The 204,806-nt window shown below is 41.9% G+C and overlaps 6 protein-coding genes across 16 annotated transcripts; 3 read left to right on the forward strand and 3 right to left on the reverse strand.

Annotated features, from left to right (window-relative positions):
* Positions 1-3,759: 3,759 nt before the first annotated feature.
* cobl (cordon-bleu WH2 repeat protein) lies at positions 3,760-54,707 on the reverse strand. 7 transcript variants are annotated; one of them, XM_062398493.1, is made up of 19 exons: positions 54,587-54,692; positions 54,211-54,351; positions 41,039-41,218; positions 38,714-38,924; positions 35,951-36,179; positions 35,203-35,247; positions 34,446-34,534; positions 34,094-34,165; positions 28,915-29,079; positions 19,407-19,968; positions 16,029-16,190; positions 12,239-12,563; positions 10,730-10,848; positions 10,349-10,537; positions 8,566-10,157; positions 8,244-8,471; positions 8,003-8,119; positions 6,315-6,623; positions 3,760-5,521 (listed from the first exon to the last, which is right to left on the reverse strand). In XM_062398493.1, exons 2-19 carry the CDS (start codon positions 54,234-54,236, stop codon positions 5,438-5,440), a joined length of 4,704 nt encoding a protein of 1,567 aa, XP_062254477.1. In that variant the 5' UTR covers positions 54,237-54,351; positions 54,587-54,692; the 3' UTR covers positions 3,760-5,437. The 7 variants fall into 7 exon arrangements, with proteins under 7 accessions (XP_062254477.1, XP_062254479.1, XP_062254480.1 ...); XM_062398495.1 differs by lacking the exon at positions 54,211-54,351 and having other exon boundaries at positions 54,587-54,707; XM_062398496.1 differs by lacking the exon at positions 35,203-35,247.
* A 3,198-nt stretch (positions 54,708-57,905) lies between these two features.
* On the reverse strand, positions 57,906-61,828 carry LOC133964309 (THAP domain-containing protein 6-like). The gene is made up of 6 exons (XM_062398321.1): positions 61,673-61,828; positions 61,120-61,227; positions 60,560-60,752; positions 60,317-60,391; positions 59,645-59,837; positions 57,906-59,283 (listed from the first exon to the last, which is right to left on the reverse strand). Exons 1-6 carry the CDS (start codon positions 61,678-61,680, stop codon positions 59,267-59,269), a joined length of 594 nt encoding a protein of 197 aa, XP_062254305.1. The 5' UTR covers positions 61,681-61,828; the 3' UTR covers positions 57,906-59,266.
* Positions 61,829-64,314: 2,486 nt separating this feature from the next.
* Positions 64,315-71,478, forward strand: LOC133965255 (C-C chemokine receptor type 1). Of its 2 annotated transcripts, none has more exons than XM_062399713.1 (4): positions 64,315-64,348; positions 66,572-66,656; positions 67,673-67,852; positions 69,212-71,478. In XM_062399713.1, the coding sequence occupies exons 2-4, from the start codon at positions 66,650-66,652 to the stop codon at positions 70,117-70,119; spliced, it is 1,095 nt and encodes a 364-aa protein (XP_062255697.1). In that variant the 5' UTR covers positions 64,315-64,348; positions 66,572-66,649; the 3' UTR covers positions 70,120-71,478. The 2 variants fall into 2 exon arrangements, with proteins under 2 accessions (XP_062255697.1, XP_062255696.1); XM_062399712.1 differs by lacking the exon at positions 64,315-64,348 and adding an exon at positions 64,358-65,328.
* A 412-nt stretch (positions 71,479-71,890) lies between these two features.
* si:cabz01093077.1 (C-C chemokine receptor type 3) lies at positions 71,891-76,573 on the forward strand. 2 transcript variants are annotated; one of them, XM_062399715.1, is made up of 4 exons: positions 71,891-72,417; positions 73,756-73,898; positions 74,014-74,186; positions 75,605-76,573. In XM_062399715.1, the coding sequence occupies exons 2-4, from the start codon at positions 73,760-73,762 to the stop codon at positions 76,310-76,312; spliced, it is 1,020 nt and encodes a 339-aa protein (XP_062255699.1). In that variant the 5' UTR covers positions 71,891-72,417; positions 73,756-73,759; the 3' UTR covers positions 76,313-76,573. The 2 variants fall into 2 exon arrangements, with proteins under 2 accessions (XP_062255699.1, XP_062255698.1); XM_062399714.1 differs by having other exon boundaries at positions 73,759-73,898.
* A 4,519-nt stretch (positions 76,574-81,092) lies between these two features.
* Positions 81,093-85,818, forward strand: cabz01093075.1. Its single transcript, XM_062399421.1, has 2 exons — positions 81,093-81,155; positions 82,807-85,818. Exon 2 carries the CDS (start codon positions 82,856-82,858, stop codon positions 83,858-83,860), a length of 1,005 nt encoding a protein of 334 aa, XP_062255405.1. The 5' UTR covers positions 81,093-81,155; positions 82,807-82,855; the 3' UTR covers positions 83,861-85,818.
* A 2,428-nt stretch (positions 85,819-88,246) lies between these two features.
* triob (trio Rho guanine nucleotide exchange factor b) lies at positions 88,247-198,687 on the reverse strand. Of its 3 annotated transcripts, none has more exons than XM_062399206.1 (61): positions 198,404-198,687; positions 185,623-185,676; positions 156,601-156,675; positions 154,791-154,905; positions 151,974-152,166; positions 150,642-150,746; positions 150,078-150,542; positions 149,051-149,173; positions 141,604-141,795; positions 140,669-140,800; positions 140,010-140,240; positions 138,575-138,697; positions 137,386-137,577; positions 135,026-135,195; positions 134,260-134,434; positions 131,034-131,229; positions 129,365-129,531; positions 126,443-126,562; positions 125,407-125,505; positions 125,192-125,284; positions 124,787-124,936; positions 124,533-124,647; positions 124,228-124,343; positions 121,851-121,973; positions 121,201-121,395; positions 120,669-120,784; positions 119,753-119,819; positions 119,384-119,493; positions 119,153-119,222; positions 118,489-118,578; positions 118,270-118,362; positions 118,023-118,134; positions 117,504-117,694; positions 116,634-116,735; positions 115,371-115,510; positions 114,772-114,871; positions 111,594-111,846; positions 102,416-102,702; positions 102,159-102,329; positions 100,577-100,672; positions 99,931-100,079; positions 99,684-99,750; positions 99,469-99,572; positions 98,904-98,973; positions 98,669-98,758; positions 98,458-98,550; positions 98,319-98,369; positions 98,121-98,198; positions 97,836-98,027; positions 97,536-97,713; positions 96,526-97,400; positions 95,333-95,583; positions 95,112-95,241; positions 94,986-95,013; positions 94,194-94,356; positions 93,652-93,773; positions 93,228-93,306; positions 92,579-92,779; positions 92,352-92,490; positions 91,512-91,698; positions 88,247-91,015 (listed from the first exon to the last, which is right to left on the reverse strand). In XM_062399206.1, the coding sequence occupies exons 1-61, from the start codon at positions 198,471-198,473 to the stop codon at positions 90,609-90,611; spliced, it is 9,441 nt and encodes a 3,146-aa protein (XP_062255190.1). In that variant the 5' UTR covers positions 198,474-198,687; the 3' UTR covers positions 88,247-90,608. The 3 variants fall into 3 exon arrangements, with proteins under 3 accessions (XP_062255190.1, XP_062255189.1, XP_062255191.1); XM_062399205.1 differs by having other exon boundaries at positions 114,772-114,874; XM_062399207.1 differs by lacking the exons at positions 88,247-91,015; positions 91,512-91,698; positions 92,352-92,490; ... (4 more) ...; positions 94,986-95,013; positions 95,112-95,241 and having other exon boundaries at positions 95,446-95,583; positions 97,110-97,400; positions 114,772-114,874.
* Between the last annotated feature and the right edge of the window lie 6,119 nt (positions 198,688-204,806).

Below are 204,806 nucleotides of genomic sequence, written 5' to 3' on the forward strand. Positions count from 1 at the left end.
GTAAGTATGATTCTGACTTGTACTGTGAAGCATTTTGAGTGGAACAATGCTTTATGAAAACAATTTATTTACCATAACATTCATCAGTGGATAAGTTAATTAATTCAATTTCCCACTGGATTAATGTGGAGTCTGTGTATTTCAACCTCCATCAAACAATACTTATTTCTGAATGAGAACATGACCTGGAAACCAGTTTCCCGCCTGTCATGTGACACTGATAGACCAATCAGTGTACAGGCTGTAACCAAATCTGAAAGTTAAATCGTGTACTATATATTTCACTATTTATTCAGGATGGTCACAATATGGCCGAGCTGGTCACACGAGAAGGAAACTGTCACCACATCACTAGAGCGAGAGTCAACTTCGTATTTAAAGCTCTGCTCTGACAGCCACTGATACTGGGAGCTGTGAGGTTTGTATATTACACAACTGGGGGTCAAATCTCATTGCACCAGAGTTGCCTTGCTGCCAAGGTTGTGTTTTTATTCCTCTGAGCGTATTGCATAAGACCCTCTGATGTTTATGTGGCAAAAGGCAAAATCGTGACGCGTACATTCAGCTGGTGCGTTGTTGCAGTTCAGACCGTCAAGCTAGTTTACAGCTTATAAATGTTGGTAGAACATTTACAGTAGGAGGAGTGACATGCAGCGGAGGCAGTGACTTGGGCCTAGCCCCACAGCTCTGTCAGATAAAGACACCAGGGATAACACAGCACTCTGGTCATTTTTCACACAGCCTTGGATTTTAACCTACACCAAGGAGGTTATGTTTTCACCCCTGTTTATTTGATTGTGCGCAAGATTACACAAAAACAACTTAACATATTTCCATGAAACTTAGTGGAGGGATGCGACGGGTGTCAAGGACACTTTCAAGTATTTGTATTTGTTTTCATCTTCTTTAACAGCGAGAGATAGTGTTTTTCATAATTTCTCCGAGATTCATGACTCACATGTTTAGGGGACCGGTATTCATGAGGGAAATGTGGAAAATGTTGTGTAGTGAATTTATATTTGGTTTCATACAGCGGCTGTTTGGCCTTGGATTAGTTGGGAACCATTCTAGTTCTGACCTGGAGTATTTTAAGTGATGGGAACACACCATGGGAGTCTGAAGTGCAAAAGGTCATCAGCATTGAGCAGTGTGTGTGTGTGTTTGACAAAAGGGGGCTCACCCCTTAAAGAGGCAGACATAGTGCAGCCGTTGTGTACACACTTACAAATAAACGCACGCACACATCACGTCACTGATACTCGGCGTGTCACCCTGCAACAAAGCGTTCTTCCAATATGAGACACATTATGTTGATTTCACCTCATCAGACATTCAGCAGCACACAGGTCTTTTGTGGGAATTGATTGATCAGATACATGGTAGACGACGTCACCTCAGAAAACAAAGTCAACATGAACCCCCGCTGACGGTGGGTGTCACTGCTTGCATCACTCATAAGTCGGGGGAAGTCAAGACTGACAAAGCTGTGTAATATCAGCCGAGGCTCTGGGAGAAGGGCTTTCAACGAAGCTTCTCACAGGAACATGCACAAATATGTTTTCTAATAAATGCCGCAGCAGAAACAACCTTGCTCAAAAACATGTCCCGTAAAATGTTATTGATCCTCACCATATCTAACAAGCATGCTGCCTCCGATGTGATCTGAATGATATGATTCATCTAAATTATTCAACATAATGACAGATGTGTGATACTCCCTGCCTCGGGCCTTTATTTTGAAACTGGTGGCAACAAACAACAAACCAGCCATTAATGTCGGAGAAGCCGAAACCAAAGCCAAACTTAACTGGATTTATTTCTGATGTGTTATGTGGTGGGATCTTCTGGTAATTCCCATTTAGAAGTTTGGAACCGAGACGCAAGCTCCAACACACGCACGTAACAGAAATATCCCTGTGCCACCCACACCCACACAGAGAGAGAGAGAGAGAGACACCCACCCACCCACACCCTTCAGAGATTTGTGCAGCAGATTAGAAGGGCTGGAGACGGAGCATGAATTCTGACCCAAAGAGAGCCTGTGGTCCATGAAGGAATGTAACAACTCTTTTTGGCCAAAACTACTCCCTGACTCACAAAGCGTCCAGGATTCTGACCACTTCACTTTGCAACATTTTATGAGAGGCTCATTTTCATTCATTCCTGGTTCCCACAGCCCTGACCTGAACAACATCTCCACAGAACGATGCTGCCCCTACCATGCTTCACCATTGGGATGGTGTTGGGCAGGGGATGAGTGGTGCCTGGTCTGCTCAGGACAGGACACGTAGAGTTGAGGCCTAACGGTTCAATCTTGGATTCATGAGACCAGAGAATCATGTTCCTTATAGGTATGACTTAAGGTGATTTGTATTTTTTTGCAGGCTCTAGGGCTCTGACTTTCATGCATCTTTTAGTCGAATTTTCTGTTTGCCACTTTGCCAAAAAGCACAGACGAGTGGAGGTCAGCCTGAGTGACCATCAGGTTCTCAGCAAGACCCATTTGAGCACAAGCAACTATGGAACTCAGGGAAGCACAGACCTCAACCAAGGGCCAACAGTCTCCTTAATTTCCATCAGGCTTCACCAACTAGCACACACTCATTGACACCAGGTACCCTCAATGTGCCTGAATTCAATTAGTTATACCCTGAGAAATCAGTAAAAAAAATCTTGAAAAACATCTCACCATGTTTAAAGCAAGTGATAAAAAAGTTCCTGGATCTGCTCCACAATCCGGATCGACAACAACATTTAATTGGTTCTCCCTTGGCCCATACCGCATCCTTCCACCAAACAAACGGGACAGTGAAAAAACAACCTCCTCGGTGGGGAGGTAATCATGGAGTCCACTGTGGCTCTTGGGAGCGCTCAAAGCAGCAGAAATGTTTTCGTAGCGTTACCCAGATCTGCGCCTCGACACCACTCCGTCCCCGAGCTCTGCACAGATTCTTCAGTCTTGACTTTTGTGAGACCTTATACAGACAGACGTGTTTATACCAGGGGGACTCTGATCTTTTTTATAGAAAGATCGCAGTGCGTTAGATGTCATAGCAAAGGGTCTGACCACATGTGATATTTCCCTTTCCAAAATTAAATTTTAGCTTTGTCATTGTGGCATATTCACTGTGGATTGAAGAGGGGAATAATAAATGAAACTATTTTAGCATTTTGCAACAAGGAAAAAGTCAAGGGGTACGGACTACTTTCTGAACGCGCTGCATTAATAATGGATGAGAGGATGGAACTTGTACAATTATATGACACTTCACTTTCTGCACAGTCATGCAAGCAAATGAGATCATTCAAAATGAATAGGCAGAGCTCAACCAGCTTCTTCAACTTGTTTACAGCAGATTGAAAAACCATACATCTAAGACTTATTCGCCATGTTTGCACAACTGCACTGTTCTCATGTAGATATTTGCAGGCAGGGTTGCACAATGACTGGTGTTTCAGCGAACAGGAATCCAAGTTATAGGTTCACGATAGGCGACGGTCATTTCATGTGACCACATAGTGATGAGTCAGGCCGATGATCCGCTGCCCGGAATAGTGGCTCATCTGTATTGTGGCAGAGGGAGAGACAGAGGTAACACTATATTTCATAAGAGTGACCACAGTCTGCAGACAGTCACAGTACTGGGAGGGGCACATCAGAGTGATGCTGTCCAGGGCATCACGTTCGTACGACCGTAAGGGAAGGGGGGGGGGGGGGGGGGAGAAGACATCAGATAAACTGTTACCAGCAAGTCCATGTTGTCTTGATTACAAAATTATTTATTGAATCAAAAATTAGGGTAGACAAAAGTAACTGTGCAGCCTTCTGAAAATAAACAACAACAAATAAACAAATGTGCAATTAAAACTCAAAAGCAATAGCTTATAAAAATGTTTGTGCTATCGTGGCTCTCTACCGAAGATTTAAATCAAATCTATCACAACGATCATCCGGATCTATAGTTTACAAATATACAATGCTACAACATGCTGTAGGCTATTGTGTGTAGATGAAACCATCTAGCGGAAATTAAACAACTCTTTCTATTAAGAGAAAGAAAAAATAATCAAAAAGCTCTCGTGGGTTTCACTCTCAAATAAAAAAGGAAACAGTAAAGAAATATTTTTCTTAAAGTGGAAACTGAGCATAAATTAAAATAAATCTCTACATATAATATCAGCTTACTTTGCTGAGCAGCAACAAGCGTTTATGCCTGAACACAGACACTCAAGGTTAATCTACAGTCTAACGTTAATCCGACTTTATCCACAGCTATACCATTTAATGGTAACCCTGCACTCTCTATGAAACAGCTAAATTTGCCTAAAGCAAGGCCATAGATATAATTTTTTTGCATTATATTGCCATTACACATTAGTGGTGACTTGTTAATTAATGAATCTCTTTGCTTATTGTGGCATCCACCAATGATAAACCTCAATAACAGTGTTTCAAAAGTAATGAAAGCCTCATCTTAGAAGGTAATATATCAAAAATGAATAAGGCATGGTCAATCATATCGCACCCTTTACAAATATATGTTTCTGCAGGGTACAGACCATGTTACACAATGTCTTTAGATCATAAACAGCAGCAAGTGACAGTTAGAAGCTGAAACAGGAGCATAATGAAAACAAGTCCGTCCTCATCGTACTCCTCGGAGCCTAGAACTGTAAAAGTTGGCATCTGAGACCAAATCTGAGTAAAATAATAAACATATAATATATGGATCGATCCATTATTTTCACAAGTGCCCTTAAGATTTCATTAGTCTTATTTGTTTGAACAAATATTAAGTAGTACAAGTGTGGAGACATCATCGGATCCAACTTATTGCACCCTTTCAAGGATCTCATTTTTTTTACAGCAAACATAATTTACATAACACTGAGCAACAGAATAAGGCATCCACAACTTACTGTGGTAAAAGCAAATAAAATAAAATAAAAATATCTGAAAATAGTATAAACCACTTAAATTTGCTTTCATTGGCACATGTTTTGTACAACGTTCCAGTTCAAACTACTGAATTCAAGTACAGATGGCGAGATATGTGGAGGAACACAAACATCCTCCAGCATAACTAACATTATGGATGGACTTGACTGCAAACCTCTCACCTATACCACACCTTTATCAGACAGATGTTGCAGGTGTTTGGCGACTAACAGAGTAATAATCCCCTTACAGGAGAAAATGGGAAGTGGATGAAATAAGTGATAATAACTCTTCCTGCTTCAAAGTTCCTTTAAAAGGCATACGGCCCAAGACTGGTGGTCAGAGATGTAAGGTTCAAATAATAATAATAACATTCACTCAAAATATGACTCAATCCAGTCTCCAAATGTCTGTTGAAAAGGCCAAACTGAAAAAAAGCAAACCCCAAAATGAAATTTGATAAATGCTTCCTCGTTGCGGTGGTGTGGATTTCCCCTCTCATTGCTGAGGGAGGGCTGCGGAGGTTGCTTGGATGGTTCCCAGTCTCCCATTCACTTGGATGGTTTTTGTGGGCACAGCGACCTTTTAAAAAAAGACACAACACGTCATGATTGAGTTTCTCCACTTTGGTGATGACAGGAATACTGGTTTGTTGCATGCTGGGAAGCAATACGGTTCTGGGAGTTTTGTGGAAGGCAACAAAATGCTTACACTGAAAAACTTTTTTTTTTTACTTCACAAGATCTCAGAGACATTTGTTCATAAATAATCTCTAACTGTCTTATTTCCATTGTGCAAACACTATTCATTCTATACTAGTCTTTCCTCTTGTTCAACAGATGCAAAAATAATAATGCAAAATAAAAGCATTTCATGTTTCTGCCAACTTTCATTTTGCAAAGCTGTTGACCTAAAAATGAACTTTATCTTCTTTAAAATGTTTATGCAGCTGTGCAGTCAGACTGTCAGATATATCTTTCTATGTGTTATGATCTGTACTTCATTTCCAGTTTCCTGGTTGCTGCAGAGAACAAGAGCTTTGTTCTGCCAATGATGTCTTCAATCCAACAAGACAAGACGAAAGAAACCAGAGGAAAGACGCGAGAACAAAGAGATTTATTTTTCTGTTGCCGTCTGTCTGGCCTTTATTTGTTCACTGTTCTGTCTCTGCCTATTTTCATTCCTGTCTCTGTTTGTGTGCCCTCCCTCTCCTCTCTGATAGGAGTCTCTCAGGCTGGAGTTATGCTGTCTTGTGCACCAAAACCCAGCGAAAATACAAAGAATAATATTGATTATGTGCTGATGCAAAATTGTAATGTCCAGCTGAAGATGTGTAAAAAGTGTGAAGGGTTGCTGCATTTGTCTTTATTTGTACCTTTTTTAGCCTCTCTACAGCAGATCCAGAGCGAATGGCCTCCAGCATTGCCTCCCTGGTCACGGCAGGGTTCATGGGGGTGTTACCGCTTGGATGTGCCACAGCGCTCAGCCTACCCTGGGGCAAGACAGGTGGAGGAGGTGGGGGTGCAAACATAGGCGCAGGTGGCGGTGGTGTCAAGGAGAAGACAGGAGGTGAAGAGGGAGTCAAAAAGGGAGAGGAGGGAGAGGAGTGAGGGGCCGCTCTTCTCTCCTCCTCAGAGACCAGCTTCCTGACGTTGTCAAGTTCATCTGCAGCCTCAGATTTTGTCTGCAAAACACAAAGATGTGAGACATCTTTCTATCCATCCATCCATCTTCAGATCTATTTATTTACATCAACTTCTGACACCCACATACAAAGATGCTCGTGGTTTAAAAAAAGTATTTTTTTTTCTTTCTAATTGTGTTATACAGATTCATGTTTAAAAAAATATTGTATTCTTTCTGTAAGGCCATTCTACATGGGTGTTAAGTTTTATTTAGATATTTTTGAGAAGCACAACATTTTCGAGACTGAGGCACCATTCCACAGATTCCAGTTCTGGTAAGAGGAACCTCCAGAATAGAACCACAGATGTGTCAGCGACAGCGACACGCGTCCGGCCCCTTTCATTCCACATGGGTCCTTACATGACTGCAAACCATAACTCACAGTCCACACGCAGGGACGGAAATAGACTCCCATGTTTGCATAACTGGGTTCATGCATGGTTTTGTGAGCCGCTAACAACCTAACTACACACAAAGTTAGAGAAACGTTTACTTTTTACTTCATACTTGTGCCATGCAATCACGAGAAGTACAAACACTCTCTGTTAGCATTCTGACATTTGCTAATGAATAATTCAGGCCAGAAAAATTGAGAGTGATAGGACGGAATATTGAAAGTTATGCAGAAATTTGGTCTAGAGCAGGGGTGTCCAAACTTTTTATCCCGAGGGCCACATATAGAACAAAATACGAGGTCTGGGCCACTCACGCCATTACACCCCCCTGCCCTGGAGCAGACTGTTGACAGTGGGGGGGCGTGCCGCGTTCTGAGGGACAGCTGCAATACAGTGGGCCATAGTCCATCACATTACATTTCATTTAGCTGATTCTTTTATCCAATAAGTAAATAAATAAATACATTTAAAATGGATGGTGAGCCGCAGAAGGCCCGAGGGCCGTAGTTTGGACACCCCTGGTCTAGAGGATAAGCTGCAGGAACACTAAAAGTATCATGAATTTATCCTGAGTGGACCATGAATCCGTTTTCACCAAATTTTGTTCCAGTGTAGGAGATGATGAAATGTTATTTACACATTAACAACAGGTTCTACAATGTGACCCTGAAGGAGATCTTCAAATCTATTAGTATTACTTTCATGGCAATCCCTTCAATAGTTGACAAGACATTTCACATGATACCGCAGATGTCAACCACATTATAACATTTAGGAAAAATCTAAGTGATGTAGCTAATGACAAAACAATGCTGCCATCCCTGGAGCCCCAAAGCTTGCTCAGCTAAAAAGAAAAGTTATGTTTATGTGTAAAATATAGTAAATTAACAATTTCAAAGGTTAAATCACTGAAGGAGTCATTCAACCAGATATCGACGGGCAGTGCATACATATTTAAACAAAAGCTAAAAGAGTATTTCACCTTCCTCAGCCTGCCGGAATGGCTTTTGGCTCTAATGGCGGCCAGAAGAGCAGACCTCTCATTCTCCTCCTCAACATAGGATCCCTTCTTCGTGCTGCTGGATGCAGGGTTGGATAACTAATAATGGAATAAAATAAATAACATAAAATAACTTGCATTTCTATCACAGCTAGTGAGGAAAGTGTTCTCTTCCAAGGAATTGTCATCCATCTATCCATAGACAGTACTACGCTTATCTTACCTTCTTGAGCCGGTCCCTGCCTCCCTCTGTCTGGATTGCCTCCATTAGACTGCCGTGCAGAGACGTCTCCCTCTCCAGAGATTTGCTGGTCACTGGTCTGAACTTTTTAACTGGTCCAAACAGAGTTACCGGCTGTGATGTGTCGACGCTGCCTGACACTGTGACTGAAGGTTGTGGTCTTGCATCAGGCGTTGGATGGGGGGGCGCCTTGGTCATGTCCCCAGTGCTCTGTGGACCAGTAAAATATGGTATTTTATTGTTAAAACTGTATATTTCAAGAGACAAAAAAAATGCATTTTTGAATAATCAAGGGTTCACATACACTTGGGATACTGGTCGTGGAGGCTGTGGCTGGTTTGGCAGATGAGTGAGGAGGATTGCTTTCTGCAAAGTTCGGGCTTCTCGGCTGAATGCGTTTCATAGTGTCTCTGTCATTGTTGGTGGTCACATTTATCTGGGTGGGCCCACTAGACGTAATGTGCTGATTCTTGGCCGTTTCTCTTTCCAGCGTGTTAGAGCTTCCTCTTGTGGATCCAACGCAACTTCCAAACCCTCCCCTGTCCGGCCTCACTTCTTCAAAATCTCTCTGGCTCCCTGACACATACTCGGGGAAGCTCATAGACCTCATGGGACCAGACGGGTTAGGTTTAGAAGCAGAGTCGTTCTCCTTATTCTCGGACAAAGAAGACTGGGAGGACTGGTGTGGATTCACTTGTATGGAGCGACCGAACCTCTGGAAGCCGTCTGCCTGTGCTTTCACAGAGACAGAGGATTCAGGGATGATAGGAATGGAGTTAGGTTTAGCTGAGGTCTTTGGGGTGTATTTATTGATGGCAGATGCCACATAATGACTTGAAGTTCGCCTGGATGGCTTGAGAAAGCACAGGTCTCTTCTCGTGTCTGGAAGGAGTGGAGCAGGAAGGGCATGTTTATTACTTGGCTGCTGAATGTTTTTGGGCACTGAAATCCCGCGCTCCATCTCTACCTCCTTAGCAACGTGAATGTCTCTCACTGGTTCTTTAGCTTCTTCTTTGACCATCTCTTTAGGCTGGGCTTTCTCTGCAGGTTTATATGGAATACTTTTTGTTCTTTGCAGCTGCTCAGTGTTACTGGTCTTCCACGTGGTGTCTGGAATCGACAAGGGAGTGTTCTCCTTAGCTTTATTAATCTGACCTTTGCTGTGGGACGCAGGACTCTCTTGTCTCTCATTTGAGCTCCAAAAAGCTTTGGCTTTTCCAAGAAGAGGAGACTCGGGAATTGGGGAATTGATCCCCGACTCAGACGAACCACCAGCCTTGCTCTGACCCATTTTCACCATGTTTCCTTGATCGTCAATCTTAATGGCGCCTGCGATTGATGTGCCTGCTGAACTTCCTGCAGCGGCATGCATGACTGAAGGTTTTGGAGGAACCACAGTGAACGTTTTCATGCCGAAGCGTGATGTGACGTTGCGAGTGATTTTACCCTGTGCATTGCCAGAGCTGGAGTTATTTGGAAAAACTCTGTGCATCTGTTCGACTCTTTCTGTCGACACTGATCTCTGAATGGGTGGTGGTTGAACAGGTTTCTTCTCTTGAAAAGACTCCGGGCTGCTTTTGACAGGATCAGGTTTGATCTCTGTGCTCTTGCTGTGTTTCTGCACGTCGACATCAGATTTGACTGCTGACGTCGTTCTTTGTTTATCCTCCTTCACACTGTTGGCATTGGCGATCCTTGAGTCTTTAATTTTCGTCTCTATTATCTTTTCGTTGTGTTTATCACCTACAGGCTTGCTCTCAGATGCCTTCCTGTGCTGCTTGGGTTGCGATGTCTGCTTAGTGCTTGCACTGCTGCTTTTATTACTTTCAGCAGCTGTACAAGCATTGTTGTTTTTGTTCTGTGGCTCTGTACTGGATTGTTGACAAAAACCTAGACCTGTGATAAGATAGGGACAGAAAAAGTGAGTCATACAAAAAAAAATTTCAGAACCGGTTTTCAATGTACTGCATTGATATATTTGAGCAATAAAAAAGTGTGAATGACTGGACTCTAAAATAACTAAATTTCTCCCAAAAAACTCAAAAGCACAAAATATCAAGTGTCTGTTGTTCTACAGTTTTTCCTACCTTTGCTGCTAGATGTCGCACTCCTGGTGAGTGACTTTGCCTCATTTTTTGCAGCGTCACGTTCAAATTCCTCCAGGACTTCATCTATGGCTGTGACTGGCACATCCATGTCCACTACAGACACTGGCACATCATTACTGTTCATAGACATGGTATAGGGAGTGTCCTTCACTCCAATATCTATGTGTTCTGGAAAAAGGGGGGCAGAAGCAAGTGTGAACACATGATACTTTGATATTTGGGGCACATTTTGATTTCTGAGGAGACAACCATGGGAACCACAGTTTCTTTGGAACAGTAACTTAATGTGGACCAGCATGAAACAACCCCATTAGACAAAAAATATAAATTGAGTGGACTGTGAATGATCCCCCCCCTCACCGGCAATGTTTGCTTCAAAGTCTGCCAAAGTCCGATGGAGCTGGGCTGTGAGCTGTGGGTCCTTGTCATAGCCGTCTTTTAATTTGCTTGACTTTGCCTGGCGGCTGATGTCGGTGTGTCTGAGGATGGTACAAGTTTGAGTGTCAAAAACACATCTGCAAATACACATGTAGTAACACAAAAAATCGAATAACCTCTGCACATCTGCGCATATGTACAGTCATAAAACAGCACTCTACATGACCTCATGATTCTTTATTAACAGTCCCCCAGTTACCACCAAACAGCTGTTAGGAATCGTTTATTTATCGGTGTTGCATCCAGCACCCTTCCCGTAACTAATCTGCTTCAGAAACCTAAAGGGTAAATACAGATCAGTTATAGGAGGAAGAAGGAAAAAAAAAAATGTTAGGTTAAAATATTCTGTCCTTTTTCAAATTTGAATTTTATTTTTAATGGAGCCTGTTGGCTTAGAAACACGCCAATAAAGATATTATTACCGCAGTGCAAACTTTCTTAGCTCTTTTCATGGGTTCAGTAGAGAATTCTCATGAGTTAGTGGTGTATTAGCAATAACAAATTGCAACAAGGAGGCCAAACCAAATAGAGTTTGTCTTCTAAGAGACTTGGACTGGTCCTCCTTGCCTCAACGGTTCTGAGAAAACAAGGTTATAGTGCTTTCCTGGAATTCCGAGGAGCCAGCAGCCTCTGGCCAGACCCCGGATTCATAAAGTTTCTCTCAGTGAGAGCATCGATCCAGGATCCCTGCTCTGGGCACTCTACCATGCACATTTCACAACAACATAAAAGCTGAAAAGTGATCTGGGGCAGCATTTATTTTCCACAAAGTCCTTTGAATAACTGTGAGACCCATAACTACGAAAGCCCAGGAATAAAAGTTGAGTGGGCCAGCTTTGGCGACAAATCAAATACTATTTTGGTGAGAACTACTCTTGGCTATTACGGAGAGCACGGTTAAAAAACTCGGAAGACTTTTGAAGTTGCTTGAATTGGTGATGTTTACACTTCAGGGAAAAATACAGGTGTGAAGTAAATGTGACAACAACAAGAAAGAATCCTACTGAGGACTTGAATGCAGGTTTTAGTTATCAGTGGTGCAGGCTGGCGACAGCAAGGTGAATACCCCATGCATTATGTTGGCTGCCAGGAAACTAGGATCAATTAAAATGGATTTAGTAATAAATGGGGACAGCAGTAGGAAAGGACTGAGACAGAAGATGTATACGAGTTGGAAAAGAGGAGAGTAAATACTAGGAAGCATGAGCTCAGATAGATTAATGAGCAAGGTAGAAACTGTTCTCTTGAGGCCACAGCAGCGATGCATTAATGTGCTTCACCATCTTGAACGAGGCTTTAATCATCTTGTTGGACAAATAAATCATACGTTGGGTCAATTCAAATGGAGTATGCTTGGCTTAATCTACTTCCCCCTCTTTTCTTTTCAACCCACTCCACTCTATCATCAGCTTCCGGTGACTTTCTCTCTACCTGTGTCTTGATCCCCAGGTGGCACAGCCCTCGTCACTGTCACTGGAGTTGTCCCGTGCTGGTCCCAGCAGTCTCTCTCCTCCGCCTCCTCTGCTACTTCCACCCAGAGACAAACCGCCATCTGGGGATGTGGGTTGGGTGTCGGACGGAGAGCTGACCAGGCCCGAGTCCTCGCCCTCTGCCATGCCCTCTGAGGCGGCGTAACCCTGGTCAGGCAGGCTGCTGCCACCGCTGCTGCTGCCCAGCGACACGGTTTCCTCCTCAGGCGTTTCAGTCTCTGCTCTCTGACCACTGGCTGCAGAGCGTCCCATGGAGTGGAGCCAGGCTGGTAGAGGAGAGAGGAACATGTTAGCATCAGTCGCATTCCTTTTAAAACTGTGAGTAACTATTAGCAGCAATGCAATTTAACATGCAGTAGAAAGAGTGGTTTATGGTTGTGTTTAGTAGAAAATGACATTTGACAAAAGTAGGCATCATTAATAGCACTGGTTTTACACTCATGCCATGCATTAAGTTAAAAACTCTTTTAACCTCAGAAAATAAATACTGGGGAAAAACAACACAACAAATCATGAGGACATTTGTTTGAAAAGAAGCATAAGAGATGAAGGGATGACGAAAAAACACGGGGAAGTATTTACGTTAGTTTCAGCAATCATTCTGACACCACACACAAACCAGAAAACACGAGCCAAATATACAAACACAAACCCAGAGCACAACCACTTGTGGCTTGATAAAACAGCTTTAATGATGTGTGGGTGGACATGCTGTAAATAAACCCTTTTAATTAGATTTTTACAGTCCTGGTTTAGGTCGCCTGTGAAAGACAAGTGTTGCTTCATATCCTCTCATCTCATTAGTACAGTCATGCTCTGGTCAGTCCAGTGGGTTTTTGGAGTTATTTAGCCAGTCACTGATCTCATTGAACTCCAGGCCAAGAGAATAAAAATCAATGCACCATTTGTTAGATCTCAGCCGCCCGGCCAGCACACACAGCACCGGGAACCCTACAGGGATACTTTAAAATTAGTTTAACAGCGAGTGACCTTGTTAGTGATACCAGGTGTCTGTGAGCGTGTGCATGCAGTTGGGCTCGAATTGTGCTCCAAGTGTGCAGATCCGTGCGCGTGTGTGTGTGTACTGGGCCTGTCAGTTTTGGACCTGGTCCTAATGGTGTTGAAAGTACAGTCAGTTCCAGGAGATGTGGTGATGACTCACAGGGCTGTCCTCCCAGCTCCTTCCCAGCAACAGCTTAGTCATGCCAGCTACAGCCACAATCAGTGAACGCACACACATACACGCACACGTAGACACACACACACACAGTCTTCCACTCATATGTTTACACAAGTATACAGCATGCTTACGTTATCAACACACACAAGCAGATAGCTCAAACCTCAAACTAAGTTTTACCTTAGGCACATGCTGCTGTTAAAGCCATACAAAAGGTGTCTCCATTCCCAAGCAAATCAATAGTCATGTGCTACTAATTACAATCTAACTGCAGCGATCCATGCATGATCCAAAAACAAAATCCTGGTCGTCTTCATCAGGTCTTCAGCTCTTTAATTGAAAAATGATAATCAAACATTTATCTTTTAACCACACCTCAGACACCGAAAAAGCTTAATAACTACACTCCCACTAGGCTACACGTTTTTTTAAATCATGACTCAACAACTTAGAATTTGCAGAGGATTAATTACATTCTACATAAAAATTCAATAACTGTAACTGATTTAAAAACAAGCTAAAAATGGACGCGTCACAAAACTGTAAAATTGTACTTCACTGAAAGATTCGATTCAGTTACACCACAATAGTTGTATTCATACAGTTTGGTACAAGTCATATGATTTAAAAGCACACAAATATAATATTTAGTATTTTTCTTTTTTTAAATATACATGTAATAATAGAGTGCTCCAAATTGTAAACAAGCAGTCGCCTATGAAACAGTATCCCCCTTAAGGTCAGATTTCTCACAAAGATTCAAGTGATATTCTCCACTCTGGTGTGGACCCAAACAATTAACCCTTCTTTCTCTTTTTAGAGCCCTTACCCATCATTTCAAAAACAAGCCGTAAAGCATCCATGCAACTATAAGTAGACACACAGGAATACAAAAAATCTATGTTTAGAGTCAATCTTTCCACAGTGTAGACTGTAATGACATCTTCTATTTCAAATACTTGTCTTAAAAATGCATGAGCCACTAGCACCTAAAAGCAATACGTCATTCACAGATCACCATCTCCATTTTATTGCCCAAAGGCAGCTTGTATTCAGGTCTCTGGTTTCTATCATCATCCACAACAGCAGGCGCAGAGAGGAAAACATACACTGTCCAACTATTGATCTGCAGATATCACATCACCAAAATATTGGCTGCTTAGATATTGCATGGCCTTGCCTCATAACCTCATTTCAGTATGTCACTCATCAATCACACTGTAACTGATCCATCCAGGGTTTAGCTCATCTGTCAACGTATCGTCTTCTGACCACATTCTGCGTGTCCACTTTTACCTCATCCCTGAACTCATGCATTATCAATGACAGCTAGCAGATGAACTTTAAAAGCAAAACCAACAAAGTATGTACATATATTTGTAAAAAAAAGGAAAAAGGAAGAAGATGAAAAATCCAACACAGCCTTTGTTTTGAATGTTTCTTGCTATCACTTGTGGCATCTTCTCTCCTCATCAAATCAAAAATAAAGTTATTGAAAACTGGCTTTTGCAAATTCGGTATGACACCAAGTGAAAGCAAGAAATAATTATGAAAGGATTGAGACTGTAGCAACAAATATATGAGGACAGAAGAGACAGTAGAAGCATTTCTTGAGGACAGAGGATGGTGAATGTTCGAGGGAGGTCCAGCAGAAAGGAGGAGAAGGGTGAGGACAACGCAAAGGGGAGCTGATGAAAAAGGACGCAGGAAGGTCAAGCCAAAGAGAGACTTCAGGAGTGTTTGGAGCGCAGACGCACAGGCCCACAGCAGTAAACTACAGAGGAGGGTGCGGGGTGGGGAGTAAAGAAAAGAACAGATGTTATTTGAGATGGATAGATCATGAACATTTAGCTTGGTGTAAATGGCGAGGAAAACGGTGAGAAAAACCTCAAAGGTAAAGAAAGTACACGAGAACAAGAAGCCAGATCATACAGATGCAGAGGGTTGCATACCTACAGTTCAACATCTCTTCCATTATACATCTAATATACTCCAATGTACTGTATAAATGCAACATAAAATTCACTCCACTTGATTGGTGTTGACCCCAAGGCCCTGACCTTTGGGCCCAGAAGAAATAACAGCACCTACATGTTGACATTTATAGATATGAAGCACCTTGACCTCACATGGACCCAGTATCACTTAACAAGTCAGCTGCCGGGGGCCGCTGATTGAGAGATGCAAAGCATGCGATTGCGACACAGGCACAGGCACAGGCACACACACACACACACACACACACACACACACACACACACACACACACACACACACACACACACACACACACACACACACACACACACACACACACACACACACACACACACACACACACACACACACACACACACACACACACACACACACACACACACACACACACACACACAGCTTTGTCAGAGAAAAATAACACTTTTGCAAAAAGTTTTACAGAACTCTGATTGAAACACGGGAGGAAGATGTTAGTGGACGAGGACAGCAGCTTCTAGGAGAGAAAAAGAAAAACCAGGAGAAAGGCAAGAGGAGATGTCCATCTGGAACCTACACTGGGGAGCCGCTTCCTCCTCCTCCATGGGATTGTCTGGGGAGAGATTTTCTGTGAGCTCAGTGGGAGGGGAAAGCGGGGGAGGAGTGGAGGGGGCAACCTGCGCGGGTTCCAGGGCTGGGGAACGACGGGGTTTGGGTGGCACTGCTTGATCGGTTGTTCCTGGAGGAGAATGAACATGGAGGCAGAGCAGACACGGATGGTCATGCTTGTAAATAAAAATGAGGAAGGTGAAATAGTTATCTCACATGAGTTCTTATCAAGCTGAAAAAAACAAGGTCAACTTTATTCAAACTTCATGATCTAATTGAATATTTTTTACATTATTGTATTCTATCTTGTTGTAGCTCTTTTCTCGTCTGTAACACTATTTTATATTGATGGTGATGTGTGATCTTCAAATTGCTTTAAATAGTTTTTTTACCCTGACTTTTTAATCTTCAACTTGTACAGCACCATGTAACAGTGTTTTGAAATGTGCCATATAAAGTGCATTGATATTAGTTTTTCAGACAGTTTTGTTTCTGTTTTTCTAATGATAAAGTTTGAGTTTCTGTGCGCAGACCTCAATTTGTTGTCAGCTGAGCCATGGAGGGTATTGCTGTTAAAGAAGAGTAACTTACTCCAGTATTTACAGTATACTGATGAGTAAGTTTTACTTTTGCTCCTGTGGAATTTTCACAGTATATTATGTAGTGGAGGGAATCTGTTGACGAAGATTAGTAGTTATTTTTAAGAAAGGTGAGTTGTAGTAATGTTCTAGTTCACACAGATCCTGTATCTTGTTAAATATATACAAGGTGTAAAACTGTTTGTTAATTAGCTAAACACTCTACCAGTGAAGATAGAGTAGAGTCCATGTGTAATATAAGTTATATGTTGCAGACCGTGATGCATAAAGAACAGGAGACAGGTGATGCCGATAGAAGTGTGGAGTGACAAATGGGACAAAATCAATCCGGATAACATTTTGGTTTATGTAGGGGTGAAAACACAATAACTGTAAAAGAGCAGTGCTGAAATGCAGCTTCCAACTTCCCTTATAAGGCTTCTGATGCATTAGTGTGCTTTGTCTTAGTCAGCAGCTGCAGTCGATGCGCTGCCTTATCTGTTTACTCTGTTTACTCTCGACAATAGGAGGGAACTGAAATGGCATGCAGAGCCGAGATGATAAAGTACACCATCATAACACTGACATCTTCTGGAGATGCATGCACGCACAAACACACATTCAAGCACACACATCAGTTAAATTGGTTGAATCCACTTTCCCTATTGATTTATTATTTATATTTACACTGCACAGAGTGAAGTGATGCCTAAGGTGCTGAGTTAAATAGCAGCATGAAAAACATGGTCTGTCCCGAAAACAGTGGCACTACAGAGCATCCCCACAGATGTGCACAAAGGGAGGTTGTGCTGACTAGATACAGTATACAGCAGAAATCGACTTCTCTGCTTCAGCATGAAGTGGTGATGTGTGCACATGCCTGTTATTTTAAGTACTACAGTGTCTCTGTTTTAAACTGATCTGAAAACTTGAAATTACATAATTGATTCCCTGGAGCTAACGAGAACACACACACTAACATGCCCATAAACGCACGCACGCACATACACACGCACGCACAACCTCTGTTTATTTACGATGAGAAATCTTTATCACAAGGCTTGTCAGAGTGAACGACAAACAGTTTACAGTTCGACATAAACATCAATTTTGTTTTAATGAAAGGCTAAATAAAACCTACATAAATCAAAGGCTGAAACAAACCTTTATAAATGAGAGACTAACTGAAACCTAATAAATGCACTGTAAACATGTCTGCTTCTGTCTATACAAGCATGAGGGCACCACTATATACTTGTACGTGTAGCTGTCTAGCCCCGACATGTATACCAGCTATTTATTCGCTGACAAATATGTACTGCTCACGTGTAACAGAGTCCTCAGCATGGCAATGAAACATATCCTACAGTCTAAGTGAAAGTTTAAAAGTTGATGTTGAGGTTGTCTGTCGGACAACAAAAAGCATGGCTGTGAGAGAAGTTGGCTTTGGAACTGAAAGTATTTTTGTATAAATAAACATCTTTACTTTCTAACACAATGCAGAGGGGAACGGAGGGACACTGCAAAAAGTCAAAGCGAAGGTGGAGAGAGAAGAAGACGCAGTCAGAAGAGTGTCAGGACACAGAAAAAGGGAAATAGCTTGGTCTATACATTTATAAATGATCCCAATTCTGTCTGTTCTATCCTGTCTAATGCACAAACCTCCTCATTCTTCATCCTTTCTCCTACTTTAATCTGGTTGTCCATCATCCTCGTCTTCTTAAACCCACCTAGAACCCTTGTTTCTACCTTGCTACCCCTGTCATCTCGCTGCCAAAACCTTCCCATGCTCCTTTCTCTGAACTCTGTTCTGGTACCCTCACCTTTCTCATCCCTTTTCTAAGGTCTGCAAGTCTCTCATGTCTGCCCCTGTCAGACACAACAGCCCTCTGCTGCAATCTCACTTTGCTACAGCGCAAGATCTAGGTTATGTAAAGATCAATATGAGGCCAGCAGAAGTTCAAGTACAGCCCATTTAAATCTGTGATGGATCCATCTGACTTTACATCTGCCTGCTTTGAAGGTTTGTGCAACGGACTGCATGAATATGAGAGAAATAAAGATAGGGATAGAGAAAGAGGGAGGGGTAGAGAGAAAGATAAGAACGTGAAGGATTGATCAGCGTGGGCAGGAGACAAGGACTGTATTGTCTCATGTGGCATGATGAAAACCAGCTCCGCTAGTTCTTGAACTTACGCCATAACAGGTGTCAACATCCCCCCCAACACACACACCAAGTCAATTTTGACAGTTTAAGTTTCAGATGTTGTTGCGGTGTGACAGCTCAGTTCTCCAGGGCAGTCAATTTTAAACAGGAAGGAAACAAAAGGAAAACTCTACAGACAACTTCTGACTGTCTCCCTTCTTTAACATACCGAGTGTTTTGTCGTCAATGTCATAAGTTCAGGGATCAACAGCCAAGTTCATTTTCTTTGATGAATATAAATGTTTGGTGTGCTGTAGTGTGAATAGGTGGTGAATCAGCTGGCTTGAAACTGATTGTTCCTGTTGCTAATCTGCTGTTTAAGAATCTCAATCTACAGTTTACACGTGTTTGTGTCGCCAGTGGGCTGCACAGGAAGTCCTCAGGTCTTTACGTGCCTCCTGCAAAGTTCCCCTTTGTGGAACTGATAATGGATTATTTTATCTCATCTTGAATTCAATAACCTTAACCTTAACCTTAACTGAAGTTTCCAAAGTCAACAGTTTGTCTGAGTCATGTGCAGGATTGTTTTTTGCATGTGCTGTGCTGAATGTATGTAATTTACCCATTGCACTGTGTCTGTTGCTCTCGACTTCATCCAGTTTCAGGTTGATAGCCGACTCGGTCTCCAAGCTGGAGCTGCTGGCTGAGGCCCCCTCTTGATTGGATTTGGCAGCCATGCTGCTCGACATCTCTGATTCCTCCATCCTGCTGCTGGAGCTTTTCTTTGCGGGCTGCATCCGCACAGACCCGCTCGCTGTGCTGCTGGTGAGTGTGCTATAGTAGGAACCAGCCTGGTCTAGGTCAGCATCTGAGTCTTCAAGGCTGTGGCTGATTTCGGAGCTGGAATCATGGGTGGCCAGGCTGTCGGTGGTGCTGCTACTTGGGGTTGGGGAGCTGGCGGTTGGGATGACCGGTTGTGCTACATTTTTCAAGGGGACTGGTTTTATTGTGTGCACTATCACAGTGGTAGAAGAGACTGGAGCTGACTCTGCCACCTTGGTGCGGAGAGCTGCAGGTGTTATGGTGGCGTAAATGTCATCAGAGCCAGGCGTGATCGAAGCTGGGGTGGGAGGAGGGGCAGGAGCCTTTCTTTTCCTCTGCTGGCTTTCTGAGCCAAGTCCCATCTAGAAAACAAGTGAAAGAGAAGGAGAGAGACAGTAGAAAGTTAATGTGAGCACCTTGTGTGCGTGTGTGTGGTCCAGCCATAAATCCGCCAGTAAATTCAGTCTGCCAGGACTGAGGTAGAGTTTACTACTGAGTAATTAAATCAAGTGGAGTTTTGGCAGGCGTCTGAGTCTTCAAATTCCACCAGAGTGCCAACATTATCCTGCAACAAGACATATCAACGAATGGCAGTAATACAGTTAATGTGATGCAGTGTTCTTGTGATAATACATATTGATATGTGTATTTTACTGCTGTGTTTCTATCTCTTATTATTGTTGATCAGATCAGAGGGTGGAAGTGTCTGCACAAACACATGTGTGTGCCTGTATCATTCACTTTATTTCAAACATTACTTTATTACTGTCAGAGGACAACCTAATTCAGGGATACTGAAAAAAAAACAAAAAACTGCCAATTGATGTTTCATAATATTAAAACAGTTAAATGCTTTGTATAAAATTAATTTGATGGAAAGACCAACATATTAAACTAACTAAATATCTAAAACATTTCAATATCAAAGTGGTTAGAAGGTGTTTTCAAATTGAAGCAAAATGAGCAAAGACAAAGTGACAATGCAAGGTGGGAGAGTGTCCAATTTATTCTAAAGTCAAGATCCAAGAGTCAGTTTAAAAGTTCTATGGGCAGGTTCGAACAGTAAAGTTGACCTTTTTCCCAAGAGATCCAAATTACTTAACTACAGGGAACATGCCTTGTCCTGCTGCATGCGGGGTGGCATCATGCAGCAGGACAAGAAGGAAATCAGGCCAACTTGCCTTTCTGCAGGGAAACTAAATTCACACATGTGAACTCAATGAACTCGCTGCATGGCATGTTAGGGCCCCCCAACTGGTTGTCTTTCTCCTTCGTGGTCTCCCGCTTCTTTCCCTTTCTGGTACACGAATACAGTCTTACCAGTGATGTGGGCCAAAGTTGAAGCTGAAATGGATGACTGACTTGCCAATGAAGATGGATTTGTGTGTGTGTGTGTGTGTGTGTGTGTGTGTGTGTGTGTGTGTGTGTGTGTGTGTGTGTGTGTGTGTGTGTGTGTGTGTGTGTGTGTGTGTGTGCGTGTGTGTGCGCATGTATGTTTGTGTGTGTTCCCTGCAGTGTGAAACATAAGACTGCCAAGCCCTGCCATGAATGGAAGAGAGCTCTGGCCTTAACACACATGCAGATGCACACACACTGTTCTGTCTGACTGTATGAGCACAGATACACACTCACATATGCTCACAAGTGCACAAACACACACAAGGGGGGAACAGTATATCTTGTATCTAAGACTGAGCCGGGGTATATGGATTATAGGGTTGTAAAGGGTTGCAGGGTTACGTGTGTCCTGCTCTAATGGGCTTGTTGGCGCCATGATTGGGAGCACAGCATGTAGGCTTTTTAGAAATTGATTTAACATTTGTTCCAGTTTTTCAAACCTTCATTAGCTTGATACATGGTCAGTGTTGAGAAAGGATCACTTTTTCCTTAACAGTTGCTGTGTGCATGCATCGCTGCAATTCAGAGGGGGATCTCACTAAGTCACAACAAAGTAAAGATCAGTCAATGTATCTTGTGGGTCGTCAGGTACTGGCACAATCAAGTCATGTTGCAATAAATCCAAAGCAGAAGGTTCCCCATGAAGCCAGTCTTTCACATTTAACTATTAAAGACACACTATGAGACCATAAGAAGGTGGAATGATCAATACAAATACACATCTTTCATTTCCATTTAAAAATGCAAATTTAATTTAGGATTGACATTAGGAAGTTAAAGTTAGTCATTATCACAAGAGACTGATTCATCCATCATATTTGTGTGTATTGAATATCCACGAGGTCTCAGTGAGAGACTTTTAAACAACGTATCTTGGCACACCTATACTAAGACTATACAAAAAAGAGATAGTCCGCAGTAGTTTGTTTTTGCTTTCTGATTAAGAAAGGATGCAAGGACAGCAACATCCATAATCTGATAATCTGACTTCTAAATTTCCATAACAATGTGATTCTATTTGTTTCTTTGTTGATGAAACTAGCAAAAGCAAAACCAAGAACTTCATTACAGCTTTTTCTGTTCACTGCAGTGATTGTGTTGCATAAATGATGCTTAGTCTGAAGACTGGTTTAATCTATTATTGAGCTACAGATGCTCTGCAGTAAAAATGTCTCTCTCGCTAATCACAAGTAGTTTGGATAGAGCAACCTATATTTCCCTAACAAACTGTTTTATCACAGGCTCAAATGTTAAAATTCATTATTAAATCCCTCTTCTAATTTAAACTTGTATTAGCTCAATAGAGAACTATTGAGAAATTAGTTAAAGTGGGTATATTTTTAAGGGAATGTGCCTCTACACAAACGTGTATAGAAGGCCATGCCAAGACAGTCTGGTGTGTCCATTAAATTTCCCACTCTATGGATTGAGAGGCGAAGGGCCCCATGTTGGAGCATGTTGATCAGATAGGGCCACCCATGGAGGCTTCAACCTGGTGGCGTGACCATTCATCAGTTGTTTTGAAGGCCTCTTGATGGGTGAGGGGCTTTTTAACAGGGAAACATTACAGCGCTAATGTGGAATGTGAAATGGAGTATGTGTGTGTGTGCCTGTGCATGTCAGCATGCATGAGTACATCTATGAATGCATGTGTGTGTGTGTGTGTGTGTGCGGATGCATGTGTCTGTATGTGCGTGTCACAGATAATAATAGCGGCTGAACTGTCTGAGCATTGCGCGGGGCACTGAGGTCAGGCTAGAAGACAGTTGGCGTGTGTTAGGGTTAATGTGTGTGTGTGTGTGTCTTTGTCTGTGTCTGGCTGTTCATGTATGATGAAAAGAGTTTCATGCTAAAAGTCTTAACAATATGCATGTGTAGAAGAGGGGCGTGGAAGAGGCTAGCTGAGGATAAGGAGACACATGGCTGACCCAGTTCCATTGTCGTCCACTTGTCCCACTAACCCACTGAAATTTTATGTTTTCTTCACCTTTTCCCTAAATTTATTGTATGGTCATGTTCGTATGAGCATATATGTTTTTAGTTAAGTGTTAGAGAAATCTGAATAAAAAGTATTGTACTAATAACAGCATTGATTCATTAAATATCAGGACAGACTAGGAAACGTAGCATAAAATATGATTAGGACATTATTCAATTACATCTAGGTTAATACTTTACATTTCTTCTAAAAAAATGAAATATATACAGTGTATACTTATTCTGCAATATAACTGAATTCCAAATCGTTTCAGATGCCGCCATGAACCGTTTGAGACATGGACACAAAAATAGAATCACTTAATTTGTTTGTCCCATCTGTTCTGGGTGGTGTCAAACACGATGTGTTTTGACAGCATCAAGTGCAAACAAATCCTGTCCTACATAGGCCGCATGGCAGGGTGACGAGTTCCCCTATTCCTGGCCCCCAACTCACACTTTCACAATCTTCAAGGTCAGTGCGTAAGAATAGAACAGCTTATAGTGACTACTTTGAGTACACTTTAGGCAACATAACCACAAGAGCGAGCAGGTGTACAGTACACAAGACACTAGTACTTTTATATAAACAGTTATTATGTTTCTTCTAGGCAGGTGTATGATGAAGGCAAAATCCATGAGGCAAAACAGCAAATGAGTAAATGTAGAAAAAACTAAAATTACCAGCTCACAGCTTTACACTTCCACCAACCAATGACGTTACAGTTAGCATCCATGTTTGTCCAGATTCATATAATATTTATCGAGCAGTAGCAGCAAGTGTTTGTTTTATAGGATTCTAGTGAATATCAACATTTTAGCTGACCTAATTCCAGGTACTGTTAGTTGTCACAGAAAGGGAAACATTTTATTGAAACATCTCTAGTTAAGGTGTCAAGTTACAGCCACAAAACTGTTGTTTCTGCACATAATGACGTCTCAGATTATTTTACATCTATAAGCATATAAGCATATAAGTCTTGAGTTACAGCCAAAGCGAGTTTCGTGGGTCAAAGTCCCTTTGACCTTTGACCACCAAAATCAAATCAGTTTATCCTTGACAGCAAGTGAACGTTTGGGCCGAATGAGAAAAATCCCACAGGGCATTACTGAGATACAAGAAACAACTCATAAGAAAACTAACAGTGAAAGTTTTTTTTTTTTAATCGCAGCTAATGGTCCATTCAATACATCAAAAAATATAGTACTTTTAATCTTTTTGTTATCACTAACCTTCAATGGATATGGTGTAATTGACTCAAACTGTATATAGACAGTATGTGAGTGTAATTGACCCTGAAAATCTCAAATACAATCTGAATAATCCAAGGCCCTTTGAGTAACATGTAAAATAGTGAATTGCCTAACAAGAGCTGGAACACCTGGTGGTTTCAACTGTAGTACATATGCATGAAAACAACAGCTCTCAAAATAGAAGGATATAAGAATAAGGGATGGAGGGAGGCAGGGCTGCCTGTTTGCTTTGGCAGCATTTCGCTTTGCTTCAAACTGATAAACCAGAACCTGTTTGTTCCATGAGAAAACATGGGTAAAGTAGAGGTTTGGCAGACAAGTATACATCCATTTTTACATCCTTGCAAACTTCTATTGACCTCTCACATTAGGAAAAACCTGGTTTACATTCTTCCTCTCTGTCTCTGCACTGCTTTTTTTAATTTCCCCCTTCCATTGTTTTGCTCTCTTGTTCTCTCACAGACGCTTATCTGACTGAGGCTCAGCCTATCTAACCACAAATAGACCAGGGGACTAACAGCGATGTGAAAAACAAGCCTCCCTCTGCCATCAACCCTCTACATTCTCAGCAAAAGGCAGCCAGCTCGATCAAACAAAAGCCACACACACCTCAGGCAGGTTTACAGCATGTGCAAAAAAAAACATTCAACATGCGAGCAGGGTTTCATAACTGCATTCATACAAGGCATACACACCTCAAAAACATCCAGACACGAAAACATTATATATGGACTAAAACTACACTTACTCATAGTATTGCAAACTGCCATAATTGGAGCTGCAAACATGATAAGAGCTGTGCCAGCTAAGTCTTTATCAGATCTGACAAGATTTCTCCTAGTCAGATACATCAGTGTTTCTACTACTATGGTACGTTTTGTGTTTTTCCAGCTGAATGTCACCAAACTTTAATTCCCAGGATTCACTTGTGTTACCAAAGAGATGTGATGTGAAATCATTAAATGTCTGTTTCCTGCTGTCCAGCTTATATCTACCATCCATGTCTTTACATTTTAAAAGAAATACTACCAACATGCAGAAACAAGGTTTAGTGTTGTATTGGATAATAGTAAAGCTGACATTTCATCCAATCAAGGGACTAATTGAGGCAGAGCAAGCCAATTCAATTTGTGGTCTGGTGGCACAAATTTAAAAAAGGTCTCTGTAAAATGTAATATGGGAGCAGTGAAAGTGCAATAAAAGCTGAAAGTCTATATTTAACTGTAGGTAATCCATTTAAGACATTTGGTAAGGTTTTCTCACAGACTCAAAGACAGCCTGCTTACTGTTACTGATCTTATTACTCCCTCACACTCCTTAACACTGCTTGTCCTCTGTTAAACTTTCTCCCTGCTGTGTCCTTCTGCAAGGTAAGGGTGATGCTGAGGCCTTACCAACCTGGTTTCACGCTGCAATGCAACTTCGCCGATATGACCCAAAAGCTTATTCATTGTTAATGTGGCACATCTTGAATACACACGTCTAAAAACTCACAAGAGCTTATTTACATACTTTCTGTCTGTATAACCTGACTCAGTGCCTTTTTCGCTCTTCAAACACCCTCCTGTTGTCTGCTTCACTTGCTCTGTCTCCATCTTTCACTCTTCCTGCACACACAACATACTTGAGCACAAGTGTACAAATGCATAGAGAAGAATCAAGAAGCACCTCCTGTTACTCAGCAGTGAAGCAGCCAGCTGAGAATATGTTTTAACTCCTTTATCGCAACAGGCTATGTAGACACGGCTTCCTTTCCGAACCACAATAACAGATTACCTATCGCCACAGGTCACCCCCCCTCATGTTTCTCTGAACTCAATGTTCCAAAACACTTTTTTTTTTTTCAATGCTGCTCTCATAAAGACAGACCCAGATTGTTGATGTTAAGCTGAGGAAACAAAACTGCAAACTTCGCTTGACTCCACGATGAACTCCAGCATATGAAAACATCTGACTCTCTTACAGTTGAAGACAACTACACACTATTCCTGGAAAAGTCTCATCTGTCTCCAGCGTATTTGCTATTTACAATTTTGACTACTGTGTGTAAAGAAAACTGTTTCTCAGACATTGGAAAGGATCAATAATCCTCTTCAGCGAAATTCTTGTTTCAGAAATACAATAACTTAACAACAATCTATAATATGTAAAAAGAAAAATCGAATTAATACTGTGTATGTTGCTGTACTTAAAAAAGAGTTTTACACAAGTTTACATGACGGTTAAGCATAAGGCTAAGGCAGCGTATCCCACACAATTCATTCAATCTATGTCGGTAGTAGGGGTGAAGTAGTTTCACTGCAAATAGTGCTGCACACAGCTATACGATGCAGGAACGGAGCAACACACCAAGCCAGAGATCTCTTATCGTATAATGAGTGAAAATATAGAGTGACATTTTTTTTATTCATTAGGAATTAATTAGGATAGGGTAGCCACAGTCACATGGGAAACACCGGCTAGGTTTTAAGCTTTCATTCATTTTCAGCTGCTGACCTTAATTTTGTGAATGATTTTAGCCTAACCATATTCCTAATGATTTTAATGACCGCTCATATTTTGTCTCGGCCTCTGCAAAGGACATTTGAGGCATTTACTTTCATTATAACAATCTCATCATCCCAATAGCTTATATTACCATGTCAGTGTCCATTACTGCATCTTATAAGCCACCATTAGTTGACCACCTAAGCTTGTTCAGCGCAGAGGGAGGTCTGTGAAGAGGGAAGTCATCATGGGAAGCCGTTCTCATATGACCAGCTATTCTCTGCCTAATCCTGCTCTCCCTCAATTACGCACAAACACATATGCCTTTTCTTAACCGCACACACAGATGTCAGGTGAGGTAGCATGATGCAGAAGTGGGAGTGTTCGAAGCGAATAACAAATCCCAACAAACATAAAAACCCTATAAAAACAAACGAGCTGGCCCACTTCCAGCCCATCCCCTGTGAACAAACCTGCGTCTGCACTATTGTATTCTAAGAAGTATAGCGTGACATCTGCTTTCACTGGAGCCTGAACCTGCTGAGGATGATGTGTTTCTCTCATGACAAGCAACGTGTGCCAGTTTTTTCCCCCCATTGTATATTAATACCACCTCCAGCAACTGCAATGCCAAATTTCATGAGAAAGTACAACTTGGATTTGGATTTGATCTGATTAGACATGCACAATTGTTCCTACGGAACCAAGTCATGCAACGCTCTTTAATGCCAATGCCCCTGGGATGTTGTCCTGATAAAACCTGGCTGCTCTGACACCCTTTACTCTCATGAAGCTAAATCAGTTTTAATCACATTTTCACAACAAACACAGGCCAACATGCTGTTAATCTTTGAACACTTCACACTTCTGCTGTGTCCTCAGATCAGTCACATAGCACAAGAAATCCAGACTTCCACTTTCTACAGAATTGCTGCTATTCTGTTATTACTGTGGAATACACGCATGAAATCTCTATCACTTGTTGACCTGAAGCTGAACTGTAAAGAAGACCAGAAAAACACATCAGCATCATGTCCTCAACAAGCGACACCAGGAAACAGAGAAGTGAAACATGAGAGGTGTCCTGCACCACAACATGATCTTGCAACGTGTAGACGCATGAATATACATGAGACTCCTGTGTTCAGCCATGGAGACGGTTCAAAAAAGCTATAAGAGCGAGATGGATAAATCTCTTCTTAGATAAGTCATTAAGTCCTGAGATGACCTTCCCAACTCCGGTTATGTGTAGCTGCTCTTGCGACTCCCAGTAGCTTCTCAGTATTTCAGCCCTGGTGTCATAACTCTTAATTTGACAAGGGCAGGACATTACCATCTCCCTCAGCACTACCACATTTCAATATTAGAAATAATCACAGTAGCAATAAGGAACTCCTTAGTCGAGTCACAATGACCACAATCACTAAAGGAAAACAATAAATATTACACATTAATAATAGGGGAAGGGACATAACACTGAACACTACACATCTCAAATGGTCCACTGGTAACTCTGGAACTGTTAATCCAATTCTACAGTTATAAACTAAAATGTAAAGATAATGGTTGAGCTTGTTAGTTTTCAGATAACTTCTTCATGAATACACTTGGACTAAAAATTAAGCCTGGTCCGTTTTACTGGAATTATTTTCATACCTTCTGCCAGTTTGCTTTCAATGCTTAACTTCTAGAGTTTTTTTCCAAGATCAAGACATAATGCGGATCAGATCATTCATGCTGCCGTTCGTAGCATCATCAGTAAGTTACAGTTCAGATCACACATTTCCCAGAATTGTTTTTCTGCTCCTCTATGCTCAACTCAGCTCAGTTAATCAAGCTAAAGAGAATAACATCATTCTCCGTTCGGTCCTGAGAACAAAGTTTCCTCTCGATAACAAGCTTCAGCTTCAAGAACACTAGCTCCTCCAAATAAACAAAAGCTATTATCACAGGGAGGGAGGAAGGATGTTGGTTGCTAAACAACATTTCCCAGCATGCCGCCATAACACTATAATGAGACTGCAGGGAGCTGTTGCTCTAGTGTAGACGATACAGGTCAACATGACCCTAAGGTGTTGAATCTCAGGTCAAAATACTCAAAGTAAAGGCTGTGTCAAACAGATTGCTGATTTCAGATGGACTACGACATCATTTCACTCATGAAATTTAGCTACGCTTTTTAATCTCCCCACCTGATATCCCTCAAAGCCAGCATGTCCCATGATAGGTGTTGGGGCCTCTGGTCGTGCTGGGGCCCGTCTCTTCTTGATGTCAGCCATCCTTGACATATTCGTGACCGACTGAGACTGGGCCATGGTGATGGGACGATCTTCGACACTGGATACTCTGGACACACGCTGTGGATGAAATCAAGAATAAAAGTTAAATATGTATGTACGCATATGAACAAACATTTACTTGTAGAGGAGTCTGCAGTCTATTTTCTCACAAGTTAAGATGATCAAAACACATACAAATTTTGTTCTAAACCATGGGCAGGCAACCTGAGGCTCTGCAGACGCATGTGGCTCTACAGCCCCTCTGCAGTCGCTCCCTGTACATGAGGTGCATGAACAATTATATTTTTCGTATACAATGACCTGAACGAATCAGTTTTCATATGATGAACATGAGTAACGTTCACTCTTGCTTATTTTTTTATTATCATCATATCAGGCCATCATCTGAAATACCAGTAGCGAGAGAAAATGTGTGTGCCTGTGCTTCCAGACATCACTATTGCAACATTTTTGGCTCAGTACTACACAAGACGTGACGCCCACAGTCTAGGGATTCAGTGTTAAAGTGAACGGGGACACGCAGAGAAGATCCGACACCATCGATTCATAACTAAACACATGATCTTAAGTTTGTCAAATAAATCATCCCAATAAAAAATGGAACGAATAAACGTGAATTTGTTCATTTTCATCTGCATGAACTGAACTGTGAACTAGTTCATTTTAAGTGTGAACTGCTCACAACACTGAGTATAACTATATACAAAACTTTATAAGCTGTGTTATCAAATATGTTTTGCGGCTGAACACAAATTCCATTTTGTAGAGGGCGGGCAAAATGGAGGAGACTAAATAAACCTTGAGGAATAACACATGTAAATATATGTATTAACAGATTTGACATTGAATTAAATATGAAAAATCACCTTTTTTAACAAAACCCAATTGTTAGATGTTGCCTAGTAGGCTATCTTCCTTACGCCATACACTGTAAGAGTACATAAACTCCACACAAGTGAAATATTTCTCTACATAAAACACAAACAGATACCTTTTGTAAGTGTTGTAGGTCCCAACGACATTTTGGCTAATCTCTATTACCAGCTATCTGCATATGAATGCAGATGAATTAAAAAGCCGATGGTTTGGTTAATGTTTTCCAACTCCTTTGCTTTGGAGTGTTTATGGAATGTTTATCTGATTTACATATCTTGGTAATGACCATACAACAAAAGCAGTGACAGAAATCACATCACCGGCAGAGTTTAATTCAAGGATTGATTTAAAGCTTTATATAATAATTACTTTTTTATACAAATTAATTTCATATCAGGATGGACTGCCATCATTAGTAGGGTTCAGAAGTTTAAAAGTTTCACATGCAAATGCAATCGGCTCTGTATGTTTTGGAAGGTAAAGTTCATTCTTCAGTCACACCAGTTATTGCAACATTTATTTGACGGAGTTAAAAGAGCATACATATTTTCAAAGGGTCGCTGCTCCTGACTTAAGGCATTAGTACGAAAAATAGTTTTCAATACTTTTGATCAAAGAGAGCCCAAAGTGCTCCTGAATATCTGAACCTCGTCATGGCTCAGCTTGGTACAGAGCTTTGGCACAACGGGGGAAATCAACACCGCCTCCCCAGTGCTCTCAGAAAAGTAATGTTTAAAAGCAGATTAATTGATGCATTCAGACAATGCCTGGATATAAAGCAAGTTCAGATCATTAGAATTAATTGGACCCAAAGTTATAACATCTCACAGTGGGGTGGGTCTGGGAAAAGAACAATACTTCTGTGAAAAGCCTTGAGGAGAGAAGTCCAGTAGGCTTACAGCTTTTTTCACATTCTGATTATTTTGATTCTTACAGCATGAAAACTATTATGCTAGTAAACAAATCTGTTGGGAGCACTTCAGCCACTTATAACCGTTTATATCCAGAAACTGTCCCCATTATATCAAAAACTTAGAGTGAGTGTTGTTGTATCGTGTGACAGTAGATTATCAAACTGGAAAGAGGTTGGAGGACAGACACAACATCCAGAATAACACTACCGTTTCACCCTTCATCTTTAAATAAAGAATCTATTTGACCTTAAGCTCACTCTGCAACGTGAGTTGAGTTACAGGGGACGGAAACTGTTACTTTCTGTACCCTTGCTCCTTTTCAGGGTTTGAAGCTTAGTTTTCCATCTAAGCAATAACCAAGGTTACCAAATACAGCTTTACACCAAGATTAGTTTTTTTAAGCATGGGTAGACCTGCAAAAAGGTGACTGACTCCTTCCCCTCAGCCAGCAGAGGAGTTTGCTTCTCTGTTCTTTTTCCCTGGTAAATCATGTTCGACGTCACCAACGCACCGAAAGCTGAGGTGCTCTCTCACCTAGCTAGCTTGCCAAGTTTGCGAGTTCACCAGTATGTCATGTTTCAAATCCTGCCAATTGGAGGTGGAGCCCATTAGAACTTGTGTCTAAAAGCCAGATGTTAGCAGATGTTAATATTTTTTTTTCCCCAGATGAAAGGGCCTTTTATTATTTCTGTGATTCATTAAAAACACATACAAATATGTATAAATCACACTAATTGCAAACACAAAATAGGGACATGTTCAAGTCAACGCGTTGCACACTGTGACTGACAGGGGTAAGAGCAAGGCGGGGGGGTATGTGGAGGTTGACAGAACAAAAAAATAAATGTTTGAAGTGAAAGATTGATGCCATTTCCATCTTTTGAAAAAAAAAAGGAGCTTGTTTCTCACCTCCCCAAAAATAAAGCGTTCAAAGCAGAAAATTCACATGAACTCTGTCTGACTTCCCCATCCTCTCTTTTCGACATTTTCCCCTTGGTGAAAAAATCAAAAATCTGTCAAAACAGCCAGAGAGGAAAATACTAGCAAATGCACTCCAGCACTTGAGGGAACCCAAGCTCTGGGTGCGCCCAAATTTTCTAAGTGAGTAACCTTATAGGAAAATATTAAGCCTCTGCATCGCCAGGGGACATAATTAAAGCAATGCATCTCTGGAGAATGCCTTACTAATCCCACTACAAACCACAAATGTAAATATGAAAATGATAGTCACAGTGTTTGATGGCATTTCAAAAATGTCAGAATCGCACTTTGTCTCACTTCAGAGGGAGAAGAATACTCCTAAACATTATATCGAACGAGGAGAACTAGATCTCCTTTTCGAAGGTAAAAGACACAATAATGGTTGGTTACATTTAAAAATGTCCACCCTAAGTTATCAAAGATCGATGTCATTGGTAAATATGGGCTTTGGTTTTATTCAATCTCAAAAAGAAGAAGAGAATAAACAAGCATGAATGTCCCTATTTTATGTCAGAAGCAGCATGGCTGTATAACATGATGCTCTCTGACCATGTTAGTGTTTCAAGACCACACACACACACAGACACACACAAACACACACAGTCGATTAGCCCCTAATGAACAATTAGAGATAAGAGGCTGAGCTTTTAGTGCTAATGTAGCCAAGGTAAGGTAATCTGATGCCTTCAGGCTGATAACACAGTATGTGTGTGTGTGAGCTTGTGTGCACAAATGCATGTGTGTGGTCTGATAACAGTCCCTGACTGAGAAACAATCATATCAGAGAGAAAAAGCCCAGCTGCCTTAAATCCCAGTGGAAAGAGACAGACACGGATGAGAAATATCAATATAATTAAATAGAACTTAGCTCTCGGTGTCTCAGATATATTTTTAGTGTTTAGAATAAATTCTAAACTTTCAAATCAAAGCAAATAACGAAACATTTTTTTAGATCTGATGTCTTGTCATGTCCCCCCACACACACACACACACTTTCTGTTCACTGTCTTTGTTCACTGCTGCTGGTTTTTTTCAAATCCTAAAGAAATATTTTGAGGTGAGATATGTTGTCAGAAGTATCTGATGAAGACATACAAAACACAGAGGATGAAGAAGAGCACACAGAGAGCTTACACAAGGAAGGAGAGATTGTTAAAAATGATTCAACAACACAGCAAACAAAGAGGGAAAGGATGGAGGAGTTAAACCAGGGGCTTTGAATTTCACAGAACGAGTGAAGTGAACATGAGGGGGGACCAGGCAGTGCTTTTTTCCAGCTAATAAAATCAAATGGCATATTGATCTGAGGTGAGCCCCAGATAGCTGATGCTCAACTGAGCTCCATGGCTTCAAAATTGAGTTAGTGTGATTGAGTTATAGATATAAAAGATGGATAGTTGCTTAATGCGGCATCAAAATGTACGTCTGGTTCAACATGGATGCACATCCCACACAAAAAAAAACACACATACGCAAAAAATTCTATCTGAGCATTGAAGTAAATTTTAAAAGGTGATTTAGTTTTGATGTTCCCAGCCAGAAACACTTTTGGGTGGTTTGAGTTGAATCATTTATGGCCGATCTTTCTGGGTCACCGATCATGGATCAGTACTTACTTAACACTACCTCATTCATGATGACTGCTGGATAAGAGCTACATCACAATACAACAGTGTTATCTAAAGCCACTATATTAGGCAGCAGACCCAGGTAGAAAAGAAAAGGGAGTGGGAGCCAGAACTGCAGCAGCTCTGTTCCTCTTTTGGCCTGTGATGAACAGACATCTAACCTTTTGAGGACGGATGCTGCCCTCTGGAGGACATGAGCCCACATAACACCTAACAATCAAATTTTACAAGGGCCTATTAGCTACTATTAGTACTGGCACAAACATGAGAGCAAGCTATATGAGCCTTCTCTATTTTCAATGAACAGGATTTTTACATGAATCGTTTCTTGTTTTTTATTATACCATCTAATATCTAATTACTAATGATTCAACTGCTGTCATGATTAAAATTGAACTGATTAAACAAAAACATTCGAGTTAGAATTAGTTTTTCATTATGAACCCACAAAATTTAACCAGCTGTAAACAGAAGTTTTTTGGTATTTAAATTATTTTAAAATGTGATTGACATTTTTTGACACATCACATCACATTCGTCAAACTATTATTAGGTCCACCTGTATGATATGAGTGGATTGCTCCAGAGACTCGTTTAACGTTTAACAATAAAACTAAATCCCACTTTGATTTAACTTATCTGGACATTTTGAGATGCGTCAATAATACTTACATTGGGTTGTGTGTCAGTATTTTGAATTACTTTATCATCACAGTCATCCATGTCCACAGATGTATCCCCCGTCTGCAAACGGAAGGCACAGCTCACATGCAGCATTCAACAGTCCAGTTGCATCATGCATTAATCCTGCCTCAGCTATCAATAGGAATAAGCCTCACTGGCATGCACCCCCCCATGTTAGTTTGTACAATATTGTGGTTAAAAAACTATCATTGTGCAGATAAATCCCACCTGAACTTTGTGGTCAGTTATTCATTTTTATCTTATTCAGTCATTCTCAGGTATTACTGCGGCTAAAAAAACACATTTAGCCGAAAACAAAAACAGCAACGTGGAGTCTTACCTTGGATTTCCTCCTGCTGAACTGGAAGATACCCAGGAGGCCTTTCTTCTCTGCTTTACCCAGACTTGTGGTACTGGAGCGAATGGAGTCTTCAAAAAAAAGAGTTAAATGAGCGTAGAAGCAAGGACTTAAGGGTCATGCTGGGAACATTTTATGAGGAGTTTAGAAGCAGTGAGAGGCAAACTGTCCTTACATGCACAGATGAATTAGGTGAACAACAATATTCACACTTAAACATATTCCAGTTAAGTTGCTTCACTCAAACAGACAATAAATGTCTGTTTCTTGTATAGCTAAATACTTATAGCTATATATCGTCTAAAAACACTTGTTTGTGTTTACTGATTTTCCTCAGCAGAGGGCGCTGTGGCTTTATATATTTCTCCAGCTTTACAGTCAACAAAGCAGTAAATAAGTAGGTGTCAAGATAACACTTGGGTTGAGGACAGAGCGAGAAGGTCAGCCAACCATTAAGAACATCGCAGACCTATATCACTGGGTTGTTTGGCTTCTAAAAAAATGTAAAGGTGAGTTAATCATAAATCAATTTAAGTGGATACCCATTGATGATGTTAGCATGTGTAATATTATTACATTGACTAATTTATTATTTGAAGGCAGACAACTAAAAAGCAAACACGCATGTTAAACGCATTAAATAAGGGGGTTAATAAGCAAGCAGGAGTCCATTGGGTTAAATGGCTACATGGATTTGAGTGGAACCAGCAACACAGACACGACTTAGCATGACTAATACCTGAGTAGTTTAGAACAGGAGCAGAGGCCATTTTATGCAGGAGAACTGTAAAACATGACAAGGTGTCAGAACATATTCAGTCGTACTAACTAAAGAACTGATTGTGTTACTGAATTTGCACGACAACACTGTTGGTAGAATTTAACCAGAGATTTGAAAAACATTAGTAGTTTATATACTACTACTGTGACATAGTCTAATCAATTTAAATATTTTCATTTGATATCATGTCCTTCATAATAACTGCAAGATGTTAAAACCAAGATATAATCATTGTGTAATAGTATCTGCCCATATAAATTACATTATGTTCAAAATGTTACTGCTTAAACCATAAACCACCAGTCTTTCCTCACAGATCACACACAATGACAAGAAGGATAACTGGGTGTGGACTGTTACCATGGTGATGAACAATAACACCAAGTCTTACACCATAATTTAACTTCCCACTAGATAAGTTTTGACATACACTTAACATTGAAACCCTGAACAGAGTCAGAAACACCGCAAAAACTTATATTTCTTCATGGCCCAACACAGCAGTCTTTTTTTTCTTAAATCCAAACATCTTTATGAATATCGGGGGCTCATGGGAACCATGCTATTAGCACAAGCTAATTGCTTTGGGGGTAATATTAATTTCCTGACTATCAGTCGGTAATGCTCTGATAGGTAGAGGAGTATTGATACATGCCTAGATGAATTGACTATTTCAATAATTAAAACTCAACAACAGGATATTTACCAAGAGTTTGATCGTGTACGTAGAGCTCCTTTATCCCCAGCTCTGTCAGAGATTTATCCAGCGGTAACTCGCGTCGACTGATGCCGTCCCTCAGGAGCAGGACATGAGCAGGGTCAAACTCACACTTGTCACAGATGACTGGTGTCAGAGCCTGGAGTGGTACCAACGGGTTGACCCGTACCACTGCCTTCTGGCTGCCGTGGTAGTTCACCATCAAACGCACTGTTTTCTGACACAAACGGGGGAGAATAGAACAAAAAATCAGTGTCTAACAGCTGGCTAATGAGGACACACTTTTCTCATTCTGCAACAGGATTTTCTTAAAAAAGAAAACTCCTTTTTCCAGTGGACCAGAAAGGGAAACGGAAGTATAATAATAATCAGAGCATACTGAGTGGCCTAGCAGACAATATATAGACGATAGATTTGAGCTTTTAAGCAGTAACAACAATGAAAATGTTGACAGACCAGACAGAAGAGGTAAACTGAATTGAGTTGCCCTATGAATATTAAGTGTTAAAAGATTACAACAGTACAATGTTTTACCTGAAATTAACTCAATCTTTAATCGTTTTATGAAATAAGAACAAAACGCATGTTAAAGGTGAGAGCAGAGGAAGAGAAAGACACATAAGTGAAGACACTTCAGTAATGAGTAACTCAAGGTTAAAGTTTGGTGGCTGAAAGAAATTCTATCATTTAATAGGCTTGAGATAGTGTCTGTGTTTATGTAACAACAGATAGTTACCTAGTCAATCCCACAACACTACATAGAGTCCTGTAATGAAGAAAAGACGGATGTGGCACTGTGTACTGCAAGCTTTATCACAAGTGGTCTTCATAAGCCTCTGAAAAAACACACAGTCCACTCTGGAGTCAAGAGGCTAAAGAATTTAAAAATGGCTCTTCAGTTGGTGGCCCTCCAGTGGCTTCTGTATATCAAGTTAAGTGGCCTGCAAAGTTATGCATTACTTCAGGGAACAGGGCTTGGAATACTGGAATGTGCTTAGGGTGCAGGCTTCTGCCAAGGTCTTATCATTTTACAGTTATCCATTAGTTTGACAGTCAGCATTGTTATTGAAATATGACAAGAGGAGCCAGAATGGTTTCCTTCCTTTGAGCATGAATGAGCATAGGGAAGAATATGCATTTTTAACTCACAGGTCAGGAGATATAGTCCTTTGATGGAGCAAAATAAGGGAGAGGGCTTTTGATTGTCTTGGGTGTGTATAAGATGTGTGCCAACAGTGGCAATATATATCAGTCTGGACATGTAAGAAATACCTGCTATACCCTGGGAGATGTAAGAATTAGTCACTATCAAAAACCATCATGAAAGTGTTTGACCAAAAAGTGAGTAGCTTTGTTAAGGGTCTACAAACAGTGTATTGCATTCATTAAATCCTATTTAAAAAGGTTGATATAAGTTGAATGTTTATAGTAGTGTCACATAAAGGATTCAAATATCATTGAAATACTCATACCGACTACTGTCGGTTTGTTTTGTCATGGTTTCTATTCCTGGTGATCTTTAATCCTCATTTTCCAGTAAATTATACTGTATACAAATATAATTATGTTGATTGTACTACATTTTACCCAATCAAGTTATTTTACATGGTTGCCTTACAGCAGGATTCATGGTTTCGATTCAAGTTTGGCATTTATAATGGATGAATGGATTCATCTTTCATAATGAATACAGTTTTTTGTCCAACACATTCATATAATGAGAATACATCAAGTATTAGAAACAGCTCTAAATATATCTACTATTAAGTTGATTCAACCTCCTCAACAGGTGCAACAAAAGTAAAACATTACAGTCCTCACAAGGGAAGGATTTAAAAAAGTTTAGAGGCTACTTAGTTTTATCTGAGCAAATCTAATGAGGTGGGAATAAAGCACACAGTATTTCAAGTGTGTATTTTAACTGCTGAGGGTGGTGGTAAAATGAGCAGACATGGTGGCATGACAGGATGACTGTCGGCAGCGTGTGAAATAGTGTCAGTCTCTGGCCTGAGGCCACATAGGGTCAAAGGGAGAGAGAGCAGCCAGTGAGCCCTAAGAAGAGCAGACAAATAATGCATGGTAACTAAAGGTAAGGCACTCATCAAATATTCAAACTGTAGGAGGAGAACAGAGAGAAGCCAAAGAAAAGAGGCGAGACAGAGAGGCTAATGCTCAGTTGAAAAAATAAGTTCAGATAGATAAGTGAGCTGGATAAACACATAGAAATTAAATATAGGGGAAAGGATGGATGAAATGGCACGCAAATAAAAAAGAGGGAGAACTGACACCAACGTCATGCTTGGCCAGTTTGATCCCAGCTGGCTTCCTACCTTAGCATGGGCCCTTACAGGTTTCACTGGCCTTGCTTTCTGCCAGCAGTTAGTGGTAAAAGGTGGAGAGGGAAGGGACGGATATTATACAGGGATTCTAGGTAAGGTCAATGCAGACCGTACAACTATTATAAAAAAGGAAAATCTCTTTCTCAGGCATCTCGGGAGAGCTTCATACGTAACACACAACAAAACATGGGCATATTGGAGATGTTTTTTTCCTGGTTCTCATTATCTGACTTGTGTTTTTCTAATTGCACTTATTAGTTGAAATATATTAGTAATGTCTCTGCAATCCAAACACATAATAATCCAGGCCAAGCATATTCCTGCACCTTTAAGCAGGTTTTAAATATTGTTTGACACGTAAAAAAATCCAAAGAACATCCAGATCACAGAACCAGGCTCCTCTGTCACTCACCTCTGGCACTTTAGGCGCTGGTCTGCGCACCACTTTCTCCTCCAAGACTTTTTCCTTGATGAGGACAGAGGCCACGTTGAGGGAACCCAGCAAAGAGTTGGGCTTGAACCCCAGAGGGTGACCCTCGGGCGAAAGCAGCTCTAGGGTGTGCAGTGCCGGATTCAGGTGGTGTCGGCTACAGAGCTCGACCAGTAGGTCCATCAGCGCCTTACTGAGGGAGGGAGAAACCGAGGGAAGGGAGGAGAGAGAGAAAGTGAAAGAGGGGGGGGGGGACGAGGGAGTTTTGAAGAAAGAGGCGAGAGATGGGGAGTAAGGGAGAAAGAGAGAGGCAGAGGAATGGGAGAAGATAGGGTTACAACACCCGCCTAGTTAAGCTCCGGTACAGAGAATAGTAATAATGTCATACAACAAACCACATGAGCTTAGAAAGAAAGATAGACACAAAGGACAGGAATTTACTAAGCCATTTTCACAGCCACTGTTCAGAATGATGGTAATCAAAGATCGTCTTTCTCTTAAATCCTTATCTTTAAATATTGAATTTCTTAGACATTTCGCACTGATTATCTTACAATGACAGGATTTCACTACCAGAAAATGCAAACCCAAATTTAACCATTTGAACAAGAAAAGTTAACAGCTTAGAAGTGTTCAGATACAACTTTACTTTTGCAGGAGATTCAAAAAGGCAGAAGGCAGAAACGCCATTTATCGCATGCTGAATCTGTGTGGTTTATCTAAACAGACCCTCTGAACAGCTTCCCATGATATAATGGCAATAATAAGCTAACTTGAATGTGGGTGTGTGATTGTGTGTCTGTGTGTGGTGCAGTCAGTGAGGAGACCTGTAGAGGTATCTGTCAATCATCAGATAAAGGAACCAGAAGACAGGAACGGGCATTTTCTGGGAAGACCAGATCAGATGACAGAACTGAGAGAGATACTCCTACAAAGGACACTATTGATGACGATCACTAACAAATGCAAAGAGTCTACAACTAAGTGACAATCTGCATCAAAACACACAGTGTACTGTGTTAAGAGCTTTTAAGCCAACTTAGTTTGTCATTTTGTGTGTCCCAGCTTGATCTTTGAAGAGTAATCCACTGTAGTATTGACAACATGTTGATTTTCAAATGTCTGGTTTTACTTTTTTAGTTTGTTCTTGTGGCCAATCATTGTTCATTCCTAGTGAGCTTCAATTAAAATTATGGTATAGTCCAAATCATATATTACTAGTCATGAAAAATACGATACAGGAAGTTATGTTTGAGATTATGCAAGAGACAGACATTTATGTTTTCATTTGATGCATGGTTGCAGTCATAAAATGACTAACTTAGTTTGAATATTAATCTAAAGATAAGCACGATATTGGAACAAACAATTAACCAAATCTGATTATGAATATCTGTATAGCTGAGCGGAAATAAGGAAGGATGTGTTGTTAAAATTGCCCTTTATAGGACATATGTGTCTAGGACACCTCAGCCATATGAACTAATACCAAGTGTGTTATCAAATATCAGGTTTTGATATTGTTAATGAGCAGTTTCAGAAGGACAACAGGAAACAAAGCACATCTGAAGTCAAAAGTAATGTCACGCATTCCTTTCTGTAAATGATCCTAAATAAGGAAACCCTAAAGGATGTCCACAGTTTCATTGTCTTATACCAGATAAATAGAGGAAGCTAGACAATACCAAAGTGGAGCCCTTTGGCTGCAGTCCCCCACCGCAATCTTTTGTAATAATTTTAAGCAATGTAGGCTATCTGAAAGGGTTGCTTAATAGTATGTGTAATATGTCTATGTGAACAAATATAGTCTGATAAACTAACATACCTTCTAATACAGTAGTTAGCAGTCTCACAGAATCAGTAGTTGGCCTTTTAATAAAAAAGAAACTTCCATGCTTTTAAGTGAGCACCTTGTTCTATGCCAGGGAGGCGTCCCCGATTTTCTGCCCCAAAGGAGAGAAGCTCATTAGGGGCAGAGGACAGTAGCAGGTCAGGCCTAATCGGTCCACTCTCTGGGACAAAGCTTGTGCTGAGACTGGGAATGGGACCCCTCGACAGGGCCTCCCTGGCAGAGCAACACATGCAGACCCAACAACAAACCTGTCTATTACTGTTTGTCTGGTGACTTGAGGTCTCTTGATGGAATCATATTGTGCAGCTAAACATCAATAACGGTAAATATATTGAAAGAAATTAATATTAAAATGTAAGTGTGAATAGACATTTTGCTGTGAGAAAGAAGTTTTTTTATAAGGAACATGTGTAATGCAAAGTAAAATATTTGTGTCACAGTCCGTTTCCTCTCACCTGCCATCCTCTGTTACAGAAGTCTGGTATCCATGTGGCAGAGTTAGCTTGAAATCCACTTCGGGCATTAGCACATTCTCATTGGCCTCCATTCCTCCTCCATCAGCGTTTCTGAAGATACGGCGTGGGGCGGGCTGAGGGACCTGCGGCGGAATTGGGGCACGTGCCTTCATTCTGCTCCTGGACATTGACAACAGCATAGACACACTATAAGGAATATAATTAACTGTTTAGATTTTTTTTGTAGTTTTACTTTACTGTAGGTTTCCCTTTAAATAAAGTAGGTAAACAACAGGCATTCATTTAACATGTGGTACTTGTGTGTCAGGTTTACAAGTCAGTCATGAATCAACCGATCCAGTGTATCAAAGTTGGGTTACTTAAAGAAAATGTAAACATTCACTACAAGTGAGTTTATAATTTTTTAGTAACACACCTTTTTCATTTGAGGAATTATGTCCACACTGTAACTCTGTAACTGTCTATTGGTTATTTGTCAGAATTAAGCAAAAACTACAAAACAGATTTCCAAAAAATGTGGTGAAAGGCTAGGACTTCATGCAAATCTGGAAAAGAAATCCAGGATTTTGTGTCATCCCTTTCTCTAACATAGGGTGTTTTTGTTTGTTTTTTACATTTTCACTTATTTCCCCAAGGAGTTTTGCTTAACAAAAATCTGGTATATTTAAGGGACTTAGCATTATCAGTGTGTGCATTTTGGTGTGGTTCAAAATAAAAATCGGATCCAGCTTATTTAATGTGCTTTCACAAGGTGATTGAAGTGGGCCTTTGCTGAGGTATGCGCTCTATTGAGTGCCATTGTGGTCTATTACTGTTTAAACAAATTCCTTAATGTAGATAATTATGCAGATGCTCCATGTTTAGCCTCAGTCAGGCAGCAACGCAGCGCATCGCAACAAACAACAACCCACTGTCACCTCCTCGAGAGCAGACTGAACACCAATGACTTTATTCTGTTTGTTTCTCTCACCACTAAGATTATATAACACTGTACAGACATTCTGATATGATACATTTGTCAAGAAGAGCCGTACTTGAGCAGCTGTTTATCCAACTTTACCCAGACTCCTCTGAATATTAATATAATCATTAATAATAACACCTTCTCTAGTTTAAATAGCCTAAAGAATGCTTATTCTTGTTTTAGAAAATGTGTCAGATTATCACTTTTCCCCCGAATATCATTCTGAAGGAAAAGGATTAACACGAAAAACTTCTCTCATAATATTATTAACTGATTTGCAATCCTTCATGTTTAATACATTCTTGAAGCACCAATAACTATTCAAAGCAGCAATATCTGGGCAGACAAATGTATTTGTTGGCTCAGAAAAACATGGGCACAAATCCACATTCAAACCACAGCTCGTACGGGTGGAGACGTACCAGATGTCAATGACATGCAATCGACGAGATGCTGCTATCTGCACATTTGACCTCGGTTCAACATAAACTGTGCTTAGTCTGACAGAGACAGCTGATTAGATAGAATTCAAACACTTCATTCTGGTACAATGACAAACAGCTTTTCCATACGACGCGTTTCTGCACACACTCCCTGTTTGTCTTCACAACACAAATAATAGATGTAGAGAACTTTCCAAAAAAACATCCCACTCACGTCAGAGGCAGTCCTTGAGTTGATTAAGTGTTCCAAAAGGGTTATATATCAGACTGTTTATAAATCCAGTTCCGAGGATTTGCCCGTTTCATTGAGAATATGCAGTATCCTTCAAGGTAACTCCCAGAGAGGTGACAATGCACATGAACATAGAGCAGTGAGCGGACTCTAACCTGGCTTGAGTTAATCATTAACAGCTACGTCGAATATCAACTAACTTTTACACAGAGGACATATAATGTCACTGACACATTATGCAATGTAGAAAATGCTTTTCAGTGGATGAAAGGCATGGGACTGACTGACAATAAAGTCTTATCACGTAAAGATAATTTCTAATCATTAACTGCAAGGGGTTGTGACATAAATGGTTTATTTTTTTATTTTTTAAATGGGAAAATATTAGTTGCTTAGAGACCAGTAAATGTTTTAGGGTTTTGTATTTTTTTGGAGTCTGTTTTTGAAGCTAAAAAGAACTGGGCCCTGTATAACCGAAGGACTGGGCCTCAGCCAGGCTTAACACAGTCACCCAGTATCCTTCTTCTCTCCATCTCACTTGCTGTTTTTCTCACCGTAACATTTTACTCTCCCCCATCTCCCTCCGTCTCTCTCTCTCTCTCACACGCACACATACGCACACACAAAGACTCCTTTAGGAAAAGCCTAGTCTCCCACAGAGTTAGAATGAGCAAGCGAACGAGAGAGGAAGAGTGAGGAGGAGAAAGAGAGGCAGCGAACGAAAAGCAAGAAACCCTGCTCCAGCACAGGGGGCAGTAAGTGCTGAACTGCCACAGGGGCTGAATTTCAAAAGGGCTTTGGGCTCACACACACACAAATACATACACACACACAAAGAGCAAGAGAGAAGGTTACCAACGGACCTTTCGGGACCACTTGGTTCTTTTTACCTGATTAAGAAGTATCAACAGAGATATACTTCTTTCACTATATTCGATTAAATCAGATAGTTGTTGATTTAGGGGTTTAAAGCACTCAAATTAATTGTATTTGATGAATCTAAATAGAATTCTAAAACAAATAGATGCTGGATTCTTTTAAACTGCCAAAGGTGCTGAAGACTCATGTGACAAAACCATCCAGGACAGCGTGAGAAGCTGGAAATGGAAAACAAGAGTGGACAAAGAACACCACAGATAAGAGTAAACACTTAGGATCAAACACCAAACTGTTTCAATACTACCCTGGTGGTTGGCAAATGTAAAACTAAAATCATCCACATCTACCCCAGTTTACTTTTCAGACTGGGTCACAATACAAAGCTAGTGCAAGATATTTACCAAATACTGCAGAAAACGGTTGTCAATAGCTTATTTCAATATAAAACGATCAATATTGATATAGATTTTGTACTGTAACTCTTAAAACAACAGAGAACAATGGTAGATGCCTCTGCTCATTTCCGATACAGCCATATGATGGATACGAGATTCCAGAATATTTAGTTACATTGTAGTTCCTATACAAGTGTATTTCAGTTAGACAACTCATGTTAAAATGCAGCAGTGGAAAATAGTTAGGGTGAGTTTGGAATCTAGGAATGTACTTAATCATTCCCCTAGATAAGATTGCATTGATATAATCAGGAGTGATTAGCAAATATCTTTAAACCTGCCTATAGGTGGACGCTGCGTTTGAAGAGGGGCTGAATCAACAGACATCAAAACTGACGCGTGGCAGCACGCGTCATAAGACATTTCATGAGACATTTACAAGCTTGATGGGAAATCTTTGCACCCGAAATAGATTGGGAGGGTGTGTATGATCGAGGATTGTGGAGAATGATGCATGTCACGTGATCAGAGCAATGCAGCTCGAGTTGCTTGTAGCTTGCAAGTGTTGCTTCATTGGTTCCTATGTGCTGATGTCATTCTGAAAGGCTTAAACTGAGCAGTCATTGATAGAATACAATATGTTGAATATTTAAGTGTTCACAAACGGTTATAACCATTACCTCTGCTCTCAGTGAAAAGTAAGCAACAGTGACCGTTTAAGACGTATACTTATACACACCCTACCACTCATTGACTGTCTCTGTGCGATCCTCTTTAACAGATTAGTCTCAGTGTCTACATGTCTGCGGGTGCACATATTCCGTGTGTGCATGTGCACGCTGCCGCCTCCCTGACCCAAATACAACCATGCTTAATCCTGATCACAGACCCCAGGAGGATAAATCCCGTCTGTGTGTGTAGATGAAAATATACTGATCAGTATAAATATAAAATAGAATAGTGCATACATGCAATACATGTGCTGTGCAAATACATGTATGTTACAGTCAGAGGCTTTGTTACAGTCAGAGGCTTCGTTAAATTACATAACACTGATCAGACACACTGGAGACAACTTCCTTGAGGGTATTATTTTTCTTGGGGAAAGAAGTAAATGTCAAGAACTGTGTTTATCCCAGCCATGGAAACACAGCCTTAAAACCTTCCACTGTGGAAGGTCTTGTAAAAATAACGGAATATTTTAGTATATGATCTGAATAGTGCTCTGTCAGCATCATCCTGCACCAATACAGATTCCACTCATAAGGAGCCTGTTTTAAGTTGAAAGCCATCTTTTGCCGTCTCACTTGATAGCTCCCTTCATCAGTGAGAGCGAAACCGACATTCGGACGCGATGTAAGAAATAAAGTATTTTGTGGATGTGAGTGAATCCATGTATGATTTAAGGTGCACACAGAGCTGCAAAGACTCATGAAGTCAGTAAGTCGGTTCAACAGGCGTCATCACATAGACAGACAGCCTGACGTGTCCTCAGTCAGAGACGTCCTGTCCGTGTGATACAAAAGGATCACTGCAACAATGAGTTACTATTCTCTGATGAAGACAACCAATTGGGAATGGAGCAGATTAATTGGCCAAAAACATTGCGCCGAGTGACCTACATTCATTATGTGTTTTCTGAGGATATAAACAATGGATGAAACCAAAGTTTTGTTGCATTTAATAAGGATTAAACGTGACTATGTCCCCCATTTATTTAAATATATTAAGACTGTATAAGACAAGATTTCATCGGCACTACAAACCCTTTCCTTTTGCGAGAAAGAGGACAACCATATACCGTTTTCAACATACACACACAGCCAGCAGCGGCTCCGTTTGGAAAAGGGGTTGGCTATAAACTGCTAGGTTGATGGTTTGATCTCAACAATGGTGATTCAATACTTTATCTCAAACCACGAATTTCACTCATCCTGCTTTAAGAAAAGTAATGCCGTAAAATAAATGACTGTGCTCTGGAATTATTTTAAAGCAATGCTGTAACATGTTTTCTTTTTTTTAAATACAGTAAAACAATTCTGTCATATGAATGAGTACAAAACATATTTTCCGAAAAAACTTGGAATATGGTTTGGAATAGACAACTCAGCTGAAAATGCAAACATCAGCAAAGTGAGCATGAGTGCCACTTCAAAGTTCAGTCACCCACTTACATGCAAGCACTCACACATGCACATTATAGCCACAGTATGCATACTTGAATTTTCCCTCCTTTTGTGCATTGAACACAGCATGAATGATACAGATCCTGGACCCTCGGCCACTCCCTGCACACTCTAAACACACTCACACACACACACACACAATCCTGCTACCAACCCAGCATACCTCTTCAGTGTCATGGTGTCCCCATGGCAACCTATATTTATACCACTTGACTGCGGAAGAGAGCAGGCTTCAGTTTAGTAGCAGCTGTGGATTTTCGATGCGTGCACAAAAAAGGGTGAGTGACCCAGAGACAGAGACAGAAATGAGCAATGACACAGGGAAAAGACAGAAAGATGATCTGTTTAATAAGTGGGTATTGGAGACATGGGAGCCCAGTAAAGCATTTGTTTGCAGTTGCTAGGCACACAACTTTCTAATTCAGCATTAGCCTTGATGCTCATATTACCATTCATGTAGTTACAACCACACCACACTGCAATGCCAAGTGAACTGTCTCAATGCTAATGCCACTAGAGAGATGGCACACAAACCATAGCCTCAATTTTCACTACAACAACCAAGAAAGAAATGTAAGACCCTGTAGGCATTTTGATCTCTGTTGCTTTCTATGGGGTTAAAGTTTATATTACTGTGATACAGGCAGTTAATCTCTGATTTGTCTGGTGAGCATAGTGGTTCCATTAAAAAACCATAAGAGGAGGCAGATATTGACGACATGAATAGCAGAATAACGCCACTGCAAAAATCCATAAAAGTCTAAATGGCTATCAACCATGACATATTTTTCAAAACGTCAAAATATTCAAAAGCACCAGCTGAAGAAATAAAATAGTGCTTTATTTGCAGTGGTATGTGGACCAATGTCTCAAACACAGGGACAAACCACACATCTCGCCTACTGCACCTGTTGTTCCATGTTAGTTTCCATGTTATCTCGGAAAATGTCTCCATACAAAACACAATAAGTGATTCTTTAATGGGGGTTTGAGGTGCAGTCAACATTTTGGCTAATCTCTACTGACAGTTATCAGCATATGAATGCACATAAATATGTTCCACCTCTTTGGCTTTCTATACGGAGGATTTTTATCTGTTTGTATAGCTACATTAGCAATTTGCATGCACTATGAACTGTCTTAAAACCTACTATAAGTTTTTGTTTTATCTGTTTAACTAACATTTAACAGCTGGTACACAGCGTCTCTACCAACTTTTCTTAAACAACCAGGTTAGAGCTCTGCACAATCTGTTCCACAGGAGTTAGAAACAGTGGCATAATAACCCATGGGAGAAAAAAAACAGACAACACCACACCTCAGGTGCTAAATGAATTGTTGCTCGTTGGGATCAATTAGGTTGCTAACACTACAGTAATATAAAGGGTTTTACTCCCAGGATATACTGCAGTGACCTCAGATTGAGTCAGCAACCGGTGATCCGGGAGTATCAATTTCACACCTGCTTAAAGGAGAGAAATCCACTTACTGTAACAGCACTCCACCCGACCCACCCTCTCCTCCTCTCTCCTATCCGCTGCCTGACTCTGTTTACTCAGGGAGTTATTTTATCCATTGGTGACAAGTGACACAGAGGCACGTTGTTAACAGTTCAAAATTAGATAAACATACAATAATAACTTTCCAAAGATATGAGCATGCAGCCAACTTCCTTCTGGAAAAAAACGTGTTTCCATTAGAGATATTATTTGACCAATAGGACATGAGCTGACCAAAAGTGCTTGACAAACGTAACAAAATTCAATAGCAACAAATAAATGAGAAGAAAAAGTAATGCAATGATAGTGTCTTCTGTAAAATGTGAGAAGTGATGAGGGGATCCAAGGTGCCACAACCCTCCATGGAGAGCAAAAATAAAGGGAACAGAAAAAGTTTGTATGGGAGAAGTTCGACATTAGAGAAGAAAGGAGGGAGAGAAAGAATGTGGAGGCAGAACAGCAGGAAATAACAATTAGTCTGGTCTCTATTCCCCATGCTGCTTGTTCAATTAGAGAGAGCTGCTGCTGCTCCTGCTGGAGAGATGAGAAGATAAACACTTACATAAAAAATATTGCTTGGTTTTACAGGCACAGCTTGTAGGCATCCTGGGGCCCTTTGATTTAGAAAAATGTACAGCACAAACCAGTGAAAATATACCTCAAATAATGACTTCACCTTTCACTATTGAATCCATTTTTTTTTCAAGACAAACAAAAATGGATAATCAAAAGATAATAAAGAATATATATATTTTTTGCATGTATAAATATCACACGCTGCCTCTTATAAAATATAATTAGCTAATAGGAAAACATATCACTTTTTTGTAACTTTTACTAGAAGAGAAAACCAAATGGCAGCTATACCACCATACACCATGCATTTGTTCCCCGCTGACAGCCTCTGCTAGTTTAGAAATCATTTCAAATAAGAATAATAACGGTTGTTACATTTCTGATAAGGTGGCACGGAAATATGTTTTCTCTCTGATCGATAGAAGCTGGCAGCAGTGCTGAATGTGCTAAAGCTGGGAAGCATGTGGAGAAAGTGCACTCCACCACCTCTGCCTTATCTGGCCTTAGCCCTGCTATGGCACGACAGCTGGTTCGAGGAGTCCAACTCATGTGTGCGCACTCGCACACAGTCTGTCTGTCTTCCTCCCTGACAAACCCACATGCCACAGTGACTAACGTATGAGAGCAGGCTTCCAAAAATAAATCCGAGCAGCCTGTAACAGCTGCATGATACAGACAGATGGAGTGTTACTGTAGATTCTTGACATAGGCAGTAGTTTGTTGTTAAATGTGTCTGCCAGTGCTTTCTTCAGCAGGCGGCAAATATCAACAGAAAGCTGGATAACGTAGTGGGGACTGAGGAGCACAACAGTCTATAAATACAGCCAGTCTAGATGTCTCAAATGTTTCCAGTGTATCATGGCGTGGCTGAGGAGCAGATACAGTCAGAGACCCGGGGCTGTTTTGATTATGCACAGACCAAGGAAACGTTTATATTATCCTACTGTGTCTGGCCTTATAAGAAACTCCTAATAAAACCTGCGATAGAGATGAGTTGCATACAGATTAAACAAAGATCAAGAGTTTCCATACAGTGTGAATAAGTGCAGCACTTCGTCGAGAAATTAACTACTTCATCTCACATGCTTAGCTTTTTTATATAAATAGAATATACACAGAAAGTTTCAAACCTAGGCTTTATGAATCAGTCTTGTGCTATATTTACTGACTCTTGTTAAATACATAAATCAAGCAAAGGTTGTACATATAGCCATGATCAAATATGCCAAGTCAGTGTGTACTTTGCTCAATCCTCTATACTTGCAGAACAAGCCTGTGGAAGCACAGCATCCACACCCTTTCTATTTAAAACAGGACAGTCTGTGAAATGGATGCAGATATCACCAAATACACACTGTACCACTGCCTCAAATACTCTCCCTCTCACTGCTTTCTCAAATTTCATATAGGTTAAATTTAACCTTACGGATCCAGATGTGACCACATGCACCAAACATTTTCCACTTTGCTAAAATGGCATCTAGCCTTTCAGTACAGGAGGAGGAGAGGGAACTCCTTTAGTCAGCAGAGCCGTTTGGAGGCTGACCACATGAAACTTTTTTTGGTGAAGGGTGTGTAGGTTTGGGGAGGATCTCTCTGCAGCCATCACAAAAACCTCTCACCATTCCAAACCCCAGCAGGAAGAAAAAACTGCATTGAGGGATAACGTTGACTTACAACACAGAGTCAATGAGATAGTATATTAAGAAAGTGTGTGAACTGACAGACACAAATGGCAAAGAACAGGGTAGGCATTTTAGTCCGACAGGCACAGTTTCAAATTGAGGAGCAATTGTTCACTGCAGCAAGCAACTAGTGTTGATCTCCCTCCATACACAGTGCTCCTGAGTGCACACAGGCGTGCACGTACAAACATGCAGGACAGTCGGTAGCCAGTAATTATCCCTGGGTGTGTGCTGAGGATAAACGGACAGTCATTTGAAATCCCATACTGTATTTATCTGTTAAATCTGTCAACCCTGTCCCGCTGTGGGTGTTGCATTCAAACTCAACATACACAGAAGCAAGACGCTCACAAACAACAGATGCACTGAAAACTAAATGTGTGACCTACCAACTGTGAGGCAGATGGCAGCGGAAATCAGGACCTCGAGGTTGGGCAGGCTTGATACATTATTCCAACTTAAAGGCAAACTCTAGTAAAAAGAAATGCACCAAGCCTGTGTGGTTATAAATGGCAACAAATGTGTTCATCAAAGCAAGGGTGTGGGTAGTGCATCATCTCCGGGGACTGAACCATGTGACCAAAGTAAAACTCACAAGATTAGGACGTCACTTGCGTCTCCAGAAAGTACAGAGGGTCTATTAAACCTACACAGCTCTGTAAAACACTTTGAAGATTTGAAAAACACAAGTCTTGAAGAACGCTGTAAAGACACACATAAACACACTAGGTCTACACATTTACTGGAAAGCACCATTGTGTTAATTATAAATGTTGTGTATCCAGACTTTTGACTTTTCAGAAAATCCTTGTAAAAAAGGTTTAAAGCCTGGAACCCGCATAAATATTTTAAGAGTGAAGAATCTACATACCATAAACTATTGCGGCTGATTCCTTTTCCATGACTAATCGCACTTCATGAATTTTTTACTTGTGTGATTTTCACCCCATTTGACTCTTTTCCTCATCTAAATAAAACCCAGTTTGTTAGAAAGGGAAATCATGGTTGTTCTTTAGTAAACTCAATGTAACACTAAATGATCTGACCATAGCTGACATGTTTTCCGTGGTTGTGTTAAACATATATGGGGTAACAACAATCTCCACCAACCAGAGACGTCACTATTTTACCTGAGGAATGGGATTACTTAAGTATTCCTCAATGACATTGCAAATGAAACACTTTCTTCTTATAACGCAGTTGATATACACATATGTGGCTTCTACAGAAGCATGTAACATAGGTCCACAATCTCGTTGTAAGTCTAACTTGGACAGTTACAATATTTTGCCAATCAACGAGACACAAATATATATTTTGGGTCAGATTCTGAAGAATCCTGATCTCAGAACAGTTGGAGACATCAGTGTTCAATTAGTCTCTGGGAGGACAGGAAGAAGTCCTTTTATCCAACTTAATTACAGGCTTAAAATAAACAGTCAGAACTAAGACTTCATTCAAGCTGCCTCCCAACTGTTCCCGAGTACGTACGTATGTACACCACACACACACACACACACACACACACACACACACACACACACACACACACACACACACACACACACACACACACACACACACACACACACACACACACACACACACACACACACACACACACACACACACACACACACACACACACACACACACACACACACACACACACACACACACACACACACACACACACACACACACACACACACACACACACAGAGAGAGAGAGAGAGAGAGCTCGGATTTCAATGGCCAGGTACTAACACAATTTTTCTTCCTTCAAAAGAGCAAGTCTCTTCCTTCCTCTTGTGTCTGCCCAGTTACCCTCCTCTGTTAGTTTGTGTGTGTGTGTGTGCGTGTTTGTGTGCGAGAGCATTGAGCAAATCGTTTTATGAGCTGCGTTTCATTTGAACTGGACTGTGCAATAAAGTAGCTACTCCCTGTGCAATGACAATAGAGAAAACTCAGCACAAAGGGAGCTGTCGTGGTAATATATGTGGACAGAAATGTCACACACACTGAGTGGATAAAAAGCCATGTGGTTCCGCTGCCAGCTCACTCTGTAACCAGTCCACCTGGTAATCTGGCTAAAAAGCATTTGAGTTTCTGAAAACACTGTGTTTAAGAGGACCTGCTTCGATGGAGCTTTGCTTGAGAGATTTAATTCACCTCATCAAAGCTCCTCTGAACAGCATCACACCGTACTCATGTTGCCACTGAACATCCCCCTTGTTTTACTGTATTGCTGAGCTTTAACCACACACCTACATACAGTGCCGTAGATGAAGTAGTTGAAAGGTTCCTTGAGCACTAACACATGATAAAAGGTGTAAGTCCTCTACAATGACAACAGGACACACAGCTTTTAACAGTAATTGCAATGCTGGGCTCAGTACTGATGAAGTCAGCACCATCCAGCTCTAGTAGACAGCTTTTACCATAATTAAAACCCAAATGGCATACAATTAAAAGAGTCATACCTGGTCATTGGGCTACTCATACAGAAACCCATAACTACAATTTACTGTAAAAAAATCTAGATATGCCAGTAACAACTGCTATAAGCTTAAATGTGTCCCCATGGTCTAATTGTACCTCAACAGAACGTAGTGCAATATTTTACATCATACCCTTCTAGGAAGAAATTAAGAAAAATTATGAGATACATTTGCAAAAACACAAACTTCATGAGAACTTGGAGATCAAAACTGTTCAATTCTCCATTTAAGATAAAAAACAATAACAAAACCCCTCTGAGCACAGTGACATGTGAAAGGTTGTTTACCTCTGACGCAAGAGAGATAAGATACGATAAGATACATTTATTAATCCCACACACATGCACAGAAGCACTCATGCAAATGGGAGGATATTTTTCCTCTGCTTTTGACCCATCTGGTGAACACAGCAGGACACACAGAGCAGACTGCTGCGTGGACAGCGTTTTCAACACTAGCATATAAGGTTTGATACAGGGATGTTTGTGGAAGCGATCAGGTGATGTTAACCCACATAGTCCTCACACCGTGTATAAAAACCTCTCAGAGAATAAGTATTATTAATGAATCTAACAATGGTCCTGTTGTGTTGTGAGCCGGCAAACAAGATACCAGGACACTGACACTGGAGCAGCTAAATGCATTTCAGCAACACAAGGGTTCAGCCGGGGTGATACACACACCAAGGTGAAACATAGTCTAGCTACCAGCCACACCCAAGACATCAACAACTGTGGACAGCAACCGACAGTTGTTGATGCTGCCGCAAAAGGACTCGTCACTTTCTCCTCTGCAGTAACCAACTATTGCATTATGCTTTCCTCCAGATCTCTGCGTATTTACAGTACACAGCAACGTATGCAGGCCAATTTCCACCAATGAAAGAAAGAAAGGGTCAATTATGAGATAGTACACCGATATTTGGAGTTAGTAGGTGATTATAAGATACTAAATCATTATTTAAGAAATTAAGTTGTTGTTTTCAGTTAGCAAGTCATCTTTTTGAGATACAACTTATTATTGACATACTAACTCATTTTTGGGTAAGTAAGTCATCTTTTTGAGTTAGTAAATCATCGTTATGAGTTAGTAAGTCATCATTTTGAGTTGGTAAGTCATAATTTTGAGTTAGTAAGTCATCATTTTGAGTTAGTAAGTCATCTTTTTGAATTAGAAAGTCATCATTTGAGTTAGTAAGTCATCATTTGAGTTAGTAAGTCATCATTTTGAGTTAGTAAGTCATCATTTTGAGTTGGTAAGTCATCATTTTGAGTTGTTAATTAATCATTTTGATTTGGTGAGTTGGTAAGTCATCATTTTGAGTTGTTAATTAATCATTTTGAGTTGATTGAGAAAGCTTCTTATTATAACGACTTACATGATGTTGTTTTAACAAAGTGGCAGACATGGGCGTCCATAGAGAAGAGACTGTGAACAGGTTAATAGAGAGCTAACACGGTGTGGCTACTGGAAGCCTCTCTCTGTTGCCAGCACTGACTATAGGCTGCACATGCTTTTCAAGGGATGCTCATAAACGCGTTTTGAACAGGCTGCAACTCAGTGTGGACCAAACCAAGCTGGCGGTACTTTACTGTGCAATGACAAAACTGAAAGAATAACACTCAGCCACAGATATGCAGCAGCTCCTCTGCAGATTTACATTAATGAGCCATATGGGATGAAATGGCGTGTTCACAGGGAAAGTTAGAGGATCAAAGCGCAGATATGTGTGAGCTCCAGACCCGTCCCGTCAAATTAAAAGGAGGTGGAACACGTTCCTAGTGGACTCACCCTGAGGTTGTGGAGGACTTGCTCATCGTCGCAGTGATTTGACGGTTCTTCAGATGTGAGCGGTTCGACTCGGGGCCGAGCTCCCCGAATAAAAACCCCGCTGCTGCAGTTAAACTCGACGGGAAGGCACCATACTACCACCTGCGAGTAAACACAGGAACGTTCAATTAACTCTACACTCTTCCAGAAGCTTCGAGCCAGCAGGAACCCTTTTTCTTTTTTCAAGCGAAGAACAAGTTAGAATATTTCTGCCCCGGGTCCAACAAGTGTCAGTGCGCAGAGGTGACAGCACGAAGAGCGCAGGTTGTCCGCAGGCACCGCGGCAACAACAACAATAGCAAGCCGCACAGGTCCGCCATCGCTGAGGTGAACTCACCTGAGTCTGAACCGTGTGTCAGAGTCATGGAGTCAGTCACTTGTCAGAGCCGCCTCATGTCATTGCACTCAACCACCGGCTGGGTTCTCCTCCGAGCGCCGTCAAAGCGGATAGATTGTTGTGCACTACTTCCTGTGCGTAGTTTCAAAATAAAAGCCCAGACACGCAACTGCACGACGAAACAACCTATCGTTTCCTCTCTTTGAGAAGCTTATAGATAGATTGACAGACAGACAGACAGATAGATAGATAGATAGATAGATAGATAGATAGATAATCGAATCCACGTGTAAGCCTCCATACAGACCAGGATTTTATCATGTACGATTACAGCCCTTCATCTACAGTCAAATGAACGGTACAGTTGCAATCACAAATATTCAACCCCCTCACCTCAATAGACATTATAGTGATGTGGATGACAGATAATTACAATAAATGACAAAAAAAACCTCATCAAACAACAAAAGATCTTTATTGATGCGTGTTTTAGTTATTTTGACAACAGAAGTTGATATATAACTCTTTGAACACATGTGCATGTGCAGTATTATTCAACGCCCCAGCTTCAGTACTTTGTGGCGCATCCTCTAGCTTTTATAACGTCTAAAAAATGTTATCGGTAAGTGCGGACAAGCTTCTTACACCTCTCGATTGGAATCTTTGCCCATTTTTCAAATGCAAAAGTCTCTAGATCAGTGATGTTTGATGGCTTCCATGCTGCAACTGCCTTCTTTAAATCCCACCGAAGATTTTCAATCAAATTTGAATCTGGTGACTGAATGCCACTCCAGGACGTTCCAGGATCTTTTTCTCAACCAAGCTTTGGTGGACTTGGAGGTTTTGCTATTGATCATTGTCTTGCTGGAAAGTCCAATGATCACCAAGGTTTAATTTGTCAACAGAAGGAATCACATTCCTCTTTAAAATGGCCTGGTATTTCTGTGAATCCATGATGCAATGTACACGATCATGATTACTAGTTCCTGCCGCAGAAAAACAGCCCAACATCATCTTTGACCAACCTCCATGCTGGACTCTGGGGATGGTATTCTTGTGGTCCTAAGCCTGGCCTTTCACACGCCAGACATACCGCTGGTCCATACGTCCGAACAGTTCCAGTTTGGTTTCATCAGTCCATAGAACTGTCACCCAAAACTCAGTAGTCTTATCCAAATTCCTCCTGGCATATTCTAGTCGACTTTTGATGTTCCTTGTGGTCAAGAGCTGAGTGCGTCTTGAAGACGGCCATGAAGTCCTTTATTATTCAGTGCATGTCTTATAGTTGCCACTGACGCACTTGTACCAGCCTTCATCAGGTCATCCTGTAGGTGTCTTGCAGTCACACAGGGATTTATCTGAGTTGTTCTGATTAAGTTGCTGAGGGTCCTTGATGAAATGTTGGGCTTTCTTCCATGGCCATACGGGTTTGAAGCTGCTCCATCAGTTTTAAACTTCCTTATAATGTTCCCAATTGTGTCTCCTGGAATATAATTTTTTGAGGAAATCTTCTTCTACCCAAGGCCTTTCAGGTGTGATAAAATAATCTCCTCTCTCAGCTTTTGTGGAAGCTCCTTTGTCTTTCCCATGATTGCAACTTACCTTGAATCCCTTCATGGGTGGGGTTTATATATGCATCACAGCTGAAGCAAATGAAGGATCAGTATAGAGTTCCAAAAGGCTTAATAATGTTTCAACTCAACTTTAGGACAAAAAAACAGCTTTAAAAACAACAATATTATGTAGGGGTTGAATAATTGTGACATGGCTATCTTAACAAAATATACTGCTACACACAAATACTACATCATGCATTTATTTTCCGTGTTGATTTTCTGTATCACTCAACTAATAAAGAAGTCAACCGAAGCAGAATCTTGCTCAAAGAGTAAGAGTCTGTCAACATTAATTGATAAATCCTTAAAATCTTTGGGGGGTTGAATATTTGTGATTGGAACTGTATTTCTTTTTTTCTTTTTTCAAATTGCATCTATAGACCTTTTTGTTTGTCTGGTCATGATACACATGTGTATTGAGTTATGTGAAGATCGGTCAGAATAATTTATAATATATAATAATAATAATAATCCTTACAATTTCAATAGGGCCTCACTGTCTGTCAGTGCCTGTCAGTGCTGGGGCCCTAAAAACTAAAATGAAATGAAATGAATCCTGCGCAATAGCGATCTGCGCATATCCTGCGCCGAAGCGGACTGCATAGAATTAATTTAATTTAATTTAATTTAATTTTTTAGGGACTGATGACTGAAAGGCCCTGACAGTGAGGCCCTATTGAAATTGTAACAATTATTATTATAATATATATTAAATCATTCTTACCAACATGTAAGGTAACAAGTTCACATTGACCGATCTTCACAAAAATCCATAAGAATGTGTATCATGAACAGACAAACAAAAAAGTCTATATGTGCAATTTGAAAAACGGATCAGGAAGCCTGCTATATTGCATCTAGTGGCCATTTTTGCCATATTCCAAATTTTTACTTTGTGGAACTTGTACCAAGGCTTACATCAGATCAACTTCAAATTGAGATGAGTGTCATCACAACAAGATGGAGATACAAACTCAAAGGTCATTTTTTGTCACACTGTGTGACCCTGGCCTGTCATCCAAGTTTGATTACACGCCATTAAAACACAATGTTCGCAGACATACATGGACTATGATCCTTTGATGCTGAGCCGTAAACAAACAACTCCACTCATGCATTAAGAGCGAGTGAAAACTAAGGTGAAATGTTTAATCAAAGAATCTTTGTATAATTGAATAATTTCTAGATTTATGAAGGTAGCTTGGAATAGAATGTTCGCATACAAATCAGTTAACTGTACTTTCTGTGGTAGTAAACCAACTAGCACCACAGATGTATGCCTTAAGTGTTCACACTAGGTCTATAGATAGATAGATGGCATATAGCACTGCGTGTCGGTCAAATTCCCACTTTAACTTAAACTGTTCAATTGAATGTGGAGATTAATAGCAAGATTATTCACAGTAATTATGATTTAGCAAAGAAATGACACCTCACTCACACACACATTGTCAGTACCTGAACCTAAACACACATTTGCTCTTAAAGGAGCTCACTTCAAGATCCTGTGCTTCAATGGGAAAGCTGCGCAGTGCATGAAGTCATACGTAATAAAGAAATGCCCTGAAGGGATCACAACTTCTATCACAGGGTCCTACTGGCAGACTGAAAGCTGAAATTGTCTGCCAGCCTTGATTTATTGCCAGTAGAGCCATCACCATTGAAATAGCCTTTCAAATTATAACATCCCACAAGATCAGAGAGAAAGGGCATAGTGATTTTATTTCAAACAAAGTATGCTGGAATAAAAAAGCAGGTAGTAGTGCCTCTACTTCGGAGAACATGTTGCTTTATAAAGATTGAATGGTTGAAAATAAACCATGTCATCCTTAGTGACTGTAGCAGAAGAAAACACAGAGGGTTGTTTGGATAGATATTTCCATTTAACAGCTTTTAATCATCTCCTTAAAAACAACTAATAGCATGAACACACTGAGTAATGCAGCCGAAGAACAAATCGCTTTTCCTTTTGGCTCAGGATCACAGCACAGCAGCTCCCCTGCTTCCCTCATTCAGCACAACTCAAATATCAATTGTTCTCACTTGAGCAACCGTTTTCTCTGCGGTGCAGTTCAGCAGCTTGTTAGAGGAGTGCGAAAACAAGGCGGTGTGTACACAGTGGCTGCCTCGGGTAAAGAAAGCTGGAGGTGTCCATTAAACACGCCGGTGTCTGTAGGCACTGCGGCTCGTCAGGAGCGCGGGTCACTACAAAGTGGGGGTGAGCTGAACCGGCCGGATTGCAAAACAGTGCTACAGTACAGCCTCTCCGCTCTGATTATACCTGCAGAGAGAGTCCACTGTGGTCTGAATAAGACATGCTAAAGTGCACCGGGGGTACAACCCTGCTGCCGCTGCTGTGAATATAGAGTCCATAAAGTTAAAGTAAATTCAAATGCTACCTTCTTGGCTAAAGTAAACCCCTGTAACAACAGGTGCTGCTATGTGTTGCTGTGGGTGCTCTGAACAGTTGAATGCCCTAAATAATCTCTGGAAAAATAAATCTTTGGCAAAACAAATACTGGGCCATTGCCGTAACTTTTTTTAATGGCGGAATATTGGATCGTCCACAACAACCATCTGATCGATGTATAGGTTTTGGAGCAGATGACTGACTGCCACATGACCCGATCATCCTGGAGTAAATCAGTGTATGTATACATGAAGGACTGATTCCAGCATGCCAGTTTTAACTTGACTTAAGTCTGATACAAATATATACAGCACACCAGCTCCTCTTTTGTTGTTCTCCTGACATAACTGCTCCCTCTGTGTCTGGTGTGGTATTAATCCGCACCAGTTATTACCGACCAGCGGCATCATCAAAACAACCGGCGCCGAAATCTTCCCGATTGTAACTTCAAGGTTGAACAAACAAGATCAGCACAAGATGAGCTCATCAGGCAGCATCTTCCGCAGCTTCTTCTCCCACAGCACGAGGAGACACTGCCGTAGCATCTCCTTCTTGTCGGCCACGTAGGCAGTGATGGGTTGAAATGGGAGGGTGAGGTCCAGCCCCCCATCCTCAATGTCGCTGCCAATCCTGTCCAGCTCTGGGTCAGCACATTCATCTTTGGAAATCACCTTTGAGGAAGGTTTCATAAATATCAAATGCTTTAATTGACAATTAGTTTTATTCAAACTGCTTTAAGAAGTCCTAATACAGGACACGCCCCTTAATGAATGTATTTCAGTTTTATCACCTGTTTAAGTTTAATGGAAAACAGATTGCCAAGTTCCTAAAGTTGACAAGATATGTGCTATTCTTGTGTTATACAGGAGTACTCTCAGTACTTTTCCTAACTGACACAAATGGTGAATGAAGTTCGGATTACCTTTCAGTATATATAAGAATTGAATACAAGAGAACTGGAACACAGACAATTTGCAGACAGCAAACACATTGGAGCAAGATAGTAGCATATGAATCATATATAATACGTACCACTTTCCTCCAGAAGGGCCTGCATGCTGTTCTTGGCCCTCTTTTCTCTCCTCAAGGCATTACTCTTCTCTCGCTGCAGTTTCCTCACTCTCGCTGAGGCTTCTTCCAGTTTGGCCTTTATAGCCTTAGGGCAAGCAGGCAATGCATACAAGTGGTCAGTGGCCTGCGCCAATCTCCTCTCTCCAGTGGCTCCCTGTTGTTTTGGCAAAACATACAAATATATAAATATATAAATAATAGTAATACAGAAATTAATAACTTACTTTTTCAACAATTTAATCTTCACGTTTCAATTCTGTGAGCCTGAATACATTTTTAGGTTCTCCAATTCTCCAACAGAAAACAAAACAGCATTCTTTTAAGAAATTGTAAAGGCTTCTCCACTTCTCCAGTTTTGTGGCTCTGGACAAAAATGTAAAGGTTGCCTACCCCTAGGTGTACTTTCAATGTTCACGCATGTTTATTCATTCCAGTGTATGAGTGACAGAGAAGGTGAGATAGCAAGTGGTTTTCAAACATTTTACAAAGAGTACCACCTCAAATAACATATTGGGCTCTTAGACTACTAACACCATCATAGACCTTTCTGGGTACCACCAAGATAAAGGATTTAATATAACAAGCCATATGATGCTCTCATTAGTTTGTGACATTCCACATGCAAATACTCACAACATCAGGCATCAAGTCCTTTGGCAGGCAGTCATCCGCTCTACTAGAAGTGGTTGCGCTTCTTTTTGCTAACGACTAAAATAAACAGTAAAGAAGTTTTGAGTGTCTAAAATGTGATGTAATAAACTACACATTATATAACTTGCAGAAACAAAAAACTAAAGTGTGACATTTAATCACATATTGATATTGATACATCAATCTTATACACCCTTAATTACTGTGGGTCAATGGTACTCATACCCTTTGAAGATGAGCTGGAAAGTTGAAAATGGTTGGCACAACACCATCTTTAAGCCGGACAGTCTGCCCCGTCCTGTCAAAGTCCTCTCTCCTGAAGTGCTCACTGCAGAGCAGTGTCCTGTCAGAGGCAGCAAAACAGTCCCTTCTTAGGGCAACCTCCCACATCCTCCTCCTCTCTCCGGTTTTGGGAAACCTTAAAAAAGTGAGAAATGTACTCAGATATATAAATTATTGACAACATTTTCAATCCGTATTCCCATTTACATTAAGGATAAGGACACAAATACACACCTAAATTATCATATTTTTCTGGTAATTGTATGTTTGTTTGTATGTATGCATGTATATGTACTTTAAGAATAAGATAACCACACTAAAAACAATAAAAAGGTGTCTAAAGAAACATTGAGTGATTGTATAAACAAACATATTCTAAAAAGCCTTGTGTCAACAACAATCTAGCAATACTATTAGGTCATGGCCCTGCTGTTCCTGTACTTACGTTCACTGAGTAACTAACGATTATCCTCAAAATAAATCATTATATTGTAATATCCTACAGGTGAAAGGTGATCCCACGGGTTCTCGTTTCGAGACAACGGTGATTGGAGCATCCGTAGGCTGCACAAAAGTCTGGCATCTTCACTGGCAATAAAGACAGCAATTTCCTGTAGAAATCATAATGTTAGATGTTTTTAACAAACCAACCCGATTGGAAATCATGTGCAACTTCAGTTAAATCATGTACAACTTAAGTTATATTGAAAAGAAATTTTCTCACTCCCATTGATGTAAAAAATTACTGGGTAGTAGCCTAGTCGTGACACACAACTAAGCTGCAGGATTAAGTAGTTTTTCGAAGAGAAAAGTTGCGATTTCAACATGCTCAAGCATCCATAATTAAGATCACGTTACAACCGTTTGTAAGAAACCAAACCATTTGTAAATCCGTCATGATTTCAGCGAGATAAGAGATTAGGGGGTTGTGCAGATCACTGATCTAACCTCAGGTACAACAGATCCTGCCAGAAAGCTTGCCTGTGGCAAGATGGCCGCCTATGATGACGTTCTAGACTCCGCCGTGAGACATCTAGCCTTTATCTATGCTCCTACCTCCACATTCGCTCCCGTGCTCCTGCGTCCACTGTTATCGTATCGCTCTTCAGACTGCGATACGACTTTTTTAAATCGAACGACGCACTTTCTTATCAACGAAGGGGTTTGCTCTCTAGTTGTAGTCACCATATATATGGTAGTCACTTGGTAGGATTGAACGTCGCGCGAGTGTTGCGTCACAAGCGAGCGACGGCTACTTCCTCTGGGGGACGGAAGTTAAACAAGATTCGCGTCTTTCTCCAGCATCATCTGGAGGATTCTGACTCTATTTCATAAACCACACAAAATAAGGGCATCAGATATATTTTCTTATTCAGATACTTGTAGTGTATAATTGTTTAACTGAAGTTAATTTGTACTTTTATAATTATTACTTACTTTATTTGACAAAATAGTTGTGACACTCCTTCATAGTTTATTTTATAGAATTCCAAACTAAGAAACAAAAAATGAAATTAACATAAAATGTATACATTACATTAAATATAATTAAAATATATATTTGTGAAAAAAAGATAAAATACAGAGTTAATCCTATCAAATGCTCATTGCCAGATTTGTCAAGTTAACAGTTAATTCATAAACAAAACAAATTTAAATGCAAACACAAAATCTCAAATCTTGAATAAAAAAAGGAGCATTATGGTACACACTATGGTACATTATTTAGACACCACAGTACTTGTACAATAGTGCATCGGCTTGAGTTCTTGTAAGTACCCAAGCCTGAGCGATATGGATTTCGGGGGGGGGGGGGCAGATACCTCATTATAATCATACATCGTATAATAGATAGATAGATAGATAGATAGATAGATAGATAGATAGATAGATAGATAGATAGATAGATAGATAGATAGATAGATAGATAGATAGATAGATAGATGGATACTTTATTAATCCAGAGGGAAATTCAGATCATCCAGTAGCTTGTACACTTAACACATCACTGACATATATACATAAATCACATAAATCACATATATCACATACGGAGAGCATATATACAGATACAGGTATGGAATGCAATGATGTGATTGTGTCAGTGTCCAGTATTTAAAGTGATTTTGTGCTGGAGTGGATAGTACAACAAAATATAAACTGTATCTATATTATAAAAACAGCAGAAATATATATATATATATATATATATATATATATATATATAGGAATATCAATCAATCAATCAATCAATCAATCAAATATCCAATCAAATTTCCAATCAAATTTTTACCTGTATAGCCCATATTCACAAGTTACAATTCTTCTCATGGGCTATAACAGGGCGTGACAGGGCGTGACACCCTCTGTCCTTAACCCTCAACAAGAGTAAGGAAAAACTACGAAAAAACCCTTTAACAGGTAAAATACGTAGAAACCTCAGAGAGAGCCACATGTGAGGGATCCCTCTCCCAGGACGGACAGAAGTGCAATAGGTGCCACGAATATTGTCATTTCATGCCAGGAAGATCTCTCCCCCCCACTCTCCCTCTGTGTGGCGTTATGAAGCCGAATGGCTCTGGGGACAAAGGACCTCCTCAGCCTTTCAGATGAGCATGACAATGACAGGAGTCTGCCACTGAAAACGCTCCTCAAAATAATAAATAACTTAAAAGAAAAAGCAAAGTAGTACAACATAATAACATGTATAAGACTTGAATGAAGACATTAATATAGAAGAGGTTGATCTGATGTAAGCCCTGGTACAAGTACCTCAAAGTAAAAATGTGGAATATGGGCTAAATGGCCACTAAAGGCAAAATAGCAGTCTTCCTGTTGCGTTTTTCAAATTGCACCTATAGACTTTTTTGTTTGCCTCACACGTTTACTCCAACGCTCCCGAGAGGCGTTGAGGTTCAATTTATTATTTATTCTGAAGGCGATGCCGCTGGGTTTTCTGTGTCCTTCAGCTGCGGAGTCTCCAGCTTGACGCAGCTCTCCGCCCGCCTTCCTCAGCAGCTCTCAAGTCAATCATCCTCACCGGGAATTCACCGATCGCCAGCTGGAGAGCGACGTCCAAACCTGCCACCACACACACACACACACACACACACACACACATATATAGATACTGTCTAATAAACAAACAGAAGTACTGTGTATAATGTCTATAGATACTGTCTATAAACACACAAACAGATACTGTATAGTAAAAACTCTATAAACACAGAGACAAGAGTTAATACACAACTCAAGTAGGATCCATCACATGAACACGTAAACACAAATACAATGTATAAAAAGGTATTATTGCTGTTTTCACAGGAGTGGTGGTGGCAGTAGTAGCATGGAGGTGTTTTTGTTGCTGTTGCACGTTGGAATCAGACAAAGCTCATATGCATTTTATGTAGATTCCACGGTGAGAGTTCAAATCCTCTCTCCCGGCATGCTTTGTGCTATTTGGCCCATGCATCGCCTCCCCTCCCTGCACAACTGAGCTGTCGATCTCGACCGCTAGATGTCACTCAGAGACCAGTCTTAAGATTTGACTGATGACACGTACAATGTGGTATTTTGTTGCTGCGCTATATCCGGGAGGATTGACGGAGGTGGAGTTGGAATTTTACTTTGACAATGACATTACACGCGCTTCCATGGGTGGGTGTGTGTGTGTGTGTGTGTGTGGGGGGGGGGGGGGGGGGGGGGTTCTTTGCCTTGGACTCACTTGGGAAGGTACTGTAATTGAAAATGTCCCTGATCAATGTCTCACTACCGTTTTGACTGTTTTCTGTGCACTTAGCTGATACAACATCAATGTCTTCCCCCTCCTGTTGAACTTTATTTTTTGCAGCTGTGTGCTGGATTTGATTCCTCTTTTTTGTAAAAGTGATACCAGACAGAACACGGCCCTGTCTGCTTTATGTTTTGTTTCCTGTTTATCACATTGTATTTTAACTGCTCGTGGCTGCACTCTGAGCCATGTTACTGGCTGTGTAACCCTCTGCAGAGCTAATAATTAAAACTCTAATGCAATTCCGGTCTGAGAAAGTCATTATTTCAAATCACATTATACATTTTTCACGGCAGAACCACTTTCGTTGCTGGTCTGACTTTTGTTAGGTTTAGGTTGTAAATAACATCAGAAGTCAGTGTGCATGTTAAATAATGTTGTTGTAATGATTTCATGTTAGTTTGTTGTGTTGCCAATTATTGTATTTGTTTAAACCTGCATGTGATGAAGAGGTGTGTCTGCTACGTAACGGTGTTGCCCGTGTTTGTGCTGTTAGCATGCTTGGTGAACATTGTTTTTGTTAGCTGTAAGCATAGTAACGCTATTTATATTGTACAGGCGATGAGCCTGCAGCAACTTCATACAGACACTGTTTTGTTTCCACAACTGCTATGTGCGTTTATATTTGTCTTGTTGTATTGTACAATGTCCAACACGTATGTTAGATTGTTTCCTTTAAGGAAAGTGTATTTTATTTATTTCTATTTATGTTAATTATTTTATTTAGTGTTTTTGTGATTAATGTATATGTTCATTGAGTTTTGTTTCCACAACAGCAGATGATGGCGGTCAGTGTCACTGATGGCGGACAAAATAGTCTGAAGATTCCAGTTATCTGTTCAGCTGTTGCTGGACGGACAATACAAACATTTGGAAAGACATTTATTTGAAGTGTGTCTTGAAAAGCCTTCACAACGCAGAAGTAATGACACAACACATCGCCTCCCCTCCCTGCACAACTGAGCTGTTGTTCTCCACCGCTAAATGTCACTCAGAGACCAGTCTTAAGATTTTACTGATGACATATAGAATATGTTGGGTGCCATCATGAGGTTAGCTACTGGGCAGCCACCAGAGATGAGCTTCATTAACATACAAAAAAAAGAGACTATAGTGAAAATATAATAAAAGAAGGAGAACAGCATAGTACGGTGGCCGAGAGAGCTCAACGCACTGCAAATCGAGAAAACACATGCAAGTAGGAAAAACACGTACAAATTAAGACAACAACTTCATCAATTCGCTGACATATGTGCTGCAAAAAGTTACAATACATGCAAATACTGAAATGTGCGACAAATTCACCACTGATGAGTAGCAGACTTAAATAACTTCCCAAAGCATTGAACTACAGCCAGGTTCATCACAGAGTCTTAAATTCTTTCTTTTATTTGAATGTGTTTTTGTATTGATATAGATAATACAGTGAACAGGTTTTTTAAAGAAGACAAGAAACAAACGAGGATATCTTTAAAACAGCATAGTTCCTCAATGTAGAGGTTGTACCCTAATACCTACCTTTTGAAACTATACTGAGTTTTGTTGAGACATCTTAGTCAGTTGAAGGACGAGATGAAACCCTCTCCGATGATGTGCACTCTGCTCATTAATGTCAATAGGTTCAATTTTATTTACAGGGCAGTTATTTTGTATGTTCTACTGATTTGTCATTGATTTCATCAACATGCAAAGAAGGAAGGGTTGTTGCCTTTTATTATTTATCTATGTGTTTATTTCATTCTATTAAAAGGAATGTTAAGTTGGTCAGGGTTAAACATTTTAACAATTATTTATATTATGTTATGTTATATTATATTTTTCAGGGAAATGATTAGGATACTTACATTTACATATACTGAACTGTGACGTATCATAAATGAGTAGAAAATACCTTTTAACTCAATACTACCTCTCACTTTATGTGTACATCAACCAGTGTGACAGTAGTAAGTAATGGTGGGACCTAGCCTTTGTTTTAGTTTTGGCTGTGAACATTTAAAAAAAGTGTGAACACGTGGGCTATTGATAAGGATCTCAAATTCTCACTCAGGGCAGTACAGGAAACAACATCTGCATATTTTGATTCTGTGTCACTGTTCATTGGCCGACTGTTGAAGTTGGTTCATGGTTGTGAATTGGATCGATTTGTTTCCTAAACATTATAGACAAAGAGGGGAAAAAAGGAGCTGTGAGGTGCAGCCACTGATTACCTGACGGGGGAAAGGCATCACTGAAATCCCACCATGACAGGTGATTTGCATTTGAACAGAATATCTATAGCTCTATGTTGTTGTTGAATATGTGACAATGTTAACACTTTTCTTTAACTTTTCTTTAACTTTTATATCCATCATCTATACACATTTTGAATTTCCATCATCTATATTTATTTCAACTGAGAAATACAGTTTGCATTGTTATTTCATTTGCATTTGGATTTTTATCAAACAATGTTTTACGTCCTGAGATTAGTAAGTAAAATACCATTTTTGATAATGTTTAGTGCGTTGTATAAACATTGCTCTTATTAAGAAAGTTGTCTAGATTTATAATCAGAATTTCAAAAAGACTGTAGTTTATATGTCACGTGAAACTTTAAAAAATATCACGTGCCAAGCAGACAAAATTAAATACAAATATTTGTTTCAAGTTTGAATCATATAATAGTTTAAACCATTAAATCATTAGGAATTGTTAATGTTCAAAGAATAGATTCGTCTTGAATTGGTGTTTTTAAGTTCTATAAACATTTTAGAAAAATTTAAGTTCTTCCTCTATTTTATCTCCCCCTTGAAGACTGACGTGAAGGCGTGACCAGTGTTTCCAGCAGGGGGAGTAAGTTACTTATAAACACCAGCAGGTGGCGTGATATCATTATCAATGGACGTTGAAGGGCGTATTCACCCAAATTCCAAAACAACACTCTTTGTCACTCGCAGAAGCAAAACTCCACGCATATAGTTTTGGTTTTATTGCAGATAGGTATAGTCAAATTGATTTCATTTATTTTGTTTTACTTTTGTTTGCCAATTTAAAATGTCTGCCTTTAAGCCAAAACAGTTGGTCGGCCACTTTAGAGTTACTGTAATTTTTTTTTTTTGAAAAGATAAACTGAACGAGGCATTTAAAGCTGTTAACACCGAAAAGTGAACAGAATTTTTGTTTATGGGTAACTTGACCCTTTGAATTTTGCCTATTTAATTCTATCTTACTCAAGTTACAAGTAAAATACATTTCATGATCCATATATATATCTCTCTCTGCAGATACTGAAATACTGCATAATGGAACCACTGCCAACACAACATATGACTATTCTGGCTACTACGACATGAATGACGACTACACCCCGACCTCTATTCTTTGCCAGCAATTGGACTTAAAGATATTTGGGAGTGTGTTTCTTCCCACGCTGTACATTTTGGTTTTCATTGTGGGATTTCTAGGTATGTATATGTTTGTGCTTGTGTGCGTGTGTGTGTTTGCGTGTATTCATATGTGTGTGTGGAGTTTAAAGGTGTAGCAAATCTTTGAAGTTTCTTGCTCATACAAATCATGGTATTTTCAAGAGTTGTACATGTGCACAAAGGCAAATACACTTGTTTGTGAAGATGTTTCACCTCTCATCCAAAAGATTTCTCTAGATCCAACTGACTGGTGGTAGGTTTTAGGTACTGGTGGTAGGTTTTAGGTAACCCTAACCCTAAACTCTGTGGGTCTGTACCTAATCTGAGAGTTGTTATGTTATGTCACGCAGGCCAATGAGCCCCCCACAAACTGGTGGGTTGAGTAAAGGTGTGAATGGCTGTTGCTAAATCATAGACCCACCCTGTTGGGGTGAAGCTGGGTAGTGAGCCTGTTTGGATGGAGACCATAGGACAGGATTTTAGGTGACTGAAAGTTGGTGCCTTAGGGCCAGAAACAAAAGAGAGGCCAGTTCTTTACATGTACAGATCTTGAATAGTTGAACCCGTTGAAAGTCAGATAAAGAAACCAAGAGACAATGTTCAACAGTGTCAGGGAACCATCAAATCAGAACAGAAGTGAGACCGATATGAATGTTAAGGACAGTAATGACAAACTCTGACAAATGGACACAGTCTACGACTAAAACAACAATCTGCCATCAATACACCTAGTGTCCTGTGTGTTTGTGTAAATCAGTGAGGGCTCTAAAATGAAAGAGGGTAAGGGTTAGGGAGTATTGAGTTACAGCCTTGTCGACTGGGCAGTTAAAATGGAGAGCCAAAGTCAATGTCAGTCAATACAGTAGCTCTCCATCCCCAAATCATATCTTGGACCTTCAGGATCAGCCTATCAGGGTGGATCACAATTGAGTTGTCTAAGTTTTTGGTTTCAGTTTTGGGGTTTTAAGTCTAGTCTCTGATTCATATTCCTGTATTGAAGTGCAGTGCCGACTCAACTTCTAGATGAGAGATTGTTTTACTTGAAGCCGCATCTTGTGGATGTTTGTTTGTATCAGTCCGAGATGGTAAGGGTTGATCATGGTTGAGTGGTTATTTTAAGGGAAGTGGTGGTTAGGGTTAATGCTTGGGCAAGTCTCCAAGAAATATATATACAAGGGTTAGGGGTTCAGGCTAACTATGTATATTATTTATCAAAAATGACCAAAATAAGTTTGTGTGTGTTTGTGTGAGAAAGAGAGAGATAGATAGAGAGATAGAGAGAGAGAGAGAGAGAGAGATAGAGAGAGAGAGAGAGAGAGCATTACTCTAGGGCCTCTGATATATTAGCACAATATATCGTGTTCTGGCTGATTTCATGTTTTTTTCCTGTCCCCTAAGGTAATGGTTTAGTGGTGTGTGTCGTGGTGAAACACCGCAACAGTACCACCTTGACAGACATCTGCCTTTTCAACCTGGCTCTGTCCGACCTCGTCTTCGTGCTCACGCTGCCTTTCTACGCTCACTACACCAGGGTCAATCACTGGCCTTTCGGGGATTTCATGTGCCGTTTCATCTCAACCTGCCACCACGCAGGCTACTTCAGCAGTGTCTTCTTCATGGTGGCCATGACGCTGGACCGCTACGTGGTCATCATGCACGCTCACAGGGTGGCAGCTTATCGCACGCTGAGGGCAGGCGTTGTTCTCAGCACGTCCATCTGGCTGCTGAGCCTGTGTGTCTCTATACCAGCCTTTATCTTCTCAGAGGTCAAAGATCATGGTAATTGCTCACATTGTATCGACCGCAAGGAAAACAACGCCTGGGAAGTTTACAAGATCTTTGCCACAAATATACTGGGTCTCGTGATTCCCTTGTTGGTGATGGTAGTTTGCTACTCAAGGATTATCCCTACACTGGTAAAGATGAAGAGTGCGAGGAGGCACCGCGCCGTGAAGCTGATCATCTCTCTAGTGGCTGTGTTTTTCTTCCTCTGGGTCCCATTAAACATTTGCACTCTCTTGCACTTTCTGCATCCGGAACATACATTGCCGAACGAATGCAAATTTAACAACAATTTAAGGCTGTCAATTATAGTGACCGAGACCCTTGCTTACACTCACTGCTGCCTGAATCCCATCATATACGCCTTTGTGGGACAGAAATTTATGAAACGAGCCTTGCAGCTGCTGGGGAAGTGGGCTCCTGGGATTCGTTCTCGCTCCAGCAGAGATTTGTCTGATAGTACATTCAGGAAAAGCTCTATCATGTCCAGGTCCTCTGATTCATCCCACCCTGTTGTCATTTAGCAGGTGGAGGGCAGATGTGATACAGTTTATGGACACCATTAACCGCCAAGGAGCTGATGTGTTCACCCCTGTCCATTTCTTTGATGGTTTGTTCGTAAGCTGTAAGATTAAATTCAGGTGCAGATCCAGAATCTTTTTATATTAACTTTCTTTAACCTTGTGAGATTGGTCATTTTTCAAATTTTCATAGATATGGCACAGTTAGGGGACTGATATCTATGAGCTTGTGAAAATGTGGTCAGCTTGATGGGATTTAAGGGGACTGCTTGGCCATACTACTTTATTTTGTTTCATCCAGGCTCCCTCAATTGTCTATCCAGGATTTTTTTGTAATTCAAAAACGTGTTTACTATTACAGCTGCCTGTGCCTGTAAATACGATTATTGTTTAGACCTTTTTTATACCATTTTCAAATAAATGTTTGCACTGTTATATATTGTATTGTTTAGAAAATGAGATTTTAGCTGACAGGCCAGTCAGTTTTAAAATGGTCCTGTTGAGAGCCAAATCATCAGCATCATCCTCTCCTATACTTTCACAGGTTTACTGAATTCAAGACAGTTATGCAGATATAGTCAAAAATATAACTGCACTCCAAACTTGACGACTTGACAGAGAATGCCGTTTAACCACAATGTTTTTGTTTCTCTGTGGACGATGTGTTCGGGATACTTTTTTGTTCCTTTTTACACCTTTTTATGAAGTCTGCAAATTGGTGAAAAAATATTCATAATGAAACGCTGACAATTGTAAAAAAGCAATGTTCTCTTTTGTAACATGTGTTTTTTTTTTATTCAACTGTTTGATGATGACTGAAAGTTGAAACTAACAGTGGGTTGTGTTGCATGTTATAAAAAAAGGCTGTTGCTTGTTATAGATCTGAAAGTGTTGATGTGTAAGAAAACTTTTAATTTTACATAATTATTTTCAGTATTATATTATATAAGTGTTTTAATCTATGAATACATACTCTTTTTTTAATCAGTTAATTTTAGTCATGTTTTTTGCATTGTATTCTGCTTAATGCCCAATTGCTTGCATTGATAGTTAAATTGTTTTTTTTTTTTGCAAATGAGATTATTAAAAGTTTACTTCACGACATCTCCATCCCTTTCTGAGCAATAACCAAATAACTTTTGCATTGTTGTTTATATTGGAAATTAAATCAATGAATTCATTTAATTTGTATCGCCTATATTCACAAATCCCAATTACCCTTTACAAGGTGTTACAGCCTCTGCCCTTGACTCAAAAAACGACAAAAGAAACTCTTGTTAAAATTGTAGCAACTTCATAGAGAGTCACACGTGAGGGTTCCCTCTCCCGTGATGGACAGGAGTGCAATAGAGGCCATGTGTAACAGAGCACATCAACAACAACAATATATACCACGTAAATGTTCTTCTTTCACAAATGTTCTGTCATTAATGTTGCATAAGTGAATTTTGCCAACCGTTACACTGTTAAGAACTCCATAACCTTCATTGTTCATTACATAATCTTTAATGGTAAAATATCGAGATTTCTAATTGAACTAGATCTAAATGAGACTGATCTTAATCAATAAATTGGCTATCTTTTCCCTTCCTAGAAGTGTGGTGCCCCACGAGACAACTTTAACCAATTAAAGTTATGATTTAATATTAATATTCTAAATATTAATGTTTTATATATTATTTCCATATTGTGTTAAGTAGATACACTTTCTCTCTTCCTTATGACAATGGCAGGTCACTTCTTTAATCTCTATAACAGATGCTAGCTCCTCTCACACTCATCGAATGAGTAAATGATTTAGATCAAGTATAGCGTTAAGGTGATTTAACATGTACGCACAATCAAATCATTGGGCAGACACTTATTTATCGGTCCTGAGCGGATATCCAAGACTCAGGCAGCTTGTTCGACAGGGGCTGTTCTTTTAACATGAATCCAGCAAAAAAAGTTGATTCAATTCTACAAATCACAAGAACTGAAAAGTGATATCCGTTTTGATTCCTGATGAGCTGAGTGTGACTTTCCGATGTTCATTTCTTTCTTCATGAAAGGAAAGAAGAAGAGAAAAGTGCCTCAACAGAATCCATTTGGCCTTTACTCCGCTCTTACCACATTTCTGAGAAAACCACACACCTCTGACACTTCTCTGCAGGTTTAACGTGATGCAGAGGAAACGACAGAGGACAGGGTTCACCTTACCAGAAATGAGAATTAAAAGAGAGTGATGCCAGTCGACTGGATGACTTGAAAGCTTGAGGACAAGAACACAAGAACAAACAAATTACAGGAGAAGTAATTTTGGTGAGCACATTCATATTTAAAAATGTTCAGCTGCTATTTGCAAGACTTACCTCGTCTCGCACCTTCCTCGCCCTCAAACAAATGGTGCCTAGGTGGGGAACGTGTGTATGTGTGTTTGTGAGCGTGTGTGTGTTTACGCTTTCGTAGGAAGTGAGGGTCGGCATGGGGTGTCAGAGCACGTGCTTTGGTCTAAGATGATAGTAAGAGAGAAAGTTAGAGCTGTGGTTTGAATGAGATCACATGAATTTGATTATGATCAGAGAAGGAGGAGGCTTGAGGTATTTCTAGAAAGATAAAACATTGAAGAATTGGATTTGTGTTTGAAATGCCAAAATGTTTGTTGCAGAAGCCTTTAAAACGTGAGTCACCAAATTATGATTTTATCTGAAAAGTTCATCCTAAAGGGCAGGAAAGTCCCAGTTGTTAGAGGTGCTAGGAAAACACTTCATTACCAGAACACAGTCAGTGCTGGGAAATACGCATTTTCAATGAAACAGCCCTGTTACTCTTTTCTTAAGATTTATCAGTTGTTACAGACACTTGAATGAAGGAAAAGCTTTTTCTCTTTTTGGAATCAGGATTCAAAAGAGCTCATTGTTGGTGAAGTAAGTATTTCATACATTTTAATCATTGAGCTTCTTTGGCTTTTCGTTTGATTCAGAATAAAATAAATGAATTTCATTGGGATATAAAACAGAATTGTCCTGTATGGGCACACCTAGTTATCTATATCTACAGAGAAAGGCACGAGCGGAGAGATTGTAGCGTTCAAGGCCATATAAGGAAGAGGGATAACAGGTTTTTGGTGAAAAAGGGTGAATTAACTAATAAAGGAAGTTTAAGATGTTTTTTTTGTTGTTGCTTGGACTATTTAATTTGGTGATAGATTGAAGGTACTGGAGGAACAGATCTCTGAGAACAACTGATTGGTGTTTGTTTCGAACCCAAGAGCAGAATGGACCGGGTGGCTCCTTTTGAAGGAACAGAGTTACAGAAGCACAACTCAATACATTTTGAATACATGTTAATAAGACTAGATGCTAATTTTGTGGATATGCCTCGTTCATGGGGTTTTATTTGAGTGATATGTTAATTTTGTTCTTTTGACGGAACTGAAATAAGTCACTGCTGTTCAATATTGGCGGACGAGGGTTGATTTCAGATGTTACAACATAATTGTCATTGACATGATTTCATTTTTGAATGCTTGACTTGTGCTGATTTCATTGGGGATAATCTGGATCCCCTGAACACCTGAGGTTGACAACTGTATTTTGTCTTTTTTCTCATTGTATGACACTAAAGTTTTCCCTAAATACTCTGTTCTTCCTCACCCAGCAGTATGGACGCATCAATCTCAGATATGTATGACTATGATAACAACACTTACGACTGTGAGCAGGATCCCGGCTCAAAGTTATTCAATGGATCCATGGTCTTAACAGTTCTTTACTACCTGCTATTTTGTCTCGGTCTGCTCGGTATGTTCAAAATGCACACAGTTAACACCCACATTTGCATTTTAACGGTTCACCTCTAAAGTTTGTTACCAGAAGCTCCAGAAATACTGATTAACAATTCATGGTGATTTCCCAGGTAACGTCACAGTCCTCTGGGTTCTCCTCCGCTACATAAAGTTGAAAAACATGACAGATGTGTGCCTCCTCAACCTGGCCCTGTCTGACCTCATGCTGGCTGTATCTCTGCCCCTGTGGGCCCACGACCCCCAGAACCTGGCGTCGTGCAGGCTGATGACAGGAGTCTATCAGGTGAACACACTTTGAGTAGTTTTGAAGCTGATTTCATGAAGAGGAACAGATGATGTAACACTTATTCTACATTCACACTGTGACTTTGTGTCCGTGGTAAGAAAGACACTGCTCCTGATATGACATCATACAAGGACGAAGTTTGCTTTTGTTTAATCAACTCTGATCGGATTAATATTAATAAACTGTATTTATTGCAAAGTACTAAATTGATACATTTCAGCCAGCTTGTGCAAGTAGCAGTAGTGTATGTAATGCTGGGAACACAAGTTGTGTATGCCTATGTTTTTTATAATGGAGGAAATATTCATGTAGCGGAGAGCGGGGTAATTTGAGACACTGTCTCACGTTACCCCACCATGAAGCACAAGTTAAGTTTAGTCTTAAACATATTTTAGTGTTATATATTACATTATATATCTTTTATTTTTAATGTCATAAACAGTGTAGAAAAGCCATCATGCCAAGAAACTATACACCAGGAAGACAACCTGGGGCCAAACACCCCTCGCAGAGATGGAGAGTGCAGCCGCTGAGGTCATGCAAGAAAAGAAGTCCTTAAGAAAAGCTGGAAGGGATAGAAATATTGATAAGACAACCCTAAAAAGATTCAAAAAGAAAAAAGAGAAATGGAAAGTAAAATCAGTAGCCTGGGGTGCAGTAGCTGAGGTAAAGAGAATATTCACAGATGAGATGGAGGAGGAGCTTGCCAAACACTTGAAAAAACTAGCTGACCAGTTTCATGGCCTTGCTCCAGTTAAGTGCCGCGAACTGGCATTTGAATAAGCAGAGAAAAACAATATCCCGGTCCCTGCCAATTGGACAGAGAAACAATGTGCAGGTAAGCTAGGGTGTGCAAGAGATCACATGACTCATAATAATCATAAATGTGCTTAATTGACCAATCCCCATGATTCTGTTACTACTCCGATATTAGTTTTGGAATGTGTGGTTGTCAATCTAGCTGTCAGGATTTTATCTATTACAACATGTGTTGTTATGGTAGTTTTAAAGTGGAAAAAGTAAGTGGACCACTTTACCCCCTTGATTTCTCTGGTCTGTCTCACTTTACCCCAGCTACGGGGTAAAGTGAGACAGACCAGAGAAATCACAAGACCACTTTTTAAAAAAACAATCATATTTTCACTGCCCTTTGTCCTGAAAACATCCTGAATTAATGGTAAATGTGTAGATTTTAGTGATATATAATTTTAGCTCGCCAAGAGGGGAGCAAATGTAAAAAAATTCTCACATTACCCCGCTCTCCCCTACTTTATCCTCTGTGGTTATGGCTGCTCTCTTTAGGTGAGGTGAGAAACAGCTACTGTTGTATATCAGCTGCCTGTGAAGCTTTGCCAGACTCGCCCTCATGTTGCATCCTGTTCTCATTTTGTCTCTTCCTCTGCTGCTCTGAACAGCTGGGGTTATACAGCGGCAATCTGTTCGTGACCTTGATGAGCATGGACCGCTACCTGGCCATCGTCCACGCCGTGGCAGCCATGCGCGCCAGGTCGCTTCGCTACGGGATCATAGCTAGCGTCGCCATCTGGGTTGTCGCTGGAATCATGGCAACACCTCAGCTGATATTTGCCTCCTTGGAGATAGAGGTAGATGACCCACATTGCGCGCCCCTGTACCCCGATGACATGCTGCAGTTCTGGAAGATGCAGCGAAACTTCAGTGAAAACACAGTGGGCCTTTTCGTCTGTCTCCCCATTATGATATTCTGCTACGTGAAAATTCTTGTGGTGCTGTCCAGGTCCAGGAACTCCCAAAAGGGCAAAGCTGTGAAGCTGATATTCATCATAGTGTGTGTGTTTGTGGTGTGCTGGGTCCCTTACAATGTCATTGTTTTCCTTAAGACACTGCAGCTCTTTGATATGATGAGCAACTGTGAGGCTTCGGAAATCCTCAACTCTTCCATGTGCTTTGCTGAGATCATTGCATTGGCTCACTGCTGTGTGAATCCGGTCATATATGCGTTTGTCGGGGAGAAGTTTAGGAAGTCACTGGGCAAGGTGATGACGAGATGCTTCTGCTGGAGTTATCAGAGCAGAGTGGCTTTTGGCCTCAGGGAAACCACAGAGAAAGAGACTTCCAACACGCCCGTAAAATCAGATTACTGAAGAATGTAAAACATGCCTGGTGGCTGTTTGGTGATGTGTGGTTGTGATGATTAAGCAGTGTGTGAGTGTATAGTGTTGGGTAGATGATGCTACAGTTAGAACTGTAAAATGGTGCACTGATAATTTCCGGAAACGAGGGAATGATTCAGTTTTGAAAGTGTACAGATTGTAATGATTTTTTTTCTTCAAATCATGTAATTCAAAGTATATTTGGAAATTGTGCAATTCTATTGTTTTTATAAAAGACAATAAAGTAAATAAAACCTTCTCATTGACCTCTTAATTACAGAAACGTCTGTCTGTTTGGATGTGTGGACCATATCTTGCAAGCTCATCTGATTCTTAACTTCAAACCTGGCATGTTGGCACTAGTTATCAGGACCTGATCAGCACATGAAGTCACTAAGTGTCTGTTTGGTTCACTCCAGAGTTTATGAGGCTGCATTTAAACATCATGAAAATGACTGGTCAATATGTTGTGCTCAGTGCAACACGAGACTTGACGCACACAGTCAGGACTCAGTGTTAAAATGAATGGGGCGACACACAGACCTGATCCGACACCATCGATTAATAACTAAACACATGATCGAAAGTTTGTCACATAAATCATCCCAATAAAAACAACAAATGTGAACGTGAACTAGTTCATACATCTACATGAACTCAACTTTGAACTGGCACAACACGCCAGTGCACACTTATAAACAGTTTATTTCATAGCCATATTTATTTATTTATTCATTTATTTATTTATAAAATGTTGTCTCAAGCAGTATTCCATACAAGAGGTGCAATTATGGTTATAGCGTTAGTTCACTTTATGATTCAAATTACCATGTAATTGACATATTGATAATATTTTTCTTGCCACAAATTATAATCTAACTTTTCAGTTGGAAGACCTCACACCTGTTTCCTTGTGACAAACTGAATCATGTTATTATAGCTTATATACTTTGAAACAGGGGATCATTTTAATCCGAATGCACTTGGACTTAAGACTTAAGATACTTTTCAGAAAATGAGCATCAACTTTTAAAACTTCTCTCACACTTGCAGAGAAAGCAAAGAAACTAAAACCATCTGTTTTCAATTTGAAGAAGTACGTCATGCTTTTACATGTTTTGTTATTCTCTAGGAAACTGATCATGGACACGGCCCTCCCTGTTACTGCTTTCAGTGGCAATGTGACTCCAACTATAAACTACGAATGAAGGTAAGATTAAACCAGCCAAGCTGACACACACACTTCCTGTATGTGGTTGATTATTCTGCTCAGATCCCACTGTGTTAAAGTCTGTGATGCCTCTGTATCTTTGTCTGCGCTTTGCTGTCGACTTTGTTTTCACTTTCCATCTTATATAAACTGGCTGAGATTTTTAGTTTCCTCTAACTGTGTCATAAGCCATAACATGGATTCTGGCTCTGTTCCTCTGAACGGCCCAGTGAGATTCCAAGTGTACGATTCTGGTTGTGGTATAATTGTTTAATGGTGCAACATATCATAATAGGGTTTAATTTGAATGTTTTATAGTATGGAAAAAGTGTTTAAAGGGAACAAATGTGAACGTGAGCTAGTTCATACATCTACAGGAACTCAACTCTGAACTTGACTTTTTAGGTGTGAACTGGCACAACGCGCCAGTTCACACTTAAAAACGGTTTATTTCATAGCCATATTTAATTATTTATTCATCTATTTATTTACAAAATGTTGTTTCAAACAGTATTCCATACAAGAGGTGCAATTATGGTCATAGTGTTAGTACACATTATGATTCAAATGACCATGAAATTGACAAATTGATAATATTTTGTTTGCCACAAATTATAATCTACCTTTTCAGGTGAGTTTGGTGTGATTTGGACATGCGATTCAATATTAGAAAAGATTAAAGGGTGCAGTATGTAGAATTGAATCATGTTTTGTGGGTAGGATTTGCATCTTGCTGAATACCACTCACCTCACCCTCCCCCCTTCCAAAAATGAGAGAGAACCAGTGGTAGCCTTCAGTTGTCATAAAATCTCAAAAGGTGTTTAGTTTTTCCAGTTTGGGCTGCTGTACAAAACATGGAGGCCTCAGTAGGGAGGACCCGCTCCTGATGGAAATATAAAGTATTTAAATATGTACGGCCCATCCAAGGGTAAGGAAAACCACAGACTGTACAATTTAGATGATTAAACACCATTGAAAACATCACTAGGAATATTTGACATCAAATTTCTGCCAATAGATCCCTTTCAACTAAGTCTTACACACTGGACTGTTAATAAACAGGAGGCCAGCGCTTTGCAACAGTCTATAGGGGAGGAGCAAGTTGAGATCAGATAAACAACTGCAGTGGCTGCCAACTGGGCCAAACCGCAGGCCCAAATCGATGAATCATACCATAACCGACTGACACTTACACTCACAGGTGTCGCCAGGGCTGATCTCAGTCAAGGCAACCACATAGTCACCTCTTCATTTGCGATTTGCCTAGAAGCACAACGTTTGTTTTTTGAGTAAACATGAACAGAAATCATGTAAATTCTGTTTCTTTGTAGGAAAAACACTGACTATTGACTTCAATATATTCTCTGCAGGTAAACCAGGCAGTATGAACACAGTTTCCTAACTTCCCTCTGCACCATAGACGGTCTACAAGAAGCTTTGCACACAACATCCAGCACACAAACATTACAAAGGGACGGCATATTGTAGAACTGTTTGAGGAGGACTCACTAACGACGGCAAAATCATTTCGAACACAGAACAAGAGAACAGCCATTTCCAAACATGAAGGTTCAGAAGGCACACCGTACTGGTGGTTCAGAGCTCCTGCAGACACCTAGGCCTCCAATACAAAATCTCTTGTTGAATTTTAAGGAAGTAACAAGTATTTTTTGCCCTTGATATATCACCCACAACCACACAATGGCATCCTGGGTGGTAGTAAGGGCTGTAAAAAGCAGTTGCACTTCTCACAGCTGTTTGGTCGTGGTATCCAAACTATTTGACAGCTCTCCTGGGCAGCACATAATCAAATTGGGTTACACAGCTGATCCATTCTTTGATTTGACCGTCCCCCTCAGCATCTTGTGGTCCAGAATCCACCAATATCAGCTTACTTCTAATCATCGGCACTGCGACATAGGTACGTTTTTGCTTTCTTACTTTCATATGCACTTTCTCTTACATGATGTTTATGGCATGTCAACACACGAGTATGATTTCACTTTCTGTCAGAGGGAGAAATGAGTGCTGCACATTGACTTATTGGTTGCCTGTAACCATGCAAACACACAGAAATTACAAAAGTGCTGGACAAAGGCATGCTGCAAACAGACGCACAGAATGGTTAACTATTATGGCATGCCCTTTTAGTCCAAATTTCATAAATAAATAGCTAAATAGATAAATAAAAATGGCTATGAAATAAACCCTGAAATAAATATTTATGGCAATAAATGTATAAATATAGCACGTTTTTCAAAGACTTTTGTTTATTTCGTTACTTTTATTTCATAATGCCACATTTCATTATTTCATAATGCCACATTTCATTATTTCATGGGACTTTTATGTCATAAAGTCTGTCTATTTATTTCATGGGACTTTTATACCATAATGCCTGTTTATTTATTTCATGGGAATTTTATATCATAATGCCTGTTTATTTATTTCATGGGACTTTTATATCATAATGCCGCATATATTTATTTCATGGGACAATATATTTTCATTCTCATATGCAAAAGAACACGCACAAAGGCCCCGCTCAGAGCGACACAAGCAGTGAGATCAGAGCTTGTTGACGTCAAGCAGCCGGTCAATGTAGAAGAACCGTGAAACAAGAATTCCTCTGGTCACAGCTGCTCAGTGATCAGCGCCGCTGTGTCCTGATCAGAGCAGAAATTGCAGTTGGTTTGTACTGAGCTGGACTTTTTGTGTCCTCCTCCACTCTGCTCTCACTTGAACTAAAAAACACTCATCACTAGTTATCAGGACCTGATCAGCACATGAAGTAACTAAGTATCTGTTTGGTTCACTCTAGAGTTTATGAGGCTGCATTTAAACATCATGAAAATGACTGGTCAACATGTTGTGCTTTAACACGAGACTTGACGCACACAGTCAGGACTCAGTGTTAAAATGAGCAGAGCGACACGCAGACCTGATCCGACACCATCGATTAATAACTAAACACATGATCGAAAGTTTATCACATAAATCATCCCAATAACAAAAAAACAAATGTGAACGTGAACCAGTTCATACATCTACATGAACTCAACTTTGAACTCGTTCTTTTTAAGTGTGAACTGGCACAACACGCCAGTGCACCCTTATAAATGATTTATTTCACAGCCATATTTATTTATTTATTCATCTATTTATTTATAGAATGTTGTCTCAAACAGTATTCCATACAAGAGGTGCAGTTATGGTTATAGTGTTAGTACACTTTATGATTCAAATGACAATGAAATTGACATATTGATAATATTTTTCTTGCCACAAATTATAATTCCAATTTTTAGTTGGAATACCTAACACCTGTTTCCTTTTGACAAACTGAATCATGTTATCATAGCTTATATACTTTGAAACAGGGGATCATTTTAATCCGAATGAATTTGGACTTTTGAGTTCAGATACTTTTCAGAAAATGAGCGTGAACTTTTGAAACTTCTATAACACTTGCAGAGAAACCAAAGAAACCATCTGTTTTCAATTTGAAGAAGTATGTCGTTCTTGAAATTTTGTGTTCTCTAGGGGAAACTGATCATGGAGAGTGCCCTCCCTGTTACTGCTTTCAGTGGCAATGTGACTCCAACTATAAATCACGAATCAAGGTAAGATTAAACCAGCTGAGATGACACACACACCTCCAGTATGTGGTTGATTATTCTGATCAGATCCCACTGTGTTAAAGTCTGCGCTTTGCTGCCGACTTTGTTTTCACTTTCCATCTAAGCTGGCTGAGATTTGTTCTTTCTATCTGTGTCCTTTGAATGGAACAGTGACATTCAGTGGCGTTTCTATATTAGGGGCACCTGGGGCACTGCCCCACCAGATCCAGATGAAAAACACCCCATTTCACTATCTTACAGAAAGTGGGGGGAAAAATCAGATCAAGAATTTACTAGTTATGTTATTTATTTCATTTTTATTGGGTTTTCAGTACGACTAACATCATCAAAGTAATTGCATGTTGTGCAATAGTGCTTAAAAAGAGTTACCATAGAATGGTGTGCCTTTAGGCACTCAATAAATTTGGTTATCAAAATAAAATGTAAAACATTAATATTTAAAATATTAATATTAAATCATAACTTTAATTGGTTAAAGTTCTCGCGGGGCACCACCCTTCATAGAAGGGAAAAGATAGCCAATTTATTGATTAAGATCAGTCTAATTTAGATCTAGTTCAATTAGAAATCTCAATATTTTACCATTAAAGGTTATATAATGAACAATGAAGGTTATGGAGTTCTTAACAGTGTAACGGTTGGCAAAATTCACTTATGCAATATTAATGACAGAACATTTGTGAAAGAAGAACATTTATTATTAACATAATAAAGTATAAAAACAATCAAGCTAACTAACTAGGAGGTGTGTGAGTGTGTGTGTGAATGTTAATTAGCATGCTTTAAAGAATGGTCCCAAAGATAAGAGCCCCCCCCCCCCCCCCCCCCCTTCTTCTGAGGTCGCTTCATGGGGGAAGGTTTAACTAGGTGAGACTATGCGTGTCTGTGTGTAGGTTAATCAGATAATGATAGGCAGGGACAAAGCCTGTGGCGAGCCTAACTAGCATTAACCTTCATTTAACTTATACCTACAACGTCAGAGCATATATCAAACTTGTAAACACACAGAATTGAGTAAACAGTCTTGCTTAGCATGTATAATTATTAAGCCCAGATTATGTTACCAGTCCGAGGGAAAGAGGAAAAGAAGTTGCTGTTCAGTTTGCAGTTCTGTGACGTCTCCTGGCTTTGTGGTCGTAGAGTTCTGCATTCGCGATTCTGTCGAGCCGTGTGCTCAGATGCTGGTTGAAGTTTTCCTGCAGGACATCGCATCGCTACGAGGAGTTTGGTAGAGCTTGAAGGGCGAGGAGATTTCCTTGAAGAGTGTGGGCAGGGGAGCTGCCCACACTCTGTTGTCAGAGCAACAGACATAACAGAGAGGAAAAACAAATATAAATCAAAAATGTGTGTATTATATAAGAAAAATCTATATTGGTATGACTGTTGTAAGTCAACCAGATCTGACTCTGCAGTCCTGTTTAAATAAATATCCATTTATAGAATGTTTAACTTTTTGACCCATATCACATCCTTCCACTTCCAAGTGTTGTGGTCATCTGTCCTTTTTTTTATGTATAATGTTTCTAAATAACAATAATAATGAAAATATAACATCCTTAGCTGAGGTGTTCTGAAATACTGGATATTTCCTAGTTATTCATATGTCCGTCCTGTCTTTTTCCCCCCAACCCAGCCCAACATCCTACACTGAATACTATAACTACCTTGAGGGGGACTATGGGATGTGTGAGTACGGGCATTATGGAGCCAAATACCTTCCTTTCCTCTACAGCATTATCTTCATCCTGGGCCTTCTGGGAAACTCTCTGGTCATCTGGGTCACCATCTACGGGGTGCGTCTCCGCAGTATGACCGACGTGTGCCTCCTGAACCTGGCCATCGCTGACCTGCTGTTGGTGTGCTCTCTTCCCTTCCTCGCCCACCAAGCCCGCGACCAGTGGCTGTTCGGAGATGCTATGTGCAAAGTGATCCTGGGCATTTATAATATTGTTTTTTACTGTGGGATCTTCTTCATCTGCCTGATGAGCATCGACCGGTACTTGGCCATAGTTCACGCTGTTTACGCCATGAGAGCACGGACACGGTCATTCGGACTGGTCGCAGCTGCTGTTACCTGGGTGGCTGGATTTCTGGCTTCATTCCCTGATCTGATCTTTCTCAAATTGCAAATTGCCAACTCGACTACGTTCTGTGCTCCGGAGTATCCCTTAACTGAGTCGAGCGACAACAGTTTCTCTTCTCTTCACTTCTGGGGGGTCTTTAGCCTTTTCAAAAAGAACATTTTGGGTCTGCTAGTCCCAGCCCTCATCATGGGGTTCTGCTACTCTCAGATTGTGTGGAGGCTGCTGCACTGCCAGTCGGCCAAGAAACAGGCCATCCGGTTAGTCCTCGCAGTGGTGGTGGTTTTCCTCTGCTGCTGGCTCCCCTATAACATTGCTTTGTTCTTCAAAGCACTGGAGCTCCTGGATCTCTACACAGATTGTGGAAAGAGCCAAGCCATCAGGTTGACTTTACAAGTCACAGAGGCCATTGCCTACGCTCACAGCTGCCTCAACCCCTTCCTGTACGTGTTTGTCGGGGAGAAGTTCAGGAGGCACCTGGTGAGGCTGATAAACACAGCTCCCTGTTGGCTGTGTCGGGTGTTCAAGGTCCACATCCCTCGGGACAGAAGAGGATCACTGTACTCACAAACCACCAGTGTGGACGAGAGGAGCACCGCTGTGTAAAGTCAAGTTCAGGCCACAGTGGCGCTTTGTGAAGGTCGTTTAGATTCAGGTCAAGAATAGGGCAAGATTTTGGCACGTGGCGTTTGAGATAGCCACGTGCCAAAATATATAGGTCTAAAGGAATACAAGAAAGCACATATGACTTTGTATGATTTTTAAAACTTATCATCAAAATTGCGATTTTTCAACTATAACAATATCACCATTACACCATGTACTACGGTGGCCCTGAGAGCTACGGTGGCCCTGAGAGCTCAACGAACTTTGGCCACTTTGTATTTGCTGTAGATTTCTGTAATGTGTTATGTTGAGTTGTGAAATTGATGAAGATGTTTTCTTACCTTGCTTGTGTTTTGTGAACTTGCATGTGTTTTCTTAAGTTCTTAAGGAGCTCTCAGGGCCACCGTAATACGCAGATTTGACCATTTACACGTTTCAATATTTCTCTACATTCAAATCTTGATATTCTTACTATATACACTTTTTTATTTTTATATACATTTCTCTCTTTTTTTATAAACTCTGTGGAGTACGTTAGATTTAATATGTAATGTAAATAGTTAATACCTCAGCAGGGCATATACAGTATGTTTCAAGCCAACATGTGACTTGCACTTGTCCCTCTTGGCAGCTTGAGCAAAAGTCTTAATGCATCCTGAAGCATATTCAGTTTCGCATGTCTATAGCAGCACCACTTTATAAAATGGAGAACAGTAGGCTTGAAAATATGCTTTTCAAACAACACCTGCTTAGAACATTTGCACGATATGTTTGCGATATTTTAAAGTGAGCTTTTTAACAGATTGCATCTGCACCTGCAAGTACGACGTAGTATATTTTTAAAAACGTCTTTTCCCTTGTACTCACATACTATTAGCTGAAGCCACCGTGACCTCATTTAATCATGGGTGGCACAAAACAACAGCAGGAGTGTTATATAGATTCTGACCATAGCGGTTAGGTTCAGAAAAAAAAAAGAAGTTTATTGACACCTCTGTCACACATGCCTCCGTTTTCTTGGTATCAAACAGTTTCACAGCACAAAAAGCTTGCTGCTGCATCGGGAAGCTATATGTGCATTGCAAGCTTCACAGCTTTCTGCAGCAAACCGTTTGCACTAAATCCAGAAAAAACCACGACATCAAAGGGGAAGGATGTCACCAAGCTGCCATTTTAACATGTCTAGCATTTGTGAATCCAAGCATTTTATCATAACATTTTGAATATTTCTACATTATGCATTTCATAAAATGTCATAATAATGGAGGGTGAAATTACTTTAAATAATAATATATATATATGTATATGTATATGTATATGTATATGTATATGTATATATATACATATATATGTGTGTATTCTATCCAAATTACTAAATAATACTCATTATTTGACCATTACTTGGCAGATATTTTGAAACTATGTCACCCAAATGATCTAAAGCTCAATACAATTCCATTATCAGTCTTTTCTCAAAGGGTTTCTATTAATTCTGTACCATAGTTAACTAAATGTAACATGGGTTTGTTACATTTAAAGAAGATATTGAAGGGATGACACGATAAAACATCAACTTATTCCTTCCTATTTCAGATATGAGTGACAATGCGAGCACAATACAACCGCAGCATCCCCCGCCCCCAGCCCTAATTTCAGAACATCCTGTCTGTAGCCGGCTGTCAGTGAGGCGAAACGTCAACAGAGATGCAGGAGACTCACGGCAGCACTTTCTAACCTTGAGTGTAATAAAAACCCAGACATGTCAAGTGGGCCGCGTGCTGGACCGTACCAGCATGTTGCTCCTCTGAGGGTATCAACGATATCAGGTTTTCATCTTATTCTGAAAAGCATACTGTGAACACTTGGTTTTGGTTTTAGTCAGAGTATAACAGCTGTAACATGCAGCCGGAGTGTACATACTTTTGTTATGTTGATTAAATGTATTTCCCCTTTGTCAATAAAATGGTACTATATCCCAAATCAGTTGTTTGGTTACTTTTCTTTGTGTATTGATCTGTACTGGGCCCTGATGGCATTTCCGTCCCTTTGACACTTTTTTCTTCCTGTTTCTCAACGTGTGAAACCCATTTATGTGTCTGGCCTCATTCATGAGGTTTTAACTGAGGCCGACTGTACCCATTTGCAGTTTCCTCCTTCAAAACATAAATGTTCAAATATCCTTTTCACAGTGTATGACTTTCCTCTTGAGATCATTTGTTTTTTGAAAGCTGCTGAAAACTTGCACTCATCATGACCTGGCTCAGGAGACGGCAACAAAAAGGGTAAAACCTCCTTCTGCTCAGAACTGGTGTGCGCATGACTTCCGGTGCCAATTAGCTGTGGCTCCTCCGAGCTCGTATTTAGACACCAGAAACACCTCACGTCCATACAAAGAAAACAAAACTGCGATACCTCTTCACATGGCCTCTGTAACAATGATGCTATAATGGTCAGCTATCTCCACAAACTGCCCCCCCCCCCCCCCTTACAGCCACTCACGCTGCCGTTAAAGAAGCCATCATCACCAATAGTGAGACAGAAAATGGCATCTTGTCTTACAGACTCTCCAGTGCATGGGCCTTTGTCGGCCCCTTGATAGTTTTGCAACTAATCATACGACCTCAGAATTTGGGATGTTTGTATCAGTAGTGTCAGAGGTGAATGATGTGCACGAGTGAAGAGTGTGTGTGTGCAAATGTGCAGGTTGAAATGACTTCAGCACAGTGGACACAGGGGAACTGAGTTACAGCAATAAGTGCCTACAAGGGAGAGGCAGATTACAGACACAAAGAAGCACTTGATGAATAGGAAACCCATTTATATTTTTGTTTATTTGAGAATATTTGAGAAAACTGTCCACAAATAAAAAGTAAATTTAAAGTGACTATGTATGAATACATAACTAACCGTTAGAGGGAGATAAAACACATCTCATCCTCTTTCGTGACCGATGAATGATTCTGGGCAATTTGGTGCAGATCCATATAAAAATCAGGATCCAGTAAATGTATATGTGGTTATATATGGGGGCTTTGGGGCCTTGGGAGACTAGTTATACGTGTAACCTGACCATCGACCAGTTTCTGAACATAACGTTACTCCTTTACTGCCATCTAGTGGCCTTGAAGCATCTTGCAACACAGTACCTGAACAATGTATTTGAATCCACTTGTTTGTAGTAATAACAATAACAATAACAATAAAAATAATAATAATGATAACAGAAATACAAATTATAACAATAATAATAATAAAGAAAATTGAATTGGACTCTGAAAGCCTAACTAGAAGCTACTGTGAAGGTCACAATGATCCCATCACCTCCATAGATTACTGAGAAAATCCCTTTTAATAACGGAGAGTGATCTAGATATCTCAATGTCCTAGTGATTGAACTCTTTGGAGCTTTTCACTAAAAATTAAACCATGAACAAAAAATGGTCAGGCAGGGATTTATGTGTGTGACTCGATGCTCAAGTCATGGACGCAAAGGAAAATGAAAGCTGTGTGTTCACACTCTGCAGCTCCCGGAGGAGATTTTGAAGTTTGCGAGTACAGATTGTCGTCTTGTGGTTTCATGCAAATATTTGCTGCTGCTGCAGCTGAGAAAACACTGGGTTGATTTCACACCTGATAAAAATAGTATTTCCTTTTCACACACACAAACGTGTCTGTTCAAAGTTAACAGATGGCTACTGTGCAGAGATACAGGTTAAACTGACAGATCAACACACATCACAGCTTCTTTTTAAAAAATTTTACCGTGTAATCTCTTTATGTTGATCAAAACAGCTGCCAGTAACATCTCTATTTTGCTCCATGATTGAGCAAGCGATTGTCATTACAAGAAGGTTGCAGAGGTGGGGGGGAAGTGTGTTCCTGGCAGTGGAGCAGCAGCATGTGTAGGCTGCAGATAAGATCAGTAACAGCCCCTCTCTGTTTCATCTCTAAAGCATTTCAGAGATTCAGATCTTCATCTCAGTTTCACTTTACATTTCCCATTGTTGTTTTGATCTTTTAACTTTTTGGTCATATCTTTGTAATCATAGACAAAACAGATAAAAACCAAAAGGGGAATAGCGTGATTCATTTCTCATGGTTTCTAGCATGAATTCAAATAGTTATTGTAACATCAAGTGTCATGTTTTTTTGAATTAGTTTATTATTGGACTTTCCCATTTATTGTGATTGTCTTATTGAGCTGTTTAGGGTTTTTTCCCTACCCGCAACTCATTCTGGGATTACAGCAACCGCCTTCGCCCCCCAGCCCTTGAAGATTATGGGAAATATTAAATGATTAATAATAATAGTTTCATATGTGGGTGTTTGTGGATGTACTGTACTGTAATGTAATGTATGTGCACACAAAGTTTCAAAGACGGCCCCCGCTGTTCCTTGTACGTTTAATGGCAAAATAACAGAGGACGAAAAAAAATATTTACAACACGTAATAACATGTAAACACAATCTTCTGTACAAAGAAATATACATGCAAAAGTAAGAATAAGTCATAATAAGACATTCAAAATGACATTGCTGCAGTCTTCTCCTATGTGTATGTAAAATATGACATATGAGTTTACATCCCGGGCGGTGGGCAAACTGCCCGACCCTCTCTGTACATCTTTACATTATGAGCTGGCTGGGTTTCCCAAAGGCATTTTATTACTTATCTTAATTATCTTTTGTTTTTATTTTAAATGAATAGGCTTTAAGAAAATTCAATAAAGTTAACAACAGCATGAATTTGGGAAACACAGACTCACACCAATAAATAAACATGACACACAATGAGAGACTTAAGACTGTACAGACCAACAAGAGTCGTTCAACTCAAAAAAATTAACTTCTTTAGCATTAAATCAGATCATCTGACAAGCTTCAAAATAAAATGACAAACCATGTGTTATTTCAGTTTCAGCCACCTCTCTAGGTCAGTCACTGAACTGGCACTTTAAAGAAGTTTTCAACAAATTCTTCACCTCACGAATATCAGCTCAGTCAAATGAGAACAATGGGAAGCGATCTCGTTCATTGCAGATACCTGTGAGCGGATAAAAGGGATGTTTCTGAAATGTTTTGTCTCCTTGAGAGTGTAACGCACTCCCCGATCATTTCAATTCCACGGTGGTGGGCCGTGATGGGCATTTTTTCCAGACCTATTGCTCGGTAAAAAATGTCGGACAACTCTGTCTTATGACGTCGAACTGAGGTGCGACAAAATAAAAAAGTTAAATCATATCTAGCAACGCACACCAGCATCTACCTACAAAAGCCAAACAAACGCACACAGCAAACCACTTTGTGCACAGCTTGAAATAAAAAAAAAAAAGACCAAGTGAAGCAATATTTGTTTTAGCAATAACACCTAACAATTTCTTATCACAATAAGAATAAATAAAACCAGACTGAACCTATATAAACACTCATATCTGGGTTCAGTGTGCTCTGTCATAACTTAACATGAGAAATCCTTAAAAGTAAAAAATAAAACACTTTTTAGCAGGAAAAAGAAAACAAAGTCAACTTTGGTTTTGTTACAGAAACTTAAAAACGTAACAGTGACAAAATGAAAGCGTAAGTGCCTGTATTTTATAGATACACATTTTCATACATCATTTCTGAAAATCCTCTGGGGGTACGGGAGGGGGGCGGGGGGGGGGGTTTGCAGATTTTAATACTGAACTTAATACGTAAGAGTTAACACAATACAGACACCTACCGCAGTACCAGGTACGTACATGCCTTTTTTTTTCTTTTTTTTTTTGAGAATACCGCTACAACACAAGTCTTCATAAATAGTTGCATAAACGTTAAAGCTGCAACATTGCACATGGGAGCCGATGCAAATTACAAGTGCATTTCTAGTAGCGCTTTGTCGGTAAAGAAAACCCGGGCGGCTGACGGGCCCGTAGGGAGCGACGTATCTCCCCAAACTGCATGGGCTCACTAATGTCGGGCAAACAAAATAGTTCATGTGAGACTTCAGAATGAGAACTAAAGGCAGGAATATGTTATTTACAAATAAGGCGGATGCAGGTAGAAATCGGAGAAAAAGCTTTGCCGAGTAGCTTTTTTTGTTGCGCGACCGTTTTGGACGTAACTACAATGTGTCTCTGATCGTGGTTTTGGTCTTCGTCTAGAGTGAATGGACCCTGCTGGTGGGTGCACATCTCATTTCTCTTGTTTTATTTCAACGTAATAACTAACCTTTGTTTTTCCCAAAAGGGATTGAATAAAGACAGTTCTGTTTCCTCCCTGTACATGGTTCAATTTACAAAAAGTAACCTCTCCATACAAAAAAAACCAAAGCACACTTTCATGTGTTCAACCGAAAGCAGCCTGAATTACTCTTACACAGTATTCTTCATTTCTCTGTTTATCACTGTCCAGAGCGCAAGACTTGCCCGCGCTGGCTCGATGAGAAAGCTCAATATTATTTCTCCCTGCTAAGATTGAAATCTCAAATGGATTCCAACGGTTCATTTGTTGTGCAGGCATAAAGACAATATGCCAGGGATAAGGGCAGGTGGGGAGAGTCAAAGGGTTTAATCAGCAGAGTAGTCAAGTCAGTCAGCAGCAGCAGGACGTTTGTGGCTTCATGAGGGAAAGGGAAATCGTTGTGGACATGTTGCTGGTGATCCTCTCAGCAGGCTTTTCTTTTTAAACACACCTCAACTGAACCAGGCGACTCATCCACTGAAGTTTCCTGGACACGCAGAGCACATGGAGATGTTCTCACGTCTACCTAGTGGTTTAGCAGGCGGCTCTCTAGGAAGGCCTTGATGGAGCCAATGGGCCGAATGTCGTTCTGGTGTTTTCTTCTCTCGATGAAGGAAATGAGCCTGGAGGTGTCCAGATGTGCCGGATGATGACTCTGAGATGGCGGCTGAGAGTGATTTAAGTTGGAGTGTCCAGTGTTCATCACACCATAAGGCCGGAGCCACGGATCCTGCAGGCAGGAGGCCGCGGTGGGCCGTCGCTCCGGCTCGCCCTGGAGCAGCACGCGGACAAAGTCCCTGGCAGCCGGGCTGACGCCCTGGAAGTAGTCCTCTGGGAAGCTGAAGTCCAGGTGGCAGATGTTCAGACACGTCTCCTCCACACTCTCATCCAGGAAGGGAGAGGCACCGCTTAGTATAACATAGGTCAACACCCCTGTATCAACACACCGGTAAATCGATCAGTCAACCGCTCAGTCAGTTACTGACAGATGAGATGTCAGCCACTCTTCATCATCTTTATTTTTACACATTTCATACATTATGTTTATTTGTAAGAACATTAAATAAATGTGTTTGGGTTAACTCCAACAGTGATGGAGGGATAGTATATAAGTTCCACTACTTCCTTTCCGCCCTCCATTCCTGATGTAACACCAACATTACCAAGACAGTCCTTCACTAGATAATTCATTTATCTAAAAAAAAATCTTGAATTTGTTCCCTATCATCTCTTTTTACTGTATCTATTATTTTAATTAGTAATTCAATTGAAAATCAATATATATCTATCTTAAATGTGTAATCTATACAACAGCAGACTTACCTGAAGCATCAAAATACTAACTCAATATAAATTGGAGTTTTTATTTGAACATGCTCTGCAGTTTATGAAAGCCAAAGATACAAACCACATGGTTTGAGCTACAGACCTAAGCTCCAGAGGTCAGACGTCAGTGAGACAGGCTGACCCAGGACCAGCTCAGGAGCACAGAACTCGGGGCTCCCCAGGAGAGGATGGATGTAGGAGGAAGGAGGGCTCAGCTGCACGGCGTCACCGAAGTCTGTCAGCTTGATGAGGGGCTGAGAGGACGCGTGTTCCACCACAATGTTCTCAGGCTGCAGAGGCAGGGAAAAAATTATTACTTTTTCTTTTTATTGGTCTAATTTCTTTAATTAGACAGAGAGGAGAGTGGAGAGAGGAAACGAGGGAGAAGATTTCTGGCACGAAAAGATTCTCTGGGAAACCCCTCGCCTCCTGCCAGCACATCCAACGACCCACGTAAGATTTCATTTAGTTTTGAAAAACTAATGAATATAGTTTTTTTAGAAGGTAATTGTTAGAAGGTATTTTTTGGAGACTGATATCTATGATGATTTGATGCAGATCCAAATAAAAACGAAGCTCGAGAATTAAATATGTATCCACCCCCCCCGATTACCTGCCAATTCTGCCCTCCTCTTTCAGCCCTCCCCTATGAGAGAGACTGCTTCATGTACAAAGAGAGAATCTGTGTGGGAAGCTGAGAACTAAATCACAGTAGCTGCATTTTATTTTAGAAGTTGAAACATGCTACTTATGCAACATTATGTGGACGGGACACAAAGTAAAAGGAGGGCTAAGAATGAACAAATCTTTTACTAATGCATCATGTTACTATAATGAGCCACTTGTGCAATTTCAGATAATTCTCTGATTGTCTGGAAAGGAGCTTTAGAACGCCTGTGATATTCCCCATGACCTGAGGAGCGATTTAAAAACGGGCGGTTACTTTGAGATCCAGGTGTGCTATCCTCCAGCCGTGCAGGTAGTGGAGGGCTTCAAGAATATCTCGGAGGTAGAGAGCCACTTTCTCCTCTGTCAAGTTTCCCCAGCTCACTATGTAGTCCAGGAAACGTCCCTGGTCTGCCCTGTAAAGGAAACAACTGGGTTAGTAACCAACATCCTATCGAGCAACGGAAAAGTCCCGCAGCAACCTGGGAACCCAGCTGAACTCACATGTCCAGGATGAGAACGAAGCTGCTGAACGTCTCGTACGTGTCCAGCAGTTTGACCAGGTTGGGATGGTCCAGACTCTGCAGGAGTCGGATCTCCTGCAGCACCTGTTCTCGGCGCAGCAGCTTCTTGTTGACGTGTTTCGCTGCCACGGTCCGTTTGCTCCCCCGCTGGTCGCACCGCTTGGTCACTGAGAAACGTCCCCTGTGGAGGGGGAATCACATTTTAAGGAACGTCTGAATACCATGAATTATTTTGTGCGGCGTCCGTGCTCTAGATGAGGGGAATTTGAAATGTCCTTTTTTAAATAATTCTTTTATATATATTTGACTGAGCATCAATGATGCACAGAACAAGATACAATAGAAAGAAACGATGCTCCTGTTTTAGTGTTTTTCCCCCTGACCCCTTGTAATCTCACCCGCCTCCCAATCACAGGGTGAAAGGGACATTTTTTTATTTAACCATTTTCCAACCGTTCTTTAGATGTAGTTTCACTTACTGATCAGTATTTTGCATTTTCAGAACATTTTAATCCAGGAAATGAGTTGTCTCTTCTTATGTATTGTATTGTGTTGTTTTGTGTGCCATACACCGCAGATAAATACTTTTCCTTCAATGCCTGCGTTTCTTTTCCTCAGTGCACTCTTACCTTCCTAGTTCAGTGATCTCTGTGTAGTGGGACTCAAAGTTGCCTTTCCAGAGGACCTCACTGCCATCATCCTGGATACCTGACAACACGTTGTATTCAGATTGGGTTAAATACACCAGCTACTAATGGTACAAAAGGTAAGGAGGGCTTATTTTAAGCGTAGGTTAGGTTTATAGAAGTCAAAATTGGCCATAGGTGTGAATGTGAGTAAGAATCTCTGTAAGTCGGCCTTGTGATGGACTGGTGACCTGTCCAGGGGGTTCTCTGCCCTCTTGCCCTTGTCACCCTCAAAGCATAGGCAGTATAGATAACAAATGGATGGATGTGTGAGAGCAACTTGTTTTAGCAGTTAAAAAAACTCAAACAGATGTGATGTTGCAGCCACGGTATACGCATTCAGGCCATACCACAACGGGACCCTCACCTGAGACTGTGACGCCGGCGTAAGAGGTGACGGTGCCTGCTACGTTTGTGGCAACACACGTGTACACACCGCTGTCCTCAACAGACACTCCGAGGATACACAGGGCTGCCTCCCCTGTCTCACTGTGGAAACAAGGAAGAGGAGATGAGCTGCCAATCAGGAAGCAACGCGCAGGCCTGAGCTTTTCTCCTTTGGATCACTGCACTTTATATCTCTGTGATTCTTCCTGGGCTTTACAACAACATCACTGCAACGCACTTTGCTCCAGTACCAGTCCGGACTCTCTCCGTTATCAGTGCTGCTGCTGAACAAAAAGGAAGCTTGTCATCTCTGTGCTTGCCTCCCTACACTGGCAATTGACTCAAAATATACACTGCCTATTTTTCTTAGCTTGTATGTGCTCTCTATCGATTGCTGAGCTCTGACAGTGGGAGAGTGAGCTTTTGCAAATAGAGCCGGCACCTTTAGGAAGCCTCTGGCCACTGAAGTCCGTGCTGCACAATGCAGCTGCAGGCATAAAACAAACAAACATATGATGTCACCTGTGCGTTATGCTGTAGCGTCCGTTGTTGCTAAGCGTGCTGTTGTCAGGTCCCCGCCAGGTGACTGTGGCCCGGGGGCGACCGCACACTTTACAACTCAGAGTGACACTGTCGCCACTCTCACACGCTACGTCACCAACAGGGATAAGGAACTCTGGAGGAGCTGCAGAGAAAGGATTTAAAGGTTAGGGAGTGCCTTGCATGTGTTAAAAGTTACCAGTTTAAAAATAAGGGCTTGTGACAGGAGGGGATGTTTGTGCAAGGAAATGTAATAATAAGTAATTCAAGCTACTATATTTATAACAGAGACGCTGGAAGTCAGTCGCAGGGGGCTAAGATAAAGTCCATGAGATGCCTAATTTCTATTAAATTGAAGGACCAACAACATTTTATAGCAGTGTTGAGAAGAAAACAATAATTGAAATTGGCTTTAGGGCACAGGTCTTGTCTAACACCGTCGGCGTACCATTTGTACATCAAATAGGCTCGAAAGAAATTTCACTGAATGTTCTAAAAAAATCTACAGATGGCCTGTCACTGTGCTACTCTCAAAATATTACTGTTTGAATATAAATCAAATGAAAGTTTCTTAAATTGATTTTGGAACGCTTTTTGCCTTGCAGTTGCAGTCCCTCACCAGCAGAGGCTGCTGTAACCCCCTCAGCACGCTCACTCCCAGCACTCTTGCCTTGGACCTTTTATGGGTTCAGTCTTTCTTAGTGTTTCCTTTTTCATTTAAAAACACACACATACTCTTCCTGTCCTTCACCAAAAGCAACAATGTGGACTTACCATCATAGATGAAGTTGGGATTTAGAAGCTGTAATGGAAAAAGCAAGAGAAATAATTAGATTTTCTTTGCACAAATAGTTGAAAACGACTTTTAAACGCAGTAGAAGTTGTCTTCACCCTCTCTACCTTGACAGAGACTTTGTTGGCCAGGCTGTCCTGAGACTTGCGGTAGCCGTTCTCCATCTTCCGGCCCTCTTTGTCTCTTTTCTCAGATTTGCGGCGGATACGGAGCGCTGTGTGCCATGACAATGATTTTCTACAACAAGCAAACAAAACAATCATCGGGTTACATTCTGTGTAAGGTAACCATGATGGAAAACAACCACTGTCTAAACCTTTGTCCTTACTTGATGGTTCCTTCAGGGAGCTCGGGCGTGATGGAGGATGAGGTGTGTCCTAATACGTAGCCAGGGATCCAGCCCTCTGCCGCGGGGCTGTGCTCGTTGGCCGCCCTGTACACCAGGAACATGCTCTGCTGGTTGCTGGCTAGTATTTGGACGACTTCACCCTGCACCACGCTGATCTCGTCCTCCTTCACTGCCACGTAGTCCTGGGTCACCAACATGGTGGACACACTGCTGCTGCTACTGCTTTCACTCTGTGAGGAGAGGAGGATTATTAAAAGACTTTCAACACAACAGAATGTGAGTCTGCCCAAACAACACATTCAAATACACGTGAGCAACTACACTCCTGAAAAGAAGGGACGTACAGATGTGTGTCAGTGGCTTCAAAGCAATCAAATTCAGGATTTGATTGACATTAACACACACAAATGACCTCGCTAAAATGCTTGATGCATGCAGCACAGGGAAACACTGCAAAAAATGCTCTCCATCACGCAGAATAACGGTTAAAAACAACTGCACACGTCTACAGTGATGGCTCATATGAGTTACGCCGTGAAGCAGAAGTTAAGATCCTCAGGTCGGAGGTGTCGAGATATGACATGTTTCAAATATGTCTGAGAGGACAGAGTGAAGATGAAGACGCTATCATCTCGAAGAGAGACAGGGCAGGCGGAAGTGGAGCAAACGCCAGCTGGTGTCGTCTCGAGGTTCAGACTAAACTGGCTTAGAGGAAAAAAGGCGAAGGGAGGCGAAGTGAGAAAAAGCTCCTGATATGGGACGAGGTTTGGATTAGAGATTATTGTGTCTGAAGTTTCCCCGAGGAGGAATCAGTGAAAAGGATGAAAAAGGAATTGTGTTTTTTAAAACTCATCTGGTTACTGTTAGTGTCTGTTAGCTGCAGTTGAGAAGCGCACACATATGACGCTCGGTGAGAGAGTCTTAGACAGCAGATACAACAGTTGCTCGGTGAGTTAGATCCACACTGTTAGTACAATCCAGAACCAGAAAATCCTTTCACACACACTGCCGGGGGAGTTAGTGCACTCAGATAGCCGTTAATCTCCGTCGGGTAGATGCTGCATGTACAAGCCATTCTCAGAGCCAGTGGCAGGGTGACTGAAGGCGGTGGTTAGTCACTAGTGAGTAGCTCCAGGCCTCGCTGAAGCCTGGGCCTCGACTTGGCATCTTACCCCGTTGCTCTGGGTGGACTGTATGGACTGTTCGCTGGTGGAGGAGCAGGTGCTCATGCGGTCTATGTCCTTACTGTGCGTAGAGTGGCGGTGATGAGAGGGCGTCCCGTGGCTTCCTCTGCCCAGAGAATCTCCTCCACCGTCACTTGTGTAGGAGAAGGATCCAGGACGGCTGGTGTGAGAGGGAGGTATAGCTGGGACCATAGCCCAGAAGACGTTGCCTTTATGGGCCGGACTGGAGGGGACCAACGACTCCTTTCCTCCTCCTCCAGGCGACTGAGGCGTTATCAGAGGAGCCACTGTCCCGATTCGAGGTTTTTTTTGCGGCAAGTTCAGGGGAGCCACGGCCATTTGTGGTATTCCAGCTGTTTGATGTTTCTGGGTTTCCTCAAAGCCTCCGAGGCCTTGTCTGCCCTCCATGCTGCCTGACGACCTGTTACTGTTATTACTGTTACTTCCATGAGGATTATCCAGCATCCTCATCTTAGGGACCTCTGAGGCTAACAGCTCCCCGTTTGTCGGGGTGTCAGAGAAGGGGTTAGAGGGGAGGGATTGAAGGGGAGGGTGGCAGGGTGACCACATACCTGCTGATCTGTCGGGCCCCTCGGGGCCCGGGGGGTGGTGGTGGTGGACGGGCTGGGGGAGGCGAGAGGACGGCTGGGGGATGCGGGAGGGTCGGGAGCGAGGGCCGCACAGAGAGGAAGAGCTGCCCCCTGATCCTCCAGAGCCACCGCCGCCACCTCCACCGCCCATGTTGGCGGTACTGTTGGAGCTGCTGCCTCCTGGCAGTCCTCCGGTGCTGCTACTGCTGGGTGGACCACCCGGCCCGCCGCCACCCACGTGGTTCCTCTGGTACTCTATGGGGGATGTGAGAGCTGTGGGAGCGGATGAGTGAAAACGTTTCATTTAAGAAAACACAATTTGTGTAAACCCTTTGGATTACTCAGTTCCAAAAGGCTGGAAGACCTCAAAATCCTCTATGCACAGTATTAAACCCAGTGATGTCTTACCATTGAGGAAATTGCGCTGGTTCTCCAGTATCTGGCTGACCTGGTGGACCCACACTTGACTGACTCCAGGACTCATTGAGTGGAGGGTGTACCTCTCCAGGCTTCCACTGGAGGATCTGGAAGTAAGTGTAAACTTGCAGGGGTCGTCTGTATTTTCTTCTAGACCCAACCAGCTCACCTGGAGTAATGGGACAGAGCAGGAGGGAAGGAAAAGAGCGGTTTGGATAAAAAGTTAAAAGGAAAAACAGCCATGTTTGCAAGAAATTGTTTTTTTCTAACACTTCATTGTGCTGCACTCACCTTGATGTTGTTCTTGAAGAGGTAGCCAGGAGTAGAGAAGCCCTTCTTTTTGTCCAGGGGCTCACTGAAGATGACGATCTGCTCAAACAGGAAGACTCTCCTCTCCTTCATCCTGGACAGAAGTCCTCCATCCTGGTCGGACACCATGAAGGTGTCCTGGAGGATCAATCTGCCCTGAGCCACAATCTTACCCTGAAGAAGTAAAAGTAAAAATGATTGCACACTGACACCTAGTGGATAACCCTAACACTACATTGTTTCATTCTGAACACACACAAGTCTTACCTCGAAGCCTTGAAGGCGACCAACATTCATCATGTCATTGCAGCGTTTGGGGACCACACACATCACCTCCACAGCTTTCTAAAGGAGAATGAAAGAGTACAACAAACACTTAGGGACATATTTCTTGCATGAGAGCAAAGCAAAAGACATGATGGTATCTAGTTGTTTTAATAAATGCACAGTGGCAGCTCTCCTTACCTCCAGCTCCAATGTGTCCACTCCAGCCTTCTTAGAAATTTTGTGAAGATCCTGAGAAAGAGAAATGGTGTGGATCAATAAGTTCACCATGGGCAGAGTTTGTTGATTGTTTGAAAGCTGCCTGCACCGTTAGATTTACCTTCAGCAGCAGCTGGTACTTCATTATGCGCTGAACAGGTTTGATGAGCAGGTCAGTGATCTGCAGTCTGTGGCCCATTCGCTGCTTGAGGTCCTGAATGAAAGAAAATAGAAAAACTAATTAGTGAGCAATACACCAGAGATAATCTGTTTAGAGGTAAAATAAGACAGGTGTGGTGTGAGATGGTGTAGAAAGGGTTTCACAGGCTTACTTCAAAGTAAGTGTCGATGTACTCTGACACGATGTGCTCAGATTTAGGTTTGTTCTGACAGTACACGATGTACATGTGTAGCCTCCGCTCCTGTGGTCAAAACAGAGCCAGAAAGCAAAGTCAGCTTTTAAAACACGAGAAGAAAAAACAAAGACAACTTAGAAAAACATTATTCCCTAATTTTCTCTATTATATTCATATTCAGGATGGATGCGGTTATATTGCTAAATATTACCTGTTTGACGAACAGAGTAGCCAGCCGGTCAGGATCCTCCAAACACCTCTCAAGTTCTCCCAGGAAAAAACTTTAATGAGATAAAGAGAGGGGAAAAAAATAAGCTGTGATTTAATCTGCCAAGGAATGTGGTCTTGACTACTGTATGCTTTTATTCTTCAGCAGATAATATTATTCTATTATTCTATAATTGCTCCACTCCAAGGAGGTGATGCTTTCATGCTGTTCACCCACTTATTTGTCATTCTGCGTTTCAGCTGGATTACACACAACAAATTCATTTCAGATTTCCATGAAATATTGTGGAGAAAATTCTGTAGAAATAAAGATTTTTTTTTTACCTTCAATGATGGTATAACTAGGGGTGGGTATCAAAAGTCCTCCCCCCCTTACAGTTTTAAAATGGCACTGGTGCCTAAATCGTGCCAGAATTTATACTTTTTTCTATAAAAAAACAAGGTTTACTATTTTCAATTGCTAAGACAAATTAGAAGCTGAAATTCAATCAGTTATATTTGTACTAGAATTAGTGGGGCATATTATCAGAAGGAGACTGTCCACATACTCTTTATGCCAGTCATAGATCTGATGAATGTTTCCAAAGACGATCTTGTCTTTTCCTCTCATGTCGTCTGGAACTCCTTCCTCCTTCATCCTGCTTATGTAGCCCTGCAGGGAAAAAGTCAACTTATTTGTAAAATATGCAGCAAACACTGATTAAAGAAGACTATCTTGCAAAGTTCAAATTAATATAGTTATCTCTTATTGAATTAATCTTACCTCCACCACTGATCCCAGGTCCCTGACATAGTCTCTCTCAGTCTCCACAAGTTCCAGAAGCACATAACTGAGAGATAGAAAACAGAAATTGTCACTGTGTAACACAAATGCAACACACTCAGCCGTGGACCAACGTCAGAAATGCTCCATATAAGCACACAAATGGAGACAAAGGCGATGAAGGGATGGAAGTCCAAGCAGGTTTTTGTTTATCGAAGCACAAACAAGACACAGGCTCGTAACTCACTGTCTCCTCTTGAGGAAGCCGGACTTGCGCTCGTCCAACTCGTCGATGGGCGAGGAGGAGGAGAGGAGGGAGTTGTCGGAGGGGTTGAAGGAGGGGGAGCTGCTGTCGCCCTGCTCCATCGACAGAGAGCTTGGACGATCCTCCAGAGACTGAAGAAAGAGGAGAGGGAGAGGGGGAGTCAGAGGCTGAGAGTAGATGTGATCTTCTCTTCATTGTGCAATGAGGTTTCAGGGCTGGATTGAAGAAAAAAGATTTCCGAGATTCCAAGAATAATGTTGTAATAATATGAAAATAAAGTCGTTTCAAGTGTACCTGATATGCTTTGCATCAATGCATAATTCATTTTCATTGTTCAACATGGATTAAATTAAAGCTGTGTGTATCGACTTTGGTATGTGTGTATGAGGTTGAGTGCAATGTCCATTTGTTGGAACAGTGGACAGCTGGCACAGTGAGTCAGTCCTGACAGCTGACTGGTAGGCCATGATGCCATTCTCTGTTAAAAACACCAGAGAAGGGTGTGCGTGTGTGTGTGTATGTGTGTGGTTGTGTGTGAGCTTGTACGAACATCGATTGGAATTGTTCTGTGTACAAATGTGCCACATTGGCTTGTACGTGTGAGTGCCGATTATGAACTCTCTCTCACCATCTTGCTCTTCACCAGCTCCTCGATGGCACTGACCAGCTCCGCAGCACTGGGTGTCTCTGAACTACTGGGACGACCGGAGAGGCGACACGCAGACTGGAAGAGAGAGAGAGAGAGAGAGAGAGAGAGAGAGAGAGAGAGAGAGAGAGAGAGAGAGAGAGAGAGGGAGAGAGAGAGAGAGAGTTAACGGTTAAGGTCATAAAACATATGGAGGTGGTGCTGCATGCAGACAGGTGTGATGCAGCATCTTTGCATGTGATCAGTCTCACCATTGCTGAGTGTGGACCCCGATATTCCACATGTCCCAATGAGGACTGGTGGGTGTGCTCTCCCTGATAAGAGGGTTAATCGGGGGCCAAGTTGGAGCCAAACACAGGTTATGAAGGGGGTTTTGATTTGAAGGGAAAGCTCAGGGATTGGACTGCTCCATAAACACGAGCACCATGATTGGTCAAGCAATTTATATACAGCAAACATTGTTGCTTAACACTCCACTTGGGGAGAGTCTTACCCTCTGCCACAGGATCCTCTGTACACAACAGAACTCAATGGGGATTTACCATTTAGTTCCACATACACCTCAGTGAACACGTGAATGGAGGAGTATAATACACACTCCATTGAATGACAGTTAGTTGGTGGGAGAGAGAGAAGAGCAAGAATCAAAAAGAAAAGTGAAATAACGAAGGATCCAAAGTGGAGATGATGAAGTGGTTTTACATGGAGAGATAGGGAAACTGGGCAAGAAGAGAAGCAGAACAGAAATCAACGTAATGCTGAAGGAAGGAACATGCAACCATTAAATAATAAGAGGAAACAAAAGAAAAACGATTAGTGCCAAAGTAAAACTTTAGCTGTGTAATTGTAAAGCTCTCTGTGAGGATGAGGTGATATTTATGAGCCAAACAAAAAAACCTGGCTGCTTATATTATATATCACTATCATTCCTTTTGCAAACAACATTCTTCTTTTCTCTAAGTTGACATATTGAATCTGAATTTTGTAATATTACAACTGTATTCTTACAAAATACAACTTTTCCTCTCATATAAGTCTATTTTTGCAATCTCAGAATTTTTTTCTTTAAATGATTAAAGTGATATTTATGAACCAAACACAAAACCTGGCTGCACAAATTAGGAAGAATACGATTTTTTTCATTCTGTCTATACCTCCAATTTGAAATATTTAATATCGTGACTTTATTCTTGTAAAATAAAGACTTTCTTCTAATAATATTTTGACTTTATTGTCTAGTTTGTACTCGTAAAATTTTAAAACTGCATAAAAGGACAAAATATAAATTAAAATTATTTTATTTTTTCTTTAGGTTTACGAAACCAATTTGAATTATTTTTTAATTATTTCATTAAAATCTGCGAAGAGATTATATATAATATTATATATGTGTATATATATACATATATTCTGTGTGCATGAATATAAGCATGTGCAGCTCATTTAAAGCATATCCATTTTGTGAGTGAAAATAAAAAGAGCTATATTTGTCTTGGGTGACTGTACATCATGTTATCTACATACAGCACTTTGTCTGTCATCATGAGTTAAAGCGTCCACCCACCTTGTCGTCCTGGGAGTCCGGCTGCAGCAGGCTGTGCTGCTGGATGGCCATAGGGGGAGGTAGAGGGACGGCGTCGGCGCCCTCTTCTCCTTCCTCCTCGCCACAGCTCTGCATGCCTGATGAAGAAGACTTGGACAGGGTGCCACTGCTCAGCCCCTCGTTACGCATGCGCTGCAGAGAGAAAAAGAAGGAACGTGGATTAACTGGAAAGGTCAGGAGCAGAACTGGATGTTTAAATGTTCTCCATCAGTTCTTACGTCCTCCAGTGTCTCGTCCTGTGGCGTGGCTGCGCTGTCGTCAGAGTCCTTCTGCGAGCCGGGGATCGTGTCCATGTTCTTCCGGGTGCCATCGCGGTTCTTCTTGTGCTTGTGGGCGAGCTTCTTGACGTGGCCATCGGCCTTGCCGGAGCTGAGCCGCCGCACGGGGCTGGTCAGCCACTTCCTCAGAGTGTTCCCTGGACGCTTGGGCCCTGGCGAGCTGTGGGGGCCCAGGGTTTGGCTGGAGCCCGGCTGCAGGGCGTCGTTACTGGACACGGACAAGGTGTCTAAAGGGGAAGAAGAGACAGAGGAGGTTGATGGTAATGTTATATGTTAAGTATAAGTGATCCAACTCAAGACAAAATGGTGGTCCAATAACAGGACTTCCATTGATTGAAAGGTCTCCTAATTCAAGGGCTAACTCTAAGTAACAGCTAATCCAATAATTTATGGACACCGTCTATTCCTTTGGGAGTTTCATTTGAGTGGGAGAAGTCTGAGGAAAAAGCCAGTATGTGAAAATGTTTTGTCTGCGTTTGTCTGTTCCCTGTGTGTGTTTGTGTTGTGTGCAGTAGGCAGCCTGGCCCTCACAGTGACGGCGGCTCCTCGGGGGATAATCTGTGGGAGGAAAGCTGTTGAATTCGAGCAAAAATGAGCGATGAGAAAATAATAGAGAATAAAGGGAATGCTTGAGGCTTTGTCTGACATATGCACGTATCCATCTCACCTGTCTGCTGACTCACTCCTATTTTAACTTCCTGCCTTATCAACCACTGCCCTGGTGTTCCCTTGTTACCTCCAACATGGACGTTATGTTTTTCACCCAGGTCAGTTAGTCTGCTGGTTTTTTGGAAGATTATATAGTTTTAAACAGGATTACGCAAAAAATGCAAGGCGGATTACCCGGAAACTATGTGGAAGGATACAGGGAAGAACCCATTCAATTTTGGTGCAGCTCAAAATTTTGACCGATTCTAGTTGGTTATCCATGATCAAAATGGTTGCTGGATGCCATGGAGGCTGGAATACAACCTCCCGCCTGGATCAACAAGTTCCCTGACCAAGGAGACTTTGCATGATAACGTTGAGGTTGAATTTCTTCGTGTGTTCTCTTACTCTGTGCAACATGACCCCAGGTTTGATACCACACCGCATTCTCCAGACAAGACCTCTCACCTCCAAGCGTAGAGCCAGATTTAAAAGTGCCGCAAAGAGAAAAGAGTGAGATATAAAACAAGCTTGATGTGATAGGTCTCTTTCAAACTGTCTTTTCTAAACTGGAGATGGTGTTTTTATTGCGCAGAGCAGCAAATTACTTCCAGTGACGGCCTGACTGCAAAAACAAAGGAATCTTTACAGGGGCTGAAGTTGACTGGAGGATGATACTCTCCGCCTACACCACTCTGTATTGGATTGTTCGCATCACATCGCACTGTGAGTTGCTGAGGTTCAAAACTAAATGTAGATTTCTCTGTTTTTTTATTTGATATTTGACACGAGCCACATTCTAGGAAACTGTGCAGCAGTTCGACTCAACAGTAAAAAACCTTAGGATAGATTCAGACTTTAGCCTCTCCATAATTTACCTATTAAAGTGCAGTAAAACATGCATCTGCTACGGATTAAACCACGTGACTGAACTGAACAACCTTGTGAATGAAGGGCAGGTGTGGAAATACCGCCTCCTTTCATTGGTCACCCTTGCACAGCCCCGTGTGTCGAGTGAATGACCACATCTGCATCTGCATGGGAACGTGCATGTCAGCCACCAGGGAGCCTCTTGGAGTCTTATTTTTTACGGCGCTCCGCTGATATGAAGCATGTGTTTTCACATCGCACGCAAAAGGAAGAGGGAAGCAGAGTTCCCAGAATGACAAGCCCTGTTAAGACTCCAAAAGCCGCCAGACTCCGATCATCATTTTATTCTGACGAAGCCCATACCGTTTGAAATACTCTCCAGCATAACCTGCGATATATTTCTGCCACAGGCTATATTCACCTGTGGCTCATGACTCCATCTGTCAGGTGAGGAGGCCAGAACCCAATACATTTTTCACCAGGGCACATACTGCTGCATTTCCCTGGGAAAGGTGTGAGGGGGGTCACCGACTGCTCAAGGATCTATAAATTCCAGCTAAAGGGCCTATTTAAAGACGACAGGAGGGTTGTCTGGGTTCACTGGGGGATATTTGATGGAATATAAACTTTCTCATTGGAGGCAATCTGAGTGCCGGGTATAGGGTTTAGGGTAAAGGTGCGTGATTTACCTGCCTCAACTTTCTCCCCCTGCAGAAGTAAATGAAAACCAGAGTCGCAGCGGTTCATTACGACGCTGCCCTGGAATGTTTTAGTCATGGGTGCAAATCATGGAGCCTATTTAAGGTTGTAATTCTGATGACTCAGAATTCTTTTGCTTTTACCACCATGGGTCTCCAAGGACTATCCAAACTTAATGAGCTCTTTACACTGTTTCTGCAGCATAGAGGGCACCAGTAGCATTTTATTCACTATTCGTACTTAAATGTACAATATGTAAACTGAGCCACTGGGGGTCGCTCAGTCAAAACAATCATTCAGTTTGATGATGTCTCAAAGCAACATGGGACCAGGGGAGTTTATGTCTTCACAACCATTGCTGATGAAAATCATATTCACGGATGATGTTGTGTTAAGTTTTACACACGTTACGCAGCAACGCGTCAATTAATAATCGTGATGCATTACGAGCGAAAAATACAAAGAGTGGAGGAATAAAAACAGCCGACTGGCTAGCAACATGATTATCCTTTTTCATATGTTGTTTGCCTCTGAAGTTTTAATAGTAAATGGGACCAAGTGAAACGTCCCCTTACTTTGATAAAAATTGGGGATTTCTCTGAGTTGATTTTTTTTGGGAACGTTTGGATAATGCAAGTACACAAGTCAACAAGATATAAAGGGCCAGTCTTTTTAAAAAATTTAATAAAAAACTTGTTAGATATTATATCCTAAATATAAATCAAAAAGTAGATGTGCTGCTTTTGCTTTGTTGGGTTTTTTAAACCCTCAGCTTCAATAAATAACAGTTAACTGACACCACTGCACAAACCAGACTCTTTCAATTACTAGAAACACCTTCCCGCCGACAGAATGTAACTCTCAGGTGGAAACTTGTGAGAAGCAGGGAGCTGAACACAGGAGTCGGGATTCTCACGTGGAGCAAACTGACCGTGCTTCCTGCAGACACGGGGTCGCAACCCTGACGTGTTCACATGCTGTCAGCAGGTACATCTCAGCAGATTCATATTTGACACTGGTTTGTGGGGAGAACCAATCACGTTCATCCATTTTAATGTCGTTCAAATACTGATAAAATATATAAAGCTACGGCTCTATATACGGCCAATGTTTTAATTAAAATTCCAGTAATTAAGAATATGAAAAATAAGAGAAAGATAACCTCCACTTAATTCAGAAACGGAATCAATTTAAATGTAAAATCTGACGTTTTATCCATCTCAACATCTGATATCTTCACACTTTGACAGTCGACTGCGTGCCCTGCTCAGTCAGAAGAGGTCGTGCTAACAAGGGTATAAAAGGCAGAAACATGGGATCAGTAGCCTTGACACATTCCTCCTCAGCGAAAAATAACCCCTGAGACAAACATACACGCACACAGGGCCTGACCTTTGGCCTTTGCCCCGCAGGATGTGTTTCATATAGGAGACACCTCAGGAACAGCTGGTCAGGCTCTCGCTCATGGGAAAGACGTACTTAGGCTGGCTAAGACTTTGTGCGCCTCTCATTGTAATAATCGTTGTTTTTTATGTGTTGATTATTCTCGGGGGGGGGGGGGGGGGGGGGAAATAACCCACTTTACGATGTTTCTCTCCTCAGCCAAGAGGCTTCTTCAGCTGTTAAGTGGAATTTTTCCGTTTTGTCTTATTGTGCAATTGTGGAATTTCCGAACTTATATTTCACAAGAAACAGTTTGGGTTCAAAACAAAGGAAGCAGAGTGTAAATAACATCTGGTCCCATCACTCCCATATGGTGTGCTTGTCATTAGAAAGGCTGCAATCTCACATATAAAAACATTGAATACGTTTGGGGAATATATACGTGTGATAGTCTAAAACCAAAAAAAACTGTAATTCTCCTTGTTAGTCTTGATCGGCAGACTGGTGTCTCTGGATATTTTTTTTATTAAATTCACTTCTTGGTTGATTCATCAGCAGATTCATTATGTGTTGAACTGCTGAGACCGTGACTGGAGTCATACACTTTATATAGCATTAACATTTGGCACATGGCAGACATTCTATAAATGCATGCACAGAATTTCAAAGTTCAAACTAGAAGGAGACTCTGTAAAACATTCCCTGCAACAAGGCCCTATAGTCCCCTTAAACCCAATCAAGCTGCACCGAATTTAACACATTCATAGATATCAGTCCCCTAAATGTGAATGCTTTTCTTCTTAAACATCAATTAATTATTCCCTGGACAAATGGTAAAAGTGTTGAAAATCGATGTTAGAGAAAGTGGAAAAAAAACTACTGCATCCGTCTCCTGATCTGGATCTCCACCAACATTCTACCTTACCTGACCCATATCACGTGCTTCCACTAAGTGTTGGAAAAATCTATCCAGTAGTTTTTGTGTAATCTTTCTTACAAATAAACCAACAAACAAACAGACAGGGGGGTAAACATAACCACTTTGGTTGAGGTAAATTTCTAAGACTGCCAACAAAATTCTGCTTAAACATACAACTGTCTAGTTTGATCCTCCGCAGTTAAACTCTGCAGGGTTGATATTCCTGAGGACAAACCTCTTCAGAAGTTTGCCAGCCTATCTGTGAGCTGCGACACGCTGCCGTAACTCAGCCACCCGCTCATTCCCGCTAATGCAAAGAACATGCCAGATTTACAACTGTGTGTGGCTGCCTGTGTCTCAGAATAGGCGGGAGGGGAGGGGCCGCCGTACAACTGCAGCGGTCCCAAAAGACAGCCCAGCTCCGCGGGAGCATGCCTGGGATTCCAGAGGTGTCACCAGGGGAGCATCCTTTTCGTGTGGTCGTATCTTCCCCCGGGAGAAGTGATAGAAACAAGCGGAAGCACACAAACATCGTGTTCGTTCGGATGGAGACGATGAGGTGCAGGGTAATGAAAGCCCTGGGGGGGGGGGGGGGCTGCTTGTTAATCTGTTAAACAGTGGAGAGCACTGGCAAATTCTTGCCACCAACAGCCATAGTTAAGGAGGGCGTGGAGATGGGATGGGAGATGCAGAATGTAGAGAACACCCTCTACACAAGCTACTTCATATTTCCGTGTTTTTAATGCTTTATTAGACTATATAAGGAAGGCAAACTTTACTAAAGGAACAAGACAACATTTAAGAAGCTCCGACTCCATATGACCTCTTTATTTCCTATTCTACACAACACGATGACACCATCTACCCATCTGTGCAGCCGCAGCCAGAGCTGCTGTACGGATAGAAGAAGTAATCTTGTCAATGCGATTGTAGTGGATTTAATATTTCATCACTTAACTATGCATCCACTAAATTACTTTCACTGACATAATGCTGCAACATAATCCCTATTTGATTAGTGAATACCATCCGTATTAAAACGCCGCTGCAAATACCCACTGTGGAATCAACAACAAGGCCAAGCTGTCCAAAACAAAATATTTTCGACACAATAATAGCCGTCATTGTCACACTTGAAACTACCGTACGTTTACTGCAACTTTTTGACCCTGCAAAACCCAGTGCCTTGTCCAGTTAACTTGTCTTCTCCATCATATAGTTTAAAAAGCCTGACAGATTACAATCTCCATATCAAACCCTGGCACAGATTAAAAAGACAATATTTTTATCAGGCGAAAGCTACCCTGACATTGAAATATTGTTTCTTTAAATAAGCATAGGAGAATTGCGTTATATTACTCTTGTGTTATGCTCATGATCTAGGCACCTACCCAGATCCAGCAGCCAGAATTTGCAGTTGTCAGAGTGTCCTCCCTTTGCAGAGTCCATGGAGCAAAAAGGGTTCAGAGACACTAAGGACTCAATTCCTCGGGCCATGTCACCTCAAATATCGAGCCTCTGCAATTCAGGCTCGAAATACTCCCTCACAGCATCTCCACGGGTACGGCAGCTGACCCCGAATCGAAACCCTTTTCTTAATTAACAAAAGAATAATTCTGCAGTGAGAGAAATTCCAGGGAGAGAAAGTGTGAAGTTCCATGTGGAGGAAAAAGCAAAAGTCCAATGCAGCATTAGAGAGTAGGATATTTTTTCTCTCTCTCTCTCTCTCGCTCCTCTCTTTGTATCTTTCCCTCCCTCCCTCATGAGTGGGCTGCTGTGAGGATATTGGGCGAGCCTCCACCGTGCCTCTCCTGCTCCACAGGGACGTCTGGAATCATGCAGCACATATACCGTATTACCCTTTGTAGAGGCACCCACTCAGTTGTCGTGGGCGGGTGCAAATTGTGAAGGCACTGGGATGCACACAATTTGTGCCATATATGCTTCGGAAAAACAAATATAGACCGTGGTTATGAAATCAAGCAAGCAGCAAAAACACTCAGTGGGGGAAAGAATAAATAAATCTTCGACATATTCACTGCTTGGTTACAAATTCTGCAGAATCCAGGATCTCCGCTGGGAGGATTCTCCAGGAGCCTGAGTTCAGGAGCTGCTACTAAGTAAATATTCAACACTTCACTCCGTTTCCTAACATATTCACTTCCTCTGATAACTTCCCTGTGCATACTAGGCAGTTTAGAGCAGCTGTGCAGGCTAGACGCACAAAGATCCCCCTGTTTAAGCTGTGGGTGTCTGTGTGTGTCTCCCTGGGCTCTAAACAAACTCTTTCCTGTAACAACACGCACACACCGGCACATACACTGGCCTGTATACTTACTCTGCTACCATACAGATTCCTTTTTTATATTAAATAACACTGTCATTTCGGAGTAAACCTTACCAATTTGGTTAAAAGGGGGGGAATTCCAGGATTTAAACTGAAAACATGAAGAGCATGTTAAGTGATCTGATTAGACAGGAACGTGTAGGTTTGCCCAACGTTCAGCAGCAAGGTGAACGAAACAGGACACATACTAAACACTGTGGATTTCCAGTAAAAACATCCCATAATCAGGGCGGACCAGCAGCTGACAACCACACACTTTGCAGACGGATTGGACTCAATGTTAACCACCGATGTGAATCACTTCTGTTTGCTTCTGTCCTTCTGGATACAGACATCAGCCCCACAGACAAGAACAGTTCATTATTCCAAGAAACACAGAAGGGAAAAAGACAGTCTAATCCCCTGTTCTGTCCCCCTTCCACAACTTCAGACAAAGTGGTCCACACGGTTGGTCAGTAAACACAAAAGACATTTTTTCGTTATCCCTTTCTTCCTCCTACCCAGCAACAGATTTCTTTCTTCTCCTTTTTTTTGTCTGACCAAAGCCTCCCCTGCAGAGAGAAGCTCCTTTTCATCACTCTTTGACCACACACACACTGTGAGCGCTGGTTCTGCAGGACCGAGAAACCAAGGAAAGTCAGAAAGAAACAAGCGCCTCTGTGCGACAACAGAGATGAGAAGCTGTGAAGCTGGACTGCATGAGGAAAATAAATGAAAAGGTGGCTAGGAAATTCTACCCTTCTTGCATTTCTGCACCACTCTAAATCCTTCAGCTAATTCCAGAGATGTGAGTTCCTGTACGTGCAGTCCGAGCCATCCTATAACGTTAAATAGGAATGCAGACTTTCTCATGACTGATCACAAAGAGGCAGCCAGCCAAAATATTTATATGCAATATTACCATAGAAACAAGCAGATTTCACCCACTCCTTCAGGTTAAAGAGAATAAAACACATGCAGAACCTTCTGTCAAGACAAGATGACAGTGGCTCAGAGCTCCAGCCAATCAGGAGGGTCAGCTCTCCCTTACTTCTTCTAATCGATGGAGTTATTCTTTGTTCAGTACTTTTTTTCAGTAAAATTATAAAACTAATATAAATAATGTACACATATATTGTTTGTATGAACAGTATATACTATAGTATACATAAGTAGGAAATTGTATATTATTGCATATTAAGTATGGTAGAGTCTAATTTTGAAAAGTACAGTATTGTAGTACAGTATAATATATTATATTATATATATATATATGTTTTACGATATGTTTTTTTTTTTACAGAATGAATATAAGCAGGAAAAGTGCATTTGTGTTCAAATGTATTCTTCTTAATTCAATGTTTACTGTAAAATATCAAACCTCAATTACATTTCTTTATCCAAACGGTTTAAAGATAACATTTTAGGAATCATTGCCGAACATATCGTATTGGAAAATATTTCCAGTGTTGGCGATGGTCCCCAAAATCCAAAGCAGACGGACTCTAGTATACAGACTAGTGAATGTACAAACTGTGTCTATGTGTTATATGCAAAAACCACATTACACATTTATAACAATAATCTGTTCATAATTAAGACACAGTTAATTTCCTGGTTGGATGATTCGACAATGTTTCAGTGCTGACGTGATGTGCACTCCTCAGTGAGTGTTGAAAATGACCTCGTCTTGATAAGAGCCTCTGGATTTGAAACAGATGCATGACTGTGATGTCACCTCCTCCAGGGTTCCTGCTGACCAGGCACTGTAATGTGTCATGTTCGTTACAGTGGAGGGACACGGTGCTGCATGCATAAGACAAAGTGACGGTATCTGACAATAATGAGATCTGTGCATGTTCACAGCGCTGGGAAATCAAAGGTTGAAGTCATTTTAAGATAATTAAAAGACTGCTGTGCTTCAAGTGGGCTTTCCACTGTTGCATAGCAACGGCGAGAAAAACATGTGCATGCTTCCCCAAGCAGCTGTCCAATGAGAAGGGACGGTGTGCTAACGGTCGCCAATGCTATGTTTGCAAACAAGAAACACGTCCTCCCTTTTTTTAAATGTGTGTCTGTGCAAGGATGTGACAAGCAGCAGTTGGGTGAGATAAGAAGATTCAGCAACGTCCAATCCTCTGCTGTTTACAAACATGAATTACATCCAATTAGCTCTTCCTGTTATTGTGTTCGTATGTGCCTGAACATTGTAAAACAACTCCACCTGCCAGTTGGGGTAGAAAATGAAGGAAACTCAAACATTCTGCTCCTACCTTTGTGGTTGAAGAGTCCCTCCATCTCCATGGAGGACCTGGAGTGAGCGATGCAGAGCATGGAGCAGGGTACGATCCCCTCCTGGGCCGGAGAGCGGTCGGTGGTCCTCACCAGGCACCAGTCCGGCTTGTCGTGGAGCCGCTCCAGGACCTCCACGGTCTGGCCCCTGCGCACCGTCAGCTCCCCGCTGCTGCCAGCGTTACTGGCCACAAAGTCATGGATCACCACGGTCAACTCACAGCCACCGGACAGCTGAGGAGGACAGAGCAGAACAGAGATCTGTCAAACTGAGTTTTTTCATGTTTGACTCTCGGCCTGTCAGCAAGATTATTCTTATCTAGCATGCAGAGATAGGGCGTCAGCTTTGGAGGAGATATATGTTCTGTGCATCCTCCTAATTGTGTTTATATTGTTTGCATAAAGCATGAATGGATAGATTATACGCAAGGAGTCAAAATAGTGTGAAACTGTAGGGATGTCGAACGTGGATGTGAATGTGAGAGTGAATGGTTATTTGTCTCTGTATCTTGGCTCTGCGATGGGCTGGCCACCTGCTCAGGGTGTACCTCGATTCTGGCCCAGTGTCAGCTGGGATTGGCTCCAGCTCCCCCCTGTGACCCTCAAAGGAGAGGCAGTATAGACAATGGATGTGTCTGTGTGATAAACTGTGATCAGTGTGCTGATGAACTAACAGAGAAGCTCAACTTTCCATGAGAGGAGCCTCCAGTCGTTAAAGTAGATGCAGCCATTGTGCAGCCTTATTTAAACACTGAATTCAAAAAGCTACTGTTCATTTTGATCTCATCCAGTCGGACCTGACCTCACAGGTCCACAGAGTGCGGCGCGGGCCACAACCCTGTCCTAGCCTTAGGGATAACTAACCAAGCCCAACATGAACAGGAACATCATTTTAAAACTCTGAACTGAACGCCCCTCGTTCTGTCAGGATGCGTCAGGTCAGAAACAGCCACACTCTCCAGGTGAAGCTGGTGGTGTATCTCTCTGACCTCCACTATCCACTGTCAATGTGAAAACCAGACTTACGTCAAATGTCTCCTGCATGGAAATATGAACTAATGCCAACAAGAATGATGATGACTCACAAAGATGAATTCTGACATTACACAATGAATTCTCTCTGAACAAAAAGCTAACATTTCCACCCAACATCCTTGGCTAACTCAAGCACTTATCTAAAGTCAAAGTGTAAGTGCGCTGACGATCGGTGACTCATTCTAGCGCAGCAGAAGAAAAAACGTCACCGTGACGATCGGACTCTTCGGAGGTGAGATTAGTCACTTTGCTGGGAGACATTTCTGTTCAATGCAGATGGAGAATACAGTCGCCTGTTGCTATTGATGCTTCAATCTCTTGAAGAAGTGCTCACAGGATAAAACATCGTCACAGTGCAGCAGAGGACGCACATCATCTCTTATTGTACAAACAGAAAATAGAAAAATGACGTCGACACTCTGGGACATTGTTACAATAATATTGGATTTATTGTAATTAATAATTGAAACTGTAAACTAAAACCATAGATCCTCTTTGCTGGTGTTCATCTGACCAACAGTTCGATTTCAAGTCCTCAGATCTTCACTCAGGACATTGCTACTAGTACAGATATATTGTTATTATGAAAATGCCTTTTCAGTTAATGTGAAAACTAACAAATAAACAACTCTGTGTTAGAATATAAAAATAACTGTAATCATCGGGTGATCAATTAACACGATTTTAACAACTGATAATCAAAGATTTATACTAAGCATAAAGTTAAGACAGAGGTTCCCTCCATTTTACAGTTGATATTTCTACAGTTAAGCATTATTGAAATAGATTGCATCAATTTTTGTTCCCCCTTTGTTTGAAATAATGAAAATTATGCAATTTCATAATTTAGCACATATTAGCAACCTACCCTTTGGTAGTGTGGTAAAGCCAGAGAGCTGAGGAGCTGAGAGATGGGATTTGAGCTCCTGTCCTCCAGCCTGTCCATCGCTCTCCACTCCCTCATTGCAAGAAAAGTCCAAAAGAGCGAGCAAACTCCACAGAGCAGTTTCACTAATGTCCTAAATCACTACAAGAAGATGCTTGATAGTTAAACGGAAAATAACGTTCAATTTGTAGATTTTTAAAAATGCACTATCCTGTCCCAAGTGATTAAAATCCTAATTCATTACAGCAGCTCAAGGCTTGTAGAAGAATCGCTGCTATCCACTGAACCAGTCAACAGCACTCCTCTGTGGGTGCAAACAATCAGGCTATTGAAGCTCAAACGATCCCCTGTTGGGTGTCTCTTCTCTGCAGCGGTGCAGTTAATCCATCCTCATCTTTAAACAGCTGCTTCCACAATTTATCTCACGGTAATCCGTTCAGCAACAACAGCTAAAAGATACACCGAAGATTATGAGGAAAAAATAAAGCCGTGGTCGCCCGACTCTTCCGATCGCTCCAAGCAAAGAGTGAGATCGATAGCTGTGAGGACTCCAAGCTGTGCTCTCCTGTCTGGCATACAGACGAGAGTCCTCTGTGTGAACAGAGCGTGGGAGGCTGAAGCTGCTGACACACAAGTCAAGGCAATGGCACACGCACACACACACACACACCAGACACACGGACATCAACACAAACACACCACTGTCACCGCCTCCTGAATGAGAGGGCTCACAGAGAGAGGGAGATACAGAGAGGCTTTGAAAAAGTGAGGATGAAAAGCAAAGTTTGTATTTGCATGTTTTTATTGAGTGTTCTGATGGTTTATGCATGTGAGCATGTCCTGAACGGAGGAGACAATCACTAATGAATCAGTGTCTGTGAGAGAGACACAGAGTCATGTCACATGAAACCACCACAGAGGAGAGCTTATTGTGCCAACAGTTAATTAATATACAGCAACTATAAGATGGGTAAGATAATTTTCTTATTTACCTGATTACAGAAGTAGTGAATGGAAAGTCCAAATCAAATGTGAAAACAATGACCCTCATTAAAGAACTCACCACTGTCGTTTATAATCAGTATGACATAAAAGTATTAAGAGGCTTTTTCATGTGTGCGTTTGTGTTTTACAGTTGCTCATATGAGCACAGGAGGACAGGCCTTCTGTGGTGCTACATAAACTGAGTGAACTGACTCCTATGCATTGAGACTGGGTGTGTTTGTGTGCTTTCCTACCTTGTCACTGTCCAGTGTGTTCTGTGATGTACGTGAGGCAATGGAGATGGTATCTGGTTGGCTGCTGGCGTCGCCCTGGCTGTCCAGGTCCTCCCCGTCTCTGCTGGCAGGAAATATCAATACAGCCATTCAATTATTAATCAATGAGATTTGGTCAACCTATCACCAGAAATGTAAATAATTGAATTGAAAGTTGGAGGAAAGATGGGGAGTAAAATCTTCTGCTGCTATATGGTTACAAACAGGGCTTAATACTTATTACTACCAGCAATGTACAGCTGAAAGAAAGTGGATTTTTTGGGCCCAAAGAAACACAAACGATTCTAGGCTGTTTGTTGCCGTTCTAGTTTTGTTATATCTTTGCGATGCTTAGTTATTTGTATTTTATAGTTGGTACTTTCAAGGGTTGAGCAATCCCGGTTATTATTTTATTTTTTTCAGGCAAATGATTGCCTTTTGGTTATTATACATTTTTTTTGTTTTTAATTTAATAAAAAAAAAAAAAAAAAATACATTATTTACCTCCTGGGCAGAAGCGGATTAATTTAGTTTAATTCAATTTAACTTAACTCTTATGAACAGCACAAACCAGATCTTACCGTCTGCCTTTATGTTTAGCCGTGCTGGCTTTAGGGATGTGGATGGGCTCCTTCAGAGCGCCACGCAGGTGCACCGTTCGCTCCTGGATCACCTCCCGGATGTGTTTGATCCAGTCCTGCTTGTTTTCCAGACTCGAAGCCTTGCACACAAGATCAGTGTTAAATCTCAAAAGTCTGTCAAGAGAGCAGTGTAGCAAGGTCTCTCCGCAGACAGAACACAGAATTCAGCAGCAAACGGTGTCGGCAGCTGAGCTGTTCACGGCTTGAATGAATCACTAGTTGACCTATGCCAAAGTAACGGGTTGTTTTCAGTGATTATAATTCAGTCGGATCCCATTCGAGTGCTTTGAACCCTGCAATCATGTACTCGAGTCACTTACTGTATTCAGTCAATGACGACAACAGCCTCACTAAGGGTTCCACAGAGACGTTACGGAAATGTAGTGTTGGCCTTGTGTCTATTTACGTCAGCGAGGCGATGCATGAACACTGTATTTGGCATGTGACTACCCTCTCTGTCTGTGTCTTCTCCTCCTGCTTCACTTAGCAACCAGCAGCATCAAGGCTGCCGAGGCGCTGTGTTATAATGAGCCGGTCATCCACGGTTATGTAATAAGACGGACAGATGAACAGTCACAAACGAATGAACACTGGGAACCCCAATTGCCTGCAATCTTCTCTGTCAGTCTCAAATCAAACACATGCAGTATCTACACACACCCTGGTTAAAGCACTGACCATGAGTCAATACGTGAGAACTACCGAGTTACTTGTGAAGCGGCCACGGTAATATTTCTGTGTGATGAGTGAATAAGTAGCAGAAAGTAACACTCCAACCTCCCACAGGGACTGAACTTTCCTGGCTGAACAGAGGGAACTATCTAGGATTCAGTGGGGGTGGACTACATATATGGAGTTGACGCTTCCTCTTTATGTGTGAAAAACCTGAAGGCTCCTGCAGAAGGGAAATCGTTTGAGGGTCTATTTTATCTTGAGTACGATGCCGGAAGAAGCATTCAAGTTTCTTTTCGCTTCTCAGTTGTTACTCAACTTTTTTTTCTACATTTTTCACCAATTTCCTCTGGAATATTCCATTGATCTCAAAGAAAAAAAAACAAAACAGGCATATTAAGAACAACTTGGGGGACAATTAAAAAAAAAGGCTGTTGGGTCTTGGTGGAGGTATGCACTTCTGTAAGTGCCATTCAACCTCAGATAGCAGCTGCGATAAGTGAACCCCTTTTATCTACAGAATCTTGATACCTTGAGGACGATCTTGTTGTCTGAGGTCGGGGTCCTGCCCACCCACAGGGCAAACTTGCAAGGGTCTCCCTCAACGTGTTCTGTCACGCCGAGCTCCGACGTCTGAGGAGGAGAAAAACATGTCAGAAAATTTAGATTATCAAAAACATTACATTATATTTCGTTAAGCTAACGCTTTTGTCCAAAGCGACTTACATTTTTAGTACACTCAACATTTATGAGGGGCCATTTAGGGGTGCAGTATCTTGCCAAGGACACTTTGGCATGCAGATGGGGAAGAGTGGGAATTGAACCGGCCACCTTCTTGTTGGAGAACGCCCACTTTACCCCCTAGGCCACGCCGCCCCACATGATGCCCCAACATGATGCTATCTTACATATATATAAAGAAATGTGTGACTTAGAGCCGCCTAGATCTGGTATTAACATCAACATCGTAACATCTGAGTGATCCGATTACAAACACACCCAAATGCAGTGGTCTGAGACACGTGGACTGATTGTTTTTACTGTGTGAACACAAAAGTGCTGGGGCCACATAAGAAGGAAGCCTACTCAGCTGCCATCTTCTGACCCGCTTCAGTTTCATCAGACAGCATATTTAGAAGTTCACACCTTCAGCACCAACTCAGTCTGCGGTTGAGTCCAAAGCCTGATAGGAACTAAAGAATTGTTCCGACAACATGTGGAGCCGGTGCTGCCACAAGACCCAGAGATGTCTAACTTTAATGATGTTATTGTACTATGTTTGTGTGAGTGTTGCATTGTGGAACAGGTCGGTCCTGGTCATTTGTGCATCTACATTTATTGTTTTCTCAGCTGTAATCTGAACAAAAAGACAAAGAGCCCATAAATGAGCGCATCACTCACAAACAGCTTGCTCTTGAAGAGGTACTTGCTGCGGCCCATGGAGTCCTTGACCTCTTTGCTAAAAACCAAGGACATCTCGAACAGGAAGAGGTGTCGGTCGCGACCTTTACGAATAAGAGTCTTGGGATCCCACACCTGGAAGGAGTCCTGGAGGGTCAGCTCGCCCTGGGAGTCAATGTTTCCGTCAAAGCCTGAGACAGAAATGTGAAAGAGTAAGTGTGTGGCCTTTGAGTCTGTGTACGCTGCATGAACATGTGTGTGGGCGTCGAATGGAGAGAAGCTGAGTTTAGTTATGTGTGACTCACAGCTGATCAACTGGTGCTGAAAGACTGAATTAAAAAGTGACTCGAGTCCATTCACAAATACAAAGAGAAACGTTTAATTAAAGGCAACATCAGATGAGGACAAACTCACTGAGTAAATGTACTGGTGTGGTAGATTCCCATCTATAGGGGAAGTGTCCGTAAGTGTGTGTGTGTGTGTATGTGTGTGTGAGTGTGAGTGTGAGTGTCCACCTACCATCCAGCATAGAGAGGTGCATGGCATCATTAGCTCTCTTGGGGACGCTCAGCATCACTTCAAGACCATCCTTGATCTCACCTTTTCCCTCCTCACAACATGTCAGCAGCTCCTACAGATATATACAAAAAGTAGGTTACATTCCTAATAACATTGGTCCTTTTTGTCACGGTTGGTCTGCGAAGTTCCAAAGTCAACGATTAATACAGTTCGACCAGATTGTTTTTTTTCATACACACTGTTGTACCTTGAGAAGAAGCTGGTACTTAGTGATTCTCTGGACTGGTTTGATCAGGTAAGAGGAGATGGAGTTGGCAAGACGGTGCCTCTGCTGGATTTCCTGTAACAAAACAAAAGGCAGACATTGAGAATATTGAAAACTTGATCATTATCTGTGCTGTTGCTGTTGTTGTTGTTGTTGCTGTTTTTTTGCATCACACGTCGTGCAGTACTGGTAGGGACTTACATCAAAGTAGGGTCCGGCGTGCTCCAGGATGAGCTGAGTGGAGTCAGGTTTGTTCTTACAGTAGTTCACATACATCTGGAACTTATCAGCCTGAACAGAAGAAACAGCTTCAGTGTTTTACTCACAATGTATCAAGAGTCTTGGAACAACTTATGCAATATGTTTTGGTTTTCAATGAAAAAACTAAGAAACTAGAATTACTGCCCTCTGGTGGTATGCCAGGGGGCAGAATGGAACCATCCAACCAGAATGGTTTAAGTCTGCATATATTTTTTGGTGGAGCCATATGAGGTCACCGTGACCTTTGACCACAGAACTTACTTCAAAATAGTGTCAAAATTTGAAGGAATTCTCTAAGGGCTGTTTGAAAGGGCCAAAGCATGTTTTTCAAAAAGGCCACCATGACCTTTGACTTTGGACCACCCAAATCGTATCAGTTAACCAGTGAGACCAAGTGAACATTTGTGCCAAATTTGAAAGATTTTCTCAAAGTGTTAATGAGATATCAAGAATGGGGTGGACAGACAACCAGCACACATCTGGTCACTGGGTGTCGCCACGCATTTGTAAACAATGCAACTCCGTATTTGTTACAGGTTTCCCCAAACACAGCTCAGTAACACAAATAGGAACTGATATAACGAAAAGCTTGGAGATCTCGTACCCAAGTCACAAAACAATGGCCGACATCCTCTGGAAGCTGCTCATACTTTTCCAACTCCTTAAGGAAGATGCTGTTTAGAGACAAAATGAATTAAAGTTGGAACGATTAGAGACGGTCATATAGTTAATCCTGACACATTGAGTATGCAATTTGAAATGTGTAATTAAGAGATAAACTCTCTGATGTAAACAGTGGTAAACACCAGACGACACAGTTCACCGCTCCACTCACTTGTGGTGAAACTCGTAGAGGTCCTGCATGTTCCCAAAGATGATGTGTTCTTTGTTGACGATACCAGGAGGAATCTCCTCCACACCGCTGGTCATCTCCCACAGGTATGTCTACACACACACACACACACACACACACACACAGTTAATTAAATACCTACAAATGTAAGAGCATCTGATCATCACATGTTGAAAATCTTGAATAATCATTTACTGATTGTGTGAGCAACCCACAGAATCCTGATCTAAAAAAGTGTTTATTTAATTTAGAGACAAAGAGCTGATTTTAAATAATCATTAATACAATCAATCAATCAATTGACCAATTTTATTCATCTTGCGTGTGAGTGGTATGTTACTAAATACTTACATCCATACATTCCCGCAGGTCTCTGACATAGGTTTTCTCCGTCTGAATCAGCTCAGCCATTATGAACCTGAAGGGGCAGGGGACACATTGTTAATGTTTCTTCATTTGTTCTGAATATTTACAGCATAATGTGATGTAAACAACTATCATCATCAAACATCATCATCTAAAAAATGTATAATTTTGACTGTAAGAAACATTTAAGACCACTCCAGTGCAAGTTGCTACATGTTGATGCATCATAACTCCTGCATGGCTCATAAACTGAGTGTGGATACCCGACCCCAGCCCATCGGGGTCTGCCGGGCCCGGATCAGACAAGCATTTTGAAATGATAATCTGGTTTGGTCACACTGTTCCCATTTAGATATTTTATGCTTCACGTGCCTGTTATTCGGGGAAACATCAGACTCAGTCAGGTTTGGACAGACAAATCATAATGCCTGTCGTGTTTGGGTTGGGTTTTAGTCCTCTTTCGCAATGGGCTCAGATGCAGCCTGAACCACTCTCTACTATGAACATACCATGAGTATTTTATAGATTGCAGAATCCCTCTTGGGTAAACGTCTCTTATCAAACTAATTACCTCAGACATTCCTCACAGCATCAGGAACACTGATTTTGGGATAAAAGCACATTACTGCTCTGGATCTTCTGACATCAATTACAAACTCCATCTCAGTTTGTTTACACAGTAAATCAGATTTGAAGAATCCAGTGTTCATGATGATGTGCTCGTGTTTGGTTGGTTGATTTAGCGTTAAGCCATATTAGGCCCAGCAATTTGAAGTGAAAGCTCGGTTGCTATTTTATAATTATGAATCCAAGTGGTTTGATACAGGCCTCCATAGAGAACCTGTTTAGTGATCACCATGTGCTCATCAGCGTACAAAGATGAAATGATCGTTGGACTTACTCTTTCCTTCGCGCTGATTTCCTCTTCTCCTCGTTGAGTTCGTGGGCAGCATCCCTCAACTTGACCTCTGACCCCGGAGCACTGGCTGGGATGATGTCCAACTGCAGCTCTTTACTCTGCAAACACAGGGAGACAGCGGCTATTGTGTGGCACGTACCAGGCGTGGTATTCTGCAGTCAACACACCGGCTTGTGATGCATTGGATTTCACTTAGCACCCACTCATTAAAATAAACTGCTGGGAGTTAAACAAGAAGATGTGGTGATAGAAGGCTCAATATGTATCGATGGTACATTCAAATACACCTGGTGCAACTTCCACACTTAAAACTGCAATGACATTAAAGCCAGGGGAAGTTTGAATAATAACATTAATCACATGAAACAAGATTTTGTTGCACTTGAATAACTAGAAGCCAAGGTTCAAGCCTAATTACTATAACCTGTGCCAACGCATGTGAACAGATCTATCATAACATAATAAAAAGAATAGAGCTGATCTGTGCTCCTCTTTGATTTGTATTAGTACTCACAGCCTTGTTTGAGTCAGAAGAAATGCCGAGCGCCGATTCCAGGCAGGATCGGTATTTGTCCATGCGGAGCGAGAAGTCCCTGTAGCGCTTGTCCACCGAGGACACCCATTTCTTTATCTCCAGGGCATGGGAGTGGCCCTTGTCACAAAACCCATCGGCCAGCTGGATCAACAGCTTCACCCTCTCTTTGGTTTGCTGTCAAAAGAAAAAACAAATCTGAATTCAATGAGCAGTTGGAGAGAGTTGGACACAGACTGGATCTGACGCTGGAGGAATAGGTGGACACGAGAGAGACAGAGTGAAAGAGAGAGGGAGAGTTACGCAACAGTGTGTTGCTTGATGGACACAAAAGCTCGTTCTCTAACACAATAACAGTGACACAGCAAAGAGGAGTCGGGACAATGCGCTGCCGAGGGAATGGGCCTCACAGCGGAGCGCTGTGCAAACACACACTCAGATCAACAGGCAACAATAACGCGCTCACAGTCAGAGGTCCACAAGCAAGTTTAAAAACACAGACACATACAGACACACACAGACACACACAGTCACATACAATCACACACAGACACACACAGTCACTCACAGACACTCACAGACACTCACAGACACTCACAGACACTCACAGACACTCACATGCACTCACACACCTTTGCTGTGATCTGGAAGTCTTCGTGCTCCTTCAGCAGTTCCTGTGTGTGGTGAATACTGGAGCCAGTGGACATGTGTGTGGACAGGTAAAACTCCCCAGTGTCGTGGATCCACTCCAGGGCCTGAGGATGAACAACCAATCCCAAGTGAGAACACTGACACGATACAGGGGGTTTAGCTACACAATGCGAGAGAGTCTGAAAACCTGTGTCCAGTAGTGCACCTGGATCTCATATAAAACAATATTGTTAAAGCTAATGCATGTTTGTATGAACCCAACATCATCGGCATCCACCCACACTCAATGGAACATTTCTATACATTAGTTCTGACCTATAATCAAAATGTGACTTTCTCTAAAGAAGAATGAACCTTTATGATAATCTTATTCATTGAAATTCAGGGCTGGTATCACTGTCATCAATTTTATTTGATAGATAAATTAGATTAGATTCGTTTAACATTCAGGAAAAATGTGTTACCGCTTCTCAATTTTGTTTACATACTTTTGAATCTGTATTTCAGTTCCATTAATATATATTTTAGCTCAGTTTACTATTTGGTATATCCTGTAATTTTAAGTTTAATTGATTCTATTATTTTCCCTTTCTTTTAATTATTGACTCTTCGTTTTTACCCTCTTTTTGTATAACTTTCAATTATTTCAGGTCTTTTACTTGATTCCATTCTTCTTTTTATTAATCTTTTTTATCTTGTGTGTCCTAATTGCAATTGATGAAATAGCATTCCCTCTGGTAATAGAAGACATTTTGTTTGTATAGAAAGTGCTATATAGATAAAGTGTGACTGATTGATATACTCCTAACATTCAGTTTCCAAAGGTCCTAAATATTTTGTATTTTTTCATTGTCTGTGTACTTTATATCTTGGCCTGCAGGTTGTTCAACCAATCAATCTGTAAGACCAGAAATCATTTGGTCTCAGTAGATAAAACACGGATCTCCCTAAAATACCCAAGTCCATGCTGCCTATGATGTCATTCGATGTTATCTGTTGTGCATTGCTATGTACCTGCACTGTGCGATTTACAAAAACACCACAAGAGGGAGCTATGTGACTTGTGTTTAAACGGCTTCAGATCTGGTAGAGACATTGAATTGCGCCACAGATTCCAACTTACTCATCTCATCAGCTCAGTCTGTGGAGCAGGAACAGATCCTGGCTGTTCCAGGGTTATTTAAACCTACTCACTTGTTAGGTTGAAAAAGATATAGCCGCTCTTATGACTTGCACTCTCATCCTCCTAAAGCTCAGAACCTCTGCTCCTCTAAAACTCAGCAAAGCTAGAGGTTGAAATCTTCAGCAGTGCCCCGGGGCAAAATGAGAGGCTGGAGCCAAGTGTTTGAGCGATGCTCTGTAATACACACAGTGTTTACATTGCCACATAATGAGTGTCTTTGAGACTGTTATTGTTGTGGATGTCTGCGAGCTTACATGTGACATGTTTCATTAACAAGGAAACACAGGCTGCGTGTTTTATTTAAAAACGGTGGGACAAAGCGAGATGGAGGCTGCAGCTGTTTTCTGACTGAGACAAGGGTAAACACGGGCAAACACCATCCAATCATCTCACAGGGAGAGGACGAGTTCTGCTGACTCTATGTGAGGTGAATCCAATGACAATAACGTGCTGATCTAGTCTCATAAGATATAAGACACAAGAACAGTATTTTCTGATGTCCTTAATCTGAATAAGTTCATCCTCAGAATAACCAAGACATGTGCGGTATTCTGATCTTAGTCTCATTGTGTGAATATGAATACAGCTCATTTGCAGTAATGATATTCATAAACAGTGTAGAAAGATGGATGATAGGCGGCTATTTCCTCCCACTATCAGAAACCAAGCTAAAATAACCTGGCTGTGAACATCTGCCCAATATCGACGGGGGATGGAGCTTTGGTTGCAAGGTCCTGATACACTCAATTAAAGCGCCTAACCAATCACAAGTCAGTCTCAGCTGTCAATTATGACATTTTACTGCACTTAAAGTATGACATAACTAATGAAAACCAAACTTACCAGGGAAATTAACACTTTAACGAAGATTGGTAAGATTAGAATCACATTAAAGTAACTTTTTAGATTGGTCCATCTCCCATCCACTAACACAGAGGAGGCAGGGTCTATGATAATACTGCAGCCAGCCACCAGGTGGCTCTCCAGATGCTTAATGTGCTATTTGAGTTTTTACAGTATTTACCACATCTGCAGTTGTTGACTGCTTGACGACACATATCCTGTGATTGAGTGCAAACAAGTAGTAGGATATATGTAAACAGGAATATGAAGGAAATATTCTAATAGCAATTCATGTAAACATCATCATTGCCAGTGAACACACAAACACACACCTGTTTGGCGCTGCGTTCAAACACCACATATTGCTGACACTGGTCCAGTCTCCGCTTCCTCATGGTCCAGAAGTGCAGCACTCTGTTCTCTCTCTGCAGCAACTCATTCAAGATATCTGATGGAAAATAAATGAATGTATTCCAGATGTGTATCACTGTACGTCAGCATTGTATAGGAAGATATTGAACTCATGGCTCAAAATATCATTCTATGAATAAATTAGAATATAGGCTAATAGACATCTTTGCAAAGATTAGAAGCAAAAATAATGAAAGTGATTATTATTAATACTTTGTCTACTTACTCTTAACCTGGGTCTCTGGAGCTTTGACGTGGGACAACATGCCGGGCATGTTGACACCGTTTCTGTGCAGGTACTTCAAGAAGACATCAGCGTTACGCCTGGCTAATGTACAGGCCTGTATGTGTGCAGAAGGAGAACAGACGTCACTTACAGTGTCAACAGCATCATCCTCAGACAGATACAACATTCCTAATTAAAATAGGTTGTTTTGACTTGTTTATACTGTTACCGTGCAATACCAGCATCTCTCTCACCTTGAGGAAGGCCTCCTTCTGCTCCAGATGTTTGCTGATCATGGGAGTGACGTGGTCGGAGTCACTGTTGGGCCCCAGTTTATCAGCACCACCGCACCAGTCTTCTTCCCTCTTGTACTCCTGCTCAAGGCTCTCCAGGACACTGCACACCTGAGACGGTGACGACACGGTGCATAAAACTACTGCAGCTGAGACATTAACCTTCAAGCAACCTTTGCGGCTGCACATCCTCGAGAATCGTTCCTTTTAATCGTGCTCTGACACAGTTCCAGGTCCACTAATGTTGAAAAGTGGGGAGAGTAATTCCCATAATGTATTTCAGCATTTCTGCTCTAACTCACTCGGATCTAAGATTGTCTAACACATTGGAGCACAAATGAGTCGGTGGCTCTAACTCCAACCCACCTGCTCAGAGGTCTTGTAGAAGGCCACTGACGCATTAACCAGCTTGAGTCTGTCCTCCATCTTCAGCATCAGCTGCTGCCAATGATCTGCCACCTTCAAAAGTTAAAACAAAGCAAATACATTTTAAACTTAACGCTTTAATAAAGGTACTGCACTGCTAACAATGATATTCTTGTTATCAGTTAACGATGTGTAACATGTTTAGAGAGCTCTACCTTTTCTGCACAGTCTCTGATCATATCCATGTCATAGTGGTTGGCCTGGAGTAAGGCCTCGGCCTTCTGCTGGACCTGCAGTGCACTCTGATGGGTTTTCTGCACCGGGGTAAAGGTAGAGGAAAAAAACACTGAAATTGAAAAGAGCTATACGAATCTCTAAATCACAATAATTGCTTGGAAAATATGATCCCAGCTTCCAGTTGCCCCTGCAGTTTTAGGCAGAGAGTGGAGGAGCAGGGAGCAAGAGAGGAAAAGCTAAATAAATAAAGGTAGAGTCTGATTAGAGCTGTCTCAAAGATTGGCCTGAGGGGAGCAGTCAGGAAAGGAAATGAGAAAAGGGGTTGAAAGAAAATAGGACTGGTACATTTTGCGGTTTGTCAAAGCGGTTAGTCTGAGAATAAGTCTTTTGATCCTTGAAGGACTCGGAGCACTTGAGGGAAGGGGAGCAGACGGAGATACAGGAGGAATGAAGTATTTCCTGTCACTTTTGATAATGGTAACCTGACATATTTCTTCATGGCTCCTGCACCTGCAAGGTATGGTCGAGAACAAAATTCCCACATCCCTTCGACTCTCTCAGAAACTGCAGTTATGGCTTTTGTGTTTCAGTTCCAGTCTCTCATGTGTAATAATCTTAGACACAGCTTTTTTTCTGAACGTGTGTACATGTGAGCTGTGCAGAAGTAGGTCAGGCACAGGCCTGCATATAAAATGAGTTAAGGCTTGATAGAGTTCAAAGAAAATGCACCCTGCATAATCCATGGTTAAAGAGAGAGGGAATAAAGGAGAAAGGTAAGCAGAGAGAGAGAAGTAAGAGAGAGGTAGAGATGTAAGTTATTCATAATTCCATTTCATGTGCGACTTGTGATAAGAGGAGGAGGAGGTGCATGTAGACATGAACCTGAGTCGTTTTTAGAAAGGTTGAAGGCAGAAGGGCAACGAAGACGCCCGGTGCAAAAGTGGGGAAAAGAGGAAACATGATGACAAGGAAGAAGATGAAAAATAGGAAGCATATTACTCTTTTGTATTTTACCTCTATTGCATGTTGGAATTGTTCGTGTTCCTTTTGCAGCTGCTCGGCTTCTTGCAACGAGCTGGCGGTGATCAGGCCGGCATTCAGCATGGACTCTCCATTACGGATCCAACCCAGCACCTAGAACACACACACACACACACACACACACACACACACAAACAGGCAGAGCAAATTGTTATTACTCCTTCTTCATTCTTTTTAAATGACCAGACTTATTTGCAGTACTTATGTGCAGAAAACTTCTTGATTTAATCAAACTCAATAAATGTGAGATTCAAATTTCTACCCTTATTTTGCATCTTTGCCTCATCGACTCTTGGGAAATCTTGCCCCAATGCGGCCCGACTTTTTGGTACTTTATTTTTCTTTTATAATACACGCTCTTTATTGCCTTTTCAACCTTGACATCTTCTTATTCGCTTGCATCCTCACTCTGTCCCAATGTCAATCCCTGCAGTCTCTTCGAATCTCACCTTGCAGGCACACATTTCTCCCCTCTGTAAATAATCTCTTTAGCTACCACACCCCTGCTGCGCGCACACACACACACACACACACACACACACACACACACACACACACACACACACACACACACACACACACACACACACACACACACACACACACACACACACACACACACACACACACACACACACACACACACACACACACACACACACACACACACACACAGGCACACCTGGATGCACACAAAATCCCATTTGATCATTGTTTTGCTGGCCTACTTCTTGCCAAACGGTTCTCTCTCAAAGACACTTCTCTCTCTCTCTCTCTCTGACTCAGCAAAGCACATCTGTTGTGTGGGCGATGGGCAGAGGTGCAACTGAAGCTCAGCTATAAAAGTGATGATGCAACCCCTCTCTGACTCGTGTTGTTCAGCCGCCTCCCAACGTGGCTTGAATGTTTCCATTGCATTTTTCTCTGGCCTCAGGCGGGTCATTTATGAATGTCAGCAGCTGAATATTGGCAGAACTGAATGACTCACACATATGATTCACAGGTATGGTACGGCTGACAATGAGGTCTGCTGAACATATTTCTTCATGCCACTACACCTGACAGCACTTTACTGTACTTATCATCTTATTTATAACCCCTGCTACATGTTTAATCCCTGTTCTAAAGCTTTGCTGTTTCTTAAGGACATAGAGAAACAGGTAACTAGCTCTGGGTGTGGGGCTAAAAACACAAAAAATACTGCTCTAACAATAGCAACTGTGGGGCAGCGGTCGACTGTCTCAGATTTACAAATCACTTTAATTCCGAATTCAGACTACGTGGCTGTTTTTAAAGTTGTCAGATAGCTGCCTCCCTCCATTAGGATTATATTTTAAGATTCTTTTAATAACTTTAAAAGCTCAGACAGTTCTGGTCCCCAGAAATAAGACAGAGACACTAACTCGCCATGCTCCAAGACGTAACCTTACGTCTTCCAAACAACAACTGCTGAGTCAAGGCTGGTAACTAAAGGTGATCGGGCTTTGGCCATCAGGACCCTGAAGCTCTTGCCTGAGACTAGATTAGACTTTGCCGTCTCTTAACTTAACTTTCCTGTTTTTAAATCAATGTTTAAAACATACTTTTATAGGAAAGTCTTTTAATGCCTGATTTTAATTGGTTTTAACAGATCTTTATCAGAATTTCTTTCGCCACCTTTCTTATTTATGTTTTATCTCCTTGTTGTTTTATTCTCATTTATTTCAAGAAGTACTATTTAAAGAGGTGCAGGGGTGACTCGGAAGTGTTCGACAATACACTAACACATCGGACTAAAAAGCGTGCAGTGCGAACCAGGCATTGGCTGCACAGACAGTTTCTGTAACAGGCCCTGGCTACAGCCTGTCTGTGGGCTGATCAGTAAAAATAACATCATATTGGCATCACACCATCATCTCTGTCAGTTGCCTCCATGCATCTGCTGATATGCTTCCCTCTGGTAGATTATCTTAGTCTCAGTCTCATATCTGCCACTTATGCTACATTTTTCATTAGTTCTAACAGAAGCCGACACATAGAGCCTGTTGTGATTCAGCTGAATCCCTCTCATAACAAGCCTTATTATGAATATGGCTCAGTGTTTGTCTTTCAGTGGGCTACATTACTAACCGCAGAACAATTTTCTTGCTTTGAATTCTGCAACTGAACCCAGGAAATGGCTCGTTTCAGATGTTCTTCACTGACACAACAATAAGAAACTATGTCGTTCTTCCCTTGTTGAGCAGCTCTCTGGTCCATTTGTCTCATTTAACCCTCAATCGCCATTTATCTCACTCTGTCGTTGATCTTTGTCTCGACATTAAAACAGACGGGTGAAATACCAGGAGAGAGAGAGGGGAAGGGAAGGGAAGGAGAGAGATTGTCGACATGGGATGAGTCATCGAGTCGCGCTCTTGTACAGACAGAACAGCCCGTAGCTCTATAAGCATCTCAACACTCTCCGCCATAACACGACAGTTTGACCTCTTACAAGAGAAAAAAGCATCATGTGAGAATTCCTATGTGAAAACATGTATGATCTCTGTTTCCACCTAGACAGACAAACACATCTTAATATCACTAGTCTAATTTAAATAGGATTTCTGTTCTGGTTAAAAGGGAGAATAACACAGGGATTGTTATCTCAAAACTACAAAGCACAGATCCTTTGAAGCTTGTCCTCTTTTTAGACTAGGTTTTAAATAGAATATACATATATAGCACTTAATCAGTCTTCCAGAAGTCACATTAATTCAATATGCAGAAGTTTTTCTCAGGGGCAATTTAGGGTTGAATGTTTTGCCCAAGCCAAGGATCAAACCACCAAACCTCTGTGAGCCATAGAGCCCCTTTTTAAGACACCCCATGTGTCTGTCTCCCGTTTCACCCTCTTGTCCTCGTCCTCTCCACCAGTACCTGTTTGACTTCGGCCTGTAGATGCCGCAGCTGGACGCACTGCTCCAGGTGTCTCCGGTGCTGCTCCGCGGCCAGGTCCAGCTCCTGCTGCTTCTCGTGGAGGAACTCGAGCAGGTCCTGGACCCGCGTGGCCATGTCCACATCTCTGTCGCACAACAGCTCCACACCTGCACACAAGGGACATTTCATCACAATCCATCTTGGCCTCTGTCTGTTAGCAAAATTACACAAAAACTACAGGAGGGATTAACGTGAAACCTGGTGGAAGGATGCATTATGGGTCAGGACAGAACCCATACAATTTTTGTTGAAGAATCCAGATCAGAGAGGACTCCAGAATTTTGTGAGGATTATGAATGAATCTTCACACTTTTAGGTGGTTGGAATCAATGCGTTATTTTGAGTGGATCCAAATTAAAATCTTTATGTAGTGGATTTATTAAGCTTCCATAAGGCAAATGGGGCTTGAAATATGTAACTACTTCAATAATCACTTATTTCTGGGATTAGATGGTTATGGATTGAAGAGGTATGTAGTGATTCTGCACACATCTGGACACTAAATCACCAAAGTCTACATGAAAGCTATAAAATGCATTTCATGAAGACATTCTTTGTTACTGCCATTTGTAGAATGATAAAAGCTGGATGGCTTATGATTTCACATGTAGTACAGTACAATGCTGATCTGGTGGGAGATGACTAAATCATGTCATTTCTTGTCAAAAGAAACATTTCACAGAAAATTTAGCATTTGCATAATCCCCCCTCATAATTTTGTCCTGCATTGCATCGCAGCGTCGTGTGCCAGTCGTGCAGCGAGCCACAGAGCTGGCCTTGGTTCATAACTGCCATCCTGAGGTTAGCTACACAGGTATAACTCCAGCATCATTAAGTCTGCCATGTGACTATCAGCAGCAGTGTAGGTGGTCGGCTGCAGAGGCAGATCTCTGAATTAAATGAGCTAAGTTTGAACTGTGAGGTGAAAAACACAACAACACCTGCGTGTCATCTAAAAAGAAACATTTCGTTGTGTGTTGCTCATAGAGTTTGTTATCCTGTCTCCTCCATGTTAGTGGATGGGATATGGAACCAATTAAAAAGTCACACTACACATTAAATACATTTTTCCTATCACACTTTGTTTGCTCAAGTGATACTTATTCCGTTAAATTTAGTCCTAATCTTTTAATACTGTAAAAAGAGGTGAAACGTCAAGTTTGACAACTGAGACTGACTCCTGATTGGTCAAGCATATGTATCGATGAGACTTTGATACTGCAACTCCATCTCACTGATCACTATTGTGCAGACTCTGGTTCCAAATTGCCAAGATGGCGGGGTTCGTATAAAGGATATATTATCATCTTTTCTGGTTGGTGCGAGGCAGTGGAGACGAGTTGGCCATGTTTATGTACGGTGTTGCCCAAGAGCAGTTTAACCCAACATGAACACAACTCTTATGGATCAAGATGTCCAATCTACTCAGTTAAAGATCTTCCTCTTATTCCCTCCCCCTCTTTCCTTAAACAAAACTTTTCATTCACACAAATTAACAAAAAATCTGTGATTCCTAGAGATGTGAGTTGACCTATGCTTGCGTCTGGTGCATTTGTTTGTCGGTGCATTGATAAACACTTCAGGTGAGGCGTTCTGTTCCGTCACTCACCAGATGCCTGGACCTCGGTGACGTACTGCAGCAGCTCTTGTCCCTGGTGGATGACGTCGAAGGTGAGGTTGTTCATGGTGAGCGCCTTGTCTGCATGATGCTGCAGCCTCTGCTCGGCCAGCGACAGGTCCTCCGTGTCAAAGTCACTCATCTGCTGCGACAGCTCCTCGTTCCATGACTCCAGGTCTGAGATGATCTGAATTTGAAAGATTAAAAAACATTTCTTTGTCAAAATATAGGGTTGGATTGTCCAAGGATGTCAAGAATCGCTGTTTTTTCACCATCACACAAATTCAAAAGGTGTAAATCACAGCTGCACAAACAAACCGCATAGTCATGTAATTATCCATATCATTTTCATGTTACAGTCATTTCTCTAATCCGACAGCCTCAAGTAACTGTCAAAATAAAGGACAACATATCACACTGCTGATGCACGACTGGGAAAGCAGATGTACTGAGATGTCGGTGCTTGTCTCCGACCGCCCACGCACACTGAATCATGAAACGATGGGCACAGAGATCCTGGAAACATGCAGCTCTGTCTGTCTCGCTCCCTTTTTTAAAGGGAGACCTGCTCCTCACTCTGCCTCAGAACTCACCTCAGACCCTGGGGGCATGAAGAACTGATATACAGAGGCCTTTATCTAATGGAGCTGAAGAGTAGCGGAGAATCTTTATTGAGACAGACTGATACTACAAATGGGTTTAATAATTCATCCAGTTTTCTGTAATAATATTCATTATAATTTAATAAATGTTATCAGGAGATCCCTGTTTCCTGACTTGCTCTTTTTGTCATTGCAGCTTCTATCACTGCTTTTTTCCTCTAGTTTTTTTTCCTCAGTCTTATTAAATTCCCCTCTACCTGGAGACCAGAAGTGATGAACTCCATAAAATGTGAGCCTAAAACTTTTCTCTTTAGCAAGTCTCTTGTTTGAGAGTCATTATTTAATTGCAGCCATGTTTAACAATTGCATTCAATTTGATCTGCCCATATGAATACAGCATGGATACATTTTTTACTTTCCGGGTATTCAACTAGCACAGTTCTGTAGTTGAGTGACGATGAGGGACCTGCTGAGCTCTATTAAAAACATCTACCTAAAAACAGGCAGATTGCAGAGTGGCTCCTCAAACCTGGATCCATACAGGTCTTGGACTAATGCAATATCCTCTAAATGAGGAAATCCAGGTAAACAACTTATTGCTTGCTAAATCTTAATCGAGATTTTTTAACAAATACATTAAATATCTATTATTCAAAACAATAAAGGGAAAGCAATATGTAAAAGTATATGTCCTTACTTGATGGCTCTTATTGCTCTGCAGCCCTCCAATGAATATGTTTATAGAAAGATAAATCTCTTCTGCAATAAAAAGCTTTGTTCTCCCTCCATATGCAACAGTGTATTTGCCTTGTGGCAAAGAACTCCAGGAATCTGGATACACACAGAGCAAACTAACAACGATATCTTTTCACAAACTGGCAACAAAGCAGAAACTTACCGAGGATTCATCCACTCTCTGCTCTCCTCTAGGTTTCAAGTTGAGAAAAATGCCCTCTGTGTGCAAGAAGACCATCTCCCTCAGCTACCAGCGCCGTAAAAAGCTACTAATGGAGGAAAGTCTCCTCTTTGACAAGGTTTTCTTCTTCTTCTCAGTTTTGCTCAGTGATACAAACTTATCGACAGAAGAAGAGAGAACGGTGAGACGGGTGTGTGTCTCGTCTGAACCCGTGCTCTCACCTCAAACACACACCCCTACTAAGCCATGAGGGAGAGTCATATGTGTGTGTGTGTGTGTGTGTGTGTGTGTGTTTGTGTGGGCAGGGAGTGGAGCAAAAAAATGCCTCCTCCACCCATCTTCATGCTTGAACACCGTGTCATATTAATCCTGTGTGTGTGTGTGTGTGTGTGTGTGTGTGTGTGTGTGTGTGTGTGTGTGTTTGTGTGCGTGCAAAAAACTTCGAAGCAGCAACAACACTTCTATTATCACACGGTGAAGGAAAATTCATGCATGGGCAGAATTTTAATATCACAACCATATGTAAAGTTGAGTTAATACTTTTATTTTTTTAAGTTCAAGGTCCATATATTTTGTTTGAATTGGCTGGATTACTTTTCCTGTGGTGATGCTGGATGCAGCTTTCTTTCACAAATTGTAAAAGTAACCTTCAGGAATTGAGCTGTGGTAAGTAAAGGCCTGAGGCTGCACTACCGCTGCTGTACAGAGAGCTGTTCACCAACTGACTTTTTTTGTCATTAGGGTTTGATAAAATCTTCGGAATCATTATGATATTTTGAAACATGTATACCAGCTGATATATCGGTATTTGAAATGTTTTGCTCCCACACATGCCAACTTTGTTTGGGCCCTAATCCATTCACGGATCCCTATGTATCGATATACATACTTCTTCATTTTCATCCCAGCGAAGGGAGTAATGTGATTATTAGTATTTGCTGACACACACATTGCCGTTCAAGCACCCAGGACTCTCCAAATCTGCCGCAATACTTTCCATATCTTCTTCTTATTACCTTCATTGTCCTCAATGAATGTGAAGCCTGCATCTCGGAGAGAGTCTAATTTCTCCCCCAAACATATTGTGGCACAACAAAATCTCATTTGATGTCCACGATAAACATAAACCAGGAGGAACATTAAACACAATTTTCAGAAGAGGAGTTATCACGTCTGAGCCCCGACTGAGAAAAGCATTCAGCATCGCAGTGGGACATTAAGACATTAGCAGATACAGGGAATCTAAATTGGAATGAGTCAGTGGATGAGACGCGTCAAGTGGAACTAAACGCTGGTTTAATGCGGCACGTATCACTGTGGATTCAACCAAGCTCTGAAGCAGCGGGGGTCCTCCCTCCAGGACTCGATCTCTCTTTTATGGTGTAACGCTCCATCAGCTCAGAGTCACAGTCATTTCAGTTGGTCCCCTGCCACATGTAATTGATTCATTTGTATTTAAGAAAACATTATTCCATTTTTTTTTTCAACTTATCACACCCTTTGCAGTTTAGTTTTCACCTGCACTCCTCCTCCCCAACTTTTTCCTCCTTACAAGAGTTGATAGACGAAAAATATTTAATTCCTCTGATCCACTATGCTTCAACCGCTCTTCTAACGTTGCCTGAACATTGCACGATACAAAGCAAAAATAAATCCTCGTCACACACCAAGCCTCCTCCGTCTCCCGCCTACTACTCACGTCGATCGCGTCCCTCTCAAAGATGCGGAGCTGGAGGAAGAGCTCCAGTTTGATCTTCCTTTCCTGGAACAGCTCCTCCATCTGGCCCTGGGCCTCGTCCAGCTGCTGCAGCACGCTCTCGATGTGCGCCATGGAGCTGTTGTGGGGAGTCTTGTTGCTCGAGATGGCCGAGTCTCTGTGGAGAGAGTCAGACATAAGGCGGGTGCAGGTACAGTGTAAATGACCCTGTACATAACATCCATCCTGAGAGATCCAATCCAAGGTGGTCAAATCTAAGGACTTGTTTTATTCCAGTCTGAGTTTAGTGATGTGTTTGTGTGTTTGGATCTTCTTTGTCAGATCTCAGGAAGCACATGGGTGCGTTCAGACCTGAACTGGGAGCAGACCACATGTTATCGGATCACTCAGAAATGGCTCTAAGATCTTATAAAGACATCCTTGAGGAACTTAAAGAAAATAATAACAATATAATTTATTTACATCTGTTACAGGAAATCCCTTTCATGTTTGCTTTTGCTTTAGTAATTCTGTAGTTGTATTATTGTTACTGTTGTTACTTGACTTGATTTCAGGAAAAATGTGAAATCACTAAGGCTAGGAAATTTCAAAAACTCTAAACTCCTTTGCACTTTGGCTTTTTTGAAGCAAATTGTTCTCACTTAATTCCAGTTGTTCTGGGTTTTTTACCCTCATGGTTTAAAGCATCAATTGTAAATCGCCTTGGATAAAATCCAATGAAATGTGAATTTGATGTAACAACATTAACCTGAGCTGTTGTATGAGGTCCTCTCCCTCCTTGATGACATTGACAGTAGCCTGTAGGGTGGTCTGCTGCTGCTGGCCAAAACGCTTGATCAGCTCCTGCACCGCCTCCACCGCCTCCGCGTACACATCATCCAGCAGCTCCTTCTGAAGCTCCTCCAGCCACGTCCACAGCTAACAGGGATGGACAGAACAGGGAGGATGGTTAAAATGTGGCGTGCGCCTCCCAGAGAGGAGAAAAGAGCAGGAAGACACCGACCAGACACATGCTGGCAGAGGGTGTGGGCCCAGACCTGCAGAGGTAAGAGCTGACGGAGAAGCTGCCACATGCACACGCCGACAGAAATGGAGACAGAAATCAAATCCAACCAAGCTCTGCTCAAAGCTGGTGTTTTGTGAATGGTCATCTTTGTAACGGATTAGCCATCTGGATGAATTGGCTCAGGCCACTAAAGCCCTGGCACACGATCCACACTGCAGGAGAGAGACCCGAGCACCTAGGGCTTGTCTACCACCTACTCTGCCTTCTCAGGAAACATGGCTAATTTAGGTATCGTCACCATTATCACCCCCGCAACGCACTTTAACTTACAGATTACACTGACACTTAATGAAATGTAGACATCATCTGCCACTGCACCTTATCTACCCATTTATCTTGTGTTTCTGTTTTTATTGTTTCTACCGCAATATGATATATTTTATATTTTATTTTATTTTATTCAATTGTATTGTATTTTACTGTATTCAAATGTACCGGCTGCTATGACGACTTAATTTCCCTTCGGGGATGAATAAAGTAATCTATCTATCTATCTATCTATCTATCTATCTATCTATAAGTGAAACATAAATTAATTGTTTATTAAAATCTCCTGGTAATTCATTTTATTACATTGGGTTTAAATCTAGGGCAACTTCTTTTTTCCTTGGCACTAATTTGAAAGGATGTTGCATTTTTTATTGGTTGTTTTAGACTTTGTATTATGTAATTTTCTGTCTTTGATTGTTTTTATTTGTCCTTCTTTACACTTCGTAAAGGAGATTTTTTGTAAGGGTGCAAAATAAAGTTATTATTAATACTTATTTTATATTCATTCATCTGTCTAGTTAATGAAAATCAGTGCAGAAGAATCCTTTAATATAGTTCAAGTTCTGGCTCTACAGTTAACTGTTTGATGCCTCTCATGCTGCACAGTATCCGAGACGTTGAACTTGAAAAGGTGATGTTGAAAATATTCACTTGGACACACACATACGCGAGCAGACACACACGCGAGCTGACGCACACGCACGCACGCACACACACACCAGTGTGGATAACAGATGGGGTGAAGGAGATTAGTCCATATGGACATTTAAGACTTGCTCATTAGTAACAACATGAGTCCATGACAAAGTCTGAGTCCTTGTAAACAGGATGGAGTTTTAACAACTGACAGAGTGTGTAGAGATTCATGTAGACAGAGATGTACAGTGTACGACTTCCAAATTGTCACACAACACCGAGTGGAGCAGCGATCACCACATTTCAGTATATTGTTGGTTATTCCTTTTCTGCCCTGTGTAATTTGCATGTTCTTTATTCATTTTTTAAGCAATAGGGTAAAATAATATTAAGGAAAGGGTGATAGTAGTTAATACAACGAGGGAGGAGGCAGATCTCCTGTAACTGTGCACTGCAGATGGAAAGTGGAGCACAGATGTTTGCACAGGGAGAACGTAATGAATTTGGCAAGAACAGAAGCGTTGAGAGCAACGCTGCACATTTAATCACACACAAATACACACACCCTAAAACACTGTCACACATTGCAAAAAATCTCCGTCACGATGAAGACAGTGAACTAAAAAGCAAACGCTAATTTGGTGCAAATACTTTTGTGCAGTACTTTTGGTGACAACTCTTTAAGTGTGTGATGTAGAAGCAGAATTCTTGCTGTCTGCTATAACTACCTTAACAATTCAACACATTAACTACATTAAAAATTCAATTGTGATTCATTTCATGGCATTTAATCTTTGAGTAGAACTACAAAAATATGATACCATGTCATTCTGACATTTCCTTTTTGTCCTTATAAATCAATTTGTGCATATATATGTGGATACATTGTACACAACTGTAACAATTATAGTTTCCATCCTTTTAAATATGAAAATATGAGAGGCAACAGCAAAAGATGATTCAGTTGCTGATGGTGGACAACATGTGTTCTTACTGAGATTAATTTTTCACGATTGACTCCAACTCTGAAGTTGGTATGAGACCAATAAACTAATATTCCTCTGGTGAGGAGAGGAGAGAGGAGAGAGGAAAGAGGAGAGAGGAGAGAGGAGAGGACATGAAAAGAAGATACACACCTCTTTGACGTGGGTGTGGAAGGCAACAGACATGTCCAGCAGGACCTTTCGCTGCTCAACGCGTCGTACAAAGTCCTGGATGCGATCTTCGAGCTGGTGAGCAGCCTGGTAAATCTCCTCCGGGTCACATTCTCCGGTCTGGGCGAGCTGCTCTGCTGCCTCCAGCAACTTGTCAGCATTGGTGTAGGTATTCTGAAACATTAAAATTACCGATTTAAAATGTAGTTAATAACAGTATAATAAACAGCACAATTTTGTAGGCCACAATTTTGCAGGCCACACACAACCCGAAGATTTCGGGTCTATTGACTGACCGGTGACCTGTCCAGGAAGTACTCAGTGTCAGCTGGGATAGGCTCAAGCCCCCTGCAGCCTCTCGTTAAAGCAGGTTCAGTTAATGGATGCGTGGAGGGTCGCACTATCTCATACATTTTGCCACAAATAATTGATAATAATAATAACATGTAACTTTGGCTGGGAACAATAACAGACAACTGGTTTGATGATGTCATGAAGCAGGGTAGGATCATGGGTGTAGTTGTTTTTCTCCACCATTGCCAATGAAAATATGACTCAGATGCAAATTATGTTCCCGGCTGAGGTAATGTATTAAAGTTTTAGTACGTTACACAATAAACGGCAATGATTAATCATTAAGAGATCATTACAAAAAATGGAAGGGAAAAAAACAGCCTACTGGCTAAAAAGCCTCAAGTGTCTGGAAGCGTGTTTTTCCTCCGTCACATGTTGGAAGTTACATCAGAGACGTACAAAGACACAGGGACAAAGACACAGGGACAAAGACACAGGGACAAAGACACAGGGACAGGGGATATGACGTGATAAAAGGATGTTTTCATTAAAATGAAACGTCCTGTTATCTTGAATGAAATTGTTGATTTCCCGACGTCTGAACTTTGTTGTAAACATTTGAAAAAACGTAAACATGAACAAGTCAACTAAATACTCAACATAGGTCTAGCTGTTTTACAGATGTGTATGAAGAATTGTAACATCATCTTTAAGAGCTGTACTGAACAGGACACTACAGATATTTACCATTTGATTCGGCATCCCTGTCCTGTACTGAATTTTCAATCATACGTCTGAATGACTGCAACATTCACACTTGCATGTTCTTTGGTTGATTAGATGCTCTCACTTTCAGATGCATTATTTGTTAACTCACCTGTGCGACCTCCTCAAAGTCCTCGTGTCTCTTCTGCAGAGCTCTGGCTCTGTGCAGAGACTTCCCAACACCCGTGTGTTTACTGAGGAAGGCCTCGCCATGGTTTTCTATCCAGTCCAGCACCTTGGAAGACACACAAACACACACACACAATTTATATTTGAATAAGTATGCACAATTCCACAGAATGACCATTTATTGAGAATGCAGTACACGTTTCCAAGCAGTAGGGGGGGGCAATTGACTGAAATGGCTGCATTCACGACACACAGAGTTACACTCATCTATAGATGTCATCTCTCTCACCCTCTCCGCTCATCCCCCCTTTTCTTTACTCCCCCTTTCTTCATCTACAGTCTGTCATGTCTAAACTACACAAATGCAAACATGCATTACTTTTTGCTGAACAGAAAATCCAGTGCAGCGTAAAGTGTCAACACTTCTGCTGCGGATGAGATTAGCTACAAATCTTTGTATGAAATGACCTTATTATCTATTAAACAGATGGTTCCATCTGTTTCTATGTGTGGTAATGAATGGAGTTTTTTCATGATGTTCTCAAGGTCTCACTGGGAGTTATTTTGATGGGACAAACGCATTTCAACATGTGCACAATGCCCGCAACACCAAATGTGACAGTCAATTGCATCACCATGGAAACCACTACCAAGAGAAAAGGGTGATGAAAGAGCGGATGGAAGAGGGAGAAGAAAAGAGCAAAGATACAGCAAGAAAGAGAGAGAGAGAGTGAGGGGGCCGAGAGGCAGAGAGAGTGCATGCCCAAGGGCAGAAACGTGTTGACGACAGTGTACAGCACCTCAGTGGTGTTGATCTAAGAGCTCCGACAGTCACACAGAAACAGAGACGCTCACTCTGACAGCTCAGGAGGAAGTGATACAAGTCTTTGTAGAAGCTGGAGCTGATTATATCACAGGTTTAATATCATTTTGCTTCCTAAAACTACCGTTAAACTATATATATATATATTATAATATTTTACACTTTCAATGACTTTATTTATAATCAAAATAAATTCTGATCATAAAAGCTAAGTATCTAATTATTTTCTCTACAATACATGGTAATGAGATTTCTTTTGCTTTTCTTTCGTTTAATTTCTATTTACTATATACTACATGATAATGAGATTAACACAGCCTGGTATATGTCACTTATTAGGAACAACATTTACCTTTTTGCATCATCATCTTTGTGTGGTGTCACAATTAAAGAAAACTTAAGGACATAAATGTCCCTAAAACTATATATCAATATTATCAGGGTTGTTTGGCATTTCAACAACTGGGAGACACTAAGGTTTAACAGATTCAACGCTCAAGATGACAAGCTTTGCAAAAACTGGATCATTACCAATAAACACGTAGGGCAGGATAGGAGGTCGGACTTTGCGTCGTGTTTATGTTTGTCTGCTTACCTGCTGCACATCCTGCTGAAAGACACACAGCTGTAGGCGCTGGTGCAGGCGAACTTTGCGATGCTGCCAGATGTTTTCCAGCTGCCTCTGGTGATGCAGCACTTCGTGGATGATGTCCAGGACGTGGTGGACGGCCTTGGAGTAGTTGGCTGATGACATTAACGTATCTGCACTTCCCGGGGTCAGAGGTCGTTGCAGTTTGTCGAGCAGAGACTTGCCGTCCTGGCTTACCTGTAAAAGTTTGATGAGTTGATTGAGAAACAGTATTGATCACCTGAATATGCAATGTCTCAGGTCCTCAGAATCATCAGATAACTAAATTTAAATTGGATCTAAGTGAAAACTAAATAATCCATTAATATAACTAGAAAAGTATCTTTAATAATACAGTGAGCAAAGGTAGTCCAATAATCAATATTCAACAAATTATAGAAGTATAACTTTAAGTTTTAAGATATTTATCCTGAATAAAAGTTCACGTGTGTGTGTGTGTGTGTGTGTGTGTGTGTGTGTGTGTGTGTGTGTGTGTGTGTGTGTGTGTGTGTGTGTGTGTGTGTGTGTGTGTGTGTGTGTGTGTGTGTGTGTGTGTGTGTGTGTGTGTGTGTGTGTGTGTGTGTGTGTGTGTGTGTGTGTGTGTGTGTGTGTGTGTGTGTGCTGACCTCAGAGTACGCAGTGGTAATGTGCTCATATAATCCCTGGTGATGGTGGATAGTGTCTTCCAGATCCTGGAGCTCGGACGGCAGCTCTCCTTCACCACACGCTTTACCCCACGGCTCCACTTTACTCATGTACTGACGAGAGACAACACAAAAGAGTACTGATTTGTAACATACATGGAAGGACTTTTAATTTGATGCCTTAGTTACACTTCATTTTTTTAATTCAGCAAACCTTTAATTTTTAAGGTTTAACAAATATAAAACAGACACAATCAGAAATCTTCAAACAAAATAACGATTATTAGTCGTAATAGTTTATAATGAAAGAGAGAAGGGCAACACCTGTGTGTAGGTCTGGTTAATCACTCGGGGCTGTAAACGACTTATTATCTTATTATCAGAGCAACTCAGTGAATCAGTAGTTAAGTCCATTTTGCCACAAATATATCAGGAAAAAAATAGGATACACTTCTCTGTTTGGCTCTGTTACTAAATAGAAAGTTGACCTTAAAGATTGAACATGAAAGGAGCCACTGAGCAAGAAATAGGTGTCAGCAATAAAACCAAAGTGCTGTTACTGCAACCATAAGCAAATCAATATATGGCTAATTAGGTCTAATACAGGCTGCACCAGTGCATCGACCTTGTACTAAAGCCCAAAAAGTTCAATCTCTTTCTCTTTCTCTATCATTTTTTTCCAATTATTTATTTTAATGCTGACGTATACAGGCAAACTCAATGACAGAAAAACTTTTTTAGCTTTAAACTGTATGCTTCATCCTCCTCTGATAACACAGTATTTACAGTATGCATGTGTTTTTTGTGCATATATATATATAAATAAAGAACATATATTCATAATAAGAATAAGCTTGTGCGTATAAGTGAGGTCTCAGTTTTGCAGTTGAAGGGACATCATCAGAGCTGCGTCCTACCTGGTCTGCTTTCTGGTGGAAGCTGGCGGACATCTCCAGCAGGGTGCTGCGTTCGTCCAGCGCTGCGGCGAAGGCTTTCCACTCCTGCTCCAGCTGGCCTGAGATCTGCTGGATCTGCTGCGAGGCGTAGTGGCCCGACTCCAGGAGCCGGTTCCCCACTGACATGATCCGATTGATGTTCACATACACGTTCTGTGTTGGGGGGAGGGACGGAGAGGCCAGATGTCAAAGATCGAGATATATGCAACAGGTTTTTAAATTCAAATACATCGTATCATGTGTTTCTCTATGCTTCACATCTTCTCGACAGACAAAGTGAATGGCAAAGCTTTATGTTTTTAAAGTCTGGCTTTATTCAGGAGTGCGGTCTTTCAGTTTGAAACCAGGACTTATTGATTTCACATCCAGATTTTGAAATGCTTTCGCTCATAACCCTGCGCTCGCACTCAAACAGCCCCTGCATGTGCTTACATTTGCTCTGCTTTTACCCGGATACTTTGTTGCTTGGATGGATTTCCTGCACTCCAGAGTCAGCTCTGCTTCTGTGCGAGCAGAAAACGTTTGACCTCAGATTTCTACCCTGTTCTTGGATTGTTTCTTCGGCACTTGGATTTTTATTTTTGTGCAACAAGTCTCTGTCAAAATACCCCCGACCAATAGAAAGCCAAGTGTAGTGTTGATAAGTGAAATTGTCCCAGCCTGTCTACGTCCACAGAGAAGCATCAGAAGAAGAGCTCAAGCGGAATTAAAAGAAATCTAGACCGCGCTCTTGAATAAAGATAGAAAATAATCCCCATAAAGTTGCTCCAATCAAAGTCCTGTGTTTTGTTAATATTTGGTTAGTGAACAGGCTGCTAGGTTGTGTGTTGCTGTAGTTTCATTTTCCGGGACCATTATGCATCAAGCTTTAACTATTCCTATAAATGACCAAGATTGGCTATATTTTTTAAAAGCAATTCATGTTTCTTATTTTGAAATATATTGGCTACAATTATATTTGCGTACACAGTAAGTAATGTGGGACCCAGCCCGGAGGAAGCCCGGGGCCCCCGTCTGGAGCTAGGCCCAGACGGAGGGCTCGATGGCGAGCGTCTGGTGGCCGGGTTTGCCACGGAGCCCGGTCGGGCATAGCCCGAACAAACTACGTGGCACCCCCCCTCTTTTCATCTCATGGGCCCACCACCTGTGGGAAGACCCGTTGGGGTCGGGTGCGCAGCCACATGGGTGGCAGCGAAGGTAGGGGGTCTCGACGGACCAGACCCGGGCGGCAGAAGCTGGCTCTGGGGACGTGGAACGTCACCTCGCTGTGGGGAAAGGAACCGGAGCTTGTGAGGGAGGTGGAGCGCTATCAGTTAGATCTGGTGGGGCTTACCTCCACGCACAGTCTCAGCTCTGGTACCATACTCCTGGATAAGGGTTGGACTTTATTCTTCTCCGGAGTTGCCAAGGGCGTGAGGCGTCGGGCGGGTGTGGGGATACTCATAAATCCCCGGCTGAGCGCCGCGGTGTTGGAGTTTACCCCGGTAGACGAGAGGGTCGCCTCCCTGCGCCTAAGGGTTGTAGGGGGGAAAACTCTGACTGTTGTTTGTGCGTATGCACCAAACAGCAGTTCAGAGTACTCGGCCTTCTTGGAGACCCTGAATGGAGTCCTGTATGGGGCTCCAGTAGGGGACTCCGTAGTTCTGCTGGGTGACTTCAACGCCCACGTGGGCAACGATGGAGACACCTGGAGAGGCGTGGTGGGGAGGAACGGCCTCCCTGATCTGAACCCGAGCGGTCGTTTGTTATTGGACTTCTGTGCTAGCCATGGATTGTCCATAACAAACACCATGTTCGAACATAAGGGTGCTCATAAGTGTACCTGGTACCAGAGTACCCTAGGCCGAAGATCAATGATCGATTTTGTGATCGTGTCATCTGATCTGAGGCCGCATGTTTTGGACACTCGGGTAAAGAGAGGGGCGGAACTGTCAACCGACCACCATCTGGTTGTGAGTTGGATCAGGGAGTGGGGGAAATTTCCGGATAGACCTGGTAAGCCCAAACGAGTAGTGCGGGTGAACTGGGAACGTCTGGAGGAGGCCCCCGTCCTAGGTATCTTCAACTCACACCTCCGGCGGAGTTTTTCTGGCATTCCTGTGGAGGTTGGGGGCATTGAGCCGGAGTGGGCGGTGTTCAAAGCCTCCATTGCTGAAGCTGCGGCGGCTAGCTGTGGCCTCAGGGTCTTAGGCTCCTCAAGGGGCGGTAACCCTCGGACACCGTGGTGGACACCGGTGGTCAGGGAAGCCGTCCGATTGAAGAAGGAGGCCTTCCGGGATATGATATCCTGGAGGACTCCTGACTCGGTTGCAGGGTACCGACAGGCCCGAAGGGCTGCAGCTGCTGCCGTGTCGGAGGCTAAGCAGCGGGTGTGGGAGAAGTTCGGAGAGGTCATGGAGAAGGACTTTCGGTCGGCACCAAAGTGTTTCTGGAAGACTATCCGGCACCTCAGGAGGGGGAAACGGGGAACCATCCAAGCTGTGTACAGTAAGGATGGGACTCTGTTGACCTCAACTGAGGAGGTTGTCGGACGTTGGAAGGAACACTTTGAGGAACTCCTGAATCCGAATAACACGCCCTCTATGTTGGAGGCAGAGCTCGAGGTTGATGGTGTTTCATCGTCAATTTCCCTGGTGGAGGTCACTGAGGTGGTCAAACATCTCCGCAGTGGCAAGGCCCCAGGGATTGATGAGATCCGGCCAGAAATGCTAAAGGCTCTGGGTGTTGAGGGGCTGTCATGGTTGACACGCCTATTCAACATCGCGTGGGAGTCGGGTACAGTGCCAAAGGAGTGGCAAACTGGGGTGGTGGTTCCCCTGTTCAAAAAGGGGGACCAGAGAGTGTGTGCCAATTACCGGGGCATCACACTTCTCAGCCTCCCTGGTAAGGTCTACTCCAAGGTGCTGGAAAGGAGGGTTCGGCCGATCGTCGAACCTCAGATTGAAGAGGAACAATGCGGTTTTCGCCCCGGACGTGGAACTACAGACCAGCTCTTCACTCTCGCAAGGATCCTGGAGGGGGCCTGGGAGTATGCCCATCCGGTCTACATGTGTTTTGTGGATCTGGAGAAGGCGTATGACCGGGTCCCCCGGGAGAAACTGTGGGAGGTGCTGCGGGAGTATGGGGTAAGGGGGTCTATCCTCAGGGCCATCCAATCCCTGTACTCCCAAAGCGAGAGCTGTGTTCGCGTCCTCGGCAGCCAGTCAGTTTCGTTCTCAGTGGATGCTGGTCTCCGCCAGGGCTGCGCCTTGTCACCAATCCTGTTTGTGATATACATGGACAGGATATCGAGGCGTAGTCGGGGTGGGGAGGGGTTGCAGTTCGGTGGTCTGAGGATCTCGTCACTGCTTTTTGCAGATGACGTGGTCCTCATTGGATCATCGGCCTGTGACCTTCAGCACTCACTGGATCGGCTGGTGGCCGAGTGTGAAGCGGCTGGGATGAGGATCAGCACCTCTAAATCTGAGGCCATGACTCTTAGCAGGAAACCGATGGATTGCTTACTCCGGGTAGGAAATGAGTCCTTAGCCCAAGTGAAGGAGTTCAAGTACCTTGGGGTCTTGTTCGCGAGTGAGGGTACTATGGAGCGTGAGATTGGCCGGAGAATCGGAGCAGCGGGGGCGGTATTGCGTTCGCTTTACCGCACCGTTGTAACGAAAAGAGAGCTGAGCCGCAAGGCAAAGCTCTCGATCTACCGGTCGATCTTCGTTCCTATCCTCACCTATGGTCATGAGGGCTGGGTGATGACCGAAAGGACGAGATCACGGGTACAAGCGGCCGAGATGAGTTTTCTCAGAAGGGTGGCTGGCGTCTCCCTTAGGGATAGGGTGAGAAGCTTAGCCATCCGTGAGGAACTCGGATTAGAGCCGCTGCTCCTTCACTTAGAAAGGAGTCAGCTGAGGTGGTTCGGGCATCTGGTAAGGATGCCCACTGGGCGCCTTCCTTGGGAGGTGTTTCAGGCACGTCCAGTGGGGAGGAGACCTCGGGGAAGACCCAGGACTAGGTGGAGAGATTATATCTCAACACTGGCCTGGGAACGCCTCGGGATCCCCCCGTCAGAGTTGGTCAATGTGGCCCGGGAAAGGGAAGTCTGGGGCCCCCTGCTTGAGCTGCTCCCCCCGCGACCCGACCCCGGATAAGCGGATGAAAATGAGATGATGAGATGAGAGTAAGTAATGTTAGAATAAAGGTTAAAACATGGACTCTTGTCATAAGCCAACTCTTATTCCCTACACACATACACAGACACCCACACATTAAAAAGTCATTCACTGGGGAAGCATATGCCCCAGTGTGACAGATGAAAAGAACCCATTTCCCTCTTAATCTTTCAGTCTTTTTTTAATATATGGGCTCCAAGCTGTTTTGTGTAGATAGGCACGGATCAGCAAACGCTAATTAACGACTGTGTTAACAGCCTGTTATTATTCTATTCAATTACTGCTCCTGGAGCCTATTATGGCTCCTAGTCTGCGTGTTTGGATCACAACGGGGAGGAGAGATGAACCAAGCACCAGCGACAGTCCACAGACAGAGACAGGATCCACCAACAGGAATTATGACCGCTCATCAAAGTTGCACTGAGCTTACATAAGATGGGTTTAGGGAAATTGGGGTTTCAAAGTGGTTTCAGAATAGCTTTACTTTGGCTTCTTGTCAAGCAGAGACCTGTCCGAAATCCAGGAAAATCTTCACCCAGGGTTGTAAAAAGCACCGGATTATGTCTGATGTCAGCTCAAGGGTAATAGCGACAGCGGTGCGCTAAGACGTACGGGTCACACGTGAAACCAGGGGAGTCCGACTGCTCTCATATACACAGCAGTAGGTAAGTTGTGATACTCAAAAGAGCAGCAGTGCACAGTTGAATGACTGTAATCCTATTATAACACTATAAAGACACAGAATAAATATCACTAGAGAAAACATACGATAGGTCTTATGTGGTATAATACCACAGGAAACTATGATGACTTTCAGAAGGAACAGACTCCTGTATGTGTGTGGAGAGCACACACTCATCTATAAGCAGACACACACACACACACACACACACACACACACACACACACAAACGTATATATATTTCAAACAAGGTGAGATGGTGCTTTGGTTTAAAAGGAAGAAAAGAGTTATGTAGTCTGCCCCAGAGCAGGAAAACAGTAAGGGCCACAGGGGTATTTTCATTGTGAGTGTACAACAATACAAGACGAACAAATGTCCACCACAGCAGAGCCACACGTGCTTCCTGTCCTGTAGAATAGCCACGTAGAGACACAGGATGTGGCTGAGGTCCATCTTAAGTTAAGTGTTAATTCTATGTCCTATAGGGAACTCAAAAAAACAACCCCTGATTCTATATTGTTCACATGGACTTTTCTATAGAGGTAACCTACATATCAACTACAGTTAAAGTATCATGCGCCTTCAGGGCTGCTCCAGTGTTTTCCATATCATGAACATATTCAGTCTTTTTGTGAACTATTTGCTACTGAAATTACAGAGTATACCCACGAGGAGCATTAAAGTTTCATGATTGCCTTGGTAGGTTTTATATGTGTAACAGTATACAGAGTGTAATGTTGTATAAATCAATGCGGTATCACAACAAATGCCAGCGACTAAAGCGATAACTGCACATAATGAAACCCTCTTTGTACCAGGCATCACTGCTAGGAGTTAACCTCTATAGTCTTTATTTGTCTCAGGGTGATGTATTCCTGTTTTAAATATATTAAATGTATATGAAAGAGTAATATGGGGAGGTCGGACGGGGCAGACTCTTCTGTTCAATGCTCCCATTAAAAAAATGAATAAATAAAATCGGTCCCTCCTGCCAAGTCATTTGTATCAACTGCTGTCATTAATGTGTTTTATTCATACATTACACTCAGCTGCTCACAACAGAGGCAAAATTCAACTATATAGGAACCTGTAGCAATATTATAGATGCTGGTGATAGAAACATGGCACATACGCATTCGGTTTACTCTAACCCTCGCAAATATCACTGATAAGAATACTGCAAAAGCAAGGTTGAAGCCGCGACAAACAAAAGGACACAGGCAACACCTCTACACACACACATTTGTATTTCCATTGAGGCAACAGGAAGGGGAAATGCAGTTTCCTGTGGAAGAATGGGTGGAGGGGGCGGTGGTTACTCTGAGTGTACCCGGCTGTTGTTTGTGTGTGTGTGTGTGTGTTTGTGTGTGTGTGTACTGTACAAATATGTGAATTTATAATCTAGTTCCATCTGTCCTTCTAATACTGTTGTTTCAGAGGTTATTGGTTCATCTAAACCCAACAGTGTTGACACAACTGGCTTTGGGTGGTCACTAATGCTGACCCTGGCCCCTCATGTTGACATTGCTCCCCGCAAACACTCCCTGACAACAGTGAAACTCTGGTACCGCCTTATTCACCTGAATGGAATGGGTTCAGCTCTGGGTTTTGAGCATTAAGACCACAACCAAAATGATTAAGAACCCGAAAAAGTCAAATTCTAACAAGAACCCCCCAAAAACTGTGTGAGTCATTCTTAGTAGCAGTTTGTACCAGCCTTTACTTTCATTGTGCATTGTGAAACGCCCTTTGTTAATGATGCGTTCTTGATTACAGCAGTCAAAACATGGGCTGGTTCACTGGATGCAACCAGGTTCTAAGAATCCTGACCGGAGCCTGTAAAAAGAACCAGAGCTAAGCTTGGGGGGAAAGGCGTATGAGTGGAGGATGTGGGCCAGCAACCCTGCTTTCCCTTAGCCACACTTTACAATAATTACAGTTAGAGGTGTTTTTTCCAAATCAGAGGTAATGGGCAGAACGAGTTCAGCTAGTTTTTAGCTTTCCTTCTTATTACATCCATTTATATCCATTGCCATCCAGACAGGTAAAATGGATCCATCGGGCCTCAGTTTGAGACACTAAATGTGTCTTCAACAGCGCTGCACACTCTCAGTGGGCTTACATGTTGGCTCGCAGCTAGTAATGCTATAATGTCTGTAATAGTCAACAGCAGAGTCCCACAGATGTAAGTACTGGATGGGAGGGCAGGGAGGGGTGTGGAGCAGAGCAGCAGAGGGCAGCAAACTGCTAAGGGAGGGGTATCGAGGCATTATGGGTCAATTATGTGAGTAGCACTCTGGTACGACATGACAGAGTGGGGCAGAGTTGGGGTAGAGTGAAAAACAGCTGAATAACATGAGGGAGACAGCGGAAATATCCGTCTGCAGCAAGTCAAAGCCCGAAGGATGGTGTTTGTGTGTGTGTGTGTGTGTGTGTGTGTGTGTGTGTGTGTGTGTGTAGTGGTTGTACGGCGCTGTGAGACTGGTGTGACGGACAGTAATGATAATAGTTTGCGATTGCGTAGTCTGTGTGAGTGTGCCTGAAGGAGACAAAGGCGGCGTCTTACCATGCAGTTCATAGCGAAGTGGTTGTGCTGGGTCTGCAGCTCGACGGCGTGCTGGTGGTTTCCTCCGATCTCTGTGTAACTGGTGAGGAAGAGCCCCTTGTTGTGCATGATCCAGTCGAACATCTGCAAATGGGACAAAAGAGGGAGAGAATTGAGTTTATCCCTGACCACTGCAGAAGTGTATGTTTCATGCTTAACCCTTTCTTTGTTCCTTCTCTCTACATGCGTGGTGTATGGCAAAGGTGTCTTTAATTACAGCTCTGACACTTTTCATGGCAGCTCTCTGGGTGTGCCTCCAGCTCTGCACAGCTCATACTGCCTGCTACGTTTCCCAGTCACACATCACACATCTCCTGAAAAACTGACGACGCACAGGCTCACACTCTCTGTGTGTGTGTGCACGCAGACACACACACACAAACACACACACACACACACAGACACATGCACAGCTCAAATAATATTTGACCAAGATTTAAAATAGAGCTGTCACAAGCACATACACAACTCAATCTTATATTACAGAATTCGTTTTTAAGAATTTATATTATTCGGATATATGACATAACATTCTGTCAACAACAACCAGCAGGTTCAGTCTGCCAACTTTTACCACTATATTCACACACATTATTGCTAATCTGGCCTACACAGGGATGAAAGTTGATCCAAGGACTTAGATGTCTGAGTTATTGTATTATTTTCTATTACCCAGCCAAGACTGGATGACCTGGAAATACCTGCACGCATGAAGAAGTGAAATGCAGCATTTGCATATTCTAACATAGAGGCACTGAGGGGCAAAAGAGTAAAGAGGCAACAGTGCACAAATTGCATCTTGTACAGTTAATTATCATCATGTTGAAATTGGAATAGAGTACAGTAGAGAGGAATATAATAGAATTGAACAGAATAGAATAGAGTAGGGTAGAGTAGAGAAGGATAGAACACAATAGACAACAATATAATAGAATTGATTAGAGTATAAAGAACTTAGTATTAGAGTAGAGTAGAACAGCGCTCTGACCTTCTCAGCGTCCTGTTCAAACAGCCTCAGTTGGAAACACTGGTCCAGCTTCAGCTTCCTCATGTGCCACAGCTGCTGCAGGTTCTGCCGCGTCCCGTGCAACTTATCCAACAAACCCGTCACTTTCGCCACCAGGTTGTGTGCGTCTGCGTGGAAACCATGGTGGTGGTCGTTGGAGTCTCCGCTGGCTCCGACGGCCCGGTTGCCGTACCCGCTGTCACCGCCACCACCACCTCCCGCAGTTTGTAAGTTCAGCCTTTGGAGCAGCCGTCGTCCCTGCGTGTCCAGCTCCTCCACGGACGCCTTGGTGGCCCTTTTCTTCAGCCCGGCATGATCTTCCATGAGCCTCCGCGCCCCCTCCAGGTCCCGGGGGAGATCGCGCTGTGACAGGGTGTCCTGCAGCTCCTCCAGGCGCGCCAGGGCCCGCGTGGCATCGCTGGCAAAGGTCTCAAACGACAGCCGCACCTAAAAGTGCAGTTTAAGTGTTAGAAAAAGGAACAAGAAACAAACAAAAACCTCAAGTCGACTTCTACAACACACAAATAGAAAAAGAAGTATCCAAACCTCGATCCAGTCGTCATGGTTGTAATCTAGGCTGCCCTCGAAGTCGGCTGTCAGCTGGGATGGATCCACGATCTTGGTTAAACCCTCTAAGGAGACCATCACCGTCTGTTGTGGAGGGGTGTTTGGTGGACGAATGAGGTCAGAGGGTATAGGAAATGAAGAAGGGATTGATTGGAAAGAAAATAATAAAAGCAGGGTATTAGACCACCACAATTTACAGTCACCATCTCCATATTTCAAACTAATCAAACGTTAACAGACCAAAATATTTTCCACCATTAAAGCTAGATTATGAAAACAATGTGTAGAACCAGAGGCCCCTTGTGTCAACCGTTTAGATAGGTGGTACGACCAGAACAAACATTCCAGACATTTTATCCAGCGTTCATGTTTTCATTAATAAAATGGAAACACAAAGGTCAGCTCAGAGGAAATAAAAACAGAAACTGTTGAGGTTCCCTGGACCCGAAACAACCTCGAGACTCAACTGGATTCCTCACAAGCGGGAATCCATCTGGACCGGCTTCAAGACGTTTGCCCCTGGATGATTGACAGTCGCTCAGACCAATCAGTTTCATGTGAGGGAGGAACTATTTGTGTGAGAACTAGGAGATAATCTGTGCTGGAGCTGGAGTGTAATTTTTCATTTGCCCCGATTGCCTCCAGCCCCCAGGACGGACCGGGACAGACAGATGGTTCATCCAATCACCTGCCAAAACTTTTTCCAATATCTTCTGCTCATCTCCAAACAGTGTCCCACAAAGCCCTCTCAGGCGGCTTGTGTGACAAACCATCTGTCGTCAGGTTCGAAATAACAATAGTGACAGTGCAAAATAAAGAGTCCGATTTGGAGCTGGATTTAATCTGATGGGACTGATGAGTAGGTGATGTCAAAGAGACTCAAACCAGTGAACTTGTGGTAATAAGCACACACATGCAGTACACGTCTAAAGAAGAGTGTCTTGTCCAAACCCAACTCTCCAAGATGAAATACTTCCACCATGTCCCATATATCCTGTTTCCATAGTAACTGGGTCAGGCCTAAATATACCAGCACCACATGCCCACACGGGACAGAATAGTGCCACTGTCACCAAGCAGTCCTATTAGACCTCATAAATCTAGACTTGTGGTGATGTTAAACTAACTAACTGTAATAGCTTTGAAGAAATGTTAATATTACAACACACTGACGCAGTGAGCACTCACACTATCTCCAAATAGTGTAGAAAACATGGAAGTGAGGATAATGGTTTGTGTAACAATGACAACAAAACCCAGAGTAAAAATGTTGAAATGAAATGTATTACAAATATGCACAACATCACGTACCTCAAATTCAAACTTGGAGCTGCCAAAGTTGGTCCTCTGCTTCTGCCAGAAGTTGTCGGGCTTGATGATGAGGGCGACGTGGATGCAAGAAGGGAAAGACTCCTGCAGGATCTTCAGCAGGGGCTTGATGCTGTCCCACTTAGAACCACGCATGTCCACGATAACCGTGAAGCCATGTCGGGCCACCTCCTCGCTGCAGAAAGACAAATAAAGAGGTCAGGTTTCAGGAGAGGGAGCCAATCAACCCCGCAGGCTGGATACTTTACTTTTGAATGAATGCTGAGGAGAAACCTTGAGAGTTTAAACTGTAACGACTGACGGGACAAACTCCGTCATGTGATCGATTTGACGCTGAATGAGCAAAAGGAAACAATGTCAATCCATCGAGTTACATCATCACCATCACTGCCTGCATGCAACAGGAAAACACACACTATAAATCTACACAGCAAAGAAGACTCACAGTAAAAAGTAAAATAAGACATTTTCTAAAGCGCCTGTTCTAACTTTGAAGATGCAGAATGAAAAAAGAAGGTGTAAGAAATCGTGTGTAAATGTCAAGAGCATGAGGGAAGGAGGGGAAAAAAATAAAACGTTCAAGCGTTGAAATTTCCACTGCTGCTTACCAGGAGACCCGCTGCTGTAAAAGTCCATAAAAGGTTGTTTCTCAGTGTTAAAGGCTTTAATCTCAACGTGTCTGAGCGAGGACACAGAAACAGACGCAGGTCCCGCTGCTCTAACTCACTCTGACCTCACTCTCTGAAAACACATCAGCAGCCAAACGCGTATAGAAAAACAGAGCGGGGAAGAGAGAGAGGGAGAGAGAGAGAGAGAGAGAGAGGGGAGGGAGGAGGGATGTGACACAAAAAGGAGAAAGGGAGAAACATTTGGACAAGGGAGAGAGCAAGCTGAGGAGAAGGAGGCCGACCTCCTCCTGAGTTGGAGACACTGTGTTCCCTCTCAGCCTCACACTGGCTGGTGACCTCCAGCAGGTCTTGTACCCTCTCTTCTCGTACCTCTTCACGGAGTTACTAAAGAGCTCAGACTCTGGGAGGCCTGGGAGTGATTTCACACGAGCCACATCCAGTGTGTCTGGTTCACAGCAAACTACTCGTCTTACAGCTTGAGAAGAATATGAAAAACGACATTTTGGAATATGGTTTTAATACATTCTACTAAAACCAAAAGCACTTGGCAGATGGCCAAAGAGTACATTTCTAACATACAGCTGGCTGACATGGCCAAACATATTTTTTTATCAGATATATAGTCAGATTTATTCTCTCAAGTTGAAAGACAGATTTCTGTCCCTGACTGAAGGTTTTGGTTTTAAAGTTTTAAACTCTTCTTTAAATGCAGAGAATTAGTTCGATAATGTTAAACCACCTCATTGTGTTGGCGAAATGCACAAGCACTATATAGTTAGGTATTGGACATTTGGTTACATTGTTATTTGCAATAATTAGTGTTACCGTTTTATCACCCAGTCCTATTTCAACACATTTAATTTATTGAACAATGACAATACAATAACACAAAACTGAGTGACGACTGTATCTGTTCACACAAAAGATAGTGTAGGACAGTAATGACTGGTGATTCGATCTTGAATATGTGAAGTGGATGTAAAAAGCGTCTGTCTCTTTTGGTGTTTGTGCCTGATTGTTCAAGTAAGGAAGGGATTTGTTGTATTATTTTGCGGCCATCAATAATAATAATAATAGAATTACTTCATTTATAAAGTGCCTTTGACAGAAATCATGAAAACTAGTGGTTGAAAGCCTTTGTGAACACATTCAGTTATTCAATTAGTGTCTAACAACAAATAGAGAACCCATTGTTTTAATACTGTGGATAATGGGTGACCAAGATACACTTTGAGAATGACCAAAGAACATAATCCTTCTTGAAGAACCATTTTTGGGGAGTTTTTAATATTTGAGTTATACTGTCTTTCCTGACTGAAATGTACAGAGACATAAAGTACAGCAACTGACCTGCACCACTTCTCACCTCAAGACAAACTGCACTATTAAAGCACAACACCTGCAAAGCCCTATGAAGTGTTGCACAGGGGAGATCAGAAGCACTGGGATATAAGACTGCAGCTTTCCCTCCAGCCCAAACCAATATAACAACTGACTCCAAAGCCTGGAGCGAAGTGTTAACTGGGAATGAAAGTTGCTTCTACACCTCAGCCTGCACAGAAGAGTACAACTCTGCAAAAACAATCTGTGGCTACATATAGAGCAGTGCGTACCTCCTGGAGGAGTCTGTGGCCCAAACAACAAACAATCAAACGGGAAGGAAAAGAACCGATTTTAAGACTGAAGTGTGGATCTCCATGGTAGATTGATAGATGGGAGCTGAATCCAACCAGACATTATCAATAGCAGCGAGATGGAGCGCTTTGACTGGCAGCCTGCATAGAGGGGTGTTATCTTTTTTCTTGAGAGAACGAGGAGGAAATGAAAAGGGGATGGGGGGGTTGAACCTTCACAGAGAATTCTAAATAAAACCATCCCGGCTCCCTGTAGCCTCAGGTTATGCCTCCGTGTTTTAAATCCAAGCAAGGTGGGGAAATATGACACAAAGACGGTGATGAGATGTGTGTGAGAGGCTCAGCATACAAGGCCAAGGGACTCTGTTTCAAATTAACCCCCAGATCAAGAGCAGGTCTACAAGTCAACCTATGTGTGTAAGATTGTGTGTGTGTGTGTGTGTGTGTGTGTATGTGTGTGTGTGTATGTGTGTGTGTGTGTGATAATATCCACACAGTTGAATCCTCCACCATGCATGTGTGTTTTTGTGTCCTACCTGGGAATAGTAGCCAGGTAGGCTATGAGCCTGCGCAGATCTTCAGGTCGTATTCTGTCATGGTTGCTCCGTGCTGGAAAGGTGAGAACGGGACCTCCACGTCTGTCTCTGCCGCCTTTGGGGTGAATTCAGAAAAAAATCATTACATAACATCTACTGAAACAACTATCGTGTCCGAGCGCGAAACCATAATCACGAGGGAGTGTTTCTACTCTGAAGGGCGAAGAACAGCATCAGCAAGAAGGAAGGCATAGCACGTCAAGAGCAATGATCCACCAAATTGAAGTTGTTAAATAAAATGAAGACGGCTGGAAGTTCAGAGAGAGTCTGTGTGGTGGAGTGTTCAAAGTGACCAATCGACCAGCAACCTCCAGAGTCTCAAAATTCAGCTTGACGAGCCAGCGACGGTCAGATTGTGTTGGGCAGTTGCGAGTCCATAGGGAAGGATGCGTTTGTGTTCGTCTTAGCAATGTGCTAACGGATCTACATTTGTCTACACGGTGCATGAATACTTGCTCACAGAAACTTTTCTGAGCACTCGCTGATAGTTGGCTAATTTGTATCTTAAATGAACACCATAGACAACCCTTGTCAATTGTAGCATGCGATTTTTCCGCACTTTCCGCACATTCATGGAGTTAAAGGCCTGAGCAGCCACGAAGTAAAGTTACACGTGGATTTTTAGAAATCCACTTTGAACTTTCAGCTCATACACCAAGCAGAATAAATTAACAGAATAAACAGGAATACACAACCTAGAGTATACTGAGTTAAAAAGGGGCAGTGAGTGCTGCAGTGCCCTGTGATGACATAAGCCAATTTGTATGGGTACCATCTGTGAATATGTCGGCAGTTAGTTATGACTGCGCCTAGTCAAATTGAAGAGTCAGGGGTCAAATTACTCTCATAATGACAAGGCTGGTAAAAGCCTTTCAGTCAGACTGCAGCAGCAAATAACACTGACTATTAATGACCAGAGAGAGAAAAAAACACTTCTCCTCCTCAGACTGGCTTACAATCAGGGCAAGGCCCGTGCAGTTAACAGTAATGAGGTAAAGGTCGGGTCAGAGCAGAGAAATAAGCGAGTGCACATAAATAACCCGACAAGTAGCAATTATGATGAGGGAAATTGTAGCATTCAACAAAACGGTACCAAAGTTGAAATGTAGTGACAGTTTTCAGCTTTAAAAACTATCATGAATTTGAGCAACAACTCGTAACTGTGCTGTTGTGCATGTATGAACGATTGAAGTAACTTCAGATGTGATATTATTTTGATTTACGTAGCATTTTTTAGAAGATACATTTATAATTGTAGGAATAGTACTAATAGTGGGACACAAAAAACTTGTTTCAATCTCCACCTGGTGGCTGACTGCAGTATAGCTCCTCCATGTTAGCGGGTGGGACACTAATAAGTTATATTATCGCCAGTTGCGATTTTCAAACTAGTAAGTAATAAATGTTTCTCAAAGATGGTTTCTGTCGTTTAAGGTGCTAAGTTTGGTTTTAATTATTAGTTATTTAGTGCAATGAAAATGCAGGGAAATGTCATGATTGACAGCTAAGACTGACTCTGGGTTGGTCCAGCATGTGTACTGGAGGAGGTGCTACCTCGGCTCCATCTCCCGATCACTACTTCACAGACTCTAGCTGCGAATGTGCAAGACGGCAGAATATTTGGGATATTTGAGCTTCATATAGTGGGAGGAAGTAGAGATTCCTCGTTCATCTTTATATTAAGTCTCTGACTATTCAGCACTGAGCTGACTGAAATGACAGAAATATGGAGTCATTGTTTATATCTGACCTGAGAGAAAGGCGACCTTCTCCTTGAGGATGGGAAGCACATCAATGGCCTTCATATCCTCATTACGATGAAACCCTGAAAAACAGAGAAAAACCGAAGAGTCAGCCAGGCAGGAGGTTTTCAACATGAATCCTCAGACAAAGACAAACAGAAACAAGTCAGTTGAACAGCGGAGAAATCACAGTAAATGTAATACCTGTCTTGTAATAAATGTTTTATAAACTGTGTGTTTCAATCAAAATATAAGTGTCAAAGAGCTTTGACAACAAGTCTCTTACAATTCAGAATATTTAAAAAAAATATTTTTTTTATATAGCAGCAGTTGGTAAAAAAAACACATTAGCCATAACGACCACAGCTTTGACCACTGGATATATGAGAGGCTGCAAGTGAACCGGTGAGAGTCCGCCTCTCTGCAGATGCAGTTAGCAGATGATGTCATCAGATATCCCTCTAGCACACATGCACACAGCCCCCCCCCCCCCCCCCCCCACACACACACACACAGAGAAACACGTGATAATGGCATTATAAATTCTATAGAGTCGATCCTATTGGTGATTGGATGTTTCATTGATGAAGAGAAGGGGGGATGAATAGTGAAGAGGAAAAACACAAGCTCTGTGCTGCTCCGACAGTTTTAATATAAACATTTAATCACTGTGGCAGAGAATGGAAATGACTGGATTGTGGCTAGACTGCTGAGCGGCGAATCGCCCTCAAATATGAGTCTCAATGCATCTTATGCCACAACAGAGGACAGTGATTACTCAGAGGTGAGCGTTTGCTTTAGAATTCGTAAAATGTTTCATACCACATGCCGAAAAGTTGTTTCATAAGGAAACTTTCCCCATGAGCATCATGAGACCTCTCGTAGGTTGCAAATAGGTGACAAAGTAAAGATATTGAGAAAAAGAAAAAACAGACGTGGCAGAACACAAAGTGAAGACAATACAGAAAGGAAGTCAGATGGATGGAGGGAAGACAAAATGGTAAAAATCAAATGATAAATGGACAGTGGACCTTATTGACCACTCAAAGCCATTTCCACTTTAAGTGACCCATACACACAACTTCATACAGCACGGTGTGTGATATTGCTGTCAGGGGGTAAAATTTGCGGTTCGGTATTTGCAGGCTGAAATGTTGACTTCAGGTGTCAGGGATCAAACCGCTGACCTCCTGGTTAGTGGTCGACCCCTTCTACCTCCTGAGCCACAGCTGCCGAGGGACGGAGAGGGGGCAGAGTTTGGCTGGTAGTGACTCAAGAGGAGAACTCAGACTGCAGTAAGACACAGAGCCAGCTAAATAACTCCAACAGGTTTTAACGGCTCCTGTAATATCGATTTCAACGGCGGTCTGAGGGAGTTAGAGGAGCTTGGATGACAGCACATTAGCCTGCTGTGGGAAGTGGCCTGACTGGACACAACCCGACTCGCGGGATAATGTCCCGAGCAGCCGAGACAAGATGGTACTGAGGCCGCTATAATGGTTTCATTCTCTCTCTCTCTCCCCTCTCTCTCCCCATGGCTGGCGAGGGCGAGGAGAGTAGAGCAGTCCCTCGCAATTATCACTCGCCGGTTTTTATGATCGCCCCTCTCTGCTGCTGACCGTCCCTTTATGACCTGCTGCAACCATTTCTCACCCAATAACCTTGGATGTCACCCACAGAGAGCCTGGTAGGGAAGACTGAGCATGACATCAGCTGGAAAAAGGTCAAGAATAGTGACGTGTGCTTCAGCAGAAGAGCGTTTGAGTATGTGCAGCAAACACCAACGCATAAAGGAAACTATCCTCCTCTCGCACTTTAGGTGTTAGCACTCGTGTGTGTTTCCTGTGAAGTGTGCCCAGACACATTCCTCACTGTGGTGGGGTTTATGTAAGATACTGGCGCTGGCTCGAAGCCCAAACTGACCTCTGCTAAACCACTGCAGCCCAGCAGAGACTGCAGCCTGCCACCCAGGCCAGAAACAGATACAACTCTCATACAAGCTGCAGATCCTAGCGCTGGTATGCTGGATTTTGAAGATCAGAATGGGGGTGGAAGAAAAAAACAACATAAATGGTTCTATGGTTGTATAAATAAATTAGAGAGCTGCAAAATATAAACTGCTTCTGGCGAGGAGTAAGTTGCTTCCACAGTATGATGGCTCATTACTAACGGGTGATGTCAACACAGTAAAAAAAGCACCAACGCTCCGAGTGCGCACACACCACCGCGGAGCCTTTCCAAATTATAGTCATGTTCAAGTGCAGCAATAACCCGTATGATATCCTAGAGAGCCAAAGTATTAACCTACACACTGTGAATCATGAAATCCCATCAGCACCTCTCGCTACAAAACACACCAGACCACACAGGCGCACACACGACAATCTCCTCCCTCCACTGCACACAACCCCTCATTTACAAATCTGCCGAGCATGAAATAAAGCTTTTCAATCACAGGCAGCTTGTTCCTAACACACTCGTACGGAGAGCAATCAATTTGCCGGCAGTCAGCGAAACGTTCGACCAACTAATAAAGTTTTTCACATTAAGCTTTTCCTCTCATCACGTTATGTTGTTAAATGAGATAGATAAGACGTCATATGAGATGAAGTTACATAAGGTAAAATATAAAAAGATAAAAAAAGTTGAGATACGATACGATGCAATGAAATATGATAAGATTCAAAACCCCCACTTCTGGCAGATTCACTTGTTGCAGCAGCGGATAGTCAGAATGAGTTAGACAAGAGAAGATTTGAAAATATAAAACAGAATAAATCAAATTTGAATACAGAGAATATGTACATAATATACACCACTCCATACAGACGGATGAATTATTCATAGAGAAACATACTTTTGGAAAATGCAGATTTATAGGATTTCAGCATCGGGCGACTGTCTTTGTGAATAATAATAGTATTTTTTTACTATTTTTTAAGGAGATACATTGAAAATAGACATACGCACATGCACATATAGACACTTATAATTATGTAGACAGGGATGGCATAAAGAATAAATAGGTATAAAAAGGGTATTTGCTAAATATATATAAAAGGGTATAATTTCACCCAACTATATTAAATAGCAGTTTACTTATATATACTATATATAACTTTGTAGCGATGTAAAAATATGTAAATGTTAACTTCCAATGCAGTAAATGAAGAAATATTATAAAGTAATATTTGCATTTGCATATCTGCATAGTAACAGGAAATACAAGGTGATGACTGCAGGCTGACAAGATCAGCTGCACCACATGACAGGTCGTGGATCAGTTAGATTTACTAACTGACACACACACACACACACACACACACACACACACACACACACACACACACACACACACACACACACACACACACACACACACACACACACACACACACACACACACACACACACACACACACACACACACACACACACACACACACACACACACACACACACACACACACACACACACACACACACACAGTCTCTCTGCATGTTTAGTAATGGAGACATGGCACACATCCAAAGGGACAATGATGGTCTGTCATGAGGAGTATTCCTGTGCTTGACAACTCATAATGCATCATAAACGATAATGCTTGTGCTTTGGAACTTAACATGTAAGAGCTGCAGCTATTTGTCCTGGTGGCACTTTGCATTGCAAGCGGGCGGCTGGTGGTTTAGTCAAATGATTTGTGCCTCTCACAGTAGCTCTTTCCCCCATTTACTACATATGCGATAACAGCTCAGTGTCCAAAACAGTGGAATAAGAAGAACCCTTAAGGGAAATGTATTTTCCTCCTCTTGTCTCTCCAAGAGAAACAGGAAAAAGAGGACTTGGAGACAAATGGATGCATAGTTTTTCCACCAGGGTCTCATTCATCTAGTATCATTACCTGCAAAGTAGAGATACATTTAAACAATTTTAAATTAGCGATGGATTTTATTTGGCCTAAGAGTCAGTTATCCATTTTGCTTTGGCACTGATATTCTAGTAAAACACACAACAGCAGAATTCAGAGGCGGAAAACACAAAATTGAAGCTTACATTTATCTCCCCGAGTCTAAGCCAATACATGGGACAGAACGGTTTCATGCTTGGTTTTAAATCATTTCTACAATGTTTTTTGTGAAGCTCGATTCCAAAGTCACCAGGAAAACATTTCTGTCGCAGCTCGAGCAGCGAGAACACCGTGTTCAACTCCCGCTGCTCTGCATGAATATAGAAAACAAACAGAGACGAGAGCGAGAGCAAGAGCGATAGCCAGAGTCAGAGCGAGAGCAAGCTGACACAGATTCACTCCGCTCAAGCCTTCTTCTCGGCTCGAACTCCACCAGGATCGTGCCCTACATCCTGTGGTCCTGTAGAGGCAGTACAACAGGACACAATCCATTTCCTTTATCCCCCTCCTCTAACTCCAGGCAGGAAACACTCACGTGCTGAACTGAACACACTACTACAGAACACTCTGTGCCTGTGCCTTGTATGAACTAATATCCTATACCTTTTAGCATCCAGACTAGGATTCGGAATTGTTTCTCGAGCATTTTGATGAACTGAAATAGAGAATGAATGTGCTAGTTTCCGCCCTTGACCAAAATTGTGCAGGAATTTAAGCAGCAAATTCTATTGCTAACATGCATAAATCCCAACTTGTAACCCCAAAAATGAACACAAATGCATAACTCGTTTTCCACAGCTCGTCAGAACAGACGGCTTCAGTACCCAGCACCAGATCCCTTTGTTTCCAATCTTTTTAGACCACAGGCGAGACTGTACATGGTGCATCTGCACAGCCTGGCACACTGCATGATGCCAATCCTCTGGCTCATAACCTCGTAACCTCAAACCCGGAGCAATTACAAGCCGGGCTGTATGTGTAGCACAGCAGAACAGACGGGGCCTGTATACATAATACTGCAGAAATACTACGGGACAATTCCCCTTGCTGTCGCTCAGCAAACCTGATAATGCACATTTTTCGGCTGCCGGTCAGGATAACTGCGGTGAGATCCAGAGCAAGTTGTCAGCGTGAAATAAATTTTATACCTGTGATGTGCACCTTGCAAATGCAGCAAATCTGTCCTCATCATTAACTTGTAATCGTGGCCGGATGAAAGTTAGCCCCTGTAGACTTTAGAGTCTCCGATACGTGAAGATTTACAGGACACGTGACAGAGATTGATTTCAGATGGCTCCTTCAGAGTTTGGATCTGGGTCAGAGCCCAGCATGTGAACATCGCTGTAAGTTTGTGTGAAAAGGGAGAAGTGGGAGGTGTTTGTCACTGTTCAGCCTGGTTTGGCTCAGCCTGGCCTCACTGGGACCAGCTCAGAATGTGGGGAGCTCTAAAACAATGGAGGTGTGGGAGCGGACTTGATTAGTCAATACTCTGCTGGAGGAGGAAGGTGTGTGTTTGTTTGTGTGTGACCTGCTATTGTGCAGCGGGGTGACAGACACCCTTTGCGGGGCTCTAAGAAAAGTGCCACCTTTGAGGGAGAGATTTAGCCTTTTGCGCTAAAACCCAAACAGAACCCAGGCAGAAAGCGCAACAAAAAAAATACATAAACTCTCTAGCCATGGACCAGATTGCCCCGGCAGTGCCATATACCCAAAGGGCATGTTCTTTGAAGTTTCAAGAACTTCCTGTTCATGTTGAAACAGCGAACACACATCGAATATATTTACTATTACTGCATAACCCCCTGGTGTGTATGGGTATCAGGCTGCCACTGCCCTCTGTGTTGCGGTGGGACTTATGAGTGTTTAACCCAGTCTACACGACAGGTCGTCGCAGGCAGGTTGTTTGTCACGTCCCCCGTGTGACAACCTTGACAAGAATAACAGCAAGCGCGTGTTGCCTTGGTGCAACAGGGTGATAATCAGACAAACGCAGTAAGAGCTGCTGCGTTTCTCTCTCTCGCTCTGCGTCGCCTCCCACTTTTCAACCGTAAATCCCTTTAGTGTATTTACTTGCCTTTGTGTTACACGTACAGACGGAGAATCCCTCTGCCCCGTACTGTATATGAAGCCACTTCCAGCCGCCTCTACTTCAGTGACCTTCAGCCGGAGCTGGCAGGGGGCCTGGGGACTGTGGTGAGCTCAACTTTCATCAGGTTTCTCATATTGTTGTTACAGTGTGGCTTACAGTAAAAATAACACTCTGCTCCTACCACAACCAGTCGACCTGAGTATAACCCCAAAGCACAGCAAAAGAGGGTATGAATAAGTCATGACAAATGGAGAAGGGCAGGAAACTAAAAACAATCTCTCTGGTTCGGCTCTGGCACGGCGCTTGTGATGGTTGTCTGGTGCCCTAGCATGAAAAAAGCCATCCTCTACCACGGAAGGCTGAGTATTTGTATATGCTTCTTCCAACAACTTGAGGAACCTATGGAGTAATATACAGGCATTGCATCAACTGGAAATACTTTTTAACAGTCCCATGCCCAGAAATATACAATTCATGATGATGTAAAACCAAGAGAAGCAGAAAATTATCACATTTGAGAAGCTGAAATAAGGAAAACGTTTGGGATTTTTTGGTTGGACTTGAAGGATCGATCGATTATAAAATACATTTCAGATAAAATCGACTAATCCTTAATCAATTCAGCACTAGACAAGCACCTCTGCTCAAACACATCCACATGCAACTTTCACTCGAAAAGCACAATGAAAGTGTTTTAGTTGAAATGCTTTGGTACATTACAACCGGTATTGTCCTCGAAACAAACAACCTCAACACAACCCTTGACCACAATGTGATGCGTATATAAAGAATTCATAATGGAGTGTAACACAGGATGACACTCTGGATGACACTGAAACAAATATATCCTCACCTTCATTTATCCTGCAGATTAAGAGCTTTCTGAAAGAACAACTCAGCATTCAAAGCAGAGCAGAGAACAGGGAGCTCTGTAAATCATGTCCGCACCATTCTCATTAAGTACAGTGAGCAGCTGAGGGGCAGTGTGGAGTTAAACAATGTTCAGCAGTCTTATGCAGGCCAGTGCACGTGAAGGCAGTTCCACTGAGCTGTGTGTGAGAGCACTGAAGGGCACAATCTGAGCAGTTTCAGTGTATTATAGTGAACTACTGTGCTGTATTTCTATGTACAATTCTGCAGTGCTACACAAAACACACACAGACACACACAGTCTTAAAATCACACTAATGAAGCTGAAATATGCATGCGGTAAAAGCAATAGAATTAGAATTAGAAGGGTGTTATGGGAACAAACCTCCGCCAAGGCTATTACCCAATCTAAATGTGTCAAAGCAGTGTTTCACATAATTATGTAAACTGTGGCGGCCCGCCATCCCACAGTTTATCACACTTCTTATAATGACTTTAGAATTCTATAACTTGGGGATTTGCTCCGTTGCTGCACTGTATTGCGCTGCACAGTACAGTATAGTGTGCTCACCATACCGTCCGTAAGGTGTTACCATCCACACAGACAGCCAGATATCGTATAGTTTCAGCTGCAGTTGTGTACACATACTCTTAAGTGGCATGCAGTTATCTCTGTCACGAGAGAACGAGTCTTTCACTCTTAAGTCTATAGTCCTGTCGCTATGAATCTGTTACAGCATGGGTGCACGTGCACCCCAGCTGCTATGGATGAATGATATCTGTGAAAAGTGAAAATAAATTCCGTTATCAGTCCATTTACTCCCCATCCTTTCACCCAGTCTTGTTGTCATTAGTCATATAGTTGTTGCGTAATTCAAGTTAACTAACAGACAAACAGCATAGTGAAAAAACAGCCTCCTTGGTTAAGGTAACTAGATTAGCGGTCAGTATAGCTCGAAAAAAATGGGATCTTTCAATAGTTATGTGTAATCCTGCTGACAAACAAACAGGAACGAAAACATAACCTCCTTAGCAGAGGTAATAATGAGGTAAACACAGACCAACACCATTACTTCTGAAGACGACCAAAAAATCAACTTGACAAATCCGTATGTGTTGTTATTATGGTGCTACAGCTGTTTTTTTCCCTGCGGCTTTCACACCTCACTGAGCCTGAATAACAACATCATCTCTGTGTTTCATTCCCACGTCTCCACTTTTCCCATGTGACGTTGCAGCCCTCCTGTCTCTCTCGCTCTCTCTCTCCCTTCTCCCCTTCCCCTGTTGATTCTATTGACTTCTAAAATACTTAGTGTCCTCCAAGCCTCACTATTGGCAACCCTCTGTGTCGCTGGCTGTAGCCCTTAATCTTAATGCTGCCTCTTTTGTGTCCCTCACTGTAACATGGATGAGAAAACGTGATCACAAGTCCTTGTGAGACACTTGTCTTCCTGGGGAACAAGGTTCCTCTGGGGAACATCGAAATAGGACATCTACTGTGTTTTTACATGTTCGGAGTCAGAAAGTCTTAAATAAAGTTTGATGGGTCCGGTGACGACAGGTATTTGTTGCTCCGAGCAGCAGCGTCTGTTACAATATGATAAAAGCATAGTCAACTACTGCTTTGCCTCTTACAAGCCTGACAGTGAACTTTTCCCAATGATCAAACCATAAAATACATTTTATAGTGCTTTACTCTATGAGGACAAAAGGTCCACTTGTCCCGAATGACAAAACCGATTGAGAGCACAGTCATCACCACAAGTAATGGCTTAGACCCTGTGACCTCAACTTTTATCCCAGGTTCTTGGGGTACTTTAAATGCAGCTGTACCAGGGGGCGTTATAAATCCTCCCTCAGCTCGCCTCGTTGTGATCTCATCCTGCAGAGCTCTCCTCATGACAAATAGCACCACTTCTCCTCATCGCCTCAGAGCAGTCATCTCCTCACACATATGCATTCATTGCCCCTGCAGACACTGAGTGGTGGAGACTGAGGTTGAGGCGTTGAAGAAGAGCCCTTCTGTTTGTATTGAGAGTGATCACTGCAGTATCATCTACCTGTCTGATCAAGACGCCAAAGCGGGGGTTTGTTGGTACAATGCAAAAGTGAGATGAGATATTTCACATCAAAGCAATAGATACTTAGTTTTATGCTACAGCAATTCACTTCATACAAGCGACTTTGTTTTTAATTATCTCAACAAGATATTATAACTTGTCAATCAGATTTCTGAGTAACTGAAATGTCCCCTATTGCAGAAATGGAGACTATTTCAAACAGTGTGTAAGTTTCAAAACAGTCCACAGAGAATTGCACACAGTCTGTATAGAGAACATTTTTTTTTTTGATATATTATGTGCCTCAGCTACGCCTCCAGCACATACCAGCTGGACACACCGTCCAACCATTGTTGGATGACAACAATCTAACATATCATTGAACATCCTTCCCAAGGAAGGTAACTTTAGAGACCAGTAGCTTAATTTTGTTTTTTTTTCTCAAAAACCAAAAGTTCAACCGTCTGTTTGGCTCATTTCAGCACTCACCGACACAGAAGACAGAGGCACTGAACTCTGGATATGAAATCCAGAGGTGCTGTAAGTCTGAAAAATCAAATATATGCGACAGTTGCCCCGGAGAATATCCAAGCAAGCCCAAATGAGAATGAAGATGAAGATGTCAACTAAGACAGACAACAAGATTTGAAAGCTTTTTGTGATAAGAGCCGTGTCCATGTGCGGTAAACAACAACATGTGATTTCTGCAGCAGAATGCATAAATCATGTGCTGCCTCCTGCTTAATCCAAGGAAAGTTCTTCTTCCCTACCCAAAATATTCTGGAGGTAATGTCTAAAAAATAGCTTGAGATGTTTTATGATATTTGACACCACAAATATATAACAGATTTACATATATAATGATGGTTATTAATGATGTATGATACATTACCTCAATTATAAAGCGTCTGCAAAGAAGAGAAGGCATTTTATCTCTTATTTCAGTTTTTGAAATATATGGTCTTTAATTGCCTTAAAGATTTCCCTCTGTGTGCTCCTGTGTCCCTGTCGACCTGTTTCAGCATCTGGCTCTGATGTAGAAGCCTCTTTATTTAGTATCCTCTTAACATTCAGGAACCGTGAGCTGTAATGCATCCCTCAAGTAACTGTTTCTTCTATTAATACCCTATTGTAGTTAAAACAGTTTTGTGTCTATGCAGCACAGCACAGGCTGAGCAGAGTGACCTATATAGTCGACTGAAACGGGGCAGCTACAGCACGAGGGGTGTGTCGGCGAACTGCAAAGAGACAGCAGTGTGCACACATCATGCGGTGGCCTTTTGTGTCCCCTTCCCTTCCCAGAAACGCCCCCTTTATTCTCAGGCATAATACCCACACACATAAATCAGCAGAGTGTGATAGCTTTTACAGAGCCCTGAAAGATACTTTCATTTCAGGCACAAACTGACTGACGTGTAGAAATCACAGCTCAGTCTCAGAAACACCAGCTACAACCAAACCTGACAAGATTTAGTTTAACATCATTACAAAAACAAACTAAAACCTCAACCTAAAACAATAATGAAATTGTAATGCTCCACAAAAGCATGACTCTAGTCACTGCAAGACCTTTGTATTGGTTTGCTCTGTGTTGTGAGGTGTTCCTGTTTTTTGTCCTGACAAACTGCAGCCTGGGAGCAGCTGTGTTAATGCAGCTGCACTGGACACCAGGCGTTTTACTAACAGAACTTATGTGTTCTCCTAAGTCCTTTATTACCAGGAAACAATGTGAGCATATGCAGAGGCCAAGGCACCATCTATTTTTCAGTTATCCAGTCCTTCATTCTTCTGTCGCCCCTTTCAGATAGAGGCCACAGACACATTGCAATTGTTAACTGCAGCGCTGAGTCTATTGTCCCGACAGGGGCCAATGATGAACTGCTGAAAAGATCAAGAATCAAAGTCACAATTTCCTTAAAGAATAAAAGGAATAAATCAATATTCCATGCAGATGTGGCTTTAACAAACTGATGTGGCTCCTATAAATGCACAACAACAGCCATGACTCCCTGTTGCATAAAGTCCATTGCTGAAATATAAAAGGACCCAACATTTTTAAATACTATAAATGATCTAAAATAAATTTAATATTTGATGTAAATATATACCCAATATATATACTCCCAAATTCTTCAGTTTACAAAGCCAGATTTGTTCTAATTCGCATTAGAAAGTTTTTGAATGACTTCCAGTCATTTTAAACAAAATACAGCACAAGATGATGAAGACACCAATACATTTCATTCATACATTAATTTATAACTTCTTATATGATTTATCTATTCAAGGGCCTATCTTAAATAAGTATGCAAAAGCAATGATTAGAGGAAATCATCAAATTGGGTAACATATATTATGGCTAAAACAATATTGGTACAGGCGAAACACTAATGAGCCTCTCGATAACAATATGAATATATACTTTTGAACTGCAATAGGATCCTTCTGGCAAAGATGTTATTCATTTCAGGTGACTTTTACCATCAGAAATGAAAAACAAACAAATCAACAGATGATATTTCTGAGGCAATACTCTACCTGAGAGTCTGATCAGGGTTTTTCCAGCCTGGGCGTACTGCCAGCTGTGGTTATCCAGCACTGCCATCCTAAACCAAAACCAGCACCAATCCGTCCAGATCTTAGCTGACACTATACAGCGGCTGCCACCTTACATAGCTTTCTAACCAATTCTACTATGGCGAGAACTGGACAACAACCGCACCATACACAGCACCAGCCAACGCCCTGCCACCCAGTGAGCTGCGGAAAGCCAAAGGCACTGGCAGCTCCTCTTTTTTGCCTTCACCAACTGGCTTTTCTTTGCCATGTCCCCCTGCGTGTCACTAACCCCTCCCCAAAACAAGATTTAGTAACATGTGCTGCTCTGCATTAAACAGTTTCTCCCCTCCCTGGGTGCCCGGCTAGCTACTCACAGGGAGAAAAAAACTGTTAAGCCTGCCAAACAGTTGTCGCTGATGGATTTGTGGGTGAAACAGGCTTTAATAATGATTGGTTGTAATCTTCTCTCTGAATAACAGTTTGACTCTGTTGGTGAGGGTCTGCGACGGAGCACATGAGGATCCCGTAAATGTAAATAATGATCTCCATGTCATTTTTTCAAGTGTATTTGTCAAGAGCACAATGAAAATGATGCTTATAATTAAATTAATTCAGTTTATTATTTTGATATATATATAAAAGTTCTGTTACATTAACTTCAGCAAGGGTTGAATTATTAATCATCTGGTTCGATACTTTCAGAATTATTAAGAAAATCTGTCTGGATCCAAAGCTATTGATGACCATCTCTGCAACTTTGTTACAGAAAATCAAGTTATATAACAATGAGAAATTTCTCAAATAATGATTCACCAACTCAAATGTATAACTTACTAACCCAACATATAGACCGACTATCTCAAGATAAGGAGTTAGTTTCTGACAATGTCTTATATCTCAAAATAAGGGACTTATATCTATAAATTAATGCGTTAATATCGAAAAATAATAACTTAATATCTTATCATTTTGTGCCTTAATTTCTTATGGTTTTGTGATTTAATATCTCATAATCATGACTAAATATCTAACAATTAAGACGTGCTTATAGAATTGATTAAAGTATTGTTTCTTCTTTTATTGTCAGAAATAGGCTTCCATAATAAATAAATGTCTATCGATAGATCAAGCCGATACACACTAATGTGTTTATTCACTTATAATCACGTTTAAAGCTTTTAATATTTGAAACCTTACGTAATCTTGACGTCAGTAAAGCTGAAAAACACTCAAACAACATCTTTGTCTGTGCATGAATTCATTGGGACCAAATCATTTCAGTGTCTCCATGTCCTTTTATCAGCTTGGTTAAATGTGATTATGATACTCATGCACAGCCACTTTCATAAAACAGTTGGCTGATTGGGAGCCAACAATCTTTTCAGCCGAGGAAACAAAACAAAGAGCTTATTCAGTGTTTATTCCCAGAGAGAAATGAAGCTTGTGTCTGAAGAGAAAAAGTAAAAGCATAATTTCTTAGGAATTTTAAGAAATCTTGACACACACATTTAAAATAAAAATGTTTACATTTGTCTTCCCATTTCACACACTATTCCCTCTGAGGCACTTTCTTTCTTGGAGCACCTACCAACTCTGTGGGCTGTCTGACACGGTCCCGCAGTCAGCCGACCTTTCCTGTCCCTGAGAAGGTAGTGGAAACGGAACAACATGGTCAGAGCGGCCATGTTCAGTGTCACAGATAACCATCCAAAGGAGAGCCCAAAAAAGAGCAATGATCCCGTCGGTTGTAACTCTTGAGCACTCTGAGACTGCGGGTGTTAAAAAAAAAAAGTTCTCTTTACTTTTTGGGCAATTGAATTAAATCAGCCGTGCACCAAGCGCACAGTTGCTGACTGAGTTTCGTTGACACAGTGCGTGAGAGGTGAGAGTTGAGCGCCTCCTCTCTTCTCTGCAAGCTGAGAAGTGAGGTCCGTCCTGCTGTGCTGTGTGTGTGTGAGCCAGGTCAAATGTCTAACTGATCCTGCTGGAAAAAATAACTGAGAGGGATTGTCACCTCTCAGAGACAGACTGGGGGGGGGGGGGGGATTGACTCAGCTGCAACAAGGATAGAGATGAGAGACCGCGTATAGTAGGTCAGGTCATCGCAGCTTTAAAACGTCTAGTTGTGTATTTATCATAACACCTGCGTTATAGTAACCTCCAGATGTACAGGGAAAAGACTGGGCCTGAGGCAAACTACACAGTCACAAACATCCCCTGCAGCAGAGAGCTTTAACACGAGCCCCTCTTTAATTGCTCTATTAGCTTCAATTCCATGAACTTAAACAGTTTTTGTGCAATATGAAAAGTTTGGGCACCCTCCTCAATCAGTGCTTGGTGATGTTTAAAACAGCACATCATCTATCTACTAATTTGAGATATCTGTCTGTCTAGGGATCATATATCCGTTCATCATATCCACATAACATTAGGCATGTGTAGTCTTGGTGGTCATGGGAGGTGCAGTGTCAAGTATGGTGCATTTCGAATAGTGATAGGTTCAATATTAATAAACTCTAAATAAACTGTCAACCAATGTCCTGTATCAGCGATGGGTGGGACTCATTTATGTAAGTGGCTTCAATCACAACAACAGTAGCATACCCAACAATGGCAGGGACGAGAAACTCTCCTCCTCAGGGTTCCGTGTGCTGAGTGGAGCTTTGCCCAACTTTGAGTAAACAGGTGAACAGCTCGTTCTGCAGCAGCGGTGGTGCAGCTTCAGGGTTCTGCGGAATGAGTCCCCTGCAGCCCATTCAACACTGGTTTGGAATGGGCACTGCACTAGTCCAGTGAATATGAGAAAAATTACAAGTTCAAAGTTGGAAATATCAATAATCGGTGGGTTGAAGTGCTTGAAATCAGCTCAAACATTTTGGTAATGAAACAATTATCTGACTCTTTTATCCAACCTGTTGCCCAAGCATGTTGTCACATATTCCCTTCTACCTTCTGTCTTCTGCCTTTTTAGTCTATCTGTTAGTGAGCAGGATTATGCCAAAACTACCAAATAGATTACCATGAAACTTGGTAAAAAAGATAGGGTATGGGACCGGACAGAAATGATGCATTTTAGAGGGAAAGATAGCTCTAAAAAAAGAGAATACATCAATAGGACAGTGATATTCTTTGACTAAATCACAGGAGCTTGCTGTGGTTCTCAGAGAGGCCTCTCTGTGACATCCATACACTGCCTCACTGTTGCCTGTTGCATTGTGACTGTAGCAGAGATAGTGAGGGAGAATAAGAGGAGAAAGACAGCAAGAGAAGTAGTAAGTGTGAGAGGGGTAGACACTACAAAAAAGGAATAAAAGCCCTTTTCAGCATCGATCATCCAAGCGCTTCTGTCTGCTTGTAAGGCCACAACAGTGTGTACAGTGCAAACTCACTGGGCAGCCGGCTGAGTCGCATCAACACATCAATGAAGTGGAGAGGAGGACGCTTTGTACGGCTCAGGGAACGCCATTCACTGGCTTCCTCTGGCCAAACCGTGCCCCCGATTGTCCCGGCCGCACAACAAAACCAAGCCAATAAACCACTGCGGACCAAATAACACCTGACAGGCGGGGTGCGGAGGAGAGGGAGGAGGAAGGGGGGGTGTGCCTCTGAGGTCCACTGTGTTAACAACGGCCTCAGGAGAAAAGAGGACAGGGAAGGAGAGAGGCAGCAGAGGTAGAAAGCAAGAAAGAAAATGTGCTTAAGACAACACAATGTGGGCTTTGCTTCAGGCGGTTCAGGCGGTCGTTCGCCCAAAGCAGATGGGACCGGATGTCAGAGAGAGAGGGAGAGAGAGAGAGAGAGAGAGAGAGAGAGAGAGAGAGAGAGAGAGAGAGAGAGAGAGAGAGAGAGAGAGGAAAGATTTTTGTCAACCAACAGTCTTTTTGGGTACTGTTGAATTAGCACACCGAAAATGCTAAAAATAGGAAATAAATAAATAAAAACAACATAAAAAAAAAATCAACTGCAAACCAGTGCAGATCCAGTCTATATACATTTCATGAGGTCACCATGAACTCTCACCACTGAAATCAAATCAGTTCATTATTGAGTCCATGTGACCAATGGTCAAAATTTGAAAAATATGATCAAGATACCAAAAGCATGGTTCTGTGAGGCCAACAAGACCTTGACCTTTGACCTTTGACAACCAAAATCGAATCAGTTCATCCTTGAGTCTAAGTGACCATGTGAAAGGATTCCCCTGAAGTATACCTGAGATATCGTATTCAAGGAGGAAAATAATATGCAGTGGCTGGTGTGGAGGGATATGCTGAGGTAAAAAATGCACAGATTAACAAGTTATTTCACCCAAATATCACAGATTCTTCAATTAGTGGAAGAATCTCTGCAACATTTGGAAACACACAGATAAAGAGATATAGAGACAGCCTCAGCTCACCATAACATAATATAAACAGATGAAGCTGAGGGACAAATCGAGTGCACCCCACCCAACACCGAGCGTAACAACAGGACGATCTCCGACAAGTGTGTGACCATGTGAGAAATATAAAAAACTTCAGCCATTACACAGCAAAACGCTGGGGTCAGACAAACCGTGACCTCAGCTGACAGCAGCTTCAGCAGAGATTATAGGATTATTTACTCAGACAAACAAAACTCAAATCGAACACGTTGATTGTCGTTTATACAAGTGCTGTGTTTTAATGAGGCTGGGATCTGTGCTCCTTGGACATGCTTTGTCCTTTCATAGAAATAAAGCCTCTGCGAAACACATCTGTGGTCCAATAAATAAATACAAGGGACACTGAAAACAATACAGCAGTGACTTGGCTTCTTTTCTTTCCCGTGTCTGGCGGTGTGGGAATGAAAAAGCAAAGCCAAAAATAAACAAATAAAGTGCAAGAGCACATCTATCTGGACATTTCCTTCTTTTTTTCTTTTTTTTTTTAAATAAACAGTATCTGTGAGGAATGCCTCTGCAAGGTTGTTGAATGATAAGTAGGGGAATCACACCCTGTGGTTTCCCGTCTCAACAAATCCAGCGAAACAGACCAAACTGTTAGAACTGAGTCCAACTATTTTACTGGGACAGTGTGCATGAGTGAGTGTGTGTTTCAGTGAGTTAGTCAGTGTGTTTGTGTGTGTGTGTGGTTGATATGTGTCCAGACAGTCTGTGTGGATTGTTTATGAGCTGCTTATGCACATCTGCATCACTTTCAACTCTCCGGTCATCCTCTTCTCTTACCGTCTTCCCTCTATCATCTCACCTGCTCTCTTCTTTCCTCAACTTCCATTTACTTGCACCTCAAATCCCTCATACCATTAAAATGTCTTGTCTCCAGTCGTTTCCAATCCCTCTCCCCATCCCTCCTCTCTGCTTGCCTTCTCCCCGCCTCTCAATTCCTCTGTGAATAGATTTTCGCTAGACTTGTCCTCAACAATGGCCGAAGTCCTGTTGAGTACATACTCCCAGCGGAAAGGGAAACTACAGGCTGTGGCTCCACGTCTTTAAGCCAGGAGGCAGCTAGTTGATCCTGTAGGCCATCCACTGTTATTACAGCTCAGAATACCACGGGCGTAAGTAAACAGGGAGCCATGGAAAAGTCTGATGGAATATCTGACTTAATATGCATGGTTGCCCACATGCATGTGTGCACAAACACCCAGAGGGTCACTAAGAGGGGCCAGAAAGGCCATATGTTTGCCCCCTTGCTTTAGACATCGACAGCAACAGTTCACTAGCTCTAGAGAAATTCTCGAATGTCAAACACTCATTTGCATGTGCACTAAATTATACTTTGCAGAAACTGAAATAATAAATAAGAAGTAAGTGGGAGTGTGTTTATAGCTTGCCAGTGGATTTACAACAGTGTTTCTACAGAAGGATATATTTCACACAAATTTAGACTGTGGAGAAGCTCCAAATCTAATCCCATCTAGTCATTTTCATATTTTGTTTGGGCTCCCGAGTGTCTCTAACCATCCTGTAAGAGATGAGGGGGCGGGGTTAGTGAGGGCTGAGAGTGATGGATAAAGGAGAGAAAAATTAGAAGAAAAGACACGCATGATGAGAAAGAGAGAAACAAACACCACTTCTGACTGGTTTGTGTCTGGTCCCAATTTAGGATGCTCTCCTCAAGCCATTTAATTGAAGGTCTTTTTTATGACGCTGAGGCCTCAGTCAGCTCTGGGGCAAACAACACACGACCACATCTGAATCAGGGCTCCACCCTGACTGCATATAGATATATACCATGCACAGTCAAGCTGTGTGCTTTCTGCTTTCATCTGCAGGATTTTCCCATAGAAAGAAAGAAAGCCAGAAGTATTCAATGTAAAATCACATACAGCACGAATGATGATATTCTGAGGAGAGAGAGAGAGAGAGAGAGAGAGAGAGAGAGAGAGAGAGAGAGAGAGAGAGAGAGAGAGAGAGAGAGGGTTGATAATGACTCAGTCCCTCCCTGCACTCTTTGTCTCGCACAGTAGGGGTCACTGCACTCTCTGATCAGTGAGGCAGTCGTACACGGGCAGATAAAACCATAATCTGTAGAGAGACATAGCATCTACGACGTCATCAGCAGCTTTTTTTGGAGGATCCTTTTGGAGTGTGATAGATTCAGTTCAGCACAAACAAGTTTAACCTCTTAAAATATGATCCTGCTCGGAAATAGAGTGTATCTCTCTCTCCGCAACTACAGGGTTAATATGAACAATCTTGGTATATATATATTTAAAGGTAAGACTTGGTGGAAGCTATAGATGATACTAGGTCAGAGTAAATGAAGAAGGACACAACATAAATGCAGGATTTGAAGTGAACATGAAATTATGGAGTTGTACCATAAAACCACATAAACATTGTTTATCATTCCGAAATTATAGCATCTCGTTCAGAAAATCTAGTCAAAGATGCTGACTGCTTATTATCAACAGACATGTTAAACACTTGAGAGGAAAAGTCATGCAGAAAAAAAAACATTGGAGTTGTTTATCTGACCAGTGTATCTGCTCCGAGAATTAAATCCTTCCAACAACATTAAACATCATCTGTAGACCTGAGAGGAAAGCAACTGGAATTAAAATGAAGGAAGCCTCCCAACATCCCTGACCCTCATTCTCCCATCATCCAGCAGCGGATGAATCCATATTGGCAGGCTGCTTAAATATTATATGCTTATGGGTCACCACACTTTTTTTCCTAGGCCAAGAGCCTCATCTCTCAATGTCCATGCACACGAGAGATCGTTCAGGATATCATTTGGAGGAAGAGACAAGAAGAAGGGATTCTTTTCTCATGTCATCATCCTTGAGACCGAGTTACACAATAACAAACAGTTTGTATGTTGTAAAAAAACAAAAACAGTGCAGTGACATGAAGGATCAAATTACCTTCATGCTGGGATTTCTGCTACTTGGCTGCATGGAAAGCATCTGGTTCTAATTTTATGTGATATACAGGCATGACCTTCTTAACCTGACGGATGAAGGATTAAACGTACAATGTGTGATTTTGGCCATCAGGGGTCTTTCTATCAAAATAAAAACAAAAGGCCTAGTTTGATGACATGGTGAAGCTGTGTGGGATCATGGGAGTTGCTGTCTTCAACACCGTTGCCAATGAAAATTGACCTTCACGGCTGAGGGGATGTATTAAAATTGCATTCACATTTCGCAATAATTGGTGATGAATAACTGATCAAGCAGAGGAAGGAAAGAAAGCCGACCAGCTGTTTGGCTAGCAGTGTGTTTTACCTCCGTCGTTTACCCCAGAAGTTTAAGCAGGGACGGCCAAAGTCATGGTTAAAACGCTGATGATACAATTAAAAGGCGACAAAAATGAATAGTCACAGAACCAGGGTTTCTCTTGGTTTGAAAACTGTTGAGAATAGTTTGGATAATGTAGGTACACAAGTCAACAATATATATAGCAATACGTCTAGTCGATTAAAAACATTTTAATGAAGAATTCTTATCCTTAAATTTGCTCCTCAAGGTAACACAGAACCAGCTGGATCTATTAATTACATTTTCTATCTGAAACTGCTTATTCTCCTTTTTCCTTTCATATCTTTAAAAAAATACAGTATTAAATATACATGTGACCAATCCACATAAGTGGATTGAGCATGTCAACTCCAACACTCAAATTAACACCTGATAAACTATAAGCCTAATACTATAATACTCTAATACTACTAATAAGGTTTAGATGTGAAGGTAATGATGTATTCCTAAAGAAAGACGTAGGGAAACAAACGGTGGGAAGCTTGATTCTTTACAGAGAATGTTTGACATTTAACTTTTCTCATTAAAAAGAAAAAGCACTTTGAATAATAAACGCCCCAATAAACTCTGGCTCTATTAGAGGGGAAACAAATAGGCCAAAAGAAGAAAGAAATCTCTAACAATTCAGTAACACAAAAAAAAGTTGTTATAACCACTCAATAGGCATTAATGGCCACAAGATTACATGAGGACAAATTATATCAACTACAAAACTCATTATTCATATATATAACATGTGAGATATGTAATATTTAGACTTGTTTGACTCAGTTGTTATTGGTCACTTCATTTGCTGCAACTCTGCATTTAAAGCATCTTTTAAAAAAATGTAATCTAACTAAGTATCATTTGAGTCATTTTATATAATAGGACCTAAAAATTCATCGGTACTTGAACCTATAAAGCTGTTTTCAGACGTGCCCTGTGGAGGATCTCTGGAAATTTGGGTCTGAACTTTCTCCCGAGTTTTCTTTTCCCACGAGCACAAAGCAGCAGGAGATTCTGTGCTCAAGACTTGTTCAAAACGGCAACTAATTCTCCACAGGCAACTAATTCTCCACAGGATTCATGTGTAGTTAATACTAGGCAGGACCTAGGATTGACTATGGAGATCTTATTGCGTCTATCGCGTGTTCGATTCTGCATACTTTCTGCTGACTTTACAAGAGGGGCCAGGCGGAAAAAGTACGACCCAAGAAACTCTGGGGGCTCTCAGTCGGACATTTGCGTTCACCCACACACCTTCTCCAGAGAAACTACAGACGATCTCCGGACAAACTTCAGTGCATGTCTATTAGTTAATACTGGCTTCATGTCTGACTCATCTCCACTTGCGCTACTGCTAAACACTGCTTAAGCATTCGCCCATCATCATCCTGCAAATGTCACTCATGGCCTCAATGGCTGAGGTTCAACAAAAGACAGTTTGAGATGACCAACCATCCATTAACTACACCACTTATTGTGTAAGAGTCGCAGGAGAAGCTGTGACCATCCCCGCTGGCAGTGGGCGAGAGGCGGGGACCATCCAGCACAGGTTTCCTGTGAATCACAGGGCCAACATAGACAACACTCTCACATTCACACCCTTGGACAATTTACTTTTCAAGTGCACACGGAGAGACAAGACTTTGAACCGGGAACCTTCCTGCTGTGAGGCATCAGTGCTGGGTCATCACAGGTTCACATCTTCCCTGTGTGATCTGTGGCTCGCACTACAGCTCAAGAGTAAAATAAAATCTCTAGAACTGAAACAGATTCGTCCCATTTATTGAGAACCATTGACAATGGGACGCCCAGATAAGCCAAGGGTGATGACCAAATCATCTGTTCAGCCCCTCCGAGCTGCTACCCACCCCCCTCGGCCCCGATGTAAACACAAACCCCGCATGGGGAGAAGCACATGACTCGCATGCTCTCATTAGTTAGCTTGCAGACCAAAAATAGAGATGTTGTGATGCTGTCAGAAAGCAGCTCTAAGTATAGAGCGGAAAGCTCGAGACGCACACATGCTACTGTACACATCTCGATAGCATGACGTAAACATGTTGCGGGTACTCAAACAATGACACACATTGAACATCTCTACACAATGTGATCATAGAGTAGTGATTTAATTATAATAACAAGTCCTGATGTCACAATATTGCTAATTCAGCTGTCATTCCTCGGCAAAGTGGCCGACAGTCACCGTCGCTGAGACAATTTGTTCTCCAGCTCATGTTAAATTATTCAGAGACTGTCACTGTAAAATCATACCATACTCACAAGGTCCAGCCGACAGGATCTGGATGGACATGCCTTCAGCCCGTCTCGGCTCCGCCTGCACTCAAACCCGGCCAACTGACCAATGAAGCAAGCAGCACACCAGCACGGGAGGACTTCCATCCATGCGCGGTCTTCCAGAGGATAAAATACTCGCAGGTTTCAGGAAGCACACAAGTTCCTCTCCATCACCCAGACTGCCTCAAGTGACCACCTTCATTAGGTGACACCTTTCGAAAAAAGTGGAATTCATTCTCACATTACAACTGCATCCACTGCTTAAGAGTAATTATTGATAAAACTCTTAGGCAAATAAATAGGGGAAATCAGCATTAGTTCCACTCCATATATAAATGTATTGTTTCTGGATGGGATGTCACCTTAACCGTCAAACTGCTACGCTGCTACTAGGGATCAAATAACTACCTTAAATACTCCAGCGTAAACAAAAAAAAGACAATCGTTTCTGTATTTTCCCAGATGTGACGATGCTTCCACTGTCACACAATCCTACATCATATTCCTCTTCTGAATGAATCAATGAATGAAAAGAAAATTGTAGCTCCCGCAGCAGCACGGCCGTCCAACACCGCACATATGTCCACAGCTGGGGATGGAGAGGGCATAGCGGTGATAGTCCCCCTGTCCCCGGAGCAGCCAAGTATCCTTTAAATCCCCTCGAATCAAGGAGCGACCAGCACACACACACGTAACCACAACATCTTCCCCCGCCCGCCCCACCCATTCTGGCTTGGCTCCTCCCCACGCTGACCATCTCCAGCAAGTGATTGGCTGATGCATGGGGGAGAGGTTGACACCGATTGGACGGGTGCTGGAGCGGAACTCAGCTTTCCCCATGCATCAGTGCTCTCCAGGAAAAGACCAGGGTCGGAGAGGGAGAAAGGGAGAGTAAGAGAGAGGGAGAGTAAGAGAGAGGGAGAGAGAGAGAAAGAGAGAGAGGACAAAGATGATGATGTGAGAAATAGGAACGATACCAGGGCTGGAGGGGGAGGGGGGAAGAAGAGAGGTGTAGAGAGAGAGAGAGATAACGAAGAGAGGATGAACTGGAGAAGAGAGAGCTGGATGAAAATTATCGACGTCACACTGCTCATCTGTATTTTATTCAAATGCTTCATAGCATCCCTGAGAGATATTCCTGTCAGAAAGTATTTTCACCACAACATCACGTCTTGCAGAATGGAAACGTTCTGATGAGAATCTGATGCTGGAGATGCAGCAGAACACACTGTCTTGACTTCGGGGGAAACGCAGTCCACAACAGATGGAGCAGATCAGCATACAGCAGGGTGGTGTGTTTACGTATCTAATGTGTGTGTGTGTGTGTGTGTGTGTGTGTGTTTGTGTGTGTGCATGTGTTTGTGGAGAGGAAGGCAGGGATCAGCTATGCATGGTGATGAGGAAAATCATTACTGGTGAACCCGATCAGTAAGTCGGTGCTCACACGTCACGGAAGGTGTGCAATGTGTGCATTACTCTGGTCTTCCTGCAGGGCCTGAATGGGGATCACGCATCTTGTATATGTGTTGCGTAATACTCTGGGTGAGCAGCCCTATGATGCATGCACTCATCTTAAAGAAGTTTAGTGGATTTTAATGGTGGTAATATGACTGATATGAGTGACATTCATAGAAAATACAAGACAATATCAGATGGTTGATTTCTATCCGTAATAAATGGCTCGCTGTTGTCTTTGATGTCCCATGCATTATTTAATCTTAGTTAGTTGTATTTATACAATTATATTTCCTATAAAGAATACATTGTTGTTATTCTGTATAGTTTATGGTTATATTCTTTATTAGCTCTTTCTAATGTTTTTTTTTTTTTACCATAAGCAAATACAGACATAGCAGATATGTGAGATATTTTGCATGCACTGTGATGTTTGGCAAGTGAAATTATTACTTAATATCACTTAAGTAATAATTTCATATAATTTATAATCAATATACAATTTTAATCAGAATATTTTGATTGCATGACAAAGTGTTACACTCATTGAAACTTGCAGCAATTGAGAATTTTAAAGCCTTTTGCAAACACCAGTATTTAGTGACAAAAAACCCTAATTACACAATGTGCATGTTTCTAATAAGTTGATAAATGAAATAGTTTGGGCTTTTCTTTAAAAATATAACTTTTTTTTAAGAACTGATTGTCTTGTTATTTGCAGCCACAGGAAATATTGCTTAGCTAAACAGATATCATTACACTGATATCCTGTGACAGTAGGATGCAAGCTGTGCTCTTCCTAAAACCAACACAGCCAGTGTTTTACAGACTGATCCAATTAAGGCCTCCTGCACACAGACACACAAACTAGGTGAAAAGGCACACACAGAGGTCAGGATGCACATGGCCACATGCACATGTGGATGAACGACCAAGAGATCTGTGTAAGAGATCAGAAGGAGTATAACCGGCTTTCCAGTCTCTTATCCCATCTCCATTGTGTGTGTCTGTTTGTGTGATTGTGTATTTCACAAGTCATCAAGAAATTGAATTATTATTTAAATATACTTAAATCAAATGTATTTCATGAATAGCAATATAACAAAAGTCACACAGGCACAGTGAGGAGGTGTAAAACATAATTGATCTACCTCCTATTTGCAAAATGTTTGTCGTTATCACTCTCAACTGGTATGAACATATTAATCTTGATTTTTCACCATATTGCCCAGCCCTAATTGAGAGCTTATCATATAATGAACCCACGCCAGAGAGCACTTTGTAATATCCTGCTCCATAGACATTGAGAGCTCCAAAGGTTTTCTAACCTGCCTTGTCCCATTATAGAATCTGATGCCAACCTCAGCTACACATACTTTCATTTCTCTGACAGTAAAACCTTCACTGACAGAAATCAGGTGTAGACTGATTTACCTCTCCTCTATAAACCCAAGGTGGCTGGAGAGCACGTGTACATAATGCATGATTCGATGCAAATTATGGCTGGTAGTTGTCTGATTGCATGCATGCATGTGAATTAGGTGTCAGCACCTTGTCTGATCTCGTGGTAACAGGCGAGCCAAGATCAAACAACGCTCAGCCAAACTAAATAAGACGTGATGTTTAACAGACATCTCATGTGGCGCAAAGGTAACTGTGGCCAACACTCGGCTTATATCTACTGGTTTCTCTCCTGCATCCTCTGCCTGTATCTCAATGTTTTTTTGAGCTTAAGGGTAAATGTTCACAATTGAAGCATTATAAAAGCTGGTGTAATGTCTTGCTATCTTTTCAAAGATATAACCAGTTGGAGACAGAGATGATAAGTAACAGAGCAAGAGAAAAAAATGTGGAAACAAGAGTGAAAACAGTGAGAAGAGAGTGAGTAAACAAAATTCACACAATAACACACAACAACCACATTCACAAACACACACGGGCACAGTAACACACACACAGAGTTTAGTCTTCCACACCCTGGCCTCTGCAGGGAAGGGTAAAAAACAAAAATCCGATGAACTCTAGAGAAAACCACTTCCTCCGCTTCTTAGTGTGTGTGAGTGTGTGAGTGTGTGAGTGTGTGAGTGTGTGAGCATGCCTGCCTGCCTGCCTGTCTACCCGCAGTGCACATGGTGAGCATTCAAAGCCCAGCTCAATAGGAACCTCACAGTGAGCTCAGTATGGGCAGAGATGAGAGACTGAGTTCACAGCTGAATTACACTGAGCAGAAACATATGGAGCAAAGGAAAGGACAGGATAGGAGAAACCAGAGGAGTCAATCAATTACCATAATTGTCTGTACCTGATTTGACTTCCTGTTCCTTTCGTCTTGCTCGTCTTTCTCTCCATCCACATTCAAGTATTCATCTTTTTTTTTCAGCTAGAAAGACCCAGACTGCAAATACTTGTCATCTAATCCACCATCCTTTGCATGCTTAATATCATTAGTGCAGCAGAGATCAGAATCAAATTCGACTGAACTGAGCATTTAGCGAATGTTGCAGATTATCTTGGCCTGAAAGCCTGAGTATATCTGGGGACCGGTCCAAATATTTACGTAAGTATGTTTAGTATGTAAATCCATGTGCAAGGCCGACAGTGTTTGGGGACAACTTGTGATTTTGTGTCGTCTACTAAAAATACATCCAAATTGTAATCCACCAAAGGGTCAAAGCTTTAGTTTGATCGCATGCGCAAAGCTAATCCAGTTTTTGTTATGATAATGTAAACTGGCGACACTAATACACTTTAGCCCCTTTTCAACAGGTCATAAAACCCACAGACACCCACTAACATCTGGATCTTATCTGCAATGAGAGTGGAGATGATCAACGTTCACTCCCAGGTCGAATGACTCGGTAGCAGACACACGTTTTTATCGGCTCCGGTTGCGATCAGCCGAGATGGAAACATGACATCCAGGTACCACCCTAATTTCTTCCGCTTCTTTATTTTAGCGGTCTAGAAACTAACCCTGCACGACGTGATGACCTGCATTGAACGTGCAAAAGCGTATGGTTTTAAATGCATTACGCAAAATACTGGCAAGACAGCAAGGGTAGAGAGCTTTTAAGTCTCCGGATGTTGGTGATGTCGACCATGAAAGGCAAACTACTCTGCATTAGGGAAAAGAATCAATCTAAATAAGTTTACCTGCATTTAAATAACCTGCATATACCCGCTTATTTGGGGGTAATGCTAGGGTCAAGTAAAGCAGAAGTCAAATCCAACAATTATAACTACACGAATGTGAGTGTGTGTGTGTGTGTATGTGTGTGTGTGTGTGTGTGTGTGTGTGTGTGTGTGTGTGTGTGTGTGTGTGTGTGTTTGTGTGTGTGTGTTTGTGCTTGTTTAAAATGAATTGCCTGTGTTTAGATGCAGGACCTGTCTCGGCCCCTGTGTGGCACTATGTGACACTAGCAGAACAGACGAGTGCTGACAGAGAGGGTTAAAGTTGTCCCGGGCTGAGACTTGAGATGCAGAGAGAGCCCGGACCAATGAAGTAGGAACTATAAGCTACCGATGCTAGTGTATGAATTATTTTCTTCATTACACTTCTAACATTAGTTTGGACCCACGGAATGTCACACACTTCTCCTACATATTCCCAGCCTTATCCATCAGTGAACGATCGAGCAGTCGTTTGATTCATAGTCTTAAATCTGGGCAGCTAGTATCATCCGCCGCAGGATTGGTTTTGGTCAAAGATTTGATTCTAACAGTGGAATCACTAAAACGCTAAAACATGCTCAGCTTACATTTAAGTGCAAGCAACCGTAGATACAACAAAATGGGCACCAGGAGATCGCATACCTCTGCCAAGATAACATCCTACCTCACCATGTTTAATAAAATTGAAAAAACAATCCTGAATCGGACCATTTATCTGAATCCACTAGTAGGCTAAATTTACTTGGTTGTGCCACATCCTTCCTCAGTATTCCTGCAGAGAGACAGACAAACAATCGGCAATGAAAACACAAATCTTCTTTGTTGAGGTAATTAAGGTGCTTTCCCAGTTAGTTAATGATTCATCTGATGACTCGGTGAGCGGAAACCAACTCTCTAGTGTTCTGAAGCTCACTTCCTCCATTGTTTTTAATATCCGGAGAACAAGTCATACATCATTGCTTATAACTTATAACCCACATAGAAAAGATCGTCTCTCTGAGCAAAACTGTGTGTTAATCTCCGAAAAGACAAATCACTCTCAAAACACACTCGAAAAACAAGCCGAGCTCGGATTAAAAAACAGGAAACATCCAGTTGAGGCTACACCAAGTCCTTTGAAAGGAAGCCATTAAGAGTCTAAATCCAGCCCATCTCAAGGAGGAAAGAGAAAACAATCATGACAATATGCATGAACATGTGTAGTTGTTAGAGGAAAATGGAAAAGAAACGCAAACAATACAAATATTGAATACTAATGAATACACACACACACACACACACACACACACACACACACACACACACACACACACACACACACACACACACACACACACACACACACACACACACACACACACACACACACACACACACACACACACACACACACACACACACACACACACACACACACACACACACACACACACACAGCCACACACAGCCACACATCCACATATCCACACATCCACATCCTTCATTCAGAACTTTAATGAGGACAAATAGCAAATGGTCTGTTGTGGCCAGCTGTACACTCCCTGCTTAGAATCTGCCACATCAGCTAATAAACCTCTGCAAGATGCATTAGTGTTTACTATGCACACCTGCAATTTCACGTTACAGTGCAACATTAAACATTAAGCCTGAGGCCATTTGCTAAATCGCCACTTAATTCAACAGCAAGTTTATTTTGTTTCAGCGTAAATAAAATGAACAATGAACATTCAGACATAAATAGCAGGTACAACCTGATTGCCCCTGAAGCTCTTGAGTTTCTGCCTTTTTAAAAAGAAAATACAGAGAGACACCAGTGCAGCAGCTCCTTTTTATGGGGGGGGTTCAGCCTCAGGGTAAAGGTGCACTGGCTTTTTGGGCAAAAGGCCGGTGCACAAGATTTAGCTGGCACACGCTAAAATCATTTCCCATTAACACCCACTCAGATTCTGGCACATGGTATTAATAGGCATGGTTGTAAATTGGAAAAAAGCTCATCCCTGGATTACCCAATTGGAAAACATCAGGTTAAAACTGTGTCAAACACAAGGGGGGGAACGCACTCGGCTGATGTTTGTCAAGAAGTCACAATAATGTGTCTCGTGTCCTCTTTCTACACACTAAAGCTCACATGAGAACATCTTTTAAAAATGTTTAAGTGTCTCACAACTGACAGCTCCCGTGCACTTTCCGCATGCGTGGGCCAGCTTATCAGGGCACAGATTAAACCAATCCTTTCAATGTAAATCAATCTTTTTTTATGGAAACGCTCCAGACACTTTCAATGCATTTTGGGTCCAACTGAGATTAACCTAATCATTTATGGCCAGAGAACTGGGCCCACATTCATTGGGGTTTAATCTATTTGCAAAACCTAATATGGGCCACTTTACAGCCCCACTTATGCCCCAAACAGTCGCCCTGGAGAGGGACTCTGTGTATTTTTAGTATGCATGTCCTTCGGGTATTCAGGACGTGAACCCACAAGGTCATAGGTCTCCTCTGCCACAGGGGAGCGTGAGTCTAATGGAACTCAACACAGATGAGCTTTGATGGAACATAACATTTTACTTAAAGTGGGCATGGTACACAGTGTTCTCTATGTTTATGCTCTGTATCCTCACACATACACATGGGGCAAATATATCAGTTACACACAAACACTGTTTTATCTACGCGAGTGTTTTATGTCTGCTCTATAGGTTTCCATCTTGCCGTCACAAAGACACAGTTCATGGAGCTCTGAAGCTTCCCATAACACAAGCATCATTGGTTTCCCCCCTTTCCATTGATGTTGCACATATTAGATCAGGTGCAGTGACTGACGTGCCTGGTAAGACAGCCAGATCAGATACTGGGCAATGAACAGATCATGTGTCCTCTTACCTGAGGTTGGACCTGGGCCATCCAGCTTGGAATCACATTTTGGAAGAGAGCAATCTAAAAAGAAGAAGGGAGATAAAACTTTAGAGAGAGGAAACACAGAGTGACCCGCTCGAACGATACTTCGATCCCTCGCCCTGTTTTAGTGTCCAGACTCAGAGCTTTGAGACTGAGAGGGACAAATGAGGAGTGGGCGAGCGGCTGTGGAGCAGCTCTTTGATCCTGGTCACTGGATGGTCCCTCCCTGAGATTAAACATTAGACATGCTGTACGCAGATGCATGTGGAAATGCACGGTAGCAGCAGGTGAGGAATGTTTATACATTCAGCATCAGAAACAAAACGTTTGTGTGGATCTCAGATACACTAGCAATTCACGTGTGCTATTTCTCTCTCCCTTCTTTCCCATATGCTGCAACACTCACAAACACATTCCCTCCCACACACACATGACCAGGCTCATGCATGACTCTCAGTGCACCGGCAGCTAAAGTCAATGAATCATTTAAAGGTGCAGACTACAGTAGATGTATGTAGCTTTTAATGCACTTGGGACTTATCTTCAAGGAAAGAAGAAATGTTGAGTATTCAGGCAGATTCGTGAAAAAGCTGTGTGTCTGCCGCTTGCTATACAACACTTGTTAAACGGGAGCGGAGACAACGCTGGCCTGAACAGCAGCGCTGGAATCAGTGACGTCATCGGGAGTGATTGATTTCAGGATTGAAATTCATTATGAGCATGGGGTCAAATCAATGCATCTTCTTTTTTCTAACTTCCAAGTTAAAAACCTGACGTGGGACGTGTTCCATGCCGACTCTACTTACTTCTTTATTTGGACTGACATGCATCATGTATTTGACAAACTGTCTTTCTGGGTCACTCGTCAGTGGGACACTATAAAGTGGCTTGAGATAAAAGAGAGGAGAGACGGGGGGGGTAAAGGGACAGGGGCAGCTTAGCTCTTCTTCGCTCTGACTTCTCCTGGCTGCCTCTCGCAAAAGAACAGCCTGGCATATGCTCCTGCCTAGCGAGGATTACAGTGAGCACCTGTTCACACACTGTAGGCTTCATTTTATATGGTGTAGTGTGGATAAGGTGTTTGGTCCAGTAGTGGGGAGCGATTATCCTCTCAGAGAATTTCAGATCCTTTACATGTCTTGTTTTCAGAGGCAGCTAAATCTTAGAATGGGAAAGCAGGCCCAGCTTTTACAATAGTGAATGTTGCTCAGTGTACAGGGACTAGATGCTGTCCGGGGGGACATCATGGTCAGCATATGCTACCAGACAGGCATTAGGTGGCAACGTGGTCATGTGGACAGGAGGGAGTCAGTGAAGGAGAAAAGGGAGAAGTAATCTTCTACCAAATAGGGCGAAAGAAAGAAACCACTGGCTCAGATCTTGTTCTAACTATTGATAAAAACCTGACAATTGTTCCTGCAGCTCCATTTGAAATGAGGATGATGGAATGCCAATAAAGGGAGGATGAGTCAGAAGGGGGTTAAAACCTGGGACAGACGAAAAAATAGAAGGGCCCTTCAAGGGTGCATATCCCCACCATGTCAAAGAAAGAGAAGAATAATTATTCCTGGAAACAATCAATAACTCAGATCCACACCAACATTTAATAGGTTTTTCCTCGGTGTATGACACAATCCTCCACACATTTTTTCAGCAAATCGGTTCAGTAGCTTTTGTATAATCCTGCTGAATGACAAACAAATAAGGTCCTCTAATAAAAACACATTTAAATACATTACATCTGGATCTGAACCAGACTCAGAAACATCAGTGCCCTTTTTTTTAAATCACGATAGATGAATTATTCTCTGAGAAATCAATAGAAATGTTGAAATAAATTCCTGCTCCAAATTTGCACAAAAATTCATTGTACCTTGGGTCCACCCCTTCATAACCTTTTGGTTAATCGGTACAAACAAAGGAACAAACAAATCCGGGTGAAAACTGTAGCCTCCTTGGCAGAGCAAAGGCCTGTTTCGTCTCTGATGTGAACTCATCCAGTATGTCACCGGCAATATGCTTCACCCTGAATCCTGTGTGAATCACTGACCAAAACAATAAAAGGCAGCGACCGCAGCTGCAACATTGCCATAAAAATCGGCAGCTTTTCTTCTAAACCGGGACCAATTTGAAAGCAGGTACATCTGCGAGCCAATACAGTAGGATGGGGATGTTGTGCTTGATCCTCAACCTATTTCACCCGAAGCCAGAGAGGCCAAGCGGCAGTTTAGCCTTCCTAAGCCAGAGGAGCACTGGGCTGGCACTGTTCACGCGACAGCGATCAGAGCCTGCTGCCGTCTTCAAAGCGGGACGGAATGTTAGCGAGTGTGTGTTTGTGGGAGAGAGAGAGACGGCGCAGTTCCTTTTGGACAGGCTGCGTGCAGCTGTTGACAGAAGACAAGCACTGTTGGCAGCACGCACAAGATCACACATGAATGCAAACACACACACACACACACTGCAGGCTGTGCTTTGATTTTTCCCACGCTGAGTTCATGTTCTGCTTTATTCAAACTTTTTGCTTTTGTACTGGCTAAAATAAGACCTTAGCTTATCTGCTAAAACAAGTGAAACATGCCATTATGTGCACTAAGAACACTTAAGCGCCCAAGTCTGGTTTCTAAAGATGCATATATACATTTGGAAGTGTGCAAGTGGGGGGAAAGAATATGAATTATTTAAATTTTCTATAACAATGTTATCCAACAATTGCACCTGTCCCTCAAAAAAAAAACTATGTCTAAAAATATCTGATTAATGCACAACTGAGATTGAAGTTGTCTGGTCCTTGTTATGCACTTTATACAAGAACAGAAACTGGCTTGCTAATGATTTTTATGAATGAAAAAAAAAGACACACATCTTGACACTTGACACACTGCACCGTGGTCTCAAGGGGGAAGCTCTTAAAAAGCAGCAAGTCTCAGAACTCAAGAGGGGGGCATGGCCTCATAAGTCTGTGGCTGCTTTTTCAAAGTGCTCCTCGTGAAAAAAAGAAAAAAGGAGGCCCGACGCATTGTGGGAGGCTTGTGACTTCAAATCTCAGATCCAGATGCTTCCTTGGTTTAAGCTGTCGATCTGGGGGAAGTCGGGGAGGACTGAAGCATCTGCTCTGGGAGCAGGAAGGGAGCGGCGAGAGGTCAAGGAGGGAAGAATTCGGAATGTGGAGGAATCAATTGTGTGGTGGTATCCACGTGTTAAATACCTGTGATCATAATGAAAGTGAAAATAATACTAACTGTGGTCAACGGCATTTGCTGCTCCCCGCCTTATCTACTGGAACAATATAAGAATGACATACTACTATAAAAATACTGATGCCTGTTTGTTTTGATGGAGAATTTGAATCAAAAAAAAAAATCGAATGAATTTGGCTTTTGATGTTCAAACACCGAACCAAATTTCAGTCAGACAACTCACGTTCAAATGTTTACTGCAACACTAGAACATGTTAGAGTTTGGTGTTAAGGCTCCGACTTAAACACAGATATCATAACATAGATATGAAGGGAGGGATGAGCAAATATTTAACTATAAACCCCCGTCGGAGTCTACAGGTGGATGCTGGGGTGGTGGAGGGGCTGAAGAAACTGGCAGCAATACTGACGCAACCCAGATAAAACAGCTATTTTCCATTCCCGAAAATCACTTCTTCTTGAGCAGCAATTGCGCTGTACTCCCACTGACGAGTGCTGTCTTAAGAGCGGCAAAGAAGTGATTTCCAGTTGTTAAACATTAGCCAGAGCTAGCAAAAAGAATCGGTATATTGGCAATATTTCACAAGAGACTTCCATATGATGGGGGGGTACTAGTGTTTCCAAATACAACACTAGTACAACAGAATTGTAGCAAACATCACTTTCATGCAGGGTTAGTAGCATACAGTTGTTAAAACTCCTTATGTAAGTTGAATGTTTTTTAAATCCACTGGTATCAGTTCAGCACTCAGTATCTGTAGATATGCAAAGCAAAGGTAATTATATGAGAGCATCTCGAGGTAGAAGAGAAGGAGGGTATGAATCGTGGCGGCTTACTGGGAGATCATTACATGAATATATGACAACCCTGAGCAGAGGCAAGGTATGAGGTAATGATGGAGGGCCGTGTGGGAGAGGAGCGGAGGAGGTGATGAAAGGAATGATAGAACGAGTGGGAGTCTGCAGTTGACTGATAGAAGTTTCCCTCTTATCAGATGAGGGATTTGTAGGAGACACACGGACCAGCCCACAGCCTATTTTTATGACCCGCCATCCTCCCGTGTCTTCATCCCTTGCTCATTCGCCCCGCATCCCTCCATCCCCCTCTTCCTTGCTTCCATGGCCCCGGGCAACGTGGGTGGGATGCACTGATTTATACCTCTGTGCATGTGTGTGCTTCGTGTGTGTATATGTGCATGTGTAAGGTAATGAAGCTGTCCCACAGGCTCCACTTAGCATCCGACAAACACATTACCAACCTATTGGAATTCCCGATAATCGACCAGGCTACCAACCAATATCTTTCATGTACATGGGGGCGTTTTCCACTGATTATAACCAGGATGACTGGATATATACATTTCAAACTAACCAATTTATTTTAGGCTATAGAGCCAAACATCCTGGAGTTTTACATTTATTACCTTACAATTATTGAATAAAATGATCCCAGAGACCGTATTTCTTTAATCTGTTCAGAAAATGAGAACCAGCTTCATTCGACTTTTACCAAACTGGGATATACACATTTCCCAAGAAAAGAATTCCAGATCTTTGTCTGGGCGTCTTCAAAGTGACCCTTGGCATAGATGTACAAGACATTTTACTGCAATCAATAATTTGGCGGGATGGAAGGGGGGAGGTTACATGAGTACATACATAAAGTGTATTACAACTCCCTCGAAAGGTCAAGAGGCTCTGATGAGATCGATGAATATGGTCTGGCTGTAAAACAGGTAATTGCCTCGCTGTGCTACCTTCTTGATTGTCTTCTCCATAAAACCCTTCAACAAGCACTAAGAGAGGAACAAGCTATAACAAGAATCCCAACATCTGGTCCTTGTTGGGAGGCTTTTCATATAAATTCAGGAAAGGAGGAGAAAAGTACCTTCTTCACATGGTGCGTTGACCTGGAATTGCCCGTTGTTTTAATGCGTCCACTTGTTACAGGTCATGTGATAATTTGCACTTATTGATCATGTATGCCCCAACCCCCTGATCTGTAATTGATCTTTAAATCTAGAAATAGTAAAGTCCAACCGATCAGAATTAATGTTTCGGAAAAAATGTCAGAATGAACAATGCAATGATAGACAATACTAATGAAATAATAGAAAGTAATAAAAGATTCATGGTTACATCTTATGTATAGAAAAAAACTTAAATTTCAAGCTCTATATATTTGATCGAATTGTGTTTATTTGGTTAAACTGTAAAATATTAAGCCTCAATAACACTTATTTGTCAAAAAGGTAAGATAAATACAACTTAGGAATCATTGAAAGGAATATTTTTTTATATACAGTATATATCAGCCAATCTTTTACTCCCTTACATAGGTATCAGCCCCTAAAAAAAATCCAAATTGGTGGACGATTTCTGTGAGAAATAGCCAAATTAATGATTCCATTGATTAAGGTTTCTTTGTCTCACTTATATGGTAGTAAGCAGTTGCGGGTTCAGGTGAAATTGAACAACCAGCTGTTGGTTACCGAAGCAAAACTGGTTGAGCCCACAAATGAGTCCGAAACAAATGCATGTATCAATTATTTACAAAAGAAAGACTTTTATGTGATGTGGTGCCATCGGTCACAGTTACAACGTTTTAGAGAATGTAGGAGCCCTTTTTTGGTTATTTTGGTGCCGCCAAATTTTGCATGCACGCACTATTATTTTGAAGGCAAACCACTCCCTGGCTTTCTTAGTCGTTGGAGTATTACATGACATCCGGGCATCGTCTGTTGAATTTGCAGTGTTTTTACAGCTGTTGACTTTAGAGTAATTTTGTGTCACTGATATTTGGAATGACGATAAAAAATGTATAATGATGCTGATAGTAAAACATGTTTATCGATGCAAACAGTGACCTTACAATCCTGCTGGTGAACTAAAATACTGACCATTATAATATAACTTTTTTTTTCTTCGAAGGAGCCTAAAAGTACGTGGTTGATGATTCCGACTTTACATTGTACACAATTTTGTACTTTATCTGCCTTATAATGAACCTATGTTGTATCTCTTTCTTTCCCCATAACTACATACTACATCTTTTTAAACTAGTCCTCTTTTCCTCTTTGAGTTGAATAAATGAGATGGCCGGGCTCCGGTGATTTAGCAGTGAAGGCAATGCCAATCTGAGCTTATAGTCTCTAACTCTGACCAACTGCCAATTAGGCTGCCCCTGGATGCAACCATAAGGTTTCAGCCTCATGGAAAGCAGAGCAGCCTACATTTTGCAGGGTGTGCTCCACCCAAGCCTCAGCTCTATAATTTGATGAGTGAAGGCTTGTTTGTCACTCTAAGTATGTCGTGTCTTCTTTCCTTTTCTGGGATCTCACTCTCCTCCCTTCCATCCTATACTTGCATGCATCATTCTGCCTCTCTCTGTCTTTTCTCCTCTCTCACTTCATCCTAGTCTGTGACTTTCCACTGACCCTTTCTCTTTTTATCAGCACTAACTGTACATCCTCGGCTCTTGCACCTGCTGGAGTCCGGTCCTCGTCTAAGTGATTACATGCGATTTCTGCTTGAGTATGCAAGACACGAGATAACATTGGGTCATTATGCTTTCACCGACTGTGACTGCGCAGGAACAAAAAGAGGAATCGCTGCTCAGCGGATCGGCGCTCATTACAGCCGGCACTGGCACAGGCCACTGGGTTCACTTCGGGCACAGAGGGAAATGGCTCACTGCGCTGTCAATACTGACATCGCCATTGGTGATGCTGATGTTTCGTTCCTATCCCCGATGCAAGAGGCACTGAGCGACGAGCAATTAAATACAGCATGCATAAAGATCTGCAACGTTACTAGTGTCAGAAAGCAACTTTTTTTTCATAAAAAAATTAAATAAGCAGAGGGGTTTTCCAACCCGTCCATGACACAAGTCTTTCATAAGGATTCTCTGGAGAACTACAAAGACAAAGTAGAGGTAATCACTCATGCTCCTGCCTATTAATTATTCTATTATTTAACACTGCAGACTGCCAAGACACTCTTACATGTAAAGTTGCAAGTCGATCTGCATTAGTAATGGATAGAAACTGAAGCCTGTTTCAAACAGTGAAGAGTTGATCTTTGCAACAACCCTGAGCCTCACAAACACCGGGGGTCACGACTGATGACCACGGTCACATGACCAGGGCAGTAACGACTGGGGAAACTGCAAGTCGTCTCAACACAGACTTTTAATCTCATTCCAGCGTACAGTTCAGCCGTCTGCTTTTATGTCAATCGAGTTTCACGGTGCAGTTCAATGCAATAAGGCTCCTCCTCAGGCCCAGTAACTTCATTACAAGTCACTCAAGAGACGTTTTAATGGGACTTAATACATCAAAGAGAAAATATAGCATAGTGGAGATGTTATTTTTGTTTTGCCGCGATGGCTCTATCGCGTTCAGATATATTTGACGGGGGCGGGTTCATCTAAAGATGTAATGCGTCACTCAAGTGTCAACGGTGACCAAATGGTTTTCGCTCATGCGAAGTAAATGGCTCTAATTTGAAGATATAATGAGACAGAGACAGCGGCTCTGTTCTGCAAAAATTCTAAGGATATTAAGATTTGCTGAGAGATAGAACCCTGCACAGTAGCTGCAGGTTTCTTCCTGTGAGCATCTAATACAGCAGACACTCTGTGAAGTCCGAATTTCTTGACCTTGCATTCGTGGCCCAGTCAAGTTTAGCTCCAAAACTTATATTACGTATTTTAAAAGCTGAATGTTACTAACCCTGTGTGTAAGGGAGGATTTCTGTTGTTGTGTGGAAAATACATACAGAGAAATACACAACAACTATTTCCTTTAAATAGCTAGTGTACACCTCGATTTTTTACTGGCATCAAATATTACAACATTGCTGACAGTTTAGCGAGTTCTGGCTAGAGCTGCACTACTGGAAATAAATTCTTCTTTGCCGCCTTGAATACAGTATTTGCCAGTGGCATTACAGTAAAACTGCAGTATAGAGTGAGATGGTGGGTAGATTTCCCAAAAGATTTCATTTTTATATGAATAAAACAAATATACTTTACAGACATAAACAGATTTGCCTGCTTGCAGTTGGATGACCCGTCATTTTCAGCAGTATGGGAGACGTTTCCAATTCTGGTATCTGTATCAGAACATCTCTCACACCACTTTCCTAAGTTCTAACCCGTTAGCCGACCGACCAAGTCAAGCCAAGCTCCAAAATATTGCAGACACCAATGCTGAACATAGTTGCTACAAATTATGATTCAACTTTATGCATATGGTAGAGTAATATAGGAAATATGTTTTACAATGTTACATAGAAAACTGCTGAAAAGCTCTGAACTTGATAGGAGAATGCATGCAGGTTATACAAGGACTGTGTTATCCTTTCTCAGGGGAACAACCTATTGCTGGAGGATATTCCCCCTCATATAGGTGTTTTGCTTTGCCTTTCTGCCCAGTAGATGGGAAGTTTTTCATGGTCTTCCGGAACTTGTCTTGATTAATGAAATTTCGTACAGTGAAAATTTCAAGCTGGAGGCTCTATGATGTTTTTATACCCTTCAGTGCTTTGAAGCCATAGCTTCACTTTCAGATCCTCACTCAGTGGCTTAGAGAAGCTTGTGTTTGTTCAGTTTTACCGAAAGTTTGTGAGAATCAGCTGAGGATTCCATCTGAAGTTACCTAATGAGTGCTAATGAGTAAACTGAGGTCCGAGAAGTCACTGAACAGTTCTCAAACCCATTTCACGTGAACACGCTTAGTTTTTTTAGCAAGGAGGGTGCATTTTGTTCTACAGATTTAAAAAGAATGGAAAACTGATAATTATAATTCATCATAACTTCTGCATCAGTATTCCAGATTGAATTGAATTTCGCTGCTGCACCAACAGCTGGAAGATATTTGACAACAATATACCCCACAACCTCCAGGCTCCTCCTAATACAAGTCCTGACTGTTCCACAACCAGGCAACCCTCTAGTTATGAGCAGCTTGCTTTGATTACAAAGCACCCAATATTTGGAGTTCACAGGGGATACGCTGCAAAGATTTGCGTGGGCTGTCGGCAATTAGCAATATTTTATTGCGCTGTGATGCCTCACTTTGAAGAATGCTTAATCAAAGTGCAAATCAAAATTGGAAACAAAGGGCTACTATCATCGGCTGTATTCAAAACAGAACCATAGACATGGTTTTTTGGTCTAATAGTCAACTGATTATGCTATTTATCTACGGGTTGTAAACAACTATATATAGCCTAGTTATGAAGAGTGCTATTGTATTCCCATGCCTTCAAAGGTTTCTATTGCAAACACTTGCAAAGCTGGGGTGATATACAGTATAAGCCTGGATAGCTGAGCAGGAATGAGAGCAGTGAGAGCAGTGTTCAAGAAAGCAGCTGAATATTTCTCAGCTTTGACCCGTTGCAAGAAAAGAACAAACATTAAGGATTGGATTTTGAATCAAGGCATGAGAAAAACAGTGAGGGTGACTCAGCCGCTGAGCTGTGATCCACAGCAACAGTGTGGGACTCAGAGATGGAGCTCCATCTGCTCACTGAGAAAATCCAATCAGGCCGAGAGGAACGTCAAGTATTTTGAGGGGCCAATATTATCCATTCAGGTGAAGCAATTCTAAACTGGTGCAGAATTAAGTTGTTTCTGAAACACTTTTTACATATTTGATTTAATCGGCGCCCGCGTGACTTTAGACTGTCATTACATTCAGACCAAATTAAAAGATTGGCTGACACTGTCACTAACCGACCTGCCTGCTGCACACACTCAGCCCGTGCTCTCACTGCACATGACCGGAGTCTTCAGCTGGGATGACGAAGCAGAGACGATGAACAGAAGTTAGCGAGCGAGTCACAGAAAAGTCGACCTCCAGCAGTTGTTAGTCAGCGCACGTGTTGTGTGTTTTGGGGGGCGTGGCTTGGGAGGGGGTGGGATGTATCGATTGCATCTTTACAAATTGTGGCCTGCTCTTGCTAGCTTTTTCAGGATTCAGGATTGCCAACCCTGGATTTAATGAAAAAAATGGACTTACAGTTGATGTTTTGAAGGAAACCTCAGTGAAATCACCCAAACAGGCCGCCACCTCTGTAGCTTCAGACCAGTCAGCGAGCTCGCCTCCCACTGACTCGCCCTCTGAGCCTGTCACGGATCCGTCTTGTTTAGGGGAACATTCTGCCATGCTATAGCCTTCACTGGCTAACTAGGGCACCCAAGTGCAAGTAGAGTCCCAGCAAAACAAAACACACTCACTCAGAGCTCCAGAAATAAAGTGCTCGGGATCAGGATGAGCAGCTGTGTGCCAAGATTTCAACATGCAACAAGCTGGCTGCAATTAAGGAGCCCGTTGGAGAGGCTATGGGGAGCAGGGTGGTCATTACTACTGGTCCTGCACAGTAAAACCTATAAGATACACTGGGATACACAAGTGTGTGGGTCTGTGAGAAGTACAGACAAATGAATCACTGACATATCTTCTATTTAGACAGATTGCACAAGAGTATACAATGTGATTGATTGTTAAAACCCAGGGAGAACAGCTGATTAACGATGGATGAAATAAATGAACTGTCGAGAAAGGAGAGATGAAAAGTAATACGGAAAACCTGACGGTGTGAAGCGCAATTGATCAACTGAATGAGACAAACAATATCCAAATGAGCTGAATGATGAACACGAGAGGAAACAACACCCAGGTCTGCTGAATGAAATCCAATTACAAGCACAGCAAGTGTGAAGAATGAATGAACCCATTACCAGGCATTAAGTATCTTGTATTCTGTTCATCTTTCCAACACGTCAGGTTTTGTGAACCCGCCGCAGCGGCACAGAGACAAAACTTTAATTAAACAAGATGACTAACAATGGTTTAAACCAGCAGCTCTTATCTCAGCTGGAGACATTCAGCTATTCAACACCAGTCGCGCAGCTATTCGCACTTTTCTCACACAAAATCTGTTTTTTTTCTCTCTCTCTCCATAATAACGTCTTGTAAAAGTTTCCCGAGAGCGTAACCTATTCCTGTCTCCGTCATGAATACTGTCTGAACTGTGTTTGCCGCTACATAAACATCCAAGCAGTCCAACTTCCCCGGTGAGCCAACTTTCCAGCCTGATACAACACGGCTATAGGAAAATACACTGGCAGGCGTCCAACCAACCATAGGAGGGACTGGAGCATTTTGAATACAATCCTTCTCGACCACATTCCTAACCGTCTCACTGGTAGTGCCGATTCTTAGACAAGAGTTCATAGACTCTACGAATTGTTTGTGTTTGTGCATTTCTGCTGCATTTATCGATTTACACGCACTGGCGCCTGGATTTGTGCAATATGCCGAGTGTGTGTATGTGTGTCCCTGCTCATATGGTGACCAGCAGACCCCCTGGCACCAGGTGTCACAGGGAGAAACAGCTGAGAGAGAGAGAGAGAGACAGCTGCCGCTTCTTCTGCTGGGTGTCAGAGGTGGTCCTGCTCTCATGGTGGCGGCATCTTTCCCCGACGCTGGGCCCATATTCCTTTTAAATTTTAAAAGCCTGCCCTCCTGATGCCTGTGCCGGATTGGGTTCAAGCTGTATTTCACCAAATCGCTGGATTGGTTGTGTGCTGACATCCAGGAAAACAAGAATGAAAACAATAACTAATCTCTAACACGATTTTCAAGCACGTACAGCTCCAAAACTTTCAACTTTCATCTTGAAACACCTTATGTTATGATACAATTACCTCAGGGGAGAAATAAAATCCTGTTGGAATGTGATGGACATTTCAATATTGCCAACCAGTGTCTGACTGTAACTGGTAAAGAACATAATTTAAAATCACTTCTTACCACAATCTCAAAAGCTCTGTCAGAACAAGGTGCAGGACTTGAGTGTTATTATCATATAGGCTGAAATCAGGCCCCCTGCAGTGAAGCCCCCTGGGACATATTGAGGGTGTTTACGTTTTGGATGCAGGCCCATCCTTTTTCCTTATGATGATGCCGTCATATTATTAGACAGGCCCAGTGCGTACTGAGTGCAACCTAATGCCCATATGTGCGTCAGTGGCCTATAGGCTCTGTTCCTGCATTGAGATCTGAGAGACCTGGGTTAAGAGTGATCCCAGGTTTCGTGTTCGATCTGTGTCTGCGGGCAAACATCGATCAAATGGTGCGATCCACGTGATCCAAGAGGTTCGTGACGGACTGAGGTGTTACGTGCAGCCCCCACGGCGGGGCTGAAACCAATGCACACCTCGTAGCCAGCGTGGTCCAACCCCAAAATGGGGTCAGTGCCTTTAATAATCGGAGGCGCATAATTTCCGGAGGTGCTGTCATCAGGGGCTGCGGAGTGTCAGGGTCAGTGGGCTGAAATGGGGGATAAACAAATACAAGGTGTGCGCGTCTCTCCACGCACGTCCAGCAGCGCAGTGGGCTACACATCTACACCCCCCACCCCGCCAGTGACACCCGTCTGTGGGGCTTTTGTCCACAGTGTGACAGACCACCACCGCCACCGCCGCCGCCACCCGTGATCACAGCGACACCTCTGCCGGAGCTCTCCCCGAGCCCGACTCGCCCCTTTCCCCGACTTACCGGATTTGAAAAACGCCGCTATGTCTGCCGCGTCCTTCGCAGCCTCATCCAGCCCCTCTCCTGCACTCATGGCTGCGGGTGGCGTGCGCGGAAGAAGAGGAGAGAAAAAAAAAAAAAAGGGTAGCTTGATAGAAATCCTCAATGGGCTCCCTGCGCGTGGCGATCGCTGCGAATTCGGATCCCGACGACTTTCATTGAAGCAGATCCGGTCAGGCAATCTCGGCTCCCTTCGTCAAGCAGCGAGAGACCTCCTCCTCCATTTTGGCCGAGACGCGGGGGGAAAATCCTGGGCGACCGATCGGCGGCGCTCCCGAGTTGGGACGTGAGGGAGGAGGAGGAGGAGGAGGAGGAGATAGAAGAGGGGGATAGTGAGAGAAGGCGGAGGTAAAAAGAGGAGGGGAGGGAGGGCTATTCCGTCTCGGCGAGGTGGATGGGGGGTGGGATATCCTGGGATTCCGTTTCGAGGGGGTTTTGGTGCATTGTGCGCCACCCAATTTTTAAATGTGCGCCACGGCACAGCTGCAGCGACCAACCCCCCCCACACACACGCGCACCCGCACGCACCTTCAGAGTCCCTCGGTGCGGTGCTGGTGTGGGCTGCGTGGGAGACACTCCTCTGGATTAATGGCTCCAGATGTTATGGGAGATGCCATAACGTCACGCAACATCTGGGATAGCCTTACCCCCTGTGCGCAGCTCAGCCCGGCTCGTGTTTAACGGTATCACCGTGGCCTCTTCCTCCACGAGCATTTTTAAACACGGGCGTGGGGCCCCGTGGGGTCACTGAGTGGAATAATTTGACTTGATGAGGGAAACGCAGCCCATCAATCCTCCAGCGATGACAGACTGGGGTTTGATACCTGGGGGAAATGACACTGATGGAGAGCGACTGTTTCCGTCTCTCTTCCTCTCCCGGTGATGAAGATGATGCTCCACCATGAGGTCATTTGCCCCACAAATCGAACCCACTTCTCCCTCGTCAGCCGCAGTTCAGTGGTTTTTAACCCGTGACGGTAAACTGCCGCCATCTAGAGGTTGTCTGTGCGAATTGCTCGGGGAGGCCCGTGCAACGCGTCCGTTGTAAAGAATGTCAGGCTCCACTATCATCTGATGTGTTTGTTCCACTGACACAGGCCTGAATCAATAGCCTGCAAGCACGGCCGGATCTAGGAGGCCCCGGGGCAAACACATAATAACAATAAGCTTTTGTTCCCGAACCGATTGGTTGATACATCAATTGTTGACAAACAGAATATTGATTTGCAACAACTCTGATGACTTATATAGAATAGGGCAGGGGAGACAATGATATAGTTCACGTTTGTGCAAAAATAAGCTGCTGGTTATATAGAACAAATTGCTATTGAGACTCTACATCGTCATCAAAAAGGAGAGACTAAAGGTATTTCTTGACATTAAAGGTGAAATTCAGCAGAATCAACATTTGAGATTTAAACAATTGAAGATTGCAAGGTAATGTAAGTATATTTGTGGCAAGAGACAACATAAAGAGCATACCTTTATTCAATTATGTCTATAATTTGTATACTGGTGCAATAGGTGTGTGTGAGTCACATTCCTCTAAATAGACCTATAAACTATATACTACTCCTCAGTGTTGTGTTTAAAACTTGTTTAAACATGGTTCCTCAAGTGACCAAAAAACATATCAGAGTTAAGCAGGTTTCAATTACTTAATAGCTAATGTTAAAATGTATTTCAAATGAACATTGTTGCACATAGAGCCACCACCACAGAGCCATCAGGACTCGTATACTCAGGGCAGAATATAATATACACTTTAATCAGCTATATGACAGAATGAACTGTAATGGTGAGTTCATGATTGTCCTCTGACATTCTATTTTCTCCAAGCCAGGAGTTTGGGTGCTGCCTAGACTCTAAATGAATTTTAACAGCCACAATAAGACAATTACGAAATCTGCCTACTATCACCTCAAGAAAATATCCAGGATTTCACGACTCACGTCTCAGCAGGTTGTAAAACCTTCTACATACTGAGGATGATCAGACGGCTGCAGCTGATTGAAAAAGCTGCAGCTCAAGTCTTCACTAAAATCAAGAAAGTGGATGAAATCACTCCAGTTCTCATATGTTGACACTGGTTCAGGGGCGGCTCCTGGTACAGGCGACATAGGCGGTTGCCTAGGGCGCAAAATGCCGAGAGGGCGGCACAAGAGACTGATTTATCATGACGTGACACAAGCAATGTAAAACAACAGTCACCTGTGAAGACCAGCATCATTTACCCCTGAACCAGCGCGGAGAAATGCGCTCCCTGGGCCACAGGGATGAGCCACAGACTGTATATATAATATATACAAGAATATATACAAAGTGGTATAAATGAATTTATTCTGGAGGAATTGTCAATGGGCGCGGTAAAATGTCTCAACGGTGCACCCCGACACCCCATGAAAACTTTCACACTGACCGATCTTCACAAAAATCGAAACACAGGTGTATCATGACCAGACAAACAAAAAAGTGTACAGGTGTTATTTGTGCATCTTCTTCCTGTGCTTAGTTTCTGAAGGGAATGAGCAGGATCTTTAATTAAGATTAAGATTAAGATCAAGATTTGTTTATTTATACCAAACACATGCACAGACATGCACAACACACTCATTGTTTCTGTTTTTATGCTTTCTTCTGCAATATTTTATATTTTATATTTTATATTTTATATTTTATATTTTATATTTTATATTTTATATTTTATATTTTATATTTTATATTTTATATTTTATTCTATTGTATTGTATTTTATTGTATTCAAATGTACCGGCTGCTATGACGACTTAATTCCCCTTCGGCGATGAATAAAGTAATCTATCTATCTATCTATCTATCTATCATGCAATGGTACGTAAATTTATCCTCTGCATTTAACCCATCTGGTGCAGGACACACAGAGCAGTGAGCAGCCATGTACAGCGCCCGGGGAGCAGATGTTGGGGGAGTAAGGTGCCTTGCTCAGGGGCACTAGACAGGGTAGGGAGACTCTTGGATTTTTGGACAGATCAATCCCGGTTCGTCTTTTGTTGTCTCTCTGTGGAGTCGAACCAGAGACGAACCAGAGACCTTTTCTGCCCATAGTCCAAGTTTCTACCACCGCCTATGTAATTTCTAAAGTTTGGCAGGCTGTCGTGTTGGCAGGACTTCAACCACCTGTTCATTGCACAATATATAATACTTTGTCAATTTAAAAATAAAATAATAAAAAAAACGAAAAAAATATATATTTATAATATAAATAAAAAAAAAAAAAAAAATTAAATTAAATAAAATATAAATTAAAAAAGCCCATTGCACACTTCAGAACCGAACTGCGCACATTCTGCGCAGAAGCCTACTGCGCACTTCCTCTTCCACTTGCGGGCAGTTTTAATTTTTTTTTACATTTTATTTATTTATTTTATTTAATTTAAATTGAATTTTTTCCAGTTTTTATATTTAATAGTTTAAGATATTTTGCCATTTATAGGTGACTAAAATCCTGCCAGATTTAAGTATACAGCCAGCATGAGGACAGGAAATACTACGGTTTGAACCCGCAACCTTCTTGTTGGTGAACATCCACTTTACCAACTAGGCCATACCGCCTGATGAATCCCATGAGGAACTAAATACAAGAATCACAGTCTGCTGCAGCTTGTTTCCATTTGATGTCCTGAGACTGTCCTCTGCTGGCTGCTGGGTTCCTCTGCTGCTCCTGCTTGGTTTGTGAAGCTTGTGATTAACTAAAGTTGTCCATAATAGAAAGTCTATAGTATCCTTCAAGGGCAATTTGATGTACAACCAGCAACCAGTGCACGATGAAAATAAACCAATTTATACAATGTAAATAAAACAGAATATAAAAACCCTATAGACTTAGCAGCAGGACGACATGAGCTTTTAATAAATGAATTGATAAGTCAACTAAAAGAAAATTACCCGTTAACTATTTAGATATTCTACTTCTTCTACTAATTTTAATTTCCTGTTCTGTTTCTAATTATTATTATGGCTGCACTCCAGCTGTTGTCCTGAAAGAGCTTTGCTAAGGAAAGAATACTGCATAGTCACATGCAGTATGCGTTGAGAGCACAGCATCCTGGTTTAAATGTTACTATCAACACATCTCCTTTGGTACTCTGTGTGCAACAAGCATACTGTGTCAGGGTGGAAATTAAAATGAATTACACTGCATACAGTACAAGCGACACAAACATTTTGTACTAACAGGAGAAAACTTCCGTCAAAGTCATACACAACACAATATGGATGATGGGTACACAGTTGTAGTGATGGTGGATGCTTTTGTATTCAAAACAAATGAGCTGTTAAAAGACCTACCTCGTACATAACTAACCGTCACGTAGATAAGCTACAGGTCTATTAGAAGAAATTAGATAAACCATTAATATTAGAAGAAGAGAATGTCCTTCTCTAGCAGAGAAGGATGTTCTCTGTTTGCACCTTAATCCTAATATACCTTAAAAACCCAAAGCAAAGAATTAAATCATTTCAACATTCATCAGTAGACATTCAATTATCTGAAATAGTTTTAATAAAACATGCACTTGTCAAAGTGAAGGTGTGCTATGTATTGAAAAAAAGCTTTGGATTCCTATCACTTGTGCACATGTACCAACTGTAGGCAAGCCAGCATCTAAAACCTCCTCCTGGATGGCTCCCTGTGTGAACAGTCAGGCGGCAGCTCGCACAGAATTTGCGCTTCTGCCTCAGGTGTGTCCCTGACGTACGCGCTGCGGTAATAGACTGCGGTTAGAGTCAAAGATGAATCCAAAAAAGATTCAATTATCAGGTGCACAATTCAGAAAGTACCGCAAAGTAGAGGAGGAGAAGAAAGAACAATAAAGAGGTAAGAATCACCCCAATTGTGGACATCATTAATGTTTATTTTTGTTGACATGACATGATATGCTATCAGTACAGCTGATTTTAGACTCTTTTTATATTTTTATTATATATTTTTATTGTTTTATATAGCTTACAATTTTGTCTGCCTGTGTGGCATCTGTATACAGTCCAAAAGTTCTTTGGGACGCATGACAGTTTGCGTGTGTATGTTGGGGGGCGCCAATTTGAAATCTCATTGCCAGGGCCAGCCCTGCACTGGTTTACGGTTTGACAAGGAACTGATTTAACTCTACTGCTGTTACCATTACCAAATGAACCATCCAGATCCCCCGGGTCATCCGTGATGGGTCTGGCTTCTGTCCCAATGGAGAATCAGCGTTTAGTTTTATCTGAGAATGCAGGTCTGCCACAAATCCCAGTAATCAAGGCTGAAGAATACAATGTTTGACTCTTCCTTTTAATAAAGCAAATACACGATTTTATACATTTCTTACACTGCACTGTTATCTTTACACTTGTGTTTCTTTTACTTTTTATTTGCTAATTAATTTGACAAACTGTTACATTTTTTAATATAAATATTTTTTTTGCAGTATTGTAATCCCTTTAGCATTTTTTCCACGATGCCTTTAACATTTAATGAAAACCTCTTTGAATTACTTTGCTTAAAAAACTTGACTTGCCTTATGGTTAATCAATAAGTAAATCAATATGATTGGCACTAGCATAAAGTAATATTAGTTCACTTTTCGTGTGCTAAAGTTAGCGATCTTTTACGAAGGGTACTGTATTTATCCCAGTCAATCCCAATCTAATCCTAACCAAGTTTTTAAAACTTTATTGTAAAAAAAGTGACAACAAGTAGAAACCTTTAAGGCCCCTAGAAACATTTCAAAGCGTATGCTGATGTTGACCCAATATTAAGGAACAAGATTTGAGCAAGAATAAAATCCATAAAGTAAATAGATAAACCACTGAAAAATAAAAAGTTTACGGGTTGCATTTAAGAAATTCAGCAATTATCTTCAGTTCATTCTTCCATCCAAGGCCACAGAATAAGTAAGTCCAAAATTCTTCGTCCACACAGGTGACCCTTTTCCTAGGTGTGCCTTGTTACCATGGAAACCATTTACAACGGAAGGAGAAAAGTTTTGTATCCAGGAGGATTAAGACAAACTACAGGAGCAGATCCACCCAGAAAGAGAGAGAGAGGGAGAGGGAGAGACACCCAGTGAGATGCATGAGGTTTGACCCTAAACATTCATTAAACCTAAAAGTATTATAACCTTTTAAAGGCTTGTTGAGGAAGTGGTGAGAATGTAACATTTAGCCTGATTTTAGGTTTTAGGCCAGATATTAGCTAATTAATCATTATCTAACCCCACAAAGTTTTTACTTGGTTAAATAATATGACTGTCTGTGTAATGCATCCTCAACTAGTCCTGTGGTTTTATTACCAGTTCAACTTTCACTTATCCCACTTGAACACGACCAAACCCAGTCTATAGAGTGG

The sequence above is a fragment of the Platichthys flesus genome, chromosome 11 (assembly GCF_949316205.1).
Source record: "Platichthys flesus chromosome 11, fPlaFle2.1, whole genome shotgun sequence".
Lineage (NCBI taxonomy): Eukaryota > Metazoa > Chordata > Actinopteri > Pleuronectiformes > Pleuronectidae > Platichthys > Platichthys flesus.

Bases quoted from the DNA above. Each gene is read 5' to 3' on its own strand.
- cobl (XM_062398493.1), bottom strand. From the start codon at position 54,236: ATGAGCAAGTCCTCCACAACCTCAGG. The intron at 35,248-35,950 runs GTAAATATCCTG...CATGTTTTACAG, and splicing joins CGTACACGATCAAACTCTTG to TTCTCCTGCATAAAATGGCC. The intron at 10,158-10,348 runs GTAGGAAAAACT...ATCTTATCACAG, and splicing joins TGCGACATCTAGCAGCAAAG to GTCTAGGTTTTTGTCAACAA.
- LOC133964309 (XM_062398321.1), bottom strand. The intron at 60,753-61,119 runs GTAGGATATTAC...CACTTTTTTAAG, and splicing joins CGTGGGATCACCTTTCACCT to GTTTCCCAAAACCGGAGAGA. The intron at 60,392-60,559 runs GTATGAGTACCA...TGTTTATTTTAG, and splicing joins TTCCAGCTCATCTTCAAAGG to TCGTTAGCAAAAAGAAGCGC.
- LOC133965255 (XM_062399713.1), top strand. The intron at 67,853-69,211 runs GTATGTATATGT...CTGTCCCCTAAG, and splicing joins TTTCATTGTGGGATTTCTAG to GTAATGGTTTAGTGGTGTGT.
- si:cabz01093077.1 (XM_062399715.1), top strand. From the start codon at position 73,760: ATGGACGCATCAATCTCAGATATGTATGACTATGATAACAACACTTAC. The intron at 73,899-74,013 runs GTATGTTCAAAA...GTGATTTCCCAG, and splicing joins ATTTTGTCTCGGTCTGCTCG to GTAACGTCACAGTCCTCTGG. The intron at 74,187-75,604 runs GTGAACACACTT...TGCTCTGAACAG, and splicing joins TGATGACAGGAGTCTATCAG to CTGGGGTTATACAGCGGCAA.
- cabz01093075.1 (XM_062399421.1), top strand. From the start codon at position 82,856: ATGTGTGAGTACGGGCATTATGGAGCCAAATACCTTCCTTTCCTCTAC.
- triob (XM_062399205.1), bottom strand. From the start codon at position 198,473: ATGAGTGCAGGAGAGGGGCTGGATGAGGCTGCGAAGGACGCGGCAGAC. The intron at 111,847-114,771 runs GTAGGAAAGCAC...TGTCCTCCTCAG, and splicing joins ACACACTGGACAGTGACAAG to CTGTCCGGTGGCTGTGAGTT. The intron at 95,014-95,111 runs GTAGAGAGGGTG...TTTCCATTACAG, and splicing joins CCAACAAAGTCTCTGTCAAG to CTTCTAAATCCCAACTTCAT.